This window comes from Rhineura floridana, chromosome 3, assembly GCF_030035675.1.
Source record: "Rhineura floridana isolate rRhiFlo1 chromosome 3, rRhiFlo1.hap2, whole genome shotgun sequence".
NCBI classification, from domain to species: Eukaryota; Metazoa; Chordata; class Lepidosauria; order Squamata; family Rhineuridae; genus Rhineura; species Rhineura floridana.
The window spans coordinates 17955939-18244296 of record NC_084482.1 but is presented as its reverse complement, the minus strand read 5'-3'; the positions used below and the strand labels follow the sequence as shown (position 1 = coordinate 18244296).

At 44.3% G+C, this 288358-nt stretch overlaps 6 protein-coding genes across 25 annotated transcripts in view; 3 read left to right on the top strand and 3 right to left on the bottom strand.

The window, feature by feature from the left end:
• Positions 1 to 17836, top strand: part of COL2A1 (collagen type II alpha 1 chain) — a 75181-nt gene extending 57345 nt beyond the window's left edge. For 3 of the 4 annotated variants that reach the window (XM_061614706.1, XM_061614705.1, XM_061614707.1), the window contains 6 exons: positions 1637 to 1690; positions 2763 to 2870; positions 3757 to 4045; positions 4898 to 5085; positions 15687 to 15929; positions 17130 to 17836. In XM_061614706.1, coding sequence (XP_061470690.1) covers positions 1637 to 1690; positions 2763 to 2870; positions 3757 to 4045; positions 4898 to 5085; positions 15687 to 15929; positions 17130 to 17276 — 1029 coding nt within the window. In that variant the 3' untranslated portion in view covers positions 17277 to 17836. The remainder of the gene's footprint in view (positions 1 to 1636; positions 1691 to 2762; positions 2871 to 3756; positions 4046 to 4897; positions 5086 to 15686; positions 15930 to 17129) is intronic. The other variant, XM_061614709.1, reaches the window with a different exon arrangement.
• The window catches only part of LOC133379441 (glycoprotein-N-acetylgalactosamine 3-beta-galactosyltransferase 1-A-like), a 51123-nt gene extending 4775 nt beyond the window's left edge, over positions 1 to 46348 (bottom strand). The window contains exons 1-4 of one of the 4 annotated variants that reach the window (XM_061614712.1): positions 46205 to 46348; positions 38597 to 39306; positions 36815 to 37479; positions 840 to 948 (exon numbers count right to left, since the gene is read on the bottom strand). In XM_061614712.1, coding sequence (XP_061470696.1) covers positions 841 to 948; positions 36815 to 37479; positions 38597 to 38801 — 978 coding nt within the window. In that variant the 5' untranslated portion in view covers positions 38802 to 39306; positions 46205 to 46348 and the 3' untranslated portion in view covers position 840. Of the gene's footprint in view, positions 1 to 839; positions 949 to 23618; positions 25791 to 35873; positions 36436 to 36814; positions 37480 to 38596; positions 39307 to 46204 lie in introns of those variants that run through there. The other 3 variants (XM_061614710.1, XM_061614711.1, XM_061614713.1) reach the window with 3 other exon arrangements.
• Positions 46349 to 71538: 25190 nt separating this feature from the next.
• Positions 71539 to 116639, bottom strand: OS9 (OS9 endoplasmic reticulum lectin). 4 transcript variants are annotated; one of them, XM_061614704.1, is made up of 15 exons: positions 116539 to 116639; positions 95198 to 95374; positions 93371 to 93434; positions 91640 to 91716; positions 90721 to 90819; positions 89104 to 89305; positions 87631 to 87741; positions 84137 to 84252; positions 81980 to 82022; positions 80584 to 80672; positions 79207 to 79446; positions 77418 to 77643; positions 75957 to 76124; positions 73535 to 73647; positions 71539 to 72882 (listed from the first exon to the last, which is right to left on the bottom strand). In XM_061614704.1, exons 2-15 carry the CDS (start codon positions 95327 to 95329, stop codon positions 72745 to 72747), a joined length of 1818 nt encoding a protein of 605 aa, XP_061470688.1. In that variant the 5' UTR covers positions 95330 to 95374; positions 116539 to 116639; the 3' UTR covers positions 71539 to 72744. The 4 variants fall into 4 exon arrangements, with proteins under 4 accessions (XP_061470688.1, XP_061470685.1, XP_061470686.1 ...); XM_061614701.1 differs by lacking the exon at positions 116539 to 116639 and adding an exon at positions 116332 to 116532; XM_061614702.1 differs by lacking the exon at positions 116539 to 116639 and adding an exon at positions 116332 to 116532 and having other exon boundaries at positions 77418 to 77640.
• A 37617-nt stretch (positions 116640 to 154256) lies between these two features.
• Positions 154257 to 199265, top strand: B4GALNT1 (beta-1,4-N-acetyl-galactosaminyltransferase 1). 8 transcript variants are annotated; one of them, XM_061614696.1, is made up of 13 exons: positions 154257 to 154275; positions 169845 to 170080; positions 174818 to 174907; positions 179693 to 179908; positions 181935 to 182108; positions 183802 to 183908; positions 184078 to 184115; positions 184830 to 185010; positions 187733 to 187840; positions 190833 to 191020; positions 191820 to 191960; positions 193561 to 193798; positions 197235 to 199265. In XM_061614696.1, the coding sequence occupies exons 4-13, from the start codon at positions 179694 to 179696 to the stop codon at positions 197447 to 197449; spliced, it is 1605 nt and encodes a 534-aa protein (XP_061470680.1). In that variant the 5' UTR covers positions 154257 to 154275; positions 169845 to 170080; positions 174818 to 174907; position 179693; the 3' UTR covers positions 197450 to 199265. The 8 variants fall into 8 exon arrangements, with proteins under 8 accessions (XP_061470680.1, XP_061470681.1, XP_061470679.1 ...); XM_061614695.1 differs by lacking the exons at positions 154257 to 154275; positions 169845 to 170080 and adding exons at positions 171873 to 172229; positions 172855 to 172937; XM_061614691.1 differs by lacking the exons at positions 154257 to 154275; positions 169845 to 170080 and adding exons at positions 171873 to 172229; positions 172746 to 172937.
• On the bottom strand, positions 198298 to 277101 carry LOC133379434 (solute carrier family 26 member 10-like). 4 transcript variants are annotated; one of them, XM_061614689.1, is made up of 19 exons: positions 276985 to 277101; positions 267381 to 267498; positions 222428 to 222538; positions 220845 to 221005; positions 220026 to 220190; positions 219185 to 219337; positions 217181 to 217263; positions 216794 to 216941; positions 214990 to 215103; positions 213844 to 213921; positions 212095 to 212190; positions 210979 to 211085; positions 210100 to 210169; positions 208971 to 209141; positions 207324 to 207363; positions 205913 to 205992; positions 204409 to 204463; positions 203348 to 203454; positions 198298 to 201090 (listed from the first exon to the last, which is right to left on the bottom strand). In XM_061614689.1, exons 3-19 carry the CDS (start codon positions 222534 to 222536, stop codon positions 201052 to 201054), a joined length of 1776 nt encoding a protein of 591 aa, XP_061470673.1. In that variant the 5' UTR covers positions 222537 to 222538; positions 267381 to 267498; positions 276985 to 277101; the 3' UTR covers positions 198298 to 201051. The 4 variants fall into 4 exon arrangements, with proteins under 4 accessions (XP_061470673.1, XP_061470672.1, XP_061470671.1 ...); XM_061614688.1 differs by lacking the exon at positions 276985 to 277101 and adding an exon at positions 268654 to 268825; XM_061614687.1 differs by lacking the exons at positions 267381 to 267498; positions 276985 to 277101 and adding an exon at positions 225234 to 225501.
• A 177-nt stretch (positions 277102 to 277278) lies between these two features.
• Positions 277279 to 287853, top strand: LOC133379437 (transcription factor Sp5-like). Its single transcript, XM_061614700.1, has 2 exons — positions 277279 to 277735; positions 285163 to 287853. Exon 2 carries the CDS (start codon positions 285286 to 285288, stop codon positions 286093 to 286095), a length of 810 nt encoding a protein of 269 aa, XP_061470684.1. The 5' UTR covers positions 277279 to 277735; positions 285163 to 285285; the 3' UTR covers positions 286096 to 287853.
• Positions 287854 to 288358: the final 505 nt, after the last annotated feature.

The window sequence follows — 288358 nt, the reverse complement described above, 5'->3', positions numbered from 1 at the left end:
TAAGCTGGTGCGGACCGGAGAGAGGGCATTTTCAATTGTGGCCCCCGCCCTCTGGAACTCTCTGCCTTATGATCTCCGCCATGCCCCCTCCCTGACAGGCTTCCGCCGAGAACTGAAAACATGGTTTTTTAGGCAGGCATTCGAGACCTCTGTCTAATTTAGTTTAAATTTTTGTATGATGGGGGTAGGTTTGGATTGAGTATACTTATTGTTGTTCGTATTATATGTTATATTTTACTCTATGTTATATTTTAGTCTATGTACGCCGCCTAGAGTGGCCGTTAATTCGGCCAGATAGGCGGCCTAGAAATAAAATTTTATTATTATTATTATAGCTATCTTTCTGTCTAATTAGTATTTGTTTATTTAAGGTATTTCTGCACTGCCCTTTATAATATTTATTCCAGGGTAGTTTGCAGTATAATTTTTAAAACAAGTCAAAAATAAAATATACAACAAACCAACTGAAGGTAATAAATAACATAATTAGCACAATAACACAATTAAAATAGCAATTAAAGCAGCAATGTAAAAGCTTCAGTTCCAGTGTTTTTAAAATATAGCATTCCCTCAAGTAAACATCTATTAAAGCTATGGACTTTTAACTGGGGTTCTTTGGAAATTTGTTAGGAGTTCCTCTATGAGAAGATCAGCAATCTTCCCTAAGAAGCAGCTTGCCCATCGCTATCAATTTTCCTCTGAAATATGCCAATGGAGGGATGTGTCCTACATCAGCACCTCCCACTTTTTCTTTTTTTTTCATGGACCATGTGAAAATTGCTAGAGATCCTGGTGGGGCACTTTTTGTTGTTGTTCTACAAATCAAAGCATATACATACCTCAGATTTTATAGTCGTGTCTAGAGATGTGAAGCCCCCACACACACATTCTTTCTGACTGAATCTTCTGGGGTTTTTTCTGGGCCTTCATGTCTCTCGTCTTGTCATTCTAATAGGATGGTTAAAGAAAAATAAAACACTTTTCTTGAGCGCTGGCATCAACATCAAAACCAGTACCACATTACTGTATAACAACTGCAGACCCTAGGCCAGGGCCAGGCTGCTGAGAAGGTCCCCTTTAACTGATGTTATCTTAGGGAAAAGTTAGTAGACTGCACCGGTGCTGCATTATGAAAATTGTGTGCTCTAGTTCAGGGCCTTGTTAATCCATTTGATAATCAGGCTCTGGTCAAAATGGCCTTGACCTCTGTCATCAGAAAAAATAAATTAAGTGCAGTTCCAAGTACACACTCTTGTGCGATCCTTCTGTGGACCACTTGAAAGGAGCTCATGAATCACCAGTGGCCCACAGACCACCGTTTGGGAACTTCTGGTTTAAGTTGTATACGCAGTTCACCCAGAACAATGGTGAGGCCTAATAAGCCTCACCCGATTGCTCTACAATGTGCATGAGTTCCATGGTTGATGTGCAGGGGGGTCTTTGACAGATGATGTAGAAAGGGCTCCCTGAAGGACAGAAGGTAGAAAACCACTGTGGTGTGTCCTTGAAGCCATTCTCTATAAGTTCTATATATGTTGATGAAGATAGTTTGGTCCCTTCTGCAGAGAAGCCATTAAAATGTTGGCATGTAACTGTGTGGCATTTCCACTCCCACCCTCACCCCGTTCTTTCTTAGGGCACTTCTGGAGATCAAGGTGCTGCAGGTCCTGCTGGTCCTTCCGGTCCCAGGGTAAGTCCATTCTTGTGGATATGATCAGAAGAGCTCCTTGGTGAAAGAGCAGGGAGTCTTATGGCATGAGTGGGGTGTTTGGATCTGCTGTATACATTCCTTCTTCACTAAGTGTGTTGCAGAATTTTGATTTTTCAGCTAGCAGAATTTGGGGCTGTTAAACATAGAATTCTAGACCCTGAGGTCTAGATGCTGGCTGGTTTGGGAAAAATGAATGTATTTAGAGGGAGAGAACTTCAAGAGGGAGAAGAATGGTTTTCAATATTTTTTTTTCCTGTTGCATAGACATTTTACTGACTGGAAATCTGGGGAAGACTCCTTTTCATGTTGCTGTGTGTGTGTGTGTGTGTGTGTGTGTGTGTGTGTGTGTGTGTGTGTGTGTGTGTGTGTGTGTGTGTGTGTGTGTGTGTGTGTGTGTGTGTGTGTGTGTGTGTGTGTGTGTGTGTGTGTGTGTGTGTGTGTGTGTGTGTGTGTGTGTGTGTGTGTGTGTGTGTGTGTGTGTGTGTGTGTGTGTGTGTGTGTGTGTGTGTGTGTGTGTGTGTGTGTGTGTGTGTGTGTGTGTGTGTGTGTGTGTGTGTGTGTGTGTGTGTGTGTGTGTGTGTGTGTGTGTGTGTGTGTGTGTGTGTGTGTGTGTGTGTGTGTGTGTGTGTGTGTGTGTGTGTGTGTGTGTGTGTGTGTGTGTGTGTGTGTGTGTGTGTGTGTGTGTGTGTGTGTGTGTGTGTGTGTGTGTGTGTGTGTGTGTGTGTGTGTGTGTGTGTGTGTGTGTGTGTGTGTGTGTGTGTGTGTGTGTGTGTGTGTGTGTGTGTGGCTTAATGGGCTGCTGTCATAATTATCACAGTCCTTACATGGCTGATAGCTCTTGGTGGAGTCTATGCCAAATGGCTTACACAACACACGGAGACATGGGTTCCATTGTTCTAGCAGACAGTTTGGGGAAGTATCAGATATTATTTCTGCAGCATTGCAAGACCACAACTTGTAGGTTTTCTAAATGGTTCTGTTAAGAAGCCCATGCCAATGCAAGCTGACATTCATGCCTGGTGTTAACTCATATTTCATGCCTCTCTCCTAGGGTCCCCCAGGCCCTGTTGGCCCCTCTGGCAAAGATGGCTCTAACGGGATGTCTGGCCCCATTGGTCCTCCAGGTCCTCGTGGTCGTAGTGGAGAAACTGGCCCAGCTGTAAGTAACTGGAGAAAGACCTAAATAAAGTAGATTCATAGAAGATACCACAGCCCCATGCCTAGGCAGTTCCCCCATCCCTTTATCATTCCCTAGGTAGGTTGACTGTATCTGTGGAGCTCACCTAGGTATTAGTCATAGAGCAGCCCAAATTGTTCTCCCTGCCTTTTTTAAAAGAGTGATCTACACAGCCCTCTGTGCTGAGGAAGGGTTGTGCTTTTCTACCAATCGGAATTCCATGGGGTTCTATGAGCATGTTCCAATATACAGTTTGGCACTTGTAATTAAAATACTTCAGAAATTATCATTCATACATTGCTTTTCATTAAAAAAACACAGAGCTGTTTACAGAGTCATACCATGGGGGGAGGGGAGAGCAACTGCTAAACAATGTAAGAAATATGTTAAAGCCCAATAAACCAACCCACGCATAATCCAAAACAGTGGTGACTATAATATCTTACATAATCATCTTCCAGCAACATTACATGTACTGCAGAGCTGGAAAGCATGAAAAGGACTGCTGATCCAGCCTCTCCTTCCCAAGTGTGGGACTATGTAAAACCTCTGTTTGGCTAACTTAGTCCCACATTAGTGTCAGAAAATGAAACTGGGTAGGATGGGGAATCTGGTGAGAATGTTATAGCAGGGCATTGCTTTCGTTTAGGAACTTAGGAAGGTACCTTATACTGAGTATTACCATTGGTCCATCTAGCTCAGTATTGTCTACACTGACTGGCAGCGGCGCTTGAGTGTCTTACACAGGGGAGTCTCTCCCAGACCTACCTGGAGATGCCAGGGATTGAACCTGTGACCTGCTGCATGCACAGGAGATGCTCTGTCACTGAACTATTTCATGAATATCTCATTTCCTTTAACCCTGCAGGGTCCTCCTGGAAACCCCGGACCCCCTGGTCCCCCTGGCCCACCTGGAACTGGCATTGACATGTCAGCCTTTGCTGGCCTGGGTCAGACAGAGAAAGGCCCTGACCCTATGCGTTACATGCGGTCTGACCAGGCTTCTAGCAACCTGCGGCAGCATGATGTTGAGGTTGATGCCACCCTAAAGTCACTCAACAACCAGATTGAAAGCATCCGAAGCCCGGAGGGCAGTAGGAAGAACCCAGCTCGTACCTGCCGTGACCTGAAACTCTGCCACCCTGAATGGAAGAGTGGTGAGTGTGTTGCGTTTGCTGTTGCCTGAGTTATGGGCCCAGGAGGCTGGCGTCCTGCTCAGCACCATAACCAAGCCATAGAGATCTGTGCGTCTTACTACTCAAAGCACGTACAGGTGGCCCTCATTGCAGGGGCTAAGACAACTGTTTCAGCACTTCTGATTCCTGCCACCTAAACATATGACATACTTTAGCCTCATCCACAGAGTCTCATCTTAGCTGAAGGCATGAGAACTAGTGGTCCATTCAGCTCATTCTGTGAACATATTGCCTCCCCGCATAAGTCAGTGGAAGAATAAGGGACCCTCCTTCCTTTGGCATCAAATTTACAGCCTCTGATCGAAAGCCATTAATGTGGCCCCAAAAGGATTGGACTTGTATCAAAATATAAACTTCCATTAATTAAACAAATCTGACCATACTAACTAAGTGAGGATGATAGTTAATACTGTTTTATCCTTATGAAATAAATAAAACTTAGATTGTATATTTGTAGATCTGTAACACAATGAAAATTGGCTGAATAATATTTTAACAATTGACCTTCTGCAGCAGCTTTAAAACTCAAAGAATCACACTTCTTTTCTTCATAATTGAGTTTTTTAGCCTCAATCTGTGATTATAACTTAACACATTCTTAACTTTCATTCACAGTCTGGCACTAATGAACTCCATTCTCCTATAGATAGTACAATTGCTTAGGTTTCTGATGTGCACATGCCCCCTAGGGGATAGGAAAGTGCACTGTCTAAGAAGTCACAGTGTGACCAAGGGACAGAAGAAGAGAACTAGGGTGTGTATGTGTGTGGTGAGAGAAACACTATATTGACTGCTGTTTTCTTAATTTTGCAGGTGACTATTGGATTGATCCCAACCAGGGCTGCACTTTGGACGCCATAAAGGTTTTCTGCAATATGGAGACTGGAGAGAGCTGTGTTTACCCCAAGCCCAGCAGCATTCCCAAGAAGAACTGGTGGACAAGCAAGAGCAAGGAGAAGAAGCACATCTGGTTCGGAGAGACTATCAATGGAGGTTTTCACGTAAGTGGCCGTAGCTAGAATCAACGCTTTTTTAACATTGGGGTGCCTTGGATGAAGTACCAGATGTGAGCCCATTCTGCTTGAGGCTTCCAATTCAGGATTGACCCTCGCTTTCCCCATCCTTTCAGTCCAGCTATGGCGGTTGTCCCCTAGCCACACATGTTGTTTTGTAACCACAACTTCTCCAAGACACTGTAAAATGGATGTGCTAGGGGAAAATATTGCAATCAGAAAGGACAATGCACAAAAGTGCCACCCAGCCACTGGCTGTAAGATACACACTGCAGATCCATCTAGAATTAGACAAAAGTCAGTACTTTTTACAAATTCAAAACCTCAGAATTTAAAAAGAGTATCTTTCACAGAATTTGTGTTTTTTTCCCCCATTCACTGTGTTCTCTCCCTCTAACCTCCTTAATAAAAAGAAGGTGCCTTCCACCTTCCAGAATTTATTTCAATACTGACAGAATCTTTCATCTAAAGGGTATTCTCAAAATCCTTCCTGGAATCATTTGGTGGGGTTTTTTTATTTTTGAAACTACTATTCTTTCAATAAAAGCCACCAGAATTTGAGAATAGACCCACCAGTAGCAGAAATCTCTTTCCCACACAGAAAGAGAAACAATGCAATCCTAAATGTGTATACTTGGGAAACAGTACCATTGAATTAATTCAGTGGGACTTACTCCCAGGTAAATGTGTATAGGATTGCACCCAAAATGTGCTAGTATCAATTCAAAATTCTGATTTGGGGATTTTCACCTGTATTTATATATAAAACTAAAATACATCTGTTTGCGTGAGAATTTCTACTGCAAATTGAAAAGCTGCAAATTTGGGAGAGACTCTAGAGTTGCTTGAACTCTAAAGCTAGTACAGTAGGGCCCCACTCATACAGCGGGTTACGTTCCGGACCCCCACTGTAAAGTGGAACTCATTCAATAGAATGGTGCGCGATGCCCGAAAACCGCCGTAAAAGTGGAACAAGCGCCATATGAGTGGGGCTTTAGTCTTTAGTGTTGCGATCCCCCAAATTTTTGGTATTGGGGGATCTCAACATTCATGCCGAGACCGCTTTGTCAGGGGCGGCTCAGGACTTCATGGCCTCCATGACAGCCATGGGGCTGTCTCAATTTGTTACTGGCCCTACACATATTTCGGGGCACACCTTAGACTTGATTTTTGCCACTGGATTAGGGGATGGTGATCTGGGAGTGAGGGATTTTATATCTATCCCTTTGTCATGGTCAGATCACCGCCTACTGAGGTTTAGACTCACAATGTTTTCTTCCCTCTGCAAGGGTGGAGGACCAATTAAGATGGTCCGTCCCCAGAGACTAATGAATCCTGAGGGTTTTCAGAAGGCTCTGGGGAGTTTTCCGGCTGATAAAACTGACGCTCCTGTCGAAACCCTGGTCAATCTGTGGAATACGGAAATGACCCGGGCAGCTGACACGATCGCCCCAGTGCACCCTCTCCTTTGCAGAGCTCAACTGGCTCCGTGGTTTACCCCGGAGCTAAGAGTGATGAAGCAAGAAAGGAGACGGCTTGAGTGCAAATGGAGATGAACTCCCGACGGCTGTAATCTTGCACTTGTGAAGGTCTCTACCAAGCTCTATGTGAAGGCGGTGAGGGCAGCGAAGAAGCAGTACTTTGCTGCCTCCATTCAGTCATCTTCTAACCGCCCAGCGGAACTTTATAAAGTTGTTCGGGGACTTTTACACTCTGGTCCTCAGAACGCAATAATATCATCAACAGCCCGCTGTAATGAGTTTGCGAGACACTTCCAAGATAAGATCACGAACATCCGCCGGGACCTTGACTCCGACATTGTAGCAGTTGATCCTAATGAGGTGTCCAGAGCACAGTCGTGCCCTGTTTTATTGGATGAGTTTCAGTTGGTACAGCTCGAGGATGTGGACAAGGTGCTTGGACAGGTGCGGGCGACCACGTCTGCTCTGGATCCTTGCCCCTCGTGGCTAATAAAGGCTAGCAGGAATGGAACAGCCGGCTGGGCCAAGGAGGTGATCAATGCCTCTTTAAGAGAGGGAGTGGTACCACTCTGCCTGAAACAGGCAGTGGTGAGACCGCTCCTAAAAAAACCCTCCTTGGACCCTGAAAATCTTGACAACTATAGACCGGTAGCAAATGTTCCATTCCTGGGCAAGGTTTTAGAGCATGTGGTCGCTCGCCAGCTCCAGGCTCTCTTGGATGAAACTGATTATCTGGATCCATTTCAGTCGGGCTTTCAGCCGGGGTTTGGTACAGAAACAGCCTTGGTCGCCCTGTATGATGACCTATGTTGGGAGAAAGACAGAGGGAGTGTAACTCTGTTGGTTCTCCTGGATCTCTCAGTGGCTTTTGATACCATCGACCATGGTATCCTTCTGGGGCAACTTGCAGATTTGGGAGTCGGAGGCACTGCTTGGCAGTGGCTGTGCTCCTACCTCGAGAATCGTCTCCAAAAGCTGGTGCTTGGGGAGCATTACTCGACCATGGTATCCTTCTGGAGAGGCTTGCGGAGTTGGGAGTTGGAGGCACTGCGTGGCAGTGGTTCCGCTCCTACTTGGCAGGCCGTCTCCAGAAGATAGTGCTTGGGGAGCATTGCTCGACACCGTGGGTACTCCAATGTGGGGTCCCGCAGGGTTCGGTTTTGTCCCCCATGCTCTTTAATATCTATATGAAGCCGCTGGGTGAGGTCATAAGGAGATTTGGAGTGCGTTTCCAGCAATATGCTGATGATACGCAGCTCTACTTCTCTTTTTCATCTTCTTCAGGTGAGGCTGTTAATGTACTAAACCACTGCCTGGCCGCGATAATGGACTGGATGAGAGCTAATAAACTGAGACTCAATCCTGGCAAGACTGAGATGCTGTTGGTGGGGGAGCTCTCTGCCCAGATGGTAGGTGTCCGACCTGCCCTGGATGGGGTTACACTCCCCCTAAAGGAGCAGGTCCATAGTCTGGGGGTTTTATTAGATCCGCTCCTGTCACTGGAGGCTCAGGTAGCCTCGGTGGCACGGAATGCGTTCTACCAGCTTCGGCTGGTAGCCCAACTACGACCCTATCTGGACAGAGAGAACCTCGCCACAGTTATTCATGCTCTGGTAACCTCTAGATTGGACTACTGTAATGCACTCTACGTAGGGTTACCTTTGAAGACGATTCGGAAACTTCAGCTGGTGCAGAATGCTGCGGCCAGAGTTCTTACTGGGGCTAAAAATAATGATCATATAACTCCTGTCCTGGCCCAGCTGCACTGGCTACCGATATGTTTCCGGGCCAGATTCAAAGTGTTGGTTCTTACCTATAAAGCCCTTAACAGCATTGGACCGCAATACCTGGCGGAACGCCTCTTCCACTATGTACCTAACCGTTCGCTGCGCCTGACGTCGAAGGCCCTTCTCCGGGTTCCAATGCACAGGGAGGCCCGGAGAGTAATAACTAGAGCTAGGGCCTTCTCAGTGGTGGCCCCCGAGTTATGGAATGACCTCCCTGACGAGATACGCCTGGCGCCTTCTTTGTTATCTTTTTGGCGCCAGGTAAAGACCTACCTCTTTGCCCAGGCATTTTAACATTTTAAAATTTAAATTTAATTTTAATCTATTTTTGTCTTAATCTTGTTTTATATATCTTTTATAGTCTATTGTACCCATGCTCATTTGTATATTAACTTGTTTTTATATTGTTGTACACCGCCCTGAGAGCTTGATGCTATAGGGCGGTTTAAAAATGTAATAAAATAATAAATAATAATAATAATAATTGCATCTAATTGAGATAGCTGTATTAGCGAATCGCTGTAAAGCGGGGCCCTACTGTACCTGTGTCAGACATTCCATTTACTCGCTACTGACCACTAATTGCTATACTGACCTGTTTTTATGCTTGCATTGATGTATGAGTACCTCTCACTGTTTACATCTAAATATCCTTGTAAAGCTTATTCTCTCATGGATGACAGAGGTCTCCAAGTGGGTACTGGAGCTCCTCCTGGAGCTCAGAGACAGGAAACTGTTCAACTGACGTTTAAGCTCCTCCCCTCCTGCTGAGACTCAGTTTTTTCCTGTCAGCTCGGAGAACATCTTGGATGGTTTTCTCTATTCTCCTTACTGAATTTTATACCTCTTCTGAGTTACTCTTTAGCGTTTTTTAATCTTTTCTACCCTCCCCTCATGTTTATGACTGTTTTTCTCCAGTAATTTACCTCACACTAAGTGTCTTACCTGTCCGTTCCTTCCTTTCAGCAATCTGCTGACCTCTTGTTGTCTTCTATCTATCTATAAAAAATTACCGCTGTCCTTTTCTTTTTCTGAATGCTGTTTTACCAGTCTTCCTCAGACCCCTCAGAGTTGTCTCCCTGCCACCTGTTTTTTATTATTTCTCTATTATCTCCTACCAAATCCGTCAATTTGTCATGGAGAAGCACAGCTCTAAGGCTCAGCTTTCCAAGAAAAAGCAGGCAAAACAATCGGGGCAGTACTCGGCTGCAGCCGTGCTCAGACCCCAGTCCTCGCAACATGCCACCGTTTTGAGCAGAAATAAGCCTTTGATTGTTTGTGACCCTGAGGAGGGCACTTCTTCAAACTATGGCGGTAGACGTGGCCTCAGTATGGAAGTTGCGGGGTTGCGGGAAGCAGCGACAGTGGCTGTAGGTGGAGATGCAGTGTCAGGCTCCAGCGGGCCAGCAGTGGCAACGGGCACCATTTTTGATGGCGGGGCAAGAGTGATCACCATTTTGGCTGATGGAATGAGAGTGCCCACCATTTTGGGAGCCAGAAGCGGAGCGCCTGACATTTTGGATAAGGGCAAGGCGACGAGGCCTGCAATTTTGGTGCAAAGGGGCAACACAGTCCCTGCCAGTTCACAGAATAGCGGATCGTCATTGCCTGATTTTTCACAAAATGCCCAAAATGCTGCGTCCTGTGTTCATGCCCTGCCACCAGCACGGCAAATGCAATCTTCTCTGCCACCTGTAACCTCATGCATGTCCGCCCTGTCAGCAGCACAGCAAATGTATTTTTCTGAGCTGCCCTTTCTAACGCATAATGACACTACGCTTTTAGCTTTTATCTTCTGACGGAGAGACCACAGGGGCTTTCCTACAGGAGCAGCGCAGCCAAATGGAGCAACGGTATGTGTCAGGGGCAGTTGGGTTGCGTACCTTTAGCCCTCCCCTCCCAGTCTCACAGTCCCAGCATATGTCAGGGCTCCCACTGCAACAGCATCAGCCCCAAGGTTTATGGGCTGATCTTTTTTCACCTGCAGTTCTCCAACAGTTAAGGGAGGCTATGATGGGAGACTTGGTTAAAGAAATATCCGCAGGGGGTGCCCCAAGGTGTGTGCAGTCTCCCACACACGCCTCAACAAGTCTGGATTCCCCTCTCTTAAAGAGGCGCTCAACTGGGCAACAGCAGGATAATTTGCCCTCCCCCAGTCATTTTGCATTTTCCAGGGGACAAACTTCAGAATTGAGTTCTAGACTATGAACACCTCATGATGTTGATTCAATGCGAGGCTGAGGGAGAGGCGATGTTGGATGGGGCTGACTGGAGCGATGATTCAGGCATGGATGACCTAGTGTCAACTAGACTGTTCTTGGAAGTGTATTTCCCCCCCCCCGTTTGCTAAAGTGCTGGCTGCTTTGGATTTGTCTCCCACGCAGCAGCAAGAACAACAGGAATCGCTCTCTAAAAGTCCTCTGGTATTACCAGTCCCTAAGACATCAACTAGATGCATTCCGTTAGGGCGGCACTGCTGTGGATTGAAGAGATGTTAGATAATGCGGATCAAGATCCGACTAGGGTAAGAAAGTCTTTACTGAAGGTTTCTAGGTCCTTGTCATTCATAGCGGATGCCACCATGGATTCCATCCAGTTCTCCTGCAGAGCCATGGCAGCAGCAACGGTCGCTCGCAGACACCTTTGGCTGAACCACTGGGAAGTGGATGTTTCGTCGTGGGCAAATTTGGCTTCTGTTCCTTCTTTGGGCACAAAGCTGTTTGGTGAAGCAGCACTGAAGGATGTTCTGGTGGAGACAAGGGATAAGAAAAAGATGATGCCATTCCAAAGGCGGGAAGACAGGCGTTCATTCTGACGTTCTTTCTCTTGGCCTCATTTGTTCCATTCCTTTCGTGGCTCCAGGAGCACAGGTCGAGCTAGAGACTTCAGAACTGGTCGTCCCTTTTGGAACAGATCTCGCTTCCAGCGACGCTCTCAGCAACCTGCTTCCAGAGGTGCTTACGGTCAAGGAAGACAGGCGCCAGAACCAAAGACTCTTCTGACTCAATTCAGATTCCGCCAGTAGGGGGAAGACTCGGTCAGTTCTCCCACCGTTGGCAAGAGACCACTCAGGACTACTGGGTACTCAAAACAGTAAAAGACAGTTACAAGATAGAGCTGTCGGAGTATCCGCCTGTCAGGTTCCTTTCTTCGCCAGTCTCCACCTCTGTAGTAAAGCAGCAAGCAGTATCCAACGAGATATCTCATTTACTAAACATTTCTGCAATAGAGGAAGTTCCTTCCGTCTAGTGTTTCACAAGGCTTTACTCAGTCTTCTTCTTGGTGGGGAAGAAAGACGGAACATGGCGTGCAGTACTCGACCTCAGATTTCTCAAGCGATTCATGATCCAGCGGAGGTTCAGGATGGAGACCATAACATCCATCAAAGAGGCTCTGCAACATCAGGATTTTCTAGCATCAATAGACTCGAGGAAAGCATACCTTCATATTCCAATTCTTCCAGCACACCGGCGCCTGCTACGCTTTTCTTACAACGGAGATCATTACCAATTCAAAGCCTTGCCTTTCGGTCTGTCGTCGGCTCCAAGAGTCTTCATCAAGGTAATGGCAGTGTTGGTGGCCAGCCTTCGAATAAGAGGACTACACATATATCCTTACCTGGACGAACTCCTGATCCGCTGAAAGTCTTTTCATCAGGCGCAGAAGGACATCCAGATAACGTTAGCCCATTTAAAAGACCGTGGATTCTTTGTGAACATCATAAAGAGCCACCTAATTCCATCACAGCAGTTCCAGCACCTGGGAGCATGGCTGGACACAGTTCATCAATCTATCTCTGTTTCTCAGGAGAGGGTTTACAAAATCAAGGCAATGGCGACGTTGTTGGCTCGTGCAGCATCCACAGATGTCATGAAGTTGGCAAAATTGTTGGGCATGATGGCCTCTGCCATAGGGATTACTCCTTGGGCCCGTCTGCATTCTCGTCCACTGCAATGGATGTTACTGCGCTACCAGGAGGACATTGCGCATTGCAAGCACCGCTACGTCCAGATTACCCGAAGTGTCAGAACTACTCTGCTTTGGTGGAAATCAGAGATATATCTACGGAAGGGTGTCCCTCTGTACGATCCTCCTCGCTCTCTCATTACCACCGATGCAAGTGTGAAAGTTTGGGGAGCTCACTGTCAGGGCCAGTATATACAGGGCAAGTGGTCGCAGTCAGAGTTGACCAAACACATCAGTTGGCTGGAGCTTCAAGCGACACACCTGGCTCTTCGACACTTTCTACACTCACTCAGGTTTCCAGATGTTTTGATTTGAACCAACAACACTACAACCCAGGCCCACTTGAACAAACAAGGGGGCATATGCTCACTGGCACTACAAAGGGAGTGGGCCCTCAACAGAGAGGTATTCAATTCCCTTCAGGCAAATTTCAGCATAGATCTGTTTGCATCAGAGTTCAATCACCAGAAAAAACGTTTTTACTGTCGTTACCTGTCTCACAAGGCGGAACAAGTGGATGCCCTAGCAGTTCCCTGGCCGAGGGTGTTAGCATGTACATTTCACAAAGAAGGAAAACCAGCCATGAAAGGGTTAACTGACAGTAAAGAGTAAATCAAAACCCTCAGGCGATACAGGTGCAGACCCTAAATCACCTAATGACTAAATGACCGTGATGGGCTATAAAGACAGGAAAAGAAAAGGATGTGTTTTTGGTGTGTGGGGAAGTAAAGAGGAGAAAGACGGACTGTGTAACTTGTGTATTCAATGCTGGAACTGCTGTATGTTATTCTGCTGATAAAAGACTGTATATTTCTACACGTGAGTTGCATTATTCTTGGCAAGGTGCAAAGCAAGGAAGTGACTACGGTCGGGTACGCGGGTCTGCCAGAGCAAACACCAACAGAGGGGCCTACACTTTTCCTTTCCTCCGACACCTCTATTATCCAGAGTTCTCAAGAAAATCCAGTCAGAGAGAGCCAGGGTGGTGTTAGTGGCCCCATACTGGCCACAACGCCCTTGGTTTTCGGACATCATTCAGTTGACCACATCACCACCACTTCATCTTCCACCACATCCAGACCTGCTGCATCAGGGTCCACTGTTGCATTTGGATCCCCAGTGGCTTCAACTAACCGCCTGGAAATTGAATGCTCTCAACTGTTGAATTCTGGTATACCGGCGAAGGCGGTCACAACTATTCTGGCGGCCAGGCGCCCATCAACCCTTGGAAGTTATCAGGCCATGTGGACAGTGTTTTGCTCTTGGTGTAGCAAAAAAGAAGTCGACCCAGTATCGGCTGGGGTCTCTGACGTATTATTATTTCTGCAAGAAGGGCTTCAAAAGGGCATGCGTCCTAACACTTTAAAGAGACAGCTCTCAGCTTTATCATCCGTCTTACAAGTCAGGGACTTCGACTCGATCACGATGCATCCATGGTTGAAGCGTTTCCAACCTGGAGCTTGCATACAGTCCTGGCGGCACTGCAGAAACCTCCATTTGAGCCACTGAATTCCAAACCACTGAGAATAATGTCGCTTAAAACAGCTTTCCTTGTGGCCATAACGTCGGCACACACAGTGTCGGAACTACATGCGCTGTCCATCCAAAAGCACCTATGTACCTTTCATAAGGACAGAGTGGTATTGCGCACTAACCCAACATTCATCCCTAAGGTGAACACGGTGTTTCACAGACCACAGGAGTTAATCTTACCTTCATTCTGTCCTCGACCTTCTCACCCTAAGGAGAAGGCATGGCACTCCTTATATTAGGCGAGCATTAAAGGTGTATATTACCAGGACGGAGTCTTTTAGATGCTCTGACTCACTATTTGTTTCTTTTCATCTAGCCACTATGGGAAAACAAGTGTCTTCCGCAACACTGGCACATTGGATTAAGGCTTGTATTTCACTAGCTTATGAAACACTACGACTACCATCTCCTTTACATATTACAGCACACTCTACTAGGTCTGCTGCTACTTCGGCAGCTTTTTCCACAAATGCTCCATTGACAGATATCTGTCGAGCAGCGACATGGTCCACTCTGAATACTTTTACCAAACACTATAAAACTGATATGTATGCCTCAGCAGAGGCTTCCTTTGGCCACAGGGTTTTACAACAGGTCCTTCTGGCATCTGCTCCACCCTAGGTCTGCAGCTGTAGTACGTCCCGCTTGGAGACCTCTGTCACCCATGAGAGAAGGGAGAGTTTGTCCTTACCGTGAACAGTGTTTATTCATGGATGACAAGAGGTCTCCAAGGCCCACCCGTGCAGATGTTTCATTGGTGGAAGGGGTGAAGTCAAGGGGTGCCATGACTTTTCTGTTTTGTTGACTGTTGGGTCAGTAGACCATGTTACTAATGCTGTTAGTTATTGTCAAGTTTGGTTGTGCTCTTTTTTTACATTTTATGTTTGATGTTAAACTGAGGCTGAATTCCGAAGCTTTACCAGAAATGAACTGAGCCTCAGCAGGAGGGGAGGAGCTTAAACGTCGGTTGAACAGTTTCCTGTCTCTGAGCTCCAGGAGGAGCTCCAGTACCCGCTTGGAGACCTCTTGTCATCCATGAAGAAACACCATTTACGGTAAGAACAAACTGTCCCTTCTCTAACTTTTGGAGAAAAAAATGAAGTGACATCTGAGGTTGTGGCCAGACAGCAGAAATGGAATAGGGAGAATTTTTTCGTCCCTGTCTCATAATATTAGAAACCAAGGATACCTAATAAAATTGATCAGCAGTAGGCCCAGGACTGACCAAAGGAGGCACTCTTTTACACAATGCTTAACTGACCTTTAGAGTTCAAAACAATGTGATCTGGCAACTACCACTCACTTGAAAAATGGACTGCCTTCAAGCTGATCCTGACTTATGGCTACCCTATGAATAGGGATTTCATGGTAAGCGGTATTCCGGGGGTGGGTTCCATTGCCTCCCTCTGAGGCTAGTCCTCCCCAGCTGGCTAGGGCATGCTCAACTTGTCACAGCTGCACAAGCCAGCCCCTTCCTTGTCCACAACTGCCAGCTGGGGGGCAACTGGGCTTCTTGGGACTTAGATAGCTTTTAAAAAAAGATTTTAGACAAATTCCTGGAGGATAAACCAACCAACAACTGTTAGCCGTGTTAGCTGATGTTCAGAGGCATTATCACTCCCTCTGATAGCAAACTCTGCTGCCAAGTGCCAACAGAATTGTAGCCAAAATGGGGCCCCTGAGAGGCAAGAGAGGATATTGACATGTATGAGGGACACCCCAAAATTGCTGAAGTACCACTTTTGCTTTCTGCTCACCTTGCTTTCTTAGGTGTTTCTAATAAAGGCATTTCTCAATCTCTGCCTTGTTGGTCCCTTTCCAGTTTAGCTATGGAGATGAGAATCTGGCTCCTAACACTGCCAACATCCAGATGACCTTCCTGCGCCTCTTGTCTACTGAAGGCTCACAAAACCTCACCTACCACTGCAGGAACAGCATTGCCTACATGGACGAGGCTTCTGGGAACCTTAAGAAAGCTCTCCTGATACAGGGATCTAACGATGTGGAGATTAGAGCGGAGGGCAATAGCAGGTTTACGTATAGTGCCTTGCAGGATGGCTGCACGGTAAGTAAGGTAGAAAAAAGTGGTATTTGAGGGGTTTGCTGGGGCTGCTATGGTGATATGACATTGCTGGATTAAGGGCACAGAACCATGGCTGACGCTAGCAGACTGGGCACTTCCCAAGACTCAGAATGAACCTAGCAGCCCAATGAGATCATGTGAGAAACCAGCCAGACTGAAAGCAGTATTCCAAGCCTGGACGGGACCCAATCATAGTGGATGCATGAAATCTTCTGGTTCACCCTACTGCTGAGGCACTATTGGGAAGTGCACAATAGGGTGAGAATGGCATTAGAGAAAGGTAGTCACAAAATCCTGGAGTCAGCCCTGCAGGATTTTTTTCTGCTCTGACCCTCAAATTACACAGGTACACAGCTGTGACCCAAGATGCACAGGGGCAAGCATTTTCTCTCTCCCTGTCTCCTACACTTGAAATCTGCCATAGTCAGTATATCTCAAAGTAGACAAGATATGGATATTTTCTCTCTCTCTCTCTCTCTCTCTCTCTCTCTCTCTCTCTCTCTCTCTCTCTCTCTCTCTCTCTCTCTCTCACTCACTCACTCACTCACTCACTCTCACTCACTCTCACTCACTCACTCACTCACTCACTCACTCACTCACTCACTCTCTCTCTCTCTCTCTCTCACACACACACACACACACACACACACACACACACACACACACACAGAGAGAGAGAGAGAGAGCGCGAGCGACATTGCCATGTAGCAAGAGAACCACCATTAGACTCTGTGCATTTGTTCTGAGATTTCTACCACTCAGAGGACCATTCTCCTTTCTTGGGCTGATTTTTGTGGGTGGCTATATGCCTGCAGCTGCAGGTTAAGTGGCAGCATGCCCAGTTTTAGCTTCTGCTCACAGCAGATGGATTGGACATGACCCTTTTGTTACAAGGGGGTTACCATCACACACACACGCGCGCCCTGCCATGAGCAGGTGAGTTGTTTAGTACTAACCTTCAAAGTTGTGTAGCAACCCAAGCAGAACAGGACAGAAAAAGTTGATTTCTTAGATAATGTAGATAACTACAGTAAACGTTCCTTTTGCTTTAGCATATTTAGTATCATGGCTAATCCTGCTCTGCCTTCCAGAATTTTTAATTTGCTCCAGTCACCCATTCCCAGCCTGGATTGTAGCACTCAAAATAATGCATTCTTTGGTGTGTGTTTTCCTTCATTCCAGAAACACACTGGCAAATGGGGGAAGACAGTCATTGAATACCGATCTCAGAAGACCTCACGCCTGCCCATTGTTGACATTGCACCTATGGACATTGGTGGAGCCGATCAGGAATTTGGTGTTGATATTGGCCCAGTGTGCTTTTTATAAAAGAAAATAATTAAAAATTACTATTTTTTTAAAAAACCAGTCCATTACCATACAAAACCAACCCAAGGACTTCCCAATCACTTGTAGGACTTTCTGCACTGAACAGTTGAACTAACACCCCCCTTTCCTTCCCCAAATTCCACCCATCCCCACGCTTACATTTTGGACTCTCTCTGTCTATCAGTTTCCGAGGCCACCATCACTTGGGCAGACCACAAAGCAAGTGAAGGAGAAAAAGAAAAAAGGAACAACAAATAATGGTATTATTTATTTATTGTCTTCCTGTAAGACCTTTCTGGGGTCAGGTGGAGGTAGGAAGCTATCTAGCATGCATGAAGGGTCCCTCCTCTCCAAAGTGCTGATGTCCCAAATACAGGTTGTAGCCAGTTCTCCCCCCTCCCATCCCCACCCAACCCTGGGTGTGTAACACAAACAAGATTACTGTGTATAATACTAAAAATGGTGCTATTATTGTAAAACAAGTCTGTATTTTTTAACATCAATTGATTATAAAAACCTTTGTTGGAAAGTTCAAGTTGATCTGATTTTTGTTGTTTTTGTAATTATTTTCGCTTCTGTCCACAGTTTTGAATTCTACCAAGCCTCACCTACACACACACACTCTCTCCTCTGTCCTCCCTGCACCTACAAAATGAAGGAAGTCACAGGGTCAGATCTCAGATTTCCCTGGTTTTTAAGCTACCTCACACTAAAAAACAAAAATTTGTTAGCTCTTGTATGTGATCTCACTGCTACCCACAAAACAGCTGAGGTGCAAGTTGGGGGTATACCACCCTCCTCCTCCTCCTCCCACAGACAAAAATGGTGCTAAGACAGCCTTTGCCAATCTGGTGCCCTCCAGTGGTTTTGGACTTCAGCTCCCATGGCTGGGGCTGATGGAAGCTGTAGACCAAAGCAACATAGCCTTCACTAACCTGGTGCCCTCAAGCTAAGACATTGCTCCTCTCTTCAACTCCCTTGCATGAGAGAGACTTGGTTGATAGAAGTTTCCTCATAAGCATCTCTAAAGTTAAAAAAAGAAAAAAGCAGATGGGACAATATTTTTTATTAACCAGCTTTGGCTCATTGTAAGCATAAGTAAGCTTTTGAGTTACACGGAGCTCTGTCGGTCTAGTGTCTTATCTAATTGCTGCCTTGGGCTCCTACTGGGAGGAAGGGCAGGATATAAATCAAATAATAAATAAATAAAATAACTGGCATTTCCGAGATCAACACAGCAGTTACTATCTTTTTCTAAAGCTGGTCCCATATTGGTGCTTGCTCTCCCCACGCACCCCACTTTTGTTCCGGTTTTTTTATTTTCATTTGTAAATTGAGGGAAAGGAGGATAGAGTTTTGAAATGCAAGGTGAAAAGAAGAGCAGCTTGTTTTCTTTAAAAATTTTGGTATGTCTTATTTTGAATATGTAAGATAGATGAAACAGTCAAGCCAAGGACATCACACACCCTGTATTCTGCCCTGGTCACCCCCAATATGAGCCACATTCTTTCATTTCTGCTCCCTCACCTGCACTCAAGGTAGAATGCTTTTCCTATTCCAAATAAAGACATCTTTGTTGAATTTGGTTTTTGTGTATTAATTTTCACTCTATGATATAATCTTTCTTAAACAATGTTTATGTTCCCTGTACTAACATTTTCAAGAAAAACTGAAAACGCCAGAAATAAAAAAGGGAAAAATAGTTATTTTGTAATTTTGAAACAAAAGGATTCTTCTTCAAAGAGGTGAGAGCCCTATAACATTGGAGGTAGTTTTCATTTACCATATCAACAACAACAATAAAATAAATTTTCCCACCAGGTGTAAAGATTTAAAATAGAAGGGCATGATTCAGCCCAGTTGAAGCACTTTTAAGTTTCATTTATTTCTGTGATACATATTTAAGCCCATGCTTAAAATCGCTTTGATACTGAAAGAACTTTACTTTGAATGGATTGTGCCCTAACTTTATTCAAGGCTGCAATCCTATGCATGCTTACCTGGGAGTAAATCCCAGTGAACCCCAAGGGCCTTACTTCTGAGTAAATGTATAGTATTGCATTGCACATTACTCTGTTGCAGCCTTGCAAATAAGTCCTCAAAGTTAGCCACAGTTCATTTACCAATTTGTTTTAACTGATTCTAATATTGCATTTTTAAAATTGTTGTAACCTGCCCAGGGACCTCATAGCGAAGGGAGGTAAGAAAAATCACAGGAAGAACCCATCTAGCACATGTTAGGAAGCATTTTTAACTTAAAGGGAAAATGGCTTCCTTTGAGACTACAGCTTCCATCATGTCTGACCATTGGCCATGCTTGCTAGGGCTGATGAGAGTTTTGAAAACATCCAAAATATCTGGAGAGTCACTGGTTCCCCTCCTTGACTCTACTCCAATCGGCAGCACTAAGCAATGAAACAAGTCTTCAAAGCAAAGGCATAAGGTTTCTGAAAAAAGCTCAACTTTAAAATCTTTGTAGTTTTAAATATTAGTCAGTACATTCTGTTGAAATCAGATTGTGTTAGAAAACTCAAGATCCTCAACCTTGGCTAAGTGTTTTCTTTCAGAAATCACAACTAGAATCACAAGGAACAATGAACCTCGTGGCTCAGTTTACTTGTAAGTTGACATAAAAACAAACGTGTCATTTATAAAAACTTTTTTTTTGACAAATTCAAAGTTTTTTACAAAATTATTTTCAATAAATATCTAAACATTCAGTTACAAACTTGTCAATAGGAAGCTTATTGCCAATCATTACATCTATAGCCGTTTAGTAGCTCCTAAAACAGACTTAAAAAAAAATAATCTGTTATGGAAAAAACACAACATTCCAATTCAGGACCCTCTGTGTGCTTTGGTCACACAATTCACTTCAATGGCAGTAACAGCTGTGCATGCACAAAGGGAAACGTCACAGTGGAACTATTCCTCCACTGAAATGAATGGCACACTAGAACCCCCAAGTCTGCAAGGCATCAGGATAAATCACAGTCCAGAGGATGCTAAAGCACACTCAAGGCCCCTCTGCTTTAGAAGGATATTGGGTATCAGGGCTAGGACAGTCCTCTGACAGTAATAATGGAGAACTGTTATTACATTAGACATGTACCAACAATATGAATTGGTAAATGGTCACTTCTATTATTATTTTTTAATCTACAGGACTATCTGAAACATGGCCATGTACTTCAGCATGCTTTTCTCTAGATTGCACCTAACAATATTATGAAATGACAAAAAGAAAAGGAAAAAAACCCTACTTTATTTTAGCCAGAAGTTAGTTTATATTTAGTTCCTCAGCACACCATTCTAAGCAATTTCAGTCACCCAATATCCAGGAAAAAAAGTTATTGAAAACAAAGCCCATCATTCACATGCCATGTTAACTCAGTCCTATATAACTGACAAACATTTGCACATCAAGCATATATATATATATATATATACTCTGTGTGGTACCAGAAAAGTCAAGAAAGTCAGTTGCAGTAAGTCTACAGTTTCACGTTACCACTACTAATTTCAAAACACAAGTCCATTGCTCCAATGCAAAGAATCACAAGAGCAGCAGGCGCTATGCTCACATCTGTACAATACCTAACACACACGCTTCTGCCATATTTTGACTACATGTGTTATTAGTTCCATTAGTTTCACAAGAGCTGGAAGGTACCTGTAAGGTCATCCAGCCCAACCCCCAAATGACACAGGAAATACACTGCCACAGCATCCCATATAAAGGCCATCCAGTCTCTTCTTGAAAACCTCTAATGAAAGAGAGTCCACCAACTGTTCCACTGTCAAAACAGTTCATACTATCTGGAAGTTCTTCCTAACGTTTAGCCAAACTGCTTTCTCTTGTAATTTCAACCCATTGGTTTCGGTTCTACCCTCTGGACCAACAGAAAATACATTAGCTTCATTGAAGGGCTCCACACAACAGCCCTTCAAATATTTGAAAATGGCTACAATACTGACTCATTATCCTTTCCACATCAGACTTTGTCTCCAGGCCCCTCATCATCTTTGTCACCCTCTTCTGGATGCATTCCAGTTTCTCAATATCCTTCTTAAACTGTGATAGCCAGAACTGTACTCCAAAATGAGATCTGACCAAAGCAAAACGGTACCGTTACTTCGTGCAATCTGAACATTATACCTCTACTGATACAATCCAGAATTGCCCTTTTAGCTCCCACATCACAGTGCTTAGCTTGTGGCCTACTAAAACCCCTACATCTTTTTCATATGGGACCGCTATTAAGCCAGATGTCACTCATCCTGTATTTGTGCAGCTAATTCTTTCTGCCTAAAACCAGAAGTCTACACTTATCTCTGTTGGAGTTCATTTCGTAGTTTTACCCACTTCTCCATCCTGTCAAGGTCTGCATTGTGTGGAGGTGATCAGTTGTCTGCTGCACAAGGAGACTGTACTCAAGCAGAACAGCAAGCCTGGCTGCCTCAAGGTGAATGCTGGCACTCTCCAACTCCAGTGACACTCCTTATGCTCCTTCATTCCCATTACAGTCCTCCTCCCCATGTACATTTCACTTATTTCACTCTAATATCTTGTGATGCAAGGGACTCCAACATTAAAAAGCATGAGCATTGCCTCTTAAATGTGCATGGGTGGTGCCATAGCTCAGTGGTGGAGCACATGCTTGGCATGCAAAAGGCCCCAGGTTCAAACTCATTAAAAGGATTTCAGGTAGCAGGACATCTTGGAGCCTGAAACCTTGGAGAGTCACCACCAGTCAAAAGTGGACAATGCTGGGAGTATTGATAGCAGAAAGTATAACTACTTATGTTCCATACTGAGATGATCAACAAATGTTTGCCCTGGCCACATTTTACTCCTAATATGACAGCCCACCCCTCAAAGCAGTTATAGGATACCCCAATGCATTCTGTGTGGAGTGGAGAATGCCTTGCAGCAGATGGATGGTGGAACAATTACGATCTCCTTTAAAAAAATAAGAATCAGGGTTATATATCTAGATGGTGTCGGAATGAAAGCTAAGGTAATTACTATTTCCTCTGGTTAGCTTATAGAAGTGTGAATTTTATCTCTGACCATCACCCCGCTCCCCCCAAAAAAACTCTGGTGGACAGTCAGATAGCCAACATACCAGACAGCAAACCTCTATCAGCAAGCCAGCTCAAGATGTACAGTACTGGCAACCTCCAGGTTCAAGATTCAGTTTGCAAAGGTAAAGACTGAGATTCTCCACATCACCATCTAGGCCCAAGCAACTAATAGGGTGCCTTCCCAACATTTTCTGGACTACACCTCCCACCATCCCTGACCATTGGGGGTTGATGGAAGGTGGAATCCAACAACATCTGGAAAGCATCATGTTGGCTACTCCTGATGTAGGCTTTAACAAGAGATTAGACCAAGGACACTTAAATATTGCTTTCACCCAACTCTATTGTCTTATGGAGGCAGATAGGTTCTAACACAGCAAATTGTTTGGCTTTAATTCTTAACCAAAACATTGCTCTGAATATCATTGAAAATGTAGCTGCCTTTTAATTCTATCTGACAAAGAGCTCTGAACAATTGAATTTTGCATACATCTTCACCAAAACAGATTGGTTTGATAAAAAGTATTGCTGTAGTTATAGTGGACACATAATAGCCACTAGGGGGCACTCTGGAGCACCGAATGATTAAGGGACCAGTTCATCAGGCAAGAAGGTGAGAACTTTCACAACCACTAAGCTCGCAAGGAAAGATAATGCTTTTTTGCTCTTTTAAACTGCCTGCTTTTTGCTCATTCGTCTGCCCTCAAGTTCACTGATTCTGGCACAATCATCACTTTCTGACTGTCAGATGGCCATTATAATAACATGAGAAGAACTGTGCGAGTGGCCCATCTAGACTAGCATCCTGTTTTCACAGTTGGCAACGAAATGCCCAAATGGGAAGCCTGGATGGGCTCCAGGTGTAACTAGGCTGTCTTAAACCAGAGGTGGGAAACCTGTGACCCTCCAGATATTACTGGACTCCAGTTCCCATCAGCCCCAGCCAACATGGCCAAGAGTCAGGGATGATGGGAGCTGTAATCCAGCAACATCTGGAGGGTCACACATCTTCAACCTTTTCAGACTTGGGCTCTGCCTTAAGCCACAACATAGGAGCCACTTTAAAAAAAGATGTATTTATTTCCCCCTCTCTTTGTTCATTGTTTACCCTGCAACTCTCTCTCCCCCCCCCCTTTCCCTTTTAAACAGTACCTCCTTGCACCGGGGACTCAGCAGCATCCTAAACACAAAGAGGTCTTGGATATGTAGTGTCCATGGCAAGTGGCATCCATATTAAGTATTCAGTTGCCCCAGCAAAAATACATAGGAACATAGGAAGCTACCCAATACCAAATCAGATCCATTGGTCCATCTAGCTCAGTTTTGTCTACACTGACTGGCAGCAGCTCTCCAGGGTTTCAGGCAGGAGTCTCTCCCAACCCTACCCAGGGATGCTGGGATTGAACTTGAGGCCATGCAAGGCAGATGGTTTACCACTGAGCTATGGCCCTTCCCTGTGTTTTTGGCACTACGGAGGTGGAGACCTCCAGCAAGATCTCCTGCCAATACCTGTCATTGCTACTTGGCAAGTGGGAAAACAAAGGGGAGGCAGGTGGATCGGGGGCTTGCCGGAGGAGTCAAAGGAGGCATTCGGCTCCTGCTCCACATCATTGGGAGTGCCACCAGTGTCTGAGTTTTCGAATGGGGGTCAGGAAAAAAAGAGCTATTTTCATAGATACAATAGTTTGATTTGCTGAGTTCAATTCTGAATTGAGTTGTGGCGGGAGGGGGGAGTTCACACATCATTAGTTCTTGGTCCTGACTCATCAGCTGAAGGTCAATGGTCTACAGGGGCCCACACAGCCACTGTATTTGTGCAAGGTGCAACAAAACATATTTTCTCACCTCATCCCACCTGGCTTAGCTACTCACCTCCTTCAGTCTGAACAGAACTGTCAATTTTGGGTCCCCAGATGCTGTTGAATTACAACTCTCATCATCCCTGACCATTGGGCTAAGGCTGGGGTTGATGGGAAAGTAGTCCAGCAACTTCTGGGGACACAAGGTTAAAGAACATTGAGTTGCAACATGCCAAGCCCCATTTACGTTAAAGGTAGATGGCCTCGTTATTAGGATTTAATATGAAGCAACCTAATAATGGGAAAAATTGCAGACACAGAGATGTACAGAACCACCAAGCAATTCATCCTATAATGATAATAATTGTGAGACACCAAACACGGCTTGCAAGAGTGCAAATTGCCTGAGGTCCCCTGTCTACCTTGTAGTGCTAGAGTCCCTCTTACTACGATGGTACTAACCACTGACCAGCCAGGATCCTTGCTAATCTTCCTACAGTGGCAAAACCCAGGCCACTCCATGGTACCCTACTCGAACAATCTATAGTCACGCAACTTGCACCCCATTCAGGAGGTGGCAGCAGGAACCACATCCTTGCGAGTCCTGCTCTTCCTTCCAAGAGGTGTCTACCAATAAAAGCCCCTATGTGGGGGCTGGTACCCATTGGGACTGGTGGGTTGAAAGGGAGGAAAGCCAACAGTAGGTGGAGCCAGAGCCAATGACGGTCAGGGCCATCTAACTCTAGTTTTGCCTATGTCCTCCTCCTCTCTGCTGAGTTCTACAAGGGCAACACTGAGACTAAGGCGAAGGAAACCAACAGCCAAGGCCACCCTCTGGCCTGGTTGTAGGTCAATAAGGCAGGCATGTGGGGGTGGTGGCTGAGGGCAGACTGAGGTTAGTGGGGCAGTGACCCATTTGCCCTAATGGGCCAGACTCCACTGCCTATATATCCCCTCCCCTCCACCACCTTGGAACCAGGTTTCCATGCCCCACTGCATCAAGAACGCATACTAAGCATGACACCAAACTCACTCTTCCACCACACATCAGACGGAAGGCTTGGGGATCTGCAGGTGGCAGCAGGAGTGCAAGTGAACATGAAATGGGCAAAGCAGTGCCACGCTAAGCCTGATCTTCGCACATCAAGGAAAAACACTCCTTTGCCACATGCAACACCCTTGTCTGGCATGTACAAATGAGCACTCTCTCACACACACACCCTTGGGGGATACATAGAAAGATCTTGGCTTGTGGCCTGTTCAATTCTTGCTTTTTTTTCCCTGTAGAGATGGCCCCTTAAGGAGAAATGGTCTATGGACCACAGGGCGCAGTGGAACTGAGGCACGGGTTGATATCCAGTCTCATCAAAGGATGGCTGGGCTGGTTTCCTCAAGTGTCTGCCCCCTACATCTTCTTCTCAGTCTGCAGCATGGTACTGTTGGCCCTCTCTGGAGCCTCCCCCCAAGGGCGGGGCTGAAGATGAGCAGCGTTCTCAGGCAAAGGCGGATGATAGCGATACCGGTAGCCATAGGAACGGAGGTGGTAGGTCAGATACTCCAGGGTGTACATCCCCTCTGAGCTCACATAGTGGAAGGAGATGGCCAGGTCAGAGCAGCATTGAGGACCCTATCAAGGAATAGAGGAAGACCAGGGTTAACTGCAGAACCCACAGCGTACAAGGAAGGCCAGCCCCTTTGCTCTGCCTTGCTAGGGAAATAATGGTCCTTTTTTCAAGAAACAGAAGTGACAAATATAGGGAAAGGCAGAAACTGCAGAGAAAACTGTGGTGCAATGGAGGACCCATCCAGACCAGCCACACTGGCCTAGCTATTAAGGCAGGGCAGCTTACAAAATTAGTACAAAGACTTGTGATGCAATCAGATAAAGCAGTAGTTCCCAAACTTTTTCCCCATGGACCACTTGAACATTGATTGTTTGTTTATTATTTGATTTAGATCCCATCCTTCCTCCCAGCAGGAGCACTGTTGATGGTCTTGGTGGACCACCTAATGATTTTTCTGTCTGTTGTAGCAATTGTAATGCATCATGCAAGATTCTTATATTTTATTTCATTGTATTACAATCTGCATTCCACAATTGTAATATAATAAAATAAAAGACGGAATACAAATATTTAAAATCAGTATGAATATTTAATGCGGCCATGCTACGGACCACCTGAATGAAGCTCACAGTGGTCCATGGATCACAGTTTGGAAATCCCTGGGCAGAGCATCAGCAAGAAAAGAGATGGGGAAAGTATTGCCAGAACAGATGTTATGAACGAAAGAACTGCAAAAGCTGACAGGAGGGAGAAAAGATTTTAGAGTTGTACTGACTTCATTCTGGGGCTCTGCATGTAGTTGTGGTGCTGAATCAGGTAGGCTGGCTGAGAATTGCCAAAACAAGGTTAAGAGAAGGCAGGAATGGGCATGGGGCAGGATGAGTGGGTGGGTGGGTGACCGGGAAAAGGGCAGGGAATGCCTAAAATCCTCTGGCTTCTAAAAGGTCTCTGGACATTGCCACCAATTTTCCAGGCCTATCTTTTGAAGTCTGTAAACGTGGCAAGACTGTGCAGGAGTACTGGGGAGGAATTCAGCTTCCTGAGACCCTCAGCTTTTATTTTAAAAGAGCAAGTTTCTAGCTCGCATGGTTATGAGTATACACCTGAAAGCATGAGGGCTGAAATTTCAGAAGCCAGGAGGGGTGGCTGTGTAATGGCTGGAGACAGAGATTCAGTCCCTCATACATAGCTCTTTTTGCCCATCCCCAGGAGCAGTAAAAACAAAATGACCTACAATAGTGAAATGACAGAATAAACTATGCAAGCTAAACAACATTAATTGGCATTATTCATACAGGTTGCAAACATGTCTCTTGTACCAGAATTCCAACATAAGAGAATCCAGCAAGGGGCACAGAACCTAAATGGGAACAGCTATATCCTCCTCCGCTCACCCACTGGCTGCTGAAATCTGTTGCCGAGGTGCTCAGCCTCACTGGTCTTTTGAGTATCTCTCTGAACACCTTGACCAGTTATTTTCATTTTCTAGCTGGTATTTGCTGACCTTGGATTTATATTGGCTAATGAGATTTCCTTGTTAGGCATGCAACCCAGAGTGAGAACAGACACACAAATGCCTTCTTCCTCATATACCTTTTGACCTAATCAAACATTTCAAGAGAACCCCCTAAATTTGGTCCTCTTAAAAGCACAGCTGCAGTAAAGAACCACCTTTAAATCACCCTGCAGATGGTCAACCCCTTAAAAGCTTAAGGGAACCCACCCCTGGAGGGATATGCAGGGACTCAGGTCTCCCCAGCAACACTGCACTCGTGGTGACTTTTACTTAACTCAGCAAAACCCCTGTCACATAGGAAAAATACCCCTCAGAGTACAGTTTGCCCTAAAACAGGGGTGGGGGGATGTGGTGCCCTCCCAATGTTGCTGGACTCCCACCAACCCTGTCCACATTGGCTGGGATAGATGGGAGTTGGGATTCCACCGACATTTGGAAGGCCACAGGTTCCCCATCCCTGCCCTAAAAAAAAGGTTCCCTAGTTAGGTCTGCGGTCAGTCTTGGGTGGTCTCTTGGAGGGCCCTTTTCTCAGTTCCAGGAGGTGCCATACTTCATGAGACCCTCAGGCAGCTCCAACCCCCTTTCCCCCCAATAAGCTCAGCTCCCTCTCTTCCCTGCTTCCTCATTCTCCTTTCCGTTCGCCGTCTTAGTTGCTTTGACTTCAGGTCAGCCGGGGATCCCAAGGAAGGTACCGCGATGTGCTTCCCCTTCCTCCCCTCCTGTGATGTCCTTATATGTTAAAAACTGTAAATATGGTAAGTGCGGGTTTATATAGGGATATATGGTAAGTGACTGAGTGACAGGGGGGAGCACATGGGCTGGAATGCTGGAGAATGGTGTATGATGAATCATTGGCTGAGCATTTGAGTGGCTGAAGGTATAAATGAGAGGACGACAGTTGGTGCAGGGTTCTTTTTGGTGTGGGAGTTGAGAGGAGAGTGATTGGAAAGGAGTTGAAGTGGGAGGCAGTTGGGATTGAGTTGACAGAGTTCTGAGGGAGGTTTGGATTCTATTAGGCTGATATTTGGACAGAATATATATAACTGGAAACATAAGAGTGACACTATATGAAACCATATGCTTGTTAAACATTCCTAAAGTAATCTTGTTATTTCCTAGTGTTATCAAATAAATACTTTTATTGGTTTACCAAAAGCCTGATCCTTGGCTGGGGATTTACAGACCAGAAGGGAGGGCAGGGTAATTACCAAGGCTGAAGGGAAACTGTATCTAATGGTGGCAGCGGTGAAGGAAGAAATTGTAACATTGTCAAGTATCCAGAGCAACCCAGGATTGTATGCTTTATAGACAAAGATACAAGGGGGTTGTGGACAGCAAGGGCACCCAGACACAAAGTAACAAGCCATAGGGAGACTAAGGCGAAGTCTCTAGTAGTATTGTTTACAGGGAGTGGCTGGTGGTGCTGCCTAGCAGTGGGATCTTGAGAGATCTGTGCTAGAGCAGAGTGAGAAAAAATAAAAACGACGATCCTGACTGGTGGTGTCCTGAGGTGGTGCCTAGTGAAAGGTGGTAGCCACAAGCAGGTGGGAACCTGACAGGTGGAGCCAAAGGTGGGATCGTCACACCTCCTCCCCATCTCACCTGAGAAAAGCTCACACTACCACAGGCCTCAGGGACCTGCAGGGCTCAGTAAGCCTCAGCTCCCCACCACAGCCAACCAGCAGATGACGTCTGGACCAGGCCCTTGCCGCCTCTTCTTCCTCTCGGCCTAGGAGAGGCAACATCAGTGCTTCTCTTTCCTTCCAACGCTGCTCTCTTTTCCTTCTTGTTGTTTCTAACTCCAGGCATACTTCTGCTGCCGCTAGGCAGTCCTTCCGCCAATCAGGCCTCACACATTCACCTGGAGCCTCACTCCCCACCCCTTTCTCTTGATTTTTGGTAGCGGCTCAGCCTGCCCCAACTGTAATCGAGCTACAGATTTGGATGCAGTTTGCTTTTAGTTACTGTAAACTGCCCAGAGAGCTTCGGCTATGGGGCAGTATACAAATACAATAAACAAACTGATCCTTCCCTCCCCCCTCTTCGCCAATTCTGTAGCAGAACATTCCTGTTGTGTGACAAAACTATTCATCTTTAATTCTAAGCTGCAGTCTTGCTAGTGGAGTACTAATTCCCCAACGGGCAAATCCCCCTGCACCACACACTGGGACTCAGAGGCATCGATGGAGGACAATGCATGCCTGTGCGCGCAGTGTGCAACTGAGGGCAGAGGGTAACACCAAGCCCTTCTGCTGAACCAAGCCCGATGCTCCGATGGGCTGCTTTTTCTCCTCCTCCTCCTTCCTTTCATGCCCCTCAGCAGCCAGAACTGTTTCTTGTGCTGTCATGCCATCTGTCTATGTTACAAGAGACCTTCATCCCATTACGAGCTAAAGCAGCAGGCCCTGGATTCAGGCAAATGGGCATAATCTGCATCAAATCCAGCTTCTGATAATGCGAGGGGGAGGAGGAAGTCGTCGGTAGATGGTTTCCTGGAAATGGGTGGCGACCCAAAACTCACTAACAGTCATTCCCTTTACAGGAATTCCAAATAATCTGAAGTGTCAGGCATTCTCTAAGGCAGGGGTGGGGAACCTGCAGCCCTCTAGAGGTCATGGGACTCCGGCTCCCCTCACCCTCAGCCAGCATGGCCCACTGTCAGGGATGAGGGGTGTTTTGAGTCCATCATCCCTGACCATCAGCCATGCTGGCTGCACGATGCAAAGGGAATGGGATCAGGGCTGGGTGTACACTGCCGCACAAAGAAAAATCTATCATAATTCTACCCAAGAGAAACCAACATTTGGCAAGCAGAACAAATTATTCAAATAAATGTGTATATAATTGCTTATGTTGCACAAGGTACAGTAAGCGCCAGCTTTTTGAAGAATCTGGATGTGTTTGACAATGGATAGGGGGATTTTATTTTATTACTTGTTCATTTATTACATCAGGGCTGGGGAACCTATGGCCTTCCAGATGCTGATGGATTCCATCTCACCTCACCCCTGGCCTTTGGCTGGACTGGCTAGGGATGAAGGGGAAAAATTAGGTCATAAAGCCAGTCTGTTGCTCTGTTCCAGGATAGAATTTTATGGGGGTGGGGGGAATAAATTCCATGTTTGAGAGCATTAGGAAAGGAACTGAAAATCAAACTGCCAGTATTCTGATGCCTTCATACAGATCTACAGTGCAATCACACTGGAGTACTGTATCGAGCTCCAGTAATCGCAACTCAAAAAGGATATTGCAGAGAGAGAAAAGGTGTATAAAGGGTTAACCAAATCATCAGGGGGCTGAAGAAACTTCTCTACAAAGAAAGGTTCCAATGTTAGGGGCTATTTCATTTAGGAAAAAGGTGAGTAGGGGGGACATGATCGAGATTTTTTAAAAAATACACATGGTGTGGAGAAAGTAGACAGGAGAAAAGTACTGACAGAAATGAAGAATGTAGAAGAGTCCTGCTGGATCAAGCCAGTAGCCCATCGTCCAGCATCCTGTTCCCGTTGCGGCCAACCAAATGCCTATGGGGAAGCCCGCAACCTGAGCGCAACAGCACTCTCCCCACTTGTGCTTCTGCATCCCAGGAATCACAACGCCTCTGACAGTTCACTCCCTACTTTCAACCTGGACTGTTTTAAAAATCTCTCCAGTGAATCCCCTCAGAATGGAAGGATTCATTCCAAGTTCTTCTTTAACAAAATAATGACGGTGGTAATGATGATCTAGTAACCCTAACAGAAAGTAGCTCATGAATGAGGAAGAAAATCCCCTGAAGAAAAATTCACACTCACCTCCTTGCTCCTACCTGCGCCAAAAAGCGCAAGGGAAAGGCCACAAGAAAAAGCAACCAGGAGTCATCTAGGAGGAAATGTTCCCCTGAAAGAGAGCAATCCTGTTGGCTCTCTTCCAAAGCAGCTCACAGTGAAAGTCTCGTTAATCTTATGACTAAATCCTCTCGGCTTGTTCAATTTCAGCTCCACTTGTCAGGCCAACTATATCTCGGGCAACTTTACCTCCCATATTTCTAACCCCAGATCCCCCTCCTTCCTCAGTCAGGAGTACCCATGAGCCTCCCCATTTCCACCCCTCATATATGCTCTATGGGTTGTGAGCCTCTCCTAAAAAAGGGGGAGGGAAGAGGCCTTGTTTGCTCATTCCCTTGCTAGCCTTCAGCATAAAGCAGGGCAAGGTGGCTAATGCTATTAACTCTATCAGCTTATCCGCAGGGGTGCCACCAGTTGCTGCCACCACGGAGAAAGTGCCAACTGATGCCTGTTAAAGGTGGAAAAACACAAGCCAGGATAGGAAGAAAACCAAGTCTCCTGCCTCTGAAGATGTGAGCCTCAACTGCTGCGTAAACTCAACATATCACCAGCAGCTAGAGTCACAGGGAAATGCACTGGGAATGGTTAGAGCACATCTCTTGCCTGCATCAGAAAACCACATTAATCTGGTACCTTCCGATATGTCCCCAGTGGAAGCAGGGACACGATCCCTATCCCAAACAAAGCCTCCACCCCACCCCCTTCCACCATTCCATTTTGCTGAAGGTGCTTCTCCAGTTGTGTCAAGAGCAGGAGTAAATCAGAAGAGGTTTCCCATTAGATCAAAGCAGGGCAATCTGCCAACCATTAGTTGCCATGCCCTCTGCCCCACCAGGGCCAACGGGCACCAGCCGCCACTGACTTATGTACTCGGCAAAAGCAATTCCTGCACGGATACATACACACAAGCAGGATGTTTGTGCTTCAGGTTAAACTGGGGTGAGGCAAGATAAATTGCCCTTTTAAAAAATCTTATCGGCTATTCATAGTGAACTCTGCCAGCTGCAATGTATGAAGTAGTAGGTTGGGCCTTCGTTGTATGTCACTTTGGGCAACAATCCTATGCACACTTACCTGGGAATAAGACCCACTGACATCAACAGGACATAAGCTCAGAATAGGAGCTCAGGTTGCTAGTGTGCCTGGATGAGAGTTTATGCGCATGTCAACTGGAGTTGAGGGGCATTCGCTGTCTGCTTGGAAAGCTAACTTCAAGAGCAGGGAGGGGGGAACCTGCACCCTCCAGATGTTGCTCCACAGGGTCGCTGTGGTCTATAGGAGTACTTTCTCTCTCACCAGGCATCCTGTCCAGATGGCGACTGGTCTAGAGTGCCTCCACCTTGTGCTGGGCCAAGGAGACAGACTGGGAATCCTGTTGGTGTACTGCCCACCTTGCTGCCCAACAGCTTCCCTAGCTGAGCTGACAGAGATAGTCTCGGAGGTGTTGTTGAGGTCCCCCAAACTTGTGGTGTTGGGGGATATCAACATTCATGCCGAGACTGTCTTATCTGGGGCGGCTCATGACTTCATGGCCTCTATGACAACCATGGGGCTGTCTCAATTTGTTACTGGCCCAACGCATGTGTCGGGTCACACTCTTGATTTGATCTTCGCCACTGGTCATGGAGATGGTGATCTGGAGGTGGGGTGTTTTTCATCTACTCCATTGTCATGGACATTGTCATGAATGTTGGAAGATTCAGGACAGACAAAAGGAAGTACTTCTTTACTCAGCGCATATGGAATTTGCTCCCACAAGATGCAGTAATGGCCACCAGCTTGGACGGCTTTAAAAGAAGATTAGACAAATTCATGGAGGACAGGGCTATCAATGGCTACTAGCCATGATGGCTGTGCTCTGCCACCCTAGTCAGAGGCATTATGCTTCTGAAAACCAGTTGCCGGAAGCCTCAGGAGGGGAGAGTGTTCTTGCACTCGGGTCCTGCTTGCGGGCTTCCCCCAGGCACCTGGTTGGCCACTGTGAGAACAGGATGCTGGACTAGATGGGCCACTGGCCTGATCCAGCAGGCTCTTCTTATGTTCTTATGTCATGGACAGATCACCGCCTGCTGAGTTTTAGACTTACGATGACTCTTTCCCTCTGCAAGGGTGGGGGACCTATTAAGTTGGTCTGCTCCCGGAGGCTTATGGATCCTATTGGTTTTCAGAGGGCTCTGGGAGTTTTTCCAGCTGATAGTACTGGTGCTCCTGTCGAGGCCTTGGTCGAACTGTGGAATACGGAGATGGCCCGGGCTATTGACACGATCGCTCCCGCGCGCCCTCTTCGATGCAGAGCTCATACAGCTCCGTGGTATACCCCGGAACTGAGAGTGATGAAGCAAGAGAGAAGGAGGCTGGAGTGCAGATGGAGACGAACTCCAGACGGATGCAATTATGCTTTGGTAAGTGCCTCCACTAAGTCGTATATAAAAGCGGTAAGGGCGGCGAAGAAGTCTCATTTCGCTGCCTCTATCAGGACATCTCTCTGCCGCCCTGCAGAGCTTTTTAGGGTTGTACAAGGACTCTTACATTCTGGTCCTCGAGATACCATTGAAACATCCGAAGCTCGCTGTAACGACATCGCAGGGCACTTCCAAAATAAAATCGCATGCATCCGTAGGGACCTAGACTCTGATGTTATGACAGATGAATCCATTGAAGTGTCCAGAACACGGTCTTGTCTTTCATTATTGGATGAGTTTCAGTTGGTGCAGCTTGAGGAAGTGGACAAGGTGCTTGGAATGGTGCGGGCGACCACGTCTGCTCTAGATCCTTGTCCATCTTGGCTAGTGAAGGCTAGCAGGACTGGTACCACCGGCTGGGCCAAGGAAGTGATAAATGCCTCCTTGAGTGAGGGAGTAGTCCCTAGTGGCCTCAAGGAGGCATTAGTGAGACCTTTTCTAAAGAAACCTTCCTTAGACCCAGATAACTTGAACAATTATAGACCGGTGCCGAATGTCCCCTTTTTGGGCAAGGTTCTAGAGCGGGTGGTCGCCGGTCAGTTCCAGGTGCTCTTGGATGAGACCGATTATCTGGATCCGTTTCAATCCGGTTTTAGGCCTGGTTTTGGCACTGAAACAGCCTTGGTCGCCCTGTACGATGACCTCTGTCGGGAGAGGGACAGAGGGAGTGTGACTCTGTTGATTCTCCTTGATCTCTCAGCGGCGTTTGATACCATCGACCATGGTATCCTTCTGGGGAGACTCGCAGAGTTGGGAGTTGGAGGCACTGCTTGGCAGTGGTTCCGCTCCTACTTGGCAGATCGTCGCCAGAAGGTAGTACTTGGGGAACATTGCTCGACACCTTGGACTCTCCATTGTGGAGTCCCTCAGGGGTCGGTTTTGTCCCCCATGCTTTTTAACATCTACATGCAGCCTCTGGGTGCCGTCATCAGGAGTTTTGGAGTGCGTTGCCACCAGTACGCTGATGACACGCAGCTCTATTTCTCCTTTTCATCTTCTACAGGTGAGTCTGTGGATGTGCTGAATCACTGCCTGACCGCGATAATGGACTGGATGAGAGCTAATAAACTGAGACTCAATCCAGACAAGACTGAGACACTGTTGGTGAATGCCTTCCCTGCCCAGATGGTGGATGTTTACCCTGTTCTAGATGGGGTTACACTCCCCTTGAAGGAACAGGTTCGTAGTCTCGGGGTTCTTTTCGATCCTTCCTTGTCTCTTGAGGCACAAGTGGCCTCGGTGGCAAGGAATGCGTTCTACCACCTTCGGTTGGTAGCCCAGCTACGCCCCTATTTGGACAGGGATGACCTCGCCTCAGTTGTTCATGCTCTGGTAACTTCTAGGTTGGATTACTGTAATGCGCTCTACGTAGGGTGCCCTTGAAGACAGTTCGGAAGCTTCAGCTAATGCAAAATGCAGCAGCCAGACTGCTGACGAGGACCAGCCGGTCAGCGCATATAACACCTGTTCTGGCCCGTTTGCACTGGCTACCCATTTGTTTCCGAGCCAGATTCAAGGTGCTGGTTTTGACCTATAAAGCCTTACACGGCATGGGACCGCAATATCTTGTGGAACGCCTCTCCCGCTATGAACCGACCCGGTCACTTCGCTCAGCATCTAAGGCCCTCCTCCGGGTACCAACCCATCGGGAAACCCGGAGGACAGTTACTCGATCTAGGGCCTTTTCTGTAGTGGCCCCCGAACTGTGGAACAGCCTCCCCGAAGAAGTACGCCTGGCGCCGACGCTTCTATCTTTTTGGCGCCAGGTTAAGACCTGGCTATGCTCCCAGGCATTTTAAGCGTTTAATGTTATAACTTTAAATCTTTTATTTTTTTGTTTGCTGCTTATGTTTACTGTTGGTAGTTGATTTTATTGTGATATTCTGTATTTTAACCTTTTTGTACACCGCCCAGAGAGCCACTCGCTATGGGTGGTTTATAAATGAAACAAACAAATAAATAAATAAATAAATTCAGCCCCAGTCAGCATGGCCAATGGTTTCAGACTCAGAAGGGTTGGAAGAATGCCGGCTCTAGCACATTAATAATGTTTTTGAAAGGGCACACCATCCCTTCCCTCTCAAAAAAAAGGCAAAAGAGGGACATTGCTGGTAAATCAATGAGTATCAGTACAGTGGGGCTGTGCCTGGAAAACATGATGGATCATTAGTGTGTTATATGGCATATGGAACATATACAACAATAGCTGGGCCAGACAAATTGGGTGATGACTCAGCTATGAACCTCACATCTGGAAGCCATGAGACCATACAGGCAGCAATGAGGAACCTGTAGCCCTCTGGATGGTGTTGGACTCCAGCTCCCACCAGCCCCAGGCAGCACAGCCAACATCCAGGGATGATGGGACTTGCAGTCCAACAACATCTGTAGGGCAACAAGTACCAGAAGCCCTGCTGGACAGCTTTGATCAGCAACTCACTCTTAACGGTGGGCATATGTTGAAGTGAGCAAGGCATCTCTTCCCCACCAACTTACTCCTGAGTCAGACACAGGCAAAAGGCTAACGTCCTCTTCCACTATCCTGCCCTCCCTCCTATGGTCATGATAACTAGCAAGAAGGCTCTATTCATGTTGTATGGCAGGAATAAGGAACTTGTGGTCCTCTAGATGTTGCTGGAACTCCCAATTCCATCAGCCCCAACCAGCATGGCTAATGGTCAGGGATGATGGGAGCTGTAGTCCAGGAAGATCTAGAGAGCCAGAGGTTCCTCACCCCTGTTGCACTGGCAGTGTGGGAACCACTTAGCTCCTACCCACACTGTGGCAGAAACAGGAAAAACTCCTAGGCAATGTGGGCCATGGTGGCACGGGAATGAGTTTCAGTGGTGCTCCACCCACACGGCTGTCAGTTACCTTCACTGTGCAGGAAATGGGAGCTGAGCTGTGAAAAGAGAAATGGGGGTGCCATTAGAGTCCTTTCTTTTATTCACGCTATGGCTGTTCATTACTCTTTGTCTGTGACTGAGCACATGCAAAAGGGGAGGACTCAGCTGCTGTGCGCACTGAGGTTAAGGAGTTTAAAGAGCAGCTCACACGACAGAAAGCAGCTATGATGCTGGAGATGGGGAGGCTGCGCTTGGGATCAAAGGTTATGTTGGAAGGCCCATTGCTCAGTGGCAGGCCACTGACCTTGCATACAAAAGGTGCCAGGTTCAACCCCAAGCATCACCAGATAGGGCTGGGAAAGAAGATGCCTTCCTGAAACCCTGGCGAGCCGCTCCACCTCCATCCCTATCCCCCAATGGGATATGCTCACATACCTCCACAATAGGGTAATAGCAGTAGTTCCAGTACCAGAAGCTTTTCGAGAACTTCTCCGTCAGGTGAGATTCTGGCACAAAAGGATGGAAAGTCTCTCTCCCTTCCGTGTCCCGGGAGTCCCCAGCCTCCACACCCATCTTCTCCATGCATTGGCCCAAAGCAAGGTCCTCCACTGAGGTTGTGTGGCTGCACACCTTGGAATCAAAGCCAGCCACAAAGCGCCGCAGGGCCTCTTTGCTGAGGACGTAGCCGGCACCCCCACTCATGTAGCCTTGCTTGGCAAAGGGCCGGAAGCGCTTCCCAAAATAGATGGGCCTCTCAGGGGTGTAGTTGGAGAGAAGCCACCGGAGGTTGTCCACTACCACAAAGGTGTCGTCATCGGCCTTGAGGAACCAATCCGCCTGTGTGAAGTGGTGCTGGTGCACATACTGGAAAGCCCGGATGGTTTTCCAGTAGAGCTGGTCCCGGCCTTCCTTGGTTTCCAACCCGACTGTGGGGAACTTGTCATCTTGCACCGAGCTCATGAAGAGGACCACGTTGCAGTGGCGAGACCAGGTGGCCTTGACGTGGCGAGCCTTTGTCTCCAAGTTACTGGGGCCTGTCATCACCCAGCACAGGATCCGCACCTTGTTGTACAGCTCATCTGCCATCCTGCTCTCTTCGCCTGAGGAAGAGGTGGCCACAGGGTTACTATTTACCACCACAGACCCCTCCAGCTATAGGACTTATACCACACATTTTATTGCAAACTTAACATGCTCCTTAGCAATTGGTTTTCAGCTATTGCATCAGCACACAGACCTGCAAAACTAACCTTTCCAAACAGCAAATGCCAATCCAATCCTCAGCCTAGGGACATCCTAATTCCATGACCAAAATATATTATACAAAGTATATCTGAATTGCCCCTGATGATCAGGACCGGCAGAACTAGAAACACAGTATAGTGGAGTTGGTGGTGACTTCCTCCATTTTGCTTCTGCCTCAAACTGTCAATGTGTTGCTGAATAAACAAGACAACATGCAAACATTTGATTCCCCCTACCCAGTCTGAGGTGGTACAGTTACGCACCTGCTACTCTGGAAGAGAGAGGTTGCACTTACAGCTGACAACAGGCTGACTGCATATAGTGGCGAGAGAGTGGCCAAATGCAAAAGAGGAGAAGACTTCCTGCACTCTTCATAATTGTGTAGAAGAGAGGATTTCTGCAGGTATAGCCTGTCATTCCCTCTGAAATCCCCTCTCCTGCACAGTGATTTAAAGGTTCAAGAACCTCGCTCTGTTTTGCATCTGGCCACCCTACAGAGTCCACTGAATCTATACAACACAATGCGGGAGGAGCCCAAGGGTCATCTAGGTTAGCTTCATTCTCCCAGCCCTGCATTTATCCACTGACCTAAGCAGAACCATACATACTATGTATCAATGGCTACTACCCATGATGGTTATATTCTACTTCCACTGTCGGAGGCAGTATGAATACCAGTTGCTGGGAGTCACCAGTGGGGACAGCAGCAGCTGCACTCAGGACCTGCCAGCTTATGGGCTTCCCTTGGGCATTTGGCTGGCCACTGTGAGAACAGGATGCTGGACTAGATGGCCCACTGGCCCGATCCAGCAAGGCTCTTCATAAGTTCTTAAATACAGGCAGTCTAGTAACTCCCATCATCCCAATGGCTAGGGATGATGGGAGTTGTAGTCCCACACCATCTGGAGGGGCACAGGTTTTCCCCCCTCCTGCATTACTGCATCTTGCCTTCCTCTTACCCCCAACCCTTACCTGCCAGGTGTGGGTGTGCCACACTGAAGAGAGCTGATCTATCCACAATCCATTCAGAAGCCTTGAAGTCACGTGGCAGCTGAGTGCCGAGGCGTGGGGGCCCTTCCCACGTCAGATTGCCCACAAGGTAGAAAGTGCTGACAAAGCCGGCGATGAGGCCCAGGTGGAAAGCCAGCAAAGAGCTCTTGGAGCCAAGGAACCCCATGACACCCGGCTGGTCAGGGTGAAGGTCTATGAGAGCAGGGTAAACTTCACATGGCCTACAGTGGAGGGGGAGGCAGAATAAGAGTGAGGGGCTTTGGCTAGAGACATGACAGCTCCACTCCCAGTGACAGCCAGGGACTAAATCACTAAATCTAGTCTTGCAGCTGGATGACCAAAGAAACCACACAGGCTGTGAGCATTTATTTTATTGGCTTCTTCTGTCACATGGTGGTCACAGAAGTCTCCCATCTAAAGGAAGCATCAGAGCCACATCAGCTTAGCTTTAGCAATGATGTAGTAGGACAAGGATGGGGAACCTCTCCAATTCCCCCCTCCGATGTTGTTGGACACCCAGCTCTCATCAGACCCAGCTACTGCAGCCAGTGGCCCATTGGGATGGTGTTGGGAGTTGTAGTCCTGCAACACCTGGAGAGCCAGAGGTTGCCCCACCATGACTGTGGAGTTTGATGCTGCCAGGCCATTAACTGGGCCCAGGGAGCAGAGTCCTAAAGAAGAAGAAAAAGGGCAACTGTCAGAGAATAATTAAGGGCTGCAATCCGACACACACTTACCTAGGAATAAATCCCATTTAATTCAGTGGGACTTACTTCTGTGTGGTTATGCATAGTACTGTACTGCATAAAGCTATAGATACACAATAAATACATATATATTCCTTTTCATTCAAATATGCCGTATTTAATTTTTTAGACACATGTCCTACTATAAGCGTTGCTCCTTCAAAAAGGCCCTGCCGTACACAGAAGAAGAGATATAGCCTTTCTTCCTTGGTAGAGAAATCGTTCCCTGACTGGCTAGGCCTCCTGAAGAGAGAGATCACAGTGACTGCAACCCTATCCTATTTGGTGCTCTGTCATTCAGCCACCTCAATGCCTCAGCCCAATCTCAGGCATCTCGTTCCACTCCCAACCCAATCGCCCTCAAACATCTTTGGGTGAGGCCTCCTCAAGCAGAACACTAAACAGTACACGGGCTCCCCACAGGTAAGGGCAGGGGTTCTGATCATGGCATTTCCACAGCTTCACACAGACACACACGCACGCACACACTGTTTTTTTTTAACTCCCCCAGTTACGCACCCCTCCAGAGATGCTGCTGTAACAAATTGTTCAGTAGGTGGTGGTGGTGGTGGCGGCGGCGGCGGCAGCAGTTTAAAACCCAGCTCAGTCTATTATAAAACAGTTCAAAGTTCAACAAGCCTTTTAAATAGAGACCTTATCCCAGTCTGCATCTGTGTTGAAATTGCTTTTTAATATATTTTTAAACCTTTTAAAAATGTTTTTAAAGCTTTTTACAAAATGTTTTAAAAGATGTTTTGTTTTAATATGTTTTTAATGGTTGTGTTTTAATATATTTTGAAGTCTGTTTTTATGATGTTTTAAAGTGTTTTTAGTGCTTTGTTTGCCACCCTGGGCTCCTACTGGGACAAAGGGTGGGACATAAATCAATCAAACAAACAAATAATAAAGTGACTGCTAATTAATTCCTCAGGCCCACAGGACTTACAGAAGTAATTGCCCAAAGAGTTGGCAAAAGCGGGCCCTCGAGGCAAGAAAAGGCAACTGGTACAATTGAACATTCTTGTACACTGAAGGATAAACATTGGGGGTGGGGACTAGAGCCTTGTGCAGCCTTCACCAACCTGGTGCCCTCCAGACGTTTTGGACTGCACAACTTCCATCAGCCCCAGCCAACACAGCTGTGAAACTGGCAACCAAGAAGAGCAACCTGGGAAAGCAACCTCAGACACAGAATCTAGTTTGCACACCCAGAATCATTCCAAAATGGAACAGGGAATGGGAAGAGGAAACCACAAAGTGGTGGGCAATTGGTTATACACACATTCAGCAAGACGGTAAGGCAGAGGACCATCTCTTCCTCGTTTTTGCAGTGTGAAAATACGGGTCAAATTCCCTCATTTATTTTATACTTTGGTATACCAACCTTCAACTGAACTGTGCCCAGTCAAATACAATGATAACATTGTTACAGTAACATCAAATAGTAAATGCACCCGACGACTCACAACAGTGCAGCTGAATTTAGTTAGAAGGAAACCAGGCCAGTTCTAGCTACACATTTATTGACAGATTATATTGATCAGACACCTCATCAAATCATTACTCTTAGCCTTCAGTCAGGGCCACAGGAGGTCTCCGTGTCCCATTCCCATCCACCTGGAAACTGAGCCTGCTTCCACATCAAACATTTAAAGCAGTATTATACTGCTTGAACAGTCATGGCTTCCCCCAAAGAATCCTGGGAAGTGTAGTTTGTGAAGGGTGCTGAGAGATGTTAGGAAACCCCCATTCCTCTCACAGAACTATAATTCCCAGAGTACCCTGGGAAGAAGGATTGATTGTTAAGCCACCTGGAAAACTATAGCTCTGTGGGAGGAATAGGGGTCTCCTCTCAGCACCCTTCACAAACTACAGATCCCAGCATTTGAGGGAGACACCATGCCTGTTTAAAGTGGTATAATACTGTATAGTGCAGGTGAGGCCTGAATTTATTCTCCACTACTATCCATAGGTTGGTTGCTAGGTGGGCCATGCAAGGATCAAGCCGACTGGCCATTTCCCCCACAGCCAGTACAGGGTTGTTAGTGGAGGGCCCAGTAATGTATTTAAGGGGAACACCCCCCCTTCTATGGGGCAGGAAAATGAGGAGACAACCTTACACCTTTCTAGTATAAAGCCTCATATCTATCCTCAAAACTGCTCCACACACACACACAGATTGCCTTGCCTTATTAATGAGATGGTCTAGAGAAGTCATCACTGGAACTGAGAAGCATCTGGTCAGCCCCAAACATCCTGCAGTGGGGTGTGTGTGTGAATGTTTAATAACAATCTAGGCTTGATCCATATCCCCAAATTGTTTCTCCTCCCCAGCCCCCAGGCATTGAACTGTGACTGAGAGCCAGTGGCATCACCGGAAGAGGTTTCCATAGCAACTGAGGGGACATCTCTCAGCCCAACAGAAATCTGGGCCTGAGTGACAGAGGATGGAGAGGAACCATCTCATCTGCATGCTAAAATAACACTTCGTGAAGACTAATCACTCTTTCACCACCTTTTAGAACCATAATCAGGGCAATAGAAGGAAATATTATTTTCTCTTTCTCTATTCCTTCAAAGCACACAGACTTATGCGTAGAGTAAGAATTGGATTCCATGTTAGCGGCTGCAATTAGAGGCAACAGTCAGTCACTCTAGACAGATTAAGGCTGCAACCATAAACTCACTTTCTCAAGCAGGGGTAGGGAACCGTCCGATATTGCTGGACTACAACTCCCATCATCCCTAACCATGGAGCGTACTGGATGAGGCTGATGGGATATAGGAGTCCCACAATGTCTGGAAGGGCCCCAGGTTCCCACACACACACCCTAGCCCAAGGACCTTTAATCTAACATTCCCCATGGGTACCCCCTGCTGATCTACAGTATCTCACCTTCCTGCAGAAATGCATACCTACAAACCGCATCATGATACTCCATTATTAGAAGGCAAACTTGTGGATATCTTCTGTAGGCCTACCTAGCAATTCACATGGGTCCAACACTACCCAAATCCAAGAGTGGGCTGGAGTACTTTTGTTCAACCTGTCCCCATCACCAATCTCAACTGGATTTAACAAATCACCCTTTATGTATGACCCCTTTGAGTTCTACAGAGAGAGAGAGAGAGAGAGAGAGAGAGATTGAAGCTGCTTTCAAATTTCAAAACCTAAAAAGAGAATAAGCAGCAGAATAAACGGTGCAGTCATTTCTTGGGGCAGATGCAACCCATCACTTGAATTAGCTTTCCAACCTCTCACCAAGCAGTCAGCCTGTGTCAACCTGACAGCAGCAGAATATTGGGCTCTGACACAGGTCTCCCTGCACTGGGGACAGCAAGGGTCAAATGAGATGTGATACTGTTGTGAGTATGGGGGTTGAAATGGATGATCCCTGTGGGTCCCCTTCCATGCTCTGATTTGGAATCCTGTGCCTTGGGGTGAGGGGCTGGCGGTGCTGGAGTTTCTTTTGTTAAGCTAATAGTGTGGCCAGGTAGTTAATGGGCCTATTAGGTACCCAGCAACTGGTGAATGAGCCAGGAAGATCCTTTTGTCATTGAAACTCTTCAGGAGAGCCTTCCCCCCCCCTTTCCTGGCGGCTAGCAGAAGTTTGTGCTTTGAGTGTTTTTAGAATTATCTAGAGAATGGCTGGGACTGGAGGCAGGCAGAGAGACTATCCCTCTGCACCATGGCTTTAGGATGCCTCCTGCAACCCAGATGAAAAAGATGGATATTGGACAGCTGGTGCCTTGAACCCCTCCATCCTAAGCTCAGGTTGGAATGTGTGTAAATAAACCATATGTCATAAAGACACCACAGTCTCCACTGACCTTCTTCCCAAAGGAAACCAAACCCTGAAGGAGCGCAGGGACCCTGGAAATCTCACCGCTCAGAGATTGGGGAGGCACGCAACAATACCATTGACGCATCTAGCAACTACTGTACATTAATGTCTTTTTAAAAAAAGTAAATGGCAAGTGGGAGGGAGCTGATCTGGATACGGGACCATAGCAGGGGAGGTTGTAGGGATTTAGCCCTTTATCCCCCTGCAGGAATCTTGACTGGGGGCCCTGCACCTGTTTGCGCTGGGAAAAAGCTACTCTTGGTACCAGTGGAAGCTTTTCTTCCAATGCAAATACCAGGCATAGGGACTATCCAGATTGTGAGCACAGCATGGGACAAAGAGTTAAAGCCCTCCTATACCCCCATCAGGGCCCCAACCTGGATCAGGCCTCCCAAGCCTGCTATTTGCTAATGTGTGAATTGCATCAGGTCTCGTTTGGCCCCTCTGCCCCTGTCTGGACACATATATCTAACTATCCAGACTATTGCTCCAATAAAGTGGCTGCATCTTCTATTGTTACTGCTGCTGCACATCAAGGATGCAGAAGGAAAAGGTGCACATCACACAGTCCCTCTTAAGATCTGGGGCAATTGCTCAGGACAACCCAAAGTCACCACCATAGGAAGATAGGAAGCTACTTTTTACTGAGTCAGACCAATGGGCCATCTAGTTCAGTACTGACTATGCAAACTGGCAGCAGCTCTCCAGGATTTCAGTCAGAGGACATTCCCAGTCCTACCTGGAGATGCTGTGGATTGAACCTGGGACCTTCTGCATGCAGAGCAAATGCTCTCCTATTGAACTACCAGAGCTGTGGAGTCAGTACACCAAATCTTTGACTCTGACTCCAACTCCTCTATTTTTCTACTGTCTGACTCTGATTCCATCTCCTTCATAAATGTATATTAACTAGTAATAACAAATTTACTGTAGTAAAATGGTAGCACAAGGCATTTCATCACCACCACTTGAATCATCACGCTAGATTGATAGAACATGAAATATATTTATTTGATTAAAATTTCTGAACAAGAAAACTTTCCTAAATTCCTATGAAAGTTTTTATTTTGAAGCTGGAGTCGGTACATTTCTACCGACTCCGACTCCATCCAAAATTGCTTCCGACTCTGACTCCACGACTCCAACTCCACAACCCTGTGAACTACAACCCTTTCACTTCTGAAGGCATGCAGGCCCTGGGATAACAGCATCACATTAGGCTTCAGTGCCAGCAAGTGTGTGTTACACACTTGCATGTGGACACACAGTCAATGTTAAACCCATTCAGATGCCCCTCCTCCGGTTCCCAATTCAGCATTCTAGCACATTACTGGGAATAAAAGACAAATTCTATATGGCTTTAGCTCTTCTGATGTGTTAAAGGAGTTGTTGCAGTGGCATTGTGTTATCCTTTTACTGTATCACTTTTATAATTTTAAAATAGTTTTTTTAACTTCTTGTGCGTGGTGTAGAGAATCTATATTATGCAGCAACTGATAGAAATATAAATAAGCTACGTTTCTTTATGTGATGACCCCTGCATTCACTGTGGAAAGCTGACAATACAGACTGTGAAGCCTGGCACTGCCCCCCATCCACCACCACGGGTTAGCAGAACCAGAAGCACCCTGCCCTCGCCTACTGCAGGGCCCATCATCAGGTGCCCAAAAGCAGCTCATTTAATTTAATTTATTTATTTATAGAATTTATTAGTCACCCATCTGGCTGGCTGTCCAGCCACTCTGGGCAACGTACAACATAGGCATATAATACCTAGACATTGAAAATCTAAAAATAATGAAGATAAAATCTAGCCCACCCCAAAAGCCTGCCTGAAAAGCCAGGTCTCCAAGGCCCGGGGGAAACTCATCATAGAAGGGGCATCCAATCCCCTGTTTGATAGTGCTTTGGGCATGCCCTTACAGAGTTGATGCAAGGAAGAAGCAACTACTGACAGGGAGGGAGACTCAATCAGGGAACATGCACCCCAACAAGCCCACTACCATTGAACAGGCCTGCCAAGTAGATATGGTCAAAGATATCTTTCCCCCCCCCCCGAAGATACCAGGGGATCTGGAAAAGACTAAGGAATCTAGAAAAAAAGACAAGTAGAACCAGCTTTCCAGAATACAGAAATGAAAGGACTGACATGTATCCCTCTCTCCCAGTTGCTATGACCAGAAAAGGTCATAGCGCAACTGCTAGGAAGGTACAGGGTTGCAATGGAGGAGAGAGAGCTAATCCTGATTCTCCTAACTCCCCTAAAAAAAAAAAAGTCTTCTGGAAAGAGGGTGGGAGAGAGAGTCAAGAGAGAAGCCCCCCCCCCAAAGAACAGTGTGAATGGAAGGGGGACGGACTGGAGAGAGTTACAGTGCAGTTCAATTATACATGTCTACTCAGAAATAACCACCACTGAGTTAAATAGGATTCACTTCCAGGTAAACGTGTCTAGATTACAGGTAAGCGTGTCTAGATTACAGCCTTACTCCCTTAGAGCACGATACACAGGAAGCTGTCTGACACCGGGTCAGACCACTGGTCCATCCTTCCGGCTCAGTATTGTCGACACTGACCAGCAACGGAATTCCCCGCCCTAAACTGGAGATGCCGGGGATGGAATCGGTAACCTTTTGCATGCAAACCAGGTGCTCTCTACCCCTGAGCCATGGCTCCGCCGGATCGATTAGAGAAGACGGGGGTGGGTGGAGGGGAGGTGGGACGGAGGGACCGTCAGAGTGCCGAGAGGAGAGGCTGGAAATATGAAAGGGGAAGGGACAGAGAGGAGGTACGAAGAGGAGGAGGCCGTCACAAGGAGGACTGAGTTCATCTCCGATTGGGAGCGACAAGGTTAAGGGCTGTGGGGAAGAAAGGAGACCATGAAGACTCCGGGCGCTGGAGCTCCATGGTTGTCAAGGAGACAATGTACTGGAAAACCTTCCGGATCGGGATGGAGTATACAGGAAATTACTTTACTTTACCTTTTTCAGATGCACCAGTCGGGGGTGGTTGGGAGCAAGCAATATTCCACCCCGGCCATACCCCGGCTATCTGCTTTCTCCACGAAGCTGCTCCACGGACACCGAGATGGAGTAATTCCACCCTAGGCTACTTCAGCCGGCCCGTGAATGTGCCCATTGGCTGGAAGACTGCAAGCCCGCTTCTTATTGGTGTCATTGCTCCTCCCACAGAGACATAAAAACACTGGGATGGGGGAGCGGTACAGAGCAAGCAGAGCGGCTGCAGTTCGTATTTATTGTGTGTAGACTGATAACGCGCTGCCCGGGCTGGGGGCATTGGTCTGGTTAAACTAAAGGCATGCATGCCAACATGGAAACGAGGCTTGAGTCGGGGCTTCTGTAGCTTAATTCAAGGCTAAGTCTCAGGCCTATAATAATAAAGGAGAGAGTTCTTCCGATCATGTGCAAAGCGCTTTCCTGTCCACGCTGATGGGAATCTTGCATGCACCTCTGCCCCCTTTCAGGCTAGTGGCGAATGATTATGGTTGGTTAATTGAAAAATGGTCCTGTTTTACAGGGGAAAAGGTGGGGAAAACCCCAGGGGCTGAAGAAAAGTTTAACGCTGGGGCCCCATGCATTTCAAAGTAATCCTTCTTGGAGGCGGTGGGGGGAGCAATTCTCACCAAGCACATGAACAACCGGTATAGTAGTGGTAAATAAATGGAGCCTTCCCAGTTCTCTGGCCTTTTTCTCTCACTGTTTTACATCACCAGCTATCCAGATGACCACATTCAGTTCTGTGTTGGGCTACTGTCTCTTTGTTATAAGCATCCTTTTATGGATGGCCCGTATGCAAGGGTAGAGAATGTGGTGCCCTCCAGATGCTGTTGGACTACAACTCCCATCAGCCCCTGCAGCATTTCCAGTGGTTGGGGATGATGGGAGATCTAGTATAACATTTACCTGCAGGGCACCATGTTGGCTACCCCTGCCTCATGCACATGCCTGCACCAGCAATTTCTCATAACAGGTGGAGTACAGCCCATACTGGATCCTGTGCCTGGTGGCCACTCCATTTCCAATTTTCTTTGCATGAAGGATAGGCCCACTTCAAGCATTCATAAACTCCATCATGAAAAATGTTTCTGTACAGGAAATAGTGGACAACAAGAGTGTGCATGATGACTCTGGCTGTATGCACCCATGTGCTTTCCTGCACCTCTGCTGGCAGCACACAGTCTGATGTAAATCACATACACAGGGAGAAGGTGTAAAAATGTTGCAAAGAACACACTGTAAATCATGATTTGAGTAAATACTTACAATGGAGGAAACAAAGTTGCCAGTCACTGAAACACAAAAATCAGTTACCTGGTACAGCCAAAATTGGGGGCTTTAGTTGCAGTGCAAGTCCCAGAAAAAGGCAAATATGTTTCATAAGTGTTCAAGCAACACCCTAGGCAAACTCTGGAGACAGGTTACTATGACTGCTGGCTGGGCAGCCATTCATCTATCAGGTATACTACAGAGAGAGAGAGAGAGAGAGAGAGAGAGAGAGAGAGAGAGTAAGTTAGCAGCTTCATACCTGGTATTGCTCATGACTTCTAAGAAAGCCAAAAAATGCCATTTTGAAAGGTACATAGTATGGGTACGTGGGAGCATATGGCTGAGAGATGGCCAGAGATTTCTTGGGTGTTATGGGAAAGTCTTTAGAGCTTGGAGAAAGTGATATTCAATAGGAGGGGTTGTATTACCTTAATAAGTAGAACACATGATTGGCATGCAAGAAGTCTCAGGTCTGATTCCCAGGTAGTGCTGGGAAAGATCCTTCTCGGGGGGTAAAGACATACTGTTGTGCCAGTTTTAGTTCGTCTCCACTAGTGCATTTCTTTTCTGAAAATGGGCACATGATGCTAGTCAAAACCCACCCCTTTTTACTGTAGAACCTGGTGGGATCAGCTTGAGTGAGGTTTTTTTTTAATTGCTTCAAAGAGAATTCACAACTGATTGGCAGATCAATCCATTGCCCCTCCAAGTGTGGTCAATGGAAACAATTTGCTGTAGGCAACTAGTCTGCTCACAGCCCCTAACTCCTGGAGAGCCACTGACAGTGCTGATAACAGTTGTGGAGTGGCAAATTCAGAAGTGCAGGATCCCTTTATTATAGTCATGCCACACCCCTTCTAAGATTATACAATCTTCTAAGATTATACAACAAAATGAGCTCTCAGTCTCTTACTTTATTTGAGTTCTATTGAGTGATGAATGAAGGATGAAGGTATGACTTTTTGAGAAGACACTCTTCTCAGTGGCTAACATGTCCCCCCTTTGTGCTGATTGGCTTGTAGGACACTGGAAACATAGGGACCCTACTCCCCAAAAAGTAAGGGGTCTATGCCCCACTGTGACCCCAGATAACTACACCCCTGGTAGATACTACTGAACTAGATGGACTAAGGGTCTGATTCAGTCTAGTGCAGTGTTCAGAAGTCCACTCTATGTAGTAATTCTAGACCACTTCTCTGCAGTTCCCTGGCTCCCTAAAGAATCTCAGGGTGCCTCCAGACTGTCAGTATTTTGCAGGAGGGATTCAAGCATGTATCAGAAACAGATTTGTGCAATTAAAGTGGGTTAAAACCTAGCACAACAAATCCATTTTTTAAAATAATGTTTTGTAGTTTGGTAAGTGATGGGAAATGATTAACTGGAAGATGAAAAACATCCTGCAAGTAAATCAGGTGGAATGGGGGATGAATGCTCATTATTATATAACTGTCCAGTAAACAAATCAGAATGAATGCTTAACAAAGACTGGTTATGCCATAAGTTGGAATCGACTTGAGGGCATATAACAACAACAACAGTCTAACCCCTACATAAGCTTTGTGCAAACAAATCAGAGTGAATGCTGAACAAACAAGTCATCTGGAGGAGCCCTTACACTTCCTGTGTTCCTATGGCAGACTCCAGCACAACTACACGTTGAGTTAATTTTTATTTTTTAAAAACGTATGCTTAACAGCCACTTCAGTGCCAGACTGCTGATCTGGATCAGGACCTCCACATCAGTTTTCAAAGATGTCATTTGCTCTTTATTTGCTCTTCAGGGCCAAACAGCGGTGGGGGATATTTTTTGTCAGGAAACTGGCACAGGGCTCTGATTTGACAAGGAAGGTATCTTGATACTACATGCCTGAAAATTTGAAACCATCAAATGCATTTTATTGCCTCTTGCTAAGCCCTTAGTTCACATCTGCAAGTATGCATAGTGTGAAAGCAAAGCGCCATAAAACAACATTCCAGCTATTGCAGATATGACCTCAGTTCTTTGTTTTGAAAAAAGTAACAGCTTTATTGCAAGACCTACAAAGCAAGGATTAAGGCTGTGAGCACGCTAATCACCTACAGCAAAGCATTTCCATTAGCCGCGCCTGTAGGGACAACGGATTGATCTACCGATCAGTTGCAAAATCTGTTTGAAGCTGATTTTTTAAAAGATTATTAAAAAGCAGGTTTTACAATAAAAAGGGCAGGGTTTGACAAGCGTCGTGTGCCCCCCCCCATTTTCAGAAAAGAGGTAGAGATGCACTGGAACTGGCAGAACAGTGTGTCTCTACCCTAACTTCACTTTCCTTCTGTTGCACCCTTTATTGTGGATTGTAAAAGTTTCCAGTTTTGGTTCAGTCTTTAGGACCCACAGGCATTTGCTCCAAGAAACAATAAAAGACCTTCTTTCTAGCCTTGAAAGTCTCTGCAGTTAACTCTTTCCTAAGAGTGGTAAGCGGCGGTAACGCAGCCGAAGGAAGGAGGTCCACTCAGGGGTCGAGGTCCACTCAGCCTTCCATCCATCTGTGGTCAGTAAAATGAGTACCCGGCATATGCTGGGGGGTAAAGAAAGGCCGGGGAAGGAACTGGCAATCCCACCCCATATATATGGTCTGCCTAGTAAACGTCGCAAGACGTCACCCTAAGAGTCGGAAACGGCTCGCACTATTAGTGCGGGGACACCTTTACCTTTACCTTTAACCTGACCAGGAAGACAATTTCCATATTGTTTAAAACCAATAACACTAAACACCTAGCAGTTTAGTACTTTTCCAAAGTGCATCTGCACATATTCTTACAACTCCTACTGACTTAAATGATTTATCTAAATACCACAAATATGCTGGAACTTTAGCATCAGGGTCAACCGACAGTAAAGCATTTGGTTTTCCCCACCCCCACCCCTTTCATTGATATACTGCCTTTCCTCCAAGGAGTTGAAGGGACTGTAAATGGTTACCCACCACCAGCACCATTTTGTCCTCTCTCCTGGCAGGTAGCAGTTGGTCTGAGAAAGATGTGACTGCCCAAGATCACTGTGGCTGCTTTCACACATGGGGCTAATAGCACTAGTTTAACGGATTAAACAGTTAGCGCTTCTGTCCCGATTTCTAAAATCCCTTTCACACTGCAGTACCTCTTGCGATAAGGAACAGTACTTTTTCAGCCGATATAGCAGCATTTCACACAACTGTTTTTCACATGGCTTGTTTTTGTCCCTCACCCATGCACACTGTTCCCCACTGTGTAGGAGGTCTAAGATCTTGTCCCATTGCCATGCAAAGCCTCTCCCTTTAGGATCTGACTTTTTAAATTGTTTTAGTTGTATCAAGACGGGTGGGGGGGAATGCTGCTGCTATCTGCGCTGATGCTGGAATACCAGTTCAATGTTCTTCTGGCAACCCCCCCCCACGACTAAAGGTCAGGAACGCACTGCATGCTGGGATGCCTGTCACGTGAGTGGCAGCAGCTAGTGAAAAACTCCTGAGATCTTCCAGATTCCCAGCCTTGCTAACAGATTATTTCTGGTTATAATTTATCACGGAAATTAGCGCCAAACTTCCACTATATTCCACTAGAATTCTGGAGCTAGTATGTGCGTTGTGTGAAATATCAAATATAATGCACAAATTACCAGGTAAGAAATCATCAGAATAATGGAATAAAGTGCAGTGTGAACCTTAGTGAGCTTCATGGCTGACTGGGGATGTGGATCCAGGTCCTAATTCCGCACACTAACCACTACTCCATACTGCAAAAGGCAATCAAACGACAGTGCTCAGTTGGCTGGGTCTATTGCAACATGTGCTTTCATATGCCTGAATTCAGAGATCCCTACTGAAAAGAGTATTCAGTATTAGAGAATTAGTTATGCCTACAGACTAAGGAACTATATTCTGGAAAGCAATGACTCTGGGAGGAAAAGCAAAAAGCAAATATAATATGAAACAAGGACCGCACCCACATATTTGTTAAGTGTGGCAATAAAAATAATCTCAGGTAGTTCAAGTAAGAGAGATAATAGCAATATCACTTCCCCCTCCCCCCCCCAAAACCCTAGGCATTGTAATAATTGTGGGATAGTTCAAAATGAACAGGTGCTCAAGAGCTGGGGCTCCTGCTGGGAGGAAGGGCGGGATATAAATCAAATAATAAAAAAAGGGCTTATACACTGGGAAAGGAGCTTTCTCTCTCATTATTATGAAGTTGCATAACGGTATGGAACTTATTAGTCATGGACAACCTGACTTACCCAAGCAAATTATTTGCTTAAAGACAGAAGCAAACACAAAAATGTTTAGTTTGCTTCAATATCTACTCTTACCTTATCAAGAATTGCAAAATCGTCAATGAAAAACAAAACATTATTGCTGCCACAAATCTCTAAATATCAGTTACTTCATTTCTCAGAAGGAAACGTCTGACATAAAGCTCCAGACTATATGTCACTAAGAAGGAATATAGCAAAGCAGTTTAAGTACACAGAGCAGGTTCTGCAATATTAGAAGTACAGGGACAGGGAAAGTAATACAGCAAAACAGAAAAATAGGATTATTATTAGGAAATCCCCCCTCTAGGATGCACACCTTAACATGGTGAGGGGGTTTGAGAGTGTTGAGGAAGCTAAGAGCAATGCCATCAGGGGTCTAGACCAAGAGGCTAAACTCCCAGCAGGGGCACCCAAGACAGAATGGTCAAAGCTGAGACACCAGACTAAGATGCATCCAAACTCAGAGGAAGGCAATGGTGATCCACCTCTGAATACCTCTTACCAAGAAAACCCTATGAACAGAGTATCCAAAATGCAACACGAGATAGTGCTGGAAGATGAGACCCACAGGTCAGAAGGCACTCACCGAAGAACAAAGGACACAGTAGCGCTGTGACTAATGACACCGCTGGGTCAAAGCCAAAAGGAAGCCCAGAGGCTGATGCACACAGATGCGAAAGAAGAGTCCAGAGTTGTATGACACATACAATAGCAACATGGAATGTGAGAAGCATGAACCAGGGAAAGTTAGAAATTGTCAAGCAAGAAATGGAATGTATCAACATTACAATACTTGGTGTGAGTGAATTAAAATGGACTGGAATGGGACATTTTCAATCAGGCAACTACAAAATATGTTATGCAGGAAATGAGAACTTAAGAAGAAATGGGGTTGCTTTAATAGTGAGAAGTGATGTAGCATAAACAATTAAGAGCTGTAACGCAAGGTCTGAGCGAGTTATATCAATGAGATTGAACGGGAAACCTATTAACATAACCATCATCGACATCTATGCTCCAACAGCAAATGCAGAAGAAGAGGAATTGGAGAGATTTTACGCAGAAGTACAGGAAGAAATTGATCACACACCAAAACAAGATGTGCTGATAATCATGGGGGACTGGAATGCAAAAGTAGGGAACAGAGAAGAACTAGGAATTGTGGGGAAATGGGGCTTAGGAGATAGAAATGAAGCAGGAGAAAGACTTATTGAATTCTGTGAAGCCAATAATTTGTTTCTTGCCAACACATTTTTTGAGCAACCAAAAAGATGACTGTACACGTGGACATCACCAAATGGTCAATATAGGAATCAAATTGATTATATAATTGGTAGTAGAATATGGAGAAGTTCCATACTTTCTGCAAAAACAAGACCAGGAGCAGACTGTGGTACAGATCATGAACTGGTCATATCAAAAATCAGAGTAAAGCTAAAGAAGAAGAACAAAGCAATCATAATGCCAAAATACAATTTAAATAACATCCCAGAAGAATATAAAGATCAAATAAGGAACAGATTTGAGGCTTTAAACTTAATTGACAGAGAGCCAGAAGAACTATGGACTGAAGTCAGAGACATCTGGGAAGAATGCAAAAAGACAATACCTCTAGTTAAAAAGAGAGAAAGACCTCAATGGAGAACTGACAAAACTCTTAACATGGTTAAAGAGAGAAGGAAAGCAAAAGCAAAAGGAGATAGAAACACAGTGAGAACCCTAAATGCAACAATACAGCGACTAGTACATAGGAGCAAAGAGAACTATTACAATAGTTATTGTATAGAAATAGAAGAGGACAACAAAAAGGGTAGAACAAGAGTCCTATTCCAAAAGATTTGAGAAATTAAAGGGAAATTTAAAACAAGAGTAGGGATGTTGAATAATCAACAGGGGAACACACTGACTGACCGAGATGAAATAAAAGGAAGATGGAAGCAATACACTGAAGAACTCTATGAAAGAGATGCCTGGATGACAGATTCATTCACAGAGGAACCGTATGATGAACCACCAGAAATGTTATAATGTGAGGTGAAAGCTGCCCTTAAAATACTTGGAGAAAATAAATCACCAGGAACAGATATCATACAAATAGAGTTGCTACAATCTACTGAGACTGAATCTGTCCAAATTTTGACAAAAATGTGTCAACAAATATGGAAAACTAAACAATGACTCACAGACTGGAAGAGTTCAATATACATCCCAATTCCAATGAAAGGGGATCCCAGGGAATGCAGTAATTATCGAACTATTGCCTTAATATCCCATGCAGGTAAAGTAATGCTCAAGATTCTACAACAACGACACTTACCATACATAACGCCAGATGTCCAAGCTGGATTTAGAAAGGGAAGAGGTACCAGAGATCATATTGCAAACATACGTTGGATAATGGAATGGACCAAAGAATTTCAGAAGAAAATCACCCTGCACTTTATAGATTACAGCAAAGCCTTTGATTGTGTAGATCATGAAAAACTATGTAATGCTTTAAAAGAAATTGGGGTGCCACAGCATCTGATTGTCCTGATGCGCAACCTGTACTCTGGACAAGAGGTTACTGTAAGGACAGAATATGGAGAAAATGATTGGTTCCCAATTGGAAAGGGTGTGAGACAGGGGTGCATTTTATCACCCTATTTGTTTAATCTATATGCAGAACATACCATACGGAAAGTAGGATTGGACCAAGATAAAGGTGTGAATATTGGAGGAATATTAATAATTAGTGTTTCTGTTTGCCACCCTGGGCTCCTGCTGGGAGGAAGGGCAGGATATAAATCAAATAATCAATCAATCAATCAAATAATTTAAGCTATGCAGACGATACCATACTATTCGCAGAAACCAGTAATGACTTGACACGAATGCTGATGAAAGTTAAAGAGGAAAGCACAAAAGCAGGACTACAGCTGAACATCAAGAAGACTAAAGTAATGACAACAGAAGATTTATGTAACTTTAAAGTAGACGAGGACATTGAACTTGTCAAGGATTATCAATACCTCGGCACAGTCATTAACCAAAATGGAGACCATAGTCAAGAAATCAGAAGAAGGCTAGGACTGGGGAGGGCAGCTATGAGAGAACTAGAAAAGGTCCTCAAATGCAAAGATGCATCACTGAACACCAAAGTCAGGATCATTCAGACCATGGTATTCCCGATCTCTATGTATGGATGTGAAAGTTGGACAGTGAAAAAAGCAGATAAGAGAAAAATCAACTCATTCAAAATGTGGTGTTGGAGGAGAGCTTTGTGCATACCATGGACTGCAAAAACGACAAATAATTGAATGTTAGAACAAATTAAACCAGAACTATCACTAGAAGCTAAAATGATGAAACTGAGGTTATCATACTTTGGACACATAATGATTTACTAGAAAAAACAGTAATGCTGGACAAAAGAAAAGGGAGTAGAAAAAGAGGAAGACCAAAGAAGAGATGGATCGATAAAGGAAGACACAGACCTGAACTTACAAGATCTGAACAGGGTGGTTCACGACAGATGCTATTGGAGGTCACTGATTCATAGGGTTGCCATAAGTCGTGATCGACTTGAAGTCACATAACGACAGTTAGGAAATCAGAATTACATGGCAATCTTATATAAAAATAAATGATGTTTCAATTCTGGTTAAAAAGTAAGCTTTCTGTCCAGATGGCATGAGTGGCACGAGGCTCAAAGCTGAGTAGTTCAAGAATTCCAGAAGTTAAAGCTATATCTAGGGCTTCTAATGTGCCCAAACAAATGCAATGAGAGAGAATGAAAGAACAGCCAGCTGCAGCAATTCCCAACTGTATCCAAATCTCCCAGCCTCCTTTAAAAGTGAAAGTTGCCAGCACTGACCAGAAGAGTGCCCACCCCTTTGGTGACATGAACCAATCAATGTCTCAGAGATAGGCTTGTGAAAAGCCAATGAGGGATTTTATGCTGTTAGGGTGTCATGCTAATAAAGGGGAGTCTGTATCAAGCACTGCTTCAGGCCTTAAGTGGTTAGGTAGAACTCTGTGGGATATAGCAGCTCCTTGACACCCCACATTATGGTCTGAAAGAAGCTCAAAAATTTCTCTGGATTTACAGGGTTCCTCAAGGTTCAAGGACCTCATTAATTTCATTTATCTCCCAGGACTCCTCAGTTCAACAATTCTGTCCACATCACTAGTTGTTTTGGGTCTTCACTCGTTACGGTATTACCGCTTATTTGCTCTGGTCCAGCACTTAAAATGTGTTCCCTATCTGTGTTCCACTGCTGACATAATGTAAATAATTTGGTATATCACCCTCCCTGTTGAACATCCACCGCTTACTGAAAACTTTTTTTTATTCCAGCCAAGCTTTCTCATTGAATTTTAATTTTACAGTTTTAACTCATATTTAGTCGCACTGAGTCTTGTGTACACCATTTATAGATGATGATAATTAAGCAATATATAAATTGTCAAAATAAATAAATAAATAAAATTATATTTTGTTATGTGTTTGAGAAAATCTCTCAGTAAAACTAAGAGATAAAAAAGAGTTAATAGGTACCATAAACCAGGAAAGTGAGGGAGAACACAGCTATGTTTTTGCTGCCATGGCAATAGGCAAGAAATAGACAAAAGCCTTGAGCCCTACTCCACTATTTACTCCACACAATTTCCTTGCTCCAATGCTGTACAGGTGGTGGGGGCATGTCTACAGAGAGAAAGCCTACTGTGCATGGGCTGGAATCCTGAGCTCTCTCTCTATTTCTGTCTCTGCAAGATTAACATTGTTGGAATAGGGCAGGATTAGTTTATTGGCCTCCAGATGTTGCTGGACTGCAATAAAGTTGAGCAAAGTGTGGCTCACCAGATGTTGTTGGACTATAACTCCATCATCCTTGACCATTGGCCATGCTGGCTGGTACTGATGGTAGGACCAATAGCATCTGGAGGACCACAGCTTTTCTACTGCAGGATGGCTGCTTCATCACAAAAACATCTGGTCTTTCAGTGGGCATTGAATAATGATCTTATAGTGCACTTCTGTACATGTGTACTCAGAATGCCTTACTCCCACAGAAGTAGGTATAGTATTGCAGTGTCAGGATGCAATCCTATATACCCACCTACTTGGGAATAACCCCATTGCATTCAATATGATTCACTTCTAAGCAGGCATGTACAGGTTGTACTGTTATGTAGCTATCTTTCTTATGGTGTACAGAAATTCAAGGTAGGATAACTTCTAGACCTCTAGTGTAGTTCATATACCTCTTCTTGTATATGATTCATGACTAGTTTTAATTTCTTTGCTAACACTTGAATTTCTGTGTGCTGCCACACAGCTGTTATGGGCACAGTCAGGGTGGGGTCAGGAAATGGTGGCAACAATTACAGATGTACCTCTTTAGGTGTTGCCATTTTGAAGCCACAAATGCCTAATTCCTGCAAGTACTTTGGCCTCTGATCCACTTTCTGTGAAGAGTACATGTTTAATAAATAATAATAATAAATTTAATTTTTGTGTCGCCTATCTGGCCGAAGCCACTCTAGGCGACGTACAAACTGAAATTCAGTAAATTATAATACAATACAGATAAAATACAATAAAATCAGTACGATCATTAAACATAGCAGCATGAAATCAGTTAGGGCGATCAATAGATAATAAAATATCCCGAAAAAAAAATAGCCCTCCCCGGAATTCCTGAAGGCCTGTCCAAAAAGCCAAGTTTTTAATGCCCGGCGGAATATATTCAGGGAAGGGGCATGGCGAAGATCGAACGGGAGGGAGTTCCAGAGAGTGGGGGCCGCCACTGAAAATGCCCTCTCTCTAGTCCCTACCAACCTAGCTGTTTTCGTTGGTGGGACTGAGAGAAGGCCCTGTGTGGCTGATCTGGTTGGGCGGCTTAATTTGTGGTACTGGAGGCGCTCCTTCAGATAAACTGGGCCAAGACCGTATAGGGATTTAAAGGTTAATACCAACACCTTGAATTGGGCCTGGAAAACAGCTGGCAGCCAATGTAGGTGAAATAATACTGGCGTGATGTGATCACGGCGGCGGCTGTTTGTAAGGAACCGAGCCGCCGCATTCTGCACCAGTTGTAGTTTCAGGACCGTTTTCAAGGGTAACCCCACGTAGAGCGCATTGCAGTAGTCTAATCGAGAGGTGACCAGGGCGTGTACCACCAGTGGGAGCTGATGAATAGGGAGGTAGGGTTGCAGCCTCCGTATGAGATGTAATTGGTACCAAGCTGCCCGGCTCACTGCCGAAATCTGAGCCTCCATGGACAGCTTGGAATCAAGAACCACCCCGAGGCTGCGGACCTGATCTTTCAGGGGTAAACTCACCCCATTAAACTGTAGGTCAACAGTACCCAACCTCCCCCTGTCACCCACAAGTAGCACCTCGGTCTTATCAGGATTGAGCTTCAGCCTGTTCCTTCCCATCCATCCACTCACGGATTCCAGGCACTTGGACACGGTCTCCACAGCCATCTCTGGTGCAGATTTAAAGGAGAGATAGAGCTGTGTATCATCTGCATATTGATAACATTGCAGCCCAAAACTCCTGATGATAGCTCCCAGCGGCTTTACATAGATGTTAAATAGCATGGGAGAGATGATAGAACCCTGTGGCACTCCACATGTGAGGGGCCAAGGGTCTGAAACCTCATCTCCCAATGCTACCTGTTGATGCCTGTCAGAGAGAAAGGAACGGAACCACTGCAAGACAGTGCCTCCTTTTGCCAGCTTTAGTAAGGTTGGTGTTATGCAGTTTTATAGAATCCAGTAATTATATTGCAAACAGGTGCCATACAGGCAGCTGGCTGGTCTCAGAGAAGTTTCATGGATACTTGAGGGATTAAAACCACTAGCAGTTTGGGGTTATATAAATTATTTTATAGTCTAGGGTTGCCAGGTCAGAAGCATCTAAAAACCCTGAGATTTCAGGGGTGGGCCCTAGAGATGCCATGGGGGGTGTACCTTAGTGATGTCATAAGGGCATGCCTTAGTGATGTCATTAAGCATGATACAGAGGGTGTTTCTAGGTCCAGCTGAAATGACAGGATCATTCCTTCTCACCTACTTAGAGAGCTTGGGTAAAGAACATTTAATCTAGCGTACCTGCTTCTGGCAAGAAGGGTTTCAGTGCCCTCAGGCCAAGCCGTCACCAGAAAGCCATTGTAGGAAGAAGGGAGCATAATGTTGTGGAGATGTTAGATGGGAGCACTCAGGAGTAAAGATGGATGCCCTCGAAGGCTACCACCACCACCACCCTCTCCCTGTTGGACTCCTGTGCTGCAGGTTGCCATGCCTTGCAGGACCAGGCCCCAGGTACTCAGCTAGCTGTGGCTGATTCCTTCCACCTGTCCCTTCTTTGGAGGGGATACATAAGCCGGCTGGCTGAGGCGGCTCCTGCTCTGTCTGCCTTTTTGTGGGTCTTGAGTCATGTGCCTGGGAGAGAGGACTCGGAGCCAAGTGGGGAGATTGGAGGGCCCCCCAATTAGCATAGCAACGGGTAGAGGGAGATATGGTGTTGTGAGGAGGACTTGCCAGGTAAGGGGAACGCAGCCCAGGCAGTTAACGACTGTGCCTTGTTCTGGTCCTCCCCACACCTGCAGGTTTGTTGGTTGCCCTATCAGCCAGCTCTCAGGCCTCCGGATGCTGCTCCTAAATGCCAGATCGGTGCATAATAAGATCTCCCTCATTCATGATTTAATTGTGGATGAGGCAACCGCTCTGGTATGTATAACCGAGGCCTGGGTGGGTGAGCAGGGAGGAGTCAGTTGTGATGTTACTATATTAATGTATATATGGTAAGTGTTGGTTGTTTAGAAGATACATGGTAAGTGGAGTGAAAGAGGAGGGGGAGTGAATGGGCAGTAGAATGCTAGATGATTGGCTGAGTGTTTAAAATGGCTGAACGTATAAAAGGAAGAGAGACAGTGGAATCTGGGAGGTGGTGGTGGTGGATGAGGTGAACTGAGTGGGTTGCTTGGTGGGGTTTAGAGAGTTGTTTGCCAGGAGAGAGTGGAGAAGGAGGGGGGTGGAGTTCGGATTAGTATTGAGTAAAACCATATGCTTATGTGCCTTAAGAAGAAATCTTGTTAATCTTGTTAGCTTTGTTATCTTTAATAAATACTTAATTTGGTTTACCAAAGGCCTGATCCTTGGCTGGGGTTTCACAGACCAGAAGGGAGGGTAAGGTAATGACCAAGGCTGAAGGGAAACTGTAACAAATGGTGGCAGCGGTGAAGAGAATAACAATACCAGTATTCAGAGTCTCTGGGAATACTAGTATTAGGACGTGACTGGTGGTTGCCTAGCAGGGGGATCTGTTGAGATCTGTGCTAGAGCGGGGAGAGAAACCATATAAAAGGACCGTCCGGACTGGTGGAGTCCCTGGTGGTGCCTAGTGACAGGCAGTAGCCACACGCAGGTAGGAACCTGACAGGGAGAGCCAGGGAAGGGCGTCACATCAGTCTCTCCCAGCTATGCCCGCCAGGGTACCTGTTCCAGCATCAGGGTAGACCTGAGGGTCGGGGAAGGGGGTTTGCTGTGGTCTATAGGAATTCCATCTCTCTCTGCAAGCACCCTGTCCAGGTGACTACTGGTCTGGAGTGTTTGCACCTTATGTTGGGTCAGCGGGACAGACTGGGGATTCTGTTGGTGTACCGCCCACCCCGCTGCCCAACATATTCCCTAGCTGAGCTGACGGAGGTGGTCTCGGGTGCACTGTTGAGATCCCCCAGACTGTTGGTTCTGGGAGATGTCAACATCCATGCCGAGGCCACCTTATCCGGGGCGGCTCAGGACTGTCCCAATATGCCATTGGCCCAACAGATGTAGCAGGGCATACTCTAGATTTGGTTTTTGCAACTGGACATGGAGTTGGTGATCTGAATGTGGGGGGCCTTACATCAGTCCTTCTGTCATGGACAGATCACTGCTTGCTGAAGTTTAGACTTACAGTGGCTTTTCCCCTCTGCAAGGGTGGGGGACCTATTAAGTTGGTCCACCCCCAGAGACTAATGGATCCGGATGGTTTCCAAAGGGCTCTGGGGAGTTTTCCGGCTGATAGGGCTGGCGCTCCCGTCGAAACCCTGGTTGAACTGTGGAATACAGAAATGACCCGGGCAGTTGACATGATTGCTCCTGAGCGCCCTCTCCTGTGTAGAGCTCGTACGGCTCCATGGTATACCCCAGAGCTGAGAGAGCTGAAACAATATCGGAGACGGCTTGAGTGCAGATGGAGACGAACTCCTAGTGGATGCAATTATACACTGGTAAGTGCCTATGGCTGTATTTAGGGGCAGTAAGGGCAGCAAAAAAACAATATTTTGCTGCTACTATCAAATCATCAATCTGCCGCCCAGCGGAGCTCTTCAGAATTGTCTGGGGGCTATTACACTCTGGCCCCAGGGACATGGTAGAACCATCTGAGGCCCGCTGTAATGAATTTGCTAGGCACTTCCAGGATAAAATCTTTAGCATCCGCCAGGACTTAGACTCCAGTGTTATAGCAGGTCTATCAAGCGAGGTATCCAGAGCACAGCCTTGTCCCGATATCTTGGATGAGTTTCAGTTGGTGCAGCTTGAGGACGTTGACAAGGTGCTTGGACAGGTTTTGCAACCACTTCTGTGCTGGATCCTTGCCCTTCTTGGCTAATAAAAGCTAGCAGGGACAGCCAACTGGGCCAGGGAGGTGATTAATGCCTCTCTGCAGGAGGGGGTGGTCCCTGGCTGCCTGAAAGAGGCAGTAGTGAGACCACTCCTGAAGAGACTCTCCCTGGACCCAGAAAATCTTAATAACTATAGGCCGGTAGCAAATGTTCTATTCCTGGGCAAGGTCCAGCCCCAGACATTCTTGGATGAGACAGATTATCTGGATCCATTTCAGTCGGGTTTCAGGCCTGGTTTTGGCACGGAAACAGCCTTGGTCACCCTGTATGATGACCTCTGTCGGGAGAGAGACAGGGGGAGTGTGGCTCTGTTGATTCTCCTTGATCTCTCAGCGGCTTTCGATCCCATCGACCATGGTATCCTTCTGCGGAGACTGGCTGAGTTGGGAGTGGGAGGTACTGAATTGCAGTGGTTCCGCTCCTATTTGGCAGGTCGCCTCCAGAAGGTGGTGCTTGGGGAACATTGCTCAGCACCCTGGACTCTCCAGTATGGGGTTCCGCAGGGGTCAATTCTGTCCCCCATGCTGTTCAACATCTACATGAAACCGTTGGGTGCGGTCATCTGGAGCTTTGGAGTGCGTTGCCATCAGTATGCTGATGACACACAGCTCTATTTCTCCTTTTCATCTTCTTTAGGTGAGGCTGTCAATGTGCTGAACAGTGCCTGGCTGTGACAATGGACTGGATGAGGGCTAATAAACTGAGGCTCAATCCAGACAAAACTGAGATGCTGCTAGCGGGTGGTTCTTCTGACCGGATGGTGGATGTCCAACCTGTCCTGGATGGGGTTGCACTCCCCCTGAAGGATCAGGTTCGTAGCTTGGGCGTTCTCCTAGAATCATCTCTGTCACTTGAGGCTCAGGTAGCCTCAGTGGCACAGAGTGCCTTCTACCAACTTTGGTTGGTGGCGCAACTACATCCCTATCTGGACAGGGATAACCTGGCTTCAGTTGTCCATGCTCTGGTAACCTCTAAATTAGATTACTGCAATGCACTCTACGTGGGGCTGCCTTTGAAGACGGTTTGGAAACTGCAGCGGCCAGATTGGTAACAGGGCCCAGATAGTCCGAACATAAAAAACTGATTCTGGCTTGCACTGGCTGCCTTTATGTTTCTGAGCTCGATTCAAGGTGCTGGTTTTGACCTATAAAGCCTTACACGGCTTGGGACCACAATACCTGATGGAACACCTCTCCCGATACAAACCCACCCGTACACTATGTTCAAGATCAAAGGCCCTCCTCCGGGTGCCTACTCCAAGGGAAGCTCGGAGAATGGCAACAAGGGAGAGGGCCTTCTCAGTGGTGGCCCCCAAATTATGGAATGACTGTTGTGACGAGGTGCGCCTGGCGCCAACACTGTTATCCTTTCGACACCAAGTCAAGACTTTCCTCTTCTCCCAGGAATTGTAACATGTGTTTTTACATTGTTTTAAATTTTTTAATTGTGTTTTAAATTGTTTTTCAAAAAGATGTATTCTAAATTGTATTTGTTTTTAGTTACTGTAAACCGCCCAGAGAGCTTCGGCTATGAGGCGGTATACAAGTATAATAAATAAATAAATAAATATAACAGGGATTTAGCTCAGAGAGCAATGTTTAGAATAGGAACTCTTTCAGCCCTCCTCTCCACTCCTCACCTGGCTAGTGCCCCCTCATCTAACAGCTAAGAAGTGGGCTGTGTTTTTAGAGTGAGTCTAGGTGAAGCTGGGGTAATTGAAAGAGGCAGAGAGGTTTGCTGTACTGTCTCGGATGAACCCCAGGCTATGGCTGTGAAAACTCCCCTGGAAGCCTGACGGGGAAGCAAGATCTGTTGTACTATTAATGCTGTGAACCCTTCCATCTTGCAGTCAGGTTGTATACATGCATAAATAAAACCATATATCCTAAAGACAGCACAGTCTCCGCTGACCTTCATTCCAAGGAAATCAAACCCTGGGTAAGTGCTGGAACCCCTGGAAGTCTCAAACCACTTAGAGATTGGAGTGCACACAAGAATGTAGTTATCAGATTGCATTAATTTGCATATGAATGAAATATCAGTTTCTGAAGGAAGAAGGCTCACTTTGATCTTAGATGATGCATATAGGTGTGGCACACGAGGCACCAGGACAAGCATGCTCTCCTATGCAAAAGAAAAGGGGAGGGAAGTCTCTCCTAAGATGGCATCAGCTCTGTCATTTTTAAAAATACTATTCTAGGATTGTGGGAGGTGGGTTTGGATGATATCTGCGAGACCCCTCCTTGTGCGCCTGTCAGAGATACATCTGTAGTGCAAGAAACCTGCTCTACTGGTCAAACCAGTTTCCTTTGTTAAGCTAGACTGTGAGCTGATGGGCCTGTCAAGTGCCCCCATTAACAAGTGCAAGAATTTGCCAGGGAAGCAATGTGGGCCATTAAGAAGTCTTGCCAGGAGAGAGACTCCCCCCATAGACCTGTATGGGGGGGGGAAGGGAGAATGAGGGCACTGACCGCCGGATTCTTTTGGGAAACTATTTTTTTAATTTGTGACATGACAGACAATGACAACCTCCATTTAAAGAATAATAGCTTATATTGAGGACAGGAGCAATTTAAGAAAAGGACCCTCTGAAAAATTCAGTGAATAAGGCAAGGTGAGTACACAACAAAAGACTCCTCTGAAAGAGCCCCCCAAAGTCTGCTCATTCAAGACTTTCCCTGACTGAGGGTGGATTTTTTGTTATCACAATCATCCTGCAATTACTTTAGTGATCCTGAACAAAACAGCCTGCATTGCAACATGACCCTTGAAGAGTTAAATACTAGAATTTTGGATTATGGGCTAGACTCCACCCCTTGGACTTTCCTTTGCTCTGGTTTTCATTTTCATTTTCAGTTGTGCTATCTACCCAGCCAGCAAAAAAAGAAGCATGTTTGTTGGCTTGCAGTAAGAAGTGAGAGTTTGTTTATTCTGCAGTTATTATAATGAGTAGAGTAGGATTGGGTGTTTATTGCTAAAGGGTGAAATAAAGAGATTATATAAAGTGATCTGAAAAAATGGCTACCCTTTACTTTTTTTAAAGCACTCACTACGCTCACAATCATAGTGGTTATTTTTTCTTCTTTTTGATTATTTTATGGCAAAGGATGACAACAGCCCTAGAGGAATAAAAATATTGCTGTGTACATTACAGTAAGCTAGCTGGCTAGCTGGACACCTAAGATGTAACAGGCCTAATTTCTGATTTTCCCAATATGTGCAGCTCAGCATGAGGCCTTTTCAGTATTTCTGGATAGACAAAGCAACTGAGCAACCAGTAATTCTTTCCACAATCAGTTTACAATTGCTTAGGTCATCCTTTATAAAACAGCCAGTTAAAAAGTTTTCCCTTGACTGTCCAACAGGAAGGAAAATCTAAAGGCCAGGAACAAGACTAGAAGGAGGGACTCTCAAGGAGCAGTTAACAAACACACCCTCTAGTATTTATTTTCTCTCTGTCCTTCCCTAAACTTGTAGTGTGGGCAAGTTTGTTTTTCAGGTGGAATCTAAAACTGAGATACCTAATGCAGCATCAAAGCCAAGCTCAGGAGCTCTCTGTCTTTACCAAAGCAGCTCAGCTCATGAAGAATCAGAACACCAGGACGGACCACAGGTGAAAGGTGACTGCAACCATAGGCAAAGTCAAGCTTTTGAGTCTGGTATTCCTGTGGATCCCTCAGAAAAGAGTGAGACAGTTCCACAAATTAAACTTCATTCATGTAAGTTAACACACTCTCTGGATGGGGACAGAGTAACAAGGAAGGTCACTGCTTTTCTCTCCCCCTGGCCTGGACCTCGCATCCTCTTCACCAGTGAGGGGGGATTGGCTGGCGCTATGTGCCTCTCCCTCTCAAATGCCCCACCAAGAAATGTGGCTGCCCTACCTAGAAATGTGACTGCCCCACCTAAAGAGGAAGTTTGTGTGTCTGTGTTAGTTTGAGGAAAGGCTGGGAACTGAAAACAGACAGAGAGACTTGCTGGCTCTCTGTATCCTCAAAGCTATGGGGTTTGGGGAACAAGATCCGATGGACTGATAATGCTGAGAACCCCTCCATCTTACGCTCAGGCTGTATATATGTGTAAATAAAAAGCATATATGGTATAAGACACCATTCCAAGGTAAGTGCTGGCACCCCTGGCAGTATCGCACTGCTCGGAGATTGAGGTGCACGTAACAATACTTATATTAAAAATGAACATTTAAAAATGTGTTGCTTGATGAATCAGGAGTGCCATTTCCACCAATCAAAAGGCGTTTAATATGTGAATCTGATCAATTACACTGACTACACATTGCAGCCCAAATTTGTAATGAACACCTTCTTGAATGCATATACATAAGCAAGCTGATAAAGTTGCAAGTCTCCTGTATCCCCACTGTCCTGCTTCCCTGTTCCTGCAAAGTTTTCTAAGAAGCTCCAACAGTTTATAGACTTCCTTCATTTTTCACACAGTTCATATCCTCCTCACTCACCTGTATGTTGACATGCACCCTGCTCTTTTCACCTTTACATGTAGCCTTCAGCTCTACCACATCCTTTTAAGGTGGGGCAACCAGGATGCATAGACTATTCTAGCTGTAGGCAAAGCATTTATATCCTTGCAAATATTCATTTACAACTGTCTTGTAAAAGGGATAATTTGGTTAAGCCTATGTATCTTACCCAACAGGAAGACACTCTGCTACACACATTCACTGGAAATATACTCTGTTTCCATTAAAAGCTGGAGAAAGCAAAATCTTTATTGCAGCAATGGAGCTCAGATTACCAATAAGGATGCCTGGTGAGTCATTTCCAAACAGGAAAGACTTGATTTCAAGCTTATCTAATTTCATAGCTACTTCACACTTTGAGGTGGCACTAGGGCTCCTGCTGCGGTGAGCATAAAATGATGGAGAAGTGCAGGTCTCCAGCCACTTTTGAGCATGTAGCATGGAATTGATTTGGACTCACCTGCAGCATAAATACCTTAATTTGATTCAAACAGTTTTTACAGACACAGTGTCTGCTTCACCTAATTTACAGAGAGGACACAGATTTAAATATAACTTGCATATGCTAATCTATCCAGCAGGGGTCCTAATTTGGCCCAGGAGGCCATTTTCCCCAAACACACTTCAAAGGCAATTCTCTCCGCTTCCATCAGCAATGAAACCACTTGGAAACACATTTCAGTTGTGGTGTTGTCACCTGATGACATGACATCAGGTTATGAAGATACGGGACTTGGCCCATTGGACTTGGTTCCCCACCCCCTGGTATAGATGCTATTTTAGAAATAATTACTAGAACTTAAATAGAAATACATCTCACCATAGCTAGAAAGACAATGACCAGCTCACCTGTGTATCAACTCAGTCTGCTATTGCTGGGCAACTTCCAGCATCGCCACGAGAGTGGCTGTATACTATAGCCAGCATGGATATTTCACATTCTGCAATGTTCAATTGAAAATACCCCCATGCCATTCTGATGCTTCCCATAAGCTCATTTCAAAACAAAACCTTACAAACATTATAGTCCTGAACTCAGAAATGCTTGCTTAACAACCCTCTAAATTTTCATGGCAATACACAAAACAGTCAGAGAGAATGGGGAGTTCAAAGTCTAAAAAGAGAGAGAAAAACCCAAGAGCCCTTTTGGACTTTTTTCTCCGAGTTCCATTAATCTGTTGAAATTCATTAAAAATCAGCCATGTTGACAGAGTACCTGTTACTGGCCTTGCCCCATACTCTGACCTTCATCTTCTGCAGTTTAAATGTTAAAAAAATGCCTGGCTGGTTTTTAATTAATTTAAGAAATTTTGGCTTGAACCCAATGATAGTATTGGGCATGCTCAGTAAGAACCAACTGTCAGTGGTCTAAAAGCCAGACTCACAGCTGCTGGGCTTGGCTAATCAGGGGGCCACACCCACACCAGACTTTGATTTCACTTGAGACAGTCATGGCCTTTCCTAAAGAATCCTGAGAAGTGTAGTTTGTGAAGGTTGCTGAGAGGAGACTCCTATTCCACTGACAGAGCTTCAGTGGCCAGAGTGGTTTAACAGTCAGCCACTCTGACTGAACCTCTGTGAGGGGAACAGGGCATCTCCTAGCAACTCTCAGCACCCTTCACTAACTACACTTCCCAGGATTCTTTGAGAGAAGCTATGACTGTCCAAAGTGAAATACAGTAGGGTCCAACTCATATGGCAGGTTCCGTTGGGCAGGTTCTGTTCCAGGCCTCTGCTGAAAAGCAAAAACTGCCAGAAAATGGGGCCCTACTCAGCTGTAGTGTGCGAGCTGCCCGTGCTATAGCTGACAGGGATCAGCTGGAGCGTGCGAGCTCCCCACGCTACAGCTGATTGCACGCTACAGCTGATCAGCTGGAGCGCGTGATCAGCTGGAGTGCAGTGGCTGGAGCTCCCCGTGCTACAACTGATCACCCCGCTGGTGCCACCATATTAGCAGAACGCCGACAAGCGGGGCCCTACTGTAAAGGTCTGGTGTAGATGTGACCAGGGACAGCTTTGGTTTAAATTTGGGTGGGAGGCTACATGTGCCTGCTGTAGAATAAAAAGGTGGGGGGAAGACTGAAAAGCAATGATACTGTTCACAAATTCTTCCAAGCTACACAGGAAGTGGATTGGACTGTGAAAAACCAACCCAAATTGTGTTTGCATTTTGCCAAATTTGTAGGGCAGTACAGTATCTCAGAGAGGTCAGGTCTCCTGCTCCCCTGGTTATAGTTGCCCAATATCCCTTGATTTTACTTACTTGATTTTATCATCAGGAAATTGCTCACACAATTTTGACCTACATGCACTGGATTTAACATGCAGAGATCATATACAGATATCTCATGCCTGCATGGTTGTATGGAGCCAGCAGAGAAAAAGAGCTGGCACAATCATGTTCTGCCACAATTGAATGGATCGAGCAGAAGGTGCTGTCGGACTCTAGCCCAATGTTCTTTTTAAAAACACTGATTTAAAAAGTTGTATTTCACTCATTCATTCAAAAAAGAAAAGTTTCGCAAGAGTTCAATCAAACCCCCCAGTGGTGGTTAGTGCCCAATTGGACTGGTAGCGTGGAAGACAGGGAATGCAAACTAGTGGGGGGCTAGCGATAACTGGGGCTGGTGGGGCAGAAAGCAGGGAGCCCAACAGTAGATGGCGCCAGAGCCAATGACAAGCAGAGCCAATTAATTCAACTTTTTGCCCTTATTCTCCTCCCTGCCAAGTTCTCCAAGGGGCAATACTGACACTAAGCAGGAGGACAGGTTGTAAGTAAGATGGCAGGTGGGGGTGGAAGAATCAAGACTGAGGTTGGTGTGGCAGCGCCCCTTTTGTTCTAATGGACCAGCCTCCACTTGCCCAGACAATAGGCGAAGCCAGAGCTAATGACAGGGAGAGCTATCATTTCTAGCTTTGCTTCTATTCTCTTCCCTGCTAAGTTCCACAAGGGCAATATACTGAGAGTAAGGAAGAGGAAGCTGATAGGCAGTGCCATCCCCTGGTCTGGCTGTAAATAAGAAGGCAGGCAGGTATGGGCTGGCTGAAAGTAGGCTGAGGTTGGTGGGGCAACACTCCATTCGCCCTGTGGACCAACCTCCACTGCCCACCCCTCCATCTTTTTCTTCCCATTTCTTTATTTCAAGAATGGGGGGGGGGAGGAATTCCCCAAGGCTTCACACTTTTTCTCCCCCCACCCCACTCTGATTTTCTACATGATATGTCAGAATTAAAAAAGAACCATTTGGGAATTACACTTACTTTAGTGAATGAGTACAGTCTGTTATCATAACTGTTCAGGGATGCATTACAGGGTTTACATACAGATAGACAGTTCTCCACTGATTTTTTAAATTCAACTTGGCCTGGGCAGACAAATGGAGTTGCAATGCTTTAACAGTGACAAAGGCCTCAGCCCCCTGGCAACAACAGAGCATTGGCCAGGGCACAAGCCACCTTCCCAGCTGTAGACAATCGATTAATAATGTTGCAGTGGGTGAAGCAAGCGCCAGCCTAAAACCTCTCTGCCTCTACAAAACCATTATTAGACATTTTCTGCTTTAGATGAAAGAATGGTCTGCCGGCAGGCTTACCAATTTATTTGCTTTTCAGCATGTTTGGGAGCACTTTACAATTAAGAATTATGAACCCAAACAGAAATAAAAAATTTAGAATAACCTAAAAAGAAATTAAAAAATGATGTGGGCTCTACTCAGAATGGACCACAGTATCTAGGATTTTACCCACACACCCCTGCAGGGTTAGCCAGCCTTGCACCCTACACTCTCTTTTAAGATCTGGGCTGGGAAACAGCAAGTAGGCTGGAAGCCTGTTGCTTTAAGACCCATGTTTTCACACAGTGCAGAAATCTTCCCACATGTTGTAGTCCTGTGTCAGTCCCTGGTGTTCTCCAGCTACCGATTTTCCAAAAAGCCAGCACATACACAGAAGTTTAGCAAGTGCTAAAAGACAAGCTACATGGGTGTAGAGATTAGGCCTGCGGGATCCCAGAGAGTGAAAAATTCAAGCTCTAGATAAGGCATGGGGAACCTGTAGCCCTGTGGATGTTGCTGGATGACAATGCTCATCATCCCAAACCATCGGCCATAATGATGAGTCTGATGGGATTCGGAAATCTAGGAACATGGGGAAGGCCACAGGTTCCCTAACCCTGTTCTAAAGGCAGGTAGAGTCAAGAAAGCAGAGATGGCAATCTGGCAACATAGGCAAAGATACAAGTATCTTTAAAAAACCCAAGTTTTAGTATAAAGTAGTAATTGAGTAATCAATCTTTCTTCCATGTTCATTCTTACCCATTTCACTTTCCCCCTCTCCCCCACCCCCAAAACACTCATCTACTTCCCAAATATGCTCCAATCATTTTTATGGAGGGCCATAGGAAGATGCCTTCTACTGACCCATGGTCCTAAACTGAAAAGCTTGCAGTATACATGTATGTGTGGGAAATAGGGGGTTAAGGGAGAGAAAAGATTGGGGTAAGATGCTGTTGTCCTAGAACATCTGTAAGCCTCCAGAGATCATTGAACTACAACTCCCATAATCCCTGACCATTGGCCATGCTTGCTAAGGCTGATGGGAGTTGTAGTTCAACAACATCTGAAGGGCCAAAGGTTCCCCACATCTATTTGAAGAGATGGAACATTTGGAAGGCACCAACTCCCATCAGCCCCAGCCAGCATGACCAATGATCAGGGATTATGGGAGGTGAAGCCCATCAACACGTGGAGGGGTCACAGGTTCCCCACACCTGGATTGGTTGCTGTTGCTTTGCATCCACGTTCCCTCTCTTTTCTGATGTCTTCTCTGTTTTCTTTGCTTCTTTCTCCTTCAAGTCTCTTCAAGGAAAGGATAGCCAATGTGGTGCCTTCCAGCTGTTGCGGACTACAACTCCTATCATCCTTGAGCATGGGAACCATTCTGGCTGGGGCTGATGGGAGTTGTAGTCCAAAACATCTGGAGGGCATCGTGTCAGCTACTACTACTTTAAGGGCTTCCCTGTTGGTCTTTCCCCCTCCCCCCCCGCCCCCTCCCTTCACTTGCCCTGCATCATGAAACAGGCATTTCTGGAGCTAGGCCATCTTGTCCCACATGCAGGAGCAGTTTTTGAGATTCCGCCATAACATAGCAACCTGAAGTGGAACTAAACTTGCAATCATGTCAGGTCACAGCTGAACCAGAACCACACTATGATATTTAAAGGCTTGGCTCCACGCTGAGGCCCAGACAGAAAAATCTCACCAGGCAGGGGGGAAAATCAGAACCACAGGACTAAGGGATACAGGACCACAACAGACTGCATAGTGTTATTAAGGCTGGAGTTTACAATTTGGACCCTGATGGAGCTGACAAGCAAAGGCAACTTAATCAAACCAGAAAAGTCTTCAGCTGGTTGCCAGACCCCATTTTATATGGCAGTGTATTGGTTTATTAAATTAGAAAAAAGGGTCATCCTATTATTTCATTAGCAACAAACAAACCAGTGTCCTTGCTCAGATCATTGACACTTAACTCTCTCTCCCCCCCACCCGCACGCCCCCCCCACACACACACAGAGGAGAGAAACCACTAAAATCTGGTAGGCTGGATGGATCTGGGTTTATTGATGGGGGGAAAAAAGAATTGTGACTCATCCTGTATGTTCCAAGGCCAGGTAGGCGGCAGGATTCTTCTGGCCTCACCCCTTTCTTGGTCAGGGATTTCTCACCTCCAGTCACCCATTACACAGCCTTGATTGTTCACTGCAAGAGGTTTCAGCTGGGCTGGCGGCTTAAGACTTCACAGAAGTAACAGCCACCCTTTGTCCTAAGAGGCTGTATTTCAGTACAGTCCACATACGCCCATGTCTAGGGCCTTAGCCAACGTGAAACAATGCAGCCAGAGAGAGCAGTGTGTAATATCCTTCTCCTGCACCTGCCTTCCCCCCCCCCAGTTTACATTCTCTCTTTGCTGGGTTCATTAGACCAAGGCTGCAAACACACAATGGCTTGGTGCTGTGTAAGTGAAAATACAGTAGAGGAACAGCCTGTAAGCGACAGAACAGATCTGAACCTGGTTCACACAAACTTTCCCTTTTGGGAAGAGCCCAAAGCAGGGTAGGGAAAGTGTTTCCTTCCCTCATCTTCACTACCACCCTCTTTCTCCTCCAGTTTCGACGTCTCAAGGCACACAGGTGAGAGAGGCAGCCATCTACGCAAGCCAGGGAGTGACGTTTCCTCCATACACGAGAGCTTTGGGAAATTGGGGGGGGGGGTTGATGGTGGGAGACTAGGTCCAGCTCTCCACCATAACTCTGTGTTGCATTGAAAAAAAGGGCTTTTCCCATACGGGGATCCTTTTTTTGCAAACACACCCCTAGGCAGTTTCAGGCCAAGAGACTCTGGCCCACACAAACCTCTGCCTGACTCAACGGGGTGGCCTTTTGTGTTCCTGTTGCCAAGTGCAGCTGGCAGGAGACTGTGAGGGTTGAAACCAACAGCTTACCGCCAGGGTGCCATTGCCATCTGAGGCAGCTTACGGAAGCCTTTTAGGCAATGCAAGGAAGCGTGCCCAAAGGTGCTTTAGAGACAGAGAGAAACTCATGAGACGGCAGCAGGTTGAACAAAGACAAGTTTGCACCTTACGAGCAAGACAGGACCCTCACTCCTGCCAGCCTCTTTGTACACAATTCAAATGGGATTCTGGTCATGACAGAAACACGTGGGTCCTCCTGGTGAGCGAGTGAAAAGCACCCATCAAGTCCTGCAGGGTGAAAAGCCACAGTTGCCCAAGTTCCAGTGCCGGGTGAGGCTCAGAAATCCATCTCATCTGAATCGGCACCGCCGTCAGCTGGCAACTCTTCCTGGCTGCGCCCCCACACAAAACTGTAGTTGTCTTCCAGCTGCCGCTGCCGCTGCCGCTCCTTATGGGCTTCCTCAGTGCCCTGGATCTAGGAGAGGAAGAACAAGGCAATGGGGGGGGGGAGAATACTTTTGTGTTATATTTACTTAGTGAGTGGATGACAAATTCTAGGACCCATTACCAGCCCAAGATATTTTGGCACCAGAGGTGGAAAAGCCAAATGGACAAGCCCACAAGACTTCAACCCCATCCTTCCCCCATTATCAGAGGAAGACAGGGAGAGCACTGTAGATTCTGCCTTGAGGGAACAGGGTCATCATTGTTCCTCCAGAAGGCACTCCTATTTGTTCCTGCGAGCCATGCATAAGAGAGGTTCGGGGATGGCTCTGCACTGTGGGTCAGCTTTGTGTTTCCCATGCTGCCATTTTTCAGGGCACCCAGAAATCCACCCAACCAAAGAGGTGGCCACATCTCAAAAGGACCAGCTCTTGTCAAGATCTGTGAAGGAAGTAATATGACGTTTATGGGCAGAGCGTTGCCCTCCACTATAGGCCGTTAACTGCAGCCAACCTGTCTGCTTCTTGTCATGGGAGGGGAAGGGTTTTCAAACTGCAAGACAGGACTTGCAAGCAGTTCCTCCTCTTCCTCATTCCCTATTAGAAATAAGCACTGGGAGGATATGGAGGGAGATAACCTTCACCACCCCACCCCATTTCAGTATCTGCATCTCGGGTCCTCACCAAAATATTGAAGAAAATGTCCTTGAGATTTTTGGTGTCCTCTTCTGACAGCCAGTGGGCATCGTCATCATCTCCGAGGCCACCCGTCGTCACAATCTTGATTTCAATTTTACCTGCAGACCACAAGGTAAGACACACATTAGTTGCCCCACCCCATACCAATCCTTAGCGGGTCACATTTGGGGAAAATGGCACATGAAGGCATAGCAGCATGGCAAGGAGGTTGAAGCCAACTTCCCCTGCTCAGAAATAGAGAACATCTCTTCACAGGAGAAGCAACAGCAAGAGATGCAGCTGCATGAGGACTATTAGCCTGGCCCCACACTACAACCAACATGTGCAGGCACCAAGCAAAGAAGATTAGCTCAGCTCCATATGATATGTTACCTTAAACATGTGATGGTTGCTAGCGCATATCTCTTATTTGCATCTCCCCAGTAATATTTACTTAAAGCAAAAGTGTAAAGTGACCTAGCTGAGCTCAGCGTTCTCCCCGCCTTCTGCAAGCACTGGCCAATGAAGTGGAGCAGAGGCCGAATAAAATGTGGAGAGCAACAGTGTGACACCATACAACTGCTTTGACCAGGTATTACAGTAGGGCCCCACTCATACGGTGGGTTACATTCCAGACCCCCGCCTAAAAGCGATACCCGCCGAAAAGAGGAACTCCATCAATAAAATGACGCCCGAACAATGCTGTAAAAGCGAAACAAGTGCCGTATGAGTGAGGCCTTACTCTAATGACTAATTGAAAGCTGCAGTATTAGCAGAATGCTGAAAAGCGGGCCGCTGAAAAGCAGGGTCCTACTGCATTAGAGAGATGTGGGAAGCAGCACACTGAAAGGTCACATGTAGCTTGGCCTTCAAAACTCTGTTGGGGGGGAAACAGAGGGTTGTATCCAAAGCAGTGCTAAGTCACAGTCCCATCAACGCAAGGATTTCTGTTTGCCCAGTAGGACTTCTCCCCCTCCAGCCCCCCCCCAAATCTGTTCTAGGGGTTTCCCTAACCGTCTTGAGCAGATTTAGGGATGGTGCAGGGCACGTGAGGAGAGAGGAAAGACTTGTTGTGCAAATGGAAATCCTTACTTTGGCAGGACTTCTAGCTGTTGGTATGTTGGATACAACCCAGAACTGTGCTGGAACAGCTGGTTTTACAACTCCCTTCTAGTCTGAAAGAGCTAGTAGCTTGGGGATAACAAAATAGTGTGTGCAGACCTACACATAACCAGCTATAGTAGCTCTAAGGTAATCAGCGCCAGATCTTGGAGGCAGTAGTGGCTGGCACCCATTGGGACTGGTAGGGCAGAAGGCATGGAGGCCAATGATAGGTGGAGCCAGAGCCAATGACAGGCAAAGCCATTCCCTGACTGGTTCTAAGAAAGGCAGGCAGGTGGGACTTGGCTGAGAGCAAACTGAAGTTGGTGGGGCAGCAACCCATCTGCCTTATTGGCCAGCCTCCACTGCTTGGAGGTTTGCATGTGTAGTTCGCATCTTACTTTCTCCTGCCTCTTAACAGAAGGCGTGAGGGTGCCACAGATGCCTCTAATGGCTGAAGACAGGAGCATGTGGCTCCCCAACCATCACCCAGGATTCAAGTGCTAGCAGTTCTTTAATTGTAGAAGGCATCAGGAAGGAGAGGGACCAAGGCAACATGAGTGCAGGAGGGAGGGATGCTCACCCCTTGGCTGTAATGGGATAATTAATGGGATTATGCACGTGAACATGTTTGTCGACATTTAGCTGAGGAAACACTCGACTTGCCACAGTTGAAACTCTCAAGAATAGGGAGAGCCACTAGACGTTGAAGATGGTGGTACCTAACCTTGTGTACAGGCAACTAATTCCCTTCAGTCACAATCCGCTGGGAATTCAAAATGAACAAGATGTTATTGAATATATTTTAGAAGGATAGCAAGACTTATTATACAGTAGGGTGAGGTTCTTGGACCCTCCCCCCCATTTTCTTTTCTCTTTTAACGCTCTGGTTTTTACAAATACTGATTGACTGATCACACCTGATGTTTGTTAGTACCAAAGCACCCCATCAATAGGACTCACTTCCAAACTTCTGCCTTCCTGCAGTGCAAGTCAGCTCTTTCCCTCCCCGCCCCCGCTTCTTTCATGCTGAAGTTTCTTGCAATTAGATGGTACGAATTAACTTTTAAATCATCACTTTTTAGAAGTTTAACCCTGGCTTCAGAAACCCTTTTCAGGGCACAAAAGAATGAAGTAAATAATGTCTTGAGATTATCAGCTCAGGATCAGGATGGCTCACGACTCTATGTGGCTTGCAATTAAAAGAGTGCTCCGGAGACCTGGCAACCCAAACTGCTCTCTCCGAAATAACTTCCCCTTAACACGCCTCGCCCCGCCCAGCCCATAAAGGCTCAACGCCGTCTCTCCGCTGCCCAGGTTGCGTTACCTTCTGCCTTCAGGCCTTCCTTCTCCAACAGGTCCTTAACCACACTCTCTATGTGGCGCAGCTGCGGGTTGTCCCTGCTCATCTCTTGGACTCGCAGCACCTTCTGCTGAGCGCTACCTGGCTTTACTTTAGTGACCCTGACTTTCACGCGCCCGTCTGGGTTGCCATCTGAGACAGAAAGGGGGACAGAGGCGCGTCAGTATGCCAGCATTTGCAGAGGGAGAAGGAAAAAAATAGAGAGCGCAAGCTGGATGGGCCTGCAAGCAAGGCTGGGTACAGTCCGCGTTTGAAAGAAATTTACGCCAATTTCTTACATGGCGCTTAAATGTGTTGAGCTCAATTAAAAAAAAAAAGTTTTCAAAGCATTCAGAAATTTTGCAAAAGCAGAAGGGCCCTGGACACCAGAAGAAAAGGAAGGCAAGAAGTCCCAGAAAGGTATGGCAATTAGCCAGTCAGTCACGCCTGCACCACCAAACTGAAAATGCAGTCCACTACCTCCATTTGGCAAGCCGCCAGGGGCTCAACAAGGGAGGCATCGAGCACCTGGCAGGTTGCTGATAGGCTATATTCAGGTGGGTGGATCACAAGTTGCACAGACCCGCAGCAGGGCATGGAGAATAAACAGTGACCTCTAATGTTGGGAAATGGGATTCCCCCACAAATGTACATTTTGCTACATTGGGCACAGAACTGAGCATCCTGAGCACCTGAGCTTAAAAACCCAAGAATAGCAAGTCTGTAGTCCTTGTGGCTGCCTTCCCCAACCTGGTGCCCTCCAGACTTCGTTGGGATTCCAACCCACAGAATCCTGGAGCACTGGCTGTGCCAGCTGGGAGCTGAAGCCCAACAACATCTGGAGGGTACCAGGTCGAGGAAGGCTGCCTTACGGGCTTGAAAGCATCTGGGTAATGCCTGGTGGAAATCTCACAGAAGGAAAAGGGGGGAGTCCCAAGCAGGGTGGCCAGAGGTTCAGTACCCCACTTTTCCTTGACCATCTTGTTGGCAGCTGACCCCCACCCCCTCCAAACCAAAGAGTTACTCCCCCTACTTTGGAAATTGGCAAAAAAAATGGCTGAGAGGCAAACGGAGGAGCAGGAACGGCTTTTTTTTGTCCTGCTGAGTTGACCAACTTAACTGGAACTAGAGTCCTCCCACCTACCAATTTTCTGGCTACAATGCGTTCCCTCCACCCCCCAGCCATATCCTTGACCAATGCTAAGGAAATGCAACTAGGAAAAGGGGTGAAGACGTGTATCTTTTTGTAATGTACCAACAGTCACAGACACACGCATCTGATGGAGCAGCTTTGGCAAGTTTGACCAGACACTTCTAAGACAGCCGCAGCCAGCATGCGCATCAACGCTTGGTGTACTATTTATGGCAAAACAGCACCCCCTGCTGGCTGATCCAGAAATAATCCTCAATTTTAATGAAGTCAACCTCCTCTGTATAAAAACATACCAGCTGCTGCTTTGGCTGCATCTTCTGTAGCAGCGTTTCCTCCATCTGCTGCCACCTCTTCTTCCTCCCTTGGCTGTGGCTCCTGCTCCTTATCCCCTTTATTTGAGACTTTGCCAGGATCCAGCTTGTCAATAAGCTTGTTGAGGGTTGAAGCCAGAGACTTGGAGGCTTGCTTTCGGTCAAATTCACCTTTCAGGCCTTCTGTTTCCAGCTCATCTTCCACCTGCTAGCAAAAAAAAAAAAAAGAGGAAAAATATAAGCAAAAGGTTTAAGCTCTGGTTGAAAACATGTTTAAAACATTGTAGGCTCTACTAGAGCAAAACACATTTAATAAGAGAGCCTGGAGGCTGCTTCATTCAAACCCAATTCCTATCTTCATCTATCCTCCTGCCCATCACTTGTGCTGCCTGAAGCAGGTTCCTTCACCTTGCGGCAATGCAGGTCCACCTCTGGCTCCAGGCAAAAGAAAGAACTAGTCCTGACTTCCACTCACCCAGATCCTAACTTCTAAGGTGGACCCAAGAGAAAACTCCAGTTTCTTCAGGGAAAGGGGTGCATAATCCACATCAAGTCACAGCTTCTTTACTAAGTCCAGGGGCATTTTGTGCGAAAACATGGCTACTGAAGTGAATTTAAAAAGCGGCTATTTTTTAGAAAACAGCATAAATGGTCACAGGGCAGGCATCCATGGTGGGCCCCTGCTGGCGCCCTGACAACTGCCCAAAGATTCTGTGGGGTCGTAGTGAGCTTAACTATAAGAAAAACACTCTATGGCTTGATTCCATTGGGCAAGTATTTCACACCACCTGGAGGCTCCTGCTTTGTTCCTTTGTTGTTGGACAGAATATATTATTATAACAACTAATTTATTTGTTTCTTACATTTATAGCCACCTTTCCTCCCATAGGGCTCAAGGTGGCATACAGGTAGGTTAGACAGAGAGAATGACTAGCTCAAGGTCACCCAGTGAGCGTCATGGCCAAGCAGGGATGTGAACCCTGGTCTCTCAGGTCCTAGTTAAACACTTTAACCACTACACCACACTAATACTACTAGAACATTATTTGTACCCCACCTTTCTTCCAAGGAATTCAAGGTGGTATACATGATTCTCTCTCCTCTCCCTTTTATCTTCATAACAACCTCTGTGAAATAGGTCAGGCCCAAGGTCAACCAGCAACTTTCTTGGCTGAGTGGGGGATCTGAACCCTGTTCTCCCAGGTCCAGCTTTCCGTTTCCAAAAAGTAGCCTGCTGGAGGCAACATCTTCCCCTTGTTGCCTGTCCCCAGCAACAGATGTACTGCTTCTAAACATGGAGGCTCCAGTGAGCTATAAATGGCTGTAACAGATGCTGTCTGATAGGCTTATTCCTCCACAAGTCTGGTTAATCTTTTTTTAAAAATGCTAGTAGCCATCACCATCTTGTAATGTTTTTAAAAACTGTGTGAAGCAGTAATTTCTATTGCCAGCCCAAATTTGAGTACTTCGGGGGAGGGGGGGAGGCAAGGAAGGGAAGAAGAAAGATTCCCTCTCCTCACCATTCATCATTCTATGTCAATTTTGTGCCCCTCCCTCTCAGATTTTTCTGAACTAAAAAAAAAAATGACAAAATGCTTTAAGTCTTTCTTTACACAGAAGGCAAAAATATGTGCCAGAGAGAGGGAGGGAGGGAGGGAGGGAGGGACTGAGATTATTGGGTTAGGGAACATCTAGTACTGGCTCCACAATAGTTTTTTTTTGGGGGGGGGGTAGGGGTGGCCAGGACAAAACTAGGCTCCTGGATCCTCACCTCATCAATGATGTGATCAAACTCCTTCTCCATCTCCGATTTCACCTCCTCCTTTAGCTTGGACATTTCGGACTTAGGCAGCAAGATGTCTTCCAGCTCCCTCTCAAACTTCCCCAGGATATCTTCTTCATCCTCCTCATCCTCCTGGACCCCTTCTTCAGGGTGCTCTGCCACTGATGGCTTGCTTTCTGGTGGGGTTCCTTGAGATCCTTCCTCCGATTTGCTATCCTTCTCTTTGCTCTGGAGAGACAAAGGGGAGGCTCAGAAGGGAGGAAGGTGGCCTCTGGCTGATCCACAGAACTTCAGTTCAAGGCAAAAGAGGCAGGGTTTTTTGTGGCCTTCACAGAATTCAATTGCAGCCACATGGAAGCATCTGGTCGAACACTGTTGTATAACAATGAACCTCTCAAGCAGGATACTAGATTCTTGCCCTCTCCCATTTGTAGGGTTGCTCTAGGAATGGCATCCACGCAACAAACTCCAATGTTACACTTACATGCGCACCCTACAGAGGGATTTCTGTGAAAGCAAAACATTCCAGCACTGGAGGCCCAGACTCTCCCAAGAGGGCAGGAAGAAATGTCCTTTCATGGGATGTCCCACCCAAATGGCTCCTTAGATCAGCCTTCTATGATGCAACAGGGGAAGCCAAAAGAAGGATCTGCTTTTCATCCCCACCCAGCAACTCTCTGCGGCTCCCTGAACAAGAGGTGCAGGTATTGTGAGCTGTAAAAACTGAGAGTTCTCTCCCAATGTAACCTAGTCCTACATTAAGAGAAACCAAATTCAGATTACCTCCATATTTTTTTAAAAAAACTGCATTCTCATGTAATTTCATCTATTTATCCTGGCAGACACAAGCAGCTATGCTGCACACCTGAGTGTGGTCCTATGCTCTGATCAATGGAAATCCTAAGCCACACCCTTTAGAGATTTCACCAGATTATGTTCATGTAGTTTCAAGCCTATTTTGTTTTAATCCTAAGGGCTAGAAGCTTCCTTTTTCAAAAGCAGCACATAAGCACATTAATGTTTTTAGAGATTGTTGTTGTATATTTCATATGCATGCACTTGTCCACACCAGTTAAAATTATGACAGCCGTATTCTGCTTCTGAGTAGTCTTCAATGGCAGCCCCAGACACTATGCATTGCAGTAACCTAGCGGTGTTTCACAGCATGCATCACAAAAGCCAAACAATCCTTGACCAGTGGCCAATCAGATGCCTCTGGGGAGCCCCAAAGCAGGGCAGGATGGCAACAGCCACCTCCCATTGTTGTTCCCTAGCAATGGTATCCAGTGGCATACTGTCTCTGAGCCAGGAGGTTCCATATGCTAGCCAGATCACAATGGAAAGAAGCAAGCCACAACACCTTACCTTCCTAGCATTCTCCTTCAAGTCATGAATGAACTGAACCAGGTCCCCAGGGTTCTTGATAACTTTGAAGTGGATTTTTCTCTTGAAATCTGGAAAGATTCAGGCCAATATTTATTTATGCATTTGTTTTATAAAATCATTTTTATATATACACTGCCCTCTCATAAAATATCTATGGAGCCAGAGTACATAAAATGCTGGGCTTGGACTTGAGAAACTGTTTTTAAATCCTAGTTCAGTCAGGAACTTGCTAGCTGGGCTTGAGTAAGTCACTCACTTCCAACTTATTTCCCATCCGTCAGCAAGCAACAGATGACTATCTTCACAGAATTGTCAGGAGGACCCCATTTTAACAGAAGTGTTATCAAATGATTAATAGCTGAAAATAATCAGAGAGGCACATTCCACAGTCAGACCATATAAAAGGTAGGTATAGATTTTATTTTATTTTTTAAGTTAAAAAGCAAGATTCTAATCTAGAAGGCTAAAAAGAAATGCAAAACTACCTGGGTAACATCTAATGGAGTCTCAGGAACCAGAGCAGGATAATGAACAGGATTCCTAAGTCCTTGCCCCATCCTACACCCCAAGCAGCCCACTAGCAGAAGAGGGAAGACCATGCAAAATAATGGCTGCGTTTGGGTGCAAACTAACATTGAGCTCATGTGCTCCCATCTCCTTCAGTCCAGAAGCATCCACTTTCTTTTCTAACTACATGCAGTTTTGTTATTAAGTTCAAATAGGGACAAACCATGGTTGGTCTTAACTATGGTTTGTCCAAACAAGCCAGTTTCAACCTGTGGTTTACAATCATGGCTTCTCTGGACAAACCATAATTAAAATTAACTGCAGTTTGATCTCATTTGGACATGACAAACTGCAGATATTTAAAAACAGATGTGAATTATTCCAATCTCCTCCTCTAGGCGATAATGGAAAGAGGTGGGTTGGGGGTCTATAATTCACAGAATTAACTTTTTGCTGCAAATTTGAGTTAGGTTGATGCAGATCTCGCCCTCTTTTTAAATCTGGGAGTACAAAAAGGCACTGAGGTAATGAATAAGGGCCAAACATGTTTAGTTCCTTTTGGTCTCTGTGTCCCCGTGAAGCAACTTGGATCAATGAACAGTAAACCATTTTAAGAGGAGAGAAATGTAGCCAATTGGGGGAGAAATCAGTTTCCAAAGATACACAATGCATACAGCTAACTAGAGGCCATTTAAAAAGTGTTTGACTATGAACTAATCCTCTTAAAAGGATATGATAGGGTGGGTTCAGAAAGTTCTGAATCTCTCTTTTGCCTTGCGTAAACTTTCCCAAAGCATCTTTTTGGATGGCGCTAAAGAGGAATCATCTCCAGATCTAGCCGCACAGCACCTTTGGAACATACATTTACCTGCTAGGTGATTGTCTGCTGTCTTCATGATTGGTTCTTCCTCCTGCAGAAAAAGGAACAGAAGGGAAATGGTTTGAGAACTACACACAGGGTTAGGTGGGTTTATATTTCTGCATAATACAAACCTTTGATCTTGGCTACACATTCTACACATATCTTTGGTAGTGTGTCTCATTATGCACAAAGTGCCCATGCAGCTGTAGCATTATTCCACACCTAAGAGATGTATCCATTTAATAGAGGGATGGGGAACTAGATCGGTCCAGCAGGCCAGATAAGTTACCTCCCCTACCCCTCGTGGGCCATGTTTGACACGTCAATCCCACAAGAGGCAGTGATGGCCACCAGCTTGGATGGCTTTAAAAGAGGATTAGACAAATTCATGGAGGAAAAGGCTATCGAAGGCTACTAGCCACGATGGCTATGCTCTCCATGGTCAGAGACATCTGAATGCTTTTGAATACTGGAAACTGCAGGAAGGGGGGAGTGCTCTTCTGTTCTTGTGCTCAGGTCCTGCTTGTGGGCTTCCCGTGCGTATCTAGTTGGCCATTGTGAGAACAGGATGCTGGACTCAGTGGGCCACTGGCATGATCCAGAAGGCTCTTCTTATGTTCTTCTCCGACATTACAGTGACAGCAGGTGATCTTTTTTGCCCACAGGGTACTGCAGAGTGCTTTACACAGCATTCCACCAGACTTAACAAACAGCTGGTTGTTGGGTTTTACAAAGTCCCTTTCCAAGTGACATCTTGTGGAGCACTTGGCAAGGCTTGCAAAGCCCTATGGAAAATACTCTCGACTCAGCCCATTTTTTACCTGCCCTATATAGGTAAGGTGTAGGGCAGGTGGGCGTGGTTAAGCAAATGAGAGGAACAGAGGAAGCTGTCTTATACTGAGTCGGATCACTGGTCCATCTAGCTCAGTATTGTCTGCACTGACTGGCAGCAGCTCTCCAGAGTTTCAGTCAGGGGTCTCTCCCAGCCCTAGTTGGGAGATGCTGGGGACTGAACCTGGAATCTTCTGCATGCAAAGCAGATGCTCTACCACTGAGCTACGGCCCTTCCCATACTAAGCCATTGCACAAGCAAATTCCCCTTTCTATTTGTGCTTTTCAGTGCACTTTGAAGCTGTCTTTAGTCACGAAGGCTTCTCACAATTAGCCGTATTTGTGTATGCAGGTTCTTTAAAGCTGTGCTTTTTTAATTACTTGAATTTTATTGCTTCTCTGATGGGACTGATTTTACGACATGGTAAAAAATTGTTTTTTGGGGGGGGGTTTGCAGAAGGCAGATGCCATCAGGCTGCCTCAGTGGGAGAGATGGGAAGCAAGGGTCATTCCATCAGCTGAAAGACTGGCTCCATCAGGCCTCCTCTCCCTCAACTGTCGCCTGGCAGTCAGGAGCCGTTCCAGCAGGCTGCCTCAGTGGGGAAGGGAAGAGAAGCAGGACTCACTCCATCAGCTCTGCTGGAAAACCAGCTCCATCCCCACCTCCTACCTCTGAACTGTTTCTATGCCAGCTGATCATTATGAGAACTACTGTTTAAAAATTGGTGCCTGAGTTTGCTTCTTTCCCTCTTCCCTCCCTGTCCCTTTTCCCTTGTGTGTTGTGTTTTTTAGAGTGCGAATAGGGACTGTCTTGTTTCAGCTGATTGTATGGAAGCCACTTGGGGAGTCTTTTTTGGCTGAAGAGAGGGGCTACAAATGCTCTATCTAGCCTGCTAACTAACTAAAAGACAAATCTATAAAATAAAATAATTCACTGATAAGCCAAATCTTATATCAGAGGATCCATACAGCAAAGGCATCATCTTGCCTCTTCTCCAAGGCATTTTAGCATGTTTTTAAATTGTTTTAAATGTTTAAATTGTTTTAAATTATTTTTAAAAGATGTGTTTTAAATTTGTATGTTTGTTTTTAATGTTTTTAGGTACTGTAAACCGCCCACAGAGCTTCGGCTATGGGGTGGTATATAAATACAATAAATAAATAAATAATATGCCTAGACAAAAAGAAAGCACTCTTTCGCTGGTGGTTGCCAGGACAAAAAGGAAGATAACTGCTTTCAAGATATGAATACTATCCATCCACACACACACCCCAATTAAAAAGTAATTGAGCAGATACTAGTTAAAAGCAGGTATGATGACAGGAGGTTACCTGTGTCTGGTCTGGCATCTGGGCTGCTTTCCCATCTCCACGCAGCACTCTCTCCCAGAAATCAGAGTCATCACCTGGGTCAGTCTCAGGAGGAGCAGGAATAGGATCTGGAGTCACTGGCAACACATATAAAATACAAAGTGTGTAAGTGGGAGGGAAGCCATTTGGCCTTACCATCAGTACTTGTAAAATTACACCCAGTACTGAGAATATTCCGTACCATACAAATGCAAGTGTTGTAGTCACAGAATTCAGCACATTGAGAATCTAGCCTGCAAGAACAGATACGGTCCATATGTTTTGAGGTCAGATACAGTTCCAGGCAGATGTGAGCCAAAGCAGACATTTCAGCAGTCAGAAGCACCTGGGCCTCCTTGCCCCCAAAACTAGCAAACGTTTAATTTTTTTAATCCCTCTATGTGGGTAAGATGTCAAACATAAGCCCCATGGGCTCATTCGAGCGCTTTAGCCTTTAGAGGTCACCAATGCAGGCCACAGCACAAGCATGATTATGCATCTTCAGGACTATAAAGTGGATGCCCCCTAATATCAAATTTAATAATAATAAGATTCTTATTGTTTTTAATGCTGTATTTTAAAGTTGTTGTAACACATGTATGTTTCCAAGCTCAATTCAAGGTGCTGGTTTTGACCTATAAAGCCTTACACGGCTTGGGACCACAATACCTGATGGAATGCCTCTCCCGATACAAACCCACCCGCACACTACGCTCAACATCCAAGGCCTTCCTCCGGATGCCTACTCCAAGGGAAGCTCGGAGGGTGGCAACAAGGGAGAGGGCCTTCTCAGTGATGGCCCCCAAATTATGGAATGATTTAGTTGACAAGGTGCGCCTGGCGCCAACACTGTTATCTTTTCGGCACCAGGTCATGACTTTCCTCTTCTCCCAGGCATTTTAGCATGTGTTTTAAATTGTTTTAAATTTTTTAATTGTGTTTTAAATTGTTTTTAAAATATGTGTTTTAAATTGTATATTTGTTTTAATGTTTTTGGTTGCTGTAAACCACCCAGAGAGCTTTGGCTATGGGGCGGTATACAAGTGCAATCAATCAATCAATCAATCAATCAATAAACTGGGACCTTTGGCTGAAGGATGGGTAATTAATGAAGATGATGATGATATGATGATAATAATAATAGGAACACACTGCATCAGAACTGTGATGGTATAAAAAAAGCTTAGCGGGAAAAAGTTATGAGCACGGTCTTGTCCTGGTTATCAGCTGGATAAGGGAATTTGGACCTCCAACCCATTTGAATCTGACAAGTGTACTCTATTGCTAGCACCTCTACAGCTGAAAGCATCTGAAAAATTGTACCCAATATGAGGATGCCTAAAAAGAGAAAGAGCATGAATACCCAGTGTATCCTTCTCTCAGTGGCCCATCAGAACCTGGCCAAGAACACTACGTGGCAGCAATGCAAAACTTTTTTCATTTAAGCAGGTACCCAACTGTGGAGGGTAATTAGGAGGCTGTGTTGCAAATGATGGCAGTTGGGTATTATTTTATATTCAGCAGCGCACAACCCTCTGCTACCTGCTGCCAATTACCCAATGTTATGTGATTGTATCTGAGTGGCTTCTTAAGCCTGCTGGTTAAGGAGCTGCTTGTGTACAGACCTAAAAAAAAAAAAATAGGCAATTTGCCAACTGCTGCATGCGTGTTTTAGGCAGCAGCAGCCTGGAAAGATAACAGATTATCCCTAGCCGAAATTGCTCAACACGCAGCAGCAGAAACTGTTTATACAAGAAAAGCTGCCTTCAAACCAAGGTTTTCTTACTCCTTGATATGCACTCACATCTCCAGGGATCTGCCTGTGAAGTAGAATTGAGACATTCCTAACTAGCAACAACTCGCCTTGGTTAATGACCGAGTCATAGCTAAGTAGGGGTCTTGTGCATTCAAAGCCAACATCTCATTAGCCCTTTATATTCCGCCTTTTAAAGGTACACATTTCCCCCCCAAAGGCTGCTTCTAAAGAAAAATTAAAAAGTAAATGCAACATCAAAACAGTTAATTGATAAGACACAGAATAAAAACTCAAGAGCAACACTAAAAAAAAAAATCTCACTGTTCAATGAAAGCCCAGGCAGTTAAAATGGTTTTGACCTGGCATCAAGAACTCTACAGAGCAGGGTGCCAGGCAAACATCTCTGGGGCTGGTGTTCTAAAACCAAGGTTGCCACCACACAAAAGGTCCTGCCTCCATCCAGTTGATGATGTGCAAAGGCAGTGCACCCAGAACAGGACCTCGAAGATCTTAACAACTGCACATACTTGAATAAATGGTCCTACAGATACCCAGGTCCCAAGCTATAAAGGGTTATAGAGGTCACTTCAGAGTTGCACTTGAAAAACACACAAGAAACCAGTGATATTTTAACACTGGTGGAATGTATTCCATTCTAGTCAACAACGCAGACAGCATATTAACAGTGGCATTATAAAAAAAAGCAGTTGGGGGCAGGAGAGACTGTATTTCACCTCTTAAAAAAGAAAAAGAGCTGGATGTGGGGGCTCACCCAGCTCTGGATCAGGACTACAGCATGTGGGCAGGTTGGGTAGGGAGGACAGATGAATAAGCAACCACCCCCCAGCTCTTCATTCTTTTGCTGGAGAAACAAAAGTAGTGGCCAAGACACCAGTATTCCAATTTCTGGCGCGGAGTCTGATCTTGGTATCTCCAGTTTCCCCTTCTTGCCTCCTGTGCATCAGCTGCAACTGCACGGATAGCAATCGTCGTTCCTCTGTCAGTTTCATGCCGCCACACTGCTGCTCTCTTGCAGCAGCACGCAGCCCATGTCCAAAGTTATATACGGACAGGAAGTGAATTCATCCTCCAGTCTGAGGAAAGGGTGTTATGTTGCACCACATAATGGTGGTAAAGCATTGCTTTCCCTACTTCCTCTACTTCACAAAATTTTATTTATTTATTTGATTTATATCCCGTGCTTTCTCCCAGTAGGAGCCCAGGGTGGCAAAATGACAGAAAACATGAGTTTGACCCCAAACTTTTAATGATTTCCCCCATCTTCCCTCTCCAAAGTAGCTCTGTGACTTCTAAGTCAATCCACGGAGAGCTTGCCCATCTCATATATTTGCATCAACAGACATTTTAAATTGCCATTATCTATGAGAAGTGCAGTAAGAATGTTCCAAAAGAAGAAGGAACAGTGTGTGATGGCACTACACGTTATTCCAACCCACAAATCAGAGGGTCAAAATATATTTTAGCACCAAGGGTCATATATCGCCTCAGTGGGAGAGATGTGAAACAAGGTTCATTCCATCAGCTGAAAGACCGGCTCCATCAGGCCTCCCCTTCCTCACCTGGCAGCAGCCATTCCAGGCATTTCCCTTTAAAATGGTCACTTGAATCCATGCTTTAAGTTCCATGTGATCACCCCCACCCTTCCCAGCTTGATTTTAGTAACATCCTTGCAGGGCGACATTGCCACGTAGTTTCCTACCATTGCCATCTGAATCCTGAGCAGCGGAGTTGGGGTCTCGCTCATTCCACAGCCGCATGTCTAGAGTCTTCAGCTCTTCAGAGATCTCCTCCACCTTGCGCTTGGTATCAGCTGGCGAAATTTCAATAATATATATTACATACACACACACCCCAATAAGTGCAACTGATAAAAAGGTCATCATAGCATCCAATGCAGCAAGAAAAGATTCTTCCAAGCGAGCAGGATTCCTTAGCAGGCAGTGTTGAAGTACTACTCCATTTGTTCTCCCTGTGCTACATAGCTCTTCTGACATGCAGAGGGCAGGGTGGGCACCAGAAATAAGAATCCTGTGCCAAGAAACCTGGATGTCTGCCATCAGAAAACCCTGAAGTATGTCATGTGAACACATGATACAAGTTAAAATATTTGCATGCTTTATTTTATTGGGGGAGGGTATTGCTCAAAATTTGGAATGAGGAGCTAGATGTTGGGATGGGGACTAGAGTAATAGCAGCAGTTTCCTACCATTGCCATCTGACAGAAGAAAGGGGCTGACAGCCTCACTGCACAAGAGCCATCTTTGGACCTTCCATGATTTCTAAGCTTTTATCAATATAATTTTAGGGTTTTTTCTACAATCAAAGGCACCCACACACACCCCTTCCAGCATAGCCTCCATCAGCAGCCATTCCATCTCCGGCAACAATGAGAAGAGGAAGATAAGAGAGATGAGCCCTCTCCATTGGCCCAGCTGAGTACAACCGCAGGAACTACATTTCCACACTACCACAAGGAAATCATTCATTGTCTGATGGTCAACACTGAGCTTTATTTCTTTTCATCATCAGAAAGTGCCTGCAGAAAGAATCTCTTGTACATTTTGGAATAAGATACAGCCTCCACTTACACGGACGTTTTCCTCCTGAATTCAGTGGGTCAACCAGAATGTTTCTGTTTGAAACCCATTATTAGACGTGCTATTTCCTGATCAGCCCTGGAGGCAGGCAAGGAGAAGGAGAAGCAATGCTGGGGCAGAACTGACTAGACAAACAGCAGTAAACCAGATAGTGTCTTCATCTGTGGCTCTTAGACCTGTAGTCTAAATTGGCTCCCATTAGATGGTGTGGCCAACTTTCTGATCTAATCAGCATGGCTAAGTGGGAATTTGAATCCAAGACCAGTAAAGTCTTCACCACACTGTCTCCCTGTTCCTATTCTGTCAGCAACAGAGAAGGGAGGCTAGGAATGGGCATCTCTTAACACCACCTTTTTTTGGCTTTGAGGCTGCAATGCACCTAAGGAGTGCTTTACCCACCTTTTTAGCTTCCTTGCATGCTGCATTCTGTTTTGCCAATGCTTCAAATGCACTTAAATGCATCTTGTCTCATTGTTGTCTACTGCCTTTCTGCGCGCTAAAAAGGCTGCCAAACAACCCTGGCCAAGAGGGCACTGAAGGGGCTTCCACTTCCTCCCCTGACCAGATGTACTTACACACTTGGGCCTTGACATACTCCACATACTCTACAGGGCTCAGGGCCGGGTGACAGCGGATGGTCTGAGGGGTGGCAGTGGATGGTGGCCGCAGAAATGGGTGGTGGCAGATGCGAGTGGTGTGGACAGTCAGCACATAGGAGCAGGACTGGGGCTCATCCACACGGGCAATGTAGTCACCCGAACCTTCCTCACACAGAAACTGCAATCAAGAGATGGGAGAAATGATCATGTTGCCTTATACTGACTCAGGCCATGGGTCCACCTAGCCCCATCCTGTCTCTTGTGTTCCAACAGCCAGCAGCTCTCCAGGGCCTCAAGCACTGCCCCTTTCCCCACTTTGCCCCTGGAGATCCTTTTAAAATGGAGATGGCCAGGATTTCGCCTGGGTCACCTTCTGCATGTAAACCACATACCCTACCCTCAGAGCGATGGCCCTTGTCCCCCAAGATAGCTTTTCATGGGAAAGAGAGGGTAGCCTCCTTTTGAAAGGAGCATGCATGGAACCCAGATCACTCTGCTAGGATGAAGGGGGAAGTTCACATTCGTAAAAGCAGGGATGATGAACAGGGGTCTCTCCAGACGTCATCAGACTCCAACTCCCAACAGTCCCAATTTACCTAGCTAACAGTCAGGGGTGATGGGAATTGGAGTCTAGCAACATCAATCAGCAGCTGGGTAAACTTATACGGCAACATTCCTCCCATTCCCTTCTGTTTGACAATATGCACATCCCACCACTTCCTAGGTGCAAATGAAAGAGGCAGCGAGCGGAATGCATTTCCGTATACACAAATTACAAATAAATTTCAAAGTGGTTTACCAGGACAGAAAGAAAAAAGTAAGCAAAACCATTCCATTTTTAAAAAACTAAATCAACTACAGATTATCACCTATAGTAAGAGCAGAAGGATCCAGTCAGGGAAAGCCCAAGCAAACAGGCGAGTTTTCAATAAAAGTCAGAGCAGCCAACCCTCCCAAATCGCAGGAAGGAACACATTCCAGAGGTACCATGACAAAGAAGGCCCTGCTTTCGTATTGCCACCAGATGGCACTCTACAGATGGCGGTGCCATCAGCAAGGCCTCCAAAGATTTCAAGAATCTACTGTGTCCAGGTAGGGGAAGGAGATCCTTTTGTCTGGCCCCAAGTTGTTCAGGGTTTTGGGTTTGGTAGCTAATAGGCAGCAAAAGAGGAAAAACAGAACAAACTAACATGCTTGACAGCATAACCAGGGGCCCTCCTATAGCTCTCTCCTCTGCATGAAATGCAGGAAGGGAGTCCACACTCCAGGCATTCCTAGGCCCAGCTATCAATCCCCCCCTCAACATCACCAACTCAGCACCTCCCAAGTCACCCCTTATAGACCAGGGATCCTGTGGTCCTCCATACACTGCCGGGACTCAGTTCCCATTCAGCCCCATCCAGCATGGGTCATGGTCAGGGAGGATGGGAGATGTAGCTCAGCAACATCTGGAAGGCCATCAGTTCACCTCTGCTGCTAGGTAGTGGCAGTTTCCGTCCCACAATAGATGACTGCTCTAGCTACCCCTCTCCTTTCCTCTCAGCTGCTGACTCAGGAAATCCTTCCACAGTGCAACGGGGTTCCTTTCCTTACCCTGACTTCAGCCTCCCTGGGCCTCCCATTCAGGTTACACTTGGATCCATTGACATAGGCCTGGCTGTGGTAACGCTTCAGCTTATGCTGCTTGGAAGCCTGAAATGAGGAGAAAAAACCAGAGAACTCTCGGGACAGTTTTTTTTTAATGTTTCACCACTGTTACCTAATTTCTGTGTCATTAACAGCAAGCCCACTTTATGCAGAAGATGAAGGCAATTTTGCTTGCATCTAGGCCCAACTTGAAGCAGAGTTTACACAGGGATAGCTGCAGTTTGCCTTCAGCACAGCCTTCCTCAACCTGTTGCCCTCCTGACGTCGTTGGACTACAGCTCCCATCAATCTTATCATCAATGGGAAGGGTCCTGGGATAGAGGTTTACATCTGGAATTGCTTCGAAAGTTCTTTGTAGAAATGAGTGAGGTGGCCTTCAGAGCGTGATTTCCAACTCCAAGAATTGTCTTGGTCTGCTTTTTAACTCTTCATGTCTAGCAACGAGTGAACTCCACTTCTCTTTTCATCCCATGGAACGAAGGAAAATCAACAGGAACACCCCTCTGCCCTACGACACGCCAAGCTAGTTACGTAGCTATCTTTATACGAGGTTGTATGGCACAACTGCAGCTAGGCACTGGACTAGCTATCACTGAACTCTGGCTAGGCTGTTCCACTCTACTGATCTCGAGAGCATGTGTTCTCAAGATACACCAAATCTAAGAGCTTCAGACTGAGTGTTGAGGAAGGAAGAGACTGTTAAGTAGTAGTAGTAGCAGTAAAAGGTCTCAGGTTTAACTGAAGTGCTGTGGTTGGGAGGGAAGAGAGCTACTGAAGCCTTCGCTCTTTGCACCAATCCCAGGGATTCCTGTCTGAGGATTCTTTTCTCCACTGTACGATGTGCTCAAACTGGGGAAACACCCACCTTTGCCATTTCATTGTCCCAGTCGAATGCAGACTGGTAATATCCAAGGTACAGGATGTCACCTTTGATTTCAGACTCTGGGGGAGAAAAAAGATACAGGGAAAGATGGGAAGTAGGTAAACTGGAAGCCAGGATCGTGAGAGAAAGTCATTCATTATTTTTTAAATACATGCTAGCAGGGACCAGAGGCCAAGAAAAAGCCGACCTGAGCTGCAGGCTCAGCACCAAAGTGAAAATTCAGGCTACCAGCCTGGCTTCATTTACCACCACACACACAAAACACAATCCGCTATTACAGCAGTTACAGACCAGCAGTAACTGGAGGGCCAAAAGTCTCCCATCCCTGGCTTAACTCTGTTTGCACAGCGGGAGATCCTTGATCCCCCCCTCCACTACAGTCCCATATTCTCCAAAAGCTGCTCCTGAGGTTCAGTAAGCCCTCTGGAATGGTGTGGGATGGGGCACAGGAGGCTGCAGGACGACGGGGGAATGGGAGAGAAATTCAGCAGAGCTACCTGGCGCAAGCGGAAGTGTTTTTCTCCTGGGGCAAGATATTTCTAGATCCAAGCCATTAAAAGCAACAACAGCCAATTAAAAAAAGAAGGTTCAATAGCAGCAATAAATAAAGCAAGAAGGCGAAAGGCAACTAAAGAAGAAAAGGCCTAATGCAACTACTAAGCAAGAGAAATTTCTTCCACCCTAGGGGAGCTGCACATGCCTTCAGCGACACTGTCTTCACCCTAGAGATGTAAAGGTGTGGAAGGGGGAGCAGAAAATTGGGGAAAATTCCCCCCCCTTTTCTCCCCAGAGGGGTCCCAAAAAATTGGGAAAAATGAAAAACTTCAATTCCCCTCCCCCCGAAAGTTTTTCTGATTTCCCCCCCAGGCCTTCACATCTCTACTTCACCCATCACTGGATGGCTAGCAGTGAAGGGGGGGAAGAAATATTTCCCCAAAAGTGAATGCCAGAGTTTTGGTGCCACTGTAGAACAGTAATCCCAGAAATAACCCACCAGTTGCCAGGGAGTCTGCAGCAGGGCCTCCAAGGAAGACCTTAACAAAACACATGGGACTTTTCCTCCTTTGTGATACATACCCAAGAGGAAATTGGGAATGGTTTGCCAGGGAAAAGGTGCAGAAAACCACACCTCTCCAACTCCTCCAATTCAAATTGCACATTGAAATTGACAAGTAGTAGTGAGTGAGACGCTCAAACTTATGTTTGCTGTAGTCAATCTAACTCCATCCAAAAAGCACTTAGCGAATCATCAGGAAGTTTAGCGTTGGGCTAAACGGATGTGTGAAAACAAACACAACTGCTTCCTTGCTTCAGAGCAGTTAAGGCAGGTGAAGCCCTTTTAAAAAACATTAAGACGGTGCACCATCTCCTTTCAAGTTTAATCCTCCCCTATGCAGATCAGCCAGGGAGGGGAGGAGGAGAAATATTTTCATCCCCCTTGCACAGTAGAGAGGCTCAGACCTTTCCACCAATCATATTGCAAGGATGGTTATTTTCTTCCCCACCTTCTCAGGGAGATTTAAACTTTCTCACCTGGCACATCACAATGGAGATGAAAAGAACCCAGCCCAGATCGGTGAAGAAGTGAGCAAGCACAGCCTGGGAGGCTTGCAGGGGGCTCAATAAGGAAGCCTGGAGGGCCAGAGCCTCCCCATCCCTGCCTTAGACCTAAACCAAGCAGATGGGGAGAACTGACGAAGGAGAAGAGAGTACCTTCCATGTGGTATTGCTGGATGTGCTTCCCATAGCAGAACTCATACGTCCACCAGTCCTTAGTCTGAGAGGAAGGAGAGAGAGAAATGTTAAAGCCAAGTCAGGGATTCCCAAACTATGGTCCACAGACCAAGCTTCATTCAGATGGTCTATAACATGTCTGCGGATTGGTGGTAGAAGATGGGAGATGGCACGTCCATCATATTGAATATCCATATCGATTTTCAATTCCATTTGTATTGCTTCTTTTAATTTCTTATATTGTATTTTACTATATTACAATTTGAGGTCTACGGTATGCAAATTGTAAGACAATAAATACAACATAAAATCAAAGAAGCAACAAAAGTACTATTAAAAATCATACAGCATCTAGCACAACCAAAGCCGGTTTCAAAGGGTGGCCAGGTTGGGCTCTGTCTGAGGGCCCCTGAAGGGCCCCTCGTCAGGGTGGGAGAGTAGCGCTCCCCTTCTGCAATACGCGGCGGGGTCCCTCCCTGCTGTGGATCGCAGGGACTGGGCTTCCAGGCTACCTGCCCGTTTGCTTTCTCCACTCACCTCTCTCCCGTGTTCTGCTGCTGTGAGTGCTGTGCTCGCAGGGCTGCCATCAACCGAGATGGCGGTGGAGGCTTCTTTAAGGTGCTGATGCCACTACTACCACCTTGGTTGATGGCAGGCATGTGCGCGCACGCAGCATACCATGCATGCGCGCAGCGCACACAGCAGCAGGACACAGGAGAGAGGTAGGTGGTAGCTGGCAGGAGCCACGTGCCCGGGGCAGGCTGGTGCCCAAGGGCCCAGTCATGCCTGGAGCCAGACCTGAAAACAACACATTACAATTGCTACAGAAGGCAGAAAAGCCATTAAGCGGTCCACCAAGACCCTCAGCAATTTTCAAGCAGCCCACAGAGAAAAAAGTTTTGGAACCACTGGCCTACATTATTTGGTTGAAGCAGAAATCCTGTTTTAAGAGCCCTCCTCCAGTAGAATTCTCCTGAAGTAGAGCACCCAAACTTTGCAACCACCTATTTGCAATCAGGCAAATAAGCACACTGGGCGTGGGAGTACTGTGTTTCATTGAAGTTTTGGTTATAAAAGTTGTTTGCATAACTGGAATAAACACAAGGTGAGAGAGGACAGTCTGAAAAGAATTGTTGCAGCAGCGTTTTAATAAGGCTGCAAGACTGAAGTGGTATATTAACATTTTAGCTGAGTAACCAGTGGGGGCAATTTTAACAGAAGTGAGACTGCACATCAAGGGTATACATTTATTTTAATGGTATACATTAATTTAATTTTTTTTAAAGATGGCCTGTCTAATGGTGAGCAGCTTTCATTTATTCAATGCAAAGATTTAAACTCTATTCAATACACTCAAAGGGATACCTTGGAGGCTTCAATAATATTCAATTTAAAAACTGGTTAAGAGGCAAATCATCAGACAACCGAAGAGCCTAATTAATTGACGGCTGTACTTTTTACAAATCCATTTTCAGATCCCATCCACAGACTCACTGAGTAGTCTTAAACAAGCTACTCTCTTAGCCTCAACTGCTACATCTATAAAATGGAAACACAACCTACCCATGAGGGTTGTGACAATTAATGAAATGAGCACTGTTAAAGCACTTGGCTAATTAAAGTACTACAGAGAGCTAGTAAGACAAAACTGTGGCTAATCTGGCTTGCTTCATGTGCCATTATGAACCCTCCACAACCTCCAAGCAGATCTGAGAAGGAAATCATTAACAGAGATCCCAGGGGTTGCATCTAATGCTTCCCTTCTTGTGTTTGGTCTCCCGACATTCAATCCTAGCCCAAAGTCACCTTGATAAGGCAAGGAGCAACTTCCATTGGCTTCAGCAGTTCCGAGATCCCAAGTCCGGTGTAACTCTGTGGATCCTCCTCTTTGTTCTGGTGGATCTTCACTGCAGCAGCTGGAAGCCGGCACTCATACATCTGCTTGTATTTGGAGGAGATGGTCACCACTTCAGATGACTTACTCTGGGAAGGGATAAGGAAAAGAGTTGGGTGAGAAGAGGACAATAAGTTGCCAGCATTAGCATGTCCACTCCAAAAGGGTAGGGGCAGCAGGAGTCCATGAGAGACAAACAGTGGAACCAGGATTGAGATGATTTCCCATTTGATTTTGGACCCACCATGTGAACCAGCTACCTCCAATTTACTATTCATCTATTTGCCCCCTTGTGGGGTGTGTACATGTCTCATCTGCAAGATGAACACCATACCTTGCCAGCTCTACGGAAGCTCAGGTGGTTTCTCCCTTGACATGTGGAGGCAAACTGTGATCACATATGAGGAACCTCACAGCAGACACACACACCCTCTTCCCTGTTTCCACAACAAGAACAGACTCTAGAAGTACTTTCATTAGGTGGGCTCCTAAACACAAACCAATGCATCAAGCAATACATCTAGGCTCAAGAACCACTGTAGCTACTTCTTTCCACTAAGTCTGCACTTTGCAAAGAAAAAGAGTGCAAGTTTCCTAGAAAGTGCTCTACAATCTTCATCATGTTGGTCCATCACAGATAAAACTGGGGTTAAGAAAAGGCTCTCATGCATCTTCCCATTTAATGGCATCCCATCCCTAGAGTGAGCCACCCACTCATTTGGATTCACTTCAGTTTAAAGTGGAGAGCCAAGCACTAATTCAGCATTTGCTACCACAGTTCAAAGGACCTTGCCTTCATGTTCCCCCTTAGGCTGCCACCAGCCCCTAATCCCATCAGTCATCATCATCAGTGAAGTGGGATGTTCACACATGACCCAAAATGGAGGATCAGGAAGAGAGAAATTCTATTGATATTAAGACCCTCCGTGGCGCTGAGTGGTACACGGCGGTAACATAGCCGAAGCTCTGCTCACGGCCGGAGTTTGATTCCAACGGAAGGAGGAAGTCGAATCTCCGGTAAAAGGGGTCAAGGTCCACTCAGCCTTCCATCCATCCATGGTCGGTAAAATGAGTACCCGGCATATGCTGGGGGGTAAAGAAAGGCCGGGGAAGGAACTGGCAATCCCACCCCATATATACGGTCTGCCTAGTAAACATCGCAAGACGTCACCCTAAGAGTCGGAAACGACTTGCACTATAAGTGCGGGGACACCTTTACCTTTTTATTCTTGGAGGAAAAAACAAAAGGTTGAAGCAAACAATCTTCCCCAATATTATTATTTATTTATATCCCGCCTTTTCCCCAGAACTGGGACTCAAGACGGCTTACAAAAATCAAAACAAATACAACTAAAAACATAAGTAAAGCATACAAAAAGTTATAATTAAAATGTATTTAAACTATTTATAGAATTAAAACCCATTTAAAACATAGCAATTTTTAAAAACACAAAATAAAAATCAGTAAAATAGCATCTATTAATAGCCCTTGCCATCAGTTCCCAAAAGCCTGTCAGAATAGGAAAGTCTTCACCTGCCAATAGAAGGACAACAGGGAGGGAGCCAGTCTAACCTCCCTAGGAAGGGAGTTCCAGGGCCTGGGGGCAGCCACCAAGAAGGCCCTCTCCCATGTTCCAACCAGACGTGCCTGTGAGGGTGGTGACACCAAGAGACAGGCCTCACCTGATGATCTCAGAGTTCAGACATATCTGAAGATACGGTCCTCAGATAACTTGGACCCGAGCTGTATAATATTGACGGAGGCCAAGAGTTGTGCATGTGAACTGCCCCTGTGCTATCAGGGATATCCCCTGGCAGCAGAGAGTAAGTGCAGATGCTAGTCCTCAGCCAGCTAGGGCTGGGAGACATCAAGAGAGGAATGTGATGTTCCTATATTAATGTATATATGGTAAGTGTTGTTGTTTTAGAAGATACATGGTAAGTGGAGTGAAAGAGGGGGAGTGAATGGGCAGTAGAATGCTACATGATTGGCTGAGTGTTTAAAATGGCTGAATGTATAAAAGGAAGAGTGAGAGTGGAACAGGGGGGAGAAGAGAAAGAGTGGATTGCTTGGTGGGGTTTGAGAGAGTTGTTTGCCAGGAGAGAGTGAAGAAGGAGGGGGGTGGAGTTCAGATTAGTATTGAGTAAAACCATATGCTTATGTGCCTTAAGAAGAAATCTTGTTAATCTTGTTAGCTTTGTTATCTGTAATAAATACTTAATTTGGTTTACCAAAGGCCTGATCCTTGGCTGGGGTTTCACAGACCAGAAGGGAGGGTAAGGTAATGACCAAGGCTGAAGGGGAACTGTAACAAATGGTGGCAGCGGTGAAGAGAATAACAATACCAGTATTCAGAGTCTCTGGGAATACTAGTATTGGGATGTTACTGGTGGTTGCCTAGCAGGGGGATCTGTTGAGATCTGTGCTAGAGCGGGGATAGGTAAACCATAAGAGAGTGCGGTCCGGACTGGTGGAGTCCCTGGTGGTGCCTAGAGACAGGCAGTAACCACGAGCAGGTAGGAACCTGACAGGGAGAGCCAGGGAAGGACGCATCACATGTGGTGGCAGTAGCAGTGGGATACGAACAACAGAGAATCCAGATACGAATACTAGAGAATCCAGAACAGTGGTGTGGCAAACAGAAATAACAAAACAAGATTTCTTGTGAGAGTGACTGGCAAAGAGTGTGTGGCAAAGAGTGAGTGAACTCAAACACCATGGCTGAATACATAAAAATGAAAAGAGAGGAGCTGGTGGAGAAGTGCATAACATTCAATTTACCTCACGAGGGTAAAGGGGTAGATGAATTGAGGGTAGCACTTATAGGATTTGCTACTGCCCAGCAAAAAAACCTGTCAGGGAAGAGACCCCAGAAGGATATTTAAGCAATCCCGCTTATATAGAGTACTTGAGAGAGAAGTTAAGATGGGAGGCTGAGGAAAAAGACAAGCAGAGGGAGTTGGAAGCTGAGAGATTGAAGATGGAAGCTGAGAGATTGAGGATGGAAGGTGCAGAGAAGGAAAAACAGAGGGAGTTGGAAATTGAGAGAATGAGATTGGGGTTTGAGGAGAGGGAGAAGCAACGAGCAGTGGATGCTGAATTACAAGTAGAAAAGTTAAAATTTGATAGAGAGAAATTTCACTCTGAGGAGACAAGGAAAGACAGAGATGGAGCAAAAATAAAAATTACTCCAAAGGACTTTGCTGTCTATGAGCCTGGTCAAGATCCTCAAATTTACCTCAGCACCTTTGAAAAAGCAGCTCAGTTGTGGGGGCTACCTGAAGATAAATACATGCAGTATTTATCAAACCTGATTAAAGGGGAATTGGCTGAGGTATACCAATATTTCCCCTCAGACAGGCCCGTCACCTATGCTGAATTCAAAGAAGCAGTGTTTAAAAGATTCAGACTGGGGCCTGATTATTTTAGAAAGCTTTTCAGAAACTGCCAGATACAGACAGGGAGGTCTTTTGTGGAACTGGGAGCAAAGTTGATGGATATATTTGGAAAGTGGATGAGTAGTGCCAAAGCTCAGTCAGTGGAAGAGGTGAAAAGCCTCATGATACTGGATCAATTATACCATCAGTTACCACCAGAAATAAGGCTCCTGGTCAAAGACCGTTCCCCTACATCTGTGCAGGAGGCCGCAGAGATGGCGGATCACTTCGCCTCCAATAGAACTGGCTGGGTGGGGAAAACATCAAGAGAGTTTAAACCCAGACCATATAGTGCTGGCAGAAGGGATGTGGTACCACAGCGAGTGAGTCCTCCAGTAAAATCTGAAGGGCACAGGACACCCCAGAGTGGATCTGTGTACCCTAAAAGTGAGGAGAAATTATGCTACAAATGTGGTAGACCGGGGCACCTACGTTTTCAATGTGAGGTTGCCAACCCCATTAGTAATCCTGCTCAGACAAGGGCAGTGAAAACAGAGCCCAAGGCTTTAGAAGCAGCGAAAAAGGTTCAGTTTTGCCAGATAAACTGGACAGAAGTAACAGACCTTGATTCAAGTCTGAGAGAGGAAGTGAGTGTACAAGGGGCAACTTATTGGGCATTGCTTGACACTGGTGCCGCTCAGACGTTACTGAGGCCAGATTTAATAAAATCTGAAGAAATATTACCTCAGGAAACAGTGACTATCCAAGGAGTGAGGGGTCAACCAGAGAGTTTGCCTGTGGCCCTAGTGAAAATGGAATGGAGAGGCCGAAAGGGCCAATATAAAGTTGGTATTAATGCCCAGCAACAAGAACCAGTAATACTGGGAAGAGATGTTATGGGGGCACAGGGGAAAATATATGTAGTGACGAGACAGCAAATTGGCAGAGAAAAAGAAGCCATATTAAGGGGGCTGAAACAAACAGGGTAGAATCTGTTAACCAGCCTCAGGTCACCATAGCAACCACTAGCAGGCCTGCTGAAGAAGACAAACTGTATCAAGTGGTCTCTGGGGAAGAAGCAGATCAATTCAGGGAAGAGCTGCATAAAGATATAAGTCTGAAGCAGATAAAGGAACAAGCGCTGACCCAACAGATTCCTTTCACTGACAAACTGAGGAATCAAGTTGTGTGTGAGAATGGGATTTTATATAGACTGTGGATGCCTGCTGAGAGAAAGGATGAATGTGAACCAGTGAAGCAATTGATAGTACCTAGCAAATACAGAACCAGATTGCTAGAGGTAGCCCACGATGTCCCATGTGCAGGACATCTGGGAATAAAAAAGACCAAGAGGAGATTGGCTGCACATTATTATTGGCCAAATATCTCCAAGGATGTAAAACAACATTGTCTATCTTGTGGAATATGCCAAAAGGTGGGAAAGAGTGGAGTAAAGACTAAGGCACCCTTAAAGCCCCTTCCTATAATTGGACAACCCTTTTATAGAGTGGGAATAGATTTGGTGGGCCCTTTTTCCAAACCCACAAGGCATGGCAAGAAATATCTAGTGGTGGTGGTGGATTTTGCCACCAGGTACCCAGACGCAGAAGCAGTGAGATCTGTAGAAGCCCCTGTAGTGTCAGAGGCTTTATTAAAAATCTTTATGAGGCTGGGTTTCCCTCATGAAGTGCTGACAGATCAAGGCAGTGTATTCATGGGAGAAGTGATGCAATGTATGTGGAAATGTTGTGGTCTAAAACATCTAAAGACCACTACTTACCATCCCGCCACTAATGGGCTAACTGAGAGATTCAATGGAGTTTTGAAGGGCATGATAAGAAGCTATGTTCAAGATCACCCACAAGACTGGGATGAACGGTTGGGATGCTTCTTATTTGCATACAGAGAAGTCCCTCAGGAGTCAACAGGCTTCTCACCCTTTGAACTCATGTTCACTAGAAAAGTGAGGGGACCTTTGGAACTGCTAAAAAATTCATGGGAAGGAACTCTGGGAGAGTACAAAACTTCTGTAGTAGATTTTGTATTGGAATTCCGCAATAAATTAACATCAATGATGGAAGTAGTGAAAGAGAATTTAAGTCATGCACAGGAGAAGCAAAGTTACTGGTATGACAGAACAGCCAGAGAACGTGTGTATGATGTGGGAGATATGGTTATGGCGTTCATACCCAGGAAACATGACAAATTACAGGCTAACTGGGAAGGACCATATACCATCAGAGAAAGGCTTGACACAGTGACATATGTAATCACCACAGACCAATTAAACAAAAGCAAAGTGGTTCATGTAAATATGTTAAAGCCTTACCATACCAGGGATGCAAAGGTGTTGCAAGTTACCTTATTCCCTGAGGGAAGTGGGCCTGAACTTCCAGATCTGGTACAGGAAAGCAAAGACAAAGGAGGGGTAGATCAAGTGGAATGGTCAGAGGAGGTGAAGGAGGAAGTAAAAGAGGAGATTCTGAGAGTTTTGAAAACCTATAGGAATCTCTTTAGCAACAAACCTGGCCGAACCAGTATAGTTATACATTCCATTGATACTGGAGATCATGCCCCAATCAGATCTGTTCCGTACCGTGCGAATGGGAAAGTTTTGAATGAGATCAAAAAGGAGGTGGAAGAGATGCTGGAATTAGGAGTGATCAGGAAATCCATCAGTCCCTGGGCCTCAAGTATTGTCCTGGTTCCGAAAAAAGATGGAACGACAAGGTTTTGCATTGATTATCGGCTAATCAATAAAATTACTGTCCCAGATGCGTATCCTATGCCTAGGGTAGACGCTATGTTAGAGTTATTGGGGGCAGCAACCATTATCTCTACACTAGATCTCTGTAAAGGATTTTGGCAAATGCAACTAGACGAGCAATCCAGAGCCAAAACTGCCTTCAGTACACCAGATGGGTTATATGAGTTTGTGACCTTACCCATGGGACTAAGGAACTCACCAAGTTCATTTCAGAGGCTAATCAATACTGTGTTGCGAGGCATGTCAGATTTTGCAGTGGCCTATATCGATGACGTGGCCATTTTTAGCAAGTCGGGGCCTGAGCATGTCCAACACCTGACAACAGTATTGGAGGCCTTAAGAAAAGCAGGCCTCACAATAAAAGCTAAGAAATGCCAGTTTGGACTAAAGGAAGTAATCTATTTAGGACATAAGGTGTGGAGTGGGAAAATCACCCCCTTATGGAGCAAGGTGGAGGCAATACAAGCGTGGCCGATCCCCTTAACCAAAAAACAAGTAAGGGCATTTCTGGGTGTGGCTGGATTTTATAGGAAGTTTGTGAGAAATTTGGGGGAAATAGCAACCCCCTTGCATGAATTAACAAAGAAGAAGTGTTCTGAGCGTGTGGTATAGACGGATGAATATCAGAAGGCTTTTGATCTACTGAAGCAAGCCTTGTGCCAAGGACCCATATTAATAGCACCAGACTATGAGAAACCATTCATCGTGGCTACAGATGCGTCGGACCTCGCGCTGGGAGTCGTCTTGCTACAGGAGAGAGAAGGCACCAGACATCCAGTGGCGTACCTGAGTCGCAAGCTGACGCCGAGGGAGAAAAACTATTCGTCAGTCCAGAAGGAGTGCCTAGCGGTCGTGTGGGGACTGAACAAGTTGCGCCCATACGTGTGGGGACGAAGATTCACAGTGACTACGGATCATCGGGCCTTGTTATGGTTGCAGACTATGAAAAACCATAACACTATGCTGCAGAGGTGGTCCTGGGCCCTACAGGACTATCAAGTGGACTTCCAGTTCATAAAAGGCAAGGACAATGTACTGGCCGATGGACTTTCCAGGCAAGTGGCTGGGACTGCAGTGACGTGACCAGACAGAGGAACAAAGAAAGACATTTTCCCCATAGAGACTTTTATTTGTTAACGCGACGTATAAATCCTGGAACAGGAATAATACTCTGCTGTTGTTTAAGGGGGGGGAAATGTGATGTTCCTATATTAATGTATATATGGTAAGTGTTGTTGTTTTAGAAGATACATGGTAAGTGGAGTGAAAGAGGGGGAGTGAATGGGAAGTAGAATGCTACATGATTGGCTGAGTGTTTAAAATGGCTGAATGTATAAAAGGAAGAGTGAGAGTGGAATAGGGGGGAGAAGAGAAAGAGTGGATTGCTTGGTGGGGTTTGAGAGAGTTGTTTGCCAGGAGAGAATGAAGAAGGAGGGGGGTGGAGTTCAGATTAGTATTGAGTAAAACCATATGCTTATGTGCCTTAAGAAGAAATCTTGTTAATCTTGTTAGCTTTGTTATCTGTAATAAATACTTAATTTGGTTTACCAAAGGCCTGATCCTTGGCTGGGGTTTCACAGACCAGAAGGGAGGGTAAGGTAATGACCAAGGCTGAAGGGGAACTGTAACAAATGGTGGCAGCGGTGAAGAGAATAACAATACCAGTATTCAGAGTCTCTGGGAATACTAGTATTGGGACGTTACTGGTGGTTGCCTAGCAGGGGGATCTGTTGAGATCTGTGCTAGAGCGGGGATAGGTAAACCATAAGAGAGTGCGGTCCGGACTGGTGGAGTCCCTGGTGGTGCCTAGAGACAGGCAGTAACCACGAGCAGGTAGGAACCTGACAGGGAGAGCCAGGGAAGGACGCATCACAAGGACATCAAAAGGACATGGAGTAGATTGAGCTGTGAGGGTGCATCAGAGTCTCATTATTCCCTCAAAGGATCCTTTCAGTGACAGGGCGGGCTGCCCTTCACTGCTGAGTCAGGGCGGAGGAGAGGGGAATTGTGCTCCAAGGACATGCTTCTTCCAAACCAAATTTGCCCCTCCCTACATCTTCTGTCACAGGGTCCCAATTTATATGCCCTCAAATTAGACCAGCCTCAGCCCACGAGGCCACTGGGGGGAAAAAACCCAGGTAATAGCATAAGCACTAAAGAGCTTTATTTTATTTTATTTTATTTTTTTAGAGAAGTGACAAGTTAGAATCGATTGTGATGAAACCAAGGTCCCATCAGCACTATACATTTAAAGCAGTATCATATCACTTTAAACAGTCGTGGCGTCCCGCAAAGAAACCTGGGAACTATAGTTTGCGTAAGGTACTGAAAGCTGTCAATAAACCCCTATTCTCACAGAGCTACAATTTCCAGATTTCCCTGGGAAGAGGGATTGTGTCCTGCCCGAACTTGAAGAACTCGGACACAGCTGGGTTTTTTTTTCCTTTTACTGAAGTAAGAGACAGTTTCAATTCAGTGCGCTTCATGAATCTACCTATGGCTTACTCAGAACTCAGCATCTCTCTAGGACTAACTAGGCACAACTTCACGGCACTAAGACGTTGACTCAGTAACTACTCCCCCCCTCCGAACAAGTAAGGCTGGACGGGCACCCTGCTTTTGCGTGTGCCAACTGTCACTGTTGGGAGTGCGCACTCAGGCGAAGACTCCGCCTCAACTGTGTCTGTTGAATCTCCCGCCACATTCACCGTCTTCCCCCTCCGAGAGAGGAGGGCCGCCTGCTGGCGACACGGGCGCAGGGAGAGGGGAAGTCTCAGCCTGGGACACAAACAACTGGCTGGTCAGGTTGACTCTCCGCGGGGTATCTGGAGCTGCTGGGGTTGAACTGTCAAAGTCCACAGCTGGGACGCCTTCTGAGTCCCACTCCCCGCTCGACCCCTCACCGGCTCGAACATCCCACTCTAAGTCCTCCTCCTCCACGTCATTCTCGTCCACCCACCTCCCTCCAGCAGGGCTCACGATGGACTGACTGTTAAACCACTCTGAGAATTGTAGTGCTTTGATAGGTCAAAGCTGGCCTGAGGCGGCAGGTGGGGGAGGAGGAGGAAGAGAGCAAAGAGAAGAAAGGATCTGGCCCATCCAGTTCCTCACCCCTGCCCTAACCACTACAACACATTTTTAGATGCAAAGGTCAAGGGTTTGGGGGTGTGCAAGACCTTCAAGTTCCTCAAGTGTAGATATGATCTGAATACACATTTACAGAGCAGCAATAGTATGTACTCCCATTAACAAAGGGATTATTCACCAGTGGGTCTTTCAATGTTAAAACACACAATCAGCAATGATTACACGAAAAACACGCAAAGGCCAACACCAAGGCAAGGTCACCCTGAGCTCAGCTCTTACTGCCCAGCAACCACAACCCCGCCCTCCAGAATATTTACAGATGGACAAAGAACAAGCCAGACTTTGGAAGGTGCTGTGTATAGCCTGTATACAGAAAAGGGGCCTCTTTTGTTGCCTGACAAACAACTCGGCAACAAGTCAAAACCCTCCCATTCATACCAAGCGCTCCCTTTTGAAAACTGACCAGAGAGAGATAGGCATAGTTTTTACAATCCTACAGGGAGAGAAAACCATCAGCCACAACGGAGGACAAGGCAGTACAGGGGCAATCTCTTCTTAAATGGAGGAGTGCTGTCCTTACAGCCATATTGTTGGCCACGTCTGATGGCGCCAAGCTAAAATTTCTTTTTGAGAACCAGAGCTGAGCTCTAGGATATATTAAAGGATGCTCAGGGGTGGGGGAGGCATTCTTGAGCTAGAGAGAGAGGAAAGGAGCCCAAGAACCAGTGTTCTGTGCCAAGGTAGTCTAAATCCTGAAACGCACATAAGTTACATAGGTTTCTCATTCTGCATTAATTGATTCTGCAACCACTCTTATTTGTAAAAATGAACATCAGGCTGAACTTTTGAGTTTTGACATGCCAGGAATCCAAAAGGCAGACAAGGGGGAGGAGTGCCAGGTATTATTTATTCAACTTACATACTGGCCTTCCTCCTAAAGGAGCCAATTAAAAAAAAAAAAAAACTAAAAGCATTCTCTCAATCAATGATCTGAGGATCGCCAAGGACAGTGTCTTTCAGCCATCAAATGCCTGGGTAAACAAGAACATTTAAAAATTCCTCCTGGAAGGCAATGAGGAGGAGCCAGGCACCTCACACCAGGGCATTCCTGAAAAGGCCATCTCATGGGTTAATGGCAACCAGCCAGCCCCCAGTGGCGGCACCAGCTAGGAGAAGATCTCCAGCGATTGCCAAAGAGTATCAGGGCAAAATGACTCTCACTGTTGCCCAAAAACCAGCACAGAAGGAGAGGGAACCCTGTCAGCAAGAGCAATACACAGGACCAAGCCCCCAGCTTCCGAGAACCGGGAGCTGCAGGGCTGATGTCAGTACCCAACATCCTTGAGCAGCTTGCCGGGGTCCCAATACTCCAACAGAGCCCACCCTTGATGTTTGCCAAGTCCCCTCCAAAAAAAATAGAATACTGGCCCCAAGTGGTTGGGTTTAGCACTGTTGGTCAGGTGAGCCCCACTGACAGAGATGGGAGGACTCCACTGGAAGGCAACTGGCAGAGGGCCCCCTCAGAGCTGGGAATGGCTGTCAGGCTGAAAGGAAGCAAGCAGTGTGAGCTGAAAAGGCAGGGAGGACTGGGCACCAAGGATGTACATACTCGAGGCCCCCACCCAACAGGATGCTTTAAGCTGAGCAGAGGGATACCCATTTGCAGCTTAAATGACACACTTCCTTTGAGCCCCAGTTTGGTTTTGGTTTTACTATATATCAGCCACAAGAGATAGAAAGCTGGTCTTCCCAGAGAAAAAGCTGAGCTTCTCAGAAAGTTGGATCCAGAGGTCATTTGCCCCGTTCTCCGGCTTTTCTACACCTCCACAGAACTGCAGCACACAGACAGAGCTCTGATAATAGTAAAGGAGAGATTTAAGCATATGCAGACTATACTTCCCCTACTGACCGGTGAACTGAGGTTTATTGCTCTTCAACAATGGCTGTGTTCACATGTCATGGTAAGCCAGTTACCAAGAACTTGCAGATGGCTCCTGCTTTGGTCCTCCTCTACTGCAAGCAGGAGCCACAAACCATGATCCCTGGCATAGTGTCTCATCCACAATGGAGGTCATGGCTTGTTTTGATCGCAATAAACCACAAATGGGAAGCCAAGAACAACCCTTGGCTTCACATTGTGATTTGTGTGGAGCGAAACAAGCCAAGATCCCTATTTTGTTTTTTTTTTCAATTAATTTTTATTCTAATTTTCAAAACCAAAATAATACAAAAAGAAAACAACACAAATCAATAACTAATACAATACAAAAAGGAAAAAAAATACATATATATAAAAATATTGACTTCCGATTTGTCATAGTTCAGCTATAAATCTATAATATATAACAAACCTATCTCTTAATAGATTATAAAATCACCTTCCTCCAGCGGTTATCTTAGTTGGTTTCAAATCTCATTAACATCATATCATTTTAATATTCCACAAAAAGTCAAAGAGAAGTTTCCAATTCTTGAGATATATGTCAATCAATTTTTTCTTCTAAATAAACATGCCAATTAATCTAACTCATCAAATCTACTAAATCCAGTAATTTCAAATCACTATAATTCAACTATAAATCTATAATATATAACAGACCTATCTCTTAATAGATTATAAAATCACCTTCCTCCAACAGTTATCTTAGTTGGTTCAAATCTCATTAACATCATATCATTTTAATCTTCCACAAAAAGTCAAAGAGAAGTTTCCAAACCTTGAGATATATGTCAATCAATTTTTTTTTCTAAATAAACATGTCAATTAATCCAACTCATCAAATCTAGTCCAGTAATTTCAAATCGCTCTTCTGTCATTATCCATATTGGGTCCATCTTCCATCTTCCATCTTTACGCACCCAAAAATCTTGCTGTCATACTCATATAATAAAAGTCTGAAAGGAATTTCCTCCATCACAGATATTTTCTTACCATCAAATCCAAACGTAACACTGAAGTATTGTTGCAAAGCCGCATCTCTGCTCCTCTTTTCCACATGATACACTAGTACATCTCTTGAAGGTTTTTCCATTGACACAAAACAGGGATTAATTCTGTTAACTTTCTCCATTTCGAGTTCCATCAAATCCTTCCAGTCCAGGAATTTTTTTGAACCGATAATATCTTTATCTCCAATCTCTTCAATTCCTTCAGGGACAGCGCTGCATTCCAAACGGTAATATTTATCTCCAGGATCCGTCACAGCCAGGAAATCCAAATCTTTTTTCATGTCCATATTTAAGCCAATCTCCATAGATTGAACCTTGCCTTTAATTTCTCTTTCATCCTTTTTTTGTTTTCCAGATCTATCTTTATTCTCCTTTCTCATAGAATCCTGAGTTTCTTTCAGCTCCTGTCTCATTTCGTGAAATTCAATTCTCCACGCTTGTCTATTATTTCTCAGTTCTTGTTTTATTGAGTTAAACCCATTCATTATTTTCTGAAGCATGTCTAGAAATAGAGTCCCTTCTTATACATCCATGATCTTCTTAATTGTCATTCTTAAAACCAAAAGAACAAAACTCCTTCAATTTTCAATGTCCCAAGCAAAGAGCAGTTTATTTCTTTATCCAGTTACAAAGGAGTTAATCTTTCCAACCAACTAACGTCACACGCTAGACAGCCTTATCTCTAAAATGCCCAGAAGTGCAAAAACAGCTCTAGTTCACAGCGTCGAAACAACTAGTAGCAGAGAGAATGAGCAGATTCGTCAAAAAAAAAGTAGATCAGGAAAAATAGTCCCTTGCATATACTACACAAAAATCTTATAAATCAAAAAGATTTCTTATCTCTTCCAATCAGAAATCTCTCATCCGCTGTAATCTTTAAAATGCAATTTTCCATGTCAGCTTTTTGCAATAAAAAAAGATAAGCTATTTATATTTTCTTCCCCCTCAGTTCCGTAAATAAAAAAGGAAAGTCTTACCTCACCTAGGTTATCTTAATTGCTGTTACTTTGACAAATCTCTTTAGCTGTATAGATAAGAAAATGATAAATGTAGACAGGAGGATGGATGTTTGCCTGTTAGTCCGTTAAAAAAAAAACGGGTCACTTATCCAGCTGAGCTAGCATAAAAATCCTCGCTCTGTCTGAACTGCTGGAAGACAGACAATTCTGACGAATTCCAGACTCCAACAATCAAAACAAAACTATGTGGTGGATCTCACGTTTCTTCCTTATCCGGAAGAAATTATCCCCAGTCAGAAAAGACCCTTCTGACTGAATTTAAAACTGGATAAGTTTCATCCAAGACGGAGGTCGTCTCAGAGGCTGCACAGGCGTAGGAATCCTCCTGGGAAGTCGCCAAGATCCCTATTTTGGAAGAAATGCTGAATCAGGAATCATGGTTTGTTGTGCCCGCTACAGGAGGAACAAAGCGAGAGTCAACTCCATGTTCATAGTAACTATTGTTTACTGTGATGCTCAAACATGGCCAACTCAATATTTTTTTCACTCTTTAATATAAACCAGCATCTTAAACCACCCACGTATCTGTTCTGACTTACAGCTCTCTCAGGCCAAAATCCTATACCCACTTTCCTGGGAGCAAGCCCAATTGTATGAAGTGGAACTTACTTCTGAGTAGACATGTACAGGATTGCGCTGTGGCAGCAATCTACATCCACAAAAGAGCTGGGAGGACCCTCCTGCCCTGAGATCGAGATCACTCTGGGTTAGAACTGTGGCATGTAAATTTCAGAGTGACATATTTATATTGATGTTAAAACGTGGTACTGGAGTTTCATTTTAGAACACCCCTCCCTAGCTGCAGAATCCCTGCAGAGTGCAAATGATTCTAAAATGCAATGTCAGCTCCAAGGGAATGCCAGCCAGGCCTCCTGGGACAAGCTATTGCCACACACAAACTGCGAATGAGACCCCCAATTTTCCCAAGCACATCGTAAAAGAAGATTGTTCGTAGCCTGCAAAAACATGTATTTCAGGCAGCTTGCTTAGCCTTACTGTTCATTTAATCAGGAAGCCCCAGAAGATTTAGCACAGTTGGAATACCACTGGGCTGCAGCGTATCGGTTCCTGTTGCTGGGCCCCATGGCCATGCCAACTGATAAATCTGGAGCCGATAGAGCGAGGACCAATTCAGAGTGAACCTGAATGCAAAGTCAAAGCGAAACTCCCTTCTTACTGAAGCAAACAGCTGCACAGCCTCTTAGCAACGTGAAGTCAGCCTTGCAAATAAGCTCAACTAAAATTAGCAGCCCACAAATAATTTCACTAGCTTATCAGGCCACCCATACCATTGCCCCCAAAGTAAAACACAAACAGATTTGTCAAACTTCCCTACTTGATCACTTGGAAGGGTACCTTAGGCTGCAACCCTATGTTCACTGACTTTACAAAGCCAGCCTTGTAAATTAAGCCCAGAAAAGTTATTAGGCCTGCAGAATTCTTACAAGCCTGCTGGGGGCTGCGGCTCCCAAGGCGAGTTCTTAAAAGACAAGGCTAGAGTAAGATTCATTGAACTCAATGACACTTATTTCCAAGTAGACAAGTATGGCAGCTTTCCTCAATCGGGAACCCTCCAAATGTTATTGGACTATAACTCCCATCATCCCTGACCACTGGCCATGATAGCCAGGGTCAATGGGATTTGGAGTCCAACAACATCTAGAGTCACCAGTGCTGCACTGCATCTTGCTATGGGCAGCTAAACAACTGGCTATTTCCAAGATGCCTTGATCTGCACCAGCCGGGAGGAGGGGGGCACCAATTACACTCTGCACCCCCACAGCTTGGAACCGCTACCAGAACTCCAGTGCCAAACACTACATTTCCCTTTATATCACAGCACATGCAGTATCCAAGCTTCATCACTGGCAAAGGAACCACACAGACACACAGGAAAACCAGATGGCTAAGATGTCAACACCTTTAGGGAGCAGCTACCTCTATTCTAGACCCTCCGTGGCGCAGAGTGGTACACGGCGGCAACACAACCGAAGCTCTGCTCACGGCCGGAGTTCGATTCCAACGGAAGGAGGAAGTCGAATCTCCGGTAAAAGGGGTCAAGGTCCACTCAGCCTTCCATCCATCCGTGGTCGGCAAAATGAGTACCCGGCATATGCTGGGGGGTAAAGAAAGGCCAGGGACGGAACTGGCAATCCCACCCCATATATACGGTCTGCCTAGTAAACATCGCAAGACGTCACCCTAAGAGTCGGAAACGACTCGCACTATAAGTGCGGGGACACCTTTACCTCTACTCTGGAGGCTCCTTTTCTTCTAAAGGAGAAAGGATATATTTCTTACAATGCATACCTTCTTGTAAGAGTTAAAATACCACTAAAGAAGGTACACCTACACTAGTACTAATGAAACATGACATCATATATAAAATAGAATATATTCACCAGATTTTTTTTACACTATATGAGACATCAGTATCAAGAATCCACATGTTGCTGGATCACAATACAAAAGTAGGGCAGTTTAAAAAGAAGGAAAAAACAACTCATATGTCAATCCACCACAATACTGCAAGTCAATATATAAACCAACGGACTAATTGAAAAGGTGGCTTTATGTGCCTTTTCAGAGAACTCATAGAAACATAGAATAGTAGAGATGGATTCAACCCCCTGTGCGTGTTGTGCACTGTTTCAAGGCAGTGGTTCTTAACATTTTTTGGGTCACGGACCCCTTTGAAGATCTGATGAAAACTATGGACCCTCTCCCCAGAAAAATGCACATAAACACATACACATAATATTTTGCATACAATTTATTTTATTGCACTGGAAATTTGTTGTTTTCACACCCGGTTCATGGACCCCCAGAAGCCCACCCATGGACCCCCCTGTAGGGGACCATGGGTCACAAGAACTCCTGTTTTAAGGCCTGGAAACTGTATCAATGTGGAACAGGGAAGAGAGATCATAACTGAGAGGGGAAGAGGGGATAATACATTGTGTAAATTACAGCCATTTTTAATGTAGCAAGCTTCAAACTCCACTAGTCAAAGACATGGGTGCACGGCAGCCTGGTGCCTCAGGAAGCATTGCTTTCAAAAGAGTAAACATGCAAATAAAAATGCACTTGTGTGGCATAAACGGATGACAAGTTGTACACGTAAGTGATTCCTAACTAAGATCCTGAGGCAGAACAGGTTTGCCCAACATGGTGCCTGTGAGGTGCACAACCAATGGTCAGAGATGTTGGGAGTTGTAGTCCAAAACACGTGTAGGGCACCAGGTTTAGGGGAAGGCTAGTGCAGAAGATTCCCCTGGTGAGGATACAGCCACCTCAAGCCAACAGTGTTCCCACCATCATTGTAGGAAGATCTGCCTCATTAATAGAAGCAGCATCCTGGCAACCCTTCTCCCATAAATATTTCTCAGAAAAACTTGGATCACACTTGGTGAAACTCAGTTCCTGCTAACCACAATTTCCTAGCCATATACAGCTGTGAACTAACAGCAACAGAAGCAATCCCGTCACCTTGGAAAAGGCCATACCCTCCAAGGCCCTGGCGCTTCCCCTTCCCAAGAAGCCAAGAAGAAAGGAGAGAAAGAAGGGAAAGGGAACCATTTGGCTCTGTCAGATTTAAGTCAGCCTTTTTTAAAAAGCACAAAGGAGATCAATTGCAATAGCACTCAAGAAACATCAAACGAGTGTTCAATTTCCCCAGGGCCACAGGCAGCACAGATGGTGCAAGCCTCAGGTATGATGATGCAACTCTGGCTAAAGTAGTAAACATACACTGAGGCATCTCTCCAAGAATAAGGGCCCAAGGGTGCAGGCGGTGGGAAGCAGAGCAGCAGCTGAAGGACCTGAACAGGAGGATTAGGACTTGAGTGCCCACAGCTATTATTTGACAGTTAAAAACGGTCAAATATGCCATGAAACGAAGAATGTGCTATATAAAGAGCAAGGCAAGTCTGAGGGTTTTTTACAGCCCCTGCATGCCTTTTGGAAGGGAGGCTATAGATAAACACATACACAGAGAAGGCACCATCTCCTTTCAGCTACAACCATTAACTACCTTTAAAAAATCAACTCCCCTCCATTTATGACACCTACTGGGCAGAGCAATCCAAACCCCCAATCTGCCACGCTGGAGGGAGCAGAGAGGGAACACTGCTACTGGGGTGAAAGCACCCCAACATGCCCACCCAAACAGCAGGTGGAAACTGCCACTGCTGGAAGCCAGCAGGAATCCCCAAAATGCAGCATTTTGGAGGGGCTGGGCTGGCACAGCTTCTGCTGGATCCCATGCTAACCCTGCCGCTGTCACATGATGGCAACAAGCCTAATCTGTGTCTCTTCCTTGCACCAGCCTGGGAGCTATCGCAGCAAAGAGGTTTTTTTCTCAGCTTACTACCACCACCACCACCACCAACTCCACCTCCTGACTTGGCCTGCTTGAGTGGCGGGGCTGTAGAAGAAATGGTGGCTACGCCCCTCCATCACGGACCACCACTACCAGCCAGAGGTTTGGACTGACCCTTTATTTCTTTACATTTTAAAAGAAGTTTTCTGTTTTGAGCTATCCATGGGTCAGCTAAGGCATGAGTGCAAGAGGAACAGTTCAGCCTCTTGAACATCAGTAATATTATGTAAATGTACGTAACATTAAATACGTCATTATGAATAATTACAAATATTTAATGAAGTCATTTCACAAGAGTTAACAAATGAGATTTTATTATTAACCCAATAAATGAGATTTTATTGTTATTAGATTTTATTGTTATCTTTGTCTCTGCTGTAGCTGTATGTGACATTTCCATCATGGGTGGGTAACCTGTGGCCCTCCAGATGTTGCTGGACTTCAGCTCTCATCAACACTGGCCATGCTGGCAGGAGCTGATGGGAGCAGGGCTCAACAAAATCTGGAGGGCCACAGGTTCCGCGGCCTTGCATTACATGATCTGTTAAATGTTCAGATATTCTTTGAAGTAATCAAATGACTAACGGTATGTATTGTTCAACCGGGTCAGATTAGTCAATGTATGTCTAGTTTGTATATTTTTAGCTTTAAAAAAAGAAAGAAAACTCCATTAACTTCTACTCTAATAAAACTCAGTTATTTGATCTGAATATATTCCCTAAGCGTTTATATTTTGTGTAGCTTTCCTGATTCTCTCACCTTGCTTCTCTTGGATATTATCTGGACTTCTGCCTAGGCCACTTTTGGAAGCGCAAGGTATTGTTCCTTTGAAAAGGGATGGGGAGCTGCAGTCCTCCAGATGTTAAGGGACACCAACTCACATCAGTCCAGCCTGCATGACCAGTAGTCAGGGATTGTGAAAACTGTAGTCCCAACAACTTCTGGGTAAACCAAAGGTTCCTCACCCATGGTCTTTGTTTTATTTTACTTTATTTTATTTTTAAGCTGGAATTTTAAGGATGCTGAATTTGTCCAGATACCATATTCATCATGTACACGGTACAATCCTGGATGCTCAAAAGACACACTGTTGTAAGAAGTTTATCCCCCATCCTGTAGATGACCTTGATACAATGCCGTTTCTAACCCCGGAGAGCATCAGTTACCAAGAAACAATGTTGATTCATTCATGGACTTGATCCTGCAACTACAAGGATGGAAAGCACTTCAGAATGAAAGGGGAGGAGTCGCCTCTTGATGCTGCAACGTGCTTAAAGGGATGGGAAAGTAAAGGTACCAGTGAGGATACAGTGTGGAAACGAAGTCACAGGAGCCACTGCCCCAACACTTTATCTTCATTATTTTCTGGGACACATTACTGGAAAACCTTTTTGTCATCTATACAGATAATTAACCTTGGTCACATAGGTTTATTCTTATTTTTTCCCTATACCAGCTTCATTTGGTTTTAATAACAACTTATCAGTAGGAAAAATGATGGCCAGTTAAGAGTTTGCAGGAATCTTTCTGTGATGGTGCTTGCATGAGATCAGTTCTCAAGTATCTCAGCTAATACAACATAGACTCTGCTAAAAACTGACTAGCATACATATTATATAGGAGAAAAAAAACAGAGAACAGCTTCTCAAAGTGCTAAAGTGTTTTATCATGCCCAAATGCATTTCAGAATTACAAAATTCCTTCATAAGGAGCAACACCTCTTACCTACAGAGAAGAAGCTTCTGTATTGTCCTCCCGATTTCTACTGTTAAAGTTATAAGAAACTGTGAAATGCAAGTAGTATAGCCTGTGACATTTCTATGTAATGTTAATGCTTATTACTATTCTAAGCAAAAGCCTAGTTCTATTATTATTCTTACCATCAGCAACCATTGCACCTTGTAGAACTACAAAAGCAAAATACAGTGAGAACACTTTCTACACATTCATACATACTTAAATATTGGCACCTAGAAAGCTGATTTCTACCAGCTCAGGCTAGTTGCCCATCTAACCAAGTATTGCCTAGTGCAGCCTTCCCCAACTTGGTGCCCTCCAGATGTTTTGCATTACAACTCCTAATGGCTGTGATTTGAGTTAGGAGTGCAAAACAGCTGGAGGACAGCAAGTTGTCTATTCCGATTGGCAAAGGCTCTCTGGGGTCCCACACAGAGGATTTCCCCATCACCTGATTCTTCTAACTAGAGATGCCAAGCGTCAAACTTCTGCATACAAACCATAGGCTCTACCACTATGCTATGGGAGCAGCGGTGAAGGGGATAAGCCAATGGCCATGCAGAAAAGGCTGTATTTCAAGAGGGTTTTGAAGGAAAGGGGTGGAGGAGAGAGAGAAGTGGCTGTTCAGGGAAGGAGTTCTACTCATAGCCCAAACAGCCAACACCCAAATATACCTGTTAATCTTTAAAGTACCACAGGACTCCTTCTTGCAACACCTCAACACAAGTGTCCCTCTAAGACAGGAATACTCAAGATTGGTGACATCCAGATGTTGTTGGACTCCCAACTCCTATTAGCCTCTGCTAGCATAGCCAGGGACAATGGGAGTTGTAGCACAATAACATCTGAAGAGCACCACAATGGTTATCCTGACTCTAGGATTTGAGCCTCCTGCCCCTGCCATCTCCACACATACAACATCCACTGTATTTACAGAACATACCTGGTAAAAATTCAAGGTGCACCTAGAAATGTCACCAACTGGTCCTCTTATGTTCCACACCTTTGGTCCCACTGTTTACTATTCCCTCCCCCCCAAACACACACGCACGTCCCTCTCTGCACATCTGTCTTATACAATTGTACATTTGCTACACTTTAAGGTGCTGCAACAGACTTATTTATTCATAAAATGTGTTACCTTTTTTCATTGCTGTATAAATATCCCCAAAGAAGGATATAATACCAATAAAACACCATAAAATAATATACTAAATCTATCAACAGACAATAAAAAATGAAACAGTTGAGAGCCTTCTGGAACTTCTAGAAGGGCAGCCCTTTTAGCTTTGTAAAATGTCAATAATCACAATTAAAATTAATAATATATATATTAGTCTTAAAATAAAGAGCTTTACTTGTGAAACTTGTGCTATAAAAGGAAATAAAATGATATTTAACATTAACATATTGACATTGTATGAAAGTCATTTAATGTCTTCATGTTTTGTATTTAGTTCTGTTCTGCAATGGTCTTTGGACTAAGCAATATACGTATGAATTTGAACAGAGTCTTGCATCATCTTAAAAGCCTAATAGATTTTATTAAGGGATAGATAAGGCATATTGCATCTGATGGAAGTGGACTGTGGTCCGCGAAAGCTTATACCATAATAAAAAACGTTAAGCCTTTTTAAGGTGACACCAGACTCTTTGCTGATTCTCCTGGAATTTGACACTTTTTTGTCCCCGCCCCCATCCCCTTAACTCGGCCCTTGCCAGCCGTACCTGCCCGGCCATCACGGGCTCCGCACCGATTTCAATCCCGTATTTCAGCTCGCTGAGCTCATGCAGGTTCAAGGTGCCCAGGGCCTCGCTAAGGCCGAGCACGGACGCCACAGCGAAGACCAAGAAAGGGCCAAAGAGCCCAGAGGGGTGTAACACCGACGCCATCTTCCTTGCACAGCTTCCTCCTACTTCTGTTATTGCCCTTACCGCTGACAACGGCTACTTCCGCCCTTCCATTGTGCTCAGTCCCTTGGAGACTACGGCCCGGATGAGATGTCAATTATTACAAAGAAGCTTTTCCATTGGCTACTGCAAGGGAAGTGACTGTAGCAGGGCGTGCAGCTTCGTTGAAAAACCTGGTAAAAGGGGATTGGGTCGTTCCATCAGCCAATCAGCCCAGCGAGCGCTTGCACAGGGAGCGATTAAAAAGAAAAGCCTGCTGGGAAATGATTAGCCGAAGGTAGGCAGCCTATCAGAATGGCAAGCGCCTGGAGAACTAGAGGGCTGCTGAGGAATCTATACATATTCCTAAGGGCACGTGATGGCTCCAGAGATGCGTGGCGTCATTTTCAAAAAAAAAAAAAAAAATCTAGATGATTTAATTTAGATTATTTCGATACTATCATTACTACCCTGTTGAATCGTACTTAGCCTGAATTTGTGCATTTAAAGTATAAAGGAAAAGTTCATATTTTCTGGCACTTTAATTTAGTCATTCCGAATGCTAGCCCTAAAGCACAGTGAAAGTACGGCAAGGAGTAATTAATCCGCATTCAGTAACCCTGGACAAAAGTGATGAAAAAGATGTAGTGAGCTGGTGGTGCCCAGCCTAAAGCGCGAGTACGCAATGAATTACCCATTTTAATTCACAGGGAATGAATACTGCTCCCTGGAATTTCTGTTTTTATAAAATGCTGTTCCGCTGTTGCTGTTGTTAATAAAAATAATCAAATGACAGCAACAATTTTAAAATATATAATTAATTAAAAGTTATTATATATTAAGTAACAGCCCACAAATAAACATTCCTTGGGTGCCTTACAACAAAGTAGTAAAAGCAGAATGTACAAGAAATCACTAAGCAAGACTAAAATTATGACATTAATATGCACTGAACCCAAGAGAAGAATCCTATCCCCACTTACCTGGCAGTAAAGCTCATTGAATATGTGTGACTGATTTAGTTTCATGGAAACATGCATGGGATCATGCAAATTCCATGCCAGTGATACTTAAGGTGCTTCCAGACAGGTGTTTATTATGGGATGGGTGCTCCTTGTGCATGTTAACTTTTCACAGCATCCATATGACATCATTGGCACCAGAATGCAGCCCATATTTTCCCCATTTAGTCTGGATTAAATCAGGAAAAATCTGATAAATTAAAGAAACCTATTGCCAACAACCCATCTGCAATATCTCAACAGCCCATTTACAATAAAACCCCTGTCTGGAACCACCCTTAGTGATGACTAACATTTGCTGAATTGTGTCCATTGATTCCTTCAAGCTCTTACACAGCATTGTACTGAGAATGGACACACAATCCCAGGACAGAGACTTTAACTAAGCAATCCCTTGCTCACTTTTCTTCTTCAGGTCTGGAAATAAGCCACTACTGCACCAGCAAAGTGGCTCAGCCTGGGAGGGGAAGGGGAGAATACAAAATGGCAGAAAAATGGGAGATGTTCATTTGGTTCTTACTAGTCCCTGCACACTCAGTAACTATGACATTACAATGGGTTGATGCACAGGGTAGAGCAGCCATGATGAACCAAGATGAATGACACTATTGTTCAGTATGTATCAGTCCTGGGTGAAGCTGCTTGGAACCTTTGTGTGCATTTTCACTGTTGCCATCAAGAAAAATGTGCATCCCTGGCAACCTGATAAGAAGTTATAGTCAGCAGCTGAAGGCCACAAGGCCTGAAGAGCTTGGAAAAGTTACTTTTTTGAACTACAACTCCCATCAGCCCCAGCCAGCAGGGCCACTGGATTAGGCTGATGGGATTTGTGGTTCAAAAAAGTAACTTTTCCAAGCTCTGCGAAAGGACCTGACCATCTCCCTTGCAGAGCGATCCAATTTGTTGGAGGCCAGCAGGAGAAAAGCCAGCAGAGGTGGAGGTGGAAGGGGCTGCCACATCCAGCTGCCACTCGGAGGCCGCAGGGAGGGGAGGATGGTAGCTGCACTGGCAGGGCATGACAGAAGGAAAGAAAATACATGTTTCTTTCCACCACCCCTTTTCCAGGCGTACCGGCTGCCGTGACGGAGGGCCACAGAAGGGAGCTGAACAGCACCTGGACATTGTGTATGTTCCCCCCCAGCTCCTCCTCCAAGATGCCCTCAGAACACCCTTTTTCAGGCCTTCAGCCATCTTCTGCTGGCACCCCTTACACTGGGCTGAGTTTCCCTGGTGGACTTCTGGCTGGACCAGCTGGGTCCTGGCATAGCTGTGGCTGAGCTGAGGTGAGGGACTGGTGCCAGCGTAGCCCAGCATAGCCAGGACCCAGCTGGCTCAACCAGAGGTCCACCATATCCAACTCCCCTCAGCCCGGCATAAATAGCAGTTGGATTGCTCCCTCGGATAAGTAATTATGATTTTTCTTAATATAGTATTCTCAGAAATGTAGCACTAAAATACAGAAGTAGTGGGGCTGAAGGGAATTAGATGGGCAATATAACCATTTATCTAGGAAGCTTGCTTTGTCAGTGTTATATTTATTTATTGTATTTGTATACCGCCCCATAGCCAAAGCTCTCTGGGCGGTTTACAGCAACTAAAAACATCAAAACAAACATACAAATTTAAAACAACAAATTTATATTTGATCATAATCATAATTGTATTTTTTGTGTGGGGGTGCACACTTTATTGACATTAAAATATTTTTTAATCAATTACTGTTCATTGATTATTCCAAACAAAATTATATTTCCCTGGAAGGAGGCAAGACATAATTTGTCTATCTGCATATGTTACAAAAAGTCACCATACCACACCAAGTCCACTGGCGCTGCCTCTTCCCTAATTGAATTAAATTTGTGAGTCAGTTTCTCCGTGGCTACATATGTGGCCTTCTAATACCATACATCCATTGTATAATTTGCAGCATCTTTCCATTCCTGATATATGGTTAAGCGAGCTGCCACCAACAACCCCCCCCAAAGGTTTAAACATAATATCAGAACTATTTTCACAAATCATGGATAACAGACACAGGATCCTGAACCAGCCTCTTGCCAATAATAGCCCCAATTTCTGCTTCATCCAAAATACAGCCACTCATCCAAACTCCCAACACCCCTGCCAACATAATTACCATAATGTCAATGTTACTAGTTCATATTTTTGTTATTTTATTCTTAGTTCATATTTTTATTAACCATCGGTTGGCTATATACACACACGCATATTCGGGGCTCCAGCCCCTGCTCGCTTTGCTTACCAATTCCCATGGATCACCAAAGCTCTCCCCTTCCCCCCTTCCCCTTCATGGGTTGCCAAGGTTGATGCATAGGCCAGAATTTAGCTTTGTGTCATAGAATCATAGAATAGTAGAGTTGGAAGGGGCCTACAAGTCCAACCCCCTGCTCAATACCAGAATCCAAATCAAAGCATTCCTGACAGATGGCTGTCCAGCTGCCTCTTGAATGCCTCCAGTGTCAAAGAGCCTACTACCTCTCTAGATAATTGGTTCCATTGTCGTATGGCTCTAACAGTTAGGAGGTTTTCCAGATGTTCAGTTGAAATCTGGCTTCCTGTAACTTGAGCCCATTATTCTGTGTCCTGCACTCTGGGACGATTGAGAAGAGATCCCGGCCTTGTACTTGAAGAGTGCTATCATATCTCCCCTCAGTCTTCTCTTCTCCAGGCTAAACATGCCCAGTTCTTTCAGTCTCTCCTCATAGGGATTTGTTTCCAGTCCCATGATCATCCTCACTGCCCTCCTCTGAACCTGTTCCAGTTTGTCTGCATCCTTCTTGAAGGGTGGAGACCAGAACTGGACGCAGTACTCAAGAAGAGGCCTAACCAGTGCTGAATAGAGGGAAACTAATACTTCACACGATTTGGAAACTATACTTTTGTTAATGAAGTCTAATATAGCGTTTGCTTTTTTTGCAACCACATTGCACTGTTGGCTCATATTCAGCTTGCGATCAACGACAATTCTGAGATCCTTCTCACATGTCGTATTGCTGAGCCAAGTATCCCCCATCTTATAGCTGTGCATTTGGTTTCTTTTTCCTAAGTGTAGAACTTTGCATTTATTCCTGTTGAATTTCATTCTGTTGTTTTCAGCCCAATGCTCCAGCCTATCAAGGTCCCTTTGAATTTTGTTTCTGTCTTCCACAGTATTAGCTGTGCCCCCCAATTTTGTATCATCTGCAGATTTGATAAGCATGCTCTGTACCTCCTCATTCAAGTCATTAATAAAAATGTTGAAGAGTACTGGGCCCAGGACCGAGCCCTGTGATACCCTACTTGTTACTTCCGCCCAGTTTGAGAAGGAACCATGGATAAGCACTTTTTGAGTACGATTCTGGAGCCAATTGTGGATCCATCTAATAGTTGTTCCATCCAGCCCACATTTAGCTAGCTTGCTAATCAGCAGTGGCGGACTGGCCAGGGTGTCAGCTTGCCCAATGGCAAGTGGGCCCTGTGGGCCCCTGATGAAGTGGGCCCCCTTAAACATTAGACAATATGTTAAAAATGTTAATGACCTTTTAGTAGCTTGAAACTATAATAGAAGTTCCAATATTATTACTGTATGCAACTAAAATTTACGTTGTATTACTATTTTAATAAAAAAATTTAATAAAATCATTTTTCCAGGATACTTTATATTTAAGAATATAATAAATAACTCTGAAAAAATAATTCTGATTCGGGTTATGTGAGGCCGACGCATATGTTATATAGGCTCGGATCTTTACTATTGCGACTGCGCAATGAAGCTTATTATTAAGCTGTCTCCACAAATCAGCAAAGATCAAGTAATATTGGAAATGTTTTCTTTTGCTTCGAAGTTTGATGTATTAAAGCTATTGCTTAATGATGGTGAGAATATGGATTCCAATTGCAACAAGTGTAAAATTTGTAGCACTTGCCCATCGTGTGTACTAAAAATTCTGGCATCAGACTTCATGACGAGGCATATGATAACCTTTATGAACTTTATAAAGTCATCTGCACACTATCAGTTACTCAAGTCCAATGTGAGAGGACATTTTCAAAGGTAAAGATCATAAAGGCAAGGCTAAGAAATTCACTGTCTGAGGAGAACTTGGAATCATACATGTTGCTATCCAGTGAAAAGGAATTGTTAGATGAATTGGATGCAGAAGCAATTATTGACAGATTCGCACAATCTAGTGAATTCAAACGATTGCTCTTAATATAGTGGACTGCATGAAATATGCTTTTGAACTACCTGTTAATGTGTAAAATGTTCAGTACAAGCAAACTATTTTAAAATATCCACCATTTATTTAAAATTTAAAAAATTAATTTAAAAATTCAATTATAACAATCCGTATTTACATTTAGTATCTACTGTATACTGCCAGTAATATGTACAATATATGTCCACTGTAATTACTAAAAAATATACATTTATTTCAGAAAAAAAATTAATTGTGCCTTTTTCCACTTATGTATTTTTTGAAATTTTTATTTATTTCTTATAAAAATTAAATGATAGCCTTATAGTTGTCGGTGGGCCCCCTTTGTCTCCTGGCAACCAATATTTTTAGACCCAGTCCACCACTGCTAATCAGAATATCATGGGGCACTTTGTCAAAAGCTTTGCTGAAGTCGAGATATATTATGTCCACAGCATTCCCACAGTCTACAAGGGAGGTTACCCGATCAAAAAATGAGATGAGATTAGTTTGGCGGGATTTGTTCTTCATAAATCCATGTTGGCTCCAAGTAATCACTGCATTGCTTTCAAGGTGCTTACAGATTGACTGCTTTATAATCTGCTCCATAATTTTTCCAGGGATTGATGTTAGGCTGACTGGTCTGTAGTTTTTGCATTGTCATGCTCCAAAGGACTCTATGGTAACATGGAGGTGGTTGTTACGCTGGTAATTTTGGATGAGTATGGGGTCTTTTTGTTCATGTCTATATAGTTGTTCATAAAAATTAGCAAGAACCTCCCCCATTTCCAGACTATCATTTACTAGGGGAGAAGTGGTATTTCCTATATGCAGAGTCTGGATCAAGTTTTGTCTTTTCCTTTTTTTTTACCGTGTTTGCTAATAGTTTAGAACCATTTCCATTGAATACCGTTGTTTTAAATATAGCATATTGACCATGGCATCATCTATATCTGCCAAATTTGTTCTTTTTTGTTCCATTTTTCTCCTTATTTTAGCAGATTTTGCCAATTCTTTTTCTAAAGCTTCTAAGTGCTGCTTTTTGACCTTATTTTGTGAGACCATTCACTAATACATACTTTCTCTTACTACTGATTTCATTGCCTCCCATCTAATTTCTTCTGATATCTCCTCATTTGCATTATCTTTAAAGTAATTAGTGAGACTATATTTTTCCCTACTGTGCTTTGAAGCAATCAAATTAGGGTTAAGCCTCCAATTATAGCTTTTTTTGGCAGAGATTTGCTGCTTCAGTATTAGACTGACAGGAGCATGGTCTGTGACTTTTGTTTCACCTATTTGTGCATCTACAACTTGGGGCCATATAGACTCCAATAAAATTATAGTATCCAGTCATGAAAAAGCCATGTACTCTAGACAAAAATGAGTGGCTGAAATCTTCTGGATGTAATTCTGACCATGCCTCTCTCAGTCTTCTCTTGTGTATATTGTTTAAAAGGTTTTTTTGCTTGTAAGCTTTTTCTTGTAGTAATCCCTCATCCAGGCCTTGTAAATTAATACTGGTGTCTCCTCCCATGATTATGTTGTTTTTTGTAAGTTCATATAATTTATTCAGTAGCACGTGAAAGAAATCTAATTGTCCACTATTGGGGGCATAAAAGGTAACAAGTGTAGCTACTCCTAGTCCGGCCAATTTCCTCTCTACAAAAAGAAATCTTCCTTGTTTATCCATATAGCTTCTGGTAGGTGCAAAATCTAGATCATCTATTGCCTTATTTGACCCTTATGCTAAAAAATTATGCTTCCATATTTTATTGTTTAAGAGACCATCAGTTAGTTTACCACCATGAGCTTCCTGTAACATTAAGATCTTGGGTTGCAGATTTTTAACCAATTTGTGCAGCCTATTTCTCTTTATTACAGAACCCATCCCCTTTACATTTTGTGTGACAACCCTCAATTCAGCATTTGTAGTCATCTGAATATATTATCCGCTCAGAGCTTGGAAGATTACTTTTAAAAAGTAATACATTACAGTTACAATTACATGGCCCCAAAACGTAGTAATTACCGTTACAATCGCAATTGCTCTGAAAGTAACTTTTCTCAAAAGTAATGTTATGAGCATGGGGGGGGCTGGAATGGATGATTTCTGTGGGTCACCTTTCCAGCCTCTGATTTGGAATCCTATGCCTGGGAGGCTGGCTCTGCTAGCCAGATGAATCTCCTTTGTTAATCAAATAGAGTGGCTAGGTAGTTAATGGTCCTATTTAGTTGCCCCGGCAACTGGTGAAAGGGGCTAGGAAGATCCTTTTGTCATTTTAAACTCTACAGGAGAGCCTTCCCCCCCACTCCTGGCAGCTAGCAGAGGTGTGGGCGGGTAGTTTTGGGGTGTGTTCTAGAGGATGGCTGGGGCTGCAGGCATGGTGAGAGGCTGGCTCCCTGCATCGTGGCGATAGGATGCCCCTGCACCCGGATGGAAAAGCTGGATATTAGACTGCTGATGCCTTGAACCCCTCCATCCTAAGCTCAGGTTGCAATGTGTGTAAACAAATAAACCATATTCCACAAAGACACCGCAGTCTCCACTGACCTTCTTCCCAAAGGGAACCAAACCCTGGATGGGCGCAGGAACCCCCCAGAATCTCACCGCTCGGAGATTGGGGAGGCGCGCAACAGTAATCACTACAATTACATTTCAGTTACTTTAAAAAAAAACACCTACAAAGTGATGGCCTTGGCTGCTGCACATCTAAGTAGCCTAAAACAACATTAAAAATAAACGCACACATACAGAGGTAGTAGAATAATTCTTTTTATTCATAAGATACCAATGGTGATCTCTCCGCTGGTAAGGGAGGGAGGCAGAGGCCACCTCTCAGATCTTTGCATGTCAAACCAAGTGTACCCCCCCCTCAGCCAGCAAGCATAATCTCTCACTTAACCACCTCCCAGACCCTGCCCTGTCACCAACTAAGGGACACTCACCCAAGCAAACATTTTCCCCTGAGATGCAAAAAAGTTAAAATACTGCAAATGCAGCACAGTAGCCAGAGAGGGTGGTGGAGACCACTTTGTGTGCCATGTGCAAACACACACACACACATTGTCCTCTTTTACCTCCACAGTTCTTTATCTCCATTCTGCTTCTGCCTCCTCCTCCTTTATCCATGTTCTTGCCCTCCGGCTCCTTTTCTCCTCCCCTCCATTCTTCACCACCACCATCCATTTTTTTAAACAATTGTTTTCTCCACTCCACCCCGTCTCACTCTCCGCCTCCTCCCTCATTGCCTCCTACCCACCCAGAGAGCATGAGGGAAGAGCGACGCTGCACAGAAGCCCAGTTTGAGGCACATGATTTTTATCCACAAATAAGAGGAGCAGAAGACTTCCCCTGCTTCCTCCCCAAAAAGTAATGCCCCAAAGTAATGCTGGAAACATTACAATTACTCCACAAAAGTAATAAAATTACTCCTAGTTCTATTACAATCAAAATGTAAAGGAATTACCCACTTGTTCCTCAAAAAAACAATGAATTACAAGTAACAAATTACTTCCAACCTCTGTATCTGCTTGGACTGTTTATAAGCTCCTTTTTTAATTGAACCAGATGGTTGTCTTTTCCCCTCCCCTTCCCCCCTTTCCTTTCTATCCCCTTGTCCCAAAACTTCCCTTCCCTCCCTTTCCTCCAGTTAACCCTGCCAATACACCCCACTCTTCGAGGCTTGGCTAACCTGTGGGTGTGAATAGTGGGGGGGGGGAGGGCAATGAGACTAGCAACAAATCACTAATGCTACTCCTCCCCCAGAACATATTTCTTATTCTGCTTGTTCCATTTTTTAATTTAAAGGAAAAGGAAAGAAAGAAAAAGAAAAACTATATAAATTAAGTTAAATAAAATTAAATTCCTCCTCCCGTTCTATTTCTTCATCAAACGACTATGTAGCACAGGACCTCTCACTGCCTTTTCTATTTTTATCATATTTACTGCAATGCCTAAACAAAGTTAATTACCCTTAGTTAATATGTTGGAGTGATTTCCAAGTTCTGTTTTGGTTGTGTGTAACTATTAAACATGTAGCTAGTTTCTGTACTACTTCCTAGGGGGCTTTCTTTTTGTGTGTAAGCAAAACAAACAATTATATATATGGGACGCTCTTTTTGGCATGGTCCCAATCCTCTGTGGGCTCTTTCAAAATCTTCTTCCACAAGCAGGAATTCTGGTAACCGTGAGTTCAGCCAATTAACAAGGAATTATTTCATATTATCTTTTTCAATTTCTTCATCCAGTCCAGAGCTTGGAAGATTACTTTTAAAAAGTAATAAATTACAGTTACAATTACTTGGCCCCAAAAAGTAGTAATTACCGTTACAATTGCAATTGCTCTGAAAGTAACTGATTACTTTACTTTTTCTCAAAAGTAATCACTACAATTACATTTCAGTTACTTTTTTTAAAAAACTCCTACAAGGTGCTGGCCTTGGCTGCTGCACATCTAAGAAGCCTAAACAATATTAAAAATAAACACACACACACAGGGGGTAGTAGAATAAAAAATTTTATCCATAAGATTAACATAATGGCATAACAGAATCTCACATCCCCCCAAGCAATGAAGATACCCCAACTCTTGAAATCAAATTTTACACTTGAAATGCTTTTATAATATGTTTCTGTTATGTCTCAAAAGAACAAGATGCTCAAAGAGCATGTCAGACAAGGAATGTCTTTTTACAGTCATTACGTTGCCACCAGTACTGAACAGGCGTTCTACTGCGGCGCTTGAAGGCATGCCTGTGTTGTGCTGCAAAAAACACCGCAGCACACGTGGAAAGCCATGGAGTGATGACACTTCCCTGCTGGGAGACCTCAGGTACCTCCCCAGTTCCTCCTCAGCAGTGTCCACTGCTGACTTCTTGCCCTGGGGCAGAAAGTTAAAGAAGTCATCTGCTAAGTCATCTCCTTCCTGGTCTTTATCTGAAGACTGATCACTGTCCTCATTAAGTACACCCATCTTTATTTCAGCTTTCAACAAGGCTTCCATTGTGTATCTAAGAAAGAGAGAGGATATGTTAACACATATATGTTAGGAAACCATCATCTGCTCTTCATTTCCTGATGCTTGTCATGTCCCCTGGTTCAGGGTCCAGCCTGAGCCTGTGGATGATGACATGGAAGGTAGGAAGGTGACCAAGTCACCACACTCATGGGGCAGCACAGCAGACCCTTAAGGATTACCTGCAGCAACCCAAGGTTGTGATGAGGAGCCCCAGGAAGAAAAGGCCCAGCCCCTGCCTACCACCTTAAGCCCTCTGATGCCTCCCTTGAGACAACATTTCCCTTGGAGTAATCCACCCAAAGGGCTTCCCTAATGTTCTTACTTGTTGGTATGGGTGGTGGCCTGACACGATTTCAGCCGATCTAGTTTGAAGCGAGGGTGTACGCAGGCTGCCAGAAGAAGCAGATCCCTGCCAGATCCCCACCTCTCAAGGGTTGTCTGCTGCTGCTTCAGCATTTTGGGAGGAGGGGTGTCATGCATTGGTTCAGGAAGGCCACGTCTCCTTGCCTTTATTGCTTCTTCAGTTGCTCTCAGCTTCTCAGGGTGTGCCCTCTGAGGAAGAAGAACAAAGCATGAATCCAAGAAAAAATGGAAGAGGAACTTCACAATTTAAACATAAATAGACAATGGACATTCTTTGAGGACCAGCATGACAAAGGCTTACCTCAAAATGTTTCTTCACATTGGATGAGGGGGAAACAGCTGATCTCAGATTTTTGATCCTTGGAAGGCAGTAATTGCATCGTACAACAACATTTTTCCCACTCTGGCTCACAAATGTACAAGCTTTCTCAAAGCCAAACCATGGTACTTGCTGTTCTGCAGATGCGGCTGTGGGCAACTGGCACTGCTTCATGCCCTCCTCCTCCTCGTGCACAGGGCCTCCTTTCTGAACCTCACTTTCTAGTTTTGCCTCCTCAGGATCAACAAGCTGTGACGCAAGTGGCCGCACTAACTGACTGCTGCTCTCAGCAGCAAAACCTGCAACAGGCGTCTCTGTAATAAACAAGAGATAATGCTCCTATATGGGTGAACTTCAGCTGTGATGTGCCCCCATCTCTTCCCCATGCTGCAAGATGCCCCAATCAGAGTGGAAGTAAGCAGGTCGATAGCACAATTAAAAGAGATCCTATTTGCTCACTGAATAACCCTGCCTGGGCCAGTCTAACCTACTATCTCACAGGGTTGTTGTGAGAACAAAATGAGACTAGGGTTCAAATTCCCACATAGCCATGAAGCTCACTGAGTGACCTTGGGCCAGTCACTGCCTCTCAGCCTCATGAAAACCCTATTCATAGGGTCACCATAAGTTGGAATCAACTTGAAGGCGGTACATATATTTTTTATTTTGAATATGATGATTATGATAATAAATATGCAGCATTTGAAATTAATTCTGTATGAGAAGCATTCCATGCCAAGCTTGGAAAACCAAGGATGAGGTATAAAATGTAGACAAAAATACTTTTGACAAAATGCCGTTTATATTTTATATATATGAGCCTGGGTAGGGAACATTTAATCTAGCCTACTTGCTTTCAGCAAGCAGGGTTAAGTGCCTTCAGGCTAGGGCAGTCACCAGAAGGCCACAGCAGAGACAAAGGAGCCTAGTGTTGTGGAGATGTTAGATGGGAGCTTTGGGGAGTAAAGATGGAGGCTCCTGAAGGCTGCAATTCTAAACACACTTACTAAGGGATTAAGCCCCATAGAACTCAACAGGACTGACTTCTAAGTAGATATAGTTTGGACTGTGCTGTTGGTAAACCTTGACTAGGGTTCTGCTGCAAAGACATCCATATCCAAGCAGGGTTGGCAACCCCCTGCCTGGAATACCCTGCCCTTATCTTTTAATGTGGCTGCTCCAAATGTTTTTACAGATTTGACCTTTTACTTCAGAAAGAGGTCTGAAAAATGAGTAAGAGTAAGAAGTATCTTTTAAAATTGTTCTTTTCAATTCACTCTTGAATGAACATCATACCTAGGGCAGATCCACACCATTCCTTTAAAGCACATTCAACACCCATTTGAAGCACATGAATCCCACCACAGAATCATGGGAACTGCAGTTTGTTAAGAGTGGTGAGAACTATAACTGTGAGGGGGAAATGACACTTCCCAGAATTCTTTAGGGGAAGTCATGCGCTTTAAATGCGAGTTGGATGTGCTTTACACATATTGTGTGAATCCGCTTAATAAATTTTGCCTGCATGTAAATTGTTTTAATTAATTTTTCAAAATGAAAATAAGCTATAAAGTGTAGTGGGTGACCATGGGCTACTCACCATTTCTCAGCCTATCTGCCCCTCAGGATGAAAACAATGGAGAACCATGACTACCCCAAGGCATACTTAAAATGTAAAGGAAGTATTGTACAACCATAGTATGCAATTGGATACTTATAGGGACACAGCATGACAAAACTGGGTGGAAGTAAAAGTTCTACACTTAGGAAAAAGAAACCAAATGCACAGTTATAAGATGGGGGATACTTGGCTCAGCAGTACGACATGCAAGAAGGATCTTGGAATTGTTGTTGATCACAAGCTGAATATGAGCCAACAGTGTGATGTGGCTGCTAAAAAGGCAAATGCTATATCAGGCCGCATTAACAGAAGTATAGTTTCCAAATCATGTGAAGTATTAGTTCCCCTCTATTCAGCACTGGTTAGGCCTCATCTTGAGTGCTGTGTCCAGTTCTGGTCTCTGCACTTCAAGAAGGATGCAGACAAACTGGAACAGGTTCAAAAGAGGGCAACAAGGATGATCAGGGGACTGGAAACAACGCCCTATGAGGAGAGACTGAAGGAACTGGGCATATTTAACCTGGAGAAGAGAAGACTGAGGGGAGATATGATAGCACTCTTCAAGTATTTGAAAGGTTGCCACACAGAGGAGGGCCGGGATCTCTTCTCAATGATTCCAGAGTGCAGGACACAGAATAATGGGCTCAAGTTGCAAGAAGCCAGATTTTGACTGGACATCAGGAAAAGCTTCCTAACTGTTAGAGCCATACAACAATGGAACTAATTACTAGAGAGGTAGTGGGATCTCTGACACTGGAGGCATTCAAGAGGCAGCTGGACAGCCATCTGTCGGGAATGCTTTGATTTGGATTCCTGCATTGAGCAGGGGGTTGGACTTGATGGCCTTATAGGCCCCTTCCAACTCTACTATTCTATGATTCTATGAAAATATTTATATAAGCATGACTATCAAATATGTTTATTTATATAACCTGTAAAGATATTTATAGTGCAATCCTATGTTTGTTTACTCAGAAGCAAGTCCCAATGTATTCAATGGGGCTTACTCAACCAGGGAAAACTGCAGCCTCAAGTGATAAGGAACTTGTTCTTTTAACAAGTCCTTTAAGTTGAGAGCTTATCCCAGTCTGCGTCTGTGTTGAAATTGCTTTTTAATATGTTTTTAAATTTTTTCTTAAAAAAAATGTTTTTAAAGCTTTTAAAAATGTTTTTAAAGATGTTTTGTTTTAATATATTTTAAAGTCTGTTTTTATGATTTTTAAAGTGTTTTTAGTGCTTTTGTTTGCTGCCCTGGGCTCCTACTGGGAGGAGGGTGGGATATAAATAAAATAATAAAAATAAATAAATAAACTTCATTCATTTTTTAAAAAAATGAGTATTAGTTTCCTACATAATAAAAACTGTGATAAACCCTGCCTAATTTCTTTAAAAATAGGGTTGGAGGGAGAGAGATTTAAAACACCAACACAAGTCTGCACTTTACTCACAATCATGAAAGGGCGGGGTTGCAGTCAGAGCTTTGAAAAGTTACTTTAAACTACAACTCCCATCAGCCCCAGCCAGCATGGCCACTGGATTGGGCTGATGGGAGTTGTAGCTAGAGCATGATCTGTTTAAAAAAAAGTTGTGCAGGGGGGGTTACGTTTTGGTGTATATCTCGGGAATTAGACCACCTAGAAACTTTTTTTTAATTGAAGCGGAGAGTCCAGAGAGTAAGGGGTGGTAGCCAGAGAGCCGGAGCCCCCCCCAAAACCAGAGACTCCAGCCGAAAACACACACACCGGGGCACACACACACACAAATCATCGTCACTCACCTCCACAGCTCTTTGCCATTCTGCCTTCCTTGCCCTGGCTTTTTCCTCCGGCGTCCATTTTTTCCTCTCAGAGTCAGACGCTAGCAGGCTCCCCCTGCCTATTCATCTCTTCCCTCGTGCCTCCTAACACAGATCATGAGGGAAGAGACAGTCTGCGCAGAGGTCCAATCAGTGTGAGGCACATGTCTTGTGTTAACCAATCACAGCCAGGAGCTGACTTCCCCTTGTTCCCGCCCCCAAGTAACGTCCAACCTAACGTGGAAACGTTAAAGTTGAAGCTGAAAAGTACGGAAATTACTATTCGTTCCGTTACTTGCCAAATGTAATGGAATTACCCACTCGTTAATTAAAATTGTAACGAATTAAAAGTAACTCGTTAAAAATAACGAGTTACTTCCAAGCTCTGGGCTAGGCCAGATTTTAATCTAAGGGCCGCCGACGGGGCACACCTGGGGACGCCATAGATTTGTCTAAGGAAAATGGAAAGAACTGCCTCTATAGAAGGGTTGTAGGCGCCGATCCATAGAGGTGCTCCATATAAAAGTTGGGGAATTATTTTGGATTTAAAGACCTTTAAAGCTGCTGGAATATATTGTCCTCCTTTAGTATAGAAAAATCTTAGGATGCCCCTGGTTGCGTTCCGTGCAGTTAGGATGGCCGCTCCGATATGAGGAGACCAGGACAATGATGAATGAAACAGTATGCCAAGGTATTTGAATTGGGTAACCTGGGCGATTTTGTGGGCGTTGATTGTCCATTCAGAGACAGAAGAGTGTTTGGCAAAGACTAAAATTCTCTCCCCCCGCCTGCCCTCCTAAATGGTTTAAAAGTAAAATAGCTCACTTTTACATGTTTAACGTTTTGCTTTTTTTAAAAAAAGAAATGAAATCCTACCTAGCCTAAACGAAGTTATTTATTTTAAAAACAATATCAAACGTTATTTTATTTTGGTGATTTTTCCCATCAGTGAGAGGGCACTTCCGGTGCTCTTCTGGATCACGCGACGCCTCAGCTGAGGCTTCCCAGCAGGCAGGTAGGAGACTCAGCGCGCTCTTTCCTCCCTACCTGGGAGAAATGGGAATGGGGGCAATTTGGGGGAGCAGTGAGTAACCTAGCAAGAAAAGCCGGTGGAAGAAAATAATCGTTACACGTTCCTCTTTTGCGTAGATGGAGCCTGTACTAATTGACAGGTTGCCTGCCCGTTTATTATTATTGAGACGGGAGTTAGAGCAAAGCCACACACCTTTTCCTCAGTCCAAACCAGCGGTACTGGTTTTTTTAAAAAGGCAAGCAGTAAAGAAAATGCATGTACCAAAATATAGAAAATAGAGTGGGAAGGAACAAGACCTTTTAAAAAGGGGGATTGACTGGAGAGACTATGGAGGTTAGAGGAAATGAAAGGCAGGTGGAGGATCTGTAGGGTAGAACCAGGACAATAAATAGCCACTGTACTTGTATCAGCTAGAAGGTATTTGGACAGTAACCAGGATGATTTTAGTTCAAAGCTTCACACTGCTATAAAAGTTTCTTAGTGATCTTGTGCCAGTCACTGTCTCTCTCTCAATTAAATGCACTTCAAAGGGTTGTGAGAATAAAATGGACATGAAGGAGAACTATTTATGCCTTCTGGAGTTCCTTGGAGGAAAGTGAGCCAATAAATATATAGGTTTGGTAAATGTCTGTTGCAACAGAAACATATTGTTATTAATGCAAATATGGAAACATGCAAATTATTATTATGCAAATACAAAGCAGCTGTAACATAGAAAAGTTTTTTTTAATTGCATGATCTGTAGATGTGGTTGTAGCTTACTTTGCTAGGGTGGAATACAAAATAAATAATGGCAAATTCTTCTACATGTCTGCTTGTAAGTAATTCCTAGGTAAGTGCATAAGATTGCATCCTAAGGCAGAAAATGTAAATGGGCAGGGAAGGTAATACATAGGTAGAGAGATGCAGATTAATAGTTTGTTTGAAAGGGGGGAAACAGTCTGAAAGAGGAGGTATCCAGCTACCAAAGGTAAAATGCATGATCTTGGAAAAGAACAGTCTGGAATGTTAAAGCCCCATTGCAAGGTACAGTAGGCACATAGCCAGTCTAAACATTTGGGAGGCACCAAAAAGCGTAGGGAAGCCAGAAAAAAGTAATACATTTAATTATTTTTAATACATATTAGGGGCAGAAAAAAATTAGGGGGATGGGGACCAGTAACCTCCTCCAGCCGAAGCCCCTGGCTACTGGCCTGGGCTACAGTAACTTAGAAAGTCATAGGGTACAGTGATGTTCTATATAGCCCATTAAACATAGTTGTCTTGTGGAGAAGGTATTGAAGAAGAAAGGCAGTGTACAAATGTTTTATGTAAGTAAATAAAAATACTAGCTCTTACGTCCAAATAAACAAACATGGGATTATTGTTTATATATATATAAACAGCACTGTAACACTGCTTCTGAGATTTGGCATCTGGGAAGAGGAGGCAGAAGTGATTATTTTACAAGCTGCTCTCCCCTTCCACTTCTATGTCTTTCACCACTTTCATCACAGCCAGCAAAAAGTTAAAACACAGAGAGGAAAAGAAATGCTGGCTGTTACTCATTCGCATTTGGTAAATTGCCTGTTAACTAATAGTAAATGTTGGAGTTAAAAGCAAGTGAAAATGGGGATAGGGAGGAAGAAAAAACAAACAAGACTCGGCATTTCCTTGTTGCTGTAAATGCATGCTTATTACATTTATAGTTTCCACCAATAAGATCAGAGCAGGACTATAGCTTCACATCAACCCTGTGAAGTATTGTTAGGCTGTGAGAGAGCATGTGACTTGCCTATCAGAGTGAGCTGCACAACTGTATGGGATTTAATGTTTGGATTTCCAATCCCATCCTGCTAGCAGAAAAGCACTCCTGAGGTATAGAGCCTGATCTGTCATTTTGGGATGGGTGGCTCGGTGGGATTGTTATATGAAATCCTTTGCTCACTGTCTCCCTGTATATAACATGCTGCCTCCCACTTACCTTTGCCTCTCTTCTCTTTTGTACTTTCATCTGCTTGTGTGGTGTTCCTGTTGTTCAGATCTTGTAAGTTCAGGTCTGTGGCTTCCTTGATGTCGGAGAGCCCACTACCTACCTAGCTCTCTAAGGTAATTGGTTCCATTGCTGTATGGCTCTAATAGTTAGGAAGTTTTGCTGATGTTTAGTTGAAATCTGGCTTCCAGCATTATTGAGCCCATTATACCATGTCCTGCACTCTGAGACGATCAAGAAGAGATCCCGGCCCTACTCTGTGTGACAACCTTTCATGTATTTGAAGAGTGCTATCATATCTCCCCTTAGTCTGCTCTTCTCCAGGCTAAACATGCCCAGTTCTTTCAATCTCTCCTCATAGGACTTTGTTTCCTGTCTCCTGATTATCCTCGTTACCCTCCTCTGAACCCGTTCTAGTTTGCTGTATCTTTCTTAAAGTGTGGTGTCAAGAACCGGACGCAGTACTCAAGATGAAGCCTAACCAGTGCTGAATAAAGGAGAACTAGTACTTCACTCACTTTGTTAATGCAGCCTAAAATAGCATTTGCTTTTTTTGCAGCCACATCACACTGTTGGCTCATATTCAATTTGTGATCAACAACAATCCCAAGATCCTTCTTGCATGTAGTATTGCTGAGCCAAGTATCCCCCATCTTAATAACTGCGTTTGGTTTCTTTTTCCTAGGTGTAGAACTTTGCACTTATCCCTGTTAAATTTCATTCTGCTGTTTTTAGCCCAATGCTCCAGCCTATTAAGATCCCTTTGAATTTTGTTTCTGTCTTCCAGGGAATTAGGTATTCCTCCCAATTTTGCATCATCTACAAGCTTGATAAGCATTCCCTGCCCCTCCTCATCCAAGTCATGAATAAAAATGTTGAAGAGCACTGGGTCCAAGACCAAGCCCTATAGTAGCCCGCTAGTTACCCCCCCCAGGTTGAGAAGAAACCATTGATTAGCACTCTGAATTTATTTTATTTTTATTTTATTTAGTTTAATTTATATACCGCCCTAAGCCCGAAGGCTCTCTGGGCGGTGTACAAAAAGATAAAAAACAAGCAATATATAAATACAATAAATACAATAAATAATAATAATAAAAAAAAACAATAACGAACCAAACAACATCCAAAATACGGAAATGCTGTTTAAAATACACTTTAAAATGCCTGGGAGTATAAAAAGGTTTTCACCTGGCGCCGAAAAGATAGTAGCGTCGGCACCAGGCACACCTCATCAGGGACACTGTTCCACAGTTCGGGGGCCACTACTGAAAAGGCCCTGGTTCTAGTCATCACCCTCCGAGCCTCTCGATGGGATGGTACTCGGAGGAGGGCCTTAGATGTTGAGCATAGTGTACGGGTAGGTTCATATTGGGAGAGGCGTTCCACCAGGTATTGTGGTCCCATGCCGTGTAGGGCTTTATAGGTCAAAACCAGCACTTTGAATCTAGCCCGGAAACAAATAGGAAGCCAGTGCAGATGGGCCAGAACAGGTGTTATATGAGCGGACCTTCTGGTCCGCGTCAACAATCTGGCCGCTGCATTCTGGACTAGCTGTAGTTTCCGAACAGTCTTCAAGGGCAGCCCCACGTAGACCGCGTTGCAGTAGTCCAATCTAGAAGTTACCAGAGCATGAACAACTGAAGCGAGGTCGTCACTGTCCAGATAGGAACGTAGCTGGGCTACCAATCGAAGATGGTACAAAAGCATTCCGTGCCACCGAGGCCACCTGGGCCTCAAGAGACAGGGAAGGATCGAAAAGAACTCCCAAGCTACGAACCTGTTCCTTCAAGGGGAGTGTAACCCCATCAAGAACAGGATGAACATCCACCATCTGAATATGATTGTGTAGCCAACTGAGGATCCACCCAATAGCTGTTCCATCCAGTCCACATTCAGCTAGCTTGCTAATCAGAATATCATGTGGCATTTTGTCAAAAGCTTTGCTAAAGTTGAAATATATTGTGTCCACAGCATTCCCACAGTCTATCAGGGAGGTTTGTTGTTGTTGTTATGTGCCTTCAAATCGATTATAACTTATGGCGACCCTATGAATCAGTGACCTCCAAGAGCATCTGTCATGAACCACCCTGTCCAGATCCTGTAAGTTCAGGTGTGTGGCTTCCTTTATGGAATCAATCCATCTCTTGTTTGGCCTTCCTCTTTTTCTATTCCCTTCTGTTTTTCGCAGCATTATTGTCTTTTCTAGTGAATCATGTCTTCTCATGATGTGTCCAAAGTATGATAACCTCAGTTTCATCATTTTAGCTTCTAGTGATAGTTCTGGTTTAATTTGTTCTGACACCCAATTATTTGTCTGTTTTGCCTAGAAGGCCCTCCCTTGTCCTTAACATGGCTGCAACCATATCTACTCAGAAGTAAGTCCTATTGAGTTTTATGGGGCTTAGTTCCTTAATAAGCATGCTTACAGTTGCTGCCTTCAGGGGCATCCATCTGTGCTCCCATCTAACATCTCTGCAACACTGAGCTTCTTTCTTCCAATAATGGCCTGGCCTGAGGGCACGTAAACCCTTCTTGCCAGAAGCAAGTAAGCTAGATTAAATGTTCCCTAAAGGCGTTGAACTGTGACCTGGCAGACCAGGGTTTGCATCCCCACACAGCCATGAAGCTCACTGGGTGACCTTGGGCCAGTCACTGCCTCTCAGACTCAGAGGAAGGCAATAGTAAACCACCTCTGTCTGAATACTGCTTACCATGAAGACCCTATCTGGGATCAACTTGAAGGCAGTCCATTTCCATTTTGCATCACCCTAAGCTTGTGAGAAAGAATGACCTTGTCACTTCAGATGGACCTAGGAACACCCTATTTTAGGTAAGATTTCTATTTTAATCTCCAGAGAATTTTTTTTGAATGATATGCTCCAAGCAACTGTGGTTGATACAATGTATCACGTTAATGACGTCACTAGGGCCCGCCCCGTGACATCACTAGGGCCCGCCCCGTGATGTCACTAGGGCCCACCCCGTGATGTCACTAGGGCCCACCCCCATTTTCTCAGGTTTTTGAATGGTTCCGACCTGGCAACCCTAATAGGGGCGTATAAAAGACTTTGCTGTCCTGTCCCGCTCGTAAAATTCAGCAACAACAGATGTTGTTGTCCTGATTTTTTGGATGAGCTTCAGTTGGTACAGCTTGAGGACGTTGACAAGGTGCTTGGGTTGGTGCGTGCAACCACTTCTAAGTTGGACCCTTGCCCCTCTTGACTAATAAAAGCTAGCAGGCATGGAACAGCCGGCTGGGCCAGGGAAGTGATAAATGCCTCATTGGGAGAGGGACAGAGCTTGGAAAAGTTACTTTTTTGAACTACAACTCCCATCAGCCCCAGCCAGCATGGTCGCTGGATTGGGCTGATGGGAGTTGTAGTTCAAAAAAGTAACTTTTCCAAGCTCTGGAGAGGGAGTGGTCCCTAGCTGCCTGAAAGAGGCGGTGGTAAGATCACTTCTGAAGAAACTGTCCTTGGACCCAGAAAATCTTAACAATTACAGGCCGGTAGCAAATGTCCCATTCCTGGACAATGTCCTCGAACAAGTGGTTGCCAGCCAGCTCCAGACACTCTTGGATGACACCGATTATCTAGATACATTTCAATCAGGTTTCAGGCCTGGTTTTGGTACAGAGACAGCCTTGGTCGCCCTGTATGATGACCTTTGTCGGGAGATTACTACCCTGTTGAATCGTACTTAGCCTGAATTTGTGCATTTAAAGTATAAAGGAAAAGTTCATATTTTCTGGCACTTTAATTTAGTCATTCCGAATGCTAGCCCTAAAGCACAGTGAAAGTACGGCAAGGAGTAATTAATCCGCATTCAGTAACCCTGGACAAAAGTGATGAAAAAGATGTAGTGAGCTGGTGGTGCCCAGCCTAAAGCGCGAGTACGCAATGAATTACCCATTTTAATTCACAGGGAATGAATACTGCTCCCTGGAATTTCTGTTTTTATAAAATGCTGTTCCGCTGTTGCTGTTGTTAATAAAAATAATCAAATGACAGCAACAATTTTAAAATATATAATTAATTAAAAGTTATTATATATTAAGTAACAGCCCACAAATAAACATTCCTTGGGTGCCTTACAACAAAGTAGTAAAAGCAGAATGTACAAGAAATCACTAAGCAAGACTAAAATTATGACATTAATATGCACTGAACCCAAGAGAAGAATCCTATCCCCACTTACCTGGCAGTAAAGCTCATTGAATATGTGTGACTGATTTAGTTTCATGGAAACATGCATGGGATCATGCAAATTCCATGCCAGTGATACTTAAGGTGCTTCCAGACAGGTGTTTATTATGGGATGGGTGCTCCTTGTGCATGTTAACTTTTCACAGCATCCATATGACATCATTGGCACCAGAATGCAGCCCATATTTTCCCCATTTAGTCTGGATTAAATCAGGAAAAATCTGATAAATTAAAGAAACCTATTGCCAACAACCCATCTGCAATATCTCAACAGCCCATTTACAATAAAACCCCTGTCTGGAACCACCCTTAGTGATGACTAACATTTGCTGAATTGTGTCCATTGATTCCTTCAAGCTCTTACACAGCATTGTACTGAGAATGGACACACAATCCCAGGACAGAGACTTTAACTAAGCAATCCCTTGCTCACTTTTCTTCTTCAGGTCTGGAAATAAGCCACTACTGCACCAGCAAAGTGGCTCAGCCTGGGAGGGGAAGGGGAGAATACAAAATGGCAGAAAAATGGGAGATGTTCATTTGGTTCTTACTAGTCCCTGCACACTCAGTAACTATGACATTACAATGGGTTGATGCACAGGGTAGAGCAGCCATGATGAACCAAGATGAATGACACTATTGTTCAGTATGTATCAGTCCTGGGTGAAGCTGCTTGGAACCTTTGTGTGCATTTTCACTGTTGCCATCAAGAAAAATGTGCATCCCTGGCAACCTGATAAGAAGTTATAGTCAGCAGCTGAAGGCCACAAGGCCTGAAGAGCTTGGAAAAGTTACTTTTTTGAACTACAACTCCCATCAGCCCCAGCCAGCAGGGCCACTGGATTAGGCTGATGGGATTTGTGGTTCAAAAAAGTAACTTTTCCAAGCTCTGCGAAAGGACCTGACCATCTCCCTTGCAGAGCGATCCAATTTGTTGGAGGCCAGCAGGAGAAAAGCCAGCAGAGGTGGAGGTGGAAGGGGCTGCCACATCCAGCTGCCACTCGGAGGCCGCAGGGAGGGGAGGATGGTAGCTGCACTGGCAGGGCATGACAGAAGGAAAGAAAATACATGTTTCTTTCCACCACCCCTTTTCCAGGCGTACCGGCTGCCGTGACGGAGGGCCACAGAAGGGAGCTGAACAGCACCTGGACATTGTGTATGTTCCCCCCCAGCTCCTCCTCCAAGATGCCCTCAGAACACCCTTTTTCAGGCCTTCAGCCATCTTCTGCTGGCACCCCTTACACTGGGCTGAGTTTCCCTGGTGGACTTCTGGCTGGACCAGCTGGGTCCTGGCATAGCTGTGGCTGAGCTGAGGTGAGGGACTGGTGCCAGCGTAGCCCAGCATAGCCAGGACCCAGCTGGCTCAACCAGAGGTCCACCATATCCAACTCCCCTCAGCCCGGCATAAATAGCAGTTGGATTGCTCCCTCGGATAAGTAATTATGATTTTTCTTAATATAGTATTCTCAGAAATGTAGCACTAAAATACAGAAGTAGTGGGGCTGAAGGGAATTAGATGGGCAATATAACCATTTATCTAGGAAGCTTGCTTTGTCAGTGTTATATTTATTTATTGTATTTGTATACCGCCCCATAGCCAAAGCTCTCTGGGCGGTTTACAGCAACTAAAAACATCAAAACAAACATACAAATTTAAAACAACAAATTTATATTTGATCATAATCATAATTGTATTTTTTGTGTGGGGGTGCACACTTTATTGACATTAAAATATTTTTTAATCAATTACTGTTCATTGATTATTCCAAACAAAATTATATTTCCCTGGAAGGAGGCAAGACATAATTTGTCTATCTGCATATGTTACAAAAAGTCACCATACCACACCAAGTCCACTGGCGCTGCCTCTTCCCTAATTGAATTAAATTTGTGAGTCAGTTTCTCCGTGGCTACATATGTGGCCTTCTAATACCATACATCCATTGTATAATTTGCAGCATCTTTCCATTCCTGATATATGGTTAAGCGAGCTGCCACCAACAACCCCCCCCAAAGGTTTAAACATAATATCAGAACTATTTTCACAAATCATGGATAACAGACACAGGATCCTGAACCAGCCTCTTGCCAATAATAGCCCCAATTTCTGCTTCATCCAAAATACAGCCACTCATCCAAACTCCCAACACCCCTGCCAACATAATTACCATAATGTCAATGTTACTAGTTCATATTTTTGTTATTTTATTCTTAGTTCATATTTTTATTAACCATCGGTTGGCTATATACACACACGCATATTCGGGGCTCCAGCCCCTGCTCGCTTTGCTTACCAATTCCCATGGATCACCAAAGCTCTCCCCTTCCCCCCTTCCCCTTCATGGGTTGCCAAGGTTGATGCATAGGCCAGAATTTAGCTTTGTGTCATAGAATCATAGAATAGTAGAGTTGGAAGGGGCCTACAAGTCCAACCCCCTGCTCAATACCAGAATCCAAATCAAAGCATTCCTGACAGATGGCTGTCCAGCTGCCTCTTGAATGCCTCCAGTGTCAAAGAGCCTACTACCTCTCTAGATAATTGGTTCCATTGTCGTATGGCTCTAACAGTTAGGAGGTTTTCCAGATGTTCAGTTGAAATCTGGCTTCCTGTAACTTGAGCCCATTATTCTGTGTCCTGCACTCTGGGACGATTGAGAAGAGATCCCGGCCTTGTACTTGAAGAGTGCTATCATATCTCCCCTCAGTCTTCTCTTCTCCAGGCTAAACATGCCCAGTTCTTTCAGTCTCTCCTCATAGGGATTTGTTTCCAGTCCCATGATCATCCTCACTGCCCTCCTCTGAACCTGTTCCAGTTTGTCTGCATCCTTCTTGAAGGGTGGAGACCAGAACTGGACGCAGTACTCAAGAAGAGGCCTAACCAGTGCTGAATAGAGGGAAACTAATACTTCACACGATTTGGAAACTATACTTTTGTTAATGAAGTCTAATATAGCGTTTGCTTTTTTTGCAACCACATTGCACTGTTGGCTCATATTCAGCTTGCGATCAACGACAATTCTGAGATCCTTCTCACATGTCGTATTGCTGAGCCAAGTATCCCCCATCTTATAGCTGTGCATTTGGTTTCTTTTTCCTAAGTGTAGAACTTTGCATTTATTCCTGTTGAATTTCATTCTGTTGTTTTCAGCCCAATGCTCCAGCCTATCAAGGTCCCTTTGAATTTTGTTTCTGTCTTCCACAGTATTAGCTGTGCCCCCCAATTTTGTATCATCTGCAGATTTGATAAGCATGCTCTGTACCTCCTCATTCAAGTCATTAATAAAAATGTTGAAGAGTACTGGGCCCAGGACCGAGCCCTACTTGTTACTTCCGCCCAGTTTGAGAAGGAACCATGGATAAGCACTTTTTGAGTACGATTCTGGAGCCAATTGTGGATCCATCTAATAGTTGTTCCATCCAGCCCACATTTAGCTAGCTTGCTAATCAGCAGTGGCGGACTGGCCAGGGTGTCAGCTTGCCCAATGGCAAGTGGGCCCTGTGGGCCCCTGATGAAGTGGGCCCCCTTAAACATTAGACAATATGTTAAAAATGTTAATGACCTTTTAGTAGCTTGAAACTATAATAGAAGTTCCAATATTATTACTGTATGCAACTAAAATTTACGTTGTATTACTATTTTAATAAAAAAATTTAATAAAATCATTTTTCCAGGATACTTTATATTTAAGAATATAATAAATAACTCTGAAAAAATAATTCTGATTCGGGTTATGTGAGGCCGACGCATATGTTATATAGGCTCGGATCTTTACTATTGCGACTGCGCAATGAAGCTTATTATTAAGCTGTCTCCACAAATCAGCAAAGATCAAGTAATATTGGAAATGTTTTCTTTTGCTTCGAAGTTTGATGTATTAAAGCTATTGCTTAATGATGGTGAGAATATGGATTCCAATTGCAACAAGTGTAAAATTTGTAGCACTTGCCCATCGTGTGTACTAAAAATTCTGGCATCAGACTTCATGACGAGGCATATGATAACCTTTATGAACTTTATAAAGTCATCTGCACACTATCAGTTACTCAAGTCCAATGTGAGAGGACATTTTCAAAGGTAAAGATCATAAAGGCAAGGCTAAGAAATTCACTGTCTGAGGAGAACTTGGAATCATACATGTTGCTATCCAGTGAAAAGGAATTGTTAGATGAATTGGATGCAGAAGCAATTATTGACAGATTCGCACAATCTAGTGAATTCAAACGATTGCTCTTAATATAGTGGACTGCATGAAATATGCTTTTGAACTACCTGTTAATGTGTAAAATGTTCAGTACAAGCAAACTATTTTAAAATATCCACCATTTATTTAAAATTTAAAAAATTAATTTAAAAATTCAATTATAACAATCCGTATTTACATTTAGTATCTACTGTATACTGCCAGTAATATGTACAATATATGTCCACTGTAATTACTAAAAAATATACATTTATTTCAGAAAAAAAATTAATTGTGCCTTTTTCCACTTATGTATTTTTTGAAATTTTTATTTATTTCTTATAAAAATTAAATGATAGCCTTATAGTTGTCGGTGGGCCCCCTTTGTCTCCTGGCAACCAATATTTTTAGACCCAGTCCACCACTGCTAATCAGAATATCATGGGGCACTTTGTCAAAAGCTTTGCTGAAGTCGAGATATATTATGTCCACAGCATTCCCACAGTCTACAAGGGAGGTTACCCGATCAAAAAATGAGATGAGATTAGTTTGGCGGGATTTGTTCTTCATAAATCCATGTTGGCTCCAAGTAATCACTGCATTGCTTTCAAGGTGCTTACAGATTGACTGCTTTATAATCTGCTCCATAATTTTTCCAGGGATTGATGTTAGGCTGACTGGTCTGTAGTTTTTGCATTGTCATGCTCCAAAGGACTCTATGGTAACATGGAGGTGGTTGTTACGCTGGTAATTTTGGATGAGTATGGGGTCTTTTTGTTCATGTCTATATAGTTGTTCATAAAAATTAGCAAGAACCTCCCCCATTTCCAGACTATCATTTACTAGGGGAGAAGTGGTATTTCCTATATGCAGAGTCTGGATCAAGTTTTGTCTTTTCCTTTTTTTTTACCGTGTTTGCTAATAGTTTAGAACCATTTCCATTGAATACCGTTGTTTTAAATATAGCATATTGACCATGGCATCATCTATATCTGCCAAATTTGTTCTTTTTTGTTCCATTTTTCTCCTTATTTTAGCAGATTTTGCCAATTCTTTTTCTAAAGCTTCTAAGTGCTGCTTTTTGACCTTATTTTGTGAGACCATTCACTAATACATACTTTCTCTTACTACTGATTTCATTGCCTCCCATCTAATTTCTTCTGATATCTCCTCATTTGCATTATCTTTAAAGTAATTAGTGAGACTATATTTTTTCCCTACTGTGCTTTGAAGCAATCAAATTAGGGTTAAGCCTCCAATTATAGCTTTTTTTGGCAGAGATTTGCTGCTTCAGTATTAGACTGACAGGAGCATGGTCTGTGACTTTTGTTTCACCTATTTGTGCATCTACAACTTGGGGCCATATAGACTCCAATAAAATTATAGTATCCAGTCATGAAAAAGCCATGTACTCTAGACAAAAATGAGTGGCTGAAATCTTCTGGATGTAATTCTGACCATGCCTCTCTCAGTCTTCTCTTGTGTATATTGTTTAAAAGGTTTTTTTGCTTGTAAGCTTTTTCTTGTAGTAATCCCTCATCCAGGCCTTGTAAATTAATACTGGTGTCTCCTCCCATGATTATGTTGTTTTTTGTAAGTTCATATAATTTATTCAGTAGCACGTGAAAGAAATCTAATTGTCCACTATTGGGGGCATAAAAGGTAACAAGTGTAGCTACTCCTAGTCCGGCCAATTTCCTCTCTACAAAAAGAAATCTTCCTTGTTTATCCATATAGCTTCTGGTAGGTGCAAAATCTAGATCATCTATTGCCTTATTTGACCCTTATGCTAAAAAATTATGCTTCCATATTTTATTGTTTAAGAGACCATCAGTTAGTTTACCACCATGAGCTTCCTGTAACATTAAGATCTTGGGTTGCAGATTTTTAACCAATTTGTGCAGCCTATTTCTCTTTATTACAGAACCCATCCCCTTTACATTTTGTGTGACAACCCTCAATTCAGCATTTGTAGTCATCTGAATATATTATCCGCTCAGAGCTTGGAAGATTACTTTTAAAAAGTAATACATTACAGTTACAATTACATGGCCCCAAAACGTAGTAATTACCGTTACAATCGCAATTGCTCTGAAAGTAACTTTTCTCAAAAGTAATGTTATGAGCATGGGGGGGGCTGGAATGGATGATTTCTGTGGGTCACCTTTCCAGCCTCTGATTTGGAATCCTATGCCTGGGAGGCTGGCTCTGCTAGCCAGATGAATCTCCTTTGTTAATCAAATAGAGTGGCTAGGTAGTTAATGGTCCTATTTAGTTGCCCCGGCAACTGGTGAAAGGGGCTAGGAAGATCCTTTTGTCATTTTAAACTCTACAGGAGAGCCTTCCCCCCCACTCCTGGCAGCTAGCAGAGGTGTGGGCGGGTAGTTTTGGGGTGTGTTCTAGAGGATGGCTGGGGCTGCAGGCATGGTGAGAGGCTGGCTCCCTGCATCGTGGCGATAGGATGCCCCTGCACCCGGATGGAAAAGCTGGATATTAGACTGCTGATGCCTTGAACCCCTCCATCCTAAGCTCAGGTTGCAATGTGTGTAAACAAATAAACCATATTCCACAAAGACACCGCAGTCTCCACTGACCTTCTTCCCAAAGGGAACCAAACCCTGGATGGGCGCAGGAACCCCCCAGAATCTCACCGCTCGGAGATTGGGGAGGCGCGCAACAGTAATCACTACAATTACATTTCAGTTACTTTAAAAAAAAACACCTACAAAGTGATGGCCTTGGCTGCTGCACATCTAAGTAGCCTAAAACAACATTAAAAATAAACGCACACATACAGAGGTAGTAGAATAATTCTTTTTATTCATAAGATACCAATGGTGATCTCTCCGCTGGTAAGGGAGGGAGGCAGAGGCCACCTCTCAGATCTTTGCATGTCAAACCAAGTGTACCCCCCCCTCAGCCAGCAAGCATAATCTCTCACTTAACCACCTCCCAGACCCTGCCCTGTCACCAACTAAGGGACACTCACCCAAGCAAACATTTTCCCCTGAGATGCAAAAAAGTTAAAATACTGCAAATGCAGCACAGTAGCCAGAGAGGGTGGTGGAGACCACTTTGTGTGCCATGTGCAAACACACACACACACATTGTCCTCTTTTACCTCCACAGTTCTTTATCTCCATTCTGCTTCTGCCTCCTCCTCCTTTATCCATGTTCTTGCCCTCCGGCTCCTTTTCTCCTCCCCTCCATTCTTCACCACCACCATCCATTTTTTTAAACAATTGTTTTCTCCACTCCACCCCGTCTCACTCTCCGCCTCCTCCCTCATTGCCTCCTACCCACCCAGAGAGCATGAGGGAAGAGCGACGCTGCACAGAAGCCCAGTTTGAGGCACATGATTTTTATCCACAAATAAGAGGAGCAGAAGACTTCCCCTGCTTCCTCCCCAAAAAGTAATGCCCCAAAGTAATGCTGGAAACATTACAATTACTCCACAAAAGTAATAAAATTACTCCTAGTTCTATTACAATCAAAATGTAAAGGAATTACCCACTTGTTCCTCAAAAAAACAATGAATTACAAGTAACAAATTACTTCCAACCTCTGTATCTGCTTGGACTGTTTATAAGCTCCTTTTTTAATTGAACCAGATGGTTGTCTTTTCCCCTCCCCTTCCCCCCTTTCCTTTCTATCCCCTTGTCCCAAAACTTCCCTTCCCTCCCTTTCCTCCAGTTAACCCTGCCAATACACCCCACTCTTCGAGGCTTGGCTAACCTGTGGGTGTGAATAGTGGGGGGGGGAGGGCAATGAGACTAGCAACAAATCACTAATGCTACTCCTCCCCCAGAACATATTTCTTATTCTGCTTGTTCCATTTTTTAATTTAAAGGAAAAGGAAAGAAAGAAAAAGAAAAACTATATAAATTAAGTTAAATAAAATTAAATTCCTCCTCCCGTTCTATTTCTTCATCAAACGACTATGTAGCACAGGACCTCTCACTGCCTTTTCTATTTTTATCATATTTACTGCAATGCCTAAACAAAGTTAATTACCCTTAGTTAATATGTTGGAGTGATTTCCAAGTTCTGTTTTGGTTGTGTGTAACTATTAAACATGTAGCTAGTTTCTGTACTACTTCCTAGGGGGCTTTCTTTTTGTGTGTAAGCAAAACAAACAATTATATATATGGGACGCTCTTTTTGGCATGGTCCCAATCCTCTGTGGGCTCTTTCAAAATCTTCTTCCACAAGCAGGAATTCTGGTAACCGTGAGTTCAGCCAATTAACAAGGAATTATTTCATATTATCTTTTTCAATTTCTTCATCCAGTCCAGAGCTTGGAAGATTACTTTTAAAAAGTAATAAATTACAGTTACAATTACTTGGCCCCAAAAAGTAGTAATTACCGTTACAATTGCAATTGCTCTGAAAGTAACTGATTACTTTACTTTTTCTCAAAAGTAATCACTACAATTACATTTCAGTTACTTTTTTTAAAAAACTCCTACAAGGTGCTGGCCTTGGCTGCTGCACATCTAAGAAGCCTAAACAATATTAAAAATAAACACACACACACAGGGGGTAGTAGAATAAAAAATTTTATCCATAAGATTAACATAATGGCATAACAGAATCTCACATCCCCCCAAGCAATGAAGATACCCCAACTCTTGAAATCAAATTTTACACTTGAAATGCTTTTATAATATGTTTCTGTTATGTCTCAAAAGAACAAGATGCTCAAAGAGCATGTCAGACAAGGAATGTCTTTTTACAGTCATTACGTTGCCACCAGTACTGAACAGGCGTTCTACTGCGGCGCTTGAAGGCATGCCTGTGTTGTGCTGCAAAAAACACCGCAGCACACGTGGAAAGCCATGGAGTGATGACACTTCCCTGCTGGGAGACCTCAGGTACCTCCCCAGTTCCTCCTCAGCAGTGTCCACTGCTGACTTCTTGCCCTGGGGCAGAAAGTTAAAGAAGTCATCTGCTAAGTCATCTCCTTCCTGGTCTTTATCTGAAGACTGATCACTGTCCTCATTAAGTACACCCATCTTTATTTCAGCTTTCAACAAGGCTTCCATTGTGTATCTAAGAAAGAGAGAGGATATGTTAACACATATATGTTAGGAAACCATCATCTGCTCTTCATTTCCTGATGCTTGTCATGTCCCCTGGTTCAGGGTCCAGCCTGAGCCTGTGGATGATGACATGGAAGGTAGGAAGGTGACCAAGTCACCACACTCATGGGGCAGCACAGCAGACCCTTAAGGATTACCTGCAGCAACCCAAGGTTGTGATGAGGAGCCCCAGGAAGAAAAGGCCCAGCCCCTGCCTACCACCTTAAGCCCTCTGATGCCTCCCTTGAGACAACATTTCCCTTGGAGTAATCCACCCAAAGGGCTTCCCTAATGTTCTTACTTGTTGGTATGGGTGGTGGCCTGACACGATTTCAGCCGATCTAGTTTGAAGCGAGGGTGTACGCAGGCTGCCAGAAGAAGCAGATCCCTGCCAGATCCCCACCTCTCAAGGGTTGTCTGCTGCTGCTTCAGCATTTTGGGAGGAGGGGTGTCATGCATTGGTTCAGGAAGGCCACGTCTCCTTGCCTTTATTGCTTCTTCAGTTGCTCTCAGCTTCTCAGGGTGTGCCCTCTGAGGAAGAAGAACAAAGCATGAATCCAAGAAAAAATGGAAGAGGAACTTCACAATTTAAACATAAATAGACAATGGACATTCTTTGAGGACCAGCATGACAAAGGCTTACCTCAAAATGTTTCTTCACATTGGATGAGGGGGAAACAGCTGATCTCAGATTTTTGATCCTTGGAAGGCAGTAATTGCATCGTACAACAACATTTTTCCCACTCTGGCTCACAAATGTACAAGCTTTCTCAAAGCCAAACCATGGTACTTGCTGTTCTGCAGATGCGGCTGTGGGCAACTGGCACTGCTTCATGCCCTCCTCCTCCTCGTGCACAGGGCCTCCTTTCTGAACCTCACTTTCTAGTTTTGCCTCCTCAGGATCAACAAGCTGTGACGCAAGTGGCCGCACTAACTGACTGCTGCTCTCAGCAGCAAAACCTGCAACAGGCGTCTCTGTAATAAACAAGAGATAATGCTCCTATATGGGTGAACTTCAGCTGTGATGTGCCCCCATCTCTTCCCCATGCTGCAAGATGCCCCAATCAGAGTGGAAGTAAGCAGGTCGATAGCACAATTAAAAGAGATCCTATTTGCTCACTGAATAACCCTGCCTGGGCCAGTCTAACCTACTATCTCACAGGGTTGTTGTGAGAACAAAATGAGACTAGGGTTCAAATTCCCACATAGCCATGAAGCTCACTGAGTGACCTTGGGCCAGTCACTGCCTCTCAGCCTCATGAAAACCCTATTCATAGGGTCACCATAAGTTGGAATCAACTTGAAGGCGGTACATATATTTTTTATTTTGAATATGATGATTATGATAATAAATATGCAGCATTTGAAATTAATTCTGTATGAGAAGCATTCCATGCCAAGCTTGGAAAACCAAGGATGAGGTATAAAATGTAGACAAAAATACTTTTGACAAAATGCCGTTTATATTTTATATATATGAGCCTGGGTAGGGAACATTTAATCTAGCCTACTTGCTTTCAGCAAGCAGGGTTAAGTGCCTTCAGGCTAGGGCAGTCACCAGAAGGCCACAGCAGAGACAAAGGAGCCTAGTGTTGTGGAGATGTTAGATGGGAGCTTTGGGGAGTAAAGATGGAGGCTCCTGAAGGCTGCAATTCTAAACACACTTACTAAGGGATTAAGCCCCATAGAACTCAACAGGACTGACTTCTAAGTAGATATAGTTTGGACTGTGCTGTTGGTAAACCTTGACTAGGGTTCTGCTGCAAAGACATCCATATCCAAGCAGGGTTGGCAACCCCCTGCCTGGAATACCCTGCCCTTATCTTTTAATGTGGCTGCTCCAAATGTTTTTACAGATTTGACCTTTTACTTCAGAAAGAGGTCTGAAAAATGAGTAAGAGTAAGAAGTATCTTTTAAAATTGTTCTTTTCAATTCACTCTTGAATGAACATCATACCTAGGGCAGATCCACACCATTCCTTTAAAGCACATTCAACACCCATTTGAAGCACATGAATCCCACCACAGAATCATGGGAACTGCAGTTTGTTAAGAGTGGTGAGAACTATAACTGTGAGGGGGAAATGACACTTCCCAGAATTCTTTAGGGGAAGTCATGCGCTTTAAATGCGAGTTGGATGTGCTTTACACATATTGTGTGAATCCGCTTAATAAATTTTGCCTGCATGTAAATTGTTTTAATTAATTTTTCAAAATGAAAATAAGCTATAAAGTGTAGTGGGTGACCATGGGCTACTCACCATTTCTCAGCCTATCTGCCCCTCAGGATGAAAACAATGGAGAACCATGACTACCCCAAGGCATACTTAAAATGTAAAGGAAGTATTGTACAACCATAGTATGCAATTGGATACTTATAGGGACACAGCATGACAAAACTGGGTGGAAGTAAAAGTTCTACACTTAGGAAAAAGAAACCAAATGCACAGTTATAAGATGGGGGATACTTGGCTCAGCAGTACGACATGCAAGAAGGATCTTGGAATTGTTGTTGATCACAAGCTGAATATGAGCCAACAGTGTGATGTGGCTGCTAAAAAGGCAAATGCTATATCAGGCCGCATTAACAGAAGTATAGTTTCCAAATCATGTGAAGTATTAGTTCCCCTCTATTCAGCACTGGTTAGGCCTCATCTTGAGTGCTGTGTCCAGTTCTGGTCTCTGCACTTCAAGAAGGATGCAGACAAACTGGAACAGGTTCAAAAGAGGGCAACAAGGATGATCAGGGGACTGGAAACAACGCCCTATGAGGAGAGACTGAAGGAACTGGGCATATTTAACCTGGAGAAGAGAAGACTGAGGGGAGATATGATAGCACTCTTCAAGTATTTGAAAGGTTGCCACACAGAGGAGGGCCGGGATCTCTTCTCAATGATTCCAGAGTGCAGGACACAGAATAATGGGCTCAAGTTGCAAGAAGCCAGATTTCGACTGGACATCAGGAAAAGCTTCCTAACTGTTAGAGCCATACAACAATGGAACTAATTACTAGAGAGGTAGTGGGATCTCTGACACTGGAGGCATTCAAGAGGCAGCTGGACAGCCATCTGTCGGGAATGCTTTGATTTGGATTCCTGCATTGAGCAGGGGGTTGGACTTGATGGCCTTATAGGCCCCTTCCAACTCTACTATTCTATGATTCTATGAAAATATTTATATAAGCATGACTATCAAATATGTTTATTTATATAACCTGTAAAGATATTTATAGTGCAATCCTATGTTTGTTTACTCAGAAGCAAGTCCCAATGTATTCAATGGGGCTTACTCAACCAGGGAAAACTGCAGCCTCAAGTGATAAGGAACTTGTTCTTTTAACAAGTCCTTTAAGTTGAGAGCTTATCCCAGTCTGCGTCTGTGTTGAAATTGCTTTTTAATATGTTTTTAAATTTTTTCTTAAAAAAAATGTTTTTAAAGCTTTTAAAAATGTTTTTAAAGATGTTTTGTTTTAATATATTTTAAAGTCTGTTTTTATGATTTTTAAAGTGTTTTTAGTGCTTTTGTTTGCTGCCCTGGGCTCCTACTGGGAGGAGGGTGGGATATAAATAAAATAATAAAAATAAATAAATAAACTTCATTCATTTTTTAAAAAAATGAGTATTAGTTTCCTACATAATAAAAACTGTGATAAACCCTGCCTAATTTCTTTAAAAATAGGGTTGGAGGGAGAGAGATTTAAAACACCAACACAAGTCTGCACTTTACTCACAATCATGAAAGGGCGGGGTTGCAGTCAGAGCTTTGAAAAGTTACTTTAAACTACAACTCCCATCAGCCCCAGCCAGCATGGCCACTGGATTGGGCTGATGGGAGTTGTAGCTAGAGCATGATCTGTTTAAAAAAAAGTTGTGCAGGGGGGGTTACGTTTTGGTGTATATCTCGGGAATTAGACCACCTAGAAACTTTTTTTTAATTGAAGCGGAGAGTCCAGAGAGTAAGGGGTGGTAGCCAGAGAGCCGGAGCCCCCCCCAAAACCAGAGACTCCAGCCGAAAACACACACACCGGGGCACACACACACACAAATCATCGTCACTCACCTCCACAGCTCTTTGCCATTCTGCCTTCCTTGCCCTGGCTTTTTCCTCCGGCGTCCATTTTTTCCTCTCAGAGTCAGACGCTAGCAGGCTCCCCCTGCCTATTCATCTCTTCCCTCGTGCCTCCTAACACAGATCATGAGGGAAGAGACAGTCTGCGCAGAGGTCCAATCAGTGTGAGGCACATGTCTTGTGTTAACCAATCACAGCCAGGAGCTGACTTCCCCTTGTTCCCGCCCCCAAGTAACGTCCAACCTAACGTGGAAACGTTACAGTTGAAGCTGAAAAGTACGGAAATTACTATTCGTTCCGTTACTTGCCAAATGTAATGGAATTACCCACTCGTTAATTAAAATTGTAACGAATTAAAAGTAACTCGTTAAAAATAACGAGTTACTTCCAAGCTCTGGGCTAGGCCAGATTTTAATCTAAGGGCCGCCGACGGGGCACACCTGGGGACGCCATAGATTTGTCTAAGGAAAATGGAAAGAACTGCCTCTATAGAAGGGTTGTAGGCGCCGATCCATAGAGGTGCTCCATATAAAAGTTGGGGAATTATTTTGGATTTAAAGACCTTTAAAGCTGCTGGAATATATTGTCCTCCTTTAGTATAGAAAAATCTTAGGATGCCCCTGGTTGCGTTCCGTGCAGTTAGGATGGCCGCTCCGATATGAGGAGACCAGGACAATGATGAATGAAACAGTATGCCAAGGTATTTGAATTGGGTAACCTGGGCGATTTTGTGGGCGTTGATTGTCCATTCAGAGACAGAAGAGTGTTTGGCAAAGACTAAAATTCTCTCCCCCCGCCTGCCCTCCTAAATGGTTTAAAAGTAAAATAGCTCACTTTTACATGTTTAACGTTTTGCTTTTTTTAAAAAAAGAAATGAAATCCTACCTAGCCTAAACGAAGTTATTTATTTTAAAAACAATATCAAACGTTATTTTATTTTGGTGATTTTTCCCATCAGTGAGAGGGCACTTCCGGTGCTCTTCTGGATCACGCGACGCCTCAGCTGAGGCTTCCCAGCAGGCAGGTAGGAGACTCAGCGCGCTCTTTCCTCCCTACCTGGGAGAAATGGGAATGGGGGCAATTTGGGGGAGCAGTGAGTAACCTAGCAAGAAAAGCCGGTGGAAGAAAATAATCGTTACACGTTCCTCTTTTGCGTAGATGGAGCCTGTACTAATTGACAGGTTGCCTGCCCGTTTATTATTATTGAGACGGGAGTTAGAGCAAAGCCACACACCTTTTCCTCAGTCCAAACCAGCGGTACTGGTTTTTTTAAAAAGGCAAGCAGTAAAGAAAATGCATGTACCAAAATATAGAAAATAGAGTGGGAAGGAACAAGACCTTTTAAAAAGGGGGATTGACTGGAGAGACTATGGAGGTTAGAGGAAATGAAAGGCAGGTGGAGGATCTGTAGGGTAGAACCAGGACAATAAATAGCCACTGTACTTGTATCAGCTAGAAGGTATTTGGACAGTAACCAGGATGATTTTAGTTCAAAGCTTCACACTGCTATAAAAGTTTCTTAGTGATCTTGTGCCAGTCACTGTCTCTCTCTCAATTAAATGCACTTCAAAGGGTTGTGAGAATAAAATGGACATGAAGGAGAACTATTTATGCCTTCTGGAGTTCCTTGGAGGAAAGTGAGCCAATAAATATATAGGTTTGGTAAATGTCTGTTGCAACAGAAACATATTGTTATTAATGCAAATATGGAAACATGCAAATTATTATTATGCAAATACAAAGCAGCTGTAACATAGAAAAGTTTTTTTTAATTGCATGATCTGTAGATGTGGTTGTAGCTTACTTTGCTAGGGTGGAATACAAAATAAATAATGGCAAATTCTTCTACATGTCTGCTTGTAAGTAATTCCTAGGTAAGTGCATAAGATTGCATCCTAAGGCAGAAAATGTAAATGGGCAGGGAAGGTAATACATAGGTAGAGAGATGCAGATTAATAGTTTGTTTGAAAGGGGGGAAACAGTCTGAAAGAGGAGGTATCCAGCTACCAAAGGTAAAATGCATGATCTTGGAAAAGAACAGTCTGGAATGTTAAAGCCCCATTGCAAGGTACAGTAGGCACATAGCCAGTCTAAACATTTGGGAGGCACCAAAAAGCGTAGGGAAGCCAGAAAAAAGTAATACATTTAATTATTTTTAATACATATTAGGGGCAGAAAAAAATTAGGGGGATGGGGACCAGTAACCTCCTCCAGCCGAAGCCCCTGGCTACTGGCCTGGGCTACAGTAACTTAGAAAGTCATAGGGTACAGTGATGTTCTATATAGCCCATTAAACATAGTTGTCTTGTGGAGAAGGTATTGAAGAAGAAAGGCAGTGTACAAATGTTTTATGTAAGTAAATAAAAATACTAGCTCTTACGTCCAAATAAACAAACATGGGATTATTGTTTATATATATATAAACAGCACTGTAACACTGCTTCTGAGATTTGGCATCTGGGAAGAGGAGGCAGAAGTGATTATTTTACAAGCTGCTCTCCCCTTCCACTTCTATGTCTTTCACCACTTTCATCACAGCCAGCAAAAAGTTAAAACACAGAGAGGAAAAGAAATGCTGGCTGTTACTCATTCGCATTTGGTAAATTGCCTGTTAACTAATAGTAAATGTTGGAGTTAAAAGCAAGTGAAAATGGGGATAGGGAGGAAGAAAAAACAAACAAGACTCGGCATTTCCTTGTTGCTGTAAATGCATGCTTATTACATTTATAGTTTCCACCAATAAGATCAGAGCAGGACTATAGCTTCACATCAACCCTGTGAAGTATTGTTAGGCTGTGAGAGAGCATGTGACTTGCCTATCAGAGTGAGCTGCACAACTGTATGGGATTTAATGTTTGGATTTCCAATCCCATCCTGCTAGCAGAAAAGCACTCCTGAGGTATAGAGCCTGATCTGTCATTTTGGGATGGGTGGCTCGGTGGGATTGTTATATGAAATCCTTTGCTCACTGTCTCCCTGTATATAACATGCTGCCTCCCACTTACCTTTGCCTCTCTTCTCTTTTGTACTTTCATCTGCTTGTGTGGTGTTCCTGTTGTTCAGATCTTGTAAGTTCAGGTCTGTGGCTTCCTTGATGTCGGAGAGCCCACTACCTACCTAGCTCTCTAAGGTAATTGGTTCCATTGCTGTATGGCTCTAATAGTTAGGAAGTTTTGCTGATGTTTAGTTGAAATCTGGCTTCCAGCATTATTGAGCCCATTATACCATGTCCTGCACTCTGAGACGATCAAGAAGAGATCCCGGCCCTACTCTGTGTGACAACCTTTCATGTATTTGAAGAGTGCTATCATATCTCCCCTTAGTCTGCTCTTCTCCAGGCTAAACATGCCCAGTTCTTTCAATCTCTCCTCATAGGACTTTGTTTCCTGTCTCCTGATTATCCTCGTTACCCTCCTCTGAACCCGTTCTAGTTTGCTGTATCTTTCTTAAAGTGTGGTGTCAAGAACCGGACGCAGTACTCAAGATGAAGCCTAACCAGTGCTGAATAAAGGAGAACTAGTACTTCACTCACTTTGTTAATGCAGCCTAAAATAGCATTTGCTTTTTTTGCAGCCACATCACACTGTTGGCTCATATTCAATTTGTGATCAACAACAATCCCAAGATCCTTCTTGCATGTAGTATTGCTGAGCCAAGTATCCCCCATCTTAATAACTGCGTTTGGTTTCTTTTTCCTAGGTGTAGAACTTTGCACTTATCCCTGTTAAATTTCATTCTGCTGTTTTTAGCCCAATGCTCCAGCCTATTAAGATCCCTTTGAATTTTGTTTCTGTCTTCCAGGGAATTAGGTATTCCTCCCAATTTTGCATCATCTACAAGCTTGATAAGCATTCCCTGCCCCTCCTCATCCAAGTCATGAATAAAAATGTTGAAGAGCACTGGGTCCAAGACCAAGCCCTATAGTAGCCCGCTAGTTACCCCCCCCAGGTTGAGAAGAAACCATTGATTAGCACTCTGAATTTATTTTATTTTTATTTTATTTAGTTTAATTTATATACCGCCCTAAGCCCGAAGGCTCTCTGGGCGGTGTACAAAAAGATAAAAAACAAGCAATATATAAATACAATAAATACAATAAATAATAATAATAAAAAAAAACAATAACGAACCAAACAACATCCAAAATACGGAAATGCTGTTTAAAATACACTTTAAAATGCCTGGGAGTATAAAAAGGTTTTCACCTGGCGCCGAAAAGATAGTAGCGTCGGCACCAGGCACACCTCATCAGGGACACTGTTCCACAGTTCGGGGGCCACTACTGAAAAGGCCCTGGTTCTAGTCATCACCCTCCGAGCCTCTCGATGGGATGGTACTCGGAGGAGGGCCTTAGATGTTGAGCATAGTGTACGGGTAGGTTCATATTGGGAGAGGCGTTCCACCAGGTATTGTGGTCCCATGCCGTGTAGGGCTTTATAGGTCAAAACCAGCACTTTGAATCTAGCCCGGAAACAAATAGGAAGCCAGTGCAGATGGGCCAGAACAGGTGTTATATGAGCGGACCTTCTGGTCCGCGTCAACAATCTGGCCGCTGTATTCTGGACTAGCTGTAGTTTCCGAACAGTCTTCAAGGGCAGCCCCACGTAGACCGCGTTGCAGTAGTCCAATCTAGAAGTTACCAGAGCATGAACAACTGAAGCGAGGTCGTCACTGTCCAGATAGGAACGTAGCTGGGCTACCAATCGAAGATGGTACAAAAGCATTCCGTGCCACCGAGGCCACCTGGGCCTCAAGAGACAGGGAAGGATCGAAAAGAACTCCCAAGCTACGAACCTGTTCCTTCAAGGGGAGTGTAACCCCATCAAGAACAGGATGAACATCCACCATCTGAATATGATTGTGTAGCCAACTGAGGATCCACCCAATAGCTGTTCCATCCAGTCCACATTCAGCTAGCTTGCTAATCAGAATATCATGTGGCATTTTGTCAAAAGCTTTGCTAAAGTTGAAATATATTGTGTCCACAGCATTCCCACAGTCTATCAGGGAGGTTTGTTGTTGTTGTTATGTGCCTTCAAATCGATTATAACTTATGGCGACCCTATGAATCAGTGACCTCCAAGAGCATCTGTCATGAACCACCCTGTCCAGATCCTGTAAGTTCAGGTGTGTGGCTTCCTTTATGGAATCAATCCATCTCTTGTTTGGCCTTCCTCTTTTTCTATTCCCTTCTGTTTTTCGCAGCATTATTGTCTTTTCTAGTGAATCATGTCTTCTCATGATGTGTCCAAAGTATGATAACCTCAGTTTCATCATTTTAGCTTCTAGTGATAGTTCTGGTTTAATTTGTTCTGACACCCAATTATTTGTCTGTTTTGCCTAGAAGGCCCTCCCTTGTCCTTAACATGGCTGCAACCATATCTACTCAGAAGTAAGTCCTATTGAGTTTTATGGGGCTTAGTTCCTTAATAAGCATGCTTACAGTTGCTGCCTTCAGGGGCATCCATCTGTGCTCCCATCTAACATCTCTGCAACACTGAGCTTCTTTCTTCCAATAATGGCCTGGCCTGAGGGCACGTAAACCCTTCTTGCCAGAAGCAAGTAAGCTAGATTAAATGTTCCCTAAAGGCGTTGAACTGTGACCTGGCAGACCAGGGTTTGCATCCCCACACAGCCATGAAGCTCACTGGGTGACCTTGGGCCAGTCACTGCCTCTCAGACTCAGAGGAAGGCAATAGTAAACCACCTCTGTCTGAATACTGCTTACCATGAAGACCCTATCTGGGATCAACTTGAAGGCAGTCCATTTCCATTTTGCATCACCCTAAGCTTGTGAGAAAGAATGACCTTGTCACTTCAGATGGACCTAGGAACACCCTATTTTAGGTAAGATTTCTATTTTAATCTCCAGAGAATTTTTTTTGAATGATATGCTCCAAGCAACTGTGGTTGATACAATGTATCACGTTAATGACGTCACTAGGGCCCGCCCCGTGACATCACTAGGGCCCGCCCCGTGATGTCACTAGGGCCCACCCCGTGATGTCACTAGGGCCCACCCCCATTTTCTCAGGTTTTTGAATGGTTCCGACCTGGCAACCCTAATAGGGGCGTATAAAAGACTTTGCTGTCCTGTCCCGCTCGTAAAATTCAGCAACAACAGATGTTGTTGTCCTGATTTTTTGGATGAGCTTCAGTTGGTACAGCTTGAGGACGTTGACAAGGTGCTTGGGTTGGTGCGTGCAACCACTTCTAAGTTGGACCCTTGCCCCTCTTGACTAATAAAAGCTAGCAGGCATGGAACAGCCGGCTGGGCCAGGGAAGTGATAAATGCCTCATTGGGAGAGGGACAGAGCTTGGAAAAGTTACTTTTTTGAACTACAACTCCCATCAGCCCCAGCCAGCATGGTCGCTGGATTGGGCTGATGGGAGTTGTAGTTCAAAAAAGTAACTTTTCCAAGCTCTGGAGAGGGAGTGGTCCCTAGCTGCCTGAAAGAGGCGGTGGTAAGATCACTTCTGAAGAAACTGTCCTTGGACCCAGAAAATCTTAACAATTACAGGCCGGTAGCAAATGTCCCATTCCTGGACAATGTCCTCGAACAAGTGGTTGCCAGCCAGCTCCAGACACTCTTGGATGACACCAATTATCTAGATACATTTCAATCAGGTTTCAGGCCTGGTTTTGGTACAGAGACAGCCTTGGTCGCCCTGTATGATGACCTTTGTCGGGAGAAAGACAGGGGGAGTGTGACTCTGTTGATTCTCCTTGATTTCTCAGCGGCTTTTGATACCATCGACCATGGTATCCTTCTGGGGAGACTCGCTGATTTGGGAGTTGGTGGCACTGCTTGGCAGTGGTTCCGCTCCTACTTGGCAGGTCGTCTCCAGAAGGTAGTGCTTGGGGAGCACTGCTTGACACCCTGGGTACTCCAGTATGGGGTTCCACAGGGGTCAGTTTTGTCCCCCATGCTTTTTAACATCTATATGAAGCCCCTGGGTGCAGTCATCAGGAGTTTTGGAGTGCATTGCCATCAGTATGCTGATGACACACAGCTCTACTTCTCCTTTTCATCTTTTTCAGGTGAGGCTGTCAATGTACTGAACCGTTGCCTGGCTGCGACAATGGACTGGATGAGAGCTAATAAACTGAGGCTTAATCCAGACAAGACCAAGATGCTGTTAGTGGGAGGTTCTCCCGACCAGATGGTGGATGTTCAACCTGTTCTGGACGGGGTTACACTCCCCCTGAAGGAGCAGGTTTGTAGTTTGGGAGTTCTTTTAGAACCTTCACTGTCACTTGAGGATCAAGTAGCCTCAGTGGCACGGAGTGCCTTTTACCAACTTCGTTTGGTGGCCCAACTTCGCCCCTATCTGGATAGGGATGACCTCGCTTCAGTTGTCCATGCTCTGGTAACCTCTAAACTAGATTACTGCAATGTGCTCTACGTGGGGCTGCCTTTGAAGACGGTTTGGAAACTGCAGCTCGTGCAAAATGCAGCGGCCAGATTGATAACATGGACAAGGCGGTCCGAACATATAACACCGATTCTGGCCCGCTTGCATTGGCTGCCTATATGTTTCCGGGCCCAGTTCAAGGTGCTGGTTTTAACCTATAAAGCCTTATATGGCGCGGGACCACGATACCTGATGGAACGCCTCTCCCGATATGAACCTACCCATACGCTACGCTCAGCATCGAAGGCCCTCCTCCGGGTGCCTACTCAGAGGGAGGCTCGGAGGGTGGCGACAAGAAAGAGGGCCTTCTCAGTGGCAGCCCCCGAATTATGGAATAGTCTTCCTGATGAGGTACGCCTGGCGCCGACATTACTATCTTTTCGGCGCCAGGTTAAAACTTTCCTCTTTTCCCAGGCATTTTAGTATGTGTAAAAATGTTTATGTTTTTAAATTTAAATTTTAAGCTTTTAAAAAACTGTTTTAAATATGTGTTTCATTGTATTTTATGCTGATTGTTGTGAACCGCCCAGGGAGCTTTGGCTATGGGCGGTATATAAATTTAATAAAATGAAATGAAAATGTTCATGTTGGAGGAATAAAGTTGGAAAGTAAATGTTGATGGAAGATACAGAAATGGTATAGTAGGGTAAACAGAAGCAGAAGCCATTTTTAACACGTCTTACCGGAAGCGCGTCTTACCGGAAGTCCTTGTTAGTTAGTTAGAACTAGGTATGCCTTTCTATCTACTATGTATTTCTATAAATAAAGTAGCTTTTCTTATTTTACTAAGTCTTAAGTCTCAGTGATTCTGATGCAGGGTAAAAGCCTGCTTTCTTAGGTAAACGCACACACACACTGGCACACTCGCATTTCAGACCGCTGTTACTCTCTGCTTAACAGATTTACACCACAACAAGAGTTATGGGCCCAGCAACTTAAGTTGAATTACAAGTTGTGCCTAGAAGCTATAAAAGGCTACGTGCTGTGTGTGATTTACAAAGGAGACTTTAAGTTAGAAAGAAAAGCAGAACAAAAGATAGGAAAGGATGTCTGAAATATCAACGCTTGAGAGAAGCATCCCAAGGCTTGAAAAGGATAATTTTGCAGTGTGGAATTTGTGGTTCACAGCGCTCCTTGAAGGGGAAGATTTAAACGGAATTCTGACTGATCCTGAACCCTCGGCGGAGGATGAGACTGCTACAGCTTCCTGGAGACATAAGCATGCAAAAGTGAAATATCTGCTTATTTCTGCACTATCAGATGAGGCACTAATGTTTGCGTAGGATGTAACACTGTAAAACAAATGTGATAGAAACTACAAGAAATATACGATAGGAAAGCAAAGAACCACAGCATGTACCTTTACAAGTTGTTTTCTCTGAAGGAGACTGCTGAGAGAGGCAGCCTGAATGCGCATGTTCAAAAGTTTACAGAGCTCCTTGCTAAACTTGAGAGATGTGGGAAAGATCTAGCTGATGATATGAAAAAGGCACTGCTCTTGAGCTCTCTTCATCAGCGTCATAGATTAATTTGCTGTGTGCTAGAAAATTCTGACCAAAACATGAGTCAGATTATATCATATTTAAAAGACCAAGATTTTAAGGAGAGACAGGAACTAAAAACTGTGTCGGAGCAAGCAAACTTCACTATGGGCAGAAACAAACAAAGGGTAGCGACATGAGTCATCGCCCAAATCCACAAAAGGGCATAGACAAACACAGCAACAGGGGTTTTATATGCAAAACTCCAAAGCAGACAGCAGCAAGGCCTGACTTTAAACAAAGGCAAACTGAAGTGAGAGAAGCCCCTAGGCAGAGAAAGCCAAAAACAGAGGCTTCTAGTTACCATGTGTCTGATGAGAGGAAAGATGATTTTACAAACAGATTTTTAGTTGATTCAGGATGTGCAAGCCATCTAATAAAAGATAAACATTTGTTTAAGTATTTTAAAGACTTTACTCAAGAAATAAAGACTGCATCCAGAGATATATATTTTTGTCAAGGAATAGATACAGTAGAATTGCTTTGCAGAATGCCAGATGTCCAGAGACTGCTTGAACTTAAAGACTACCTATATGTTCCAGATTTTAAAGACAACTTAATAAGTGCTACTAAAATAATGGAATTAGGAGGTGAACTTTATATGAGTGGAGAATTTTGCCACATTCTAGATGAAGGAGAAATTTGTTGCACTGCAAAATTGAAAGATGGACTTTTACATTTAGAATATCTTGAAGCTATGCATGCAATGTGGTCAAGGAAACCTGTAACTCTGAATGTTTGCATATTTGGCATAGAAGAATGGGACACACAGCTTGGCCAGAGTTACTGCTCTAGAAAAAGAGAAATTGGCAAGAGGCATTAAAATAGGACAGTGCAAATGTACAGAAAATTGTGAGTGCTGTATTAAGACAAAGTGTGAAACCAAAATTTGCTAAGAAAAGTGAGAGGAAAACCAAAAGGGCTCTAGAATTAATTCACATTGATCTTTGTGGGCCAATGAAAGTGCCATCCCAGGGTAGAAATGTATACATGCTGACTTTTATAGATGACTACTCCAGGTATACTACAATGTACTTGCTAAAAGAGAAAAGTCAAGTACTTCAAAAATTGAAGGACTATGTCAGGATTGTGTCCAACAAATTTGGCAGAAAGCCACAGGTCGTAAAATCTGACAATGGAGAATATGTGTCCAGGGCTATGCAAGACTTTCTCTGTGAGGAAGGCACAGAGCACCAGACTACAGTTGTCTACAACCCAGGGGCTGTAGGACACATGAACTGGACTCTTGGACAAATGATTCTTTCCTTGCTGGAAGATGTACAGTTACCAAAGACGTACTGGGGAGAAGCTGCAGTTACTGCACCTACCTGCAGAACCAACTTCCTTTATCTGCAACCAACAAAACACCATTTGAACTATGGCACGATAGGACACCAAGCGTGTCTCACCTTCGTGTGTTCAGGTGCAAGGCCTTTGTGCACATCACAAAACAAAAGAGGTCAAAACTTGACAACACTGCCAGGGAAGCAATATTCATTGGATATTCTTCAACGCAAAGGAGATACAGAGTAATAGATCCCAAAACTAGCGAAGTTGGACTATACAGAGCTGTCCATTTTGATGAAAGAAAGTGCGCACACTGACCAGAAGGGGCGCTGCACCAAACAGATGACGGCAAAATGGAAGAAGCGGAGTTATTCTTCTACCACAGCAGGTATAACAATAATATACCTGCAGAGGAAGGAGAGGAATCTGAGCCAGAAGAGGCATCAGAGCCAGAAGGGGCAGCCGAAGCACCAGCACTCAGACACTCTGAATGCACCAACAGAGGTGTACCACCAGAGAGACTTGCTTACCTCATGAGAGATGAACTTCCAAAACCAGAGACCTAGAAGAGATTGAAGCCTTACCCAAAGCTGAAGCTGAGAGGTAGAGGCAACCAGCCAAGGAAGAGCTGGAAGCTCTACACAAAAATAAAACTTGGACACTGACCAAGCTTCCTCGAGAAAGGAAAGCTGCAGGCTACAAGAGGAAATTCAAGAAAAAGCCAAATGCTAAAGGAAATGCTGGGATACAAGACAAGTCATCAGAAAATGTCTGTATATCAGTACTGCTACCAAGCCAGATGTGGTAGCAGTGGGATACCTGTGCTGAAAAACCAGCTCGCCAAACAAAAGGGACTGGGAAGCAATCAAGGATGCAACAGACTCTTGGGAGTCAGAAGGTGTGAGTTCACGCACCAAGCACATAGACGTGAAGCACCTACCTACCGCAGAGGACTACTCAAGATGGAGTATTGTCGTTTTGTTTATTAATAATCTGTATATAGCCATTGGCTGTTACAAAAGTATTACAAGCATGTATACATAAAACAGAGAAAACTAACAACTCAAGATTAAAATAAGCAAAATTTAGGCATTATTTACAACAACTATTTTTGACATAGCTAGCTCTGAGCTTCTTTGCTGCCAGAGCAAAATTAGCAGTGGAAATTACTATGTGTGGCTGTACAGATGATAATAAAAAAATCACTTTCTGGGACCCGCTGAGATCATTATTCACATGGAACATTGGAAGTAGAAATTTTGCTCTTGGAAGAAGAAACATTGGGCAATCTAACATGTAGTGAATCAAATCTTCTAGCACCTTACACCCTGCTATACATAACCGTTCGGCATATGGGATACCAAGATATCTACCTTGTAAATACGCTGAGGGCATCACCTGAAATCTCAGTTCAGTATAGGCTCTTCGAAGAGGAGCCCTCGTCAATATATCCAGATAAATGGGCCATGCGTGGTTGGGTTTAATATGAGGGAACCATCTGGAAAAAGGCGAAGTAGCAATCACTGCTCTATCTTGTTGCGCATCGTAATCATAAATCTGATTTCGCAGTGCCTTTGAATTAAGGTTTCTGAGCAAGATAGGTGTTAGGAGATACTGTGCGCCTAGGGGAGAGAAATTCTTTGCCCAGCCCCCATTTTCCATCTGGTCCTCCCAACATAATTTAGCCAGGGAAGGTGAATCATCTGCAGAAAGTTTCTTCCAAAAGCGTAAAAACGCTAAGTCAATCCTGGCCATTAAGAAGGGGGAATTGAGTTCAGCTCTCACGTAGGCCGCCGGGGTGCCCTTAGGTAAGCCCAAAATTTGCTTGTAAAAAGTATTTTGAATTGACTCCAGGGCTAAACGCAATGAAGGGCCCCAAATCTCATAACCATAGATAATAGTAGGGAGAATTTTTGTTATATAAAGTTTGGACATAGGTCTCAGCAATTGACCTCCCTTAGAGTAGAATTTTTTTTTCAGTAGGCCGAGGGCCCTGAGTGCTCGTACTTTAATATGAGCTAATTGATGGGACCAAGACAATTTATTATTAATGTATATTCCCAGATATTTGAAGGTGGAAACCTGTTCTATAATGTGGCCGTTTAAATGCCAAGTGGTTTTAGATTTACTATATTTCCCACACACCATTATTTTAGATTTTGTATAGTTAATTTGCAGAGATTTTATTTATTTATTTATTTATTATTTAATTTAATTTAATTTATATACCTCCCTAAGCCCGAAGGCTCTCTGGGCGGTGTACATAAAATCACTATAAAATGGGAATCACTATAATCTTGTAGGCATAGGAGCATTTGTTTAAGACCAATCCTATTCTGCGATAGCAGGAGTAAATCATCTGCATAGAGTAGGACCGGGATCTTCCTCTCCTTGATCGATGGTGGGGAAAACGCAGGGGAAGCCATTACTGAGACAATATCATTAATAAAGAAGTTGAATAAGAATGGGGCCAATATACATCCCTGTTTGACTCCTTTTTTCATTGGGATCTTTTGTGATAGAACACCATTAAAACCAAGGCGAATTCTTATAACGGTGTCATAATGAAGAATTTGAAGAAGCCATAAAAGTCTTTTATCAATACCAGCGTTATCTAATTTCCTCCAGAGTAGGAGGCAATCAATTGAATCGAATGCAGCCGCAAAATCGATGAACACTAAATAAAGTGAGTGTGACGGTCCCTTTTTTACTTTCATAATAAAATGATGTAAAATAAACAATTGGTCAATCGTGCTAGCCCCTTCCCTAAATCCTGCCTGGACGTCAGATATGATGGTTTGTTCCCTATCCCAATCTAGGAGCTTATTTAAAAGATATCGCCCATAAAGCTTTGCAGCTACATCCCAAAGACTAATAGGTCTATAGTTGGACGGTATAGTAGGGTCGCCTTTTTTAAATATAGGAATCACTATAATCGTTCTCCAACCTTGGGGAATACATCCAGTTTCGTTGATTTTAGTGAATAAAAGTGCCAGGATAGGACGCCACCATAAAGAAAAAGCTTGGTATAAATCTGGTGGAATCATATCTTGGCCTGGGGCTTTCCCCGGACATAATGACATGATTAAATTGTCAATTTCGGCTCCAGTTACCGGGGGCCATAGTGGGCAATCTAAAGGGAGAGTAGGCGAACCCTGTCGCAGTGGGGATAAATCACCAAAAGTGGTTTGAAAATATGAAGTCCACGTTTCTGGAAGAATCAGAGGGATTGAGATAAATGATTTATCAGATAAATTACCATGGACCAAACTCCAGAACTCCCCCTGTTTGCCTTGAAGGGCTGCCAGGCCAAGGCGTTGCCAATATGAGGTAGTATAAGATAATCTTTTATATTTCAATAGATTATTATATTCTTTTTTAAGTTTTAAAAGTTTGGCTATGGCCGTTTCCGAATAATGGTATCTGGTAAAGCGTGTTTGGTAGCAAACTTGCTTCTTTTTGGCCAGGCAAAACTTATCATACCACGGCTTAATGCCAGGTCGTGCACTAGCTAAGTAAACATTAGATGTAGTAACTAGCGAATAAAGCTGTTTAATAATCTGTTCAAATATCTCCCTGATATCATTTGTCGGAAGGGAAGCTTTTTGGCATAAATCCATCAACATAGGGGACATTAGAATTGTTTTAACCTCTTCCAATAGTAAAGAGGACCACCTTCAGCGTTTCGGCCCCTGGTATACATCTAAATCAGGTAAAGTCTGGGGTTGAATCGGGTGACCGATTGAAAAGGACAGTTTCAGAATCAAAGGGAGGTGATCACTATCAGATCTGTCCTCGATGGCAAAGTTCTTTACAAAATCTAGCATTTGTGGGGAAACCAAAATATAGTCCACCACACTAGCTCCTCTTTTAGTAATAAAGGTGAAAAACCCTTTAGACAAGTCAAATTTTGAACCATTAAGACATAAAAGTTGTGCAGTGAGCAAAATCTTATATAAGGCATGCCCATTTTTATTTATCACCTTATCACATGAGATACGGGGAAGCAGTGACGGATCCCCTATAAATAAGTCTGAAGAATCTAGTGATCGCGGGAAACTAGAACCCATCCTAGCATTAAAATCTCCACCTATAATTAAGCTATACATGGGAAATTAATTCAATGAATTCAAGGAAATCCTGCCACGATTGGGTCCGTAGACTCGGACCATAAGGGGGAAAGTAGACGTTAATACATATGAAAGGATGCAAGGAATAATGCAATGGATCGGGTGGAGTTTTAGATATTATAATTAAGGCTTGGCAAATGTCAAGGGTCGAGCACAATACCTCAGATACTGAAACATTAAGCTCAGTAGAAATTAAGAACGCTAATCCTCCACTAGCACGGCCTTTCTGGGCCGAACGTTTAGCTGGCTTAGTCCAGCATTTAAATCCGTCTACAAACAGATATTGATCTTCTGTTAACCATGTCTCTTGGAGGCATAGGATGTCAAAATGTCGAAAAAAGGACAGTAGCTCTGGGTCTGTAGCTTTATTATTCCAGCCTGCTATGTTCCAAAATAGTAAGGTGGAAACTGATGGAGGAAAAGGAGCAAGGGGGTCAGCTGGGCCTGGCTGTGCTTCAGTACCATCCTCATGGGACAAAAAAATTCAATGATTTGAATCATCTAAAGGGTGAATTTGGTCTAATTCAGGTCTTATCACACTAACATTTGAAGTGGGCAAGTTACCCCCCTGAATGGGGAGCCGAGATGACTGGATGGGGTGAGAAATTAGTTCTATCTCATTTGGGGCCAGATATTGCCTTTCCGTCCAAGAAACAGAGGCTGGGACTCCTGATTGCGGTAAAGTAGAGACCATGGAAGGATTTTCATTAGGTCGAGGGAGAGAAGAAAGGGAGAGCTTTTGCAGTTGATGCAAGTCAGCCTTCAAACGGTCGAGTCTATTAATTATTTTTGTTTGCTCTTCTAAGGGTAGGTCTGAAAAAACTTCTATTAGTTGGAGGTCTTCCGACTCACGTGATTCATTATTTATATCATTAAGGGGACAGTGATGCTCTAAATCAGGCAATTGAATAGGGTCGACTGGGTCAGAGGAGAGATTAGTAAATTTGCTTATAGGTGTTCTTAATAGAGGTGGTCTAATCACCAATGGTAGAGGAGGAGCTACATTTTTAAAACAATGAACTATGAATAAACCGTTATCAGCCAGATATGATTTTAAGGCATAAAACTTCTTCGATACCTCTTTACTTCTAAAAGTTATTACTACTCTGGTCGTTCGTTGGTTACTAAAAAGAAATAAGATTCGACTTATATCCGAGGAAGCAATTTGTATTGGTAAGAGTGAGGTTAAATACTCACAAAACTGGAATTTATCAGGATAATGACCACGTTTCCTCAAAAAGTTGGGGTAGTTGAGGAGAACCACTTAATTTTGTTCTATGACTAAATTCATGTGGCACTTTGACATATCAGTTTCTATTACCTTTTGAAATACAGGTTTCTCAGTTGGCAAAGCTATAAACTTATTTCTTACTGGCGATCCAGCCTCCACATTTACATAAGGAGAATGAATTTGAGGAATATGGGGAAGGGTAGGAGGGGCACATTTTTTCAGGCGATCTGATCGCCTGGTAGCGTTAATTATAATGGGCTCCGAAAGAGGTGGCTTGCTAGAAGCTTGCGATGTTATAGAATCTAGTGCTTTCAAAATTTCAAATAAAGGCTTAAAAATTAATTTCTTATAAAAAGAGTGCTTAAAATTCTTCACATTCTTAGTTTTCTTAGATTTCCTCTCTTCTTTCTTGCGCTTCTTACATTTCTTTTGCTGGGCCGGTTGAATGACTGGATCGTCGCACTTTAACCGATCCTCCTTATTTAATTTATTTGTATCTGCCACTAGAAACAGTGGATTATTTGTCACAAGTTTTTTAGCTGTTAATGTCAAAGTCTTTAGGAGGGCGTTGCATTCCGCAAAAAAAGACTTCATTAAATTAAGTTCATCAAGGACCAATAATAATGGGCCCATGCTGCTGGCGAATGGTAAAGTTGGTGGAGGTTCCTCAGTCATCGTACTCTTATTTGAAAAAGGAGGTATAATAGGAGATGGAGGAGAAAATTGAGGTTGTAATGATTGCAGGCAGCTGGCTGGATTCCCTCTGATTAATGAGTCAGCGTCTGCCAACTCAACACTAAGAGGGGTAGAATACGAGTCCTCTCTCCGGGGAATAAATTCATCGATGTGGTTTATTGACCAGTCCATAATTAAAGGTGTCATCATGGTGGCAGATTCCGTCGATGGTCTTTTCAGATCCTGAGTATCGGAAGCGAGCTCATGCGAGAAAAATGAAGTAATTTTCGGCTGGAAGGCTCAATGGGATGGAGATTGAGGCTGTAACTGTTGGCTGTCGGCCAGCTCTCTACATCTTTGCCTTGTCAATACCATTTTAGTAAACCAGCTCACAAAAAGTAAACGTCAGTTAAAACTTTAATTGATGCTAAACAGCTGTTAGTTTATTTAGACTTTCCAAAATCAACTAATAAAAAGCTATTCCTTTGCCAAGATTTCGCAGTGGCAGAAGCTAGTATCATGCACAAGCTATTATCTTGCAAATAATAATAATAATAATAATAATAATAATTTATAAGTCGCCTATCTGGCCAATGGCCACTCTAGGCGACGTACAACTCAGTTAAAAATACATCATAATAAATACAGTACAACAATAAAACAGTAAAACAGTGACAGTTCAGAGTAGCAGGCAATTAGTCAAAAAGATTAACCCTCCCCGGAAGTCCCGAAGGCCTGTCTGAAAAGCCAGGTCTTCAAGGCCTGGCGGAATACATTCAGGGAAGGGGCATGGCGAAGATCATATGGGAGGGAGTTCCAGAGAGTGGGGGCCGCCACTGAGAAGGCCCTCTCTCTAGTCCCCACCAGCCAAGCTGTTTTAGTTGGTGGGACTGAGAGAAGGCCCTGTGTGGCTGATCTTGTCGGGCGGCATAATTGGTGGCGTTGGAGGCGCTCCATCAGATAAACTGGGCCGAGACCGTGTAGGGCTTTAAAGGTTAATACCAACACCTTGAATTGGGCCCGGAAAACAACTGGGAGCCAGTGCAGATCGAACAGCACTGGGGTGATGTGCTCCCGGCGACGACAGTTTGTAAGTAGTCGAGCCGCCACATTTTGTATAAGTTGTAGTTTCTGGACCGTTTTCAAGGGTAGCCCCACGTAGAGCGCATTACAGTAGTCCAAACGAGAGGTGACCAGGGCATGTACCACCAATGGGAGCTGATGAACAGGGAGGTAGGGTTGCAGTCTACGTATGAGGTGTAATTGATACCAAGCTGCCCAGCTCACTGCCGAAATCTGAGCCTCCATGGACAGCTTGGAATCAAGGACAACCCCTAGGCTGCGGACTTGGTCCTTTAGGGGCAGTTTCACCCCATTGAACATCAAGTCAATATCTCCCAACCTTCCCTTGTCCCCCACGAGTAGCACCTCGGTCTTATCAGGATTCAGCTTCAACCTGTTCCTTCCCATCCATCCACTCACGGATTCCAGGCACTTGGACATGGTCTCCACAGCCAACTCTGGTGAGGATTTAAACGAGAGATAGAGCTGAGTGTCATCTGCATACTGGTGACACTGCAGCCCAAATCTCCTAATGATAGTCCCCAGCAGCTTCATATAGATATTAAATAGCATGGGAGAGAGGATAGAGCCCTGTGGCACACCACAATTGAGAGGCCAAGGGTCTGAAACCTCCTCCCCCAATGCTACTTGTTGATGCCTATCGGAGAGAAAGGAGCAGAACCACTGCAGTACAGTGCCTCCTATTCCCAGTCCCTCCAGGCGATGTAGAAGGATACTGTGGTCGACAGTATCAAAAGCCACTGAGAGATCGAGGAGGACAAGAAAGGTGAATTCTCCCCTATCTAATGCCCTCCTCATATCATCCACCAGAGCGACCAAGGCTGTTTCAGTTCCATGTCCAGTCCTGAAACCCGATTGGTATGGATCCAAATAATCCATTTCATCCAAGTGTGCCGACAGCTGATTAGCCACCACTCGCTCAATGACATTGCCTAGAAATGGTAAATTTGAAATAGGGCAAAAGTTATTCAAAACTTGGGGATCCAAGGAGGGCTTCTTTAAGATGGGCTTCACGACTGCCTCCTTGAGGGCTAATGGCATTACACCCTCCTCTAGGGATGCATTAACCACCGCCTTAATCCCCTCGCCCAATTTCTCTCTGCAGCTCACAAGAAGCCACGACGGGCAAGGATCATTTAGACATGTGGTAGGCTTTACAGTTGAGAGCACCTTGTCCACATCCTCAGAAGGGAGAGGCCGAAACAGATCCCATTTAACCGGCTTGCAACTGGCCAACTCTGGTTCATCCACTGTATCCATGGCGTACGGGATCAAGTTCCGTAAGTGTTCGATTTTATCAGCAAAAAGAGATTGAGACCAGGAAAGCCCGCAGAAAAGAAGGTAATATATCAAGCTTATCAGTCCAGCTGGGTTTAAATGACGATTTACTGGTCTCAAGGGTTGAGTATTACTTGAGGTTAAACCCGTTCAAAGGGAAAGAGTTATTTATCATGAAAGGAAGAGAAATAAAAATAGCTTCTTACAGGAGTCAGCTTGATAGGGCTGGGAGCGCGGCCGCCATCTTCCTAGCCCTGCAGCTATCACCTCGAGTATTGTCCAACAGAAGACATGACTGCAGACACTCTCAAGAAGGCATTGGGCAAAGTCAAACATTGTAAGCTGCGAGACAAGATGAACCTTGTGGGCTGAACCAAACACTTGTTGAGAAGGGGTGTTGGAAGTGGGGCAAGAGCAACTCCTGTTTTGTTCTTTTGTTTATGTTCCAGAAGAGAGATAGAGTTAAGGTCCTCCAGATGGATAGGCTTGATTATCTTTTCCTGTGATGCTCTGACTGACTTCCTTCCGTTGTATGACTGATATGTCTTAAGGGAAGCTTATCTGCCCCTCCTCCTTCTGCCCTTTCCTCTCTTCTCTTCTCCGACTATCCGGAGACACCTTTGTCTCTGCTCTCTCTCCCTGAGCCATGAGGGCAATTCCCATGCCTGGGTATTGCGCCTCCAACTTAGTTAGTTAGAACTAGGTATGCCTTTCTATCTACTATGTATTTCTATAAATAAAGTAGCTTTTCTTATTTTACTAAGTCTTAAGTCTCAGTGATCCTGATGCAGGGTAAAAGCCTGCTTTATTAGGTAAACGCACGCACACACTGGCACACTCGCATTTCAGACCGCTGTTACTCTCTGCTTAACAAATTTACACCACAACACATAGGATGTTGACCACATCTCCTTCCTCCTTCTTCCTGTTGAGAGGGAGAGCAGACATATTCTTTTTGTCTCTCCCTCTCCTCCAAGCATGAGGGCAAACACTAGGTTTAGTGGTTGCATCTCCAATTTAGCTAGTTAGCTAGATGTAGAACTCTTTCCTATCAAGTATGTACTTTCAGAATAAAGTAGTTATTTCTTATTTTAAAGCTTAAAGTCTCTGTCTGACTAATTTGCAGGGAAGGTGGAATCTTTAGCAAAGATTCAAACACATAAAGACTCACTCAATTTCCTCATTCCTAATTTCACCACTCTGCAACAGTAATCTTATTTTCTCAGAAGCAAGTGTGTAGAGCAGGGGTGGAGAACCTCAGGCCCGGTGTCTAAATACTCCCAAGTTCCTCTATGTGGCCCTCAGGACTCTTCCCCCAGGCCGCATTCCTTACTGGCCCAGCCCTGCACCCTCCTCGAGTGCTTTTGCCTGGTTGGAACGTGTTCTTCAACGGTGACAGTGGCTCTTGCTTGCCTGCACGAAGGTCTGTGTAACTACACAAACCTCTGACTTTTGCACGGTTGGAATGTAGTAACAAGAGTTCAGATCCATTGCTCCACCCACTTTTTCCCTTTGGCACACCCCCCCTGCGCCTCTTGAACTGAAAAGGGTTCTCCAGACCCCAATCCTGGTTTCACAACTTAAAACTTTTGTCAGGACAGGGAGGACGGCAGAAACTCGGGGGGGGGAGGGGAGAGAGAGACCGGCAGCCTAGTGAGAAATTGCGATGTATGCTGGAGTCCTTTGGAGACCGCCGCTGAGTATCCGCTAGTGATTATTAAGTTTTAACGATTAACTTCTTCTAGCTCTTTGCGGGTCACGAAGTATTGGTTTTCAGTCCCCTGCATTTCAACAGAGCGTGCATGTGGTGGGCGGGGTTGGGGGGTGCCTGATGGATGGAGGGCGAGGGAGGAAACTGTTCAACTACGTACAACGGGTGTTCAGGTCGCAGTTGCGTACAGCAAAATTCTCTCGCCTCAATTTCCGCCTCGGCCACTAGGGCCGGGGCTGAGCCATTCTTCATAGACTCTAGCTGCAGCCTGTTCCCCACCTCACCCCACCCCAGAGGCTTGTGGTTTATACAAGGATACTTAGAATAAAATAAATTAAAAAAAAGATGGGAAATAGGGGAACGGGAAGAACTCTCTGAAAGCTGAGCGGAGGAAACGACATCAAGATGCGAATAGGGCACAGGCGATGGTGGTGAGGAAAATGGTGCAACGCTGAACGCGGAGCTCCTCTTTTTATGATGATCATCCTTCCCCGGATTAAGGTACTCCCTCCCCGGTCCACGGCGAGCTGGCCCCCGTTTCAGCTCTCCCGTGCCTGAACTAGGCATTTGCTAACCAGGGGCAGGGGCGAATTGTTGTTATGACTGGGTGGGGCGGTCGGGGAAGGGGCTTGAGCCAAGCGGATTGACTGCATTGATTGGATGGGCATGTGATAGATAGATATCGCGGGCGCGGGCTCTGCCGTATTTTAGCCCGAGTACTAAATATCAGGCCTTGATCCGGACTGAGAATATTCAAATGGAGCCAGTTCTTTCTTTCCTGGGAGCCTTTTATGTTTATTGGAGACGAGAGGTTTCGCCCCCTTTTTCACCTGAACGCTGCTTGATAGGGCAGTGATGGGTTAATTATTTATTATATCATCGGCTTTCCTTGTCATGTCAGGCAGCGTTTGGGGTGGTGTTGGGGGAATTTCCTGGGTGCGGGTTGCGTTTCTTATAGCTCCCCCGTCGTCCCCCCTAGAAGTTATTTTTGCAATTATGCCTGGGATTTATTCCAAGGAGAGCCAGTGAATTGAATTACTAGCCAAAGGGTGCCAGGTGGTGCTACAGAAGCCCTGGGAAGAGGCCTTCGGGATGCAGCCATGTTCTAAAAGGGATTCCTTTCCAGCCCTGGGTTGAAGGTGCTTCAACAGCTCGGTGCAGCAGCCTTTGGGTTGCATCAAAGTGAGCCAGCCAGCCTACAAAACAAAGGTGAGATAGCTTTTGTCTGAATGGCACAGATCCATTCGGGAGGGCGGAGGTGGAGGCAAGAAGAATTGTACAACTGTCAATAACAATGTTGACAAAAGGATTTTGGTCCAATGTAGGGGTGTCCATAGAATCATAGAATAGTAGAGCTGGAAGGGGCCAATAAGGCCATCAAGTCCAACCCCTGCTCAATGCAGGAATCCAAATCAAAGCATTCCCGACAGATGGCTGTCCAGCTGCCTCTTGAATGCCTCTAGTGTCCGAGAGCCCACCACCTCCCTAGGTAATTGGTTCCATTGTCCCACAAGATGCAGTAATGGCCACCAGCTTGGATGGCTTTAAAAGAAGATTAGACAAATTCATGGAGGACAGGGCTATCAATGGCTACTAGCCGTGATGGCTGTGCTCTGCCACCCTAGTCAGAGGCAGCATGCTTCTGAAAACCAGTTGCCGGAAGCCTCAGGAGGGGACATTGTTCTTGCACTCGGGTCCTGCTTGCGGGCTTCCCCCAGGCACCTGGTTGGCCACTGTGAGAACAGGATGCTGGACTAGATGGGCCACTGGCCTGATCCAGCAGGCTCTTCTTATGTTCTTATGTTTTTAACATCTATGACTCTTGGCTGATGCTGACAAATTGGTTTTTATGCTGCAGATTGCTGTTTGGGGAGTATATGCAGGTATATATTGATTGACACAGCTGCCTGCATTTTGGCCTCTCCTTGAGGGTGTGGTGCTGGGGATTGTCAAGATGAGCCCCTGCACTTTAACAAAAAGTCCCCCCCCAAAAAAGGGGTTTGCAAACCTGTTTTTGTTTCTATTATTTAATCTGGTTAATACATTCGGTGGAATTTGCCCTTTCAAAGCTGCAGGTGAAAGCTTGAATGCCTTCATCATCATGCAGGTTGCCAAGCTGCTGATCTACCCATACACTGATTTGCTTGTTTATGCAAGTGGTTCCTTCCCACATAGCTGACAGTCTCCCTCCCAGCAGCTATGGAATGGGATGAGACAATTTTTGTGAAAGAGCACAAATCACTTGTAATGAGAGGATGTAGAGTCTTCAGCTCCAGAGTAAGGTAGGCATGACTGAGGGATTAAAGGGGACAAAGTGGGGAGGGACCATAGCTCAGGGTTAGAGCAAATGCACTGTATGTAGAGCAGAGGTGGCCAACATAGTGTCCTCCAGATGTTGTGGACTGCAGTTCCCACCATCACTGGCTGTTAGGAATAATTTTCCCTAGACCCCAAGAGTTGTCAAGAGTTGTCAAGAAACCTACATTATTGCCAGAACCAGTGTTGCAATGGATTCTGGAACCTAGAGGGGGTGGGAAGGACATACAACTCTAAGTTTCGTTTTTCTTCTCAGGAGAAGAAAAACCCAAAGGCGCCTCTCAGACTATAACATCTCTGTAAAAACGAGATAAAATGTATCCCCTCTAGATGTTATTATTTCTCTCTGTCTTTAAATCACTATATACATCCTGTAACATTGTAGCTAATTCAGCACAAAACAAGACGTTTTCTCAAAATATCTTACTACAATTGTATCCACAAGATTTACGTCATACTGCTGAGTGAGTAAAGTTCACAGGCACACTAGTAACATTTTTATCTCTTGGTGTCAATCTGTTCCTTTTCCTCGCCTTTTCATAGCTCTTATCTCAAAACAAGTTTTCTTTAGACTGACAAGTGTATGAATTCTTTATCACACTCTCGCTTTTTAGAATCAAAAGAAATGCAACAATGATGAACCAATGCGCTTACTTATCTCTGTAATAATGTATTCCCATCTTATGATTTTTAATAATATTGTATCTTGTTTGCTTATGAAAAACTATATAAAGTATGCTCTAATTAATAAACGATGCTCTCTGCCCTGACAGACTCCTGTCTTCGCAGTTCAGAGATCCCTCTTGATCAAGCAGTATTTTGTGTGCTGCTTTATGTTTGGTATCTGGCTGGACCACTAACAGGTAAATTAAATTACTAAGCTTGCGTTCCTAATCAGGGCTGAGGTGTGCGCTAGCTCACTCTTCCTGGGAGGGGAGGGGGTTTAAATTTGAACCCAACACTGGCCATTGGCCACTCTGGCTGGGGAGTTGGAGTCTAGCAACATCTGAAGGACACCATGTGGGCTACCCCTAATGTAGGTAACACAGGGATGTGGAATCCGCTATTGGAGTCCAGCAACACCTGGAGGAGAGCCACAGGCTCCCCATCCTTAAGGTAGCAGATGAGGGGAAAACTTCGCTGTCTGAGACCCTGCAAAGCTGCTTCTGGTCTGATGGACAAATAGCCTGACTTGATGTATGACATGTCACTTCCTGTGTTTTTAACCCGGGGTTAGATTGTACCAGTGATGACAAGGGTGTCATTGATTGAGCACCCTTGTGGAACAGAAGACAGGGATGCAAAGAACTAAAGTCTGGGAGGAGAACTGTAGAGGCTGATTGGGTTAATTAAATTAGCTCATTTATACGAAGTCAGTGTTTTGAGAGGGCAAGTAGCAGTTGGTGGATCAAGGCAATATATTTAGAAGATGAAGAAGTAAGACTTTTCAGAAAAGAAGCTAGAGAGATGAGGTAAAGAGGGGAAAAAAACAGAAAAGCGGGGGACATGAAATACATGGCAAAGTCAGCAGGCGAGGACTGGGTTTGTATGTGGAGTAAATGAGAGAAAGAGCATGTGTAAAAGATGGGCATTTAAGTTCATAAAATAGTAGAGCTGGAAGGGGCCTATAAGGCCATTGAGCTGGCACCTGAAGTGGCATTTCAGTGTGAAATTGTAGGTTCCTTGGAAGAAATATCCCAGAATTTTATGAGGTCAAAATAGTATTGTGAAATAACTTGGGGTGGGGGAATGGGACATACAGGAATGCAGGACATACAGCAGGAATGAAAGAAAATAAGAACCTCACATAAGGTATAGAAAGGAAATGGTGCACATGGATAAATGATATTCAGAGCTTGGAAAAGTTACTTTTTTGAACTACAACTCCCATCAGCCCCAGCCAGCATGGTGCTGGCTGGGGCTGATGGGAGCGGTAGTTCAAAAAAGTAACTTTTCCAAGCTCTGAATATTTCCAGTGAAAGATGTCGGAACAGAAAAGCATTTTGCGTAGCAGGTGTCGGAAAGACCTCCTCTACATGAGATCCTGGAGAGCTGCTGCCACTCAGGGCTAGAAAGATCAATGGTCTGACGTTATCAGACAGGTTTACGTGAGCTTTGAATGGTTCTTAAGAGTCTGAGCTACCTTTTTCATAATTTTTCAATATGGTTTTACTGGTTTCCTTTTGTGATTGTTAAAAACTTCCTTAGTGAAAACTATAAATGGTAATATAGCCATGAACCACTCCACTGGGCTTGGTTAAAATAACAACTCCACCTGGAGCTCATTGTGAAAAGGGTTGGTTGCTATGATACTAATCTATCAGAAGACAACAATATTTACATTAATAACTAACTTGTTAACCTATTTGTATCCTGCCCTTCCTGTTACGGGGCTCAACGTAGCATATATCACTGCCCCCCCCCGTTTTATCCTTGTTGGAAGTGGGGCAAGAGCAACTCCTGTTTTGTTCTTTTCTTTGTGCTCCAGAAGGGAGATAGAGCTAGGGTCCTCCAGATGGATAGGCTTGTTTACCTTTTACCTGTGATGCTCTGACTGACTTCCTTCTGTCGCTAGACTGTGAGGCCTTTAGGGAAGCTTACCTGCCCCTCCTCCTTCCGCCCTTTCCACTCTTTTGTCCTCCAGCTGACCAGGAGAGAGGAGCATCCCTTTGTCTCTGCTCTCTCTCCGAGCATGGGGCTGACTCCTACACCTGGGAGTTATGCCTCCAACTTAGCTAGTTAGTTAGAACTAGGTTTGCCTTTTTCTATCTACTATGTATTTCTCTAAATAAAGTAGCTTTTCTTATTTTACCAAGTCTCCAGTCTCAGTGATGCTGTTGCAGGGTAAAAGCCAGCTTTCTTAGGCAAACGCACACACACGCTGGCACACTCGCATTTTAACATCTGCTGTTACTCTCTGCTGCTGTGGTGCTGTTTTTAAACGAAATTAAGCAACACAACTACACACAGCGCAACAATCCTGACAATAACTCTGACATGAGTTAGGCTGAGAGACAGTGACTGGCCTGAAGTTACACAGTGAGCTTCATGAGTGGAAGATTTGAACCTGGGTCTTCCAGGCCTATCCGCATGCTAACCACTGCACCACACTAGCTCTATGCAGCTGAAAAGCCCAAATGCTGCAGTCTCTTTCTTTCTCTCTCTACCTAAATTGTTCGGTATTATAAAAATACACACAGAAATAGGAACTAATTTGGTTGGTCCTATTTCTTAGCAGAGATATAAAAAAATGAGCAGCAGAATGAGAATGTAAACCAGGCCCACCTTTCTCTATATAAATAACAACAGACACAATCTTCTTAGGTAAAAGATAAAACATTTACTCACGAATTCTTCAAATGTTCAGAAACATAGGCTCTAGCTTAGATGAAAGAAAAATAGTCTCAGTCCATCTGCCATGCGGCCTCTCTCAAAGGTGGTTAGATCAGCAATGGAGAATATTCAAAAATCCCCCAGGACAAAGGAGGAGGAAGTCAGGTAAGTAACCCCACCCACTAGGAAGTTACATCATGGTAAAACAGGTTCATGAGATATTTCCCCAAATATCCCTTAAAGTGAACATGCAACATTTGCCTATTCCAACATAAATATGAGCACAGGGAGTCAGCCCTTAAAGCTTTAAGTTTAGTTCTGGTTCATGTGCAACTGAAGTTATTCTGGTTCCATCCCAGATTAGGATGATAAAAGTTACTTATTTATAGGGTTGCCATATTCCAGTTCCACAAATCCAGGCAGGCTAATTTGCATATTATGCAAATTATTTGCATATTATTTGCATATTACTATTTGGATTGTCCAGTTGTTTTGTTTTTGTGCCTCGGAATTACCACCAAAAACTGGGGAAAGATGTGAGAAATCTTTTTTTAAAAGCAACATTTTCAGCCTTGCATGCCTAGACTCTAGTTTCCAACACTATGGAATATTGATTGATTGATTAAGAGAATTTATATCCTGCCCTTTTGCTGTTAAAAACAGAGCTCAGCACAGCTTACAAATATAATAAAAACAATAAAAATACACAATCAATATAAAAACATAATCGTACCAGTGGAATACTGGAGGAACTTGTAAAGCTTGCTGCAACAGTATTTACAACTGAGCATGTGGTGTGAAAGACTCCTTTTCCTAACATTTTGGCTTCTTGTTTTTCTCCACCCACCACATCTTTGAAATATATCGTATATGGTTAACCGGACTGGTGCCCTGACTTACTTTGTTTGTTGCTATTTTGTGTTTTTATTGTGTTTTTATATTGATTGTGTATTTTTATTGTTTTTATTATATTTGTAAGCTGTCCTGAGCTCTGTTTTTAACAGCAAAAGGGCAGGATATAAATCCTCTTAATCAATCAATCAATATGCCATAGTGTTGGAAACTAGAGTCTAGGCATGCAAGGCTGAAAATGTTGCTTTTAAAAAAAAGATTTCTCACATCTTTCCCCAGTTTTTGGTGGTAATTCCTAGGCACAAAAACAAAACAACTGGACAATCCAAATATTGATATGGAAATATTTGCATAATATGAAAATAATATACAAATATTTGCATAATATGCAAATTAGCCTGCCCAGATTTGTGGAACTGGAATATGGCAACCCTACCCACTGGGCAGTTGGTGGTAGATTGTGCTTGAATAGGAGGGGATTGTTTAACTGGAGCAGAAGTTCCTATAACCTTTGTTCTCCATCCAGCTCAGCCTCACCTTACACCACAGCAGTTATTGGGCCAGTAGTCATATAAGAACAGCGCAGTTGATGATGCAGTGGTATATCCCCCACATTTACTATTAAGATACCATGTCTTCATTTTGAAACTGCAATCCCCCTGCAACCAGATTCCTATTCACTAGGCTTTTGGAAGTACCTATGATATTCTGTGCTGCCTGGGACCCTTCAAGTCCAAAATTACAGGTTTTGGCAATTTTAAGAGCTACGCTGTAGTAGCTACAGAGAAAATGAGACCTACAGCAGTGGAGAAGCCCTCCACTCATTTGTTGTTTCATTTTCATTATCAGATTCTTCCTCCCGTAAGCACAGAGCAGCTTACGTGGTCACCCTCACTCCCCATGTGTACACACATTTTATTCTTGGAACAGGATGAGGTACCTTAGGCTAAGAGAGAGAAAGCATGCCTAACTGAAAGTCACCCATTGGATTGGGGCTGAGTAGGGATGGACAAATTTGTCAATGTTGGTTTCTCATTTTCCCAGTCTTAAGTTCAGTTTGCCACATTTCCACATTGGTTTGAATTTTTTAAAAAATCCTTTATGAAAATTCATGTGCATTTTTCCTAATATATGCATGTTTGTATGCAATTTTGCATTATATACACATTTTTGCGAGCAATTTCCACTTCACGCATTTTTGCGCATACTTGCCCCCCTTTTTTGTATGCTTTTGTTTGGTTGGAGAACTGCATTGCAAAATTAGGAGAATTACAAATTTCAAAAGATAGCTACATTTTGGTTATTTTGGTTTGTGAAGTGCAAATTAGGTTTGGTTCCTATTAAAATGCAAATGGAATGAATTTCTCCCCCATCTCTAGCTAAGAGCTCTTTCCTTGCAATCTCATCCAGGTCATTGCTGTCTTTCTAATATTCTCTCTCCTTCAATTCCCTACATCCTCCAGGATGCGTCTGGTTCAAAAGTCCTTGTGTGTGCTGATGGTGCTGATGGCATCCCTGGCTTTTCTCTATCTTCACGTGTGGTCACCCAAGCCCTACAGTACAGTGGAGCTGCGACATCGACCTGACCGAACACCTCAACAGCTGTTGAGTGACCATCTGCTGGTGCCTGACAAGAAATATGCACACATTTCTTTCCGAATCAAGGAGGAGATCCTGGAGTAAGGCCCCATCCCTATTTAACAAGGACAGTGCCTATTTTTTGGTCCCTGTTACATTGTTTCTATTTTGTCTTTTGGGGAAATGTTGTGCATGTGCTCTTAAAAGGTGTTAGTGTCCAAACATCTGCGTTAGGGTTCTCAAGGTTTCAACCCCTGCCCCCTGGGAGAGTGGATTGAGAAGCTGAATATCTGAATGTCGGGATGGATGCATTTTGACACTAATGTGCATGCATGTCAATAAGACTGGAGTTGAGACAGGAGACTTGGGAGACAACCTTGGCTGCCAGGCTTGGTGACTGCACCCAGGCTGTCTACTCACTTGTCCATTCAACAACTGAAACAAATAATACAAACGATGTGGAGCAGTGCCAATCTGTAGTGTGGCTGTGGGAGAGTTGCAAGAACTGGATAGAGAAGCCTGGAGGGGTACATTTGGCCCCCAGGCCTGAGGTTCTCCACCTGTGATGAAAATTAACCCAAATGCACTCCAGCTGCTAGCACATTGCTTCCATTCCATTGCCCCTGCCACGGCCTCTGCAGCTACTTAACACATTTCACTTGCACCTCTCCTATAATAAGCGAAAGCCAGTGGTGCAGCTGGATAACATTTGATGCTGGACTTAATGGTCTTATTCCACCTCCGCTCCTGCTTTTAGATGGTAATGTTCTGCATTTGGGGGTCTTCCTGCTCGTTATGCTGTGTGGGGCCCTGGACATCTGCCCCCAAATCCTGCCATGATGGCACTACTGACAACAACCAGCTCAATTGTAAAAACACACTTTTTTAAAAAATTAAACATTCTTCAATGTTGTGGTTTGCTTAGTAATGCATCCTGCCAAGGCAAGGCAGACTGTTGTTGCACATTCAGTGCATTCAGCATATGACAGAAGGAGAGTGTTATGTCAGGACCTTGAACTTCCTCATGAGCATAGCTCACTAGAAATCCAAGTCCCCAAAAGAGAGCAGCAGGATCTTTTGCTGGAGTTACCCGCACGTCACCCCCAGAGCATGTATAATTTTACCCTTAACCCAATAACACATACACTGAAAGTAAAATAAACAGTGGTTTTATTAAGAGAAGGAACAAGGAAAAATATTGCAGTTAACAATGAGTAGCTTTCTAACTATGATTCATTCATTCAGCAACACTGGATAGACTAAAGCAAAGAGACTAACCCTATAAACACTTTCACATTAAGCTCAGCCACACAGGAAAAAAAATGGGAAAGAAAAAGGCCCAGATAGTTGCATATACCTTTCCTGGAGAGTTGCTGCAAGACTAAGGCTGAGAGAGAGAGACTTTCGTATTTAGCCCAATGAGCAAAAGCTTCGCCCTTTGTAACCAGCACCAGATTAGAAAGTTCTCACCCAAATCCATAGCTCTGAAATTGTCCCAAAGATGCTAGCGTGCGTTGGTAAGAAAAGCAGCGGTTGGAGCCCTCCAGAAGAGGAACTGCCCTCCCCTTCTCACTCCTCCTGTTTTATACCTTTTTCTAACTAAACTGACCCCAATGTAAATGTGATCAGGAAGGTGTGAACCCGCTCATTTCCTGATAAGTTCCCGGATGATAGGTGTGATCTCCCTGCTGTAGAGTCCTGATGATTCCCCAAGGTTAAGATGATCATAATCCTTGTGTAAAACAGTTTCTTTGTTTGACAGGAGTTTATCCTGTCTTCTCCAAAGGCTTAGAAATGCACAACACCTCCTAGTTTGAAAGGAGCTATTCTGTTTCCTCCTGATGGCCTAGATTACCATAAGCATTTCCTTTGTTTGAAAGGAGCCCCTATGCTTACGGGGTGACAAATCCAAATTTCCATGGGAGTCAGGAAGTCTATACCTTCAGGTATTGCAAGATATGTACTCGCAGGTCACAAAGGGGCTGTTTCCTAGGAATCTTTGCTGTTGCAGGCCTTTTAAAATTCTGGTTCACTGAGATGAATAAAAGATTAAAAATTCCCAATATTTGATTCCTCATAACAAGAGGATCCCTTAGGGATATTAACTAACGTGTTCATTCTTCACAGGCTCCTTCCTAAGAACTCCTGCAAGTGTGAGGTGGAACCCAGTATGAATTTCCCATTCCAGAAACAGCTCTTTGGTGGTATCTATTCTCTGGAATTTGCAAATGCCTTCAACCCTTCTGAACTCCCAGAAATCAATAGCAGGCGAGAACAGGAGTATCACAGTTACCGGCAAAGGTGAGCTCTTCTGTGGTGCAATGGATTCTTTGCACACACCACACATACTTGGCAGGGAGTTCTGCAACAATGGTGCAGCCACCAAAAAGACCCTACTGCTTGTTGCCATCCTTCTGTTCTGGGCTGTGGCATCCAAAGCAAGGCCACAGCTGATGACAGCATGGGGGGCTCATATAGGAAGCAGGATCCAGGCACTATCGTGTGTTAATTTGGTGAGTTAATCTTGGTTCAGATTTGCATGTAAGCACCCAGTGAATAAAAAGCACAACCACTGATAAAGACTGCACAGTCAAGACTGTAACTGACATGAATCATTTGGTATACTGATGCAGAGACTAATTATTAGCTTCTTGTAGAAAGTAATAATCATGAGCGTATTGCAGAAAGACCATAGCCACACGAAGGAAAAAGTAGTGTAGTACTTACTGAGCAATCCTAACTACAGCTGGGGACAACTGGAGTAGGTGAACCACTTCTACATCCAAAGCCTTGTTGGCTCGTGACAGTCAGGGCAGAAGAAGGGTGGATGATTTTTCACACATTTTTGCTGCATCAGCTCTGGGGCTGGCACAGCTGAGGAGCCTGAGCGTCAGGATTCTCAGGCGATCGGCTGGCCTTTGGATCATCAGGACTTAAAAGATACTGTTTTAGCTACTACCGGCTGGAGGACTGCAGATGGTACCTTGCTGCCTATGTGGGAAGAGGTTGGGCCTCTATTACAGTGTAGTTTCCCACCCACCCCCATCGGTTTCCTTAATCTAACTAGAAGAAACTGTAACTGATACCTCTGCTTTTTGGCGGTTCTTTACATGTTTTTGACATGTTTCAGTACATTCTTCAAAACAATCCAATAATGTTGCACTTTCACAATTGTTTGAAACGTCTGTTGTTCTTTCCTAACCACCATATCAGGTTCTTATCATGACTGAAGATTCCAACATCTCGCACGCCTGTCAGCAAAAAGTTACAAGGAGTTTGCACAATGTCGAACTTTTCCTTAATTGCTATCCATTTGGTCCATCTTGACTATGCTAACGTTTACTGAAGTTGGTGGTTCATTGGGTCTTGCGGGGCCCAGACTAGCCTAAATTTCATTCCAAGGATGTAAAATACAAAAAACAAAAAACCAGAACCTGCACAATTTTGTGCTTTTATTACATCATGGAATGATAATGTGCAATAAAGACACTAAAGCTGCAAACTTGTACACGCTTACATGGAAGTAAATGCCAATGAACTCAACGGAACTTTACTTCTGAGTAAGCATAGGCTTTCACTATATGGCTGCAGTCCTAAGCACATTTCCTAAGGAGTAAGTCTTATTGAACATAATGGGGCTTACTTCTGATTAAACGCGATGCTCGGCTCACTCTGGACAGCTGCAATCGTGAGCAAACTCATGTGAAAGTCTTGTGAACTTACTGGAACTTACTTCCAAGAGGACCTGCTAAGGACTGGGATTTTAGCCACCACCTAGCTACTGAGAGCCAAAGCAGCAAGTGAAGGCAAAGGAACAACTTCCAGTGCCTTCCATTGTCATAGCAAGGAAGTGTTTGTCAGGCACAGCTTTGATTCTGTGATGGCATTTGTGCTTATTGGACTTCCCTGCTGTGTAGTTCTTAAAAGTGCAAGGAGCACCTTTTCAGAGCCAGAGACTGGAATGCTGAATCCTTTTTCCTTTACCTCCTCCCAGGTCCCAGTCTCCAACTGACCAGCTCCTCATAGTCCGAGCCAATTCACCACTAGAGTATCCAGTCCAGGGGGTGAAGGTTCGGCCCCTCCAGACCATCCTCATCCCGGGTGAGTCTTCTTGCCTTGAATTTCCAAGGAAATAACTCGGGTGCAGTAGATCTGGGGGATAAGGGAGTGTGCTGTTGTGGAAAGCAGCGTACTTGATATGGAGACTTCTTATAGTGGCACAGGGAATGGTGAAAATTCGCTAACCCCGTTGTGTCTTTTTATTCCTCAGGTCTGAGCTTACAGGCAGCTGAAAGAGTACTGTACTGGGTAAGAAACTTGGTTTGGTATCCACGATACTTGGAAAGACACAGATTTGAGTGCAAGGATTAGGTGATTTTTTTTCAGCCTTATTAGTTTCTAAAATGAACGTCAGTTAGGCTGCATGTGGAATTGCATGCTTGAATGTATTCAAACACATAAGCTCCCATCTATAACCTGAAACAGTGCAGGCCAGAAAAATGGTTACTGCTTGATCCTGCTAAGTGTATAAACACGACCCATTTCTTTGACAAATGGCTAGTTTATGTTATCCCTTTCAGTGATCTCAGATAAACAGCTGAGGTCATGAAGCCACAAGGGGTCTGTAAAGAGTGAACGTTTGTTAGAATGTTCTGATATATTATTTCAAGTACTGTAGATACTAGCAGACTGTTTGGAGGATGTGACTCCTCTCTTCAACCAGTTTCATGGGCTTCCAGCTGGTTTCTGGAATTCAATTCTAAGTGTTGATTATGACTTTAAAACAGGGATCTGTGGAGCATCCTACAAAGATTTCCATTCTGTTTCCAAGTATGCCAATTGGCCAGCTACATCCTAAAGATGGGGAGGGGAACCTGCGGCCTCCAGATATTGTTGGCCAGGGGTGATGGGAACTGTAGTCCAGCAATATCTGGAGAGCCACAGGTTCCCCATCCCTGACCTAAAATCTCGAGTTGGCTCCCTTTATGTTTGAATCTGCTATCTTTTTTGCTCCTCTGGCAGATCAGTCTGACAGCTACGATGGGTACTTTTGATGTGGCCGCAGAAGTGGAAGGGGTCAAGGTGGAAGGGTCAGGGAGCATGCACTTCACTATGTCAGGATCCCAGCTGGACAACCTCAACCGGCAAATGCACTTCGTTACCTACACCAACACGCTCTTCCATCCTAACACAGCAGATACAGGTGGGTATGGAGGGGGCAGTCATTGCACTTCAGAGCACTGGGGCATCAGTGCAAAGGATGGCACAGCAGAGAGGATGACTCGCAGAGAACCAAGAAAATGTCACAGAATAGCATAAATGGAAAAAATTGTGGGGATATGAGCAAAGTCTTTGTGACAGGGTTCTTCTTTGACAGGATTGTATCAGATATCTTCCTTTGTGGGTCTGATGATTGTGGGCCTTGCTGGGGGCCCAGGGATTTTGTAGTGTAATACAACATAGTGTGGCATAGTACAAAGCTACTGTATAATATGGAATCTATGACTGTTGAGCTATGAGTCAACTAGTCTCCAGTTCAAGTCATGCCTCTGCCATTAGGTGACCTTGGGCAAGCCACTGTCTCTCGGACCCAGTCCTTCCATCTGCTTATGGGGGAAAATAAGTATCGATGTGATAAGAAACTGACTCCTTGCATGTAGCTGGGGGTAGAGGAGGGCCACACTCATAACCTGGGGCTACTCAGTTCAAACACTGAGCACTCATTACCTCCACCTTCTCTTCAAGAATCCAGTGACTCACCTGTGGTGGCAAGGCAAGGAGGCTGGTTCCAATTGGTTGTTGCTCGTAGAGTGTTTCTCTAAAACAGCCTTCACTGTGCCCTTTGGATGTTTTGGACGACAACTCCCATCAGTCTGAGCTAGTGCAACCATGTTGCATGGGGCCAGTGAGAGCTCTAGGCCAACCTGGTGCCCTCCAGACATTTTGGGGAAAGCTTTCTAAAGGGGCACTACGCTCCTAAGGGAAAACATACCATCTTTTGTTGTTAATCATAATCTATCCTCTTTTTTTTCTTTTGGCAAAGCAGAGAGGAGGGGGGTTCCCTCTTTGAATGTGGCACCCGTCACTCATAAAGAAGGCGTTCTGCAGCACTGTGTACAGCACAGTCCTCCTCCTCTCTTGGCAAGAGCTTTGCCAAGGAAGGAGGATGGTTATGCTGTGCCCCATGCTGTAGCTGCTTGAAAGGAGGCAAAGCGACAGAGCAGGACTGACCTTTTTGAAAGCGGCAGTTGCCACCCACAGTCCTTTTTGCCCTTGTTCAATTCACCAAAACAGGAGGACCACCACTACCGCTTTTTAAAAGGGTGCTGAGCTATTTCAGCTGAGTCTTGGATTTATATTCTGCTAGAGCTTCCACAGAGGGGAGGATTATACCCTCTCTGACGAGAAGAGCAAGAAACCCAGGATACTCTCGCCAAAGGTCACTAGAAGCAGGAGTGGGCAGAAGGTAAATTGGAACCTGCTGGTAGATCACTGGGTGATTTGCAGTTGGCCTGCAAGGGTTTCTGACCTCCCAACTGGGAAACGATAGCAACAACTAAAATGCTTCCCTTGCAACCAAAATTTCGTTTGCTAAAAAGGAATGCATTTGGCAAAACTAGGGGTGGATTTTTTAGGAAAGAACCTGAGAACTTGGTTCTGGTACTGATCACAAATCCCTGGGCCACGTATGTTCAGAGGCACCCTGTTCCTTAACTCTTAGCAAACAGCTGCTTGGCTTAGCACCTGGCTCTGGCTGGCGGACCTCAGGTTTCTAGTAAAAAAATATCAAGCCTGAGGTCTGCCCATCCTTGACTTAAAGCACACACACGTGCACTCTTATACATGTCTCCTCAGAAGTCCCACTAAGTTCAATAGGGCTCACTCCCAGATAAGTATGTATAGCAGGGATGGGAAGCCTGTGCCCCCCCTTGATGTTGCTGGACTACAATTCCCATTGCCCCTGACCATTGGACATACTGACTGGGGCTGATGGGGGCTAGTGTTCAACAGCATCCCCATCCCTGCTGTATCGGATGGCAGCCTCAATAATACTTAGCATTTATATAGTACATTTTAAGTGTTCCAGGTGCTTCTTGGACATTATCTTTGTAATCGTTACAGTAGTCCTGTGAGGTAAGTGAATAATAACGTCTTAGATCCTTACTAGCCCTCAGTGAACAGAATGGCTTCTTCCATTTATAGAGGGAACTGTGTGGCAGAGGCTCTGGAGTAGGGGAGGTGTGGCAGATTTCACCAGTCTTCCCTTCCCCCTGCACCACCTCATAAGTTGCTCCAGAAGGTTCTTCAACCTTCTGGAGAAGATTTTTCAATATACAAAGGGGCTTCAGGGGGAAGGAGAAATTGACAAAAGTCGCCTCTTCCTCTTCTGCTGGTGGAAGCATAACGTGAGCAGAATTCGGCTTGCAAGATGCTCCTGTCAATGGAAGCCGAGTTAGCATCTAAGTCATTATCACCATATTGCAGTTGAAGGGTGAGTGCAGAGGATGAGACGGTACTGGTTTGGCTGAGGTGAAAGCTTTGAATCTGAGTTTGCCTAGCTCAAGCTCTTGGCTGTTATGGTATATACCAGCTCTTATAAATATGATCCTCCTGGTGAGGAATTTATTTCTGTGCACCAAGTATGTGTGAATGATGGATGAATATCAACCCGTAGCCACTAGTTCACTCAAGGAAGGACTTTGGAGCAGACGTCTAGGGACCTACTCAGCAGAATGAGCAGGAGAGGCCCCAAGTGCACCAGGACTAGATTGCCACATTCTCATCTTAAGAGTATTAAGGTCAGAGCCTAAAATTACCTTACAGCACCACAGCTCCCAAGCAAGTAACATACCAGCGGTTTTAGCTTCCTATTCAAGTGAATACAGCCCTAAACTGGTGTTCTGCCTTTTTCCTCTGTTTTCCAGTGCAGTTTTCTACCGATGAGCACCATGCATCATTCATCATTCGCATCCGCCATGCGCCCACCCCCAGGCTCTACAACCCAGGATCCTCCAAGGGAGGGGCTGGTGGAAGTGAGTACTACAGATGCGGGTTATGGGTGTCTAATGGACAGAGTACTCATGAGTGTTCTAAGGGAAGGCCTGAGCTTTGAGGCCATCTGCTGCGTCAAAGTTCAGACTTGGAAGATCTGAAGCCGAAGTGTCCCTAAGCACGTGTAGAGTGTCTTCCCCTGCTCCCTCTCTTTGTCTACCAGATCTTGAGGGATGCTCTTGTCTTTATTTCTCCGCTTGCTCCATGTTAAGTTCTGGTTTCTTTTAACTGAGCCTTGCAGAAAGAGCTCAGGTGAAGCCCTGCATATGTGTGCCTTTAACCTCTGATATCCACATGTCACACCTATTCTTGTCCTATATAAGCAACTGCTTATAGCAGGGATAGTCAATGTGGTGCCCTCCAGATGTTTTGAACTACACTTCCTCATAATCCCTGACCATTGGCCATGCTGGCTGAGGCTAATGGGAATTGTAGTCCAAAACATCTGGAGGACATCTCTTTATCACAGCTTATACTAGGAAGCATTGCACTTAGGAGCATGTCTTTTCAAGGTATCTCTTGCTCTCTAGTGGCCACTGAGAGCATTGCAGTATAGATGGATACTGTGGTGCTTGCTCAGCTGAAGTGCCCTTCTTGTGATGATGCTGAAGTTGGTTACTAGCTCCTAGTTCCTTATTTGCTTGAAAGTTGAAAGTTCAGAATACTAAAAAAGAAGTTCACAGCTACAGCAACTTCAAAGCAAAGTGAACATAAAGTTAACATACATGTTGGACAGGGGGTTGGACTTGATGGCCTTATAGGCCCCTTCCAACTATACTATTATATGATTCTATGTTAAAATATATGTTGGGGTACATCATATCATATATCTCTGTGATCTGAGGGCTCTCTCCATCAAGAACAATACATTTATTGCATCAAAATTATCAGGATTCTGAAATGCTCATAAATGCATAATGATGTCATAAAATCAGAAAAATAAGTAACTGGGAGTGCCCATCCCAAAATCTGGTCTGGGCCAGGACAAATCATACACCCCCTGCCCCAAATGATAGGGTATCTTCTATGATACTCCAGTGCTTACGTCCTGACCTAGAGCTTCTGCTGGGTGCTAGGCATGGATAAGCACATCTGTGCATAACCCAAAGAGACAAAAACATGCAGAAAACAATAACTGGGGGTGCCTACCCAAAAATCTGCACTGTGCAGGACAAATCATACACTCCAGGAAAGGGGAGGGTGTCCCATATGAGATGCCAATACTTCCCACCTAGCCCAGAGTTTCTGCTGGGCACAGGGCACTCATAAAGGCATCTATGCAGAACTAAAATAATGAAGAGTAAGTACAGAAAAATATGTAATTTGAGGTGACCACTCCCAAATCTGCTGTGGGCCATGAAAAATCATTCACCTGAGCAAAGGGGAGAGTGTCCTCGACGAGATGCCACTGCATCCTGCCTAGCATGGATTTTCTTGTGGACACACAGAATGATTATGGGCATCTATGCACAACAAGCAATATAGAAAGTATATAGGGAACTGCGGGTTCCCACCCCAAAACATGCCTTGTGTACTACAAGTCATGTACCCATGCATACGGGAGAGGGTTCTCACCCAGTTCAGAGCTGCTGTTGTATGTATGGCACAGACAAGGGCATATATGTATTAGAAAAACAGCAAATATATAGAGGAAAGAAAATAAGAAACTGGGGTGCCCATCCTAAAAGATGATTTGGGGCACCACAAATCATACTTCCATGCATCTGGGAGAGTGTGTTCTATGAGATGCCATTCATGCATACTTCAGAGTGTCATCTATGAAATTACATCTTCTTGAAGAGATCGTTTGTGGACCCAGCCACGTGTCTTCCTGTCACCAACACCAATGGCTTTTTAAAATAATAATAATTGAGCTATAACAAGGTAAGTAACAGGGAAGACCAATACAAAAATTAAACAGTAAAAAACTCCACCAGAGATCATAATCACCAGCCATAGGCACTCGAGTGTCATAGAGGACACCTTATCATTTTCTGAGGTGTTTGGTTTGTCTTGGCCCAGAGATTTTGTGGTGAGCACCCCCCGATACTTATTTTTTCTTTGCTTTTTGACTCTTTTGGTAGTGCATAGATGCCCTTATCCATGCCCTGCACCCAACAGAAGCTCTGGGCCAGGTGGGAAGCACTGGCATCTTGTAGACGATTTTTCCTGGCCCAGAGCAGATTTTATGGTGGGCACCCTCAGTTACTTATTTTGTCTACATGTTTTTGTCTAGTTTGGTTGTGCACAGATGCCCTTATCCATGCCCTGCACCCATCAGAAACTCTGGGCCAGGTGGGAAGCTCTGGCATCTCATAGAGGACACAGTTCCCTTTCCTGGGGTGTATGATTTGTCCTGTCCCAGAGCAGAGTTTGTGGTGGGTACCCTCAGTTACTTATTATTTATGATTTTATGACATCATTATGCATTTATGAGCATTTCAGAAGCCTGATAATTTTGATGCAATAAATTTATTGTTGTTTTTGACAGGGAGAGTCCCCAGATCATGGAGATATATGATACGGGGTATTACTCCAACATATATTTTGGGGTTCAGAGTTATGTTAACTTTGCTTTGGAGTTGCTGTAGCTGTAAACTTTTCTTCTTTTTTAGTATTCTGAACTGTCAAGCAAATAAGTAACTGGGAACTAGTAACAAAATTCAGCATTGTCATCTTGTGGAACTCCCTCCCCCCAGGGTGACTCACCTAGTGTCCTTGCTGTTGTCTTTTTGGTGCTAAGCAGGGACCCTTTCCTTGGAAACCACCCTGGAAGTAGTGTTGAAAGACAGTATATAAATCCTCTAAATAAGTAAATAGGTGCTGGATCTGTCATGTTATTTTAACCTCAGCATTGAACACTGTGAAGGATACTCTTTTCTGCACAGTTTCCCAACTCACTCACTCTGAAGCTATCAAGCCATCCCACAACATAACCCTACTAGCCTCTCCTGTATTGTCTCTCCTCAACAGAATACAACATCAGTGCCCTGGTCACCATAGCAACAAAGACCTTTTTGCGCTATGACAAGCTGCAAGCACTGATCAACAGCATCCGCAAGTTTTACCCCACTGTGCCCATCATCATTGCTGATGACAGCCAGACCCCTGAACATGTGCAGGGTCCCCATATTGAACAGTACTTCATGCCCTTTGGCAAGGTATGGAAACCAGCTGCGGGAAGCCTCGGGCCTAACAGGGCCAAATTTCTGAATGTTGTGCTCTCGGGATGTCATGGAATGGGCTCTTGGGGACCACGCTCCTGAAATGGAAATAGGGGGATGGGGCTAACAGACACTGCTGTGCTGGGATAGCTCGATTGTCTCCTTCTGTTTGAGATTTTCATATTTCTGCATTCCAAAATTCATTATTAGGGTGAGTGGAAATCTCTCATAATTTAGTTATCCGTTATCATGCATTAACTGTACTCACAGCCAAGATGGGTAAAGAGTGGCGTATCAATGCATTGTTATGCATGCCCCTAGTTCATATTAATGACTGTGATTACAGAATCAGGGAGTAGTTTTAGTAAATGTGAATTACTTTAATGTGGAATACAAGGGTGCACTCTTGTATTCATGGTACATGGTGGCTGAATAAGGCCCCAATGCTCAGGCAACACCAGGCCAGGGAAGTGCTGTAGCTGGCAAAAAACAGTGTGGAGGGTCATCATCTGGAGGCTCATGAGTCAAATCTGGGAGCCCATAGAAAACTACCAGGTACCCTAGTTGGTGACCAGAAATCTTGATGTTGGGGAGAGGGAGGGGTAATACTTGAGTTCATGGGGCCCAAGGAGGAGGTATGATGCCCAGTGATTGAGCTATGGTATTAAATGATAAAGTGCTTCATGGCAAAACAAGATGGGCAGGTGGCAATGCCTGTTGTTGTTTTTTGTCACGGGGAGTGACACTACCAATGTCTATGAATGGTGCTTCTAGGACTTCTTTCCTCCCTTTCTAGGGCTGGTTTGCTGGCAGGAACCTTGCCATTTCCCAGGTGACCACAAAATATGTTCTGTGGGTGGATGATGATTTCATCTTCACGCCTCGCACCAAAGTGGAGAAGCTGGTAGATGTTCTTGAGAAAACTACCTTGGATTTGGTAAGTCCCTTCCCTGTAGTTGCTTTTCCTGCCCCTGGAAGGTAGGGTATGAGAAATGTATGGCCCTCCAGATGTTGTCAGACACTAATAAGTCCCTGCCAGCATGGGACTGATGGTGGGAGTTTCAGTCCAACAATATCTGGAGGGTCGCAGGTTCCCCATCCTCAGTCTAAAGAAATGGACATCTCTCTAGATCTTTTGGTGCCCATTGTACAATATGGTGCCGAAATGCAGCATGTAGCGTTGGGGAAAGATGTTGGTAATGAGGCCTCAACAAACATGGCAGTTGAGGGGACGTGGACAGCCATTGGGGTGGTGGAACCTGAAATTGTAGAGAGAGCCAGGAATAAAGGAACCTAATCTAAATTATGCTGAAGTTGGTTCCTAGTTTCTTAATTGCATCTCCTAGTTCAGTATTCATATGGAACTGTGTTTTTGAATAGTGTTGCATTCCATAACAAGTGTTGAGTGGATCCTGAGAACTAGATGGAAGGGGCAAACAATGGCGATGGTCATTGCGTTCGTTCTCCATAAGAAGAGCCCTGTTGGACCAAAGGCCCTTCTAGTCCAGCATCCTGGTTCCCAGAGTGGCCAGTTAGATGCATGTGGACAGTCCACAAGCATTACATGAGGGCAATAGCCCTCTCTCACTGTTTTTGCCCACCAACTTGTATACAGATGCATGTACATAGTACATAGCTATCATGATTAGTAGCCATTGATCTCTTTATCCTCCATGAACTTTGTCTAGTCCACTTTTAAAAGCCATCTATGTTGATAGGCACTAAAAAAGTACTTTTATACATCCTGCATTTTTCAATATTTAGCTTCATTCAATGGGTCTGGTTTCTAACACTTCCTCCACACCATGCATAATTTTATATACCTCTATCATATACCTCTTACTTTCCTTTTTTTCTAAATTAAATAACCCAGATGTTGTACCCCATCCAATGAAGCTGTAATGAAGGACAAGCAAAAGGAAGTACTTCTATGCAGTACACAGTTAGAACTGTGGGATTTGCTGCCACAGAATGTAGTAATGACCACCAACTTAGATGGCTTTCAAAGGGGATGGGAATTCTTTGAGGATAAGTATCAGTGGCTACTACCCATGATGCCTCCAGTACTGGAAGCCGTATGCCTCTGAATAAAAGCTGCTGGGAATCACAAGTGAGGAGAGTGCTGTTGTACCCATGTTCTGCTTGTGGGCTTCAAATAGGTATCTGGTTGGCTGCTGGAAGAAGAGGATGCTGGGCCAGATGTGCATTTGGTCTGATCCCACAGAACTCTTATGTTGTTTCTTCATGGGGGAGTTGCTCCATCCCCAATAATGTTAGTTGCCATGGGAATTGGGGCATCTGGCTAGCTGCTGTTGGATCCAGAATAATGAACTAAATGGGTTTTCAGTCTAATCCCATCAGGGCCAATTCTCATGTAAATATATGCCCATATCATCAGAGACTGTTCCTGTATGTCTGGCCAAAAGCTGTTTTGGGGGTTTTGTTTTGTTTTGGGGTTGGTTGGTTTGTGTATGTGTATGTGGTTTTTAGTGGGGGGTTTTGCATCCATCTCAAATGTCATTTCTTGTGCCTGGCAGGTGGGTGGAGCAGTGCGAGAGATTACTAGCTACACCGCCACATACCGGCAGCAAATCAGTGTGCAAGCTGGCAGTGAGGATGGTGATTGTCTGAGAATCCGCCAGGGCTACCATCACATCATTGAGGGCTTTCCCGACTGTGTGGTTACTGATGGCGTGATCAATTTCTTTCTGGCACGCACAGAGAAGGTTCTGCAGGTTGGCTTTGATCCTCGCCTCAAACGTGTTGCCCACCTCGGTGAGTAGTGCTGGCACAATGGAAATGGTACGTAGCATGTACTGTATATAAAACAAGTTTTGGCCTATCTCTAGGGGTGGCACTAACCCCTTCTGTATAAGGTGGCCAAAGAGTATTGTATGGAGTGTACAATTCAAGTGGTGTCAGTGGAGGCTGGCCCACTGGGCTACTGGGGCGCAGCCCTCGCAAGGAGAATGTCAGTCAATTCTTAACACACACACCCAAAATCTGAAAACTACAATTCTTTCATATCCTATCCACATTTTATACTTCTATTTGAACTCAGAGAAGTTCTGCAAACATTTCTGTTCATCTACTCTTCTCTGCCCAATCAGGTCTCTGCAGCACTCAGCCAATCCTAATCCAAGAGTATAGCTATGAGAAAGAGGTCCCTCCCATGTGTGTCTAGGCAGAAAACCATGTAGAAAATTGAGTAGCGGGGCTGCCAGCGTTCCAGCCTATTCTGGGGAGGGCTCTTCCTCCATCTGTTGTTATGAGGACTAACCAGCAGTCTCAGTATAGGCCCAGTAGGGCTGCCTTGAAGGGCAGTCCGAGCATATTCAGAGCTGTTTTTTTGAAGGTCACACCTCAAAGCACTTTATAGACAGACAGACAGACTGCCCCATGGCCAAAGCTCTCTGGGCGGTTTACAATAATTAAAAACAAATATACAAATTTAAATACACATCTTTTAAAAACAATTTAAAACACAATTTAAAGCAATATAAAACACATGCTAAAATGCCTGGGAGAAGAGGAAAGTCTTGACCTGGTGCCGAGAAGATAACAGTGTGGGGTCCAGGCGGACCTCGTGAGAGAGATCATTCCATAATTTGGGGGCCACCACTGAGAAGGCCCTCTCCCTTGTTGCCAGCCTCCCAGCTTCCCTCGGAGTAGGAACCCGGAGGAGGGCCTTGGATGTTGAGCGTAGTGTACGGGTGGGTCCATATCGGGAGAGGCGTTCCATCAGGTATTGTGGTCCCAAGCCGTGTAGCTAGTCAGGGGAAGGGTGTGGTTGCTAGTTTGAGCAGCATGGGTTTTTTTTAATATTAGTTAAGAGAGAGCAATAGTGGTCAGAATGTGTGAGTATCTTTCTATAATACCTATTTTTTAAGTAATAATTTACATTTATTTTGTGAATGGGGAAGCAGGATTGGGAGGAGAAATGATGGCTGGCTTCTGTGTGTTGCAATTTTCAACATTTGTGTGTTAGAACTAGAGTTTGCGTCTCTCTAGGTTTAAGAGAAGTATGGAGGTTTTGCATTCCTGTTTTTCTTTAGGTTTTAAAAAATGCTGTCTGTGCATTTGGTTTGTTGGCTACTGTGAGAAGCGGATGTTGGACTAGATGGGCCTTTGGTCTGATCCAGCAGGCTCTTCTGCTGTGGTGATTGTAAGATGTCCTGTTTATGCAAAGGATGCCTGTTGTGAAACCATCGTATTAAATGCAAACAGATTCCTTGTTGGTGAGGCAGATGCACCCTGTGTGTGTTCATGCCATTTATATCTGAGACTTATTGTTCCTAATCATGTTTCTTCTGCTCAAGTCTGTGAGAGAAGGCCATGTTTGTTAGGAGTTGGTGCTAATAGTTAAACTCCTTAGGTTGCATCACACGTTGACTGGCTGCAATATTGTCTGCATGTTTTCCTTCTCAGTGAGCCAATCTCTTTGCCTTTATACCTTTCAAAAAACACTTAACTTAAAAATCCTTCTCTCTGTTACTGGCTGTGTAATGTTGGGTACAGTACTCTGGTAGCCTTTTGATCAAAGGGGTAACCAATTAGCCATGGCTTACAGCAGAAATTAAATAAATAGCACTTTAGAGGCTAGCAGATGTATTATTCCATAAGCTTTTATCCATTACCAAAAATTAGCCCCCAAAAGCTTATACTATAATAAATAAATTGTTCTTTAAGGTGCTTGTACTGTTCTTGTTATTTTACTAAAATTGGACTATGGTCTACTTTACAGGGTTGTTGCGAGGATAAAAAAAACTATAAAACACTTTGGCAAACTTAAAATGATGTTTTAAAAAAAGTACAATGGTGCAGAGGATGGTTCAGGGGCGAACTTGGCGTGCAGAGCCTTTATGTAGTACAAGCTTATGGACTGCACCCTGTCTGCGCATCCCACCCACGCAAGCTTGTCCTAGCAGACAGCCACACATTGGATTAGCCAAGGACCTACATGTAAAATCCAATGTTTGTAGGCCTGATTATCCTGGTTTTGTTCCAGATACTTTTTTCCTTGAATTTTAGGTTAAGCTTTTTTCATGATTCCAAACTTGGGTGCCCTCCAATTCAAAACTGGGATCAGGCAGGCTGGAGTGATACTTTTTATTTTGTTTTATTTCTTATTTGTCAGTATTATGTTTATAATATAATGAATATTCCTGCTTTCCTCCAGAAAGCTCATTCATGCATCTTCTTTTCCCCATGTTATCTTCACAGCAACACTGAGAGTCAGTGGCTAGCCAACTCACACAGTGAGTTTCATGGTTGATTTTAACCCTGGTCTCCCAGGTCCTGTTCCACTTAATATCCCTCTACCTTATTCCACATTCTGGAAAAAAGATGTCGAAGTTAATAAGCTGGAGGAAGGTAGTAATTTTTTCCCATAGGTCTGGAAATATATGAGGTCCCTTGTTAACAGTCCGATATCACCTTTAAGACTAACCAGTTCAGGCTGCAATCCTGTCCAAACTTACTGAGTAATGTACAGTAGGGCCCCGCTTATACGGCGGATTAGAGACCAGGCCCCCGCCGTAAAGCGGAACTCATTGACTATAATGGGTCGCGTCACACGAAAATGCCGCAAAAGCGCAAAATCTGCTTTAAAACAGGGAATTTCCCCTAATTGAAAGCCACCGCATCAGCGGAACGCCAGGAAATGGAACGCCGTAAAGCGGGGCCCTACTGTATGGTTATTCTGGAATAAATCCACGATAGAAATTGTTACCAGCAGGGACATTTTCTGCACCAACAGTTAGGTGCTAAATATTAATAAAACTGCAGTGTTTAAGTGTCCACTGTTTCTTTGCAAAGGAAAAGGATAGGGAGAGAACAAGAACAGTTGGGGGGCACACAACTTTTCTCCCAGCAGAGAAGCAACTTCCAGCAGAGAAGCAGGAACCCTTCTGAACCAAAGTAAGACACTTTTCAGCTTAGGTAGATACTATTTGTAAAACTGTAATGCTTAGGTGTCCACAGTAGCTTCGCAAGGGAGGAGGATGGGGAGAAAACCAGAATGTGGCCACCCCCATGACCTGAGTGGTGTGCTCAGAATCCCTTGTTATATAGCAGTGCAGTGCATGCTTGGGGCATAAGCATGAATACTGGCGATGTCTGAATTAAGTTTCATTTTTGGCTACATGAGGGCTTTCTGGCTAAAACCCAGAAGACCATCCTGATCCTTCTCTCTCCCTCTCTTTCAATATAGAATTCTTCATTGATGGCCTGGGTATTCTGCATGTGGGATCCTGCTCCGATGTGGTGGTGGACCATGCCTCAAAGATCAAGCTGCCATGGCTAAAGACAGAGAGTGAGAAGCAATATGGCAAATTCCGCTATCCCAACTCAAGTGACAACAGCTTGACCACCAAGCAAATCTTCTTCTACTTCAAGAACCGTTTCAAATGTATGACCGGCAACTAGTTGTAGTCGCTAAGGTGTTTCATCTCCCCCTGACAACCAGCTATGTTGTCAGACAATTGGGCCTACCAATCTCAGGCAGCCTGTTCTGGTAAGTGGCCGCAGCCCCGGGCAAATGGTCTTGCCTGTCAACTAGCCAAACCTCCAGAACTCAGGGAGGCCTCAGCACCCTCAGGCCTGAAGAGCAATTTGGGAAATGAGCAGCCACTCCCACTTTTTTAAAAAATGTCTTTTCTAACATGATGGAGAGACTGTGCTATTGCTTGCTTCTGAGCCTTGCTGATTTGAAGGTGTGGCCTGTTCTTGTATTTATTTTACCCTGTTATGCATCTGAACTGAAGAATCTTGGATGGGGAGTGATACCTGGGGAACCCTGGGAGTTAACTTTTTTCTTTCGTAGTTGGAAGCAACCTTCCTCAATTATTTGTGGGCTTCCTGCTCCCGTTTCACACCGCGCGCACACACAATACTTTCTCCAGTGCCACAACTCTTTGTGCCAAGTCTTTAAATCTTTCCCCACTCCATGTACGCCCTTAAGCTGGTGCCAACCTGGAAGATTTTGAAGTGCCAAAGACTATAGTGATTGAAAGCAACCACCAGGGGAAAGCCTTGAGGTAGGCATTGCAGCAAAGCAACAGTAAAGAAGGACAGCAGGGAGCCACCAAGCAGCATACTCCCAGCTCAAGGCATGTGTGTCTAGGTTTGCCGATTCCGGCAGAAGAAGTGGCCTGTTTGCTCATGGAACACAGAGGGGAGTGGGGGGGGGGAAGGCAGGTGTATTTTCTAATGTGGCAGAATTTTTATATTCTGAAGTAGGAAGACTTGTGTACAACAAACTGCAATGTTTTTATTTCAAACTCCATTTGCTTTCCCCATATTCCCAAGCCTTTTCTCCTTTTGCCTCCTTGGTCCGAATCCTGCAACTTTCTGCATTCCTGCTTTTCCTACAGCTGTTGTTTGTTTTGGGTGGAAGATGGGAAATAGTTTTTCCTACACATTTTCTTCTGATGCATGGGCTTGGTCCCTCTCGTAGGTAAGAGCAGAGGCAACACCCAGTCAGGCCACCCTGTTATCCTTATCCCGCCTCTCACCATAACCTGTGCACTCCCTCCTGGCAGTCTACCTGGAAACTATTCTCCTGCAATTGACCTTAGAGGTGGGAGTATTAGGGACAGAGAGGCAACCACACCACTAGCCAATCAGGTCTAGACACTGAAGCAAATATGAATTGGGAATAGATGTAGAAGTTGCAAAAGTCAATGTGGCTCAGGCAGTATTGACTGCAATGCTCTTTAACTGGGGAACAACATGTACCAGAATTTCAAGTATATTTGCTGTACTATGATAGCCACCTCTCCTATCTCAATACGTGGATCTTTTAGTTCTTCTGTGGGCATGTCAATTGATCCAGTGAAAAGTCTTCTTCCTCAGAAGGGTGAGCACAATATTTTCCTGAGAGCATTCTTGTGCTTTTCAACTACATCCATCAGATAAGCAGGAACCTTGGCAGGTAAAATACCTTGTTTTGCTACAGACAGAACTCTCTGCCTTATGATCTCCGCCATGCCCCCTCCCTGACAGGCTTCCGCCGAGAACTGAAAACATGGTTTTTTAGGCAGGCATTCGAGACCTCTGTCTAATTTAGTTTAAATTTTTGTATGATGGGGGTAGGTTTGGATTTAGTATACTTATTGTTGTTCGTATTATATGTTATATTTTACTCTATGTTATATTTTAGTCTATGTACGCCGCCTAGAGTGGCCGTTAATTCGGCCAGATGGGCGGCCTAGAAATAAAATTTTATTATTATTATTATAAATCCTCAGCTTTTCCTCCTCCTACCCCTCCAGACTAACTCGCTTTATTTTATAGGGTTGTATCTTGTCCCAGAAGGATGATGTCTTGTCTCTTTTGTGTTACTTGATCACCATTTCAAAAAGAATGGTCAAGTACTGGGTCATCTGAAATAAGGCATTTTCTGGATTATGCCCAGTCAAAGTAAGCTGTAACTAAGGCTAAAATACTTAGAAGTAAGCCTCATTGAAGGGAGCATAGCACAATTGTTTGACTCAAGGAAATCCTCTTGAAATCAATATGACTAAAATTATTCACAAGTCTCTTTATGCATTCAGCAGAATTACATGCTTAAGGCAGTGTGTCTTTCACTGCTCTCTCCATGTGAAGAAAAAAACTTCGCTTTAGTATATGTACTCTTCATGTAAGGGAGATGGATTTTGCATCACTGCCATGTCTGTCTGTTTAAACTGGGGTGACACACATCCAACCCAGCACGTCCCCCCGCTGCATCCTGCAGGAAAGTCTTTATTATAAAGTCTTCAGCAGAGTCCAACAGTAAAGTATATCCTGTTCGGTAGCTTTAGCTATAGCCTGGTGGGGAAGGCATAGCTCTTTAACATAAGTGAAACATGGAATCCCTATACTTGTCCCCTCCCCCAGGTCAAAAACATGCAAGAGTTACTTGTTTCTAAAACACTGGCATTTTGATTTTGAAAAGCTATTGTGTTACAGCCTGCCCCTAATTAATCTAAACAAGCAAATAAATACTTAGGTGGGGCACACTGAATACGGTACGAGTTCAACTTATGATACTATTTCTGGTGTTAAAGAGATCTAAAATTGAGAGCAGAAGTCCTCCTTGTTGGGGGAAGCTGCCTAAGCCAAGTGAGCCTCATCCTCATTTTTAGCATTCTCACAATAGACCTGCAGTTTTGCTACTGTCTAACCAAGTCAGGTGGAAAGGCAGCATATCAGATTTTAGGGTAGCTAACTATGGACTTATCAAGCAAATTCTTCAGTGCTGGGGTAGGCAGTCCTTTTCTCCAGAGCAAAGTAAAGAATTTATGGAGGACAAATGCCTTCTTACAAGGGTTTGCATCAAAGGCTCTGTTGTTCAACAGTTATACATATATATATGTATATGTTCTTGCCCCAATGGGTATCAAGGCAGCCTTGAGATAAAAGAATATCTTCCTACCTACCCATCCCACCCCACTCCCTTCTGCATCCAGCGGGGAAGGCAGGCACTGGGGGCTGCTCCAGCTTCAATGAAAAACTGAACAGAAGTTGCTACCTCATTCCATGCTGCTCCTTCATACACCCCCCCCACTCCCTTACCTTAGTCCTATGAGCTGAAAACCCATCTGTCCCTTTTCGCAATTACTTCAAACAGATTTTTTTTTCTGTATAAAGGAAACCATTTGGGGAAGGAAATAAAGTTTTTGTGTGTTTGTTTTTTCAAAAAAAAAATGTATCGTTGGCTGTTGTAATTAAACATTTTGATAATGGCCCAGAAGGAAGGAAGCTGGGACAGGATTGAGTGCAAAACAAACTCTCCCTCTGGTAGTGAAATAGTCGATTAATTCAGACTACAACTGGCCATGCAGGCCTTGGCCAGAGGGGGAGCTGTTACGTTGTCCTGCTGTCTCCTTTCCTCCCTCTCTCTGTCCATTCCCGACAAGCCAGCCCTCTGTAGTAGCAGGTAGGGCACTGTTGGTCTCTGAGGCAGCCAGCTGCCTTTAGCATTTCTCTGTGATCTCAGATAGTCCTTGTCCTGGTACGCATGGGTTCATAGATACAGGAAAGAGTTATACCCAGATGGTCGGGTCCTTCAGTTCCACGCTTTCCTGAGCAGAAACCAAAAAGAATTTTGCATGAGGCTGTGTACCGCATAGCAGCACTCTCCCAGACCTCACTGCCTCACACACACACCCAGCTGCAATATACGTGCATGATGGCTATAAGAATTACTAAATGTATGTCAAGGGCCTTGAACACTAGACATGCTGTATTGTAAAATGTCAGGAGCAGTGAGCAGTAGACTCCATAGAGGATGTTCTATCAGCTTCTGCAATGCAGGGGTTAGAAGAGAGTGCAATAGAAAGGCGCTCACCCACCTCTGAGGGTTCGCTCTTAAGAAGAGAAGAGTGACCACCAACTCCCTTGCTCTTACTCTAGAACAGAAGTAGCCAATGTGGTGCCCAGATGTTATGGACTACAACTCCCATCAACCCCAACCAGCATGGCCAGTGGTCAGGGATGATGTAGTCCAGAAGCATCTGGAACAGACCCTATTGGATACTTCTGATTTAGAGTGCTCCAATTTCAGCTGTGCACAGACCCAAGAGTCTATATATGGGATTGCATGGAAACCACAAAGAACCGCTCTCATTTTTCAAAAATATCTACAAGAGATTCTCTTTGACCAGTGGCTTGCCCCAAAAAAGGTTGTTAAGCCAACACTGAATCAGTCAGAGCCACTTGCCTATGTAGACAGAGTGCTTCCAGATGGGGGTAATATCTTCTAAGTGGGTAGCTGAGGTCTGATTTTTCTGTGTGACTAGCTCCACACAGGCAGTTTGACTTCTGCTTTGCATAGTTATACTGCTGTTTTCTGCTGGCACCAGGGGGCAGTCATTGAGAGAGTATTCCTGTACTCTGTGTTCTGGCTCCTCACCTGTCCTTCAGCATGTACACAGGTATTTTTAATTTAATTTTTATTTTAATGTTTAATTTTTTTAGATGAAATCATTTTAAGTTTGCAAGAGCAAATATTACCAGCCCTTAGTTATGTTTTACTATGGAAACTTGTGCTTTTTTGGAAGGTGGGAATGGGAATTCATTTACCCAGGTCTTGCACAAGACTGATATTTTAGCTATCCTGAAATTCTCATAAAAAGGTCTTGCTTAAGATCTCTATATTAAAATATTTTTAAAGTCCTGATTATGTACTCCAATTATAGATTCCAAGCTAGTCTGTTGAGATCTTGAAAGAATAGCTCCTCCAAACTGGGGTTCACAGCAGGCTTGGAAATAGACACGCTCTTGTCATTTGGGCCACTGGAAGTAAAATGGGTGAGTTGTACTCTGTTTAAGGTGCAGTGGAGGTAAGGGTGTGGCAAAAGAAACTAGCACTAAAACATCATACACATGACAAACAGCCTACAAAAATGTGATAATTAGGTGGTGACTGCAGATGTATAATGCATGCAGTTAGAAAATCCAGATTAATGTCAAAGGATAGGTTTACATTTTGACAATGTCATGTGGGTAGCGTGAAAAACTTGCATGCATGAGTAGCACTGATTCAACAATAAATCTTCATCTAAGGCTATGGGTAAACCAGTAGATAAAAGCACGAGAATGTTTTTCTGGCTGCATTTTGAAGTGACTCTGTCCTCTGCTGGCCACACCTTCCACACTAATGACTTCAGTGATGGGCCAATCACTGTCTCTGCCTGAGCCTACAGCAAAGCATTTCCACTGGCCACACCTTGGAGGGGCAATGGGTTGATCTACCAATCAGGTATGAAATCTGTCTGAAGCAGAATTTTTTTTAAAAAGAACTTGAGTCGATCCAACCAGGTTTTAGAGTAAAAAGGGGCAGAATTTGGCTTCTGTCATGTGGCCCTGTTTTCGGAAAACAGGTGGAGATGAACTGGAACCTGCACAACAGTATGTCTACCCTGAAAAGCACCCAAAGCCCATCTCTTCCAGCTGGCAGATGAAGTGATAAATCTTGGCCTGCACCAATCTATTTAGGACTATGGATGGGAGTTCATTGGATGGAATGCTCCCTCATATAAAATAATATCCCTACATATAGAAAATGAGAATATCAGGGAGAAGGCTTGCCTAGAACACTACTACTCCCTGACATCTAGCTTTCTAAGTGTAAAATGCTTTTGCATGTGGGGAGAATTCACTTATGTGAATCTATACTTGCAATCTCAAGTGGTACAGCCTTGCCACCACATTTGCTGTTTGGGAAAATGGCTATTCCCACCTAACCCCTCCCCCCTCTGCTGGCTGCAAAATTGGTTCTAGAGGAGTCGGGATTGGAACTGTCAACAACAAAGCCTGGCTGCACTCTCAGCCTCTTACCATAGTCTGCTGGAGGTATGAAGCCGCATCATGAGCTGTGACAAAAATCTGCTGTGGGGGAAGGTGATGGATAAGGCCACAGGAGCTCAAGGTCTGTAGAACTTTAGCTAAATGGAAAGGAGGAATAAAGAGGTGGGTGAAATCCAATTCTGCGTGTACATGTTCACCAAGAGGTGACATGCATGTATGAAGCAGGTGCCACCCCTCAAAAATACTGCAGACAGAACCTTCCTATCACTTTGCTTTTCAGCTGAGTCAGTTCATACATTTAGTGCCAAGTCATCAAGTGCTGAGCATGCACATGTGAACCTTGGGACTTAGGGCTAAACTACAGGAGATGATGGTAGAGCTGTGCTTTCTCTACATTTTTGTAAAAAAGTGCTAGCGGAGGGGATGCTTCAGAGCAGGATCATAGTCTGAGATAAGTTATTCCCTCTACAGCGTTTCCCCTATGAAAACCACCACTGCTGCCTCCCCTAGCTGTTATTTCCTCCTGTAGAGAATGGATAACCCACCACTCTCACTATGCTGGGTTTTTAACCTGAATTGCATAATCCCCATGGCTGCTTTTTACAAAAAAAATTTTTTTAAAAAAAATGGGATATCCATCACAGATCTGTTGTCTCATCTAGCTTGGCCCTCAGTCGTGCAAGCTCAAGTGGTTGAGGAAGAATGAGACACCACTAGTCCCCATCAGAAAAGAGAAAAACTCAGCAGATGTGCATCTTGTAGGAGAACACTAGTCAGGGGCTGTGATTGGCGGCTGCTGCCTGCTAAGTGTACAGCTGGTGGCAAATCCAGGCTTGCTTCTGCATAATGTGTAAAATGGGCTAAGCTTGCCTTTTTAAAAAAATGCATGTTCTTTTTCTTGATGACATTTATTTTTACTTTATATAAAAAATTAAAACCAATATAACAACCAAGCAATACCAAGATACATTAGAACAAGATGTAGTACATAATTCTTTCTTGTGCAAACATGCAACTTTAGTTTTAAATACAACAACCAAGAAGTCAACTAGAGAAGAAGGAAGGCTGCTGGCACCTCCTGTGTCACTCACCGTTACAGGCAGCCAAATGCATCCGCACACCTGCCTTTTGGCATTCCACACACACCTGCAAGGCACAAGAAGCCATTCATTGGGAACCTCAAACGATTCCTTTTAACCACAAATTGCCTCAGTGGGTCCACTGATTAACTAGGGCTGTATGCAAAAGGCCGTTTAAAGTGAATTCGATACAACTCATATGTGAATGGTTTTTGTGCTGTCCGCATCCAAGTCTAGTAACTCAGAAAACAATTTTTTTAAAAAAATTAAATAAGCCACACACATAGGTAAAAAATACGTGTGTACATGGACCTCAGGCTTCTGGAACTCCAAGAGAGTGGGGAAGTACTAACTGAAGGGGACAACACAGTGCAAATAAATCCCATCAAGCACCGCCCCACGAGTGTGGATGGGAAACACTGAGATAGAGTTCAACTGAAAACACTAGTGTGGACAAACAGGCACAAAAGTGCAGATGGAAAAATCAGATCTGTGTGACCCATATGCACATTAACACTCTGGTGTGTACCTAGGTGGTGCACTGTGATCACCTAATCTGCTACAGATATTTGTGCTCCTGTTATTAAATCCAGTATGCAAAATCCTGACTCCAAACTGTTTATGAGCAAGTTTCATAAATAAATCCCTGGACTACCTACACATTCTAGGGACCTACTCTGTTGACCTACCAATAAGTTTAAAAGCTTAATTTAAACAAGAGCCATGTTTAAATTGTAGAACCAGTAACAGTAGCTGACGGATTCATTTCTGCACAAGAAAAGATAAGGGCTGGCCCTACCATTAGGCAGAGTGAGGCAGTCACCTCAGGGAGCAGATGATGGGAGCTGAAGAGTGGTGGCAATGTGTTGGAGGACACAGATGTATGTGCCATGTGAGCTGCCTTGTGTGTCACTTAAGCTAGTCTGTTATCCTCAGAGTGGAGGATATTGTCCCATCACCAGTGTTGAAATGGAACTATCAGCCTAGTTGACATCTGTACAAGGATGGGGGTATCATCTTGTCTTTTGCCTCAGGCAACAAAATATCTTGGGCCAGCAGCCCTCCTACTGTAGGGCCAGTAATAACTGCCTAAATGGGATGCCACTTGGGAACCACATGGAAGCTACTCGATGTACTTGGCACCAATGGAGGATTTCCACCTAATACAAATAGCAGCATCAGAGGAGAGATTGAGGCAAGGGAGGAAAAGGTTACATTCTTCCTCTCTTCTTGGACCCTGTTAAATATTAGCGCTCTCCCCCCGGCTATTTGCACTTTTTTTTTAAAAAAAATTCACATTAACTACACTTAACAACCAGTCTGGTTTGGGCCTGAGATGACAGACCCTTGGGACATCTACAGAGTGCCCCATTGTATAGGCCATCCTCTGGGTGTTGGCTAGAGGGCAGGGCACCTGGACTGGGAGCCTGACCTCTAGATAGTCTCAGCATTCATACGTCCTGACTGCAAGTACTTCACCACCACGTTGAACACGTGACCATTTGTCCTTTCGTACCTGAATAAGGAGACGGGCCCCAGCTGAGTCAACAAAAGACACTCCACTGCAGTCAAGAATCACAGCCTGTACTGTCATGCCTGGAGAAGCAAACAAGACAGCCACAATCCACAATGAATCCACAGTCTGAGCTCAGTGAGTTTGTCATATGCCACTTTGTACATGCTCAAAAGCATTCCCATCCCTAACTGGTTTGTAAACGGGCAGACATGAAGCTCTTTTTCACATGTAAAACTCTATTCATTATACAGTTTTTGATGAATGCTAAAGACACACCTCTTTACCTTGCCCTTCAGCGCCTGAGATGTATGTTTTCAGAACCCACCCTGTTCTTGTGGTCAAAATGTGTTTTGATTCTTTTTAATATTGGATTTTAGATTTTGTAACCTGCCCTGGGACCTAGTGGTGAAGAGTGGAATAATAATAATAATAATAATAATAATAATAATAATCCAGCTGTACAAGCACAACAAACTTTCCTCCAACTCAGCCCAACAAGTTCAGTCCCCGGCATCTCCAGGTAGAGCTGGGAGAGCCACTTCCCCGAAACCCTCGGGAGCTGCTGGCAGTCAGTGTAGACAATACTGAGCTAGATGGACCAGTGGTCAGACTCAGGCTACACACACACCGTACATTTAAAACACATTGCTTCCCACAAATAATCTTGTGAACCATAGTTTATCCCTCCCAAAGCTATAATTCCCAGTACCCTTAACAACCTACAGTTCCCACGATTCTTTGGAGGAACTTACATGCTTTAGATGTGCTTCAAATGTATGGTGTGTATGCAGCCTCTGTGTAAGACAGCTTCCTATGTTCACAAGAAAGACCCTACTAACTCCTGGCACAATGGTCTAATGTCATTGAACACACCATTTAGCACTGGGGTAGGCAGATTCCAGGCTTCTGAGATACACTTCGTATTTTACTAGAATGCCAAGTTCCACCGACTGAAGCCAGGTGCAAGAGAGACACACTAGTTAGACTTAAAGAATGCTGAGCCCAGGATTTTGTTCTGAAGACCAGAAATGAATGGAGCTCACATTCCAGAAACCACTTCTGGCAAGCTGCACACATGCTTTCTTCCTTTTAGCAATATAATTTGGAATGTGTCTGTATTTCGTTGGTATTGTTTAAACAATTGGGAGTCAGAAATTCTTGCTCATCTACGTCAAATAACCTAAAGATCCATCAAGAGATCCTATCTACTTTCTGGCCATCTCTAGTTTAGCAAATTGTTTTGGCCAGAACTGTGCTGAGAATCAAGGAATTCCAGAATACTGTCTGGAATTCAGTATCCTCAGCAGAATACAGGAAAGCAGAGAACAAAGCAGTTTTTCACTCCATGGAGTTCAAAATGCATGTTTGCCAAGGAATATTTCCCAGGAATAAGAAATTACCCTTTGCTTACCTGAGCCAGGCTTTTTGTCCAGGACAGAAACGTTGCTCTCCTGGGAAGAAAAACAGCAACCATTAACCTCCATTTAGCTGGTGGGAAGAATTCAACTTAAAAATCTCCAACTTTAGGCTTGTTTATCATTATTTATTTAATATATTTCTATCCTGCCTCAAATGAATTTTTTAAAGACTGTTGGATGGTCAGTTATCCTATGACAACAACCTCCCCTCAGCGTTTGCTTTTTAGCTCACTAGAGGCCAGAGTGGAACGTAAGAAGCTGCCTTAGACCCTTGGTCCATCTAGCTCAATCCTGCCCACATGACTGGCAGTGGCTTTCCAGGGTTTCCAGATGGGCCTTTCCCAGTCCCATCTGAAGAGTGAGCCTGGGACCTTCTGCATGCTCTGCCCTGCCACTGAGCTATCCCCCTGACACAGTCAACTATAATAGTTTTTCTTATGAACAGCCCAACTTAGCTTCCAAGAGGGCATGGCTAAAACATCTCGAATTCTTCCATCGTATCAAACATATGAAGCTGCCTTATGCAAAATGAGAATAATGAAACAGTGCATGGTGGGTGGAGGTCCATTACATCCCCTGAGCAAGTGAATATCCTGAAACTTGGGAGCGAGAATTACAAATATTAACATTTATTTATTTATTTTTGAATGTATATCCCACCCTTCCTCCCAAAGGAACCCAGGGAGGCAAACACACCAACACATTTTAACAAACAAAAACAATCTAAAATTTTGATTTGTATTTAAACTTTTGCACAACTGAATTTAGATGTTCAGTATATGCTTTGAGCTACTGGTGAGCCAATTTGTTGTTCCATTTCATCATATTTTGGGGACGTACTGGTTTAAAACTGGAATGGAGATTTTTCTCCCCATGGGCTTTGACACAGGAAGTGAGCCATCAGAGCAAAAAGAGCTTTAAAATATGCCTTATAGAGTTAGAACACTGGTCCATCTAGCTCAGTATTGTCAACACTGATTGGCAGCTGCACTTCAGTGTTTCAGGCAGAGCTCCTTCCCAGCCTTACCTGGAGAACCTGGTACTTTCTGCATGCAAAGCATGTGCTCAGTTACTGAGCTACGGCAGGTAAGGAATGGGTGGATTTTCCTTCTCTCCCGTGTGCTCCATTTAACCCACCACTATCACTTCTGCTTTATAGCAAAGTGGGCAACCTTGTGTTTAATAAAAACTCATACCAGTCTCATTTGGTCCTTGGCTCAATAGACTTCTTAGTTTCCTGTTTCTACTGAATCAGGCTAATGGTCTATCTCAGACAGTATTGAAGGCTATTCTGCCTGGCAAGAGTTGTACGAACTGAATTCTGCTAGTACTATTGACATTTTTATCCCACTCTTCAGCTGGAAAAGGTTCCCAGAGTGGCTTACAAATATCAATGAGAAGGCAGTCCCTGCCCTCAGGCTCACAATTTGAGAGTCACTAAACAAAAGGAAAAGGGATTGGGAGGGATAAAGGGGGGGGAGAAAGCTTAGGGGCTAATTTTTAATTAATTCTATCTGAATTCAATTTCCCCATTCCCCCCCTCACTCACGCACTCTCTCTCTCTCACTCACTCACTTGCTCTTTCTCTCTCTCTCTCCCCCTCTCTCCCTCCCTCCTCAGTCCTTCACCAAGAACATTACCACAGTGCTGATGTCCATCTTGATCCCACTGTCGGGACCTTGGTCCTCCTGCTTCTCCCACTCTTGGTCCAACCCCACAAGTTGGCTCAGGGTGTTGCGAAAGATGCTGCAGTTCCCGTAATAGATGGGGGCCTGGTAACTCAAAATCTTCACACCTGGGATCTCAAAGCACTGAGAAGCAGGAATGGGATAGATAAAGAAGGTACCGATGCATCATTGTGTTGTTATTTGCCTTCTAATTGCAATGACAGACTTCAATACCACCAGTATTACAGTTTCACCATCAGTGAGTAAGTCTGAGGTCGCTTCTAGACAGCCTGTTTATGGAGCATTCATCCTGACTTGTTCGCAAGGTGGTTAGATTTTGGTCACATCCACATAATATATTTAAAGCATATTTGGGGGAACGTCCCCCCCAAAATCCTGGGAAATGTAGCTTGTAAGGGTACTGAGAACTGTAGCTCTGTGAGGGGTAAATACAGTTCCCAGGATTCTTTGGGGGAAGCTATGTGCTTTTAATGTGCTTTAAATGTATGGTATGGATGTAACTGACATTGCATCAAAGTGTTATCTTACACTTTTCCTGAGGATTAGCCTGTCACTTTCCTTATCCCAAAAAGTCCAATTTTGGCAGGAAGCGGGTTTGTTGCACCAGACTTCCCAATCATCTTTAATTGCACCAACTGAATTTGCTGGTATGTGACTGAATCCCACCCAAAAACAATTTGTCTGAAAGTGCCCTGACTTCCCAAAAGCAGTCCAGAAAAGCTCTCCCAAGCCCCTTTTCACAACCCGCTCTCAAAATTTAAAGCATCAGTGATGAGGTTGACCTGTAGAGAAGGCTCAGCCTTCCAGGGTTTGCAAGGAAGAAGAGTCCACAGCCCAATAAGTTCAAGTTCAAGTTTCTGAAAAGGTAGGACAGTGGCAAGGGAAGGGGATAGTTAGAACTAGAAGTCCCTTTGCTGTTTTTCTAATGTTGTGCTGGGCTAACCCCATCATCAGCAGTACTGCTGAGATATATTCTCTCTGTAATGGCTGCTTTGGGGTTACAATTTCAGACATGCACATGGTGTGTATGTGTGTGTGTCCATGTGCTTGTTTGTTTGTTCTAGATCCCTAGTACCCTTACCTTGCTGTTGTACTTGACAGGCTTGTAGATCTCTGTGTCAGCTGCCCTGCCCAGCACCGAGCACTCAGTCCTGTAAGATTGACAAAGTGTCATAAAGGACAAATAGGCATTCATCTGGATAGAGCTTCCCCACCATGCAGCAAGCATGGTTGGAGGTGGAAAGCTGCAGGGAACCATAGGCTTCTTCTCGCCCCCAGCGTGGGCTCCTTCTCATGGGACTTTTGCCGCACAAGAGATGCTGTGCCACAGCTCCTTCCTGTGCCACCAGGGTTAATGTGAGTGGCCTCCTGCCACATGGAAGAAACTCACATTGCAGTTTTCTCTCTGTGCTAGTATGCTCCAGCTTCTGGGAGGGGCAACACTGGTGGGCAAGGGAGAAATTAAGAACACGGGAAGCTGCCAAGTCAGCATCTTGGTCTAGCTAGCTCAGTATTGTCTACACTGAATAGCAGCTGTTCTGCAGCGTTTCAGACATGGATCTTTCCCAGCCCTACCCGGAGATGCCGGGGGTTGAATAAAAGACCTTTTGCATGCAAAGCAGGTGCTCTGCCACTGATCTGCAGCATTTCTCCATGCTTAATTTCATGTGGCCCCCAACAGATGGGTGGGAAGTGGGAGAGAACTGTATATGATATTTCAATACTGCAGCCTCCACCCACTTGTGGCTCTGGCCCTGCCCACCTCTGGCCTGCAGCAGCCAGCAGATTGCCCCTGAGGTAGTGCAGCCCTCAACAGAAAAAAGGTTCCTTACCCAAGCCCTATAGCTTTGCCAGCACCTGGCAATCCCATCAGGGGGCATCTGCACCTAAGAGCTGGACCTGATCAAACCTTCAACAACAAGAGAATGCAGAGGAAGCAGGCAGACAGGCAGGCACATACCTCTGTGTGCGGAAAACAACAGTCATCATGGAGAACACAACCCCTACAGCCAGGCCAAGGTCCACGTTGAGCACAACTACAGAGAGCCACGTGACCACCCATACGGCCTGTAATGGAAGAGAAAGGATGGGATATAATGAAAGGGGCACCTAATCTGTGGCCCTCCATATGCTGCTGGTCTCCAATTCCCATCAGCCCCAGTGTGCATGACCAATGGCCAGGAACGATGGGATTGGCAGTCCAACAATGGCTAAGGGGTGGACCTTTCCACAAGGCAGAGTTTCACACCAGCTCACTGTGGAAGACAACAAAGTGACCTGCATGGTTTTCAGATTAAACTCTCTACTGCCATGACTGTTTGACATGATAGGACTGTGGGCTTTGCCCATGTGGCAAGGGTAGGGAACCTTTTGCCCTCCAGGTGTTGCTGGACTTCATCTCCCATCAGTCCCAGTGTACATGACCAACAGTCAAAAAAGATGGGAGCTGTAGTCCAACAAAACTTGGGAGCGGGGGCACAGGTTCCTCATCCCTATTATAAGCCCTTACTTAAACTATAGACCACCTTGAAAGCATTGTCAGAAAGGCAATATATGAATGTGCGAAAGCAAAGGGGTCTCAAACTGTGGTCCATGGACCACCAGAGATCCACGAGTTTAATTCAGGTGGTCTGTGGTCTGTCTGTGAAGAACAGCAGGCACAGTGCATTCAACATTCATTTTTATTTTTAACTGTAATTTTATTGCTCCTTTTATTTGTTATACTGTATTTTATTAATAAATAAATAAATAAAATTGCATTCTATGGAATTCAAATTGTAATATAATAAAATATAATAAATAAAAAAGTGATAAAATACAATTAAAACCATACAGCATCTAGCACAGCATATTCCAATTGCTATAACAGGCAGAAAAATCATTAAATGGTCCACCAAGTCCACCAAGTGGTCCATGGGGGGAAACATTTGGGAACCACTGCACTAAAGTAATCAGTTCCAACTGCAAAAACTTGGCAGCAATTCAAACATTTTGATAGGGTAGGAACACATTCAGCCCTCAATTTCTAACTGTCAGGTTAGAAATTAGTCAATTCCCAGATGCTGTCACTGCTTACAAAGTCAATGTGGCTGATCCTCCACAGCTCAGGCAGGTTCTGGAACTGCAGAAACATCTGCCGAAGGCTGGTGACATTGATACAAGCCAAGACAGCCTAGACATGAAAAAGAAATGAGGGGGTGAGATGGGGGTCTCTGTGACCTGCTCTATAACATACTATCCACCAGCAACACAGGGCAAAGCTGGCTATGGGCATAACACAGGGATGAAAAAATGGAAATGGACTGCCTTCAAGTCGATCCCAACTTATGGCTACCCTATGAATAGGGATTTCATGGTAAGCGGTATTCAGAGGGGGTTTACCATTGCCTCTCTCTGAGGCTAGTCCTCCCCAGCTGGCTAGGGCCTGCTCAGCTTGCCACAGCTGCACAAGCCAGCCCCTTCCTTGTCTGCAATTGCCAGCTGGGGGGCAACTGGGCTCCTTGGGACTATGCAGCTTGCCCACGGCTGCACAGGTGGCAGGGCATGTAACCCCTGAACCACTCACTGTGGGGGGTGATCTTTAGCTGGCCCTTGACACCCAGGAGACACAAGCGGGGATTTGAACTCACAGACTCTGGACTCCCAGCCAGGCTCTCCTCCTCACTGTATAAATACCAACTTTATAGCACAGGATAGAGAATATTTTTCATCCTGAGGGCCACATTCCCTTCTGGTCAACCTTCCAACCTTGCCTGTTCAGCAGGGATGTGGCATTGCTGAATTCTCCCTTAATTGATCCTTCAGTAGTCAGTTCCTGTTCCCTTCAGAGGGAGGGCTTTACTTACTGTTTTCCTATCATTATTTTGTCTTTCATTGTGAAATAAATTTGCTCACAATTTTTTTAAAAAAGGAAACAATGAGGGGGAACCAGTACTTAACACCTTCCCCACCATGAGAAGCAAGAACTGACTAAAAAATTAAGGAGCATTTTATCAGTAATTCCACAGCCACACTGAACAGAAAGCAACCAGAGGCAGAAGCCACAAGGAAGAAATTTCTCATTACAGGCACAATAGCCCTGAAAAATTTCCATAGTATTTTTCACCAGTCCCCATTGGACAAGCTGATGCTACAACTGCATGTTACATTTTTAGAAATCAGTGGGATGAAATGGGTTGGCAACAGTGACTTCTAACCACTAAATTTTCTATAAAAATTCCAGGATGCAAATTCCAGGCTAAACACCTAGCACTGAAGCTGTTGGAAGGGCAACAGCAGGGATCATTCAGTTTATAACTTAAGGGTTAATTCTGTTAATGTTAAAGTCAATTAGAGAAGAAAGGGATGGGTGAGGTGTTGCTTAGCAATCAGGCCGAGTGGCATGATCTTCAGTGCTCTGATTGGCTGTGTAGTTCTGAGGGAGTTTTCCTCTGTATGTTTGGTTGTATGACTCCCTGCTATGTAAAAGGCCTAAACTGGGGGGGAAATCCCATTACACACTGTTGTGTTTAATTTGCTCAGTAACCAGGACTTTCCCCTCAGGACTCCATCTGCGTTATTTAAGTGACTTTGCTAACCAAAGCACCCTGTGTGGTAGGAGTGTACATGTACACTTTTCCTTCACTTTCAGAGCCAGGTCTTTGTGCCAACAATAAGTAAATAAAACAAACATTTCCAGGAGATTCACAATCTGCATAGAATAAGTTACCAAATTGTATCAATTATGTATAGAGTGAACACATAATTTAGTTCTGTGTCAAAATTGGCTGAAGGTAATGAGTTGCCCTTTGGATGATCCCTACCTTGCCCCCTGCAACTAGCTCACCTTGGGCAGGTAATAGAAGAGTGGTCCAATCCATATCAATACAACCAGGACAACAGCACTGGTGAAGAGGCCAGAGAGCTGTGGGCAAGGAAGGCTGGTTAGTCATGGCAGAGATAATAAAAAGTGACATTAAGGCCCACTGGGAACCAAGCAACGTTGTGCTGCCCCCTTAGCACTGGACAGCACCAGTGACCTAGAAAATACCGTGGTACCAAATAAACCAGCAGATCTGTATTCCCCATGATGCTAAGTACTCTAAAAACTCCAGCTAAATTTACCCAGGTCAGCCTTGGATATACGAGTGTAATTATAGCACAATGTTAAAATGATGTGTGTGCGCCCAAGCTGCACCAAACCACATCATCCATACAGCCATGTTATGCCAAGTCAGCACTCATAGTTCACAGACACCCTCTTAACCTATAAGGTTGCCACTTTTTTATATAGATAGAGGCTCCACACCTTTAACAACTACAGATTGGAAGACAGATTAAGCTTCCACCTACCCCTCGCCCAGCATGGAGATACATTGATAGAAAAAGTTATGCCTGCCAATTTCTGACTGTTAAATGCACAGATCCTCTGTCCTTAACAAAGGAGGCAGCCCTTTCACATTTTTTTTCAGTGAGTCAAAACCTCCAGCTCACAGCTCGGTTTGCAAATTATTATTATTATTATTATTTCTGGAAAAGGCTCCTATTCCTTTAAGAGCTGCATGGCAAGTGCTAAGCAAATCCATATCTGCTTGTTGTGTAGTGATAAAAGGCACAGGAGCCCCATCAGGAAACAAAAGTTAGGTTCCTTAATCCCAGTGGGCTATTGCTGCTGACCATGCTTCGATTCCAGCACTGGACCAGTCCTCTTCTCCCCGCTGCTGCTACTGCTGCTGCTACTGGCCACTCCCCTACCCTTGCTTATCTTTCTAAGCAACCAGCTCTTTGCCCCCTCCCCACTGTTTCTAAGCAATAAAAGCAAATGTGCCAACATAGTAGTAAACAAGATATAGGCCAAGGATGGGGAGTGCATAGCCCTCTAGCTGTTGCCAAACTCCCATCAACCCTAACCAGCATGGCTAATGGTCAGGGACGATGGGAGTTGGAGTCCAACAACATACAAGTTCTCTGTCCCAAAACATCAGCCTTATACCTGTGTGTGTCCACCAGCACTCTCCAAGATGTTGGTTGTAGCCAGCGTGGCCGAACTGGGGAAACAGGTGAACAGGGAGGAGGCCAGGTTTGAGAGGCCATGAGCCAGTAGTTCCTATGGGAGGACAGAGGAAGGTAAGATGACAGCTGACTCTTACTCGGTTGAACTTAAGCTATTCTGTCACAGGGTGGGGATAGGGACTCAGAGCAGGGATGAGGAACCTGTGGCCCTCTAGATGTTGTTAAACTCCAACCTCCATCAGCCCCAGCCAGCATGGCCAACAGTCAAGTGATGATAGAAGCTCCAACTACATCTAGTGGGCCACAGGTTCCCCATCCCTGGTCTAGAGAAAGGAGGAATTCTCAAGCTACGTCTACACTAGAAACAGAGACCAGTTTTTAGAAGGTTTACTGTCATGGCTCCCCATCCTACCCTGTGCAGTCCCACAAAAATCCTACAAACCATGTTTGTGAGGGTACTGAAAATTCATAGACATCCCTATAAAAAAATACTTGACAGAACTCCAGCTCCCAGAATTCCTTTGCTGGAGAGGCTAGTTGGAGCATATGGGAATTATGACAGGTAATCTGGTTTTGTGTTGCTTGTCCTCTATCTACGATGGGCTGTGACTAGAGTTGCAAGGGTTACAAGCGACATCTTTGATGCTTGACAGAACTCTGCCAATGGGAGTGTTAAAGAAAAAGGAAAAATGGGTATCTGATGCCCAGGGGATGGAGGCAAAAAAGCTGGCAGAGGGGAGTTCATACAGATGGCAGAAATAGCAATACCTTGGCTTCATCCGCACTATACATTTAAAGCAGTATTATACCAGTTGCGGCTTCCTCAAAGAATCCTGGGAACTTGTTTGTTAAGGGTGCTGAGAGTTATTAGGAGAACCCTGTTCTCATGAAGCTACAGTTCCCAAAGTTCCTTGGGAAGAGGCATTAACTGTTAAACCACTCTGAGAACTGTAGCTCTTGTGAGGCGAATAGGGGTCTCCTCTAAAAAATCTCAGCACCTAAAGAAACGATACTTCCCAGGATTCTTTGGGGCAAGCCATAACTGTTTAAAGTGGTATAATGCTGCTTTAAATATATAGTGCAGATGGGACCTTGGTTCCTTGCAGACTAAGCATGGCTGAGAAAATATGGACAGTATGTGCACTGTCAATCATTGAAACTTTTGGTTCCCGATTGCAAGCAGCAGAGCACAATGTGGATAGGACAAGACTGGGGAAATGGCTCTACCCCTACACGTCTATGATTCTTTGCCTATTGCCTGGCTGATAAATGCCAATATACAAGCCCCATAGATCAAAGGCAGGCAGATCAGGGTCTACAGGTATAGCACTGGAGAATTTGCACTAGATTGCCAAGGGCTTCTGATTCCCAATTTTCTACCAACAGTAACAGCTGAGGCTCCCCCACTCCCCACAGACACAGACTAGACTGGGCTGCTGAAACAAAGAAAGCTTGCAAGAAAACCAGGAATGGATTTTTGTTGTCAGATTCTAAGTGTGGTAGTGGGAAGGTATAAGATACAGGGAAGGAGGCTCGACAATAAGCTGGGTCATAAGAACAGAGAAGAGCCCTGCTGGATCAGACTAAAGGTCCATCTAGTCCAGCCTTCTGTTCCCGCAGTGGCCAACCAGATACCTATGGGAAGACATAAGCCCAATAGCAGCAGGCACAAGGATGGGGACCCAGGCTTGACAAGTGAAGGGAACAGAATCCCTGGCTGGAAGTGTCCAGGTTCTACCTCCCAACCCTGAGGAAGCCCTACGCTCTCCAGGCTGAGCACACACCTGGTTGGGGTCAATGACATAATGGTGCTTCTCAGCGTAGATCATGGCCAATGACACTGAGATGGCGTAGGCCACGAAAGTGAGGGCCACCGTGTCACCCAGCACTTGGGGCAGCAGATGCAAGGCTGGGAGCTGGGGCTGTGGGAACCTGCATGAAAGAATGGTGGAATGGGAGTCACCGTGTGCCCTGGGACAGAGATCATTCCCTGCCCCTCCCCAGCGATCATCCCCAGGGCCAGGTTGGCCTTTATGAATTCCAGCAACTAGGGGCTAGGCCAAGCCAGGAAGCCACACTTCTGTTGCCATGCCAACAGGGTAGCAGTGACCTTGCCCTCAGTCAGCATGAAGAACGGGGAGGATGGAGAGAGAGAGAAAAAGGGATCTTACCCTGCTGGGAGGTGTCCAACAATCTGCACTTTATAGTGAGTGTTTAAGGAGGAAGCAAAGCAGATCCCAGTAGCTAGCAGTACCTGTCAAAGAACGAGAAATAAATCACGGGTCAGTCCCAAGGGCTGTAGGCTGTGACAGCTGTAAAAAAAAAACCTTGTCACTTTTGAGAACATCAGCTATATAGTTGTTATCCAGATGGCTGCTCCAAATATTAGACGTCCCCAAATGTGTCCCTATATCTCCTGAATGCATTTCATTGTGAAAGGACATCTCATTTGAAAGCCTCCAAATATTGCAAGAATTAAGGTCCAGGTGAATTGGGAAGGGGGGATTTTCTACACCAAGCTGAGCAGGTCTAGGTGTGTTTTTTTAAAAAGGGAATCCGGTTTTAGAAGATGTCCTACACAGAAGTAAGAGTGTTCAAGGGGTGTGGAATGGGGCAATGGTGGTGGTAGAATTTTATAGTCCACAACACACACACACACACACACACACACACACACACACACACACACAGAGAGAGAGAGAGAGAGAGAGAGAGAGAGAGAGAGAGAGAGAGAGAGAGAGAGAGAGAGAGAGAGAGCATTCATGATTTTTATATTCCTGGCAAAAAAGAAAAGATGAGTAAAGCTGGGATTATTATCCTGGTACAAGTAGGCGGAGAAAACAGAACAGCAACACCAGATACAACGTGTAGGGTAAACTCTCTGTTTATGAACCTTAGCTGTCTCACAGAACTACCTTGGCAAATGCTTTGCATATTTTGCAACGTGAGAAGTTCACTGCCTGAGCAAGGAACCTGGTATTTGATGTCAGAATCACATACTGTTAAAATCTCCTCTGTTTCTAGCCCTTATGGCCATGGGGGAAAAGTTTTTATATACATTGGCAACGTCTACCAAAGGCACCATAAGTGATTCCGAGCAGGTATCTCAAAGGTCAAATAGTTAGGGCCAAATTAAATGGGGCCATTAAATTGCATCTTTATTCACACTGAATGAGCATATTTTTGTTTTGTTTTTTAAACGCAGATATCTACTGCTGGGGGTGAAGTGGCTGATAATTCTGAGGATTGCAGCAGGAAGGGAGCCTTTCCTCTTCTGCTGTGGTCCTGGTGAAAATGGGGAATTTCCTCCAAAAGCAAGTAACAGCTACAAAGAAGTAATTTTCTTCAGGACCACACCACAGAACAAAAAGGTTAAAGTCCCCCTCTCCACCTGCTGCAAACCCTATAATTATCACCCCACTCCACTTCAGTGACTGCTCTTTGTAGTTTTAAAAACATGCATATTAAATGCAAAGATGTATTTAATGAGATATCTAATTCGGCCCTTACATTTTCAGTGCCCTGCTCAGCTCCCTGCCCCACCAACCACAATTACGTCCGTCCCTGCTCACCTGTCCCCAACATCCATATCCTTCTTTGTCTCCTGTACCCCCTCTTCTTGACCACTATCATCCCTGTTCCATCCATCTATCCGTCATCCATCCACAACCTTTATTATATTACATTATATATTTATTTCATCTATCAGTTGCTTTATACAATAAAAAGTATCAAAGCAACTTCACAAAATACACTACATAAAAACAATTTAAAACCAGAAAAAAATTAAAAGAATGTCAATACAAAATCCAGAAAATGCTCCTCATTAATAAGGCCCAGGTCCTACCCACTCCACCAAAAGACAAGCATCAGTGCAGGAGGCAACATTAAGGAAAGCCTGAGTAAAAAGAAAGGTCTTCGCCTGGCACATAAAAACTGTCAAGGATGGTGCCAGGCATGACTCTCTACGGAGAGCATTCCACATATGGGGGGCCATAACTGAAAAGGCCCGTTCTTTGACAATCTCAATTTTGGAAGAAGAAATGTACAACGAAAATATGACAAAATCAACTGAATTTGCATTCTTTGTAAGTGCTAAATGTGCATTTCCTTTCCATGGGCCCTCCTGCTGGCTGGATGCAGAAAGACAGGCTTGGTCAAAGCTTCACACATACCATGATGATCTCTCCTGGGATGGGGACCCACATCCGGCTACGGTAGCGGTTGTTGATCTCCTTGATGGGTACCAACACAGCCAAGCAGAGTCCTGAGATGAGCAGTTCAGCTATGTTGGTTAAAGGCAAGGCTTCCACAACAGATGCCAGTGTCTATGGTGTAATGCAGAGACATGAACATCTGGCATGGCATTTACAAAGGGCAGCCAGGTCTTCTGTCAAAGGGGTAGACTACAATGCTTTTAGCAGCCTGGGAAGAGAAAGCAGCTATGCTTACTGAAATCATCTAGCTGCAATTAAAATATGGGCATTGGCAGCCTAATTCAGTATACCTGATAAGCCACAAAGCTGCCCAGTGGTAGCAAGTGGCCATTGGAACTGGTAGGGTGGAAGGCAGGGAGACCAACAGTATGTGGAGTCAGAGCCAATGACAAGCAAAAGCAACTAATTTTAGTTTTGTCCCCACCCTTCTCCCTCCAGAGTTTTACAAGGGCAGCATTAGGACTAAACTGACAGGCAGTGGCACCCTGTGGAATGGCTCTGATTAAGAAGGAAGGTAAGTGGGGGCTGCTTGAGGGTAGGCCAAGGTTGGTGGGGCAGTACCCCATTCGGGCAAATGGACTATCCTCCACTGAGGCTGCCTAAAAGCACCATGGCAAGAGAGAGCAGTGGCTATACGGAAATGAGTACATTCATATTAGCCCAGAGAAGCAAAATATCTCATGTATAGGAACAGGAATCGGGTGGATAGGAAAAAGAAAGGCATTCTCCCTTTGCATTTACATTTCTGGCAGCTTCATAAGCAGAGATGTATTGGGGCCCCAAATGTGGATCTGCATACCTTGAAGATGGTGAAGCAGCCAGCAGGACGTGGCAGGTGTAGGCCCAGTAGACTCTGGAGCTGAGATACTACCACATGCAAAGCGGCACCACTGGTAAAGGCCTTGACGACTGGCTCAGAGAGATAGGTGGAGAGGAAGCCCAGGTGAAGGGTAAACATTCCTATCTGGGGAAGAGGGGAAAGCCTCAGCAGTAGATACATGAACCAGGTCTGTGTGTCTGCTGAGATTCTACAGACAGTAAAACCATGGAATGTGGGCCTGGGTGCAGAATTGAGCAAAGTTAGCTATCATTGTTTTAATAAAGCAGGTTTCTAGTCCTTATCTTCATGGAAGCGTATTTGAAAATGTATGGGCTAGGCCTACTGAAATCCCAAAAGTCAGAGGAGTTGCTGAATAAGGTTTCCAGAGGGCAATACAACATTGTTGAAGGAGTGCTGCCCCTCAGCATCAACAGGTTCAGAACTTCACAGAACCGACAAAAGAAAATCGTTCTTCACATAGCAAACAAGTTATGGAATTCACTGCCTTAAGACATGGTGATGGACACTAGCATGGATGGGTTTTTAAAGGGATTAGACAACATGCTGGAGGACAGATATCCCTATTAGCCCAGACAGCTAAGACTGAAACCTCCATGTTCAGAAGCAGTCAGCTCTTCTTATCAGCCAAAAGCACCCTACGAATCCTCACAGCATGACAGCCATACCACTGTTGCAAGCCCCCTCAGGTCTTTTGAGGAGGACCTCTTTCCCATATTCTGCTCAGACTCCCAAAACCAGCTCAGCTCCATCGAGCTTCAGCAACACCCTTTAACTCACCATGAGTAGCCCCACAAGGAGGGCCATGGCAGCAGCCACACCGATGCGTTGCCCCTCCAACAAAGCCTCTTCAGCTGGGACGGTGCCATTGGACTGCTGGAGTGCAGGAACCAAACGCTCCACCACAGAGCCTGTCATCAGGCTGACCACAGCAAAGGTGCCTTTGGGGAGCAGGAAGAGAACAAGGAAGAGAGGAACAAATGAAATCCATACTGGGTTGCATATGACACCGTGACACACAGAGAGTCAGTGTGGTGTAGTGGTTAGAGCATCCAAATGGGACCTGGGAGACCAGGGTTTGAATCCCTTCTCGGCCATGAATCTCACAGAGTGATCTTCAGCTACTCACTGTCTCTCAGCCTAACCTACCTCACAGAGTTATTTTTAGGGTAAAATTGGGAAGGGGAAAACTATGTTTGTATGCCACCGTGAGCCTCTTGGAGGATATAAATGTAATAATAAATAAAATGAATAAATAATTTCATTTCAGCCTTGTGTTGCTGTACCAGCAGCAATAGTGCCACCCTTTCCTACTGAACAAATACTGGGGGTACTTCCGGTTGACCTGTTTATTGAGCATTCATCCTGATTTGTTGGCAGGGAGGCTAGACAATGTTGGCTATTTAGCGAGCATTATCCTGATTTGTTTGTGGGGACATTAGAAGACGTTGCCTCAAAGCAAGTATTATCCAACATTTCCCAGTTCATTTTCCTTATTGCAAAAAGTCTGATTTTTAAGAGAAGCGGGTTTGTTAAACAGAACCTACCACTCAGCTGTAATTGCGTAATCTGAATTTGCCAGTGTGTGACTGAATCCCATCCGCAGTTAGTGACAGCCTAGAAGCGCCCTGAATCTCTCTACATTCAGAGAGCTGAAAAATCTCCATTTACGTCCTACTCTGTTCTAAAGGCTTTGGATGTGTGAAATAGAACAGGCTGCGAAATGATGATGAAGACCACCCAGTGAGATTTATGGCAATGGAGGGATTCAACGACCTCTCACCCCACCACCCAGACATGCTATTATATCCAAACTCAATCTTCAATCCAATGCGCCAGAATGTTAGTTCAGCTTTAGGGGCAAACTTGGTTTTTTCTTACATTTCAAATTTTCCTGAAAATCCAAAGATCCCCAGATATATACTTTGAATGTGGGATGGGTATGCATGTTCTTAATCAATTCTTCATGTTTGAGGTAAATTGTAGCTTTGGGCAGTTTTTAATTTTAAAAAAATTAAAGGAAAAAAGTAAATGCGTCTTCATAAATGTGCCCAGTTTAAATGTATTAGTACTATTATGAACAAACAAAGCAGTCATCATTATAACAGCTCCCGGCCTCTTGGGAGTAGTATTCTAGGATATCTGGAGGGCACCAGGTTGGCAAAGGCTGCCCTGCAGGATTACTATATGTGCGGGTTGGTCCATGAGTCAAGGGTGGAGCACAGGTTTTGTCCTCACTGCAACAGGGTCTCCAAATGCAGCAAAGATTTGCAAGAGGACATTAAATGAGAGATCTCAAGAGTAGTGCCCCCAGAGCTCATGGATGGTTACTGCATCCTAACTGAATCTTGCAGCACACTTACCGGTGGACACATGACGCCCGGTACCAAAGAGCATGTACAGCAGGGCAGGGAAGAAAGAAGTGTAGAGCCCATAGACTGGTGCTACCGAGGTAAGCAGCGCAAAGGCCATTCCTGTAGGAAGAACAAACAGAAAGCTCTATAATCTCCATGGGCTGGGATGCCAAATGTAAACAAGCAGTTGGGACAAGAGTTTCAAATTTCAGAAACACAACCTTTAAGTAGCAGACCCCACTTCCCCTGTCAAAGGACTCGCAATGACACTGGTGCCTATGAGCCACCAGAATTGGCAATAGGAAGTAATCATGATATATGCTCCTCCCTACTCATTGCAGGTTACTGGAGCAGAGAGGCCAATAGCCACACCTAAGTGGTAATGATGCTACTCAAGTAGCATAGGACCCAGCCCTGAAGGAGAGAGTTAGTGGGATTATATCTGAGCCCTGGGCTCCTGCTGGGAGGAAGGGCGAGATATGAATGAATGAATGAAATGAAATGAAATCAAATGAAATGAAATGAAAAAGAGCCAGGGGTTCTCTCAAGGCTTTACTGGAATCCATCGTGCAGAGGGTGTTTCCCTCACCACCAAGTAATCACAATCCGGCACCTGGTTGGCCACTGTGAGAACAGGATGCTGGACTAGATGGGCCACTGGCCTGATCCAGCAGGCTCTTCTTATGTTCACCCCACATCACATCTGAAATCAACAGTGAAGGCTTCAGCTCAATGCAGTCTTGGTTTATTTTTGCTGAATCCAGATGGCAGCTCCTTTCTCCCTGCAACAGTAGTGCCAAACAGGAAACAGGAAAAGAGCTGGGACTAGTCATATCATTACGCAGAGCGAGGCTACATAAATTTACTGGTATGTGATTGAATCCTACCCAAAAATAATGACAATCAGGAAGCATCCATAGTTGTGCAGATGTGCCCATATATCTCTCAGTGCTGCTAGCACTTTTCTGAAATTTGGAATTCTGGCTGGTGCTGGGTATGCTACTTGTGTTGAAGTGAAATGCCGTATAGCAGATAAAAGCCACAAAGTCCTGTAGCACCTCAAGGACTAAACTGATTTATTGCAGCATAAGCTTTCACAATGCGGGATTCATTCAGGTGGGATTCAATCACATACTAGCAAATTCAGGTTGCACAACTACAGCTGAGTGGGAGATCTCACACAACTAACCTGCTTCCTCCAAAAGATTGTACTTTTTATGATAAATAAGGAAGTGTGGGATGCCGCTTTTTCTTAATGTAATGTTATCTAACGTCCCCACAAACAAATCAGAATGAAGGCTCACTAAATAGCCAGTGTCGCCTAGCCCACTTGCAAGCAAATCAGGATGAATGCTCTATAAACAGGGTGTCTGGGTGCTCATGAACTAGGATCCACTTTATCACATGCATGAGTGACACCCATGTCAGCATGTCATCTCCCTGATAAAGTGGCCTCTTCCAGTCTGCAAATGTTTTACCCTACAATAAATCTAAGTCCTTAAGGTGTCACAAGACTATTTTGTTGCATCTTTTGCCATGACATACTAAAACAGCCCTCTGGAAATAAAAATAAAACAAAACATGGGGTTTTGAATATGCCATCTTTCAAAAAGAAAATGGCTTCTCAAACAGCAGTAAATTTTGATATTGCTCCCTCCAACGTTCCTTGGTGGGAGGACCCACCTACCCCCATGAATGTTTCCTTCTTTTCCTCTGTCAAACTTGGAGGAAGACAGCAGCCTTGACCAGGCACTCCTTCATGCATGCTCCATTAACCCCAACTGCCTACGGCTGGACTAGCGCTGGAGGAAAAAGAAGTGCCACCTTAACAAGGGCAGACAGGGCATGAGTCCAACCTGGGGCCTCCAGGGCGGAAAGACATCCAGAAGCTGTGTGTGTGTCCCCCTCCCCTCCACCACATAGCTTCAGACTCAGAGATTAGCAAGAAATAACTCCTGAAGCAAGGCAGCCCAACCCTCTGCATGTTTACTTCAAAGTCAGCTCCAAAGGATAGGCCTTACTCCTCAGGTAAGCATGTACAGGATTGCAGCTTTAGAAAGCCCAGACCAAAAATGACTGTTATTCAAACAGAGGAAGATAGAAAGCTGACTGTGGGTTTTTCAAAAGCGTGTGAATCCGAGAAAGGGCTCTGGAAAGTGCAGAAGAGGTCAGTGTGTGCAAGGAAAAAGATGAAAATCTAGGGGTAAAGAATGGGGACAGACAAGACAGCAGAATCCATGGATAAGGGGGACTGAGAATAAATTCCCAGGAAGGATATAGGATGGTTTAGGAAAACAGAAGCTTAGAGCCCCATAGAGATGATGGGCATCCATTAGAACCTGGGAGGGGGCCAAGGGAGACAGAAATCAGAACCTTAAGGTGAGATACTGAAAATATCTTAAGATTTTGCAGCTGGGAAGCAGAGCAGAGGTGGCTAAGGCAAGACTAGGAGGAAGAAGGGACACTAAACCAGTAAAGATGAGAGATCTTGAATGATTTTTATGCAGAAGAGGAGATTTATAGAGAAAAGGGATATCTGGGGAGCAGGGATGATGGTGCCTAAATGTGACATGACCTCCTCCCAAAATGTTCCATTTCCACCACCACACAGCTCAATGGATACTTCCAGAAGGGAAGAGTGACCGCCACCATAAATTCAACAATCTTATAGGCAGAAAAAGAAGAGTCTTCCCTAGATTAAGTTCTTCTTTAGCCTTTGGTTGTTGTTCTGCTAGGTCTTTCAGGATCACCACTGATATTCAGTTCAGCAGTGTCCCTTACACTCACACACATACATGCACATGCACAAACTCACCTTGTGGAATGTGCACAATGCCCACGGTTAGCCCTGCAACCACATCCCCCAGGAGCCATTTCTTGGGCTGGTACCTGGGCAGCCAGCTTGCAATAGGAAGTCTGCTCTGAAGTAAATGCAGGGCTGCAGCTCTAGAGCACCGCCATCCACGGGCCAGCCTGCCCTTCAGCATCCCTGCCAGGCTGCTCTCAGGCTTCAGAGGTGCCCCATAGACCTGCTGGAAACTTTCCTCAGTATAGATGCCACGGTACAAGGCCAAGCTGCTCATGCTGATGGCTGCAGGCAAGCAGGCAGGATGCTCACTGTCACCTTTTATCCCTGGCTGGGCTTGACTTCCCTGGCCAATCGAAGGCTTGGGTAGCTAGGATTCTCCTCCCTCTGAGAAGCAGAATGGGGTCCAGGCAGGAAGGGGGCGGAAGCTCAAGGTGCTAAATGTCAGACACAGGGCACCAAGGCTCTGTTGCTTCTAGATGCCCTCTGAGTCATGCACATTGACAGCTCTCCACCCCCCCAGACAACTCGCCAGTATCCCTGATTACCAGATATTTCCCTAGTTTGAACAATATAATAAACAGTTCTTTGTTATCTTTGCATTTCCCCTGGTTTTCCCACATGAGCTCCTGTCCTTAGGCAGCTGTTGCATTTTTGTTTGCTTGTTTGTTTGTTTCAGCTCGGGGAGGGGGGTTTAAAAAGGCCAATTCACATGCTCCATAAACAGGTATCCAAAATAATTTTTTTTCATACCACAGACCTTATCTAAATCTAAGTTGCTTCTTGAAGCTGCTATTAGCCGTGGAGAGGGAAAAGGCTAGGTATGATACTGGACCTTCTTTCCTTGCACTTTTGAGTAAATGTAATGTTGGAGGGGCACTTTAAATTAGGAAAATGGCACTGGGGAAATGGTCACACCCAGGGACAATCAGAGTGGGGAGGCAGGAGGGCCATTTGGCCTGGGCCTCAAGCTCAAAGGGGGCTCAAATTTAGACACTTATTACTTCTTTGGCATTTGATCAGTTTCAAGCTTATTGTTATGTGCATTGGACCAAAATGTGGAACATTCTCTCAGCTTAGAGATGCAAATTTAAGCAAATAGGAGATGTGGTTTTGTAAAAGACATTATCTTTTTTGTTAACTGATACAGATTTTATCATATTAAAGAGTTTTAAATGCCTTATTTTGTTTTTGTGTGCCTTCATTTTTTATTTTCAGGATATAGGATATGTGTCAGAAGCCTTGCTGTGCCAGCAGAACAGGAGATATGTTGCCACCACAGGCTCGCACAACTGTTTGGATATGCAATGGCACAACTCTGCCAACAGGAGCATAGCTCAGGTGTGTGAAGCAGAACAAACCATTGCTTCACATAACACTCCACTGCAACCTCTACAGGGGGAAGTGCCTGGTGCCTCCTGCCCAACAACAGCCTGGTGCGGGACCTCTTGCATGGGGCCTCCTGCTCAACAACAGCTGATGCCGCCATAACGTCCTTCTTCTGCTCCTGCTCCAAGCAAGGCTCAGGTCCTCGAGCCCAAGCTGCTGCAGCCGGCCCCCAACATAAACCATCACCACCACCACCAGTAGAAGCCCGGGGAGCAGCAGCTGAGCAAGCCCGAGGGCATGGAGAGGAAGACAATGTTGAAACAGCAAACAGCTTCGCTGTAACAAATGTCTGTCGCCCTTCTGCCTCTCGGGAGCTGCCACCCCCACTAACATCACCTCATAAGAACATAAGAACATAAGAAGAGCCTGCTGGATCAGGCCAGTGGCCCATCTAGTCCAGCATCCTGTTCTCACAGTGGCCAACCAGGTGCCTGGGGGAAGCCCGCAAGCAGGACCCAAGTGCAAGAACACTCTCCCCTCCTGAGGCTTCCGGCAACTGGTTTTCAGAAGCATGCTGCCTCTGACTAGGGTGGCACAGCACAGCCATCATGGCTAGTAGCCATTGATAGCCCCGTCCTCCATGAATTTGTCTAATCTTCTTTTAAAGCCATCCAAGCTGGTGGCCATTACTGCATCTTGTGGGAGCAAATTCCATAGTTTAACTATGCGCTGAGTAAAGAAGTACTTCCTTTTGTCTGTCCTGAATCTTCCAACATTCAGCTTCTTTGAATGTCCACGAGTTCTAGTATTATGAGAGAGGGAGAAGAACTTTTCTCTATCCACTTTCTCAATGCCATGCATAATTTTATACACTTCTATCATGTCTCCTCTGACCCGCCTTTTCTCTAAACCAAAAAGCCCCAAATGCTGCAACCTTTCCTCGTAAGGGAGTCGCTCCATCCCCTTGATCATTCTGGTTGCCCTCTTCTGAACCTTTTCCAACTCTAGAATATCCTTTTTGAGATGAGGCGACCAGAACTGTACACAGTATTCCAAATGCGGCCGCACCATAGATTTATACAACGGCATTATGATATCGGCTGTTTTATTTTCAATACCTTTCCTAATTATTGCTAGCATGGAATTTGCCTTTTTCACAGCTGCCGCACACTGGGTCGACATCTTCATCGTGCTGTCCACTACAACCCCGAGGTCTCTCTCCTGGTTGGTCACCGCCAGTTCAGACCCCATGAGCGTATATGTGAAATTAAGATTTTTTGCTCCAATATGCATAATTTTACACTTGTTTATATTGAATTGCATTTGCCATTTTTCCGCCCATTCACTCAGTTTGGAGAGGTCTTTTTGGAGCTCTTCGCAATCCCTTTTTGTTTTAACAACCCTGAACAATTTAGTGTCGTCAGCAAACTTGGCCACTTCACTGCTCACTCCTAATTCTAGGTCATTAATGAACAAGTTGAAAAGTACAGGTCCCAATACCGATCCTTGAGGGACTCCACTTTCTACAGCCCTCCATTGGGAGAACTGTCCGTTTATTCCTACTCTCTGCTTTCTGCTTCTTAACCAATTCCTTATCCACAAGAGGACCTCTCCTCTTATTCCATGACTGCTAAGCTTCCTCAGAAGCCTTTGGTGAGGTACCTTGTCCAACGCTTTTTGAAAGTCTAAGTACACTATGTCCACTGGATCACCTCTATCTATATGCTTGTTGACACTTTCAAAGAATTCTAATAGGTTACTGAGACAGGACTTTCCCTTGCAGAAGCCATGCTGGCTCTGCTTCAGCAAGGCTTGTTCTTCTATGTGCTTAGTTAATCTAGCTTTAATAATACTTTCTACCAGTTTTCCAGGGACAGAAGTTAAGCTAACTGGCCAGTAATTTCCGGGATCCCCTCTGGATCCCTTTTTGAAGATTGGCGTTACATTTGCCACTTTCCAGTCCTCAGGCACGGAGGAGGACCCGAGGGACAAGTTACATATTTTAGTTAGCAGATCAGCAATTTCACCTTTGAGTTCTTTGAGAACTCTCAGGTGGATGCCATCCGGGCCCGGTGATTTGTCAGTTTTTATATTGTCCATTAAGCTTAGAACTTCCTCTCTTGTTACCACTATTTGTCTTAGTTCCTCAGAATCCCTTCCTGCAAATGTTAGTTCAGGTTCAGGGATCTGCCCTATATCTTCCAATGTGAAGACAGATGCAAAGAATTCATTTAGCTTCTCTGCAATCTCCTTATCGTTCTTTAGTACACCTTTGACTCCCTTATCATCCAAGGGTCCAATTGTCTCCCTAGATGGTCTCCTGCTTTGAATGTATTTATAGAATTTTTTGTTGTTGGTTTTTATGTTCTTAGCAATGTGCTCCTCAAATTCTTTTTTAGCATCCCTTATTGTCTTCTTGCATTTCTTTTGCCAGAGTTTGTGTTCTTTTTTATTTTCTTCATTCGGACAAGACTTCCATTTTTTGAAGGAAGACTTTTTGCCTCTAAGAGCTTCCTTGACTTTGCTCGTTAACCATGCTGGCATCTTCTTGGCCCTGGCGGTACCTTTTCTGATCTGCGGTATGCACTCCAGTTGAGCTTCTAATATAGTGTTTTTAAACAACTTCCAAGCATTTTCGAGTGATGTGACCCTCTGGACTTTGTTTTTCAGCTTTCTTTTTACCAATCCCCTAATTTTTGTGAAGTTTCCTCTTTTGAAGTCAAATGTGACCGTGTTGGATTTTCTTGGCAATTGGCCAGTTACATGTATGTTTAATTTAATAGCACTGTGGTCACTGCTCCCAATCGGTTCACCAACACTTACATCTCGCACCAGGTCCCGGTCCCCACTGAGGATTAAGTCCAGGGTTGCCGTCCCTCTGGTCGGTTCCATGACCAACTGGTCTAGGGAATAGTCATTTAGAATATCTAGAAACTTTGCTTCTTTGTCATGACTGGAACACATATGCAGCCAGTCTATGTCCGGGTAGTTGAAGTCACCCATTACTACCACATTTCCTAGTTTGGATGCTTCCTCAATTTCATATCTCATCTCAAGGTCTCCCTGAGCATTTCGATCAGGGGGACGATAGATCGTTCCCAGTATTAAGTCCCTCCTGGGGCACGGTATCACCACCCACAACGATTCTGTGGAGGAGTCTGCCTCTTTTGGGGTTTCGAGCTTGCTGGATTCAATGCCTTCTTTCACGTATAGAGTGACTCCGCCACCAATACGTCCTTCCCTGTCCTTCCGATATAGTTTATATCCAGGGATAACCGTATCCCACTGGTTTTCTCCATTCCACCAGGTCTCCGTTATGCTCACTGTATCAATGCTCTTCTCTAAGACCAAGCACTCCAGTTCTCCCATCTTGGTTCGGAGGCTCCTAGCATTAGCGTACAGGCACTTGTAAGCAGTGTCTCTCTTCAAGTGTCTTTGGCACTTGTGGTTAGGCCTGTGGTAATTTTGCTCTTCTGAATTTATATCCTGTGCCCCTGCTCTCACAATGCCTACTTCTAGGCCTACACCTTTTAAAATTTCATCATTTCTTTGGTTTTTATCCCAGGGGGGAGGTTTATTCCGAACCGGACCTTTCTCAGCTCCTGTCGGGTTTCCCCCCTCAGTCAGTTTAAAAGCTGCTCTGCCACCTTTTTAATTTTAAGTGCCAGCAGTCTGGTTCCATTCTGGTTCAAGTGGAGCCCGTCCCTTTTGTACAGGCCCGGCTTGTCCCAAAATGTTCCCCAGTGCCTAACAAATCCAAACCCTTCCACCCGACACCATCGTCTCATCCACGCATTGAGACTGCGAAGCTGGGCCTGTCTGGCTGGTCCTGCGCGTGGAACTGGTAGCATTTCAGAGAAAGCCACCTTGGAGGTCCTGGCTTTCAGCATCCTACCTAGCAACCTAAATTTTGCTTCCAGGACCTCACGGCTGCATTTCCCCATGTCGTTGGTGCCAACGTGCACCACGACCACTGACTCCTTCCCAGCACTGTCTACCAAACTATCTAAACGACGGGCGATATCCGCAACCTTCGCACCAGGCAGGCAAAACACCTTGCGGTCTACACACCCATCACACACCCCACTGTCTATGTTCCTCCTCTTTCTTGGTGGTGCCGATAATAATGTTATTTGTAATTTAATTTTATTTGTTATTATAATGTTATTTGTTATTTAACTCTTGTAAATTGTATTGCTTTTATTGTATTTTATTGTATTTTTATATTGTATTTTTATACCTGTGTTTATTTTTCTTTGTAAGCTGCCTTGAGGGCCTTTGGCTGAAAGGCGGGGTATAAATAAAATTTAATAATAATAATAATAATTTTTATTATGACTAGGGGCCCCAAAAGGCAGAAGTGGCCTGTGCCTCTCTGGACCTCTAAGAGGGTCTGGTTACATCTCATGCCCCTTTCCCACACACACATCACAGCTCAGATCCAAACCAGGGACTCATATATTATAATATAATATATATATTATATATATATATATTATATATATATTATATATAATATATATATTATATATATCAACCAGGATGGGATCCCTTAATTTATTTATTTTTTTTATTTTATTAAATTTCTATACCGCCCCATAGCCGAAGCTCTCTGGGCGGTGTACAAACTAAAACTTTCATCTACAATTAAAACACATATTTAAACAATTTTAAAACTACATCCAAATTTCAAAATTGTAAACATTTTAAGACAGACAAAAACACATATTAAAATACTAAATACTAAAGTACTAATGATACCTCTAGTTAGGCTTCAAAGCAGCAGAGCTTGGAAGATTACTTTTAAAAAGTAATAAATTGCAGTTACAATTACACGGCCCAAAAGAGTAGTAATTAACATTAGAAATGCAGTTGCTCTGAAACTAACTGATTACTTTACTTTTTCTCAGAAGTAATCACTACAATTACATTTCAGTTACTTTTTTAAAAAAACGCCTACAAGGTGCTGGCCTTGGCTGCTGCACATCTAAGTAGCCTAAAACAACATTAAAAATACACACATACAGAGGTATAGAATAATTCTTTTTATCCATAAGATAGCAATGGTGGTCTCTCTGCTGGTAAGGGAGGTGGGGAGGGAGGCAGAGGCCACTACTCAGATCTTTGCACATCAAACCAAGTGCAACCCCCCCCTCAGCCAGCCAGCATAATCTCTGTCTCTTAACCACCTCCCAGACCCTGCCCTGCCGCCAACTAAGGGACACTCACCCAAGCAAACATTTTCCCCTGAGATGCAAAAAAGTTAAAATACTGCAAATTTGACACAGTAGCCATAGAGGGTGCTGGAGACCACTTTGTGTGCCAAGTGCAAGCACAGTATTCACACACACACATTGTCATCTTTCACCTCCACAGTTCTTTATCTCCATTCTGCTGCTGCCTCCTTCTCCTCCTTTATCCATGTTCTTGCCCTCTGGCTCCATTTTCCCTCCACTCCATTCTTCACCACCACCGTCCATTTTTTTTAAACAATTGCTTTCTCCACTCCACCCTGTCTCACTCTCTCCACCTTCTCCCTCGTCACCTCCTACCCACCCACAGAGCATGAAGGAAGAGCGACGCTGCACAGAAGCCATTTGAGGCACATGATTTTCATCCACAAATCAGAGGAGCAGAAGACTTCCCCTGCTCCCCCCCAAGTAATGCCCAAAAGTAATGCTGGAAACATTACAATTATTCCACAAAAGTAATAAAATTATTCCTAGTTCTATTACAATCAAAATGTAAAGGAATTACCCACTCGTTCCTCAAAAAAGTAATGCATTACTTGTAGCGAATTACTTCCAAGATCTGCAAAGGAGTACAAACGCAGGGTGTGAATGAAGAGACTAGAACTCCGAGTCATCCAGTTAAAAGAATTAGCAGTATTTTATTTATGTACCATGTTTGCATTTTGTCCTTCCTCCAAGAACATGGGTCTCTCCTACTTTATCTTCACAGCAGACCTGTGATGTGGCTTTAGGAGAGAGATTTGTCCACCCCAAGGCCACACCCAGTGAGCAGAGACTTCAACCCAAGTTCCCCACACACAGTCCAAATCCATGACTGCCCCCATTACAGCACTCGGTAGGGGTCAACAGGACAGACCAAAGGAAGCATGATTTCACAATATGTTATTAGCCCATGGAATCTGTGGCTATAGGATGTTGTGATAAGAAACAGCACATGGCTTTTTAAAAGGATGAGATAAATTCATGGAGTATACATTCATCAATGACTGATGTTAAGATATGAACAGGCAAGATCAGAGGCAGCATACATAAGGTTTCTGGGTCCCAAGGACAAACTATGTGGCATGGCCTCGCCAGGGTCCTTCTCTCCTTGTGAACTTCTTTAGTGCATATAGCAAGCCACTATTGGAGACAGAATGCTGGGCTAGATGCAGTGGCAGCCAGCAAAGCAATCACTGATGGGAATTGCTTATTGCTGCTGTGGGGCAATCAAGGAAGAAGGAGAAAGCCTTCCCTTATTAAGAGGCAGCGGTGGAAAAGGAGGGCATCTCAGCACCATGCAAGTATGTGGTTGCTGATCAGCTAAGAAGCCTATCATCCAAGATGTTGATACTACCATGCTATTAATATCACACGCTTGTGTTAGCCAGTTAGCAATCACACATGCAGTGCTGACTGAGATACTTCCTGCCTCCACCATAGATTGCCAGCAGTTTCTGATAATAACAGGCTTTCCCTCCCATTTAAATCACTTTGCAGAAGTGGTAGGTGGTTCCTTCTTGCAACAGCTTACCTGCTCCTAGTGCCAGAAACCATATTTACTGGCTGCTGGAGCCCCATGTGGTGCCTACCAAACCAGCAATGAAACCCCTTGCAGATGCCACATACTTCACCTTTTCTAGGGAGTCCACAATGGTTAGGAAATGTACCTTACCCTATTTCCTGTAGAATAAATTTACCTAGGCTCATAAGACCTTGTGGAAATAATGATTTACCTCCTATAACTTCCCAATTCTCTCAAAGTTAGACAATCCTACTTTTACCCAAAGATCCAGAACACACCCTAAGGTTTCTCATTGTTTAAGTCACTGGATGCATTTTAACTGTGGTCCTCTTTTGAAGGTGATATGTCCTCAGTATTCTGCATATCTTTCATTTAAAAGGACAGGCCTTTCCCAAATGTCTGGGATTAAAAGTCCTTAATTTCTTGCTTTCCCAAGGAGAATGCAGTTTGGCTCACTTGCTTGGGTCAGCTCTGCAAACGCCTCAGTTATTATTTATTTATCCCTTGGCATGGATGTCCTTGGAGCCTCATGACAGCGATATCCATTGAGCCTTTCAGAGTTACAGAAGACAAAATAGACAAGTCTCTGCCTGCAAGGAGAATACAATTTACTAACATACTATTGTATTTTAGTGTAGCTTCCTTGCCAAAATCTACGGAGGAAAATACCAACTCACCTTGGCTTCAACATGCAAAAAGTACTCATGTGAATTGGCTCTGCATGTAACGGACAGGAAAACTGAGAAGAGATTTGACAGAAGACAAGCAAAAATGGAGAGGGAGAGGGATGCATAATGTAGCGTTTAAAGTGTCATATCAGGACCAGGGACCCCAGGTGCAAATCCCACTCAGTCATGAGGCTCACTAGGTAACCTAGGGTCAATCTCTCTCTCTCTCTCTCTCTCTCTCATCTATCTCACAGGCTTCTTGTAAGGATAAATTGGGAGGACCCATGTATACTGCTTTGAACTCCTGGAAGGAAAGGTAGGATGTAAATATAATAAAATAAATAAAATAAGTGTTAACTGGTAGCAGAGAATATGGATTATTTATTTATTATTACATGTATATCCCACCTTTCCTTCAAAGAACTTAAGGCAGCATAAAAGTTTCTGTTCCTCCCCATTTTAACCTCACAACAACCCTGTCAGGTAGGTTAGGAGGAGAGGCTATGACTGGCCCGAGGTCACTCGGACAGCTTCATGGCTGAGTGGGGATTTTAACTCTGGTGTCCCAAGTCCTAGTCCAACACTATAACCACTGCACTGCACTAGGTCTCAACTAAATTAGGCAAAAAATAAAATAAAAAAGTGTAAAATAGGTGACTAGAAGGAGGCTGTTACCTTCTTGCTCCTCCTTCTAGGTGGGGGTGGGTTGGAGAGCAGCATGGTGACAGTCACAAAATGCCCACCCACCAATTTTTCCTGTTTCTATGATGAACCGATCTTTTATGGCTAGCTGTACCTTTGGCTTAGCACTCTATTTAGTCATTATGAGAATTGAGTTTGGTGGCCATCTGATCTTCCCAATACATCCAACCTGGCAAATGAAAGTCATTGATCAAAAATGCAAATCTCCATAAACACATACATGATCTTAAGAAAGCTAGGAACAATAAATTAACATTTCCAAATTGTTATTTATTATATCAAAACAATGGGTTTCATGGCACCTTGAAGACAAAATACATATATTGTGGGAAAAGTTTGGGGGACTTTGACAGATATATGAGCGTGGGTAAACTTGGTTAATAGAGGAACGGCAATGGGTAAGTAGTACCACAGAAGCTCAGATATGCAAACAATTCTACCTCTTCCACTATGGCCAACTGCTTGCAACTAAGATCTTGTAAGAAATGTTTATCTCCGCATTTCCCCAAATTTGCACACAACCATGCAATAAAATATTAGAAAGCAACTCTGCCTGGGAATGTACTGCCAACTTTCACGTACTTCAGATCAGGAATGGCATTAGCAGCTGGCATGGTTGGGCACCAGCTGAGGTCCACTCCCCTGTGGGCTCCCCACAGACAATAGCCCTCTGTTGGGTGGCCATATGAAAAACAGGGCAGGGCTCCTGCTCCTTAGGGGGACCTCCAAACTTTTGGTATTTTGCTGGAGGGATTCAAGTGTATACTAGGAAATTGAGGTTTGTACAATTCAAGTGGATTAAAGCAGGTTCAGCTTCTTTAAAACTGGGTTTGTTATGGTAAGGCAGGACCTGAAGTTTTTGTGGTTAGAAAAATGATATGGAAATGCACTGAAAAGTGTAGGATGAACAAATGTTTAATGGGAAGATGTAAAAACACCCTGCAAGCAAATCAGCATGAATGTAGGAAAATGCTAATTGTTGTCTAATCTCCTAAAAAAAAATCAGAATGAAGATTCAATAAAGCAATAAAGATGGGGGAAGGGGTCTGCTTCACCAGCAGGATTGAACTCTCCACTCACCAGCTGGTGAGCAGAGAATTCAATCCTGCTGGCTGAGGGGGTCTGCTTTGCCAGCACTTTCCCCACAGGGAACGCATGTCACCAAGTGACATCTGCTGATTGACAAGTGGTTGTGGTTTGTGGAAAATGGCCCCATGAACCAATCTGGACCCCCTGGCAGGCCAAGAATGGCCAGTGGGCCAGAGGTTCCCCATCCCAGCATAAAAAGATGTGTGAACTTCTATCCCCAATGCCTAATTCACAACCACTGAACAAAGATTAGAATTCCATCACCACTGCCCCATCAATATCACTGCAGAAGGGCCATAGTTCAGTAGTAAAGCATGTGATTTGCACTCAAAAGGTCCATGTTCAACCCTCAGCATCTCCAGATACAATTTGGAACCTTGGTCTGAAACTATGGAGAGCCACTGCCAGTCAACGTTGACAGTCAGCTAGATCATCTAGTGGTCTAACTCGGCATAAGTCACCTTCCTATGTACCAGAGAGAAAATTATCCTTCCCCTTACCAATCTTTAACTGTGACGGTGGTAAAAGTGAATACAGATAATCGATTCCAAACATACTCTGTTTTTTTTAAGGATGACTCTTCTCTTTTCTTTTTTGCAGACACCCAACTCCCTTAGCAACATGTTTAACCCGAGTCCCCACGTTTACCCCCGCAGGCTAGTTTTGTCTCCTACAGGGTAGCCTGGCTTTTGCGTAACCTGCGCTGGAGCAAAATCCCTTTCTATAAACAGAACCTTCTCGCTGAAACAGCATCTTGGGCCAAGAGCTACTATCAAAATAAATGCTTCTTTGGGCAGCCCATAGTCCCAGCTCATCACAGGCGCTGTCTCTAGGCTTTCTGCCTCCCCCCACTGCCCCCACTTTCTCTCTCCGCTGCGCTACACAACACAGGAACTATTATTTGCTTGGGTGCAAGCTGAGGGCACACAGCATTGGTAAGCTGCTGGGGTCCAGCAGGAGCGAGGCAGGGGCCCAGACTGAACAGCTAAATGGCGCCGGCCAGTGGCGCCATCACACTCCAAAGCTCAAGCCTTCTCCATAAAGCTCTCGTGCAGGATATGATGGTGGGAGGAGGGGGAGAATCATAGAAGACACAATCCTAGCCTTTCAATATTAAACAAGCATCTCCCATTTACTGCATTTCACAATTTATCATTATATTATTCTCCCCCTCCATATTTATCCACAGCAGCTGTATGAAGTCTTTGAATGGGATTGGATGTGCACCCAGTCCACATTGGCACCCTCCTTCCAGTCTAATGCCACAAGCACACATGCATTTTAAAGGGCTTTAATTATTACTCAACCCTTGATTAGATTAATGCACAATGCAACAGTTCTCAAGTTGTGCTGTTCATGGTTTTAACGTCCCCCAACTCCCTCCAACTAATGCAGGGACAGACCAGCCCTCTCCTCGCTTACCCCATAAGTAGATCTGAAAGAAGAGTGAGATGCAGTCCCACAATTATCCTCAGCATCACTTCCTTCACACTCCACCTCACCATCTTTACTTTGCTTTCTGTTAAAACTGACAAGATGGTTGGGGCAGGTGGGTGGAGAAACTTATCAATTCACCAGAGAGAATAGGGCAGTGATGGAAATTAGTACTGCTGAAATTGATAAGGATCACAGACAAAAAGCACTAGGATGTCAGTTTCACCACAGGCAGGATGGGGGACTAAAGGAAATTGGCAGGGGTGTCTCACATGGCTGTCCCACTACACTTTTGTATAGTGAGGAGAAACTAAAATAGGGAAAGGTGGATTCCCAAATGTGTTCAACTCTAGGGAAAAAATGCTGGATTTAAGGCTAAATGTGCACTTCGGATAGTGATATCTCTTCACAGGTGACACCAAAACTGAAGAAGGTTGTAAAACCACCTTCCTGCATGACCATCAGTTGATTTTAAAAACATTAAAGGAGCACACGTGAATTTGCACCTTTGTCTTTCACCCATGTACTGTAATAGCAGGAAAGCAGCTCAAAGGAGCTTTACAGAGCACACATGAATTCTGTCGATGTATATTTACTGGCAGCTTCAGCCGATGCTGGCCTCCTAATGGTCCTCCTATACTAAAGGTAAAAATGTCTTAATGAAATGCACTACTAGTCTATGGGATTCATAGCCATATGATGTTGTGTTGGCCGCTGGCTATAAACAACATTTTAAAAATAAATCATGGAGGTTAGGCATGATAACTTAGAATGGAACCTCCATGATTGCTAAAGACAACTAAGCTAGTTTTACTTTATTTGATAGGCAGAGTAGAACATTACCTTAGAATAAAATCATATTGTTTATTATAGTGGCAGCCACATAGGCTATTGCCAAAAAGTGGAAAGGATAAGCACAACTATCATTTGACTAATGGGACCACCCCATTTGGAATTCTGCATTCTTGGGGAAATTAACCAAACAAGTTGCAAGAGGACAAATAAAGAAGCTGCAAGGACAAATAAACAAGGACAATTTTACTAAATGACGGTATTGTCTAATACAAGTCAAGTAAAGCCTTCAGATTCCCATAGCAAACTGTGATGTTTGGGGATGATTATAAAAGAAGCAATTCCCTTATGTGTGTGTGCATGCGTGCGTGTAGGGGAAACCTACGGAAAAATGAACCTGAGGAAAACACTACTAACCAACTGCATAACTATGGGTTGTATTCAATTAAGTCCTACTCAGAATAGACCCATTGAAATAAAGGGACCAAAGTTAGTCATGTCTATTAACTTCAGTGGGTCTACTCTTAAGTAGGGCTAGCACTGAATACAACCCTATGGGCGGGATCCAACTTTGTACAAGTGGACTTCCTCTCCTCCCCCTTGCATGCCCCAAAAACTGCTCCAGAGGGTTCCCCAATCCTCTGCTGCAGATTCTGAGGACATGTAGAGGGCTGCAGGAGGAAGAGAGAAAGGCCATTCTGTTGTGAGACAGAAGTCCATTCTGCCCATAAACGACAGTGCTGGATACAACCCTATGTGTTTATGTTGTTACAAAAATAAAAATAAAAAAAATAAAAAGGGGTATATGAAGGAATATTATAAATTTAATGAACTATATGTACACAGAGAATTCTCCTCTTGGCTCTTAAGTCAGGGTTAGGCATTTCTTTTGACTAAGGGCCCCTCCAGACACCCTTTTTATTGAACATTCTTGATTATTTGTGGTCATGATGCTATTGCAGCAGTCATATGTACTTGTGCTTTCAATACTGTTTGTGACTGCAAAAGTTTTGGGATGGTCACACTGCAATCAGTGCATATCCTGTAACTTCTTGCTGAAATCCTGTAATTTTTTAATACTGCAAATGTTCTGGTTTATTTTTGTCCTGTTTTTGTTGTGTGATAGACCCTCTGGATAGTAATAATGTGGTAGTACCGAGGAAGCACTGTAGAACAAACTAAAGCAGAAGAAATCCACCCCTAGAACATGTTGCAAAATACACCTGCAATAAAACACCAGCCTGGGGGGACCCAAACAGTAGATTCCAGACATAAGTACTTTTTCACACAATGCATAACTAACTTATGGAATTCATGACTGCAACAAGTCAACAAGATGTAATGACCACTAGCTTGGGTCGCTTTTTTTTTTTTAAAGGATTAGATAAATTCAGAGAATATGTCTATCAATAGCTATCATGATCACTAAGTGGAATCTCCATGTTCAGACACAGTATCATACCCTCTACAGTAGGGCCCCATTCATACGGCGGGTTACGTTCCAGACCCCCGCCTAAAAATGAAACCCTCCTAAAAGTGGAACTCATTCAATCGAATGGTGCCCGATGCCCGAAAAATGCCGTAAAAGCGGAACAAGTGCCGTATGAGTGGGGCCTTACTCTAATTGAAAGCCGCCGTATTAGCAGAATGCTGAAAAGCGGGGCCCTACTGTATTACCAAAGTTCAAAGACAAAAAAGAGGCACAATTCATGGGCATGATGGAGGTAGCAGCAAGCTTATGGGGGAACCACAAGGTTTGCAGAAGTACACAAAAACTTTAGAGTAGAAATTTAAGGGGAAGAGCCCCCCAAAACAGCCCAATGAGAACTGAGCATGCTCAGTGGCCATAGAATGCTGACTGCCTGTTGGGGGAAGGAAATGGAGTATTATGGAAGAGAGCATGGCAAACAGACTGGAACAGTGAACAGGAGCACTCAGCACTGCAGCATTTTGTTGCAGATCTGACTTCTACCTCTGAGTACCAAATGCTAGAGGCACACACTGTGGGAGGCTGTTACTTCCATGTCCTGCTTGAGAGCTACTGGGCTTCCCACAGGCATCCGACTGGCCACCATCAAACATGAGATGCTGGATGAGATGGGACTTTGGTCCGACTCTAGGGCAGTTCTTATGCTCTTATGTGCTTAGGCCACTTCACACAGCAGAGAAAAAGAGAATTAGGGGGGTGCCCCATGAGTCCTGACTCCCTGTAGAATCTATAAACTGGATGCCTGTGTGGATTGGCCCTTAGGCACACCGTCTCATTTATTGCTGTACTGTACTGCTGTGTGTGTGTCCCTTTTTCACCCATAACAAATGAAGCATAAATTGGTCTGGCTAAAGCTCAGTGGCAGAGCATCTGCGTTGCATGAAGAAGGCCCCAGGTGCAATCCCCAATAGGCATCTCCAGGTAGGGTTGAGAAAGACTCCCTGTCTGAAAACCCTGGAGAGCTGCTGCCAGTCAACGTGGTCAATACTGAGCTAGGCAGACCAATGGATTCACCTGGACTAAGGCAGCTTCCCAAGTTCCTAGCCCCTCAAAAGAAGCTTGGGTCTCCAAGAGCTGCTTCCAGACACTCAGCAATGCCCCCTGCAAAAGCGCTGCTCTATGCAGCTGCCCAGGTGCGGCCTGCTGCTACCTCACCATCACCACCACATTCCTTTGCCTCTAGCAAAGCTCTGGCCAGAGCACGCTGCAACCCTTGAGCGTCCAGCACCGAAAAGGCCCATTCTTCAAAGTCTGGGTGGTGCTCGCTCCAGCCTGCAGCCTTTCCAATTCCTTCTATTGTTCCCAGTGGCGTCTTATCTCGGCGGCTGGCCGCCTGGCCTGCTGGCTCCGCACGTCCTGTCAGTCTTAATCCCACTGCAGGGAGCTCCCCCTCAGTCTCTCAATTGTTTTGCAGGGAGGATCACTCCCGGATGGGTTCCTGTGCTTTTGGATGGGCCTCCAAGGATTAACCTTGGCTCTTGGCCAGCTGGCAGCTCACGGCCTGCCAGGGTGATGGCCGGGTGTGGGGTGTTGGCCTGGACTTGGGTGTCGTCTTCATTCCCCCTCCCTCCCAGGGCTATTGTCTGAGGGCAGGAAGCTGGGCCCAAACATGCGACGGAGAGGCCGAAATAGATCAGAATGGTCCCTAAGGGAGAGTCCTGCTGAGCCAGCCTGGTAGGTTCAACCACACAGCCGCCCCAAGAAATGGACAGCCTGTTTTGATGCATTCATGAGAACAAAGGCAAAATGGTCTTAGGTATACACAAGGTTGGGTGAGGGCTGATTATTGCAGCCCAGGACATCACTCAATTATTATTTAGCATTTGATGGCTGGAGGCTGTGAATGTATGAACTGAGTCCACTGAAAAAGCATTGCAACTGAGATGACATCAGATGAGAGGGAGGTTCTGTCTGTAGGATCAGATCTGCAATGCCTTCTTGACACACATATGCCATGGTCACTTGATGCTACCACTGTCAAAGGATGAACAAGAGGCTGAACTAGCCCTGAGGCTATTCCTAAAGGTTCTTTGTTCAAGAACTCCAAATCCCATCCACCCCAGCATCAAGAATGATGGGAGTTATAGTCCAACAACATCTGGAGTGCTACAGCCCTGGCCTACTGGGAGCACTCCCTTTCTGTTGGGTGGACAGGAGGGAGAGAATGTAACACCCCTGTATCTAGTAACATTCACATGAGCAAACCACTTGGGACATACTCCTCTTTAAAGATGCATTAGTGTTTGCTTGCTTGCTTGTTTATTGCTACTAGCAATTATGGCAATGTTCTACCTCCACTATTAGAAGCAATATTCCTCCGAGTACTAACTACTGGGATGTACATCACAAAGTGTTGTGTTACAAGTGAATATGTGGCCTCCATCATAACATAGTATTAGGTATGTGTGAAGTATGTGGCAGTGGTGGAAGTTGAGTTGTGAGATGGCTGTTTCACACTCATCACTTGATATTACAGGTGTCAAGTGATGTAGCAGAATAAGGTGCTAATTGGGGCAGGGATGGTCCGAGACACTAAGATGGGCTTTATCACTTCAGACTGAAGTGGGGGGGAGATATTAATTTAGATGCTCCCTCTACCTGAAAAACTCCTGCCAATAATAAACAAGCTCATCAGGGAGTTAGCTAGACTAGAACCTTTCTCCCTAGCTTGCTAGGCTTTTACTTAAAGGGAGGTATGTATGTGGTTTGTTTGTTTAATATGGGATAGCGTTTAGAAATAGTATGTATCTCCCACCACCTTTCTGAAGTGATTCAGTCCAATATATGACCTCCGGATTTTCTGCTATATCTGGAGACAGGTTGTGAACATGAGTCACAGAACGTTAGAGCTGTTCTGTGCATTGTGCAGAAGAAGGTGGTAGATGTTTTTGAATGCTCCCCCACTAATAAATGTAAATAATAATAATAATAATAACCCACCACAACTCGGTATGTATGTAAATCAGTACACCAAGAAAGGAAGCCAGATTAGCATAACCCTTTAATGTGCTGGTAAAGTTACTACACACAGGGAACTTTTAAAGCAGAGGAACATTCCGAAACAGGAATACAGTAGGGCCCCACTCATACAGCAGGTTACGTCCTGGACCCCCGCTGTAAAGCGAAAACCGCTGTAAAGAGGAACTCATTGAATAGAATGGCACGTGATGCCCGAAAACCGCTGTAAAAGCGGAACAAGCACCGTATGAGTGGGGCTTTAGTCTAGTTGCGTCTAATTGAGACCGCTATATTACAGAAGCGCTGTAAAGCGGAGCGCTACTGTACCCCCTCACCAGCAGTCTTAAATTGTATAGTCCAAAATTCTACCACTCCAGACCACCAAATCATTCTTCAATCATAATCCATCTGGAAATCCAGATTAATAATAGCAGTAGCAGAAGAAGGTACAGTTATGATGCCATACTGAAATCTCCTCCTATATATTCAGCGCTTACTTACTTCATATGCATTTAATCAGCAAATATAACCCTACATTTAATCTCACTATACAAGACCCAGAAGGTACAGTTTTCCATTAGCTGCCCCCATTCCATGCACATCCAAACACTGCAAAACCTTATCACAGCAGCTCTGCTAGAGCACATTGCTACTTTCCTTTGTTTAATCTCCAGGTATCTTCTGAAATGTATTTTTCTGCAAGCGGCTTTCCCCTGTTGATGAGATAGGCACATGAAGGGCTTGCTTGCAGAACTTTTCAAGCAGAGACCCTGGCCTATTGCCATGAAATGATCCAATATGTACATTTACAGTAAGTTAAAAGATTGGGCATAAAGTCACTGTGGAAATTGTTGTCAATTTTGCCGTGGGAAAAATAAATCACGCCGAAATGATAAATAGTCATCACACATTGGATTTCCTTCCCCACCCACAAACTCCACCATCCCCAGATTCTGGGGTGGTGGGGCACATGTGCCCTTCCCCCTTCCCTTGGGGAAGGGCTGTAGCTCAGTGGTACAGCATCTATCTGCTTGCATGCAGAAAGGGCCAGGTTCAATCCCCAGTATCTCCAGCGAGTACTGGGAGAGACTGCTGCCTGAAGCTGTGGAGAGCCACTGCCAGTCAGTGTAGAGAATACTGAGCTAGATGGACCAATAGCCTGACTCAGTATAAGACAGCTTCCTACATTGCTATGCACCCCTCCCAGTTGCAATTCGTTTTGTTGCATTATCAGTTGAAAGAACAAATGGACTTAATTTATATGAGACAAAAGACGAGGACTTGCTGGCCACGTCAGAAATCCCTGGTGGTTGTATGTGGCCACTGGGCCCGCATTTGATAAACGAAGTGCCACAGCGGATGGAAGTAAATCATAATGTCTAACGGTTAGAGTGGAGAAGGCCTTTCTATGCTGGGAACTCACTGCCTTGGCTCACAACTATCACTGTTTCACTCTACACCTTTTTTTTTTTGTAAGCTCAGATTTCCATTTGGAGAAACATAACCCCCAAAAGAGACATAATGGGCTCTTTAATCAGTTCAAAGGAACTCCTCCTCCGTTGCCAGCTGCTGGAGACTGTGGCCAAGGAAAGCCTGCCAGTTACAGGAATAGGAGAGGGACCGAGGTGGGAAGTAAGTGGCAGATTCATCCTGTCCTCTCCTCCTGGGCAGTTCATCCAAGCCTTTTCCATGGTGCCCCTGAGTCCAGCCTCAGCACGTAAGCCTTTCTTAGCTCTGCAGCCCCTCCCTGGCCTCCTGACCCCCATTGTCACACTCCCCCACCATCGAGCATGTTAAAAACCCTTCGACAAGCAAGCAGCCGCCTTCGTATCTTTTCATACAATAGGCTGAAAGTTATAAGGCAAGGTAATTTGTCAAAGTGTCCAGTGGGACACCCACACAACAGATAAAAATAGCAACATAGCTGGGGCAAAGCCAGAGCTCCTGATGTCGTCCTTTTGCGAGGGGGTAAAAAACAGGAATTGATGGTGGAAGGGATGGAGAATAGAGAGAGTGGGGAAACCTCCCAAATTCTGAGAATTAGGATTCTTCTTTGCAGCCTTTGGCAAGATCAAAAGAAAACTATTAACAAGGATTTATTAGCAAAACAGGAAACCTGACACAAACTAGAGTGAGTTCTTTCTTAAATAATATTTAATTTTTTAAAAAATAGGGATGTGGAATATGTGTGGCCTTCCAGATGAGCACAGGACTACAATTCCCATTAGCCCCAGCCATCATGGCCAATGGTCAGGACTGATGGGAGTTGTAGTCCAGTAAATATCTGTAGGACCACAGGTTCCCCAGCCCAGTTTTAACCTTTCTGTTTCAAATGGCTCTTGAAAAAGGCTTTCACACCATTGCTAATTGCTTCTGCTCCTACCAGGGCCCGAGAATATCAAGCAGTGGATCCAGGCAGCAAACAGAAAAAAGTAAATGTAAATGTAAATTTAATTTTTAGGTCGCCTATCTGGCCGAAGCCACTCTAGGCAACATACATATTAAATTTCAATAAAATACAATAAAATACAATAATTACAATAAAATACAATATAATCAGCAGTAACAAAAATAACAACATATACAGTACACAACAACGGGCATTCAGTATGTAATTAGCCCATCCCGGCGGTCCCAAAGGCCTGTCCAAACAGCCACATTTTTAAGGCTCGGCGGAAGGTATCCAGGGAAGGGGCATGCCGAAGATCGAACGGGAGGGAATTCCAGAGAGTGGGGGCCGCCACCGAAAAAGCCCTCTCTCTAGTCCCCACCAACCTAGCTGCTTTTGTTGGTGGGATTGAGAGAAGGCCCTGCGTGGCTGATCTTGTCGGGCGGCATAATTGGTGATGCTGGAGGTGCTCCTTCAGATAAAGTGGTTGAAAAAGGGAGCTTCAAAGTAAGCAGCCGGACTAGCAAAGATGATTCTTCAGCAATAGACTGAAGCAGGTCTTGTGGTAAAATCTGACCTCTGTGTTTTGTTTTTTAAACCCTTATTTATTTATTTATTTATTTATTTATTTATTTATTTAATTCGACATTTATACCACCCATAGCAAGGCCAGTATGGCTGATGGTCAGGGATGATGGTAGCTGCAGTCCAATATAATCTGGAGGGCCTCAGGTTCTTTGGCTCTGCTGTAAACCTTGTTTTCAGTTACAATATGGGGGGATAATATCTTTATAGGAACTGATATTAGTCTAAGGACTACGGTACAGCACATCCCTGCTTGTAGTGGTTGCTCTTTTTCTTCTTCTTCTTCTAGCGGTTGTCCTGCTCAGGGCCTACTTGTGTGACCTCTTGGGTGCACGGGAAGAATGTAAGAAGCTGCCTTATACCAGGTCAGACTATTTGTCCATCTAGCCCAGTATACCCTACTCTGACTAGCAGCAGTACTCCAGGGTTTCAGGCAGGGAAAGGTCTTTTCCATCACCTCCTACTTGACCCCTTTAACAAGGGATGCCTAGAACAAGGGACTTTTTGCGTCCAGAGCATACAGAAACCAGTGTGGGTAATCACAGGAAGTTCTACTTGCCAGCCAGTTGTACAGTACGTAAGTGCTGCCACATGCAAAATTACATTTTTGGCATGTCACTTGAACAGTAAGATTTGTGGCAGCACACCACAAGCTTTCTGTTGGGAACAGGATAGCAAGGCAGTCATCTAGGTTGCTTCTAGACAACCTGTCTGTCTGTCTTTCAGATTTATATCCTGCCCTTTCTCCCAGTAGGAGAACAAAAGCACTAAAAACATTTTGACACATCATAAAAACTATTTATTAAGCATTCATTCTGATTTGTTCGTGGGGAAGTTAAGCAACATTCTTGTTGCAAATGTTGTCCCACATTTTCCAGGGCGTTTCCCCATCACTTTACTTATCATAAAGTCTGAGATTTTTTGGGAAAGTGGGTTTGTTGCACAAGAGCTCCCAATCCACTATAATTGTGCAACCTCAATTTGCCACTGTGTGATTGAATCCCACTCCAAAATAGTGACAGTCTGGAAGTGCCCATAGTTGTATAGATAAGTATGTGTACCAAGCACATTGCTTTTTAACATCAACTAGTAAGACCCTCCTTCAAGTTCCAATGTTTTGGAAGCCAGGTTACTGCTACACAAAGCAGGGTCTTTTTGGTTACTGCCCCAGAACTTTGGGACACCTTTCTTTGGGCTGTTTGTTGAGCTCCCTCTTTTTTGGCATTCCATATACAAACAAAGACAATATTGTTTCATTGTGCTTTGGGGGACATCAGTCTCTATTGCTTTTTTCCTTTTCCTGGCTCTTGGTTATTTTGTGGGTATTTTATATTGATTGGAGGAGCAGTTAATGTTGATTTGAATGGTTTAATCTGATTACTTTTGAACATTGCAATGGGAACATCAGCTGAAAAAAAATAAAGGATGTATGCAACAAGCTGTAGCCAGCAGAGCACACACTGGACTGTGAAGTGCTTCTCCACGGCTGCATGAACCCAACCCATAAGAATAGACCTGGTGGTGAACAGGTTGCCTGAGTTGTTTTCCAACAGCAGAGCCTGCAGTTTTATGGTGCACACCATCACTCAAACTATTTTGAGGAGCTGTACAGTGCTGTGAAATCCAGGTAGCCACATCCATCTCTCTTGGCTGGCTCAGGAGAGTAAGGTCTAAACCAGATGGAAGTGGTTCTGTAGGAAAGATGTACCAATAGGGTCATAGCTAGATGGGGTGGGGAAGGGCTAGGGCTCCTCCCTTGGGAATATTTCTGGTGCTTTCCCTGAATTTTCAGTTTTCATATAATAATTTTTAAAAGCTAGGTATGGTGATTTGAAGGTATATGAGACCAGTTTGCTGAAGCTAAGCCGGTCTAGGTCTGGTCAGTATGTTGATGGGTGACCTCTTTGGGACCACCATGGGTTTCATGAGATGTAAATGTAAGAAATGTATTTAGTTAAAATGTGTACATGTCACCTTTGAGAGTAAGCTGTTTCAAGGTAGCTTACAATAAAAACACAGAAATACAATAAAATATAAATAACAGAAGCCAACAACTAATAAAACAGGCAGTTAAAAAATAATCAAAGTCAGCTCATAGCAATTTTAGGAAAACTGTGCAGGCAGGATCCCACCCAGTTGCTCACTAAGACAACAACCTGCTCCCACATCCCACTGTTGGGGCCAAAGAGTGCATGAATAATGGCACTCATTATTCTGGCACTCATTAGGCCCTTGTTTATATATTATATAAAATTAATTTTTATCCTGTTCATATTTAATATGGTTACTGGGCAATTCTATACAAGGCTACTGAGAGACAAGTCTCACTAAGTTCATTGTGGCTTATTCCCAGGTAAATAGATCTAGCTTGCAACGGAAATAATTTTATTTATTTATTACATTTGTATCCCACCTTTCCTTCCAGGAGCTCAAAGTGGTGTACATAGTTCTCCCCCTCCCCATTTTATCCTCACAGCAACCCTGTGAGGTAGGTAAGGCTGAGAGATATTGACTGGCCTAAGGTCACCCAGTAAGCCTCAAGGCTGAATGGAGATTTGAACCTGGGTCTCCCAGGACCCAGTCCAACACTCAAGTCATTACATCACCACTTTAAACATGTAAGGTACCCCCCTCCATGCCACATTAGGCCCACTCATCACCATAACATTGCTGGTTATGGCACTCAGTATACCACCTAGCAGCAGTGATGGGGATTTGGCAACAGATTTATACATTTATTTAAAACATCCCTTTGTCCTCATCACTTCCCTCACCAATTGATCCTGCTACCATTCAGTCCACTATTAGCAATTGGCACATAGCTTGCTGGTGCCAGGCATGCTGAAATCAGTTTCTCTGTCACTCTGTAAAGCCACCCAAGCAGAAACAGCATGCTCTCCCCATGGAGAAAGGCTCAGCATAGCTCGATACAGGGAGTTGTCCCAAGCAGTGCAATGGTGTGCACTGGCTCCAAGTACATTGCAACTACCCCTCCCATTTCCTGATGTATCAGAGCAGGAGATGGAGAGGTGCAGGCCGGGCACTGGCAGCGGGCCTTTGATCACCCATTGTGAGGAAACAAAGCCTAAGCACAATTATGTCCATTTAATTATTTCCGTCTAACAACTTCCCTCCCATTGTTGCTGTGGCACGAGCCTGGCACTGTAAAATGCCAAACTGAGGACAACTCTGGGATATTCCTGCATAACTTCATTGGACAAAAATGCCTTCAAGGGGGCGGGGGGGGGGAGAAGAATTATGCACTCCTCCTGGTCTTACAACATGTGTGAACGGTACAGAGGTAAGGCATGCCCTCATAAGGGTAAATGAAATCTGTGGCATATGTTACGAGGCCCTTCTTTCTCCCACTTGTGGTCCTAACACAGAATGAGTTTAACATTTGCTTAAGAAAGACTGCAAAATCCCTTCTACCAGCCAATCAACTAGCTTTATAAGCCAAAGTAAGATCAGGATGTTGTAAAGCAGGGATAGGGAACCTTTTCCAGTTGGTGAGCCAGATCCCTACCTCCACCAACCCCTGCAGGCCATTTTGACAGGTGGGCAGGGGTGTCCACCTGTCAATCACCTGACATGCCTATGATGTCAGATGAAGCACTTTCCATTGCTCACATGGTTTGAAATCACACTGTGCAGGCAAAGGCTCAGTAGGTTGCTGGCATCAATAATCAGATGATTGGCAGCACCTGCAAACCTGTTTTCATTTGCCCCAGGCGGTTTGAAACCAAACCACACACAGGTAAAGGTTCAGCAGGTTGCAGGTGCTGATGATCACTTGATCTGCTGTGCCTGCAAACCTTGCTTTAGGCAGGAAGTAGCATCTTCATCTAACCCACACTGATGTCATATATGATGTCAGGTGTAGGGCAGGTGGCTATAGCTTGTGGAAAATGTCCTGCTGGGCCTAATTAGACCTGCAGACTGGAGGTTCCCCACTGCTATCATAGAAACTGCTACGGGATGCTTCATACATGTAGCACACTGATAGGCAATGTTGTGCCCTTCAGATGTTGTTGGGACTCCAACTCCCTTCAGCCCCAGCCAGCTTAGCCAATGGTCAGGGACACTGGAAGTTGCAGTCCAACAACATTGGGAGGGCATCATGTTGACTACCTCTGATGTAGCCCCTGGCACAATGCAATTGCTTCAGAAGAATACAGGCAGCTGCTGGGTTCACAGCCTGGCTCAGTACACATGGGAGGAGGCGCCATTCATTTGAACCCATGTATGCAGGTGAATAGCCTATCTGGATCAAGGTGTTTCCACACAAATGGTGCCTCCATGAGCTCCTGGTAGCCAGGCCTGTCTGATCCTGAGGCCCTCACAGGGGTGAGTGGGTGCTGCTTGCACAAGCCAGTCCTGTTCAGGTTACAAATGGGAGGGGGGGACTTCTACTTTTTAGTCCTCCACAAAATAGTGTATAGTGGGAGACCACTGTTGAATAAGAGTGCCAGACAGAATCAAATCCTGGGCATGACAATCAACCCCTTTGATTTATTTTTGTCAATGGCATAGGTCATTCTCAAAGTGGGGAAAGAATCATGTCCCTGTATTGATATATGTGGGACAGGGTAAAGCAATCCCAATTTATAGAGGAGCAAATGGATGCTTCCCTGGGGAAGCTTCTGTCCTAAACTGCCCCCAAGCACTGAATGGTCCTTGAAGCCCTTGCTGGAACTGTTTCATGCGTCACAAGAGCTCTTCAGCTGAAAAGCAGTGAGAGGAGGAGGAGAGGGCAATGGAAGGGGAGGAGGAAGAGGAGAGAGAGAGCAGCTGAAAGCAGCCACTATAATGAATAGAATACATGGCCAGGATTGGATTAACCTTGATGCTAAGCATGTTGCAGTGCACACTAACTGATCCTGTTGCACAATGCTCAGGACTTGTTATCAGCAAATCACTCCAACAACTTCTAGAAGGCACCAGGTTGGGGAAGGCTGCTGTACCATAGCATGAGATCAGCAGGCTATAAAGAACGGTTGGTTGCTTCTGTGGCTGTGGGCTTTTTCCAGGGTTAGTTCAGCTCTTTCCAGGAGTTCTCCTCCTTTTTGTCACCCACTCTAAGGGTGCCTCTAGATTGACAGTATTTTAAAGGAGAGATTCAAGCACAGACTGGAATTTTGGGTTTGCACAAATAAAGTGAAAGAAAGTGCTCTATTGCCCTAGAACAACACATCTTTTTGCAGTTGGGAAAGTGACAGGAAAATGCACTGAAAAGTATGGGATGAATGAATGATTAACAGGGAGACGTGAAAATGCCCTGCAAGTAAAACCGGATGAATGCTCACTGTTGTATAACCTCACAAACAAATCAGTGTGGATATAATATAACCTTTGTGTAAGCTTTGTCCAAGCCAGGACAAATGTTCAATAAAGAGGTTGCCAGGAGGAGTCCTCACTCACTAACTCCCATGTACCAGCTGTGCTACAGTGGCAAGCATTTTAGCTTAATCATTGTAGCCTTAAACACCAGGTGATTCACAGTCATTCACAGATGAAGCTTTCCACAGTAGGTGATAGAGATGAATATTATCACCAGCAAATTGCTGCAGATACAGGGCACAACTACAGAGGCTAGCTGAGAAGTTAGCACCTCTGTCACAGGGTGGAAATGTCAGCCTACTACCCACCGACCTTCAGTGCCAAGGTGGAACTCAAGGCTCCTAATAACCTCATCAGGTAAAGAGTTTCCCACCCATTACCCCTTGACCTGGATTTCCCAGAAACCTCAGCCACAATGCCCATTTGCTCTCTATTTCTGTCTTGACACTTTGGCTGGCACATTCCAGTCAGCTGTTTCTATCTCAGCTATCCAAGGCATGGATTTCCTGCTCAGCAAAGCAGGAAAAGTAAGCCATGACCCCTTTATCCACCCAATGTACCTACATATACACTTTCTATATACATATATACTCTTCTTGAGTGAACCCAGGAGGGCCCCCATAACTGATCTGTCAATCAGAGGTCAAATGCTAAGAGGTTCCTGTTCTCCAAACATAGCCACCCTGATCCTGAATTTGCTCAACACGCACAATAAAAATTATTTGCAAAAGAGAGAAACAAAACATTTGCCACAAGATAAACCCTACCATGTAGGGTAGGATAGACAAGTGAGTTGTCCACTTCAGCATTTTTGTCTTCCAAGAGAAACAAGAGGTATGCCATGGGGAATTTCACAAGGAAGATGCCATGCCAATATCCATCCCCTGCTGTTATTGCCCAGTACTTGGTTGTCAGTTGTTAGTTATCCAAATCTCCTGTTTCTGAATAAAGGGGTTGCATGTTTTGCGTACCATTATTTTGTTATTCACATTAGTTTTAATAACATTCCCCCTGTCATTAGGGGAACCGAATGGTCGAGAGAGAAGATAATATACCATAATAGGAGTAGCCAACATGGCACCCTCCAAATGTTGTTAGACTCTAACTTCCATCATCCCTAGCCAGCATGGGCAATGGTCTGCAATGTCTGGAGGGCAGCAATGTCTGGAGGGCACCACGTTGGCTACCCCGTTCTATAGGAACCAGGAGATGGGTGCAGTGTATGTCTATTAGTATATGTACATATGCCACAGAGTTCCTATCAATAGAGACCAGGCCTTCCAGAATCAGCGACAGAGTGCACATTTCCCTCTCATCACATCAGTATCTCTAAATGCAGTGCTTTACTTTATTCATAGGAGTGAATGGCAGCCATGCACGACTGTGGAAGGAAATATTCAGGGATCCTTGTTCTGGAATTTCCTTCCTGCTTCTAGACATGTTACTTTCTTGGCAGAGGGGAGCAGGATTTCCCCTTCCCTTAGTAAGCTTGATTACTGTAGTCTGTCCAAATAATTTAATGGGAGCCATTGATCATTGTATCATCATATATCCTATTTCTGATCTGCCCAGCTTGTGCAAGCAAACAACAGCCGCCACATATGGATGAGAAATTTTATTAAATTTCTATCCCACACTCCTTCCCAAAGGTGCCCAGAGCAAACACTAAAGTGGTAAAACAATACTATTGAAAATAATATTTTAAAACATTAAGAACATCTAAAAACAAGTCAAACATATCCACATATTCAGGAGGGAATTCCAAGGTTTTCAGAAATACAAAAAATATTTATGGGGGAAACTGTAAGGGGGCAAAAAATCCCAAGTATATCCCAAAGAGGACTGAGGATGCTCAATGTCCATGAAATTGTAAGTGAGTGGGGGTGGGAAGAGAGGAAAACCAAGGAAGAAAGGAATGGAAAGAAGGCACGGCTGACTGACTAGACCCCTGAACCACAGTGCACCATACTACAACATTTTGTTGCTGTTCCCCTTGTATATAAAAATTCCATTCTTGAGAGCGATAGCACTGTTGCTTATATAGCCAAAATAGGAATAGAGGAACCTATCAACAGACTTGGGGGGAGCCCAAGGTTTGCAAAAATACCAAAAAAAAAGAAGAAACAACAAGAAAAAATCGTAAGGGAGTGAAACCACACCCACTCACATACACCTATATACACTAATCTAATCAGGATAGAGTATGCTCAATGGCCACGGAATGCTGACTGTTGGGAGAGGGGGACAGAAAAGGAGGGAGTGCAATGGAATGGAGCAGCGGGATTCGCAAAAGCACTCTAGGCTGCAACATTTTGTTGTAGGTCTCACTCACCTATACCAATAGTGAATTCAATTATCCAAGAGCTAATACTTAAGTAGTCAAAGCAGCACCACACATACAGAATGAAGAAGGGCACTGCTGGCAGATGACTGCATGGATTACACTGGAAGGCCTCCTGACGAGCTTCACAGTTGAGCATGGCCTTGTCACTGGATTTCTGTGCCCAAAACAAACTCTGTGCCCAAAACAAAAAAACCTCTAGCCACTGCAGCACAGGACTAATAGCCATCTGCCCTCTTTGGGTCCCTCCAGATGTCATGTTTATTGTGCATTCATGATGACATCAGGAGGTTATATGTAATTCTGCTTTCAATACCGTTCACACCTACAAATGTCTATGTCCCATAATTTCTTTCTGAAATCCTGTAACTTTCCATACCACAAATGTTCTGGGTTTTTTCTCTTTTGTCCTGCTTTTGTTGCCCTATAGTGCAAGAGTGCTCCTCTAGAAAGCTACTATTGTTATTGTTAAATTTATATCCCACCCTTCCTCCCAGTAGGAGCCCCGGGTGACAAACAAAAACACTCTAAAACATAATCAAAACAGACATTAAAATATATGAAAACAAAACATCTTTAAAAACGTATTTTTTAAAAAAGCTTTAAAAACATCTTGAAAAGCAATTCCAACACAGACGCAGACTGGGATAAGGTCTCTACTTAAAAGGCTTGTTGAAAGAGGAAGGTCTTCAGTAGGCGCCAAAAGGATAACAGATGGTGCCTGTCTAATATTTAAGGCGAGGGAATTCCCAAGGGTAGATGCCACAACACTAAACGTCTGCTTCCTATGTTGTGCAGAACAGACCTCCTGATAAGATGTTATCTGCAAGAGGCCCTCACCTGCAGAGCGTAGTGATCAACTGGGTATATAAGGGGTAAGACAATCTTTCAGATATCCTGATCCCAAGTTGTGTAGGGCATTGTACACCAAGACCAGAATCTTGAACTTAGCCCGGTAGCTAATGGGCAATCAGTGCAATTCTTTCAGCAGTGGGGTGACATGTTGGCGATACCCTGTCCCAGTGTCAGTTGCACCGCTGCATTTTGCACCAGCTGCAGCTTCTGGACCAACCTTAAGGACAGCCCCACACAGAGCACATTACAGTAATCCAACCTGAAGGTTACCAGTACATGGACAACAGTGGTCAGGCTATCCTGGTCCAGAAATGGCTGCAGCTATCTTACTAGCCGACGCTGGTAAAAGACACTCCTAGTCACTAAGGTCACCTGGGCCTCTAGTGACAAAGATCCAGGTGCACCCCCAGACTACACACCTGCTCTTTCAGAGGGAGTACAACCCCATCCAAAGCAAGCAACTGACCAATTATCCGAACTCAGCAACCACCAACCCACAGTGTCTCTGTAATGCTAGGATTCAGACTTGGTTTGTTGGCCCTCATCCAGCCCACCACCAAGCCCAGGAACTGGTCTAGGGCCTGCACAGCCTCTCCTGATTCAGATGTTACAGAGAAATAGAGCTGAGTATCATCAGCTTACTGCTGACACCTCAACCCTTTGGGGAAGCACTGCAGAACAACTAATGAAGCAGAATTATGTGTTGACAGTCCAATATAAATCCCCCACAACTAAAGCACTACTATTGCATCAATGGCATGTTGCAGAATACACCCACAAAAAAACAGTCTGCGGGGGTCCTTCTGCAACCTGCTGCCCATTAGTTTCATTGGATGTCAGGTTTTGAATCTTTTGAGTAGGAATTATTTATTCCCCTATTTATTTTTTCCTCACATGATTTTACAAAACCTCCATTATGGGTCTCACCGTTTTTCCCCTAAGCTGAAAGCTCCAACTTTTTCAATATTTCTTCATCAAGGCTGATAATTGGTCTCTACCATATCTGACTATTTAATTGCTTACTGGTTGCCCTAGAAGAGGACTAGGGAGCCTTTTTTAGCCCAAGGGCTGCATCCCCTTCATGGACAACCTTCCAGGTACCACATGCCAGTGGTGGGCAAGGCCAGAGGCAAAAAGTGGGCAGTGCAACAGATTTACATCATGCAAATGTTACAGGTTTCCATGTGCTCACATAACTCTCTATCCCAGCAAGCAAGAGGCACTATCACAGTGCAAGGACACATTCTACCCAGGCAAAAGCACTTGAGGAGGGTCTAGAGCAGGGCCAGTGAGGGGTCCTGAATCCTGCAAGCCTGTCTTACACATTATACATCCAGAGTTTCAAATCTGCTCAGGAGATTTGTACTTGTCACGGTCAAGTCAATTTACAAGCTCTGCAAGAACAGCAAGAACAGCAGTAGTCAGCAAGGATTATTCACTCTGGGGAAAGGTTTGTGTCTGCTGCATAGCCTTTCTAGTGGGCAGAAGACCAGGGAGGTTCTCTGAAAGACTCCAGGCAGTTCTGATCTGTTCCCCATGGCCACATCAAAAGATTTCCAGATGTAGTTCCAGGATGCCTTCTCTTTCCTTCCATGAATATTCAGACATTTGTGTTTGCCAGCAAGGAGAGCCAAGAGACCTGCCTCAAAGTTTTTTTTTGGGGGGGGGTATTCTGCATCTGATAAAGCAGTTTGGATTTTGACTCCCAAAAGAACCTTAAGCATGGAATTCCAAAAGGGAGAGAGAGTAGGAAGTGAGCCAGATAAGATCAGCCATGCTGGTGTGCCATCAGCACACAAGAAAATCCCATCTCTATCAATCTGTACGCAGAACATATCATATGGAAAGTGGGACTGGACCAAGATGAAGGAGGTGTGAAAATTGGAGGAAGAAATATCAATAATTTAAGATACGCAGACGATACCATACTATTAGCAGAAACCAGTAATGATTTGAAACAAATGCTGATGAAAGTGAAAGAGGAAAGCACAAAAGCAGGACTACAGCTCAATGTCAAAAAGACTAAAGTAATGACAACAGAAGATTTATGTAACTTTAAAGTTGACAATGAGGCCATTGAACTTGTCAAGGATTATCAATACCTTGGCACAGTCATTAACCAAAAGGAAGACAATAGTCAAGAAATCAGAAGAAGGCTAGGAATGGGGAGGGCAGCTATGAGAGAACTAGAAAAGGTCCTCAAATGAAAAGATGTATCACTGAACACTAAAGTCAGGATCATTCAGACCATGGCATTCCCGATTTCTATGTATGGATGTGAAAGTTAGACAGTGAAAAAAGCAGATAAGAGAAAAATCAACTCATTTGAAATGTGGTGTTGGAGGAGAGCTTTGCGCATACCATGGACTGCGAAAAAGACAAATAATTGTGTGTTAGAACAAATTAAACCAGAACTATCACTAGAACCTAAAATGATGAAACTGAGGTTATCATACTTTGGACACATAATGAGAAGACATGATTCACTAGAAAAGACCATAATGCTGGGAAAAACAGAAGAGAGTAGAAAAAGAGGAAGGCCAAACAAGAGATGGATTGATTCCATAAAGGAAGCCACAGACCTGAACTTTCAAGATCTGAACAGGGTTCACGACAGATGCTATTGGAGGTTGCCAATTCATAGGGTCGCCATAAGTCGTAATTGACTTTAAGGCACATAACAACAACATCAGAGACTAAGACAGGGATCAGCAACAATACCTAAGGGTAGGGTAGATCATTTCAGATATGCCAAACCATGGTTTGTGCTAACCATAATTAAAACCAGACACCATGAATTGAGCTTGCAGACATACAACAGACAAATAATGGTTTACAGCTGCATGCTTTCATTTTCCATCTGCTCAGCACTCATCTTCCTAAGTCCACTCACACCTGCCCTCTCCGTTGTGCAACAGCCTGTCTCAAAACAGAGCAACAGCCATAACTGGTTTGTCAGAAGTTTGTGAATTCAGATGCAATAGTAAACCACAGTTTGGTGTGGCTTACAAACCAGCTTCAACCCATATTTTGATATCCTGGTTAGATCCTTGCAAACTATGGTTTGTGAGGTTCATACTAAATGAGATGGTAAACATGTAATTGGGAATTATATAGTGTTTTTAAAAAGTAATAGCCAGTGCAGAGGATGAAGGTATATTTCCCCCATAGCCACGATCCAACAAAAATCACCCCATGTGCCCACTATTAGTCCCAGAAGGCAAGTTCCCATTGGTGCCAATGATACCTTTAATGTCACTTCTAGTTTGGCCCTGTGTGGACATAAATGAAGATGGACATGCAGACCCTTTTCAGCAAAATCAGTACCTTGAATTAGAATAGGGGTGGCTAACCCATAGCCCTCCAGCTGTTGTTGGACTCCGACTCCCATCAGTCCTTAGCCAGCTTGGTGAACGGTTAGGAATGGTGGGAGCAGTAGCCCATCTGGAGGGCCACAAATTAGCCACTCCTGAACTAGAGCAGCATGCATGTTCCCTCAGCATGTTGCAATGCACTGCAGGGCTGACATTTGGGGATGCTGAGGTAACAGGAGATTTTTTTAGCTGTGGAACAGAATAAAAATGCTTCAAAATAAATAAATATGTGTGTGCACTATCATCTCTGAAAGCACTGATCTGTTTGGTGGAGAGGAAGAGGGGGTACAAGGCTCACTATGCCATACGGCATGGATAGCCAACATGGTGCTCTCCAGATGTTGTTGAACAACTCCCATCATCTCTGGCTACTGGCCATGCTGCCTGGGCCTGATGGGAACTGTAGTTCAAAACATCTAAAGGGCACCAAGTTGGCTAATGCTGCTATAAGGAAATGAAGTGGTTGCTTCACCTTCAATGAGGAAGGGGGAGGTGGCACCTCAGGCAATAGATTTTGGAGCATCGTAAAGGGCAGCAATCTGTCAATATTTTATTTTCATCTCAGGGGCACCATCTGGATTTTCTGTTACAGGTACAGAAATCTGCAGCCACTGCAGTGTGTCCTTTAAAAACAAGGAACTAGTCCTGCTGATGAAAGTGACAATTACGTCTTAGGATGTCAGAGAAGACTGATCTCAGATGAACTCTCTTATGGATCCTATAAAGACAGAAAGAAGTATGGTGACTAGGCCAAACACAGATTGGTTTCTTCTTGTTTTTGTATATAAGAAGGTAATACTAACAGGTTTATAGTAAATTAAAAAAGAAACTGTATTTTTAAAAATGGAGAAATAGTAAAGGGAATCGAGTTATTCTCACTTTTTGCTTTGAGTGTGAAAATGTCCAAGGCCAGACAATGGCCTGGACTGAGTTTGGCATCTATTCCTCCTTTTGCCCCAATGGCTGATCAGTGCTGTCAGACCCCAATTCTGAAATGTGGGAGGTTTTTATAGAAGCCTGGCAGGGAGATCAGGATAGACACACACTACTTGTGCCAACAGGCTGTTAGATAATTATCTTCAGCAAAGCTTCAATTCAGCTAGGGCTGCCTAACCTACCATCCATAATCCAAGCACACAAAAATGATGAAATTAAGTATTTCATTGTAAGTTCACCCTGTTCGTTCAAGCTTTTAAAAAATTGTTTCTCCAAAATCCCCTTACACTATAAACAAGATGGAGTTTCAGCGGACACTAAATAGAGCTTTCTGAATTCTTCAGTTCTTTCCTTAATGACCTTGAAAAAGGGCCATATCCAAAATGCATCTGAGAAGCAGGAAGAATATTTTGATAACGATTTGTATGCATCATGTATGCTTTCCACAGACTGTTATTGAGCCTACCTCTCAGGGTTATTGTGAGGCTAAAAACACCACTGTGAGCTCCATAAAGGAAAAACATACTACAAACAGCAAATGTAGTGTCATGATAAAGAACTGTAGAACAGTCCATGGTTTAAATCTCAGCTCAGCTGCTACCTCACAGTGTACTTTAAAGCAAGCTAATATTTCTCAGTCTCTTCCCCCCAACATTCCCTGTAATACACAGATCTACCTTACAAGTTGTTGAAAAGGTTGTTGAGATTCATTCATTCATTCAATCAATCAATCAATCAATCACTCAATTTATATGCTGCTCTTTGTACAAAACTTCCAGAGTGGTTTACATCATAAAACCTCAACAGATAATGTATATATGAAGTTCTTTAGGGGAAAATGCTATTGTTAAGTGTAATAAATGGTACATCTGCTCCTACCTTCCTCCAGTAATAAAATCTCCCAAACCGATCCAATCATTCCCATCATAGACCAAGACTCAGCAGTTTTAGCCGAGTCCAGCATCCCTCTAGAGTTCTTAACCATCATATAAGATGCTCCCATGTATCTTATAATGGGAGAATCACACTGTGCATATTACAATCCCAGAGAGCGAACTGAAGTACCTCTATCAAAGCGGCCCTGTGAACACAGCCTCCTGAGACCTGGGCTGCAGCACCCCCTGCAGGAGAAAGCATGCCACTGACACAAATTAGTTATGCATCTTTTTTTCTGAAGGTGTAGATGCGTGCAGGCCTATCAGAATACAGACATTGTCTTAGTCAGGCAAGTAAACCACTTAGTTTTCAGACACAGAGAAAGTTTACATTCTAATGCAGTGGAATGGCCAGATAGCTATATCTTGCAACTGTGACAAATGTCAAAAGGACAGGGCTTTCAATAGAAATGGGAATTTGGGGCAGGTACAGCTTTTCCTCACCTCCTGCAGCACTCTTGCCAGAACTCCTGCTTCTGTATTGTTATGAAAATAAACAGCAGCAACCACATCCTCTGTGCTACTCACAGTGCAGTCCTATACAGAAGTAAATCCTGCTGTGTTCAGTGGGACTCTTCCCATTCCCACATGCAGAATGTTGCTTGATGCTGTAGTTGAATATGCCTGTCTGGACCAGCTTCAACACTGCAAAGAAAAGTCTTCACCTTTTCAGATCTGGGGCCCACCATTAGCCAAAAGCAACTTGGTGAGGGAGGCTGCACTGAACCAGTCCTGTCCTCTTTGCCTTCCCCCCCCCCAGTCCCCCTCCCTGAACATGAAACTCTAGACATTAAACATCCTGATATTTCAGTGGGGCTTGAGCCCTCTGAGTCAAGGAGTGGAGCCCAGTAGGTTATGGTAGAGCTAGGAGTTGGCCCAGCACAAAAGTGCATATAACTGTTTGTCTGCTTTTTGCGGGGTGTCGGTGTGGGGAGGATGGCTTTTACCATGCTTATCTGGCAACTAGCCCAAAAGCAAACAAGCCCCACCCAGGACAACTTTCGTTTTGGTTGTTTGACATCTCTATCTTAAACATGGAGCCCATTTTTCTTTTCTTTTTTTACCCTCTCTTTCTCTCTCTGGTACCACTGATGTGGCCCACCTTAGATCAAAACACAACCCATCAATAGAAGGCTAATGATCTTAGGCATCTGGCAGGTGGTCTCACCCCTGTGGGTCTCCCCAGCTCCAACTGTTCAAGACCAGGAGGAACAGGCAAAGTGCTTGGGCTGGTGGCAATGATAACAGTTAGACAAACTTCTGAAACTCCCACTTTTATAAAGCCAATGCAGATGGAGAGTTCTCTCTCCACCCTCATCTTCTCTCCCCCCCCACCACAGCCCCCTGCTTGTAGCACGAGCCCTGTCTGCTGGCTCCCCTTGGGCAGCCTTGATTCAGGCTGGGTTTGAAGATCAAGTGAAGCAAAAGGTAAATTTGGGCACTTTGATCTGCAAACACAGGCATCTTCATTTCCATGTTTGATCTTCCATCGCTTTCCAAACAGAAAAGGTGCCAGTCTCACTAGCGCTCACCTTGCAAGGGGACCAAAGCCACAGGGAGCTGACGGCAAGGGGGGTGGGGAAGACCATGTGGGCATATGGTATGAAACAGAAAAGTATGCCATTGAGGATACTAACACACTATGTCACATAGCATGCAGCTTCACAATACACAGCCACATACTGTAATTTGTAGTAATACAACTCCCCCACCCCCCGCTTGTACTTTACATGAATTTGTACTGCTCACATACACATGCTCACTCGCTCTCTTTCACATATACACACAACTGATACGCAACAAGTATCTGCACATTGCCAAACATTACAATACACATGTCAGGTGCACAAGCATACAATAGTCTTCTGTCTATTTCTGAAGGTTGTAATGTTCAATTTATTAACTCCTAAGGAGTCCACAAAATGCTAAAGAGATTATTCCAGACCAAATACATTGTAAACACACTGGCACACAAAACCAACATACACCTACACAATGCACCAGTACAACACTTAGCTCAAATAATACAGATATGCACAATGCAAAGAAGCAAGCCTGTATGATGTACATGCAGCTGTACAACTCAGCAGCAGAAGCACACAAGCATCCAGGTCTGATGTTAAAGAGTTCTCACTCTCTCTCCTTACGCACAACGATCACAAGTTACTTACAGGAACAGTGAAACAGGTAAATGAACTCTCAACAGAGCTTTGCACCAGGTATTTCTCTGCCATTGGCCCCTTTTTTTAAGCCACAAGGAGAGACCCAACCAATGACACAAACAAAGTAATCACTATGTTTATAGATGTCAGTGTCCCTTTTTTGCTCCTTTAGCTCTCACCAACTCTTCTCTGACCATGTGCTGGCCATGGATCAATGTTGCCTAAAAATATTAGCCAAGCCTGTCTTAAATACTGTAACACAAGCAACACAGACTTGTAGAACCAATGGTAGTTTAAGGCTCAAAATCTGCTGACCCCCTAGCAAAATGTCATTAAGCAAATCATATTTTACTTAAGAAAACAAAAAGGCATAGGCTTAAGAAAATAATGGTGCATAACTGCAAACTTTGCTGAAACTAAACTTTGCTTACACAGATGTATTCACTAAAGCCAAGGCACAAAGCTTGGGTTTCCTTTGTAGGAGAACAAGAAGTAATCTTGTGGCACCTTAAAGTCTAATAAATTTATTATGGCACTAGCTTTTGTGGACTACAGTCCACTTTATCAGATGCATGAAGTTTTATCCTGAGATATACAGGGGTGTGTGTGGATTGTAAACAGTGAGGTCAGAGGATAAGTATGGACAGTGATAAGTAATTAACAGTGGTAATTCAAAAATCAGTTGTTGATAACAGACAACCTGACATTGGTAAGCCAGTTAACAAATATAGCATGATAAAATTCCCTTTTCTTGATTCAGTCCACGAGTGATAGCACTGAACCTCCTGATGTATTGTAATTCAGTGGTTTCATTTCCATTTGAAGTTCCTTTGCTCCAGGATGGCCACTTTAGAGACATCCTCAAGCAAAGGATGGATAAACCACGGAGGTTGAAATTTTCCTCCACTGACTTTGGAACACTGCCATTTCTGATGTCAGACTGGTGTCCATTTATTCTTTTGTATAGAGACTGGCCTTTTTTTTGTCCTAAGTAGAATGCAGCAAGGGCATTGCTAGTAGATGATGGCATAAATAAACCTCTGATGTTGCAGAAGGCATTATTAGGTTGTGTACTGGTGTTGCCAGATATGGAGACAAGAGTTGGCATCTGGGTCTGCTGCAAGGTCTGAGCCCTTCTCTGTTGTGTGGCCTGTTGTTGCTGATGAGTAGCTGGTGTTTTTTTTTTTTTAGGGGGTGGGTCTATCTATAAGCAAGTACAGTAAGAAAAGTAGCAGTTTTGTAGTTAAGATTCAGCATCCCTCAAACACATGGAAAGCTGGGCTTCTCCCACCTTGTACGCATGTACACTAGATGTACATATGTGGCCAGTGACATTGAGCCCTGTAAGAGACAAGCCAAAGACCAAATCAGCTAGAAAGGTAGGAGCCAAAGTTTTTAAAGAACGGCCATAATGACATGGATGAGTAGTTGGTGCAATTGATAGCTGGTATAACATAGCAACTATTCAGTGTTGTGGACCCAAGCCTGTAGAATTCCCTCTCAACTAAGATTAAACAGGCACCCTCTTGCTGAACTTCAGGCGTAACAAAGACTTTCTTATCCCAGCAGGCATTCTAAGGCAGTATTCTGTTTTGTGATGACTTTTTATTCTTTTATTCTCCATATGGTTTATTTTTATGTACATTGCTCAGAAATGCTAATGATTGAACAGTATAGAAATGCCATAAATAAATAAATGATTGTGAGTAATGATCTGGGAAGTCTCTGGTTTGAATCTCACCTGGCCCCAAGGCAATGAATTCACTGGCGAAGTGAACACAGACATTTTCCCATTATTTTGGACTCAGCCAAACATCTCACAATTTGGAAATGATAACAATATCAGCCTTTATAGGACTGTTCTGATTATTACCCACATAACATACATGAGAAGAGCTCTGAATGTTCAAAAGCACTTTATAAATGATGAATACTATTGTAATTTCTCAGCAGATCTGAGATGCCCAGAATAAATTAAATATTTACATTTCAAAGACCTCATAATAATTTCCTTAGGGAACTCACAAGTAACAGAATTACATATCTTTAAAAAAAGACACTCTAGGTGCCAGAGGTCTAGATAATCTGTGGATTAGCTAACTACAGTTACATAAAAGGAGGGGCTCTGAATGTGGTGGCCCTTTGCTTTGGGCAGAGGGGTCATTGATCTAACCTGGGAGATCCATTTACACTTGGCAAAGATCACAGAAGGATGTTAACTAGATTCTCATCTACATTCTTGTTACAGGAAGCAGGAGTCCTCTCTGTTACCTTCTATTCAGCTGGAAAGATCAGAATATGGATGCCATGTTGTTGACAGCATACTGGGCAAGAGTAGAGGCTAGTTCTGTAACTCAATTCTTTTGCATGCACAGAAACACTCCTGCACACGGAATAAATACCCAGTAAACAATCGCGTCAAAAGTCACATACACCTATGCAATGAATGCGTGAACCATGCAAAACACATTCAGCACAATGGACAGCTACACACAACATGCAACAGATGGCAAATAATACTTGTTCTACACTTGTAAGAAACTGATATTTCAGTGTGACAGCACCTACACTTTGGAATTCCTTGCGTAGTAACATTTGGCAGGCATTTTCACTTTTTGGCACTTGCTTAAAACGTTTTTGTTTAGGCAAGCATATCCAGACATGCAGAAGTTGACATGTGTTTTAATCTCTTTTTAGCTTATTGTTGATTTTAATTATTTTTTGAATGTTTTTAAATAAAGTTTTTAGCTTAGAGGTTTTATTACAATCAAGTGGTATACACACTTTGTGAATTTTTTTAAAGCAGCTGTATAATATTACTTAACATTTGTAAAGTGCTATTAAGTATTCAAAGGGCCTTCCATATATTACCTAGTTGTAAACCTAACAACCACCCTGTAAAGCAGGGAGGGCCCAATGTGCCCTCCATGTCTCTCTCTCTATCTGGCACTTGGGACTCTTCTCCAGGCCTCACCCAATCCCTAGCCACACCCGCTCCCCCCAGGCCATGTCCCTCACCAACCCTGCTTTGCAACTTTCTTGAGTGTTTTTGCCTGACTGGAACATGTCCTTGAACTCTGATAATGCCTCTTGCTTGCCTGGATGGAGGACAGAGAGGTGTGTAAGATTATGTGTGGAAACCAGGCTACTATACAAAGGTAAAATTCAACAGGGGAGGCCTTATTTTGATGGTACCTGATTGGTTGGTGTTGACTCGTGACAGGGCGTTCTTGGTGGTAGTTCCCCATTTGTGGAATGCCCTCTCTGATGAGGTGAACCTATCTCCCTCATTACTGGTTTTCAGGAGAAATTTTAAAACATTTCTGTTTACCCAGGCATTTGATGGCTGAGATATACTGAGCGTGGAAACGGGACTTTGACCCTTGTCCTATTAGAAGCTGAGTGATTTACTTCCATGATCACTCCAACCCACATTGTGTGTGTCTGTGGATAGAAAAAGGAGGGAGGGAGGGAGGGAGGGGGAGAGACATCAAAACATTATGATCTTAAAGGCTCTTAAGTCCCAGATAAAGACTGGCAATTGCTCCATTGGTCTCCACCACTCTCATAAGTTAATACAGAGGTGAAGGTTTTGTGTGAGTTGTTGAATATGAATAAACACATTCACATGAAGGTGAAGAGCAGAGATGGGAAACCTGTGTCGCCTTCAGATATTGTTGGATTACAAGTCCCATCACCCCTGAGTATTCGCCATGCTAGCTGACATTGATGGGAGATGGGATGCGACAACATCTGAAGACCCAGAGGTTCCACTTCCCTGGTGTAGACAGAATAGGCTGAAAAAAAAGACATTTGTAGCATCAACACAGGGCTTTTTCACATTATCCATATTGACTAGGCAAGCAGGCAATCTCCAATGGATGTCAGAGAATGCGATCTGAGACATTTCATATGCTGCTTGGGGAATGGGCATAGTTCTCATGTACATTCACAAGGACTCTGAAAGAGGGGGAACAAAGGGGCCTAGAGCCTCATCCCCCCTCACATGATTAGACAGGGAGGGTTGAGTTCCCCCAGGGATGATCAGGTAAAAAGGGGAAAAAGAAAAGAAAAGAAAAAAGACCAGGGTTGTAGTCCTTCCAAATCATCTTTTTTTTTTAGATAAGGACTTTGTGTGCAAGAGCCTACAAATTTGCTCTCCATGGTAAGTCTCCTCACACCCCCTGTGGTGCATGTGTTAAAGAGCCACAGGTTCCCCATCTGGCATTGTAATCAAGGGTAATTGATAAAGTCAAGGAAAAGATGCCCCATTTTCTAGAGCCTAGGAACTGACTGCACCATTTTACTTGCTGTGCCTTCAAAGCAAAGCTTTACTATAAATTCCCCTCACAGAACTACGGTTCTCAAACTGGTTTAACAATATACCCCTCTTCCCAGGCAGCTCTGGGAACTGTAGCTCTGTGAGGGGAACAGGGGTCTCCTAGCAACTCTCAGCACCCTTCACAAACTACAGTTCCCAGGATTCTTTGGGAGAAGTCATGACTGTTTAGATGTATAATGCAGATAAGGCCTCAGTCTACTGTCCAGATGGTCAGTGTTGATGGGCAACTTCAAGGCCCCACTCTCTCTTCTTAGGTTTCTTTATATTTAAACCTGACAGCTGTTCAGACAGAGGATGCCTTCAGAGGGCTGACCTCTGTGTAGTAGGACCCATAGCCACTCCAGCCCGTTATTCCAGATTTCCTCCAGACTCATCTCTACTGGCTGTGCCCACTGGCATTACCCCAAGAGATATCATTTTCGAAACTGAACCCTCCTGCCCAGATACCTCCTTCAGCTGTGGCCTTGCCATCATTAGGCCAAGACACACTAATCACTATTTTCCCCTGTCAGTTTTTTTCTGACATTAAAAAAATCCATGGATTCTTTGAGATGGGGCTGTGATTGGGATTTCTGGAGGCTGGATCCTAATTGTTAGAACACCCTCATGTGGACCAGTGAGTGATTTGAGGAGAATTTGAAAGTTATATTGGGGGGCAGTGTTTGGAGAAAGGAAATTAGGGGGATTGGGACTCTGTCTGGGGTAGCAGGCCCAACAGCCCCCTCCAACTCTGCTAATGATCATCAGCATACAAGTCAAGCCAGACAGCATAATTAATGGCCACCAAGCACCCCATGCTGTGTGTACCCCAGATCTATTATTCATGCCACCACCACCCTCTTAAAGCCATTTCAGGGCCCATTCGATTGAGGATACTTCCACAGTGTCCCTCAGAGGCTGCTTGTCTTAATCTGCTAATGAGCTGCTACCTAGGGACCAAAGGGAATGAGCAGGCCTTAATCTGTAAGGCTCCCAAGGGCTGGGCCCCAGAAGCTGTTTTCAGTGCCAGGGAGATATTAGTGCATTTGCTATATTTTCTGCCTGAGAAGGCCAGGCTTCCAAAGGCCTATTAGATTTTTTTTTCAACATACAGAGTTATCCTTATTCCACAGGGACATGCTGCAATATAAAAACAGGCTCTTTAGGTATCCCCAAAATTGGTCCCTATCCAGGGGAATATAACAGACTCTATAGGTAGGGGCGTTTGCTTGTTTACATCTAAGCCACTTTTATAGCTGTAACAATAAAATAATTGGGGGGGATTAATTGCTTTTTTTTATTGTACTTTACTGCCGTAGGTGGTAACATAGGTGAAGACAGTCTTCATTTATTTGTTTCTTTAAAAATATTTCCAACCCACTTTTCCTAGTACTCAAGGTGGTTTACAATCAATAATCTTAAAAAAAAATATCATTTTAAAAAAACCAACCCTATCCGATATAATAATATGACAAAACTAATGTTGACAGCAATAAAGTAAGTAGTTCTTACAACAACAACATACTAAAGCACTACAGCTCGGCCTTTAGGGTGACCACTTGTGCAGCACCAGAAAAGGAGAAAATGTATCACCAAAAAATGACAGGAGGGGAGTGCAGGTTTGCATAAACTTTGCATATGCTAATTATATGTACATAATAATTATTAGTATAATTTAAATAGAAATACACTACATCTCACCATACAGGTGTGACCAGGTGACTTGTGTGGCTGCTCAGTCTGCTCCAGGTACTGCAACACTGTTGATGGGCAACTTCAAGGCTCCTCCTGCTCTCCCTTCTTAGGATTCTTTATCTTCCTTTTCATAAACATAAATAAATAATAATTTTCTTTTTCTTTTTCCAGAGATAACAACAAAGGAAAATAATAAACTAATAGAAAAACTGTAACAACTAAAATATTATAGTGAACATTGTCAAAGGCATGCTACATGTCTGGGAAAATACAGAAAATTTTGCCAGTAGCATACATCAGGGAAAATATTTTGTCTGAAATAATTAAAAGCATTTCTTTTTGTATTCATTTCCAACGACACTGTACATAAACACAATCCCACTCAAAATGATAATATATACCAACAGCGCCATAGCCCCTCCAGCAGAGCAAGATGTAAGTGAAAACATTTCAGAGCTGAGCCCGCTGTAAGACAAGAGGTGTATTGATTTTAAAGAATGTTCTTCAAGAGAGCTAGAGACCAATTAGAAAGGTCTAGCTTCCCAGATTACATTGCCAGTCCCCAATGTAAATTTCTGATCCTAAATCTGACTTCCACTGCTTTTTTAGGGTTTCTAGTGACTTCAGTGACACATTTAGAAGCATAAAGGCTATATACCATGTTCTTTTGCCCTTTCTCCATGTTGAGAAACAATTTCAAATTGCGCGAGTGGCCTCAAAGCTTGCATTTTAATGAAATCTTGTGTAAATGAAACTGCATATTCTTTATCTTTCGTGTCTGGTCCAAATACAGATTAATGACAGACAGCCCTTCAAAGAGAGGAGACTTCCAGAGAACTACCCTCTGTAATGCAGTGCAGCGATTCCCAAACTTTTTTCCCCGTGGACCATTTGAAATTTAATGAAGATCTTGGCAGCCCACTTAATGATTTTGCCACTTGTTGCAATTGTGCTAGATGCCATATGATTTTTAATTGTATTTTTACAGACAAGTCACAAACCACCTGAATGAAGCTCATGAACCAGTCTGGGAACTTCTGAAGTAATGCAAATGTCCATCCTACAGGGCCCCAAATAACTCTTCCACCCATCTAAGCAAATATCTTTGCTAACACATGGATCTTACCTAAAAGAGGGAGGAACCTAATTAATAACTATATTATTGATGATGATGATGACAAACAAGGCCTGAGGACAGAACCTGTAGCTTCTCCTTCTCTGCTTACAGGGCTATAGAGGAAAGCATTTACAACGTGAAATGATCTTGCAAAATACCTACCCAAAAAGAAGAAACAGCCAAGGCACCCTCAAGAACCTCCTTTATTCAGGAACATACAAAACAGCTGTACCTTGGGCTATACAAAGAAAGGAAAGCTCTTTAACTAGCTCTAGTTGTATTAAGGAGAAATCTGTACCCATCCAAGGGGGAAGGGAAGCTGCTTTTGCAGCAAAGCCTGCTCTTAAAGAGACAGGACTTACATGTTACAGAATCCTTTGGGTCACAGTGGTAAAGTACAATGGCCAGAGCAGGCCCAGGACAGAGCTAGGGTTGTGATTTTTTGAAGTAAAAAATGTTTGGTAACCGGGGCAGAGCCCAAAGTGAGTCTAGAGTGGAGGAAGGGGTGAAGCCCAGTGATAATTTCTTTGATGCTGTTGTTTTAGAAGAGTAGAGCCTGGGGAAAATGACTCAAAAGAGCATTTAGCCTCCATGCCTCTCCAAGTCTTAAAGATATGGTGCACTGCTGCAAAGCCCATACACACCGGGGTGGGGGGTGGGGATGCCTTGGCTTTGTCTTTTGTTGTTCTGTCAGCCATCCTGAAAAGTGCTGGGGAGAGCTGAAATGGTCAGGCCATTTTTCTCCTAATAATTCGGTAGCCCTTTCTACACCACTGTGATAATCACCAAGAATGCCCAATTGAATATAAGTGTTTTTAATCTAAATGAACGAATCTGCAGTAGACCTCTCAAAATGATCACAACAAGGCAGGTGGGATCCGAAGGTTAGGGAGGCTCTCTGAGGTATGCCAGCCCCAGACTGTATAGGTCAGGGATAGCTAACCTGAGGCCCATCTGCTGCTGTTGGGCTCCAGCTCTCATCAGCCCAGTCAGCATGGCCAGTGGTCATGGATTATAGAAGCTGTAGTCCAGCAATATCTGGAGGGCCACCAGTCCACAGGCACCATGTTGACAACCCAAAGCCTAGCCTCATCATTCTAAGTATTTCTTCTACCACTAACTACCACTACCGGTAACACCACTGCATCAGCATTCAACCCAATTTATGGCTATTAAATCCATGCTCAAAATTATCTTGATCAACTTACCAAGCATGTATCTGGAATCTGTGTGTTGTTGTTTTGCCTCAGGAGTAGCTTAAAGAGTTTAGAAGGGGGGAAAGGCTCTGGATTTTTGCAGTGCTTGGAGTCAGTCAAGATAGGTCAGCAGAACTGAACCAATATCTGCTGTGCACCTAGCATCTCCTATGTCCCTATAATACATGCTCAACCTATACCTTTGCAAATACACAGATTGTTAAGGTGCCTAGGTTCTCTTCTCTAAAGGGAACTTCCTACTGCAGATATTGTCTTGGAGTTCCTGCTTCTCAGAGAGGAGGAGTGTGAAATGCCACAACAACGGGGATAAACAAGGGGCTTATAGGAACAAGGCATGACATGGTGAGATGTAAGGAATGTGATCCAACCTCAGACTATTTGGTGAAGGCAAAAATCAAGTCCAAGAATGAGTCATTTAGGAGGGGGACTGCAGGTCAAGAGCAATGATGAATGTGAGCAGGTACAGTGAGATATGAGGTACTGGAACTAGGGCAGTGTCTGAATGCCAGGCCTCTAGCCTGTATGAGAACCCTGCCATCCACACTGATCCTTAATTTTAAGCACATAGGGATAGCCTGCAGGTTCTCAGTGGTGAAGGCAAGGCAGTCTGTATGTGTTCAGAAGTATATTTCTTTACAGTATTACTACCTCATGTTGGTTTCTTTACAGAAGGGTCATGGTCAGAGAGCAGTGAAAGTGCTACTAGAACAACATTCCCATACCTTGTGCATTTCATAAGTTTTGGACTACAGCTCCCATTGTCCCTAACCATTGTCCACAATGGTTGGGACTATTGGGAGTAGTAGTTCAAAATATCTGGAAGTCACCAGGATGAGGAAGACTGTGCTAGATGAATATGGCTGAAGGGGGAAGGGAGGGCTACAAGTCAAAGACCAGCATTACCAGAGTAGGATCTCTCTCACACATACACATACACCACTAGTCGAGATGGAAGAGGACACATTGTGAAATTCTGTCTTGGGTGAATTGTGAATTTTATTCTTCCGTGTGGTAAGGGGGAAGATGGAGGTTAAGAGGAATGTGTGGATTCAGTCTTGAGGGAGAGTAATGAGTACAAGTCTCCACTCGGCAAGCCAGGGAAAGCTGGGCAAGCATTAAATCCTAGAGAGGGCAGAGTTTCAACAGGTACTGCCATCCTGTTCCAGAAGTATTCACTTTTCCTGATGTTCCCCTCACAATGCCCCCGCCCAAGTCATCAACTTGATGCAGAGAGAGGGGGTTGCCTGCCTCCCTGACTTGTTTTTCCCTCCTAATTGAATGGCGTGGGACTGGCAACAGATGCTGCTCAGATGCTGAGCACCGTGTTATGCTAAGCAGGTGTCTTCAAAGCTGGGCCTACACAGCATGAGCAAATTGGACAAGTCATTGAGTATCCACACGGGGCTTGCAGGCCTTTGTACGACCGCATCCGACCACTAGGCTGCTTCCTTCAATTTCCATCAACTGGGTGGCAGGAGACAAGATGAAACAGAGGCTAGTCAGGGGAACAGCCTGCCCCTCGAGTCAAAGCTGCTTGTTGTTTTTCCTCCTCAGGAGAACTTTCTGTGAATCGCTGGGTTTCATAGACGGCTTGGGCAGCTAGTTTGGGACTCAGTTGGTGAAATTTCACTCCACCAAACAACTTCCTGCGCTGGGGAAAGGATAAGGGCCTGGTACCTCCTCAGTAAATGGGGTGTGAGAGGCCTAGAGCCTTAAGATGTTGATACCCCTTATTCATAACTTAGATTCCTGGCTTCCTCACTACCAAAGAAATTTCATATGCATGGGTAAAATTGTGAATTTTACACTTCATTGTGGTAATGGGGAAGAAGGAAGGTAAGAGGAATGTGTTGATTCAGTTATGGGGGAGAGCAGTGAGTACAAGTCCCCACTCAGCATTCCAGCAAACACACTCAGGGTTGTACAGGGTTTTATAGAGTTGTAAAACTGTTACGGTTTTCCCACACCAGACAGAACCCTGAAATTTGGTAGAAACATGCTTCAACATACCAAGATTACTTGTAAAGTTTGGAAATTGGTCATTTTTTGCCTTCTTTCTCAAAATCCAGAGCAGGAAGCTTGGAGGGGCATGTGTCCTACTTTACAGAGGACAGTCCTCTGATTGGCTGTCGAGGATAGTCCTCTCTGCCTCTGTCTGAAGGACTATCCAGTCCAACTCCGTTTTAAAGTAAGCATACGAAGAAAGGACAAGGGCCCTGAAGAAGGAAGAGCAGTTGCCCATGAACCAAACCAGACAGCAGACTGAACTGGCACACAAGTCATCTGGTCAGTCTTTCTCACTATGATGAAATGTAATGCATTTATATGGAAATTATAGTAATTGTTTCTAAATTTATACATATAAATTAGCATATGCAAATTTTATGCTAACAAGCAGCCTCTTCTGTGCTCTTTTTTGGTAATGCTTTTCCTCTTTTTTTTAGCAATGCATAAGTATCTACCCTAATCACTAGTTAGCTGCTCTGGACAGCAGACTAAGCAGGCCTCAAAGGCAGACCTGGTCACAGTCTTCCCCACTCTAGTGAGATGTATTATATTTCTATTCAAATTATAGTCATTCTTTCTGAAATTTGCATCTACACATATATATTAGCATAGCGATTCTCCTCCCCCAACAAATTCATGCTCACTTACAAATACCAGGATTGGATTTTTCAAAGTCAGCTAATGAAAATCAGTTCTACTTTCAAATACTTCTCCTACCTGTATCTCAGTGGTAGAACATCTGCCTTGCAAGCAGAAGGTCCCAAGTTCAATCCCTGGCATCTCCAAGGAGGGGCTGGGAGTGACTCCTGTCTGAAATCCTGGAAAGCCACTGCCAGTCAGTGTTGAAAATACTGTGCCAGATGGACCAATGGTCTGACTCAGTATAAGGCAGCCTCCTATCATTTTTCCCATATAGAGATTCCAAGTATTCAACTGCATGTCTGGAGTGGTGAAGTATATTAGAGCTGACTAAAACCAGGGATGTAGAACCTTTTTTCCATTGAGGGGCACGTCCCCTCGTAGGTAAACTATCAACGCTACATGCTGGCTGTGAGTGGGGCAGGAGCCAGTGGTGGGCAGGGCTGAAATCAAAAGCAGGTAGGGCATCTGTTTTTTCCTCCTTCCAACTGCAATCCTCTTTTTTTCTCTCTTCCCTCCCTTTCTTTCCGCCCCTCTCTCTTCTACCCCCTTTCCCTCTCCTTGTCACCAGGGGTGTAGTCATCCAAGGTCCTGGGGGGTCCCTTACTTTTTGGGGAGCAGTGTCCCAACAGTGTCCTTATGTCTCCAGCATCCTATGAACCTTTCCCAACACAGAAACGCAGTGAATGGGAAATCTGCACCTGATTTTAAGAACATAAGAACATAAGAAGAGCCTGCTGGATCAGGCCAGTGGCCCATCTAGTCCAGCATCCTGTTCTCACAGTGGCCAACCAGGTGCCTGGGGGAAGCCCGCAAGCAGGACCTGAGTGCAAGAACACTCTCCCCTCCTGAGGCTTCCGGCAACTGGTTTTCAGAAGCATAATGCCTCTGACTAGGGTGGCAGAGCACAGCCATCATGGCTAGTAGCCATTTATAGTCCTGTCCTCCATGAATTTGTCTGATCTTCTTTTAAAGCCATCCAAGCTGGTGGCCATTACTGCATCTTGTGGGAGCAAATTCTATAGTTTAACTGTGTGCTGAGTAAAGAAGTACTTCCTTTTGTCTGTCCTGAATCTTCCCACATTCAGCTTCTTTGAATGTCCACGAGGTCTAGTATTATGAGAGAGGGAGAATTTTTTTTCTGCCATACAAACTTTTATTATACAGATTTTGGGTGGATATAACAAAGTTGTTCCACTAGTGTAGGGACTTTTGTCTGTGCAGTGGAACTTCCCTGCCCTGTCCTCTTCTCATGCACCCAGCCTTCTAGAACAGATTTGGGTAGGGTGTGCAGAGAGAAGAGAGGGAGAGGAAGTTGAGTTGTGCAAGCAGAAATCTTTGCACTAGTGGAAGTACTTTTTTTAGTATATTTGTATGCTGCTTTTCATCACCAGGTGACCTCAAAGCAGCTTCCAAAGCAAGAATACAATATCATAAAAACAATTCAGAAAATAATAATAATAAACTTCATCAGTATCAATAAAGAACACAACAAAATATCATAAAACAGGCTCAAATCAATCTAAACATAACCTAGCCTCCAAAGCTAGAGAAAACAGATATGTTTTTATCACAGAGTCCAATCATTGTTATGACCATCCATGTCTCCAAGAGGAGAAAGTTCCACCACTGGGGCACCGCTATAGAGAAGACCCTTCTCCAGAGAGAGTGATGTAGCCACCCATCTGGGGATAGTGGAATTCTTTCAGGCATTATAATGAGCACACAACAGCAGCCATCTTACTTCATAGTGGCCACTCCAAGAAACCTACTTATAAGCTTAAGTTCTTACTGGCATCGAATGCACAGCGCCCAAGGCCACTGCCTTGGACTTCAACAGCTAAAGATCTTCTCGCTGGGCCACACCTCTGACAGCTGCAGGAGGAGACAATTCTGCTGACAAGTAGGCAGACAAGCAAACAACAGGTAGGTGCTCACAGGGTGTAGCAGATGGCTGTATGTTCTCCTTTATTTCCCAAAAGGGTGACAGTCCTAATGCTCTAAGCCCCATATTTGTTTGTTCTAAGGTAGCTTTGAAGCATCATGCTAAAAATCTGCAGCTCAGCCAAATAAATCTGACCTTGGACTGGGAAAGGAACCCTGCAATTCAAAAAAAGTTTAGAACCTGGTGAGTAGATGGGAATGGAATCAGGGTCACCCCCAAAGAACAGGGGCCCATGGCCTAGCTGTGGGGCATGGGACTTAGTGGGGTGGGGAAAAGAACCAAGCCTGAGAGCTTTGTATGCCAGTTCAAAGTGATGCACTGTTGTTTGCACTTCAAAGGGCCCAGCTGGGACTATGCAGGGAGTCAGGAAATGATGTGGAGCAATTAACAAATGTGTTACAATGGGGTAGATTAAAGAGTGCTCTCATGTGGCAACCACACACTTAGATTTAGGTAAAGTGGAGCTGCAATACACCAGTGCAAACATCACAGGTATATCAAAGAAGATAGCTCTGCCATGCAGATATTTAGAACAACTAAACATATGCACAAAAAATACCTGCAAAGGTATACATCTTAAATGCAGAGAAGCATGACACGTTACTACATATACAGTGGTATATCATGCCCGTAAATTGCCAATATTATATATTTAGATATGCACACAAACACACACACATGCAGACATAGGCACCTAAAACCAGTTCATATAATATACAATACTTCACTCTTCTGGGACCTTTCTACAGGTGCAAGCCAGTGTGGTGTAGTGGTTTGAGTGTCAACTGGGACTGCCAACACATTACAAAATTGTGTAATACCGTATGCGCTATTAGTTGATTTTATCAGGTGTTGTGTGCCACCTTAAGAAAATGTTTTATTTTGAAAAGTGGCTATATATATTTACATGAAAGCTATTTCTGTGCAGGAATTTGTATGTGTGGATGATCCCAATTATATATGTTTGGGTTTCACTCTGTGTATGCATAGGGGGAGTCTGTGACTGGTTGCGACTTTGCAGTGAATGTATACCAAATGTATATAGAGCAAAATTAGGACCAAACTGATAAAAAAAAAGTTTAGTTGATTAGTCTGCAGGTTAAAAGGCAAATTATCAAACTTGCCTGGTAGTTACCAAAACTACAGCTTAGATGGCATTTGGAGGTATTGAAGTGGAAGATTATTTAATTGCAAGTTAACAAAAACTCCTACTCACATAGTTTGGAAGAAAGAATTTTACTCCCCCCCAACCCATTCCTATATAACACACCAGAGCCAAACAAATAAAAATCAAGAAATGCACCCATTACTTCTTAAATTTTAATTTTAATTTAACAAATTAAATTGGGTCAAGCCAACTGATTGATTAAATCTACTAAAGCTTTGAGATCCCATCCATTAATACTGTTGGAGGGATAAAGCCCCCAAAGGAAGTAAATGAAAGGCTGTAATGCTTCCGCATTTCTCTCCCTGGTAAGACTGGACAAACGTTCGGCCAAAGTATCCCACCTGTCAGGCACTACCTGACCTCTCTGCTCTCCCACCATAACATACCACCTGGATATCCATCCATCTCAGCCTCAAGTCAGCAGACACCACCGTCTGGCACCATCATGAGATGTTCTGAGTGCCCAAAGAAGCAGATACCTGGAGGTGCAGCAACAATTGACTTCTAAGTGTAGCATCCTGTGGACTGGATCAACCATTCCTGTCAAATGTCAAATAGGGCAAGAGCAAAATACAGGCATACTTTTTTGTTTCTGTTTGTCAGACTGGGTCCTCCCAATCTGAGATAGGGGGAGAGAGAAACTGACAAAGAATAACACAGAGATGAATGGATAGATGCATGCTCTACTAGTGTCACAAATAAAGCTCCTCAAGAGGTAATTTCACCAAAAAGCAAAGCAGAAAAACAAAAAATAAAAACAGCAACTGTCAGAAATCCTGAGGGAAAGGAGGAGACATTATATCAGATGTGAGGAAGCTGCAGCCCTCCATATGCTGTTTGACTTCAATTTCCATCAGCCCCAGGCCAGCATGGTCAATGGTCAAACAGCATCTGGAGGTCCACAGGCTCCCCATCCCTGTGTCACACCATTGAATAAGCACACTGCTTTCTAAGTTTGGCTTTGCCTTTGGCCACTCTTTCATCAGCAGCAAACTATCCTGTAACAGTCTGTCTGTGGCTGTGCTTACTTATACTAGAAACTTAAATGGTTTTATAGCAGTTTAATTGTCATGGCTTCCTCCCAAAGAATGTTAAGAGCTGTACTTTGGTGACCAGAGGGACCAGAGAATTCTCTTTAGGCATTGCTGTTATTAGTATCATCATTACACCATCAACACAGAGTAACATCAGCAAGAAAAGAAAAGTAATAAAGACAAGTCCCCTCCCCAAGGAGTTCATAGCTTAAATTTTGAATACTCAGGGTGTTGCAGTATTTCCTTTCTTCCAGAAGTGGGAACTGGCATTGAAGAGCACCTGTGGGGCACAAGCTGCTCCAGCCTCTGTGATGGTTTCTGGTTCTATGGGCCACTTGCCACCCAAACTCCCAGTCCTAGTCAGCTGGTGCCTGGTGCCTGAAGGCTGCTCTCTGCTACCAATGGCATCACAGGACCACAAAACTAACCAGATCTTTCCCCATTCCGGTGGAGCAGTTAGATAACTTTCGACTCTTGACTTACTGATATCAGGACCCCCTTCTTTGGATAAAATTGTATATTTACTTCACTGGCTTCAAAATGTGCCAAGCCAGCCCTGCTACGTTTGGTGCGGGACCTTCCTGCTCATTCTGCTGAGTGAGGACTTCTGCCCCCAAATCCTGCCCAGACTGACTCTGTTAATTCCCGCAGGAACAGCTGCAATAGCATGCGCTTAGCCGCCCTGTATAGAACGCATTTAGGAATTGCGTACTTGCCTCCTATTTTGTCCCGTCTTTCCTTCCCCCACCTCCCTTTGCACTGTACCTTTAAAGAGATAAAAAGAGAAACCTCCACTATCTTGATCGCACAAGCCCAATCAACCCCTTTTGCATCCATAACAAGCACCCCAGCGGGGGAGCTCAGCACTTAAAGGGGATCTAGCCAGACCCTTCTTTGAAATTATTCAATCTATTTTAATGATTGGTTCGCTCGCCCGACTTCAAAGGCGCCTCCAATCGCCACTCCTGATAGGCTGAAAGGAAGCCAAAAAAAAAACAACCACCATTTTTTTTAAAAGGGGTGGGTGGGAACGGAGTATGATCACAGGAGGAAAAAGATGTAGATTGAGAAGAAAAAGAGGAATTTCAGAGAGAGAGAGAGAGAAGCAAATTGTCACCTGTTTTTCCATCTCTATCGAAGACCATGAGCTCCCTCCACTGATAGTTTCGGGTGACCCCCAATGGCAACTCTGGCTTTGCAGAACTCGGATAACATCATACATTCCTTCTTGCAGGTAAGGGGAGTTTCCTGGGAGGGGTGAGAAGAGTAGCCACATTGATTAATTGACTGACTGCAGGACTACTTGAAATCCAACAGATGATGATATTCCCTGCACAGAGGTGAAGCAGTTGGGAAAGCTTCACCTGTTGATTTTTCTGCCTGGTATGCAGCTGTTAAAGAGCATGAGATGAATCACCTAGGAGTGGGGTGGGAAATGGCAGTCCTAGGTTTATAGTGCCATCCTAGGTATGCCTACACAGGAGTAAATTCCATTAACCTCAATTAAACTTACTCCCAAGACAGTGTATATAGGATTCCAGCCTCAGAGTGGCACTGAAATTTTGTTCTTGTTATGTCCCTTCAAGTTGATTATGACTTATGGCCACCCTATGAATCAGTGACCTCCAAGAGCATCTGTCGTGAACCACCCTGTTCAGATCTTGTAAGTTCAGGTCTGTGGCTTCCTTTATGGAATCAATCCATCTCTTGTTTGGCCTTCCTCTTTTTCTACTCCTTTCTCTTTTGTCCAGCATTACTGTCTTTTCTAGTGAATCATGTCTTCTCATTATGTGTCCAAAGTATCGTTTTAGCTTCTAGTGATAATTCTGGTTTAATTTGTTCTAACACCCAATTATTTGTCTTTTTCATGGTCCATGGTATCCGCAAAACTCTCCTCCAACACCACATTTCAAATTAGTTGATTTTTCTCGTATCTGCTTCTTTCACTGTCCAACTTTCACATCCATACATAGAGATCGGGAATACCATGGTCTGAATGATCCTGACTTTAGTGTTCAGTGATACATCTTTGCATTTGAGGACTTTTTCTAGTTCTCTCATAACTGCCCTCGCCAGTCCTAGCCCCCTTCTGATTTCTTGACTATTGTCTTCCTTTTGGTTAATGACTGTGCCAAGGTATCCTTGACAAGTTCAATGTCCTTGTTGCCAACTTTAAAGTTACATAAATCTTCTGTTGTCATTATTTTAGTCTTCTTGATATTGAGCTGTAGTCCTGCTTTTGTGCTTTTCTCTTTAATTTGTATCCGCATTTGTTTCCAATCATTACTGGCACTGAAATAAACAGATCTTATTATAGAAGGGGTATGAAAGGTTATTATGATTAAAATATTTGTATCTCACTTTTTATGGAGGGACACTCAAAGGTGTACAACAAGATGCACTTTTGAAAAACAAAAAACAAAACAAAAACAAAACTGAACATCAATAATAATCTGATTGGTCTAGGTTGGTATAGCTCCAGCTGATATGGCATTCTGTTAAATCACAGAACAGGGAAGGTGGTAGGTTTATTTGGTTATTATTGGTGTGTAAGCTTTTGGACTGCACAGAACTCTTTACTATGCAGAATGGTAAAGTGATTTATTCTTGGCATTGTGGAATCATAAAATCCCAGGGCAGCAAGGCATCTGAAAAAGTATCTAGTCAGACCCACTGCCTTAGTGGAGGATCCTCCATGCATTTAACCACATCGCTCTTGCTTTCCAAATCAGTTCTTCTTAGCCTGATTGTAGGCTTCTCACACCAAAACCACATTCGCATTTCAAGGATTAAGCTGATCAATCACTCTGAAAGAGAATTGTAAATTTAAATGTGTGCCTATCTTACATCAAAATATACTGATTCCTAAGTGAGGCAACTGATGATTTAGGCAAAACAAACAAAAACAAAAAAGAGGGAAATACTTTACCTTTGCATCCTATAGTGATTTTGTTGAGATCTTTGGAGGGACAGGATAGCAGATCCCAAATTTTTACTTTGGTAGTTTCAGTTAGGATCTTGGTTGCACGTGAGTGGAAAAGTGTAACCATCCCTGCTGTGTGTTAATGGTTATCAAAAATCTAGAGATTAAAATTGTTACATATAACATATATTTGGTAAACAGGCAGGAAAATAATATATATTGAATGTAGTAAGAATTTTACAATCTGCTCAATTTGGGACTCAATATAGCATTTTTGGACAGATTAATAATCTGTTTATGATAATGTACCATAAATGAACTATGTATCAATATTTGCTTTTATTTAAAGATGGTCTAATGCATATACTGCTTTATCCATTTTCTTCTGTGAAACCAGTATGGGATGAACTGTTTGTATTCAAACTCTGGACAAAAAACAAGGCATCTCTTGAGATTTTTCTTATCAGACGTAGCTCAGTACCGGGATGAAATAACATGGGTGGGACCATAGCTTGGGGGGCAGATCACCACTGCTTTGCTTGCAGAAAGTCTCAGGTTCAGTCCCAGGCATCTCCACATAAAAAAGAGATCAGGAAGCAAGTGATGGAGAAGATCTCCACCTGAGATCCTGGAGACCTGATGCCAGTCAGAGTAGACCAGCCTTCCCCCAACCTGGCTCTCTCTAGACTCTGGCTTTCATCTGTCCCAGTAAGCATAGCCAAATTAGGGAAGAGCCGGGTAGACCATACTGATCTAGCTGGAAAAATAGCCTGAGCTGGTATAAGGCTGCTTTTTTATGTTCCTGTGAGAGGGAACATTCAAAATGTTAATCCTTAGATCAAGGTAATTAAATTTAAAGAGTCTATTATTAATAATAATTTATTTTGCATCTCTGACAAAGAGCTTCAATGCATTATCTCAGTTATCTGACAACAGACCTGTAAGGTAGGATAGTACAATCTCCAAATGGGGACTGAGGCTGAGAGAGAATATATTTTCTCAAAAAGCCACTAGGCAGAAGGAACACTCCGGTTTACACTCATCCCCCCTCAGTGCTCCATAGAGGTAGGGTTGCAAGATGCAAGGAGGGTACAGCCCATTTCCACCCATCATTGGGGATTTCAATGGATCAGAGATCACTATCAGGGTTTAGGTATAATGTCATCTGGAGGTCCACCTGGAAAATTAACATGCAGCCCAGTCCTATGGATGTAGCTCATTCTAATAAGATGAGAAGTGCTGTTGGTGGGTGGGTTGTCTGCTCAGGCAGGAGGTCTTTTGACTCTAGTTGCTAGATCCAGCTTTGACACTAGAGGCATGGGGCACTTTCTGCTTCTGCTAGTTAAGGCTGGTAGGCAGACCAGCTGCAATCACTCCTGAACTGGGGTAGCTTGACTATGGTGATAAACCTCAGAGTAAGCTACCATAATGCATTATAGATGGGGCTGTCTTTGAAGACTGTTTAGACATGTCATCTTCAGATGTCACTACTGTGGCAACTGGAGAGAGGGCTTACTTGTTTGCGGTAGAATCATAGAATTGGAAGAACCTGTGAGGTCATCTAGTCCACCCCCTGCCATTTGCAGGAAATCTGTTCCACAGCATCCCTGCTATAGAAATCACAGAGTGCTCTCTGCAGTGAAGCTTGCCCAGTATAAACTTTGATATCCTTTCAGCATCTGTCAAAGACCTTTTAAAAAAAAATTCAGGATTTAAATTCTTACATTTCAAAATCTATGGTGGAATTGTCACTGCTGCTTTTATTGTTCATTTTTAAATCTGTTGATTTTATTGTTTTTAATGTGTCTGATTTTTTGCAAGTTGCCTTGGAAATATATACAACCACAAAGAAAGAAATAAGCAAGCTCAGGGACTGGAGCACGGGTTACCACCATTCTTGACTGTTGGCCATGCTGGTTGGGGACAAAGGGATTTGGAATCCAGTAACAGTTGGAATACCATTGGCTCCCAATCGCTGGCCTAAAGTAAATTCCAGAAGTAGGAGAAAAGGCCTGAGTAGGAAGGAAGTGGTGACCTAAGCTGACCACCAGGCTCTCCTAGAGTGCAAGATCTAATACATAAACCCCTGCAGCTGCCTCTGTTTAATTATCACTTGACCCTCCTTGGATGCTAGGCAGCGCCCTTTCTTGTCAGTGTAAATGGAGGCTGTATCACATCCCTACTGCTGTGCTGCTGCATATCAGCATCTAGCCTGTGATTATTTTTTTGATTTGATTATGGCTTTGCAGGCAATATTTGTAAATCCAAGCTAAAGTATCCCTTGGTCTTTTGCCAATCACAGCTAAAATGTCAAGGAATGTCATGATCAAGCAAAGACCTGGGGAAAAATGCTTTTGCTTCAAAGGCTAGTGAGGAGTAAATGTTTTGTGTTTCATCTGCTATTTCATGTTCTTACAGCACAATCCTATACATGTCTATTGACATGTATTTTTGACATGTAAAATATATTATGTATATTTTTAAAACAGCTTATTTCACTTAGATTTTGAAAAATATAGATCAACTAGTTTTTAACATCTGATTTTATGGGTATTTTAAATACTATTTTGTATTTTATGTAAACCACTTTGAAGTTTTGTGATTAAGAGGTATATAAATCCTGTTAAATAAATAAATTATTTACTCAGGAGTGAGTCCTGTGGAGTTCAGAGGGACTTGTAGTGCAATCCTATATGCTTACTCAACTCATTGAGTTTAATGGCATTATTCCCAGGTGAGTGAATACAGGATTGTAGCATTATTCCCAAGGAAATGCACAGTTTTAGGCTGCAGTCCCATTGAACACAGTAAGACTCATTTCTGAGTAAAATATACATAGCATTGCATTGTGAATGTTGGCCTGAGAGACTAACAGAGGTTCAGCCCCCCCATTCTTGGTGGCCGGCTCTCCTGTTCTACATTATGTTAAAAAAATGGTGACACCTATGAGACCAACGTTAAAATCTAGTCACTAGTTCTTGTTCTCCTTTCCCTTGTTTGCCTCCCTCAAGATTCTCTTTATATACAAGTGCTTTCTACTTGCCATTACTGCAAATTTTCAAGAGGAAGTAATCCAGTTTCATAAATGAGATGGCTGAGAATTAGCTGCCTTTCTTGTTCTTCAAGAAAAGAATAATTTGAAAGCTTTGTAGCTCAGAGGCACATGTTACCAAATTCTTTCAAGCTACACAGGAAGTGGATTGGGCTGTGAAAGACCAACCCAAATTGTGTTTGCATTGTTACAGATTTGTAGGGTGGTACAATATCTCAGAGAGGAGATTAGGTCTCCTGCTCCCCTGGTGCATTCACTATGGCTGCCCAATTCCCTGCTTTTTAAAGTTTGATAGAAATATCTGTTGGCTATCGGTGCCTTCCTAGACTGCAAGTTTTTTTGGCCTATTAGTGAATAATGCAATTTGACTTGGGGAGGTTGGGGAACAACAGGAGTGCCATTTGCTGCTCTGCCTTAAGCAGCCCTGTTCCCTCTCTGTGCATGTCAAGACACTGAGTGTAATAGCCAAGCTCTGCCTGTTAGAAGTTTTGAAAGCTTCCAAGCATACAGGAAAGCAGGAGCCACTTTATTTCTCCCTCCCTCATTTATATCTTCTTAGTGGTTAGAGTGTTGGACTACGACCTGGGAGATCAGGGTTCGAATCCCCACACAACCATGAAGCTTGCTGGGTGACCTTGGTCCAGTCACTGCCTCTCAGCCTCAGAGGAAGACAGTGGTAAAAAGGTAAAGGTGTCCCCACACTTGTAGTCGCTTCCGACTCTTAGGGTGACGCCTTGCGACGTTTACTAGGCAGACCATATATATGGGGTGGGATTGCCAGTTCCATCCCTGGCCTTTCTTTACCCCCCACCATATGCCGGGTACTCACTTTACCAACCACAGATGGATGGAAGGCTGAGTGGACCTCGAACCCTTTTACCGGAGATTTGACCTCCTCCTTTTGTTGGAATCGAACTCCGGCCGTGAGCAGAGCTTCAGCTGCGTTATCGCTGCTTACCACTTTGCTTACCATGAAAACCCTGTTGATAAGGTCATCATAAGTCGGAATCGACTTGAAGGCAGCCCATCTCTCTGTTTAGTGGCTAATTTGCTTATTTAGGGGAAGGGCTATAGCTTAGCTCAGTAGTAGAGCATCTGCCTAGCATGTAAAAGTCCCAGGTTCAATCTCCAGCATCTTCAAACAGCTGGGAAAAGTTTCCTACCTGAAACCCTGGAGAGCTACTGCCAGTCAGTGTGGACAATATTGAGATAAATGGACTTGGTATAAGGCAGCTTCCTAGGTTCCTGTATGGGAAAGGAAGCAGCTGGAAAGATTATTCTAACTCTGTGTAAATGATCAAATAGCACAAGTAGTAACCCACTGTTCATATATCAGCTTGCAGGGCAGAATGTCTGGGGAGTTGTAAATAATTTGTCCTGAAATATAGTTGTAAGAATACTGCTGGAAATATCATTCTGGTAATAATCAGAAGTATTGGTTGTAAAGATACAACAATAACAGGTAGCTGTGCTGATCCATGAGGAAAAATCCAAAAGCCGCTGTAGGGGATCAAAATGCCAAAAGGTCATGAGCAACCTTCCAACTTCTCCAGAATTCTTCTTTAGACTGGATATTGAATAAAACCAGGGGCTGGGGGTGGGGATTGTGTTGAAGCTCCAAAGTGTTCGGTTTGTGACAATCTTATTACGGAGTGCAGAAGGAGTTGTGCAGTCATCATTTTGTTTTTATTCCGACTCCTCAAGGGAAAGCTTTATGGTATGGCTTTTTTTTCCTTTGTTTTACTTTTTCTATATTGAATTTTTTAAAAAGTTCTGTACAATTACCTTTGTAATGGGTAAAACACCTAGAGAATTTTTTTGATGCTGTATTCCCACCTTATTTTGTTTTGTTTTGTTTTTACATCCAACCTGAAAAAGGGGTCTGGAGAACTCAAAAGCTTCTTCACTTACTTGGTGATATTTTGACTGGTCCTAAGAAAAGGCATTACGCTAATGTAGCTTTTGGCTGTTGACACGTTCCTTTACTTGAGTCAATACCAGAAGCAAATAGCATAAGTATAAACTGGCTGCCCTTCTGAAACCAGTCTCCTGAAGTACATTAGCATCTTTCATCAGGTTATAAATGCCCCAGTATTACCCCCTCCTTAAGTGGTGCATCTCTTCAGCACCTACTTTGCCCCATATGAGGAGATGAGTATTAGGAACGGTTCCTTTTGCAGCTAAAGGCCAAAGACAACAGCTTGCTAACTCCTTTCTTCTGACAACTAATGCAAGTAAAAGTGAACCTTGATTTCACTTGGTGCTCATGAAGCAGTGTACTCTTGTGCATGTGAATGCAATTACTGGAATGGAGAACCTGATGCCCTCCATATATTGTTGTTGGACTCCAATTCCCATCAGCCCCAGCCAGCACAACCAAAGGTGATGGATGATGGAAGCTATAGACCAACAACATCTGGATGGCCACAGGTTCCCCAGCTCCACTGCAGTGCTAGCTGTGTAGGAACTCCTAACAGAAACCAACTTACCATCCATGGTATATCATAAATGTTATGACTATGATGAAGAAATTGTTATGTAGAGTACATGTATGGTGTTAAGTCCAGATGAGATAATTATATGAGACAAGGTAGTCTACTTCAGCAGGATTTGAGGTCCAGGATGAATATTATTAGAAATTATTAAAGTCTGTCTTTTCGCTCAGTCTTTTTTTTCTCTTCTTCAGGACTAGACTGCCAACTCCTCTCCAGAGGACGTCACTAACTGTCATCCTACTTGGACCTTTATAGCAGTGCCTGCTGCTTCCCATTCTTCAGCCAACAGTTCAGGAACCTGTGAGCCTGTGGGGATGTTCCAACTCTGGAGCAATGAGGTCCCATCAGGCTCCCACACGACCATGGCTTTCGGACTCCCCAAGATGCCCTACCATGGGCAGGTGCCATCCAGCAGTGGCTCTGCCCACGAACTGCCACTGACACCGCCAGCTGAGTCCACCTACTCCTTTGAGCTGTCACCTGTCAAGGTGCTGGCCCCCACAGTGCCCCCCTCGTATGCCTTCCCAGAGGCCCAGGACTTCTCCAGCTTTTTGCAAAGCCCCCGGCCTTTGGGCCCAGCTGCTCCTGCAGGCACTACCTCCACTGATGATGCTCCTTGGTGGAGCCTGCAGCAACCAGGCAACTTCTCTCTGGGTCGGCCGCTGGTCTTAAGTCCCCAGCCCCCCCTTGCTGCCCTCTTGCAGGGCACTCCCAAGGGGCTGCTGGGTACAGCTCGCCGCTGCCGCCGCTGCAAATGCCCAAACTGCCAGGCAGTAAATGGGGCTAACGAAGAACCAGGCAGGAAGAAGCAACACATCTGTCACCTGCCAGGCTGTGGCAAGGTCTATGGCAAAACATCCCACTTAAAGGCCCACCTCCGTTGGCATGCAGGCGAACGCCCCTTCATCTGCTCCTGGCTCTACTGTGGGAAAAGCTTCACCCGCTCTGATGAGCTGCAGAGGCACCTTCGGACGCACACGGGCGAGAAGCGCTTTGGCTGCCAGTTGTGCCCCAAGAGGTTTATGCGGAGTGACCACCTGGCAAAGCATGTCAAGACCCACCAAGGAAAGCGAGTACGGGGCATGGCCATGGTAGCAGCAGCAGTGGGCATCAAGCAGGAGTGACCTCGAGGGGATGAAGGGGGCAGAAACGGAGCCCAAAGGGCAGAGGTTGGTTCAAGGAAGCAGTGAGAAGACTGAGGTGCACCTGAGCTAACTTAACACTCCAGCCCTGTCCCAATCAACAACACTACCTGCCTATTAACAATGATGACTTCTCCCAAAGGATCCTGGGAACTGTAGTTTGAGGAGATGTTGGGGATTCTCTATCTAAGATCCCTAGGCCCTGATATTCCATGAGAAAGGGGCAAGTTCCAGTTGTCAATTTAAGCCTTAAATGTTGAAATGCCCCGTCTCTCAAGTGGCTTAGAATTCCCTCTTCAAATGCATGCATTGAAAGGATGGGGAAAGTCCATCTGCTCAACACCCTGACTGTGAGTATGATGGAGTCGTCAAAAGGGAGTTAAAGGGTAACTAATGCAGACTGAGTGACCCTGAGGATTCACTCACAGATACACAGCAGATGCAGACATGCAGAGGCATAAATAGTTACATATTCAGGTAAACTCTCAGATACATATTAGTACATTGCAGTCATCTCACATCAGCATCCACAAGGCTACAAGTGAACACAGACTCATGTCCACATGCAGGTACTGATCAGGGGGATCATACTAATTCAGCACACTTAATCTATGCAAGCCACATATCAGCACAGATTGATGCAGTCTATCCAGAGGCAGTAGTGATGGTGGTGTCCTCTTATCCCCCCCTCTCCCCACCAAATACATATATTCACATCACAGCACTGGAAAACAAATCCCCTGCATCTAAGCATTAGATATTGGTCCCTGGGAAATTGAAATATTTTCCTGCCTCTGTAAAACCTGATGCTGGCTCCAAAACATGCAGTGCTGGCGTCTGGGAACTTGAGTGATTTTTTCAGCCTTCTTTCCATACCATGCTGTTCTGGATTTTCTGTGTTTTATTTTGCACTAAAAAATAGGACACGGAGTCCTAGTTCACACAGAGAGTTGAGGTGATAAAACTATTCTTGGACTGTACCATTTCAGACCATAGACGGGGATTTTCATGACTGAATGTTCTCCCTCACCCTGTTAAGACTACATATAATATCCTGGTTAGTAAACTGACATTTAACAACAGTTCAGATCAAATGGGAAATCCTGGTTTAAACAACCAGGATCTCCATTCCAAAGCCAGTGAGTAAGAGGAGGAGGAGAAGCAAGGAAGCAAGGGAGGAGCAGCCAAACCTGACACTGGTCTCTGGCTTTATAATGATTTATAATGTAATTGTAAATGATGACTTACAAAGCTGGGAATATTATGTCCAGACTAGGGCGCATGGGAGGGACAAGGTGGAAGGGAAGTCGGGGCTGTGCAAATGTACTGGTGGGGCTAATGTGGCACTTCTGACTATTTGTTTGCACACCTCCATCCTCCCTGCCACCTTGCCCCTCCCACTCTTCCTTCCCATAAGCAGCAGTGACTCCACTGCCAGGAGGTCAAGCCAACCACGCACACATATATAAGCTCCCTCTTTGCAGATAGCTAGACATCAGAACAGAGTTCCAGCATAGCCTTTTCCCTGATATGCTAGGATTTTATTCCCTGGGGGAAGCACTCCAACATGCATTTTTCCTACCTACAGTTTGAAATGGTGCAGTCCAGAAACATTTGTATGTGTATATTTGAGTGCTGAGATGTTCTGTGTGGATATACCCTTAAAGGTAAATGCACATTCAGACAAAAATTAAATACAGGGTGTACGCCCACACAGTGTGTGCCCACACCAGACATCTAGTCACGTTTCGTTTCATTCCATTATGTTCTTGATCCTAGCTGAGTTAGTGCTAATCTTTGTATGTTTTCTCTCTACATACACATTTCCTACTCTCAAACTTGGAGTTTTATATATACTGTAATCAGTGATGGACTTGTGTAATTTCACCTTGTCTATTGAGAGAGGAAAGTGTTGGGGGAGATTTGAGATGGGATTGTAGCTGCGTTCTAGGATCATGTAACAAGAGGATTTCTGCTTTCTGCTAATAGCTGAAATTAAAATGTCCAGATACATGGGTGACAATTCACAAAAACAAACACTGAAGCGAGATCTACACGTGAAACACATGGGGATTCCTGAGGTAGTAGAATGTTCTGTAACTAATGCAGGTAAAGGACACTCCATTTTGAATGCTCACTTCTCTGGAGAAGAAAAGACAGCTCCCTGCAAGTAGAAAAATACCACAGCAGGGAGAAAATTTCTAGCCTAGTTCTCTCCCTGGCATGCTTCTTTTCTGGCTCCAAG

Bases quoted from the DNA above. Each gene is read 5' to 3' on its own strand.
- OS9 (XM_061614701.1), bottom strand. From the start codon at position 116,496: ATGGCGTCGGTGTTACACCCCTCTGGGCTCTTTGGCCCTTTCTTGGTC. The intron at 84,253-87,630 runs GTAGGAAACTAC...ATGTGTTGCCAG, and splicing joins TCAGGATTCAGATGGCAATG to TGACTCCAGATCCTATTCCT. The intron at 77,644-79,206 runs GTGAGGATCCAG...TTTTTTTGCTAG, and splicing joins TTGATCACATCATTGATGAG to CAGGTGGAAGATGAGCTGGA.
- B4GALNT1 (XM_061614696.1), top strand. From the start codon at position 179,694: ATGCGTCTGGTTCAAAAGTCCTTGTGTGTGCTGATGGTGCTGATGGCA. The intron at 183,909-184,077 runs GTGAGTCTTCTT...TTTATTCCTCAG, and splicing joins CCAGACCATCCTCATCCCGG to GTCTGAGCTTACAGGCAGCT. The intron at 185,011-187,732 runs GTGGGTATGGAG...TCTGTTTTCCAG, and splicing joins TCCTAACACAGCAGATACAG to TGCAGTTTTCTACCGATGAG.
- LOC133379434 (XM_061614687.1), bottom strand. From the start codon at position 225,501: ATGAGCAGCTTGGCCTTGTACCGTGGCATCTATACTGAGGAAAGTTTC. The intron at 217,264-219,184 runs GTATGTGTGAAG...GTTCTTTGACAG, and splicing joins TCCCAGGAGAGATCATCATG to GTACTGCTAGCTACTGGGAT. The intron at 216,942-217,180 runs GTAAGATCCCTT...TCTTTCATGCAG, and splicing joins GTTGGACACCTCCCAGCAGG to GTTCCCACAGCCCCAGCTCC.
- LOC133379437 (XM_061614700.1), top strand. From the start codon at position 285,286: ATGTTCCAACTCTGGAGCAATGAGGTCCCATCAGGCTCCCACACGACC.